The sequence below is a fragment of the Oncorhynchus mykiss genome, chromosome 21 (genome assembly GCF_013265735.2).
Source record: "Oncorhynchus mykiss isolate Arlee chromosome 21, USDA_OmykA_1.1, whole genome shotgun sequence".
Taxonomy (NCBI): domain Eukaryota; kingdom Metazoa; phylum Chordata; class Actinopteri; order Salmoniformes; family Salmonidae; genus Oncorhynchus; species Oncorhynchus mykiss.
The window spans coordinates 57,859,890-58,069,889 of record NC_048585.1 but is presented as its reverse complement, the minus strand read 5'-3'; the positions used below and the strand labels follow the sequence as shown (position 1 = coordinate 58,069,889).

The window sequence follows — 210,000 nt, the reverse complement described above, 5'->3', positions numbered from 1 at the left end:
GAAAAACAACAAAAGAAAGATGCCCAGGGTCCCTGCTCATCTGCATGAACGTACCTTAGGCATGCTGGAAGGAGGCATGAGGACTGCAGATGTGGCCAGGGCAATAAATTGCAATGTCCGTACTGTGAGACGCCTAAGACAGCGCTACAGGGAGACAGGATGGAGAGCTGATCGTCCTCGCAGTGGCAGACCACGTGTAACACCAGCACAGGATCGGTACATCCGAACATCACACCTGCGGGACAGGTACAGGATGGCAACAACAACTGCCCGAGTTACACCAGAAATGCACAATCTCTCCATCAGTGCTCAGACTGTCTGCAATAGGCTGAGAGAGGCTGGACTGAGGGCTTGTAGGCCTGTTGTAAGGCAGATCCTCACCAGACATCACTGGCAACAACGTCGCCTATGGGTACAAACCCACCGTCGCTGGACCAGACAGGACTGGCAAAAAGTGCTCTTCACTGACGTGTCACGGTTTTGTCTCACCAGGGGTGATGGTCGGATTCATGTTCATCGTCGAAGGAATGAGCGATACACCGAGGCCTGTACTCTGGAGCGGGATCGATTTGGAGGTGGAGGGTCCATCATGGTCTGGGGCGGTGTGTCCCAGCATCATCGGACTGAGCTTGGTGTGCTTGCAGGCAATCTCAACGCTGTGCGCTACAGGGAAGACCTCCTCCTCCCTCATGGTTCCCTTCCTGCAGGCTCATCCTGACATGACCCTCCAGCATGACAATGCCACCAGCCATACTGCTCGTTCTGTGCCTGATTTCCTGCAAGACAGGAATGTCAGAGTTCTGCCATGGCCAGCGAAGAGCCCGGATCTCAATCCCATTAAGCACATCTGGGACCTGTTGGATCGGAGGGTGAGGGCTAGGGCCATTCCCCACAGAAATGTCCGGGAACTTGCAGGTACCTTGGTGGAAGAGTGGGTTAACATCTCACAGCAAGAACTGGCAAATCTGGTGCAGTCCATGAGGAGGAGATGCACTGCAGTACTTAATGCAGCTGGTGGCCACACCAGATACTGACTGTTACTTTTGATTTTGATCCCCCCTTTGTTCAGGGACACATTATTCAATTTCTGTTAGTCACATGTCTGTGGAACTTGTTCAATTTATGTCTCAGTTGTTGAATCTTGTTTTTTTTATATATATAACTATTAATTGATTTCCTTTTCTATCAACTGAGTGTATGTATAATGGATGAATATATCGGGAATTATCAGGAGGCGTCGGCTTGCAAATGTTTTGCCAAAGGGACATGTAAGTGAGATAATATGGCTTATTAGGGGTACACAATAAGTCAAAGTTTAGGATCCACTGTTTCGGAAGGAAACAGAATGGGTCGTCACAATGGGTCATCACCAAAGTTCTACAATCACGCAACAATAGCTTATGATTCCAAAAACAAAGTTCACCGTGACGACTTCTAGAACACTGGCTCAAAAGAACAGACATTCTGAAAAATGTACTTCAAATATTTGCACACATGCGAAGGAGGAACCGCTTAAAATTTTTAAAAGATAAAATCCAAACATTTTTTAATAAGAAATGGATGAGAGGCCAAATAAAGAGGCCGGAAAGCTCCGTTCCAACTTTGCGTGTGGATACGACAGAGCTGAGGCGCCACCTAAGGTACGTTGAGATAAGTACAGTATTTCTGAAAGGGAAACACCAGAGATAGAATATTGTAAAAAAAAGAAAGGTGAAAATGTGTGCTTCTATGTTTCAAGCCAAAGAAGAGAAGGACTAACCCACCAACTGAGGATGCTGTAGAACACTGTATCACTATTCACTCTTTGCCACCTGAGCTGGTGAGATAACCACATCACACTGTGTGGTAGAGTATAATTTAAAATGGTCAAGTGCAAAGCTAGACCTAATGCACACATTTGATCACATACAGGAAGTGTAACTTTCTCGTTGTTTCATTTGTTACGTAAACCGTCAATCTAACTAACCACTGTCAGAACATGGATTTGAACATTGTGCTATGATGGTCTCTGCTGTGTCTCTGCTCATAAACTGATCTCGATCTCCAACCAATCACACCCAAGCTGGAAGAGATTCTGTCCAGAGTGTCAGTCAGTGACGTCATCGCCTTTGGAGCCACTTGCAGCACCTACCACCAGCTGAGCCTAAGCTCCTCCCTCTGGAGACGGCTCTGCCATCGCCAGGCAACGGGGACGCAGCAGCCTTCCGCTGCCCCGCCCAACAAGTGGCGAAGGACAGCCATCTTGAAATGTAAGAATAGAGGGAGAGACAGAGTCTGTTGTACTTTAATCAAATGGATTGTGCTATGTTTGAATATACACTGAAATAACATATAACACATAACACAACATGCAACCATTTCAAACATTTTACTGAGTTACAGTTCATATAAGGAAATCAGTCAATTGAAATAAATTCATGTAGGCCCTAATCTATGGATTTCACATGACTGGGAATACAGATATACCACCATTTGCCTCATGCAGAGCAACACATCTCCTTCACATTGAGTTGATCAGGCTGTTGATTGTGGCCTGTGGAATGTTGTCCCACTCCTCTTCAATGGCTGTGCGAAGTTGCTGGGTATTGGCGGGAACTGGAACACTCTGTCATACACGTTGATCCAGAGCATCCCAAACAGGCTCAGTGGAGTGACATGTCTAGTGAGTATGCAGGCCATGGAAGAACTGGGACATTGTCAGCTTCCAGGAATTGTGTACAGGTCCTTGCGACATGGGGCTGTGCATTATCAGGCTGAAACATGAGGTGATGGTGGTGGATAAATGACACAACAACGGGCCTCAGGATCTCGTCACGGTATCTCTGTGCATTCAAATTACCATCGATAAAATGCAATTGTGTTCATTATCCGTAGCTTATGCAAGCCCATACCATAACCCCACCACCAGCATGGGGCACTCTGTTCATAACGTTGACATCAGCAAACCGCTCGCCCACACCACACCATACATGTTGTCTGCGGTTGTTAGGCCGGTTGGACGTACTGCCAAATTCTCTAAAACAACGTTGGAGTGGCCGTTTATTGTCCCCAACACAAGGTGCACCTGTGTAATGATCATGCTGTTTAATCAGCTTCTTGATATACTACACCTGTCAGGTGGATGGTTTATCTTGACAAAGGAGAAATGTTCACTAACAGGGATGTTAACAAATTTGTGCACAAAATTTCAGCGAAATACGTTTTTTTGGGCGTATGGAAAATGTCTCAGATCTCTTATTTCAGTTCATGAAACATGGGACCAACACTTTACATGTTGAGTTTATATTTTGTTGTTCATCATCCTTTGACCACTACGAATGATACCATCACATATGAAAACACAGTCTCCTGAGAAAACAGAAAATGAAACGTGAGATCAAATCAACAAAATATAACAATGACCTATTGAATCCGTCCCACTCAAGACCTTCTCTCTACATCCCCACAGACTCCCAGGGCCTCCAGATGCAGCGTTTGGGCAGTGGGTGGTCCCGGACTCCCCAGTGGTGCAGGTCCGGGGGTCCCTCTGTGTCCCTGGCCGTTGTTCCTCCCCTGGCACTGGGCTACAGAAGGTCCCTGCCAACCCGCGACCACCTTCTGCTGTTTGACTACCAGGGCACCGTCTTCCTGCTGCGCAACGCCGCGACATCATCGCTCCGCGGTCACATGACTTGGAGGAGGGCCTCACGCCACACTGTGCTGTGTCAGAATGCCAAAGATGTGAGTGGGGGGGGGGCATGATCAATTCTCAAACTATTTAGCTAGCCAGTATTTCTAGTATTGAAGTAAGAGGAAAGAAGGTGGAGGGTAGCACATTGGGTGGGACACCCAACAGGAAGTTAAACTTTAGCTTGAACACTTTATAAACCCCCCCACACACACACACACACACACACTCTCTCTTTCTCTGTCTCTCTCTCTCTCTCTCTCTGTCTGTCTCTCTCTCTCTCTCTCTCTCTGTCTCTCTCTCTCTCTCTCTGTCTCTCTCTCTCTGTCTCTCTCTCTCTCTCTCTCTCTGTCTCTCTCTGTCTCTCTCTCTCTCTCTCTGTCTCTCTCTCTCTGTCTCTCTGTCTGTCTCTGTCTCTCTCGCTCTCTCTCTGTCTCTCTCTCTCTCTCTCTGTCTCTCTCTGTCTCTCTGTCTGTCTCTCTCTCTCTCTCTCTGTCTCTCTCTCTCTCTGTCTGTCTCTGTCTCTCTCTCTCTCTCTCTCTCTCTCTCTCTCTCTCTCTCTCTGTTCCTCTCGCTCCTCCACTCATAGTTTGCCGTGGATCCCCGTAGCGACAACTCCTTCCGTCAGTACATATACGTCCTGGTGAGCCGTGCTAACAGTGGTGCAGAGGCCGTACCCCCCAGCTGGCCCGGCGCCCTCGGCTCGGCCCCCCCTCTCACCCCTCCGCGGTGTGACTGTGTGGAAGTGTACCAGCAGGACACCAGCCAGAGGGTGTTCCGGATGACCTTTCACCCCTCCCTGACCTTCATACAGCTCCGCCTCACCGGCTCCGAGGTCAACAGGGTCCTGCTGCTGCTCACTGGTCAGTGTCTCTGAACATCAGATGGTCTGATTGGTTGATTGAAAATCCATTCAAATGGATTTTCAATTGAAAGTTTGATGTGGGGAGTTTTACAACTGAATGCCACACCATAAATTAAACATCAGGGATTACATTTGATTTAAATATAAAGTGCATTCGAAAAGTATTCAGACCCCTTGACTTTTTCCACATTTTGTTACATTACAGCCTTATTCTAAAACTGATTAAATAGTTTTTTCCCCTCATCAATCTACACATTTTTTTTGCACATTTTCACATAAGTATTCAGACCCTTTACTCAGTACTTGAAGCACCTTTGGCATTGATTACAGCCTCGAGTCTTCTTGGGTATGACGCTACAAGCTTGGCACACCTGTATTTGGGGAATTTCTCACATTCTTCTCTGCTGATCCTCTCAAGCTCTGTCAGGTTGGATGGGCAGTGTCAATGCACAGCTATTTTCAGGTTTCTCCAGAGATGTTCGATCGGGTTCGATTAGGGTCGTTCTAAAGCGCTCTGGAGCAGCTTTTCATCAAGGATCTCTCTTTACTTTGCTCCGTTCATCTTTCCCTTGATCCTGACTAGTCTCCCTGTCCACCCTAAATAATCCTGACTAGTCTCCCAGTCCACCCTAAATAATCCTGACTAGTCTCCCAGTCCACCCTAAATAATCCTGACTAGTCTCCCAGTCCCCCCTATTTAAACCTGACTAGTCTCCAGTCCTCCCTCTTCAAACCTGACTAGTCTCCCAGTCCTTCCTCTTCAAACCTGACTAGTCTCCCAGACCTCCCTCTTCAAACCTGACTAGTCTCCCAGTCCTCCCTCTTCAAACCTGACTAGTCTCCCAGTCCTTCCTCTTCAAACCTGACTAGTCTCCCAGTCCTTCCTCTTCAAACCTGACTAGTCTCCCAGACCTCCCTCTTCAAACCTGACTAGTCTCCCAGTCCTCCCTCTTCAAACCTGACTAGTCTCCCTGTCCTCCCTCTTCAAACCTGACTAGTCTCCCAGTCCTCCCTCTTCAAACCTGACTAGTCTCCTAGTCCTCCCTCTTCAAACCTGACTAGTCTCCTAGTCCCCCCTCTTCAAACCTGACTAGTCTCCCAGTCCTCCCTCTTCAAACCTGACTAGTCTCCTAGTCCTCCCTCTTCAAACCTGATTAGTCTCCCAGTCCCCCCTCTTTAAACCTGACTAGTCTCCCAGTCCCCCATCTTCAAACCTGACTAGTCTCCCAGTCTCCGCTCTTCACACCTGACTAGTCTCCCAGTCCTCCCTCTTCAAACCTGACTAGTCTCCCAGTCCCCCCTCTTCAAACCTGACTAGTCTCCTAGTCCCCCCTCTTCAAACCTGACTAGCCTCCCAGTCCTCCCTCTTCAAACCTGACTAGTCTCCCAGTCCTTCCTCTTCAAACCTGACTAGTCTCCCAGTCCTTCCTCTTCAAACTTGACTAGTCTCCCAGACCTCCCTCTTCAAACCTGACTAGTCTCCCAGTCCTCCCTCTTCAAACCTGACTAGTCTCCCTGTCCTCCCTCTTCAAACCTGACTAGTCTCCCAGTCCTCCCTCTTCAAACCTGACTAGTCTCCTAGTCCTCCCTCTTCAAACCTGACTAGTCTCCTAGTCCCCCCTCTTCAAACCTGACTAGTCTCCCAGTCCTCCCTCTTCAAACCTGACTAGTCTCATAGTCCTCCCTCTTCAAACCTGACTAGTCTCCCAGTCCCCCCTCTTTAAACCTGACTAGTCTCCCAGTCCCCCATCTTCAAACCTGACTAGTCTCCCAGTCTCCGCTCTTCACACCTGACTAGTCTCCCAGTCCTCCCTCTTCAAACCTGACTAGTCTCCCAGTCCCCCCTCTTCAAACCTGACTAGTCTCCTAGTCCCCCCTCTTCAAACCTGACTAGCCTCCCAGTCCTCCCTCTTCAAACCTGACTAGTCTCCCAGTCCCCCCTCTTCAAACCTGACTGGTCTCCCAGTCCTCCCTCTTCAAACCTGACTAGTCTCCCAGTCCTCCCTCTTCAAACCTGACTAGTCTCCCAGTCCTCCCTCTTCAAACCTGGCTAGCCTCCCAGTCCTCCCTCTTCAAACCTGACTAGTCTCCCAGTCCTCCCTCTTCAAACCTGACTAGTCTCCCAGTCCTCCCTCTTCAAACCTGGCTAGCCTCCCAGTCCTCCCTCTTCAAACCTGACTAGTCTCCCAGTCCCCTTTATGTAATCCATTTTAGAACAAGGCTGTAACGTAACAAAATGTAGGAAAAGTCAAGGGGTCTGAATACTTTCCGTAGACACTGTAAATAGTTTAAAAGGTCCCTGACATATAAATGAAAGCCAGTAAATTAACAACTTGTTTCTCTGAATTGTATCTCTCCATTTCCACCCTCAGATTCTGGGAAGGTCTATTCTCTGTCTGTGAATGAGACCCTGTTGAACACGCCCCGTTCCTACACCGTGCAGCTGGCTCTGAAGAAGATCAGCATCTCTCTGCCTCACCTGCCCATCGCTCAGGTCCATTCCAGCTACAGCAGCATCCTCTACCTCACAGGTAAATATCACAGCACAGTTAGTTTTCTGTGAAAACTCCATTGAAAAGAAGCTTGAGTTCAGTATATGACAGTTTCTGCGTTCAACAATGCTTCTTACGTTGAGGTTTTCCATCCATGCTGGTATAAAAATGTGTCATAAATCCCTTTCTCTCTTTCTCAGGTGAGGGTTCAGTCTATTTGGAGGTGCACTCTGTTGGTGTGTATCGTCAGTTCATTGGGACCCAGCAGGGTTACGATCCCCATGACATCCACACCCCTCTGCCGCTCTCCCTGCCATACAAGGTGCAAAGATACATTTCCACCATATACACGTTTGTCTACAGGTACACCTTTAGAGAAAATGGTTTTGATAAGGGTTCTTCAGCTTTCGCCAGAGGATATTCCAGGCAGAACAGTTTTGGGTTTCAGGTAGAACACTTTTGTTATCCTACGGGGACAGCCAAATAACCTTTTAAGGTTCTAGATAGCACCTTTGTGTAGTATACATGGTATATTAGTATATATGGTATATTTCTATAAATGGTATATTAGTATATACGGTATATTAGTATATATGGTATATTAGTATAATATGGTATATTAGTATATATGGTATATTAGTATATATGGTATATTAGTATATATGGTCTATTAGTATATATGGTATATTAGTATATATGGTATATTAGTATATATGGTCTATTAGTATAATATGGTCTATTAGTATATATGGTATATTAGTATATATGGTCTATTAGTATATATGGTCTATTAGTATATATGGTATATTAGTATATATGGTCTATTAGTATATATGGTCTATTAGTATATATGGTATATATGGTCTATTAGTATATATGGTATATATGGTATATTAGTATATATGGTCTATTAGTATATATGGTATATTAGTATATATGGTCTATTAGTATATATGGTCTATTAGTATATATGGTATATTAGTATATATGGTCTATTAGTATATATGGTCTATTAGTATATATGGTATATTAGTATATATGGTCTATTAGTATATATGGTCTATTAGTATATATGGTATATTAGTATATATGGTATATATGGTATATTAGTATATATGGTATATTAGTATATATGGTATATTAGTATATATGGTATATATGGTATATTAGTATATATGGTATATTAGTATATATATGGTCTATTAGTATATATGGTATATTAGTATATATGGTATATTAGTATATATATGGTCTATTAGTATATATGGTCTATTAGTATATATATGGTCTATTAGTATAATATGGTCTATTAGTATATATGGTATATTAGTATATATGGTATATTAGTATATATGGTCTATTAGTATATATGGTATATTAGTATATATGGTCTATTAGTATATATGGTCTATTAGTATATATGGTATATTAGTATATATGGTATATATGGTATATTAGTATATATGGTCTATTAGTATATATATGGTCTATTAGTATATATGGTATATTAGTATATATGGTATATATGGTATATTAGTATATATGGTCTATTAGTATATATGGTCTATTAGTATATATGGTATATTAATTAGCATATATGGTATATTAGTATATATGGTCTATTAGTATATATGGTCTATTAGTATATATGGTATATTAGTATATATGGTATATTAGTATATATGGTTTATTAGTATATATGGTCTAATAGTATATATGGTATATTAATTAGCATATATGGTATATTAGTATATATGGTCTATTAGTATATATGGTCTATTAGTATATATGGTATATTAGTATATATGGTATATTAGTATATATGGTATATTAGTATATATGGTATATTAATTAGCATATATGGTATATTAGTATATATGGTCCATGCATGCAGGATTCAAACCTACAACGGAGTTACCTTTGACCTCTGCTAGGTGGTGAAGTGCTCTCTGGGACTGAGCCACTTGTGCCTGCTGGACGATTGTGGCCGAGTCTTCATGCAGGGCAGCAACCGCTACGGACAGCTTGGCACAGGAGACAAGATAGACCGCGGCGAACCCACGGAGGTGTGTGTCTGTGCTTCCTCCCTTATACACCTTTCTGTCCAGTTTCCAGTTGAAACTACATTTCTCTACACCGTAATATCAAAATCCATCAGGTAACAATTCCCCCTCTCCCCTGTTGTAGGTGGTACTGTCCATGACTCCAGTGGAGGTGTGGTGTGGACTGAACCACTCGCTCGCCCTGCTGCAAGGGGAGTCTGGAGTGAAGGAAGTACAGGGCTGTGGCTGTGGAGGAGGCCGCCGACTGCCCGGCTGCTCCAAGGGAAGCGCTGTGTTCATCAAACTGAACATCAAAGTAAAGCTGCACTCTTTGTAATCTCACTCTGGACATTTGATTGGTTAATTATCTAGCTGTTGGATTGGTTAATTTTCTAGCTGTCGGATTGGTTCATTATCTAGCTGTCGGATTGGTTAATAATCTAGGTGTCGGATTGGTTAATTTTCTAGCTGTTTGATTGGTTAATTACAGTTGAAGTTGGAAGTTTACATACACTTAGGTTGGAGTCACAGGCTAATTGACATCTTTTGAGTCAATTGGAGGTGTACCTGGATGTATTTCAAGACCTACCTTTAAACTTAGTGCCTCTTTGCTTGACATCTTGGGAAAGATAAAAAAATATCAGCCAAGACCTCAGAAAAATAATTGTAGACCTCCACAAGTCTGGTTCGTCCTTGGGAGCAATTTCCAAATCCCTGAAGGAACCACGTTCATCTGTACAAACAATAGTACGTAAGTATAAACACCATGGGACCACACAGCCGTCATACCGCTCAGGAAGGAGACGCGTTCTGTCTCCTAGAGATGAATGTACTTTGGTGCAAAAAGTGCAAATCCATCCCAGAACAACAGCAAAGGACCTTGTGAAGATGCTGGAGGAAACAGGTACAAAAGTATCTATATCCACAGCAAAACGAGTCCTATATCAACATAACCTGGAAGGCCGCTCTGCAAGGAAGAAGCCACTGCTCCAAAACCACCATAAAAAAGCCAGACTACGGTTTGCAACGGCACATGGGGACAAAGATCGTACTTTTTGGAGAACTGTCCTCTGGTCTGATGAAACAAAAATGGAACTGTTTGGCCATAATGACCATCTTTATGTTTGGAGGGAAAAGGGGGAGGCTTGCAAGCCGAAGAACACCATTCCAACCGTGAAGCACAGGGGTGGCTGCATCATGTTGTGGGTGTGCTTTGCTGCAGGAGGGTCTGGTGCGCTTCACAAAATAGATGGCATCATGAAAATTATGTGGATATATTGAAGCAACATCTCAAGACATCAGTCAGGAAGTTAAAGCTTGGTCGCAAATGGGTCTTCCAAATGGACAATGACCCCAAGCATACTTCCAAAGTTGTGGCAAAATGGCTTAAGGACAACAAAGTCCAGGTATTGGAGTGGCCATCAGAAAGCCCTGACCTCAATCCCATAGAAAATGTGTGGGCAGAACTGAAAAAGCGTGTGCGAGCAAGGAGGCCTACAAACCTGACTCAGTTACACCAGCTCTGTCAGGAGGAATGGGCCAAAGTTCACCCAACTTATTGTGGGAAGCTTGTGGAAGGCTACACGACATGTTTGACCCAAGTTACACAATTTAAAGGCAATGCTACCAAATACTAATTGAGTGTATGTAAACTTCTGACCCACTGGGAATGTGATGAAAGAAATAAAAGCTGAAATAAATAATTCTCTCTACTATTATTCTGACATTTCACATTCTTAAAATAAAGTGGTGATCCTAACTGACCTAAGACAGGGAATTGTTACTTGGATTCAATGTCAGGAATTGTGAAAAACTGAATTTAAATGTATTTGGCTAAGGTGTATGTAAACTTCTGACTTCAACTGTACCTAGCTAGCTATAAACCTATGTTTGGGATTGACCATCAGGCACTGCGACAGGAGGAGTGGGACGGACGCTGCTCTTTGATGCAGAGTAGCTCACATTTTGCGAGCTTGGAGAGGCCAGACATAGCCAGGCATGGTAATTTGGGTGGCATGGAGAGGCCAGAGATGGTAAATTGGAAGCATGGAGAGGCCAGAGATACCCAGCCTAGTAAATTGTGCTCAGGAACAGATGTTGAGTATTGGAGAAAGGCCATCAGTGTTTGATCTGCAAACAATACAGCGGATGAAGGCTCTGCATGAGCAAGGTGAATGGATAAACGTGGTTATGGACAGCGAGGAAGAAGGAGAAGAGCCCAGTGCAGAGGGAAGATGTGTGTTGAGGAAGAATGTTGAGTACAAACTGTATTCTGCTGTCTCAGAAATTTAACCTGATAAGAATGAGGATGAATCACTGTACCTGCGGTGGGAGGTGTGGAGAAGACCTCAGAGTCCCAGCCTCCTCCCTATGGTCATGCAAAGGATGATTCTTGCCCAGTGGGAGTGGAACTTTTGTAGAAAGTGGATCCCTACATTTTGACTGACCCATATGTAGTCTCAGGCTGGGTAGAAAAGAATGTGGATACTGTTCAAATCGGTGAAGGTAGCTTGAATTGGACTTGGTGTTTCTTAGGCCCAGAGGGAGCGGGCACTTCACATCACAGGCCTCAGGACAAAACCTGTGACTTCTCCGGAGCAGGGCGCCTTTGAAAGGAGTGATCACTGAGGTGGAATTAAGTGTTGAGGTGGTGCAACTAAAGTGGAAGATTCCCTGTGTCTGTGACACCTGCTGTTTGGCAAGCGTAGTGAAACTGAGAAGACGCCGTTATAGTCCTTTTGAGTTTTGAAGCAGAGTATTTACTTGACCAAGTCATGATAGGAAATGTCAGTTATTCCAATGAGAGCTTTTGTGCCGAACCCACTGAGGTGTTTCAGATGCCAAGCTCATGGTCATGTTGCAGCAGTGTGGAGGAGGGACATTCCAAGATGTGAGAAGTGTGCAGGAGGGTATGGGACAAAGGAATGTGTTGTATCGGGGGGGGGGGGGGAAACAGTGTGTGTCAATTGTGGGGATACCCATGTTGCTGGGGATCAGAAGTGCCTGGTGCGAGAGAGACAGGTTGAGGTTGGCAGGGTCAGAGTAGAACAGAAGTTCACATATGCTGAGGCAGTGAAGAGAGTAGAGGATGATGGGTCAAGTGTGAGTAGTTTTGCCTAGGCCAATACAGAGTGATATAATTTGTGCTTCAGCAAGGTTGGCTTCTTAGCATATCAACTGTACTGCAGAAATGAAACATAAATGACAGAAACTAGATGTTGTGGTGCCAACTGTAGAAAAGTACTCGGGTGTACGAGGTTTTACTGTGGAAGAGTTACACTGTGTTGAACGAAAGAGTCCCGTCCTCCCATCCTCCCATCCTCCCAGCCTCCCGTTCTCCCAGCCTCCCGTCCTCCCAGCCTCCCGTCCTCCCACCCTCCCGTCCTCCCGTCCTCCCAGCCTCCCGTCCTCCCACCCTCCCGTCCTCCCAGCCTCCCGTCCTCCCAGCCTCCCGTCCTCCCGTCCTCCCAGCCTCCCGTCCTCCCATCCTCCCAGCCTCCCGTCCTCCCAGCCTCCCGTCCTCCCAGCCTCCCGTTCTCCCATCCTCCCATCCTCCCAGCCTCCCAGCCTCCCGTCCTCCCAGCCTGGTGTAAGATCAGTTAGGGTCAAAGACGTGGAATGAGCTGTTAAAAAAATAAATAAATGAAATAGTGGAGGGTTAGTTAAAAAATAAAAATAATCTAACGTGATCGACCATACACTCCTACACAGTAGGTGGCGGCATGCACAAACTGTGTGAACGCCATAATGCCAAAGAAGAATACCTATATTTGGTACTGTCATCTTTAACTATTGTATCTGTCCTCTTTCTCTCTTCCCCCAGGTGCCCCGTGCTGCCCGCTCTCTCTGTGCCTCCAAAGACTGCCTCTTCCTACTCTGTTGCCATGACATCGCCGAGCCCCCGCTGTTCCGCTGCCCCCCTCCTGTAAAGGAGGAGGATGAGGAGGAAAGTGAGGTGGCGAGAGATGAGAGGGAGAGGCTGATCTGGCAACTAGCCCAGCTGAGGGAGTGTGAGAGTCTGAGGCGAAAGGTGGACATCCTCCGCTGGGCTGTGCAGCGACACATGACCATTAACCCCGCCCACAGGGAGTTCCTGGTCCAAGCGCTGATCGCCATCCGGTCCGTGTCTGACGAGCCCAGCAGCCAATCGTAACCACATTCACCAACAATGCCACTTTTTTCATCCTAACAGAATGTTTTTTTTTATGCTGTATGAAACAATTGTGGCCAAAGACTCCATCCACATTTGATGTTTTATTTTGCTTAATAAAAACAGCAGCATCAGTGTTTGTGTCAAATGTATTAATCCCTCGATCCTGTATCCCTGAATCACGGTTCTGCTAGTACAGCTACGACTGGAAGTGACTTTTTGTAGCTGGTTAGGAGAACTAGGTTAAGGTTAGGATAATTAACGTGGCAGGTTAGGATAATTAACGTGGCAGGTTAGGATAATTAACGTGGCAGGTTAGGAGAATTAGGTTAAGGTTAGGATAATTAACACGTGGCAGGTTAGGAGAATTAACGTATCAGGTTAGGATAATTAACATGGCAGGTTAGGAGAATTAGGTTACGGTTAGGAGAATTAACACGTGGCAGGTTAGGAGACTTAGGTTACAGTTAGGATAATTAACGTGGCAGGTTAGGGTAATTAACGTGGCAGGTTAGGATATTTAGGTTAAGGTTAGGGAAATTAACGTTGTAGGTTAGGAAAATTAGGTTAAGGTTAGGGAAATTAACGTTGTAGGTTAGGAAAATTAGGTTAAGGTTAGGAAAGGGTTTTGGGTTAGCTAAAATACTCTCCTAACCTGTTACGAAAAGTATCTGTACTCCCCCAGTGTCACAACCCTGAATCACATTACCGCTTAAGGGCAGAAATCTAGTACAACACCACCAACTAGCGGTGATTTATTTAATAGCGCTTCGTAGAAAATATTGATTAATTGATCATGTTTGATAAGGCCTGACGTAAAGATTGTTTTGAGGATAGACGAAATGTTTTGTAATCAAATGGATTGTTCGATCATTAAAATATTTGCTGTAGGCTAGAGAAATAAAAATAGACTGACCATTTTTTGCGGGACACATGGTGTTCCTTTTTGGAATCCTCATCCCGTAAAACAATGACGCCTTTGCTTTCGAAAAACAACATATTTTGTCGCATGTTTATTTTCATTTTTCAAATTCCTCAAAGCAACCTAGGCTACAGGTGACAGAAGGCCTTTTCCAACCAAAGAACGAACAGATTTAAGCGAAAAATATAGCCCTACTCAAGGTAAAGAACATTATATTAATGGAAGTTGATTAATAGGATAGAATGATGGTGTAATAATAATATGTATGTTTTCACTATCTGTAAGCGTTTGTCTGTGGTTGACAACGTCCCTTACATTTCCTCCGTATTATGCCTAGTGCTCTTTCGGTCTACCTCTCTTCTCTCTAGAGTCTTTTTGACCGACCTACGTCTTGCTCATTTTCAGATGGAGTTAGTGTCAGGTTACCGTGACCGGATGATTGAGTTCTCGGAGGCTATGGCACAGTGGTATCGCTGCTTCCAGACCACCCGTAGGGGGCGCAAAGAACCACATAGTGATTTCTGGGGGTACGATTTTCCCCGATACCACATGGACCGCTCACCGTACTGGATACTGCACCTGCTGGATTGCGCTGCAACGCCACCTGCAGCTATTCCACGGCTAGAACAGACTGGATTGGACCCCTCCGAGCTCAGTGAGTAAAACCTTTAGGCATAGCCTGCGTGATCTACTGTAGCACACAGAGTATTTCATTCTTACCTCTTGAAGCTGTTATCCAAAAAGCTATCATACCATAATACCAAAACGCTATACCTACGGTCAATTCCACGATAACGGAATTATGCTGAGACTCTTTAGGTCTATGCCAAAAAATATATATGAAAAATCAGTCTCAGCGTAAACCATTACCATAGAATTGCCCCTATCGAACCAACTTTTTCTTTGTCTCTCTGTCTCTCCCACCCTTCCTCCCCTCTTCTCTCTCTCTCCCTCTGTAGTAAGTAGTGAAGGAGATAGTGTTCTGATGGTGACTGATGCCTCTGGCCTGCCCCTGGGCTTTGACGTGCTGGCCGGTGGCTGGGCAGGGGCGCTGGGTGGGGGCGAGGCTGCGGGTGGAGATGGGAAGGGGGCCCTGGAGACAATCCAGAAGATGGTAGGACTGCTGAGACGCTGCATGGAGGCCCCTATGACTGGCGGGTTGCCTCGGAGACCACACATGCTCCACGTCAATGACAAGAAGCTTCACAGGTACAAACTCAAGACAAAAGGGTTCTAAAAGGGTTCTAAAAGGGTTCTAAAAGGGTTCTTTACGGAGGGATAGGGTTCTACCAAGAATTTTTGGAAGACGAGGGTTCTTTTGTAAGGCAAAGGGTTCTACCTAGAACCTTTAACATCCCAAGAGTTCTTTGGAAGTCAAGAAGGGTACCACATAGAACCATACATAATATTTCCCAGCATGCTCTTTTGCAGGGAGATTTTCAGAATGGATTGTTTTACTGTAACATCTGTGTTTTTGCATGTCCATTGATTGGTTGATTCATTTTATACTACAGGAATATAAATAACATACAGTTTTCTAAACTAATCCAATCTGTTAGTAATTTTGTTGACTGGACCCGTTATACTGAGACGGTTGTTCAAGTTTAGATGATTGAGGTAATCTCAGTTTTCAATCTTCCCTATCCTGGCAGACATTCTGAATGCAGGTTGCAGATGACTAACAATTAGACTTGTTGTATATTCTAACTCTGGCTAGATTCCAATATGAATTACACATCACTTTGCAAGCCAGCATAGTATGACTTGCAGGCCTGATGTGGCCTGTAAACCAGGAGTTTCCTAACACCACTGTGTTTGGGTATAACTAAGTCCTCAAATAAAGGCCTTAAATTGGCCAATTGTCCTTATCCAATTTATCCTGCTTAAGCCAGGAAAAAACCACCCTATGGGACTCCCAATCACAGCCGGATGTGATACAGCCTGGAATCAAACCAGGGACTGTAGTGACGCCTCATGCACTGAGATGCAACGCCTTAGATCACTGTGCCACTCGGGAGGCCTCCAAATGATAAAATGGTTCTTGGTTAACCCAAAAGGGTTCTACCCAGCACCTAAATGGGTTTCCCTATGGGGACAAACCGAAGAACCCTGTATGGTTCTACTTAGCAGCTTTTTTCCCCTAAGTATAAGGAACGAAGGGCCTCTTTTTGGTAAGATATCATATCTGTTTTCTAACCCAGTATATAGCTCTTTCTACGTGTCTTCTGTCTCTCTCCCTCTCTTATCCCCTCTCTCTCTGTCTCTCTGTCTCTCTCCCTCTCTCATCCCCTCTCACTCTCTCTCTCTCATCCCCCCTCTCTCTCTCTCTCCTCTCATCCCCCCTCTCTCTCTCTCCTCTCATCCTCCAGGTTGCTGAGTAGGTGTGAGAAGGCCCTCACCATTCTGAAGGTGGTTCTGTGGCCCCAGGCCCTGGGTGACTGGGGCCTCACAGAGGTGGAGCAGGTGGACGGAGGAGAGTCCTTCAGCATGCGCTGGCCTCCGACCTGCTACTGTCACGTGTGTAAGAAACACTCCTTCCCCAGTCAGCTGAAACCATGGTAAGGCGAGGAGAGGGAGAGAGAGACAGAGAGAGACATACAGACAGAGAGAGAGAGAGACAGACAGACAGACAGAGGAAGAGAGAGAGAGAGAGAGAGACAGAGACAGAGACAGAGAGAGAGAGAGAGACAGAGAGGAGAGAGAGAGAGAGACAGAGAGAGAGAGACAGAGAGAGAGAGACAGAGAGGAGAGACAGAGAGACAAAGACAGAGAGGAGAGAGAGACAGAGACAGAGATAGAGAGAGACAGTGATAGAGAGAGACAGTGAGAGACGGAGACAGAGACAAAGACAGAGAGAGAGAGTGTTTGGGTGACCTGACAGACCTGAGAGTACTGAGAGAATAAGAGAGAGGTGATTTGTAGTCAACGCACATGGCAACACGACCTGCAGGAGGCAAGCTAAACAGAGTAGTGTTCTCAACAGATTTGTCATTTGTAAAACTAGAAGTCTCCAATAATGATGTTACGGTCCCAAAGGATTACACAGGTATAGTCTTTTACAGCACGTATCTGGTAGTGGGTTATGTTCCCACGCAGCATTGGGCTAGGTTACCACCAGCTGAGACTCTCAGAGAGGTGCCATGCTTAAGAGGCTTTTTACATTAGATTAGTGCTTAGCTCAGCATTACTGAGGCCTGTTGAAACAGATGGCTCAGGTCTTTTGCAAGTCAGCAGGAACCTATTAGCTGGGTTATCAGGTTTCTTTATCACCGTAAATCCCACTTTTTCCCTTCCCCCTTGGTTCTGTGCGGATAGAAGAGCTTTGTTGGCAGACTGTTGTTTTGTTGCTTTCGCCAGCTTCTTTGTGGTTGTCATGACGAAGGATTTGGCTTAAGCAGGAAAAGAGATTGGCATTTGTGGTCATTCGTTACTTTGCAGAGTCAGTTTTTTTTTATGTTGCTTGTTGATATACAGGAAGTAGCTATTGTCTGTCTGAGAATGTAAGACTATTTTTGAGGAAGTGTTTACTAACAAGTGTCTCTCTCACATTGTCAAACACGACACTCTCAATTCCTCTGTCTTTCTCCCTGCATGTTTTGAACGGCCTCCTTCCCATTTCTTTGTCTGGTTGCTCTTCTGTCATCCGCCCATCTCCTTCCCCTTTCTTTGTCTGGTTGCTGTTCTGTCATCCGTCCATCTCCTGGTCTTTCTTTGTCTGGTTGCTCTTCTGTCATCCGTCCATCTCCTGGTCTTTCTTTGTCTGGTTGCTTTTCTGTCATCCGCCCATCTCCTGGTCTTTCTTTGTCTGGTTGCTTTTCTGTCATCCGCCCATCTCCTGGTCTTTCTTTGTCTGGTTGCTTTTCTGTCATCCGTCCATCTCCTGGTCTTTCTTTGTCTGGTTGCTCTTCTGTCATCCGCCCATCTCCTGGTCTTTCTTTGTCTGGTTGTTTTTCTGTCATCCGTCCATCTCCTGGTCTTTCTTTGTCTCCATTTCCCCAACTCTCTTTCCTTTTTCTATTCCTACACTCCCCCCTCCCCTCTCTCTTTTCCCTCTCCGGTATGTTGTTGTGTCTCTCTCGTCCCATAGTCCACAGTGCAAGGCTGTCCTGTACTGCTCTGACCAGTGTTCCCAGGCAGACCAGATCCGCTGTCCAGAGGATGCCAGTCACCAGCACTGGTGTGAAAAACTGGCCTGCTACATGAGCCACGACTCACAACTTGCCGAGCTGCCATTCAGCTATGCCGCAGGTAGGGGGTGCAGTAACAAAATGACAGGGAATGTGTTTAAGGCCAGCAAGGAAGGAGGAACCATAAGAGTGCTACTGAATGTTTATTTATCTCAGTGTCCTCCCTATCTTACGCTACAGTTTTCTTTTCATTCTGTAACCCCCCCCCCCCCCCCCCCCCTCTCCACCTTTTCTCTTCCTCTCTTGGTTTCTCGTCCACTCTTCTACCCAATCAGAGGTGACAGCTGTTGATTTCGACCTGGAACACTTCCTGAATAAGAATAAACTGGACAGTGGCTACTGGGTACACTGGAGCCTCTTGGTACGCTCCCCCAGATATGAGCTCCATCCCACAGTGGAACAGTCCAGAGATCAATACCCCCACTGGTTCACAGGTTGGTACGGCCCAGTAGCCAACAACTCAGATCACTTTGTTTTGGATAATGATGTTTTGGTGAGCATTTTGATTGGATAATGATGTTTTGGTGAGCATTTTGATTGGATAATGATGATTTGGTGAGCGTTTTGATTGGATAATGATGATTTGGTGAGCGTTTTGATTGGATAATGATGATTTGGTGAGCGTTTTGATTGGATAATGATGATTTGGTGGGTGTTTTTATTACCAAAGTAACAACACTGTACTTCATAGACAAGGTACCTATGGGTTACTATAGTGGAGTAACGTACTAGTGTTGCTGTGTAGTGATGAACTAAGTTGTCCTGCTGTATGTGATGTGTTAAGGTCACAGTGAGCCCTTTGGACCCCTGAAAAGGGAGGGAGACATCCTGCTCTGTAGCCCAGCTCCTCATGCAGTCCCCAGCGTCACCAAACCGCTGGGTAAAACAGAAACTACAGCCAGAATGGGACAATAATCCCATTAATGTTGTATCACTCACTTTCACCTTCAAACAATGTTATAATACTGATGTTCATTAAATCTCTCATTATCTCCCCTCTCTCTCTCTCTCTTTCTTATCTCCCCACTCTCTCTCTCTCTTTCTTATCTCTCCTCCCTCTCTCTCTTTCTTCTCCCCCCCTCTCTCTCTCTCTTTCTTTCTTCTCCCCCCCCCTCTCTCTCTCTCTCTCTCTCTCTTTCTTATCTCTCTCTCTCTCTTTCTTATCTCCTCCCTCTCTCCCCCCTCTCTCTCGCTCTCTCTCTTTCTTTCTTCTCTCCCCCCTCTCTCTCTCTCTCTTTCTTATCTCTTTCTTCTCTCCCCTCCTTCTCTTTCTTTCTTCTCTCCCCCCCTCTCTCTCTCTCTTTCTTATCTCTCCTCCCTCTCTCTTTTCTCCCCTCTCTCTCTCTCTCTCTCTCTCTCTCACTCTCTCTCTCTCTCTCTCTCTCTCTCTCTCTCTCTCTTTCTTTCTTCTCTCCCCCCTTTCTCTCTTTCTCTCTCTTTCTTTCTTCTCCCCCTCTCTCTCTCTCTCTCTTTCTTATCTCTCTCACTCTCTGTCTCTCTCTCTCTCTCCTCAGTGTTGTGGAGTCAGTACTGTGAGTGGAGGGGTATCAGTCTGTCCTCTCCTGCAGCTGTTCTTCTCAGCTCCCCTCTATCCATCTACTACATAATCACGTCGCTGGTGCCCCAAGACTGTGAGTGTGTGTGAGCTGTGTGTGTGTGTGTGAGAGTGTGTGTGTAATCATGTTATGTCTCAAAGAGAAAGGTTAACTGGACAAGACGACTGAGTGTGCAGTATTTGTCCCTCCTCAGTTCCAGAGCTCAACATCCAGAAGAAGCAGTCTCTAAAGATCCACATCATCGACTCCTACAGGGAGTTCCACTGTCTCAAGGTGTTCTGGGTAGGACTGCAACGTCTGGGATTTCCACCCTGCTCATATCACCACTTCTTCTGCAATCACTTACTCTTCCAGTGTGTGTGTGTGTGTATGTGTGTGTGTGTGTGTGTGTGTGTGTGTGTATGCGTGTGTGTGTGTGTTATCACTTTCATCTCCTGCTTCTTCCTGTGAGGCCTCTTTGTCTGGTCCTCTCAGCTCTCAGCAGGGCGTAAACACAGAGATTAGAACTGACCCCTCCTGTTTCACTTCCCACCCAGAGTAACGTCTATCAACCGCCTGTCTGTCTGCCTGTCTGTCTGCCTGTCTGTCTATCTGTCTGTCTGTCTGTCTGTCTGTCTGTCTGTCTGTCTGTCTGTCTGTCTGTCTGTCTGTCTGTCTGTCTGTCTGTCTGTCTGTCTGCCTGCCTGCCTGCCTGCCTGCCTGCCTGCCTGTCTGTCTGTCTGTCTGTCTGTCTGCCTGTCTGTCTGTCTGTCTGTCTGTCTGTCTGTCTGCCGGCCTGCCTGTCTGCCTGCCTTTGTTTTACTGCCTCCCCTCCACCAATAGGAATTGTCTGTTCTCCTGCCGCACATGACCTTTGAACTGGTGTTCATAGGGGAGGGACTTCCCCCTGAGAGTGACGAGGAGCAGATCTTTCTGCAGAAGAAGGTGACCCCCTCCCCCTGAACAACCCCCACCTGAACAACACCCCCCCCTGAACAACCCCCCCCCCCCTGAACAGCACCCCCCCCCCCCCCCCCCTGAACAACACCCCGCCCCCCTGAACAACACCCCGCCCCCCTGAACAACACCCCGCCCCCCTGAACAACACCCCGCCCCCCTGACCAACACCCCATCCCCCCTGAACAACACCCCGCCCCCCTGAACAACACCCCGCCCCCCTGAACAACACCCCGCCCCCCTGACCAACACCCCATCCCCCCTGAACAACACCCCGCCCCCCTGAACAACACCCCATCCCCCCTGAACAACACCCCGCCCCCCTGACCAACACCCCGCCCCCCTGAACAACACCACCCCCCCTGAACAACACCTCCCCTGAACAGCACCCCCCCTGAACTGCACCCCCCCTGAACAACACCCCCCCTGAACAACACCCCGCCCCCCTGAACAACACCCTGCCCCCCTGAACAACACCCCGCCCCCCTGAACAACACCCCGCCCCCCTGAACAACACCCCGCCCCCCTGACCAACACCCCGCCCCCCTGACCAACACCCCATCCCCCCTGAACAAAACCCCGCCCCCCTGAACAACACCCCATCCCCCCTGAACAACACCCCGCCCCCCTGACCAACACCCCGCCCCCCTGACCAACACCCCATCCCCCCTGAACAAAACCCCGCCCCCCTGAACAACACCCCATCCCCCCTGAACAACACCCCGCCCCCCTGACCAACACCCCGCCCCCCTGACCAACACCACTCCCCTGAACAACACCCCGCCCCCCTGAACAACACCCCATCCCCCCTGAACAACACCCCGCCTCCCTGACCAACACCCCGCCCCCCTGAATAACACCCCCCCTGAACAACACCCCCCTGAACAACACCCCCTCCCTGAACAACACCCTCCCTGAACAACACCCCTACAGGTTGTTCTGTAAATACATTTCACACCTAGTTCACGTAGACGACGTGGTTCCTATAAGTCGATGTAGAGCCGTGGTTCCTATAAGTCGATGTAGAGCCGTGGTTCCTATAAGTCGATGTAGAGCCGTGGTTCCTGTAAGTCGATGTAGAGCCGTGGTTCCTGTAAGTCGATGTAGAGCCGTGGTTCCTATAAGTCGATGTAGAGCCGTGGTTCCTATAAGTCGATGTAGAGCCGTGGTTCCTATAAGTCGATGTAGAGCCGTGGTTCCTATAAGTCGATGTAGAGCCGTGGTTCCTGTAAGTCGATGTAGAGCCGTGGTTCCTATAAGTCGATGTAGAGCCGTGGTTCCTGTAAGTCGATGTAGAGCCGTGGTTCCTGTAAGTCGATGTAGAGCCGTGGTTCCTATAAGTCGATGTAGAGCCGTGGTTCCTGTAAGTCGATGTAGAGCCGTGGTTCCTGTAAGTCGATGTAGAGCCGTGGTTCCTGTAAGTCGATGTAGAGCCGTGGTTCCTATAAGTCGATGTAGAGCCGTGGTTCCTATAAGTCGATGTAGAGCCGTGGTTCCTGTAAGTCGATGTAGAGCCGTGGTTCCTGTAAGTCGATGTAGAGCCGTGGTTCCTGTAAGTCGATGTAGAGCCGTGGTTCCTATAAGTCGATGTAGAGCCGTGGTTCCTATAAGTCGATGTAGAGCCGTGGTTCCTATAAGTCGATGTAGAGCCGTGGTTCCTATAAGTCGATGTAGAGCCGTGGTTCCTATAAGTCGATGTAGAGCCGTGGTTCCTATAAGTCGATGTAGAGCCGTGGTTCCTATAAGTCGATGTAGAGCCGTGGTTCCTATAAGTCGATGTAGAGCCGTGGTTCCTATAAGTCGATGTAGAGCCGTGGTTCCTATAAGTCGATGTAGAGCCGTGGTTCCTATAAGTCGATGTAGAGCCGTGGTTCCTATAAGTCGATGTAGAGCCGTGGTTCCTATAAGTCGATGTAGAGCCGTGGTTCCTATAAGTCGATGTAGAGCCGTGGTTCCTATAAGTCGATGTAGAGCCGTGGTTCCTATAAGTCGATGTAGAGCCGTGGTTCCTATAAGTCGATGTAGAGCCGTGGTTCCTGTAAGTCGATGTAGAGCCGTGGTTCCTATAAGTCGATGTAGAGCCGTGGTTTGAGGGTTCCCTGATCCTGACACGGTTCTCCCCTGTCACCATGGGGTTGCTCATCCAGAACGGCCGTGTCCACCTGGTTAACCCCAGCTTCACCCCGGATGAGAAGTTGGACAGGAGGAGCATCCGGGTAAAAGGTTACCGCAGGGCCTATCACATGCTGCAAGGGCCCAAACCTGACCTGGTGATTGGTGAGTATACTGTATGTTGGGAGAGGTGTGTGTGTTTGTGTGTGTTCGTGTGCGTGCGTGTGCGTGCATGTGTATGCAAACAGGACCTTGAGTGGGTGTCCTGTTTGTATGTGAGCTGTGTGTGTGTGTGTGTGTCTACTTCATTGTGTGTACATTCCTGTGTACGTGTCTGTCTGCAGTTGGCTTCCTGACAGTGTTATTGACGGTATTGTTGAATCGCTGAATAGACGGAAGTGAAGGGAGATCTGGTTTCTCTTCCTGAACTACAGCCCTTTGATTCTTATCAAGTAACTTATGATCCTCCTGAGAGGAGGAAGTGTTCCTTACTCTGTCCTGTAAAACAGGGTAGCACTGTACTGTAAACGGGGTAGAACTACTGTAAAACAGGGTAGTACTGTACTCTAAAACAGGGTAGCACTGTACTGTAAAACAGGGTAGAACTACTGTAAAACGGGGTAGCACTGTACTGTAAAACAGGGTAGAACTACTGTAAAACAGGGTAGTACTGTACTGTAAAACAGGGTAGCAAAGTACTGTAAAACAGGGTAGTACTGTACTGTAAAATGGGGTAGCACTGTACTGTAAAACTGGGTAGCACTGCACTGTAAAACAGGGTAGAACTACTGTAAAACAGGGTAGGCCTGTACTGTAAAACAGGGTAGCAAAGTACTGTAAAACAGGGTAGCACTGTACTGTAAAACGGGTAAACACTGTACTGTAAAACAGGGTAGCACTACTGTAAAACAGGGTAACAATGTACTGTAAAACAGGGTAGCACTGTACTGTAAAACAGGGTAGGCCTGTACTGTAAAACAGGGTAGAACTGTACTGTAAAACAGGGTCGCACTGTACTGTAAAACAGGGTAGGACTGTACTGTAAAACAGGGTAGCACTGTACTGTAAAACAGGGTAGCACTGTACTGTAAAGCAGGGTAGCACTGTACTGTAAAACAGGGTAGTACTGTACTGTAAAACAGGGTAGTACTGTACTGTAAAACAGGGTAGTACTGTACTGTAAAACGGGGTAACACTGTACTGTAAAACAGGGTAGTACTGTACTGTAAAACGGGGTAACACTGTACTGTAAAACAGGGTAGTGCTGTACTGTAAAACAGGGTAGTACTGTACTGTAAAACAGTCGCACTGTAGCGCAGACAAGTGTGTTAGGGGACATGAGGACGGAAAACTGGAATGTGTGTGTGTGTCCATTGCCCATCCAACAGGCTTCAGACCGGCAATCCTGCTTCAGGAGTCGTGGCTCAGCACACTCCCTAGGCTCCAGGTAACACACACACACACACACCACAACCCCCCCCCCCCCTTCCCTACCAAGCTGTTATTCAAACCTCTCCATATCTCCTGACGCCAACCACTTCCACATTCAACATTCTACCAGTGGGACTGACCATGTGACTGACAGTTCTTCCTGTCTCTGTAGTCCCTGAGGGTTCCAGCCTACTTCTGTGAGGTCGGGGAGTTGAGCTGTGTGTGCAGCCAGCAGGTGATGAGCCAGGCCACCGGGGGCACCCTCTCCCCTCCACACATCAACCCCTTCCACTGCCCCCTGCGCATCACTGGAGGAGATAACATGCTGCCCTGGTGAGGGAGGGACTTGTTCCTTAGAGCTGTTGGGGGGCAATATCTTCTGGTATACTTCTCTGTCTCTCTCCGTCTGTCTCTCTGTCTCTCTCTTCTCTCTGTCTCTCTCTGTCTGTTTCTCCCTCTCTCTCTGTCTCTCTCCGTCTGTCTCTCTGTCTCTCTCTTCTCTCTGTCTGTCTCTCTGTCTCTGTTTCTCCCTCTCTCTCTGTCTCTCTCCGTCTGTCTCTCTGTCTCTCTCTTCTCTCTGTCTATCTCTCTCTCTGTCACTCTGTCTCTGTTTCTCCCTCTCTCTGTCTCTCTCTGTCTCTGTTTCTCCCTCTTTCTCTGTCTCTCTCTGTCTGTTTCTCCCTCTCTCTCTGTCTCTCTCTTCTCTCTGTCTATCTCTTCTCTCTCTCTCTCTCTCCCTCTCTCTCGTTCTTCTGTCTTTCTCCCTCTGTCTCTCTCTCTGTCTCCCTCTCTCTCTCTCGCTCTCCGTCTGTCTCTCTGTCTCTCTCTGTCTCTGTTTCTCCATCTCTCTCTGTCTCTCTCCGTCTGTCTCTCTGTCTCTCTCAATCTCTTCTCTCTGTCTCTCTCTCTCCCTCTCTCTCGCTCTTCTCTCTCTCTCTCTCTGTCTCTGTTTCTCCCTCTCTCTGTCTCTCTCTTCTCTCTGTCTATCTCTTCTCTCTGTCTCTCTCTCTCACTCTTCTCTGTCTTTCTCCCTCTGTCTCTCTGTCTTTCTGTCTCTCTCTCTCTCTCTCTGTCTCTCTCTCTTGCTCTCTGTTTTGTGTTAACCCTAAACCTAAGAAAGTGCCTGCTATATGTCCCCCTCTCCCTCCCAGGTATTCAAATGCCTTCATCTTCCATCTGAGGTACAAGCCCGTGCATAGTGAGAAACGACCTTCTGTGGCCTACCCCAAAGCCCCGCCTTTGCAGGTAGAGCCGGCCAATCAGGAACCTGACTACCCTGTGAAGATGAGTCGCAGGGACAGGAAGCAGGCCGCCCGCAATATGCCCCGCAAACGCAAATGATGATAACAACATGCACACACACGTACGCACTCAAACACAAACGTATACACACTGGCACACACACACACTGGCACACACACACACACACACACTGGCACACACACACACACACACTGGCACACACACACACACACACTGGCACACACACACACCCACACTATGGCGCACACACACACACACACACACTGGCACACACACACACACACACACACAGGCGCGTGCGTACACAAGGTTACTCTCAATGAACAGACTCAGGGCAGACTAACACTTTAGCTGAACTGGCCTTTTCATTAAAAAAGACCAGTCATAGACTCTTCAGTGATTGCCGTGCCAGTTTGTCTGTGGGTTTTACATTCCCAATAGTTTGTATATCAACCCCCTAAGGGTCCCTTTCCTTCTATAAGATATTGTAGTCTACTGTTAACCACGTGACTGGTAAGATGACTTATTATGTAGGCTAGAGTTTGTGTGGCTGTGAAATTCTTTATCTTGTACAGACAGAGATATTAGAGGGGAGGGAGAGAGAAGAGATTTATTACATGTAACAACCAAGACCCGTGGGGGGGGAGAGAAGAGATTACACGTAACAACCAAGACCCGTAGAGAGAGAGAGAAGTATACCAGAAGATATTGAGAGAGAAAGTTCCTAAGCGTACAATACTCTTAAAAACAAATACAGAACGTAAATGATACAGTAACAAAACACTAAAATGACCAAACCCATATGATCCCTCCCTATCCACCCATATGATCCCTCCCTATCCACCCATATGATCCCTCCCTATCCACCCATATGATCCCTCCCTATCCACCCATATGATCCCTCCCTATCCACCCATATGCTCCCTCCCTATCCACCCATATGATCCCTCCATATCCACCCATATGATCCCTCCCTATCCACCCATATGATCCCTCCCTATCCACCCATATGATCCCTCCATATCCACCCATATGATCCCTCCCTATCCACCCATATGCTCCCTCCCTATCCACCCATATGATCCCTCCCTATCCACCCATATTCTCCCTCCCTATCCACCCATATGATCCCTCCCTATCCACCCATATGCTACCTCCCTATCCACCCATATGATCCCTCCCTATCCACCCATATGATCCCTCCCTATCCACCCATATGATCCCTCCCTATCCACCCATATGCTCCCTCCCTATCCACCCATATTCTCCCTCCCTATCCACCCATATGCTCCCTCCCTATCCACCCATATGCTCCCTCCCTATCCATCCATATCCACCCATATGCTCCCTCCCTATCCACCCATATGCTCCCTCCCTATCCACCTATATGCTCCCTCCCTATCCACCCATATGCTCCCTCCCTATCCACCCATATTCTCCCTCCCTATCCACCCATATGCTCCCTCCCTATCCACCCATATGCTCGCTCCCTATCCACCCATATGCTCCCTCCCAACCACCCATATGCTCCCTCCCTATCCACCCATATGCTCGCTCCCTATCCACCCATATGCTCCCTCCCTATCCATAACCACTTGGCCCATCCCATCGTCACCCAACAGGATTTTGGAGACAACTGATTCCTGATCAGTTAATGAATTTAATGAATTCTAAATAACGTGCTTGTAAATCAATGGCCTCTGTGTGCCACCAAATGATTCTAGTTCAGTTTGTTTAGTCCCTCACAGTTCTATCCGAGTTAACCTCAGACAGAGGCTGTTGTGTATGCTATATGTGATAACGTGAAATGTCACAGCACATTCTGAACTGCTCTGAAAACAAAGAAACTAAATTATCCACATGGCTGGTTGCCACTTTGAAATAATCAGGAAGATTGACCAGTATTTGATTTATTTATATGACACACTGTCCGACATACGGACAGATGGGTGGGTAGGGGGTTGTGGAGTTGATGATGTCACAGTGGAGTCCTCAGCAGGTGGAGATGATGATGTCACAGTGGAGTCCTCAGCTAGTGGAGGTGGGTAGGGGGTTGTGGAGTTGATGATGTCACAGTGGAGTTCTCAGCTAGTGGAGGTGGGTAGGGGGTTGTGGAGTTGATGATGTCACAGTGGAGTTCTCAGCTAGTGGAGGTGGGTAGGGGGTTGTGGAGTTGATGATGTCACAGTGGAGTTCTAAGCTAGTGGAGGTGGGTAGGGGGCTATGGAGTTGATGATGTCACAGTGGAGTCCTCAGCAGGTGGAGATGATGATGTCACAGTGGAGTCCTCAGCTAGTGGAGATGGGTAGGGGGCTATGGAGTTGATGATGTCACAGTGGAGTCCTCAACTAGTGGAGGTGGGTAGTGGGCTATGGAGTTGATGATGTCACAGTGGAGTCCTCAGCTAGTGGAGATGGGTAGGGGGCTATGGAGTTGATGATGTCACAGTGGAGTCCTCAGCTAGTGGAGATGATGATGTCACAGTGGAGTCCTCAGCTAGTGGAGATGATGATGCCACAGTGGAGTCCTCAGCTAGTGGAGATGGGTAGGGGGCTATGGAGTTGATGATGTCACAGTGGAGTCCTCAGCTAGTGGAGATGATGATGTCACAGTGGAGTCCTCAGCTAGTGGAGATGGGTAGGGGGCTATGGAGTTGATGATGTCACAGTGGAGTCCTCAGCTAGTGGAGATGTTGATGTCACAGTGGAGTCCTCAGCTAGTGGAGATGGGTGATTTACCTAACAGGCGTTATAGCAATCTGGGGCATGACTGCACAACCATTGGTTGATTGCATGCACTGTCTGAGCAGGGTAACATGACCTGAATGTGGACAATGTGGACGATTGGACGAGACCGCCAGGAAGAAACACTCTGGTTAGAGTTGCACTCAACCAATCAGGTTACTTTGAGGAAGTTGTTGACCAATGAGACCCCTGAAGGATGATTGTTTATTTGTCACAGTGGAGTTCTCAGCAGGTGGAGATGATGATGTCACAATGGAGTCCTCAGCTAGTGGAGGTGGGTAGGGGGCTATGGAGTTGATGATGTCACAGTGGAGTCCTCAGCTAGTGGAGATGATGATGTCACAGTGGAGTCAACTAGTGGAGGTGGGCAGGGGGCTATGGAGTTGATGATGTCACAGTGGAGTTCATAGCAGGTGGAGATGGGTAGGGTGCTATGGAGTTGACGGTCACAGTGGAGTCCTCAGCTAGTGGAGATGATGATGTCACAGTGGAGTCCTCAGCTAGTGGAGATGGGTAGGGGGCTATGGAGTTGATGATGTCACAGTGGAGTCCTCAGCTAATGGAGATGATGATGTCACAGTGGAGTCCTCAGGTAGTGGAGATGGGTAGGGGGCTATGGAGTTGATGATGTCACAGTGGAGTCCTCAGCTAGTGGAGATGATGATGTCACAGTGGAGTCCTCAGCTAGTGGAGATGGGTAGGGGGCTATGGAGTTGATGATGTCACAGTGGAGTCCTCAGCTAGTGGAGATGATGATGTCACAGTGGAGTCCTCAGCTAGTGGAGATGGGTAGGGGGCTATGGAGTTGCATTATCCCCAAGAGGTCACCCACTTGTCTTGTCCCACTAGAGAATGACTTATAAGTTGAAACCATGTAATGTCTAATTGAATTACTTTGATGAGGTTAGTGAGAACTTTTCATTCGATTTTTCTCCAATGGTGTTTTCTGGATTATAACGTTGCAATGCATTCTGGTTTTTCGTTGTTTACAGTGTGGGGCTACATAGTAACATAATTCTTTCAACTGTTTGCTTGTTACAATCAGAGAGTCTATCATCATAATAAAAACGTAAATGTAAATGTAGGCTTTGTTGAACAGATGGCGATGGCTTTCTGACTGCAGCCAAGAGTCGCACGCAACAGTGAGTGACGTCATAATGTCGTATACTGGAAAGGAGTCTATTTCATTTGAATGACGTCAGAGCTTTTATTTATAGTTAAAAACATGCAAACGCTTTTTTTTTGTGTTGTCGGCTGCCTGCTGATGTAGCCTAGTGCGTGTCACTGAACAACTGTGTGGCGCAGAGAGAGGGAGAGAGAGAGAGAGAGGCTATTCACCTCCAACCGGCACCAGCACAATGCATTATCTGAGCAGGTTGTACGGTGCATTCTAAACAGATAGCGGCACAGACTGTTCAGAGTCTTGAGTAACGGAAGAGGAAGGCAGCCTTTTAGCAGCCTACCACTACGCATGTTGACGCTATACTCTGTAACAATCCCCTGTTTTCTCTCGCTCTGTTCGTCTTTATCGAGGACTGCGAAGGACGAACGGGAAAGTCAAAAAAGTATTCGTTGTGATAGTCACATGACCTACAGAATTTACAAGCTGTCAGTACCGGCTCACGGAATGGAAAAGCTGTCCGGTCGGCTTCGGAGCCACTTGAAACGAATTGGGTAATAACGGAAGGTCTTCATACTGGAAAACAAAAACAAATGGCAGAATAGATGAACACGAATTTACACGAACACGGCTCCATTCATGTGTGAACTATTTTCCCATTAGGTAAGACAAACCTGCATATTTGAACGGACGTGAGTGACCTTGTTTCAAGGGCTAGAGTTACGGCAACATCCTGTTTCTCTCTACATTCTCCGGGGGATTTATTTGGCACCAATGGCGACTTTGATCAAATTAAACCGGGAGGAGAATTCTGGACTAAAGACCGTGAATAATAAATAGCGCGCTCAACCGTGTGAAGTTCCTCTGATAGCCCCGCCTACCCCACCCAGCATGACCCACCTGACCTAGTTTCAGAGGGATGACATTTCGAGTACCGGAACCTGTCTTTTGGCTTTGAAAGACAACAATTGACGTTCAACTCCATTGAACCTTGAAGGACGTGAAATGAGACGTATTTGTTTCTTCTCCCTGTACCTTTCACTCAGTTTGCCGATGAATAACGGAAACGATGCGTTATTCTAAAGGCAGCGTTAATGTGTATTAGGCAATGATAGCCTATATCAAGGTCTTGATTGCTGGATGTGTCTAATCTTTTGGATTTACCCCGGGGGTCAAGAAACAACTGAGAGGAGACATAATTATCACGAGTGTCCCTCTGAAGCACTGGATTTAAGTTCATTTCCTGTATAGGCTACCTCTGTAATTTCCTGTATTAACACCTGACATTTTTTTTTAAATTTCACGTGGGAATAATAATTCTACTGACTCAGGGAATGTCATGCTCATGAAAACCATTTTCATTAATGGTGCTATAAGGATGCCACTTTATGAAACTTGCATTTGGTTTTGACACTGTTGTTGAGATCAAAGGTTTGCATGAGAAGGGAATTTTTGACAACGAGAAAGGAATTGACAGGAAATCATCGGGGATTATGACATCAGATGCTGTGTGTCAATAATCAAGAGGACCGTGCTGTGATTGACAGCTAGATCAATAAAAACATAGCAGCCAAGAGGATCTGAGGGCATTATTATGGCAATGACGACAAAACAACAAGTGCTTTTAAGGACAGAGCAAGTAGAGCGTGTTCAACCTCTCAACAGAGATTTATTGGAGCCAACCAATCATCAAACATTCCGTCCTTCTCCTCGTCCAATCATGTTCTTGAATTGCGGCCAATTGCTGCCACCTCTGCTGCGGCACGCGGATGTCCCAGCCCGCATCACTGAGAGCTTCATACTGTCCGGTTACCGCTTCCCCAACTACAGCCTCGCCCAATGCCTGCTCTCGGCCTTTCAGCCCACCAATGAGACCGGCAACTTCTGGACCCATTTCCTGCCAGTCTTCGTCTTTGCCTTCTACTTCCTGGAGCCGTTCGGTTTGGAGGGCGCTCCGCCCACCTCCGACCCTTTCTTCTACCCGCTGTGGAACTACTTCATGGGGGTGTTGTGCCTGCTGATGGCTAGCAGCATGGCTCACCTCCTCAACTCCATGTCTCTGGTCATAAGGGAGGTGTGTTTTTTTGTGGATTATGGAACCATCAGTGCTTACACCGTCGGGTCTTCGTTGGCCTATTACTACTATATTCACCCCAGAGCGGGGATCCTGGAATTGGGGATTGGGAGACACAACAACACCCACCAGGACCCTTCTTCGTCATCGTCATCATTGTCCTCGGCCATGCCAGAGTTCAGCGTGTTTTTCGAGACCTTGTACATCCCCAGCTCCTGCCTGGTCGCCATCATCTGTGTCTTGGCCTGCTGCAACACCCGCCAGCGCTGGAGGACCTACCGCTACATCATACGTACCCTGGTATTCCTTCTGCCCTTCCTCGTGGCCTCCACGCCCATCTTCTACCGCCTCCTCCACTCCTCCCCCTACCTGCCGACCTCCTCCTCCTTCTCCTCCTCCGCCTCCATGGCCCAGTTCTTCTGCCGACACTGCTTCTGGCTGGTGGTGTCAGCCCTGTTCAACATTAGCAAGATCCCTGAGCGACTGTCACCGGGTAGGTTTGATATCTGGGGGCATAGTCACCAGTGGTTCCACGTCTGCACCTTCCTGTCCATTCTCGATGAACTTCATATGATCAACGGGGAGGTGAGGGCTATACTCCTTCACCCAGTCCTGGTGGTGCCCCCGGCCACCCCTCCACACCTCCCCGGCCCCACCTTAGCCTCCACCTACGGGGTGATGCTGGTCCTCCAGGCCTCCATCGCCTCCATCATCGCCTGGTTCTCCTGGTGCGCCAACAGCATCTACAAACCCCAGGGAGACCAGTTGGAGAAAGAGTTCCTCTCTAAGAGACATCTAAAGTGTCACTGATGTGGGATCTGATTTGACGAAGAGCTCTGATTTGATTTCCAGACGTAGGCCAGTCAGCTCGTAGATTAATTTACTTAATTTATTTTATCACTTGAACAATGCAGCTCCATATCGTTTATGGAGGTTAGAGAGGATACCACTCACGTAATATAAAAAAGTAGCGTGTGTTTTCATGTATTGGTTTTCATTTGTAGTCACTCTGTAACATTCACTAGTTCTGTATCCTACTTTGTCTTCACCTTCACCCAGTGGTTTCCCCATTTCCCTTCTCCCTGGACTGTGTGGGTAACTTTAGCTTTGAAAGGGTCAGCTAATATTCAAGGGGTTTTGTTTTTCAAGTTCACCATGGGGGGGGTCCTATTTGGTCCCCTGGATTAGGCACAGTGTTTTGTGGGGTTGGAACACCTTGGGGGTTCAGTCAAGTCCCCCGGGGTTCAGTCATGTCGCCCGGGGTTCAGTCAAGTCGCCTGGGGTTCAGTCATGTCGCCTGGGGTTCAGTCATGTCGCCTGGGGTTCAGTCAAGTCCCCCGGGGTTCAGTCATGTCGCCCGGGGTTCAGTCATGTCACCTGGGGTTCAGTCAAGTCCCTTGGGGTTCAGTCAAGTCCCCTGGGGTTCAGTCATGTCGCCTGGGGTTCAGTCATGTCACCTGGGGTTCAGTCAAGTCCCCCGGGGTTCAGTCATGTCGCCTGGGGTTCAGTCATGTCGCCTGGGGTTCAGTCAAGTCCCCCGGGGTTCAGTCATGTCGCCTGGGGTTCAGTCAAGTCCCCTGGGGTTCAGTCATGTCGCCTGGGGTTCAGTCAAGTCCCCTGGGGTTCAGTCAAGTCCCCTGGGGTTCAGTCAAGTCCCCTGGGGTTCAGTCATGTCGCCTGGGGTTCAGTCAAGTCCCCTGGGGTTCCAGGACTCACATTCTGTTCTAGAATAAGACGATAATTCTATTCCTTAAGGGGGGTTTAAGGTAGAGGACATTGGAAAGGTATTGTTACCCAATGCCCTTTAAATGTCACAGTGAGATTTAAGAAACGTTTGCTGCCATGCTGTCTTTTATCGCTTCCTTGATTAATCTCCTTCAACCTTCCTCCACTTCCCCTACCGTCTCTGACTGATTATACCTCTTCATATCTCTCTCTCTCTCACACTCTCTCTCTCTCTCTCACACTCTCTCTCTCTCTCTGTCACTCTCTCTCTCACACTCTCTCTCTCTCTCACACTCTCTCTCTCACACTCTCTCTCTCTCTCACACACTCTCTCAATCTCACTCTCAAATTCTCTCTCTCTATATATATATCTCTCTCTCACACACTCGCAATTTCCTTTTCCTTCATGTTATACTTAATCTCTCTTCATACTTTCTTGATACCTTGTCAAAACTCCCTGTCATGCCACACACAGTTTAATTTCCTACCGCTTTCTCACAAGCTGTCTTTGCTTCCGAGTGGCGCAGCGGTCTAAGGCACTGCAGCTCAGTGCTAGAGGCGTCACTACAGACCCTGGTTCGATCCCGGGCTGTATTACAACCGGCCGTGATCGGGATTCCCATAGGACGGAGCACAATTGGCCCAGCGTTGTCCGGGTTAGGGGAGGGTTTGAATATATATTCGAAAATAAGAATTTGTTCTTAACTGACTTGCCTAGTTTAATAAAGGTTAAATAAATAAAAAAAAACAGGAAGTGGGGTAGCTTTTTCCGACAACAGAAATAGACCAAGACCTCATTCAGTCTTACATTATTGCAATCTGAGGGCTGGAAACCAGAGGGTGGAGCCCAACTTCATGTGCACTTTCTGAAGCCACATCTTCAAAAGGACTTTTACGTACCTCATGTTTCTAACATGTTTCTGATGACGGATTGGTCATCTAACGTACTAGACCACAGACTTTTTTATTTTATTTCTATCAATATCAATGATCAACTTCATACTATAACTGCATGTACTGTACACTGACTGCACTGAAAAACTTTCCATACTTTATTTATGGTAAAGAAACAAGGGCCTGAAACAGCCAGTGATGGAACGTTCTTATTTTACCTGCGGTAATATCTATACATCTGAAGCCGTAGTGAGGATAGATACATTGTATAAACCACAGGAGGTTGGTGTCACCATAATTGGGGAGGACGGGCTCTTGGTAATGACTGGAGTGGAATCAGTGTAATGATATCAGCAACATCAAACACCTGGTTTCCATGGGTTTGATGCCGTTCCATTCGCTCCGTTCCGGACTTTATTATGAGCTGTCCTCCCACTCACCAGCCTCCTGTGCTATAAACTCTTATCAGCAGATCATTGAGGATGTGTTACCCTGCTCAGACATTGCTGACACGTGCCAGATCTTACAACGCCTTGATCGGTGTTTTACCTAACAGGCGTTATAGCAATCTGGGGCATGACTGCACAACCATTGGTTGATTGCATGCACTGCCTGAGCAGGGTAACATGACCTGAATGTGGACAATGTGGACGATTGGACGAGACCACCAGGAAGAAACACTCTGGTTAGAGTTGCACTCAACCAATCAGGTTACTTTGAGGAAGTTGTTGACCAATGAGACCCCTGAAGGATGATTGTTTATTTGTCTCTCAACCAATCATGCAAATATTTTCATGAAATAGCCTCCTCTTATGTAGATAATTAGCAGTAGCACGTTTAAATACTCCTTCTGAATGCTCATTTCCTGGGAATGTAAGAGAGACAAGACATGCTTCTATCTTAGACAGACATACAGTAGATTAGCTAGCATAAACAATGATGTTATAATTGGTATGCTCCGGACATTCTCATGTCTCCTCCCCCATATCTCTGCTCTCCTCTCTCTTCCTGGTTATGGATTCTAGTTCTGTCTGTCTCTTCCTGGTTATGGATTCTAGTTCTGTATGTCTCTTCCTGGTTATGGATTCTAGTGCTGTCTGTCTCTTCCTGGTTATGGATTCTAGTGCTGTCTGTCTCTTCCTGGTTATGGATTCTAGTGCTGTCTGTCTCTTCCTGGTTATGGATTCTAGTTCTGTCTGTCTCTTCCTGGTTATGGATTCTAGTTCTGTATGTCTCTTCCTGGTTATGGATTCTAGTTCTGTCTGTCTCTTCCTGGTTATGGATTCTAGTTCTGTCTGTCTCTTCCTGGTTATGGATTCTAGTTCTGTCTGTCTCTTCCTGGTTATGGATTCTATTTCTGTCTGTCTCTTCCTGGTTATGGATTCCATTGCTATCTGTGTTTAGTTCTGTCTTCGTTTGAAGAATTATGCCGTCAGTTATTGACAAAAGAAAGAGAAAGCATGTCTTGTGTTTAAAATGTTTAAAATGTAAGAGTCTGATCTGATTCATTTATATCAGGGCAAGCCGTAGATATACATAACAGAGTTCTGCAAACTATCCTCCATTTCAGCTCCAAATTTCCAATCCCAATCTCTATGGATAACTCTATTTCTGGGTAAATCTTTGAGTCTTCTTGGTTATGCCCTCTCCCACGCCCTGAGTTTATTTGCACAGTGACAGTGGACCAGGCCAGTCCCGTCTTAGAGACGAAGTGCAGTGAGGAAAAAAAATAATGTCGACACATTTGTCCAAGTCAACGTGGATTTCCTTGTTGTTATGACTGTCATTGTCCAATTTGTGCTTCACTACAAAGTCTGAGATTTGGATTGAATCCAAGATGGTGTGCTGTATGTTGCTCCTAGCCTGTGTGGTTGTCAGATGTGTTTCAGCTTTTGCCCACTTTAGTAAAGTAAACTGCTTTTGTTGACTCAAACATTGGCTGGTTGTAGTGACAGTGCCGCTGTGTCAATAACGAGGAAAGCCAAAATGCCAAAGGTTGGGCCTTTTGGCAATTTGAAGAGATCATAAAAAAAATTGTTTTCTAGGACTCTTCAGGTGAAGATGTATAAAATGTACGTTGGTCTGATGTGTATGAGGAAGGGAATCCAGGTGTGTATGAGGAAGGGAATCCAGGTGTGTATGAGGAAGGGAAGCCAGGTGTGTATGAGGAAGGGAATCCAGGTGTGTATGAGGAAGGGAATCCAGGTGTGTATGAGGAAGGGAATCCAGGTGTGTATGAGGGAGGGAATCCAGGTGTGTATGAGGAAGGGAATCCAGGTGTATATGAGGAAGGGAATCCAGGTGTGTATGAGGAAGGGAATCCAGGTGTGTATGAGGAAGGGAATCCAGGTGTGTATGAGGAAGGGAATCCAGGTGTGTATGAGGGAGGGAATCCAGGTGTGTATGAGGAAGGGAATCCAGGTGTGTATGAGGAAGGGAATCCAGGTGTGTATGAGGAAGGGAATCCAGGTGTGTATGAGGAAGGGAATCCAGGTGTGTATGAGGAAGGGAATCCAGATGTGTATGAGGAAGGGAATCCAGGTGTGTATGAGGAAGGGAATCCAGGTGTGTATGAGGAAGGGAATCCAGGTGTGTATGAGGAAGGGAATCCAGGTGTGTATGAGGAAGGGAATCCAGGTGTGTATGAGGAAGGGAATCCAGATGTGTATGAGGAAGGGAATCCAGATGCAGTACTGGAAGTATTTGTAGAAATATTCCTGCCAGTTGTTGCCCAGCACCTGTTGGTATATATAACTATAAGAACTGTTAGGGCCCCTGGATTGATGATGAATTTAAGAATTGTATGGTTCAAAGACACGATGAAAAGAGGTGACACAAGTCAGGCTGCTCAGCTGATTGGTTGACATTCTGTAACTTGAGACATTTTGTGACTAAACTTAACAAAAATCAATAAATAAAAATGATATTTCCAAACCAAGATAAATGACATAAAACACAATGGAAAAGGCTTTGGAGCACCTTTAAATGATATCATGGGCAGAAAACCCAATTCATTTCCATCGTTCATTGACGTTTATGGATAATTTTTTAACAAAACCTTTTGATATTAACCAATCATTTCAATGACTATTTCACTGGTAAAGTGGAAGAACTCAGAGGTGAAATTAAAACATTGAACAAGTGAACCATCATATTGTTAAATAAAATATCTAATAATGAAAAAGGATTAGTTAGTGTTAGTCAAGTTAGTGTTGGAGAGGTGGAAAAACCATTGTCATCTATCAATAATGATAAGCCTATAGGTACAGACAACCATGATGGGGAACTATAGAGAATGGTAGCAGACTGTATTACCACCAGGTACAGACAACCTAGATGGTAAACTATAGATAATGGTAGCAGACTGTATTGACACCCCTATTTGCTATATCTTTAACCAAAGCCTAAAAGAGTGGGTGTGTCCACAGGAAGGAAGTTAAACCAATTCCACTGCCTAAAAATTGTAAAGCACCCTTTGCTGGCTCTAACAACCGACCAATCAGTTTGCTACCTGTTCTTATTAAACTGATGGAGACAATTGTGTTTGACCAAATACAATGCCATTTTTCAGAGAACAAGTTAACTCCTGACTTTCAGCATGCCTATAGAGAAGGGCACTCAACTTGTACGGCACTGACTCAGATGACTGATGATTGGTTAAAAGAAACGGATAGCAAGATAATAGTCGGAGCTGAAATGTTAGATTTCATTGTAGCCTTTGATGTTTATTGAAGAAACTAACTTGCTATGGTTTTACATCACCTGCCATTGGAGTGGGTTAGAATGTTGGATAAATAACATTCCATTGGGTTAGAATGTTGGATAAATAACATTCCATTGGGTTAGAATGTTGGATAAATAACATTCCATTGGGTTGGAATGTAATTTATCCAATAGGACCCAGAAAGTGTTCTTCAATGGAAGCTTCTCTAACATCAGATATGTACAGTGCGGTATCCCTCAGGGCAGTTGACTTGGGCACTTCCTCTTCTCTATTATTACAAATGAGTTGCCACTGGTCTTACACAAAGCTACAATGACTAATGCTGATGATTCCACAGTGTACATGTCAGCACCCAAAGCCAGTGAGCTCATTGAAATTCTAGTTACAGTTAGTATCAGAATGGGTCATTAATAATGAACTGGTTTTTAATAAATATAGAACTAAAAGCATTGTGTTTGGTTCAAAAACATTCTCTAAGACCTAAACCTAAACTGGAATTGTACATAAAGGGTGTGGAAGACGTGGATGTCGATTAAGGCAGCCCCCCGCACCTCTCTGATTCAGAGGGGTTGGGTTAAATGCGGAAGAGACATTTCAGTTGAATACATTCAGTTGGACAACTGACTAGGTATCCCCCCTTTTCCCCATTGAGCAAGTTGAGGAAGCTAAACTCTTAGCTTGTTATAAAAACTCCTATGTTTGTTATAAAAACATGTTCTGTATTTTTGACACAAAGATCAACTGAACTAGTTGTTCAGGCTCTGATCTTGTCTGACCTTGATAACCGTCCGCCAATATGGTCAAGTGTATCAAAGAAAGACCAAGCAAAAGCTATAGCTCAAAACAGAGCATCACCTTTAAAGGCCCATATACAACTAACATCAACTAACATCAACTAACATCAACTAACAACAACTAACAACATCAACTAACTTCAACACACTCTCATACACACAGACACACACACACTCTAATACACACAGACACACACACACACTAAGACACAGACACACACACACACTCTAATACACACAGACACACACACACACACTCTAATACACACAGACACACACACACTCTAATACACACACACACTCTAATACACACAGACACACACACACTCTAATACACACTAACACTCACACACTCTAATACACACTAACACACACACACTCTAACACACACAGACACACACACACACTAATACACAGACACAGACACACACACACACTATAATACACACAGACACACACACACACACACACTAATACACACAGACACACACACACACACTCTAATACACACAGACACACACACACACACTCTAATACACACAGACACACACACACTCTAATACACACTAACACTCACACACTCTAATACACACTAACACACACACACTCTAACACACACAGACACACACACACACTAATACACAGACACAGACACACACACACACTCTAATACACACAGACACACACACACACACACACTAATACACACAGACACACACACACACACTCTAATACACACAGACACACACACACACACTCTAATACACACAGACACACACACACTCTAATACACACTAACACTCACACACTCTAATACACACTAACACACACACACTCTAACACACACAGACACACACACACACTAATACACAGACACAGACACACACACACACTCTAATACACACAGACACACACACACACACACACTAATACACACAGACACACACACACACTCTAATACACACAGACACACACACACACACACACTAATACACACAGACACAGACACACACACACACTCTAATACACACAGACACAGACACACACACACACTCTAATACACACAGACACAGACACGTACACACACGTATACACACACAGACACACACACACACACACACTAATACACACAGACACAGACACACACACACACTCTAATACACACAGACACAGACACACACACACACTCTAATACACACAGACACAGACACACACACACACTCTAATACACACAGACACAGACACACACACACACTCTAATACACACAGACACAGACACACACACACACTCTAATACACACACACACTACATGTATTTACATGCGTCTCGATGCACTGAATTGCACAAGCTTGTGAGAGGTAGAGGTAGAGGTAGAGGTAGCTTTTTGAGAACCAGAACCAGGTTCAGCATTGCAGCACTAACATTTCTGCAACGTTTAGGCAACACTTGCTTACAGAAAGTCTACCTTCAAAGCCCCACACAGCTCTTTGTAGGCAGGCAATCTGCCAGACTTGAAAGAATGATGCATTACTACAAACGTTGAGGAAATAATCTTTCCATAACTTAAATGTAACATTTCAATAGTTCTGCTGACACAACGTTAGGCTCTTTATCCTGTCTGTGTAGGCAGGAGATGTCAGACTTAACGTTATCAGATGTAATGCAAAGTGGATGTAAGACGGTACAAACAAGGCTACAAAACCGGTCGAAGAAGATTTGTAAAATCACCAGAAATTCAGCCCCAGTAAATCTGTTCCTCATGTTTTCCCAGGAATAACTAAAGAGACGTAGGTAATGGTGCCTCGGTAAAGTCAAGGTTTGAAATGATTGGATTTGAAAAATACAGTCTCTACAAATGATCAGAATTATGTTCTGGCCCCCGGAACACAAAAATCATCTTGTGGCTGAGTCTAGTTGCCAACCCCTGCCGCCGTACAGTGTGGCTTTCAGGGGTAAAGGTTGATTATGATATATGCATTTAAATAGTATATATATATATATATATATTAATGACAATTAGCAGATCACATTGATTTCATCCTAATTATAATCATTTTTCATTTGAAAAGTACATTTTTCTGTCTTTTGTGCTATACTATTATTGTGTGTAGAAACAGAGCCCTGATATCTTCAGATGTACCGTTGAATGAATTGAAGGAACTGAATATAAAATAATAAAAGGTAGAGACACGTTATCTATGAGTACACAGTGTTGTTCTGTACATCTATTTCCTGTCTTGTGATTACAGCACAGGTGTGTTGAGGTAGCATAGTTCTGCTTTGAATAACTTTGAATAATCCGAGATTCAAATGTTTGATGCAAATGGTTTTGGAGATCACAGCCTTATCCTAAAATGTATTAAATTATTGTATTTCTTTTTTTCGCTCAAAACACACACAATACCCCATAATGACATCACAATACCCCATAATGACATCACAATACCCCATAATGACATCACAATACCCCATAATGACATCCCAATACCCCATATAGACATCACAATACCCCATAATGACATCACAATACCCGATAATGACATCACAATACCCCATAATGACATCACAATACCCTATAATGACATCACAATACCCCATAATGACATCACAATACCCCATAATGACATCCCAATACCCCATAATGACATCACAATACCCCATAATGACATCACAATACCCTATAATGACATCCCAATACCCCATAATGACATCACAATACCCCATAATGACATCACAATACCCTATAATGACATCACATTACCCCATAATGACATCACAATACCCCACAATGACATCCCAATACCCCATAATGACATCACAATACCCCATAATGACATCACAATACCCCATAATGCCATCACAATACCCCATAATGACATCCCAATACCCCATAATGACATCACAATACCCCATAATGACATCACAATACCCTATAATGACATCACATTACCCCATAATGACATCACAATACCCCACAATGACATCCCAATACCCCATAATGACATCACAATACCCCATAATGACATCACAATACCCCATAATGCCATCACAATACCCCATAATGACATCACAATACCCCATAATGACATCACAATACCCCATAATGACATCACAATACCCCATAATGACAAAGCAAAAACAGGTTTAGAACTTTTTGTTAATTTAAACATTTACAGAAGTATTCAGACCTTTTGTTATGAGACTCGAAATTGAGCTCAGGTGCATCCTGTTTCCATGGATCCTCTTGAGATGTTTCTACAACTTGATTGGAGTCCACCTGTGGTAAATTCAATTGATTGGACATAATTTGGAAAGGCACACACCTGTCTATGAAGATATGGGGAAGGGTACCAAAAACTGTCTGCATCATTGAAGGTCCCCAAAAACACAAGTGGCCTCCATCATTCTTGAATAGAAGAAGTTTGGAACCAACAAGACTCTTCCTAGAGCTGGCTGCCCGGCCAAACTGAGCAATCGGGGGAAAATGGCCTTGGTCAGGGAGGTGCCCAAGAACCTGATGGTGAAAATATATTTCCTCTGAGGAAATACATCCATAAGGACAACCTTCTCTGCGGTAGAATCAGGCCTTTATGGTAGAGTGGCCAGACGGAAGCCAGTCCTCCGTAAAAGGCACATGACAGTCCGCTTGGAGTTTTCCAAACGGAACCTAAAGACTCTCAGACCATGAGCAACAAGATTCTCTGGTCTGATGAAACCAAGATTGAACTCTTTGGCCTGAATGCCAAGCGTCACATCTGAAGGAAACCTGGCACCATCCCTACGGTGAAGCATGGTGGTGGCAGCCTCTTGATGTGAGGATGTTTTTCAGCGGCAGGGACTGGGAGACTAGTCAGGATCGAGGGAAAGATGAACAGAGTAAAGTACAGGGAGATCCTTGATGAAAACCTAAGGCAGAGCAATTAAGGCTTCAGACCAGGGTGAAGGTTCACCTTCCAACAGGACAACGACCCTAAGCACACAGCCAAGATAACGCCGGAGTGGCTTTGGGACAAGTCTCTGAATGTCCGTGAGTAACCCAGCCAGAGCCCAAACTTGAACCCGATCGAACATCTCTGGAGAGAACTGAAAATAGCTGTGCAATGACACTGCCCATCCAACCTGACAGAGCTTGAGAGGATCTGCAGAGAAGAATGTGAGAAATTCCCCAAATACAGGTGTGCCAAGCAAGCGTCATACCCAACAAGACTCAATGCTGTAATCGCTGCAGAAGGTGCTTCAGTACTGAGTAAACGGTCTGAATACTTATATACATGTCATATTTCAGGTTTTTAGCTTTTATAAATTTGCTAAAATGTCAAAAAAAAAACGTGTTTTCTTTGTCATAATGGGGTATTGTGATGTCATAATGGGGTATTGTGATGTCATAATGGGGTATTGTGATGTCATATTGGGCTATTGTGTGTAGATTGATGAGGCAAAAAATTGTAACTGTAACGTTGGAAAAGTGAAGGGGTCTGAATAGTTTGGAAAGGCTCTGAATGCTGCTGCTATTCTATAGACAGAGTGTGCCAAGCTGTCCTGTGTGTGTTTCAGAGTTTTCTGCTGTGTCAGTGCTGTGTGGAGGAGCATGAGCAGCTGGCAATTACATGGTTATGTCTCACTCACTCACTCACTCACTCACTCACATTGAATTCTCCACCCCCACACAGACTCTTTCCATTCCTCCCTCCCTCCCTCCCTCCCTCCCTCCCTCCCTCCCCCCCTTCCTCCCTCCCTCCCTCCCTCCCTCTCTCCCCTCCCTCCCTCCCTCCCTCCCTCTCTCCCTCCCTCCGTCTCTCTATATGCCCTGTAACGCCCAGCGTTCAATAGATCACTGAAATAGGAGATGGGTAGACAAAGAAGAGCGATGGAGGAGAGAGAGAGAGGTACAACAGAGGAGAGTTGGCAGCAGTTCAAGCTCTCTTTGTATGCCCTCCCTCCCTCCCTCCCTCCAGCAGTGTCACCTTCCCTTGCTTAGCCAGTGAGTTACTGTGAGAGAGTGAGAATGAGGAAAAGGAGAGATGAGAGAGAGAGACAGAGGCAGATGGTCTGAAAGCAGCAGAGATCGAAATACAGGACGAGAGAAAGCGTAACACCCCAATAGACCACCAGGGGGCGACACAAACCGTCTCTGAGCCACGTGTCCCCATGACTACACATCTTTGTCCTGAAGGTGACCACAGGTTACTTGTCAAGGCCATTATGTAAACACTTTATAACATGTGATGATTGAACAGAGTTTAACATTGATACAGACCATTACATAGGAAGGAATAGATCCCAAATAGGACCCTGCTGTTTCCCTTGTTGATAATATACAGTTGATATTAATTATAAAAGTCAATATAAAATTCGATGTTCTAAAATAACCATAACAAAATAAAAGGCCATTTCAAATCAGTTCCTTTGTTATTTTGAGGTGGTGAAAATGCAATATCATACATTAGGTGTGATTGCTTAACCACAAACTACCAGCAGGTGCAGCCATTGATTTGTAAATAGCCGAGTAGGTCCCATATTCATTGAGACCAGATGGGGAAAGTGGAGATACCTAGTCAGTTGTCCAACTGAATGTATTCAACTGAAACGTGTCTTCCGGGTGGCAGAAAGACAGATTTTTTTTTTTACCTTGGCTTTCTCAGAGATTCGATCCAGCAACCTTTCAGTTACTGACCCTACTCTCTAACCACTAGGCTACCTGCCGTCCCTACGCTCTAACTACTAGGCTACCTGCCGTCCCTACGCTCTAACCACTAGGCTACCTGCCGCCCCTACACTCTAACCACTAGGCTACCTGCCGCCCCTACACTCTAACCACTAGGCTACCTGCCGTCCCTACGCTCTAACCACTAGGCTACCTGCCGTCCCTACGCTCTAACCACTAGGCTACCTGCCGCCCCTACACTCTAACCACTAGGCTACCTGCCGCCGCTACACTCTAACCACTAGGCTACCAGCCACCCCTACACTCTAACCACTAGGCTACCTGCCGCCCCTACACTCTAACCACTAGGCTACCTGCCGCCGCTACACTCTAACCACTAGGCTACCTGCCGCCCCTACACTCTAACCACTAGGCTACCTGCCGCCCCTACACTCTAACCACTAGGCTACCTGCCGCCCCTACACTCTAACCACTAGGCTACCTGCCGCCGCTACACTCTAACCACTAGGCTACCTGCCGCCGCTACACTCTAACCACTAGGCTACCTGCCGCCCCTACACTCTAACCACTAGGCTACCTGCCGCCGCTACACTCTAACCACTAGGCTACCTGCCGCCCCTACACTCTAACCACTAGGCTACCTGCCGCCGCTACACTCTAACCACGAGGCTACCTGCCGCCTCTACACTCTAACCACTAGGCTACCTGCCGCCCCTACATTCTAACCACTAGGCTACCTGCCGCCCCTACACTCTAACCACTAGGCTACCTGCCGCCCCTACGCTCTAACCACTTGGCTACCTGCCGCCCCTACGCTCTAACCACTAGGCTACCTGCCGCCCAACGCTCTAACCACTAGGCTACCTGCCGTCCCTACACTCTAACCACTAGGCTACCTGCCGCCCCTACGCTCTAACCACTAGGCTACCTGCCGCCCCTACGCTCTAACCACTAGGCTACCTGCCGCCCCTACGCTCTAACCACTAGGCTACCTGCCGCCCCTACGCTCTAACCACCAGGCTACCTGCCGCCCCTACGCTCTAACCACCAGGCTACCTGCCGCCCCTACACTCTAACCACTAGGCTACCTGCCACCCCCTACACTCTAACCACTAGGCTACCTGCCGCCCCTACACTCTAACCACTAGGCTACCTGCCGTCCCTACGCTCTAACCACTAGGCTACCTGCCGCCCCTACACTCTAACCACTAGGCTACCTGCCGCCCCTACACTCTAACCACTAGGCTACCTGCCGCCCCTCCACTCTAACCACTAGGCTACCTGCCGCCCCTACGCTCTAACCACTAGGCTACCTGCCGCCCCTACACTCTAACCACTAGGCTACCTGCCGCCCCTACGCTCTAACCACTAGGCTACCTGCCGCCCCTACGCTCTAACCACTAGGCTACCTGCCGCCCCTCCACTCTAACCACTAGGCTACCTGCCGCCCCTACGCTCTAACCACTAGGCTACCTGCCGCCCCTACACTCTAACCACTAGGCTACCTGCCGCCCCTACGCTCTAACCACTAGGCTACCTGCCGCCCCTACGCTCTAACCACTAGGCTACCTGCCGCCCCTACACTCTAACCACTAGGCTACCTGCCGCCCCTACTCTCTAACCACTAGGCTACCTGCCGCCCCTACTCTCTAACCACTAGGCTACCTGCCGCCCCTACTCTCTAACCACTAGGCTACCTGCCGCCCCTACACTCTAACCACTAGGCTACCTGCCGCCCCTACTCTCTGACCACTAGGCTACCTGCCGCCCCTACACTCTAACCACTAGGCTACCTGCCGCCCCTACTCTCTGACCACTAGGCTACCTGCCGCCCCTACACTCTAACCACTAGGCTACCTGCCGCCCCTACACTCTAACCACTAGGCTACCTGCCGCCCCTAAAATTCTAACCACTAGGCTACCTGCCACCCCCTACACTCTAACCACTAGGCTACCTGCCGCCCCTACACTCTAACCACTAGGCTACCTGCCACCCCTACACTCTAACCACTAGGCTACCTGCCGCCCCTACACTCTAACCACTAGGCTACCTGCCGCCCCTCCACTCTAACCACTAGGCTACCTGCCGCCCCTACGCTCTAACCACTAGGCTACCTGCCGCCCCTACACTCTAACCACTAGGCTACCTGCCGCCCCTACGCTCTAACCACTAGGCTACCTGCCGCCCCTACGCTCTAACCACTAGGCTACCTGCCGCCCCTCCACTCTAACCACTAGGCTACCTGCCGCCCCTACGCTCTAACCACTAGGCTACCTGCCGCCCCTACACTCTAACCACTAGGCTACCTGCCGCCCCTACGCTCTAACCACTAGGCTACCTGCCGCCCCTACGCTCTAACCACTAGGCTACCTGCCGCCCCTACACTCTAACCACTAGGCTACCTGCCGCCCCTACTCTCTAACCACTAGGCTACCTGCCGCCCCTACTCTCTAACCACTAGGCTACCTGCCGCCCCTACTCTCTAACCACTAGGCTACCTGCCGCCCCTACACTCTAACCACTAGGCTACCTGCCGCCCCTACTCTCTGACCACTAGGCTACCTGCCGCCCCTACACTCTAACCACTAGGCTACCTGCCGCCCCTACTCTCTGACCACTAGGCTACCTGCCGCCCCTACACTCTAACCACTAGGCTACCTGCCGCCCCTACACTCTAACCACTAGGCTACCTGCCGCCCCTAAAATTCTAACCACTAGGCTACCTGCCACCCCCTACACTCTAACCACTAGGCTACCTGCCGCCCCTACACTCTAACCACTAGGCTACCTGCCACTCCTACACTCTAACCACTAGGCTACCTGCCGCCCCTACACTCTAACCACTAGGCTACCTGCCACCCCTACACTCTAACCACTAGGCTACCTGCCGCCCCTACACTCTAACCACTAGGCTACCTGCCGCCCCTACACTCTAACCACTAGGCTACCTGCCACCCCTACACTCTAACCACTAGGCTACCTGCCACCCCTACACTCTAACCACTAGGCTACCTGCCGCCCCTACACTCTAACCACTAGGCTACCTGCCGCCCCTACACTCTAACCACTAGGCTACCTGCCGCCCCTACACTCTAACCACTAGGCTACCTGCCGCCCCTACACTCTAACCACTAGGCTACCTGCCGCCCCTACACTCTAACCACTAGGCTACCTGCCGCCCCTACACTCTAACCTCTAGGCTACCTGCCGTCCCTACGCTCTAACCACTAGGCTACCTGCCGCCCCTACACTCTAACCACTAGGCTACCTGCCGCCCCTACACTCTAACCTCTAGGCTACCTGCCGTCCCTACGCTCTAACCACTAGGCTACCTGCCGCCCCTACACTCTAACCACTAGGCTACCTGCCGCCCCTACACTCTAACCTCTAGGCTACCTGCCGTCCCTACGCTCTAACCACTAGGCTACCTGCCGCCCCTACACTCTAACCTCTAGGCTACCTGCCGCCCCTACACTCTAACCACTAGGCTACCTGCCGGCCCTACACTCTAACCACCAGGCTACCTGCCGCCCCGACGCTCTAACCACTAGGCTACCTGCCGCCCCTACACTCTAATCACTAGGCTACCTGCCATCCCTACACTCTAACCACTAGTCTACCTGCCGCCCCTACACTCTAACCACTAGGCTACCTGCCACCCCCTACACTCTAACCACTAGGCTACCTGCCGCCCCTACACTCTAACCACTAGGCTACCTGCCACTCCTACACTCTAACCACTAGGCTACCTGCCGCCCCTACACTCTAACCACTAGGCTACCTGCCACCCCTACACTCTAACCACTAGGCTACCTGCCGCCCCTACACTCTAACCACTAGGCTACCTGCCGCCCCTACACTCTAACCACTAGGCTACCTGCCACCCCTACACTCTAACCACTAGGCTACCTGCCACCCCTACACTCTAACCACTAGGCTACCTGCCGCCCCTACACTCTAACCACTAGGCTACCTGCCGCCCCTACACTCTAACCACTAGGCTACCTGCCGCCCCTACACTCTAACCACTAGGCTACCTGCCGCCCCTACACTCTAACCACTAGGCTACCTGCCGCCCCTACACTCTAACCACTAGGCTACCTGCCGCCCCTACACTCTAACCACTAGGCTACCTGCCGCCCCTACACTCTAACCTCTAGGCTACCTGCCGTCCCTACGCTCTAACCACTAGGCTACCTGCCGCCCCTACACTCTAACCACTAGGCTACCTGCCGCCCCTACACTCTAACCTCTAGGCTACCTGCCGTCCCTACGCTCTAACCACTAGGCTACCTGCCGCCCCTACACTCTAACCACTAGGCTACCTGCCGCCCCTACACTCTAACCTCTAGGCTACCTGCCGTCCCTACGCTCTAACCACTAGGCTACCTGCCGCCCCTACACTCTAACCTCTAGGCTACCTGCCGCCCCTACACTCTAACCACTAGGCTACCTGCCGGCCCTACACTCTAACCACCAGGCTACCTGCCGCCCCGACGCTCTAACCACTAGGCTACCTGCCGCCCCTACACTCTAATCACTAGGCTACCTGCCATCCCTACACTCTAACCACTAGTCTACCTGCCGCCCCTACACTCTAACCACTAGGCTACCTGCCTCCCCTACACTCTAACCACTAGGCTACCTGCCGCCCCTACACTCTAACCACTAGGCTACCTGCCGCCCCTACACTCTAACCACTAGGCTACCTGCCGCCCCTACACTCTAACCACTAGGCTACCTGCCGCCCCTACACTCTAACCACTAGGCTACCTGCCGCCCCTACACTCTAACCACTAGGCTACCTGCTGCCTCTACACTCTAACCACTAGGCTACCTGCCGCCCCTCCACTCTAACCACTAGGCTACCTGCCGCCCCTCCGCTCTAACCACTAAGCTACCTGCCGCCCCTACACTCTAACCACTAGTCTACCTGCCGCCCCTACACTCTAACCACTAGGCTACCTGCCGCCCCTACACTCTAACCACTAGGCTACCTGCCGCCCCTACACTCTAACCACTAGGCTACCCGCCGTCCCTCCACTCGAACTACTTGACGTAACACACAAGACAATCGAATATTTTGCGATATACATCCTTTATTCACAGAAGTATCACAATTTACATACAAATACTAATAAGTATATCTGAGTGTATAAAAATACGAAATAGCAATACGACATCATAAAAGAGCCCCTTACCCCGAATCTTACGGAAACCATCTTTGGTCGTTGGTCCTCATTTTGAATCATTTTGATTCGCTCGTTTAGAATTAGTTTTCATATTTGAACATTTGTTGTAGGTTGGTAGTGGTACAGTAGGAGGAATGGCAGGTTTTCCAACTCTGTGATTGGTGGACTGGGCTGTAAGATCAGCATGATTGGCGGGCGAGATTGGCCAGTGCTTTAGCGTGGACCGCCTTGTACAGGAGAGCGAAACTGGAGGGGTTGAGAAGGCCACGCCCCTGCACATCCACCTTGCCCATCAGCACGTAGTTCGCTCCTGAATGAATGAATAAATTAATGAATGAATGAATTGATCGATAAATGAATGAATTAAGGAATTAATAAATTAATGGGATGGATGGATAGATGATTGAATTAACAAATTAATGAATTATCCAATTTACTAATCAGTCAATTAGTCCATGGTTTTCACAAACTTGGTCCTCGGTCCTGGGTCCTGGGACCCCCCCCCCCACCCCCCCCCCCCTCCCCCCTCCCTGAACTACACAGCTTATTCAAATAACCAACTGATCATCAAGCTGATTATTTGAATCAGCTGTGTAGTCTAGGACAGAAACCAGAAGGTGCACCCAGGTGGGGCCCCGGGACCGAGTTTGAGAAACCCTGAATTAGTCCATCCACCAAACCAGACAGTTACAGGAAGAGGCTAATGTTCTACTCAGTTGTGCGTGTGTGTGTGTGCGTGTGTGTGTGTGTCAGATGTACACTGAGTATACAAAACATTATGAACACCTGCTCTTTCCATGACTTAGACTGACCAGGTGAATCCAGGTGAAAACTATGATCCCTTGTTGATGTCACTTGTTAAATCCACTTCAATCAGTGTAGATGAAGGGGAGGAGACAGGTTTAAAGAAGGATGTTTAAGCTTTGAAGACATGGATTGTGATGTGTGCCATTCAAAGGGTGAACGGGCAAGACTAAATATTTAAGTGCCTTTGAACGGGGTGTGGTAGTAGGTGCCAAAGCGCACCGGTTTGTGTCAAGAACTGCAAAGCTGCCGGGGTTTTTTCCACTCTCAACAGTTTTTCCTGTGTGTATCAAGAACGGTCCACCACCCAAAGGACATCCAGCCAACTTGACACAACTGTGAGAAGCATTGGAGTCAACATGAGCCAGCATCCCTGTGGAACGCCTTTGACACTTTGTAGAGTCCATATGCCCTGATGAACTGAGGCTGTTCTGGGGGCAAAAAGGATGGGGGACTGCGGGGGGGGGGGGGGGTATGGGGGTGCAACTCAATATTAGGAAGGTGTTCCTAATGTTTGGTATAGTCAGTGTATGTGAGACGGCACATACCTTTGCGTAGGCTGGGGCAATTCCTGCAGTTGGAGGTGAGTTTGACAGACATGGCTGGCCCTGATTTGGTGATGGCCATGCGGCCACTCTTATAGGACTTGATGAGAGACACATCCACAGTCACACTGCCCCTAGGGCCTGGGACCAAGGATGTCACCTTCCCTGTGATCACTGGGAGTTGGGAGAGAGGATAGGAGGGAGGGGGGGGGGGGGGGGGGGGGGGTGGAGTAAGATACCGAGTGGGAGGGGTTTAAACAGGATACCAGGATTCTATTTCTGTGGTTTGTACTTTCTGACTCACTCATCCCACTTCCTTCTCTGTGAGGGATTAAGATATTATTGTCATATCAAGGGTTAGGGTTAGGGTTAGGGTTAGGGTTGGGGTTAGGGTTGGGGTTAGGGTTAGGGCTTGTTTTCCAATGGCTATTATGTGGTGTTTGTTTGTTCCAATCTGAGAATGGCAGGGAGAGAGAGAGAGGGAGAGAGAGAGAGGGAGAGAGAGACAGGGAGAGAGAGAGAGGGAGAGAGAGACAGGGAGGGAGAGACAGGGAGAGAGAGAGAGGGAGGGAGAGACAGGGAGAGAGAGAGAGGGAGAGAGAGACAGGGAGAGAGAGCCAGGGAGGGAGAGACAGGGAGGGAGAGACAGGGAGAGAGAGACAGGGAGAGAGAGACAGGGAGAGAGAGAGAGGGAGGGAGAGAGAGAGAGAGAGACAGGGAGGGAGAGACAGGGAGGGAGAGAGAGGGAGAGAGAGACAGGGAGAGAGAGACAGGGAGAGAGAGAGAGGGAGAGAGAGACAGGGAGAGAGAGACAGGGAGAGAGAGACAGGGAGAGAGAGACAGGGAGAGAGAGAGAGGGAGAGAGAGACAGGGAGAGAGAGACAGGGAGAGAGAGAGAGGGAGGGAGGGAGAGAGAGAGGGAGAGAGACAGGGAGAGAGAGACAGGGAGAGAGAGAGGGAGGGAGAGAGACAGGGAGAGAGAGAGAGGGAGGGAGAGAGAGAGGGAGAGACAGGGAGAGAGAGACAGGGAGAGAGAGAGAGGGAGGGAGAGAGAGAGAGAGAGACAGGGAGGGAGAGACAGGGAGGGAGAGAGAGGGAGAGAGAGACAGGGAGAGAGAGACAGGGAGGGAGAGAGAGGGAGAGAGAGACAGGGAGAGAGAGACAGGGAGAGAGAGAGAGGGAGAGAGAGACAGGGAGAGAGAGACAGGGAGAGAGAGACAGGGAGAGAGAGAGAGGGAGAGAGAGACAGGGAGAGAGAGACAGGGAGAGAGAGAGAGGGAGGGAGGGAGAGAGAGAGGGAGAGAGACAGGGAGAGAGAGACAGGGAGAGAGAGAGAGGGAGGGAGAGAGAGAGAGAGAGAGACAGGGAGGGAGAGACAGGGAGGGAGAGAGAGGGAGAGAGAGACAGGGAGAGAGAGACAGGGAGAGAGAGAGAGGGAGAGAGAGACAGGGAGAGAGAGACAGGGAGAGAGAGACAGGGAGAGAGAGACAGGAAGAGAGAGAGAGGGAGAGAGAGACAGGGAGAGAGAGAGAGGGAGAGAGAGACAGGGAGGGAGAGACAGGGAGAGAGAGACAGGGAGAGAGAGACAGCGAGAGAGAGACAGGGAGAGAGAGAGAGGGAGGGAGAGACAGGGAGGGAGAGACAGGGAGGGAGAGACAGGGAGAGAGAGACAGGGAGAGAGAGACAGGGAGAGAGAGAGAGGGAGAGAGAGACAGGGAGGGAGAGACAGGGAGGGAGAGACAGGGAGAGAGACAGGGAGGGAGAGAGAGGGAGGGAGAGACAGGGAGGGAGAGACAGGGAGGGAGAGACAGGGAGAGAGAGACAGGGAGGGAGAGACAGGGAGGGAGAGAGACAGGGAGGGAGAGACAGGGAGGGAGAGACAGGGAGGGAGAGACAGGGAGAGAGAGACAGGGAGAGAGAGACAGGGAGAGAGAGAGAGGGAGAGAGAGAGAGGGAGAGAGAGACAGGGAGATAAGAGATAAGAGATAAGAAGAGGGGTAGAGGGTGTGACTCACCGAAATCGTTAGGGCAGAAGTTGGATTGAAGTGTTCCTGTCCTCTTACAAGCCACGGTACACAGCTGATTCACCGGTAGGGCTACAAAATACACACACACCAACACGCACGCACGCACGCACGCACGCACACACACACACAGTTATTTCTAAACAAAATGTCTGAAAAGCAGCAGTAACAATCACAGTGTAGTATCAAACGGTTGTTCCCTCATCAGACTGTAACTCACGTTTCTTGTTCACTGCAGGTTTCTTAGTCACAGTCTTAGTCCGGCTCGGTCCATGCTTAGCTGTGGTTTTAGGCTTAGTCCCTGGTTTTGGTGTGGGCTTGGATTTCACCTTGGTACCAGGTTTAAGGGTTGGTTTAGCCTTGGTACCAGGTTTAAGGGTTGGTTTAGCCTTGGTACCAGGTTTAGGGGTTGGTTTAGCCTTGGTACCAGGTTTAGGGGTTGGTTTAGCCTTGGTACCAGGCTTAGGGGTTGGTTTAGCCTTGGTACCAGGTTTAGGTATGGGTCTGACTCCAGGCTTGACTGTAGGCTTACGTGGTGGAGGCTTCACTGGTATCCTCACCCCAGGTCTGGTGGCTGGTTTTGGGGTGGGCTTGGCCCTGATGGCTGGCTTGGGTTTAGGAGTGTTCCGGGCTGGTTTGGTCGGCTTGGAGGTAGGTTTCTGGGGTATTGCGGCGACCCGAGACCCATGGATGTTGTCTTCCCCGGAGGAGGGCGTCCGGGACCCCCGGGGCACGCTGGAGTAGTGGGCCATGAAGCCGTTGGAGGTCACACTGAGGTCAGATACAAACTGCACCAGGAGCTCGTTCCCATTGGTCACTAGGGTCCTGTATGAGGGGTGGAGGGAATGGAGGAGAGGAGAGGAGAAAGAGTGAGAGGAGAGGAAGAGGAGAGGAAGAGGAGGGGAAAGAGAGGAGAGGAAGAGGAGGGGAAGAGGAGTGGAAAGAGAAAGGAGAGGAAGAGGAGGGGCAGAGAGAGGAGAGGAAGATGAGGGGAGGAGAGAAAGAGGAGGGGAAGAGAGAGAGGAGGAAGAGGAAGGCAAAGAGGAGAGGAAGAGGAGGGGAAAGAGAGAGGTGAGGAAGAGGATGGCAAAGAGGAGAGGAAGAGGAGGGGAAAGAGAGAAAAGAGGAAAGAGAGAGGAGGGGAATGAGAGAGGAAGAAGAGGAGGGGATGAGAGAGGAGGAAGAGGAGGGGAAAGGAAGAGGAGAGGAAGAGCAGGTGAAAGAGAGTGGAGAGGAAGAGGAGGAGAAGAAGAGGGGGGAGAGAGAGGAGGAAGAGGATGGGAAAGAGAGAGAGGAGGAAGAGGATGTCAAAGAGGAGAGGAAGAGGGGGTAGAGAGAGGAGAGGAAAGAGAGATGAGGGGTAAGAGAGGAGAGGAAGTCAAAGAGGAGAGGAAGAGGAGGGAGATGAGGAGGGGATGAGAGAGAGGAGGAAGAGGAAGGCAAAGAGGAGAGGAAGAGGAGGGGAAAGAGAGAGGAGAGGAAAGAGAAAGGAAGAAGAGGAGGGAAAAGAGAGGAGGAAGAGGAGGGGAAAGAGAGGGAGGAGGAAGGCAAAGAGGAGAGGAAGGGAAAGAGAGAGGAGGGGCAGAGGAGGGGAAAGAGAGAGGAAGAAGAGGAGTGGAAAGAGGAGAGGAAGGGAAAGAAAGAGAAGAGGAAGAGGAGGGGAAAGAGAGAGGAGGAAGAGGAAGGCAAAGAGGAGAGGAAGGGAAATAAAGAAGAGGAAGGGAAAGAGTGAGAGGAGGAAGGGGAAGGCAAAGAGGAGAGGAAGGGAAAGAAAGAGAAGAGGAAGAGGAAGGGAAAGAGAGAAGAGAGGAAGAGGAGGGGAAAGAGAGAGGAGGAAGAGGAGGGGAAAGAGAGAAGAGAGGAAGAGGAGGGGAAAGAGAGAGGGGGAAGAGGAGGGGAAAGAGAGAGAGGAGGAAGAGGAAGGCAAAGAGAGAAGAGAGGAAGAGGAAGGGAAAGAGAGAAGAGAGGAAGAGAAGGGGAAAGAGAGAGGAGGAAGAGGAGGGGAAAGAGAGAAGAGAGGAAGAGGAGGGGAAAGAGAGAGGGGGAAGAGAGAGAGGAGGAAGAGGAAGGCAAAGAGAGAAGAGAGGAAGAGGAGGGGAAGACAGAGGATAGGAAGCGGAGGGGAAGAGGGAAGAGTCAATAGCGACGGGAATGAGAGTGACGAGAGAGAGCCGTGGTAGATTTTGAAAAATCCTTTTGATAGTAGTGAAAAGTTTTACAAATCTAAGTGAAAATGTAACAACATTTGATAAACACTTCAGTAACATCGTAAGAACATTTTCTGACCCTGGTACCCTGTCACCACAGTACTTCCCGATGCGCCGCGAGTCGTCCCTTTCACCCCCGTTAAAGAATGCCACGTAGTCATAGCGACAGTACGTGTCAGCCTCTATATCCAACTTCACAAACTTGATCTCGATCACCTAGGAAACATAACGAGTCACAATGTCAGAACATACTTTCATAAGATGACAGAAACACATTCATAACCCAAACCGTGTTGGTCACACCATTCAAAGCAATGAGTGTTGGAACTTCAAAGCCATTTATCTCAGAATCATCTTTTGACAGATATGAGCTCAGAACTCTAAGGTCATGATAGGTTTTAGTTATGTGACACTGTAGTTGCTTCTTGTTATTCATAATTCTTGCACTGTAATGTAGAGTGAAGGGAGCTGGTCGGCGCTGACATTTAGAATACAGAGGGGCATTTACTCTCTCTCTCTCTCTCTCTCTCTCTCTCTCTCTCTCTCTCTCTCTCTCTCTCTCTCTCTCTCTCTCTCTCTCTCTCTCTCTCTCTCTCTCTCTCTCTCTCTCTCTCTCTCTCTCTCTCTCTCTCTCTCTCTCTCTCTCTCTCTCTCTCTCTCTCTCCGTCTGTCTGTCTCCCTCTCTCCGTCTCTCTGTCTCCCTCTCTCTCTCCCTCTCTCCGTCTCTCTCTCCGTCTCTCTCCGTCTCTTTCCGTCTCTCTCTCTCCGTCTCTTTCTGTCTCTCTCTCTCTCCGTCTCTTTCCGTCTCTCTCTCTCTTTCCCTCTCTCTTTCCCTCTCTCTTTCCCTCTCTCTATTTCCCTCTCTCTTTCCCTCTCTCTTTCCCTCTCCCTCTCTCCGTCTGTCTGTCTCCCTCTCTCCGTCTCCCTCTCTCTCTCCCTCTCTCCGTCTCTCTCTCTCCGTCTCTCTCTCTCTCCGTCTCTTTCCGTCTCTCTCTCCGTCTCTTTCTGTCTCTCTCTCTCTCCGTCTCTTTCCGTCTCTCTCTCTCTTTCCCTCTCTCTTTCCCTCTCTCTTTCCCTCTCTCTTTCCCTCTCTCTATTTCCCTCTCTCTTTCCCTCTCTCTTTCCCTCTCCCTTTCCCTCTCCCTTTCCCTCTCTCTCTCTGTCTCTCTCCCTCTCTCTCTCTCTGTCTCTCCCTCTCTCTCTCTCTCTCTCTCTCTCTCTCTCTCTCTCTCTCTCTCTCTCTCTCTCTCTCTCTCTCTCTCTCTCTCTCTCTCTCTCTCTCTCTCTCTCTCTCTCTCTCTCTCTCTCTCTCTCCGTCTGTCTGTCTCCCTCTCTCCGTCTCTCTGTCTCCCTCTCTCTCTCCCTCTCTCCGTCTCTCTCTCCGTCTCTCTCCGTCTCTTTCCGTCTCTCTCTCTCCGTCTCTTTCTGTCTCTCTCTCTCTCCGTCTCTTTCCGTCTCTCTCTCTCTTTCCCTCTCTCTTTCCCTCTCTCTTTCCCTCTCTCTATTTCCCTCTCTCTTTCCCTCTCCCTCTCTCCGTCTGTCTGTCTCCCTCTCTCCGTCTCCCTCTCTCTCTCCCTCTCTCCGTCTCTCTCTCTCCGTCTCTCTCTCTCTCCGTCTCTTTCCGTCTCTCTCTCCGTCTCTTTCTGTCTCTCTCTCTCTCCGTCTCTTTCCGTCTCTCTCTCTCTTTCCCTCTCTCTTTCCCTCTCTCTTTCCCTCTCTCTTTCCCTCTCTCTATTTCCCTCTCTCTTTCCCTCTCTCTTTCCCTCTCCCTTTCCCTCTCCCTTTCCCTCTCTCTCTCTGTCTCTCTCCCTCTCTCTCTCTCTCTCTCTCTCTCTCTCTCTCTCTCTCTCTCTCTCTCTCTCTCTCTCTCTCTCTCTCTCCGTCTGTCTGTCTCCCTCTCTCCGTCTCTCTGTCTCCCTCTCTCTCTCCCTCTCTCCGTCTCTCTCTCCGTCTCTCTCCGTCTCTCTCTCTCCGTCTCTTTCTGTCTCTCTCTCTCTCCGTCTCTTTCCGTCTCTCTCTCTCTTTCCCTCTCTCTTTCCCTCTCTCTTTCCCTCTCTCTATTTCCCTCTCTCTTTCCCTCTCTCTTTCCCTCTCCCTCTCTCCGTCTGTCTGTCTCCCTCTCTCCGTCTCCCTCTCTCTCTCCCTCTCTCCGTCTCTCTCTCTCCGTCTCTCTCTCTCTCCGTCTCTTTCCGTCTCTCTCTCCGTCTCTTTCTGTCTCTCTCTCTCTCCGTCTCTTTCCGTCTCTCTCTCTCTTTCCCTCTCTCTTTCCCTCTCTCTTTCCCTCTCTCTTTCCCTCTCTCTATTTCCCTCTCTCTTTCCCTCTCCCTTTCCCTCTCCCTTTCCCTCTCTCTCTCTGTCTCTCTCCCTCTCTCTCTCTCTGTCTCTCCCTCTCCCTCTCCCTCTCTCTGTCTCTCTCTCTCTCTCTCTCTCTCTCTCTCTCTCTCTCTCTCTCTCTCTCTCTCTCTCTCTCTCTCTCTCTCTCTCTCTCTCTCTCTCTCTCTCTCTCTCCGTCTGTCTGTCTCCCTCTCTCCGTCTCTCTGTCTCCCTCTCTCTCTCCCTCTCTCCGTCTCTCTCTCTCCGTCTCTCTCTCTCTCCGTCTCTTTCCGTCTCTCTCTCCGTCTCTTTCTGTCTCTCTCTCTCTCCGTCTCTTTCCGTCTCTCTCTCTCTTTCCCTCTCTCTTTCCCTCTCTCTTTCCCTCTCCCTTTCCCTCTCCCTTTCCCTCTCTCTCTCTGTCTCTCTCCCTCTCTCTCTCTCTGTCTCTCCCTCTCTCTGTCTCTGTCTCTCTCATGTACACGCCCTACTCCTTCAATGAAGCCTTTCATTTGCACACGTCACAGGACCGCAGTCAGGAGGCACACACACGCACGCACGCACACACACACACACACACATATATATATCTACTCCCATAACTTAAGCTTCCAGAGCAGTCTCTAACGATGGCCTTTAAGTGCAACTTTTCAGAACCTCAAATAAAGTGAAAAGATATGCTGCTGATGCCGTGTTGTGATTGGTGGAGGTGTGCTGCTGATGCCGTGTTGTGATTGGTGGAGGTGTGCTGCTGATGCCGTGTTGTGATTGGTGGAGGTGTGCTGCTGATGCCGTGTTGTGATTGGTGGAGGTGTGCTGCTGATGCTGTGTTGTGATTGGTGGAGGTGTGCTGCTGATGCTGTGTTGTGATTGGTGGAGGTGTGCTGCTGATGCCGTGTTGTGATTGGCGGAGGTGTGCTGCTGATGCCGTATTGTGATTGGTGGAGGTGTGCTGCTGATGCTCTATTGTGATTGGTGGAGGTGCGCTGCTGATGCTGTGTCGGGATTGGTTGAGGCCTGACATTGCTGGGCTCCACGGAGATGTGCCAGGAGCAGCTGATGCCTGCTGGGTAATCTGAGTTGGGCCAGTTGGGTGTCTTGACCGAACCCTGAGCCTTCGTTAGTCTACCCCCACAGAACTGATTCTCTGAGGAGAGACAGACAGAGTGACAGAGGCAGAGAGAGAGAGAGACGCAGAGACAGAGTGACAGAGGCAGAGAGAGAGAGAGACACAGAGACAGAGTGACAGAGGCAGAGAGAGAGAGAGAGACACAGAGACAGAGGCAGAGAGACGGACACTTTAAATAGAGACAGGCTGAAGAGCATGAAACCACGGTATCAATAATCACATCTCACTGTCTACGAGTCCATAGTATCAATAATCACCCCTCACCCTCCACGTGTGGTTTCCCTCCTTGGTAGTGAGCCGCGAACCCCCGACCTCCTGTACTGCTGTCAGACACCATCTCCAGCATCATGGTGTTGGAGGTAGAGATGAGAGCCCCGGGCCGGAACGTCCCACAGAACCTGCCCAGCTTCTGCATGGTGTGGGAGTGGCCGTTGTACACATCCAGGTAGTCATAGCGACAGGTGGGGTCGGCCTCCAGGTCAAACATGCGGAAGGAAAGCATGACAACGTGGCCCTCGGGGACCTGGGTATTATGGGATGTAGACGTGAGGGGGCTAAAAGTCAGAGGTTATGTTATACCATTTTATTGGTTTGAGTTTATTTTATTTTTTACAGAGACAGTGCACATTAATTAACGTTTCAGTAAAAGTGTCGGTTTTAGCCAGTCGGCTAATTTTCAACCACAGTCCCTGGGCAGGTTATTAAAAACAATTACAATATAGACAATCATTGAGCAGTGAGCACACGTAGAGCAACATAGGACAAGCAAGACATAGCATACAGACAGAGCAACATAGAACAAGCAAGACGTAGCATACAGACAGAGCAACATAGGACAAGCAAGACGTAGCATACAGACAGAGCAACATAGAACAAGCAAGACGTAGCATACAGACAGAGCAACATAGAACAAGCAAGACGTAGCATACAGACATAGCAACATAGAACAAGCAAGACGTAGCATACAGACATAGCAACATAGAACAAGCAAGACGTAGCATACAGACAGAGCAACATAGAACAAGCAAGACGTAGCATACAGACATAGCAACATAGAACAAGCAAGACATAGCATACAGACAGAGCAACATAGAACAAGCAAGACGTAGCATACAGACAGAGCAACATAGAACAACCAAGACGTAGCATACAGACAGAGCAACATAGAACAAAAAGCAGCAAGACAAAATTCATAAAAGCAACAAAGTGTTTCCACACCTCACAAGCTACAGACAACAGACAACATGGAAAGCGGCAATACACAGCTAGGGACCATGTTCACAAATCTGATTGACCTTTAGCCAGGTCTTCATGTTTTTTGTGAAAGTGTGATATGTGGTGCAGTTATGTGTGTCTGATGGCAGTGTATTCCACACATGGGAAGCTCTCACAGAGAAAGCGGATTTACTAAAGGTGCTCTTCCTTAAGGGAACTATACAGTCACCTCTCATGGCAGACCTTGTGGATCTGCTGCCATATGTTTGGGTTTTCTGTTTAACAAAAGTACTGAGTGGAGGGGGAGGAGCCAGGCCATTTAGGATCTTGAATACAAGACATGCGTCGGTGTATTGCACAAGATTTTCCCAACTCAGGAGCTCATGCTTTCTGAGGATGTAACAGTGATGATGGCTATTGAGCTTCCTATCAAGCACTTTGAGAGCCTGTTTGTAGACAGTCTGAATAGGTCTTAATGTTGTATAGCAAGCTTGGGCCCAACTAGTCAAGCAGTATGTCATAGATTTGAAGTACAGTTTTGCTACCTCTGTAGTCAAACAATTTAGTATAAATCAGAAATTAGCTAATCACCTGCTTTTTATAAGAGAGGTTGGAATCGAATATGATGCTAAGGTACTTAAAATCAGATACCACCTGGAGCTTCTCCCCTGACACATAGACACATAGACATCTGGCTCAGTAACATCAGATACCAGCTGAAGCTTCTCCCCTGACACATAGACATCTGGCTCTGTAGCATCAGTTTGCCTCTTTGTGAAGAACATAAAGACTGTTTTTTCACATTGAGATGCAAACATGAGTCACTGAGCCACTTTGTAACCTGGACCATTACCGTAGTGAGTTCTTGTGCAGCTCGTTGTTTGCTCTTTGCATGCACATATCACTGTATCATCTGCATACATTTGAACTTCAGACCCAGTACAGACAGAAGGCAGATCATTAATGTACAGGCTGAACAGGAGGGGCCCCAGTATTGACCCTTGGGGCACGCCTACATAATAGCTAAGATTGGGCGACAGCTCATTGCTCACTCTGACACACTGAGTTCTGCCTTCAAGGTATGATTTCATCCATCTCAAGGCATCGGGGGAAAAGTTGAACTTGGACAATTTTGTGATGAGAATCTCATGGTTAACCGTATCAAAAGCCTTCTTTAGGTCCAGAAACACAGCCCCAACAACACCCCCTTTGTCCACATTTTCCAGAAGAAAGCAGTTGGCCGTTTCTGTGGAGTGTTTCCCTCTGAAGCCAAACTGCATGGAGTGTAATGTGAAGGGGCTGTTGTTGAGGTGGGCAATCAGTTGTTCTGCTACACACTTTTCAACAACCTTTGACACCACAGGTAGTATATTAATGGGCCTGTAGTTACTCACGTTAGCAGGGTCACACGATTTAAAGATGGCTACTATGGCTGACTTACAGACCCTTGGAAACACCCCGAGACCAATAGATGTGTTGGTGACCTTAGTAATGGGGCCAATGAGTGACTCTTTGTAGTTTTTAAGAAAGGTAGAGTCCAGCCCAAACACATATTTGGCTTTAGAGTTCTTTAGTGAGCTAATCACCTTGTTCACCTTTGACTCAGAAACCTCCCTTATGATGAAGACAGGTTGAGTGTCATTCACTACCACTGAGCACAAGAAACCAGTGTCAGTACCCTGACAGAGTCAATCAAGTAGGAATTGAAGGCTGTTGCTATTTCGACTGCATCCTGTGTTAGATTGTTATTCACCATGATTTCTAGTATTTGCAGTGTTACTATGGTCTTTCCCTGTTAACTTTTTTATATTCTCCCAGATCAAGTTAGAATTTCTCTTTGCTTCACCAGTTACGTTAATAAAAACGTTTTCCTTGGCCTGTCTGATTTCTTTCATCACCTTATTTCTCAACATGGTAAACCTACGTTTGTCATGCTCTAATTTGGATTTAAGGACTGTTTTTAGAGCATAATCTCATTCTTTCATCAATTTCCAGATTTCTCCATTTAGGAAGAGTGCTGTTTAGGCCCAGGTTTGGATTTTATCTTTTTTAGGAAGCCATTTATTGTAGTCTGGATTGTGGATAGAAAAACCTGACTATCAGCTTCCACGTCTGTATAGGACAAGAGATCATTCCAGTTAATTCCCTTAATTGCGTTTTCAAAATAATTTAATTCACTCTTAGGTATTCTTAGTTGATCCGGCTTTCTAACAGTAGAGAAGTTAAACCTGTTCAGTCTAGAGGTTAAACCTGTTCAGTCTAGAGGTTAAACCTGTTCAGTCTAGAGGTTAAACCTGTTCAGTCTAGAGGTTAAACCTGTTCAGTAAAGAAGCTAAACCTGTTCAGTAGAGAGGTTAAACCTGTTCAGCAGAGAAGCTAAACCTGTTCAGTAGAGAAGCTAAACCTGTTCAGTAGAGAAGCTAAACCTGTTCAGTAGAGAGGTTAAACCTGTTCCGTAGAGAAGTTAAACCTGTTCAGTAGAGGTTAAATCTGATCAGTCTAGAGGTTAAACCTGTTCAGTCTAGAGGTTAAACCTGTTCAGTCTAGAGGTTAAACCTGTTCAGTCTAGAGGTTAAACCTGTTCAGTAGAGAGGTTAAACCTGTTCAGTAGAGAAGTTAAACCTGTTCAGTAGAGAGGTTAAACCTGTTCAGTAGAGAAGCTAAACCTGTTCAGTAGAGAAGCTAAACCTGTTCAGTAGAGAAGTTAAACCTGTTCAGTAGAGAGGTTAAACCTGTTCAGTAGAGAGGTTAAACCTGTTCAGTAGAGAAGTTAAACCTGTTCAGTAGAGAGGTTAAACCTGTTCAGTAGAGAGGTTAAACCTGTTCAGTCTAGAGGTTAAACCTGTTCAGTAGAGAAGTTAAACCTGTTCAGTAGAGAAGTTAAATCTGTTCAGTAGAGAGGTTAAACCTGTTCCGTAGAGAAGTTAAACCTGTTCAGTAGAGAGGTTAAACCTGTTCAGTAGAGAAGTTAAACCTGTTCAGTAGAGAGGTTAAATCTGATCAGTCTAGAGGTTAAACCTGTTCAGTCTAGAGGTTAAACCTGTTCAGTCTAGAGGTTAAACCTGTTCAGTCTAGAGGTGAAACCTGTTCCGTAGAGAAGTTAAACCTGTTCAGTAGAGAAGTTAAACCTGTTCCGTAGAGAGGTTAAACCTGTTCCGTAGAGAAGTTAAACCTGTTCAGTAGAGAGGTTAAACCTGTTCAGTAGAGAAGTTAAACCTGTTCAGTAGAGAAGTTAAACCTGTTCAGTAGAGAGGTTAAACCTGTTCAGTAGAGTAGTTAAACCTGTTCAGTAGAGAAGTTAAACCTGTTCAGTCTAGAGGTTAAACCTGTTCAGTCTAGAGGTTAAACCTGTTCCGTAGAGAGGTTAAACCTGTTCCGTAGAGAAGTTAAACCTGTTCAGTAGAGAGGTTAAACCTGTTCTGTAGAGAAGTTAAACCTGTTCAGTAGAGGTTAAATCTGATCAGTCTAGAGGTTAAACCTTTTCAGTCTAGAGGTGAAACCTGTTCAGTAGAGAAGTTAAACCTTTTCAGTAGAGAAGTTAAACCTGTTCAGTAGAGTAGTTAAACCTGTTCAGTAGAGAAGTTAAACCTGTTCAGTCTAGAGGTTAAACCTGTTCAGTCTAGAGGTTAAACCTGTTCAGTAGAGAGGTTAAACCTGTTCAGTCTAGAGGTTAAACCTGTTCAGTAGAGAGGTTAAACCTGTTCAGTAGAGAAGTTAAACCTGTTCAGTCTAGAGGTTAAACCTGTTCAGTAGAGAAGTTAAACCTATTCAGTAGAGAGGTTAAACCTGTTCAGTCTAGAGGTTAAACCTGTTCAGTCTAGAGGTTAAACCTGTTCAGTAGAGAAGTTAAACCTGTTCAGTAGAGAAGTTAAACCTGTTCAGTAGAGAAGTTAAACCTGTTCAGTAGAGAGGTTAAACCTGTTCAGTCTAGAAGTTAAACCTGTTCAGTAGAGAAGTTAAACCTGTTCAGTCTATAGCGTAAACCTGTTCAGTAGAGAGGTTAAACCTGTTCAGTAGAGAAGTTAAACCTGTTCAGTCTATAGCGTAAACCTGTTCAGTAGAGAGGTTACACCTGTTCAGTAGAGAAGTTAAACCTGTTCAGTAGAGAGGTTAAACCTGCTCTTAGACAGCTTTCTGGCTATAAGTGTCAGATTATGATCAGATAACCCAGTAACCATATTGAATGATTTAGTCAACTAGCTGTGTAAGGTCAAAGGTACTAGTGATCCGATTGAGGGTTTTCCTACAAGACTTGTCTTCATAATTAATGTTGAAATCTCCCATTAAGATGAACTCTTTCCCAAAATCACATTTTCATAAGCATGTTATTAAACTGATCAAAAAACACACTTTTGGTGGAAGGTGGTCTACACCTTCCGATAAGGGTAAAAATAAATTTGGGGAGACCGTGTAACGTTCAGGCCAATACATTCTAGTTCATTATCACATGACCACTCAATTTGTTTACATCAGATATGTTCTTTAATGTAAATCATCACACCCCCTCCCTCCTCTTCCTCCAATCCCGTCTCTCCTGAAAACATTGTAGCCAATCACAATCAAAGCAGCATATGGAGAGGTTTTATGGAGCCGTGTCTCTGAGAGGTAGAGGAAGTCAAGGTTGGAGTCTGTGAGTAGATGTTGAATTTGATACATTTTTGGAATGACACTGTGAATTTGGGCTTGGTCACATACAGATGGTTAGCAGATGTTATTGGTCACATACAGATGGTTAGCAGATGTTATTGGTCACATACAGATGGTTAGCAGATGTTATTGGTCACATACAGATGGTTAGCAGATGTTATTGGTCACATACAGGTGGTTAGAAGATGTTATTGGTCACGTACAGATGGTTAGCAGATGTTATTGGTCACATACAGATGGTTAGCAGATGTTATTGGTCACGTACAGATGGTTAGCAGATGTTATTGGTCACGTACAGATGGTTAGCAGATGTTATTGGTCACGTACAGATGGTTAGCAGATGTTATTGGTCACGTACAGATGGTTAGCAGATGTTATTGGTCACATACAGATGGTTAGCAGATGTTATTGGTCACATACAGATGGTTAGCAGATGTTATTGGTCACATACAGATGGTTAGCAGATGTTATTGGTCACGTACAGATGGTTAGCAGATGTTATTGGTCACGTACAGATGGTTAGCAGATGTTATTGGTCACGTACAGATGGTTAGCAGATGTTATTGGTCACGTACAGATGGTTAGCAGATGTTATTGGTCACGTACAGATGGTTAGCAGATGTTATTGGTCACATACAGATGGTTAGCAGATGTTATTGGTCACGTACAGATGGTTAGCAGATGTTATTGGTCACGTACAGATGGTTAGCAGATGTTATTGGTCACGTACAGATGGTTAGCAGATGTTATTGGTCACGTACAGATGGTTAGCAGATGTTATTGGTCACGTACAGATGGTTAGCAGATGTTATTGGTCACGTACAGATGGTTAGCAGATGTTATTGGTCACGTACAGATGGTTAGCAGATGTTATTGGTCACGTACAGATGGTTAGCAGATGTTATTGGTCACGTACAGATGGTTAGCAGATGTTATTGGTCACGTACAGATGGTAATGCGAGTGTAGCGAAGTGCTGGTGCTTCTAGTTCCGACCAATTTCCCAACAACTACCTTATACACACAAGTGTAAAGGAATGAATGCGAATATGTACACATACATATTATATTATCTCATTAAAGGACAACAGATGTTATTGTGAATGAGTTACACTTCGTGTAGAAGGTTGTGTTATTACAGCTACGGTCCAGCTGGACGGGTTGAGTAGTACTTCTGTTATAGTACCTGTATAGTACCTGTACCTGTATAGTACCTGTACCTGTATAGTACCTGTTACTTCGTGTAGAAGGTTGTGTTATTACAGCTACGGTCCAGCTGGATGAGTTGAGTAGCACTTCTGTTATAGTACCTGTATAGTACCTGTACCTGTATAGTACCTGTACCTGTATAGTACCTGTACCTGTATAGTACCTGTTACTTCGTGTAGAAGGTTTTGTTATTACAGCTACGGTCCAGCTGGATGGGTTGAGTAGCACTTCTGTTATAGTACCTGTATAGTACCTGTACCTGTATAGTACCTGTACCTGTATAGTACCTGTTACTTCGTGTAGAAGGTTGTGTTATTACAGCTACGGTCCAGCTGGATGGGTTGAGTAGCACTTCTGTTATAGTACCTGTATAGTACCTGTACCTGTATAGTACCTGTACCTGTATAGTACCTGTTACTTCGTGTAGAAGGTTGTGTTATTACAGCTACGGTCCAGCTGGACGGGTTGAGTAGCACTTCTGTTATAGTACCTGTATAGTACCTGTACCTGTATAGTACCTGTACCTGTATAGTACCTGTTACTTCGTGTAGAAGGTTGTGTTATTACAGCTACGGTCCAGCTGGATGGGTTGAGTAGCACTTCTGTTATAGTACCTGTATAGTACCTGTACCTGTATAGTACCTGTACCTGTATAGTACCTGTTACTTCGTGTAGAAGGTTGTGTTATTACAGCTACGGTCCAGCTGGATGGGTTGAGTAGCACTTCTGTTATAGTACCTGTATAGTACCTGTACCTGTATAGTACCTGTACCTGTATAGTACCTGTTACTTCGTGTAGAAGGTTGTGTTATTACAGCTACGGTCCAGCTGGATGGGTTGAGTAGCACTTCTGTTATAGTACCTGTATAGTACCTGTACCTGTATAGTACCTGTACCTGTATAGTACCTGTTACTTCGTGTAGAAGGTTGTGTTATTACAGCTACGGTCCAGCTGGACGGGTTGAGTAGCACTTCTGTTATAGTACCTGTATAGTACCTGTACCTGTATAGTACCTGTACCTGTATAGTACCTGTTACTTCGTGTAGAAGGTTGTGTTATTACAGCTACGGTCCAGCTGGACGGGTTGAGTAGTACTTCTGTTATAGTACCTGTATAGTACCTGTACCTGTATAGTACCTGTACCTGTATAGTACCTGTTACTTCGTGTAGAAGGTTGTGTTATTACAGCTACGGTCCAGCTGGACGGGTTGAGTAGCACTTCTGTTATAGTACCTGTATAGTACCTGTACCTGTATAGTACCTGTACCTGTATAGTACCTGTTACTTCGTGTAGAAGGTTGTGTTATTACAGCTACGGTCCAGCTGGACGGTTTGAGTAGTACTTCTGGTGTTATATTATGTTGGGTACTTACAGTGATGTACCAGGTGTTGTGGTATATATTCTGTTGGGTACCTACAGTGATGTACCAGGTGTTGTGGTATATATTCTGTTGGGTACTTACAGTGATGTACCAGGTGTTGTGGTATATATTCTGTTGGGTACTTACAGTGATGTACCAGGTGTTGTGGTATATATTCTGTTGGGTACTTACAGGGATGTACCAGGTGTTGTGGTATATATTCTGTTGGGTACCTACAGGGATGTACCAGGTGTTGTGGTATATATTCTGTTGGGTACCTACAGTGATGTACCAGGTGTTGTGGTATATATTCTGTTGGGTACTTACAGGGATGTACCAGGTGTTGTGGTATATATTATGTTGGGTACTTACAGTGATGTACCAGGTGCATTTGCTGTTGGGTTTGTAGTGGCTGGGGAAACCCTCACTGCCCACGAAGCCTGATTCAGTCACCAAGTGACCTCCACAGTGGAAGATAGGCCTGAGAGAGAGGGAGAGAGGGAGGGAGGGAGAGAGGAGAGAGAGAGAGAGAGAGAGAGAGAGAGAGAGGGAGCAGGAGAGAGAGAGAGAGAGAGAGAGAGAGAGAGAGAGAGAGAGAGAGGGAGGGAGGGAGAGAGGAGAGAGAGAGAGAGAGAGAGAGAGAGAGAGAGGGAGCAGGAGAGAGAGAGAGAGAGAGAGAGAGGGGGAGGGAGGGAGGGAGAGAGGAGAGAGAGAGAGAGAGAGAGAGGGAGCAGGAGAGAGAGAGAGAGAGAGAGAGAGAGAGGGGGAGGGAGGGAGAGAGGAGAGAGAGAGAGAGAGAGAGAGAGAGAGAGGGAGCAGGAGAGAGAGAGAGAGAGAGAGAGAGGGGGAGGGAGAGAGGAGAGAGAGAGAGAGAGAGAGAGAGAGAGGGAGCAGGAGAGAGAGAGAGAGAGAGAGAGAGAGAGGGAGGGAGGGAGAGAGGAGAGAGAGAGAGAGAGAGAGGGAGCAGGAGAGAGAGAGAGAGAGAGAGAGAGAGAGAGAGAGAGAGAGAGAGAGAGAGAGAGAGAGAGAGAGAGAGAGAGAGAGAGAGCAGGAGAGATCGTGGGAGGAGACAGAGAGAGAGAGACATTAAATTCTACAACCACCTAAAAGGAAGTGATTCTTAAACCTTCCATAACAAAGCCATCACCTACAGAGAAATGAAACTGGAGAAGAGTCCCCTAAGCAATTTGGTCCTGGGACTCTGTTCACAAACACAAACACACCCCACAGAGCCCCAGGACAGCAACACAATTGACTGACCCAAACTTAAGGAAAGCTTTGACTATGTACAGACTCAGTGAGCATAGCCTTGCTATTGAGAAAGACCGCCGTAGGCAGACATGGCTCTCAAGAGAAGACAGGCTATGTGCTCACTGCCCACAAAATGAGGTGGAAACCGAGCTGCACTTCCTAACCTGCCAAATGTATGACCATATTAGAGAGACATATTTGCCTCAGATTACACAGATCCACAAAGAATTCGAAAACAAACACATTTTTGATAAACTCCCATATCTACTGGGTGAAATATCACAGTGTTCCATCACAGCAGCAAGATTTGTGGCCTGTTGCCACAGGAAAAGGTCAACTGGTGAAGAACAAACACCATTATAAATACAACCCATATTTATGTTTACTTATTTTCCCTTTTTGTACTTTAACTATTTGCACATAATTTAACATTTGAAACATCTTTATTCTTTTGGAACTTTTGTGAGTGTAATGTTTAGAGTACATTTTTTATTTATTGATTATTTAACTTTTGTTTATTATCTATTTGACTTGAATTGAATTTGAGATCCATTATATTATTTCTCTTTTCTGTGAGTAAAAATGAACCGATCCATATGGCATGTTTTATCATTTTAGAGAAAACGATTTCAGAAGTCGCTACTACTACTACTACAACTACAACTACTACTACTACTACTACTACTACTACTACTACCACTACAACTACTACTACTACTACTACTACAACTACTACTACTACTACTACTACTACTACTACTACTACAACTACAACTACTACTACTACTACTACTACTACAGTACCACTACTACTACTACTACAACTACAACTACAACTACTACTACTACTACTACTACTACTACCACTACAACTACTACTACCACTACAACTACTGCTACTACTACTACTACTACTACTACTACTACTACTACTACTACTACTACTACTACAACTACAACTACCACTACCACTACTACTACAACTACTACAACTACAACTACAACTACTACTACTACAACTACTACAACTACTACTACTACTAAGGTAACTCCTTTCAGCATCAACATTCTGGGGCCAGAACCCCTCTCTAAACACACTGAAACCCCCGGCAACACAGACCCACTCTGTTCTCTGACGCTGGGAAGGGCCTGTGAACTCACATAGGGGAGTGTTTTTATAATGGTAGGCCCAAACCTGAGCAGGAAGCACTGATTAATATGTATGTTGGAGCCTAGTCAAGTATAAACACACACGTATACGAAAGTTTTGAGTTTTGTATGTATGGTATACCTCATCCAGCAAAATGCTAACTTGCAGGTTCCTTCTCAACAATATAACAACAATAAGAAATAATAAAATATCAGAATACCAACATAAAGTAAATGGCTCAGTGGAATAGAATAAACATTTTAGAATCAGTATAATACAGGAAGTGACTATTTATCGTGCAATGTTTAAACGTTTTAATCGTGTAATATTTAAACGTGTACTGGGGAAGGAGGATGGGGGACAGTGTATAAACTGAGCAGTATAATAAGAGTCTGGTAGTAGCAGTTGTGACGTGTGTGTAGTATGAATGTATACTGTGTGTGTGTGTGGTGTGTGGTGTGTGTGTGTGGTGTGTGTGTGTGTGTGTGTGTGTGCGTGCGTGATGTGACACCGCTTTAACACGAGAGTGTGTGTTGACCAGCTGGTGGACAGCGTCAACCTGTCCCTGTACCAGGTTGTAGTCCCCACCTGCTTTAAGGAGATCGCCATCGTCCCAGTGCCCAAGAAAAACAAGATGACCCCCTTCGTGCTCACCCTGGTCATCATGAAGCGCTTCGAGAGGCTGGACAAGACCCACATCAAAGCCAGACACACTGGACCCACTACAATTAGTCTACCGTTCAATTAGTCTATAGATCCACCGAAGATGCCATTTCCATCGCTATTCACACGGCCATAACCCATCTGGACAAGAGGAACACCTATGTGAGAATGCTGTTCATTGACTACAGTTCAGAAATCAACACTATTGTTCCCTCCAAGCTCGTCACCAAACTCAGAGCCCTGGGTCTGGACACCAAGCTCAGAGCCCTGCGTCTGGACACCAAGCTCAGAGCCCTGCGTCTGGACACCAAGCTCAGAGCCCTGGGTCTGGACACCACGCTCAGAGCCCTGGGTCTGGACACCTAGCTCAGAGCCCGGGGTCTGGACATCAAGCTCAGAGCCCTGGGTCTGGACACCAAGCTCAGAGCCCTGCGTCTGGACACCAAGCTCAGAGCCCTGGGTCTGGACACCAAGCTCAGAGCCCTGGGTCTGGACACCAAGCTCAGAGCCCTGGGTCTGGACACCAAGCTCAGAGCCCTGGATCTGGACACCACGCTCAGAGCCCTGGGTCTGAACACCACGCTCAGAGCCCTGCATCTGGACACCAAGCTCAGAGCCCTGCATCTGGACACCTCCCTCTGCAACTGGACTTCCTGGACTTCCAGACAGGTAGACCACAGGCTGTGAGGATTGGCAACAACACCTCCTCCACACTGACTCTCAACACAAACACGGGAGCCCCCCCAGGGATGTTTCCTCAGCCCTTTGCTGTACTCCTTGTTTACCCACGACTGTGTGGCTTTTTGCACGACACCAACCCTATCATCTAGTTTGCTGAGGACACCACAGTTTGTTAGGCCTGATAACAGACAACGACAAGTCTGCATATAGGGGGGGGGGGGGTTCAGTTCCTCTGAGTCCATGGACCGACAACACCACCCACTGTTGTCAAGAGGGCGCAACAGCACTTCCTGCCATGAGCTGTTCTCTTCCTTACCGTCGGGTCGAAGGTCGGATACCAACACACACACACACACACACACACACACACACACACACACACACACACACACACACACACAGAGGTATATTTTACAGCAAGCCCTCAGGCTTATTCAACATTAATATTTAATTCAAACAACTTTAATGGATCTGATCTGTTGTAAAAGACATCAGTGTGTTCCAACATACTGTGCTGTATACACAAAATCATATCCCAGTCAACACTTTTTTTTTTATTTTTTTATCCCAACCCCCAGAGCTCAGTTTATAGTTCAGAAATGTCGTGTTTCCCTCCCTGACCCGCGTCCCTTCTCCAACCATGTTCCACTTCCAGAGGCAGGCCCTGACAGGGCTGCTTTGTGTTCAAAGCCACACTGAGTGGTCCAATGTCCTAAATATCTCAAGTGGTCTGGTCACTCCCTTCTGCCGCGCCAAGCTAAATAAAAACAGTCCACAAGTATCTGTTTGTCAAACCTGCGCTAACGTTCCACTGCTCTGTATCTCGTGTGGTGGTTTAGTGAAGTGGGTAGCGAGAAGCGGCCGTCACAAATTCGGCGGAGAGTCAAAGTTCTGATGATAAAGATCCAAAATCCCATAGTTCCATCTGGACCATTGAGGCTGAAAGGGATCCGATCAACAGTGGTGCACTAGGAAGCAGGGGGCCACAGACACACAGCAGAGACTAGCCAGTCTCTATACGAACCTCATGTCCTCCTGTGGGTCCTGCCGAACCGCCAACATGCTATTTCTAACTACACTAAGGGAAAGAATCGAGTTTTAGGGGAAAACAACAGTGCAGAGAGACAGGAACAGATGGAAACAGTGCAGAGAGACAGGAACAGATTAAAACTGGGCAGAGAGACAGGAACAGATTAAAACTGGGCAGAGAGACAGGAACAGATTAAAACTGTGCAGAGAGACAGGTACAGATGGAAACAGTGCAGAGAGACAGGAACAGATTAAAACTGTGCAGAGAGACAGGTACAGATTAAAACTGTGCAGAGAAACAGGAACAGATTAAAACAGGGCAGAGAGACAAGAACAGATGGAAACAGTGCAGAGAGACAGGAACAGATTAAAACTGTGCAGAGAGACAGGTACAGATTAAAACTGTGCAGAGAGACAGGTACAGATTAAAACAGGGCAGAGAGACAGGAACATATTAAAACAGGGCAGAGAGACAGGAATAGATGGAAACAGTGCAGAGAGACAGGTACAGATTAAAACTGTGCAGAGAGACAGGTACCGATTAAAACTGTGCAGAGAGACAGGAACATATTAAAACTGTGCAGAGAGACAGGAACAGATTAAAACTGTGCAGAGAGACAGGAACAGATTAAAACAGGGCAGAGAGACAGGAACAGATTAAAACAGGGCAGAGAGACAGGAACAGATTAAAACAGGGCAGAGAGACAGGAACAGATTAAAACTGTGCAGAGAGACAGGAACAGATTAAAACTGTGCAGAGAGACAGGTACAGATTAAAACAGGGCAGAGAGACAGGAACAGATTAAAACTGGGCAGAGAGACAGGAACAGATTAAAACTGTGCAGAGAAACAGGAACAGATTAAAACCGTGCAGAGAGACAGGTACAGATTAAAACTGTGCAGAGAGACAGGAACAGATGGAAAATGTGCAGAGAAACAGGAGCAGATTAAAACTGTGCAGAGAGACAGGAACAGATTAAAACTGTGCAGAGAGACAGGAACAGATTAAAACAGGGCAGAGAGACAGGAACAGATGAGAAATGCAAATGTTTACAGACAAACAGGCAAGCCAACTGGTTTACTGTGTTCAAATCTACCCGTGTTAATATGCACACACATGAAACGTTGACACAAACACACACATGCACACTGGGTACACACTGACCAAAGACACGTTGACACTAACACACACACATTCTTTAAACACACACATGCACCCTCAAGTGATCGCACACACCTTTTTTTTTTCTGACTCACCTTGTAAAGTTAGTGGTCTGGCTTTGAGCCTGGGTCCATCCCAGTGTCATCGACAGGAGGACGGACACACTCCACACACACACCCTGCCCTGCATCCTGCTCTGATGCCCACCCAGACCAAGAGAGGGAACAGACCAGAGAGAGAGGGCGAGTAGAGGAAGACAGAAAGGAGGGAGAGAGGGAGGGAGAGGCAGAGTAGAGGAGTGGAGAAAGCGAGGAGGATGTAGAAAGGGGAGAGAGAGAGGGATACAGGAGGAATGGGGACGGGGAGGGGAGGAACGAGAGGAGGAACTAGGGGAGGAACGAGAGGGGCGAGAGAAGGAGAGTTTAGTCCCAGATGCCATGTTTTATTTGGTCGTGTGGCTGGGGTGTCATGTGAACATATGACGTATTGTATTGTTGGGAAACAGGTAGCTACACAAATTAAATATGTTGGAATATAAGGTGTGTGTGTGTGTCACAGACAGAATTCCAGAGTTACTGTAGATGTATATATCGAATGACTGCTTCACTACTCCCACAGCCACAGCACACAATCCTGAACAACTAACTCTAGCTCTAACTCTAGCTCTAGCTCTAACTCTAACTCTAACCTTAACTCTAGCTCTAACTCTAGCTCTAACCTTAACTCTAGCTCTAACTCTAGCTCTAATTCTAACCTTAACTCTAGCTCTAGCTCTAACTCTAGCTCTAACTCTAATTCTAACCTTAACTCTAGCTCTAACTCTAATTCTAACCTTAACTCTAGCTCTAACTCTAGCTCTAACTCTAGCTCTAACTCTAGCTCTAACTCTAGCTCTAACTCTAGCTCTAGCTCTCGTTCTAGCTCTCGTTCTAGCTCTAACTCTAACCTTAACTCTAGCTCTAACTCTAGCTCTAACTCTAACTCTAGCTCTAACTCTAGCTCTAACTCTTGCTCTAACTAGCTCTAACTCTAATTCTAACCTTAACTCTAGCTCTAACTAGCTCTAACTCTAATTCTAACCTTAACTCTAGCTCTAGCTCTAATTCTAACCTTAACTCTAGCTCTAGCTCTAATTCTAACCTTAACTCTAGCTCTAACGCTAACTCTAATTTGAACCTTAACTCTAGCTCTAACTATAATTCTAACCTTAACTCTAGCTCTAACTCTAATTCTAACCTTAACTCTAACTCTAGCTCTAACGCTAGCTCTAATTTGAACCTTAACTCTAGCTCTAACTCTAATTCTAACCTTAACTCTAGCTCTAACTCTAACTCTAACTCTAGCTCTAACTCTAGCTCTAACTCTAGCTCTAGCTCTAGCTCTAACTCTAACCTTAGCTCTAACTCTAGCTCTAACTCTAGCTCTAACTCTAGCTCTAACTCTAGCTCTAACTCTAGCTCTAACTCTTGCTCTAACTCTAACCTTAACTCTAGCTCTAACTCTAATTATGACCATAACACTAGCTCTAACTCTAGCTCTAATTCTAACCTTAACTCTAGCTCTAATTCTAACCTTAACTCTAACTCTAGCTCTAACTCTAGCTCTAACTCTAACTCTAGCTCTCATTCTAGCTCTAACTCTAATTCTAACCTTCACTCTAACTCTAGCTCTAACTCTAATTCTAACCTTAACTCTAATTTTAACTCTAATTCTAACCTTAACTCTAGCTCTAACTGTAACTCTAACCTTAACTCTAGCTCTAACTCTAATTCTAACCTTAGCTCTAGCTCTAACTCTAACTCTAATTCTAACCTTAGCTCTAGCTCTAACTCTAACCTTAACTCTAGCTCTAACTGTAACTCTAACCTTAACTCTAACTCTAATTCTAACCTTAACTCTAGCTCTAACTCTAATTCTAACCTTAACTCTAGCTCTAACTCTAATTCTAACCTTAACTCTAGCTCTAACTCTAGCTCTAATTCTAACTTTAACTCTAGCTCTAACTCTATTTCTAACCTTAACTCTAGCTCTAGCTCTAACTCTAATTCTAACTCTAACTATAACTCTAGCTCTAACTCTAGCTCTAACTCTAACCTTAGCTCTAACTCTAGCTCTAACTCTAGCTCTAACTCTAACTCTAGCTCTAACTCTAGCTCTAACTCTAACCTTAACTCTAGCTCTAACTCTAATTCTAACCTTAGCTCTAGCTCTAACTCTAACCTTAACTCTAGCTCTAACTGTAACTCTAACCTTAACTCTAGCTCTAACTGTAACTCTAACCTTAACTCTAGCTCTAACTCTAATTCTAACTTTAACTCTAGCTCTAACTCTAACCTTAACTCTAGCTCTAACTCTAACCTTAACTCTAGCTCTAACTCTAACTTTAACTCTAGCTCTAACTCTATTTCTAACCTTAACTCTAGCTCTAACTCTAATTCTAACTCTAGCTCTAACTCTAGCTCTAACTCTAACCTTAGCTCTAACTCTAGCTCTAACTCTAGCTCTAACTCTAGCTCTAACTCTAACTCTAGCTCTAACTCTAGCTCTAACTCTAGCTCTTACTCTAATTCTAACCTTAACTCTAGCTCTAACTCTAGCTCTAACTCTAGCTCTAACTCTAATTCTAACCTTAACTCTAGGTCTAACTCTAACCTTAACTCTAGCTCTAACTCTAACCTTAACTCTAGCTCTAACTCTAATTCTAACCTTAACTCTAGTTCTAACTCTAGCTCTAATTCTAACCTTAACTCTAACTCTAACTCTAGCTCTAACTCTAGCTCTAACTCTAGCTCTAACCTTAACTCTAGCTCCAATTCTAACCTTAACTCTAGCTCTAATTCTAACCTTAACTCTAGCTCTAACTCCAACTCTAGCTCTAACTGTAACTCTAACCTTAACTCTGGCTCTAGCTCTAACTCTAGCTCTAACTGTAACTCTAACCTTAACTCTAGGTCTAACTCTAACCTTAACTCTAGCTCTAACTCTAACCTTAACTCTAGCTCTAACTCTAATTCTAACCTTAACTCTAGCTCTAACTCTAATTCTAACCTTAACTCTAGCTCTAACTCTAGCTCTAACTCTAGCTCTAACCTTAACTCTAGCTCCAATTCTAACCTTAACTCTAGCTCTAATTCTAACCTTAACTATAACTCTAATTCTAACCTTAACTCTAGCTCTAATTCTAACCTTAACTCTAGCTCTAACTCCAACTCTAGCTCTAACTGTAACTCTAACCTTAACTCTAGCTCTAGCTCTAACTCTAACCTTAACTCTAGCTCTAACTGTAACTCTAACCTTAACTCTAGCTCTAACTCTAACCTTAACTCTAGCTCTAGCTCTAACTAACTCTAACCTTAACTCTAGCTCTAGCTCTAACTCTAGCTCTAGCTCTAACTCTAACTCTAATTCTAACCTTAACTCTAGCTCTAACTCTAATTCTAACCTTATCTCTAGCTCTAATTCTAACCTTAACTCTAGCTCTAACTCTAATTCTAACCTTAACTCTAGCTCTAACTCTAATTCTAACCTTATCTCTAGCTCTAATTCTAACCTTAACTCTAGCTCTAACTCTAATTCTAACCTTATCTCTAGCTCTAATTCTAACCTTAACTCTAGCTCTAACTCTAATTCTAACCTTAACTCTAGCTCTAACTGTAACTCTAACCTGCTTGAACCACGCACACCATTTCTTTCTACAGTGTGAGAGCCAATGTCATCGAGCATTATTTTGGGATATGATGGTAGGAGACCTGTTTTTATTGGCAACCCCGAGGGCACTGTGGTCAAAAAGATAGGGCAGAGAAGCGTTCCATGTCATGAAGCTGGTCGTTAAAACTGTATTCCGTCTAAAAGCATTTGATGTGCGTATCTGAAAATAGATCGGCTTGAAATAGATTTTGAAGGAAAGGAAATGACTGCATATGACCTGCCTTAACAAGTATCAACATGTGCACCCTTTGTGTGGGTATAAGCCCTGTCATTACGACCCATGGGGAGAAACACGCTGCTTTGTGATCATCATCATCATCATCATCATCACCACCATTGTGTTTGGAGTGTGTTCGAGTTCTGTTTTTAAGGGGGTAGATCCGTTTTAATATTGCAGATAGATTGTGGGTTCCGGCAATGTAATTGTCTGCATCATTTCCAATCTTCCTACTTTATTGTTGTCTCCTAACCTTACCACCCCTCCCCTAATTGGAGTAAACTAATGAACAACAATACTTAGGCTTCTACTTCCAGTTTATTCATACTATATACATTTTAAAGACAGCATATTTTACACTAGTTATCTTTTTGTGTGTGTTTGTGTGTGGGCACCTTTAAATGGGGAGGACCGCCTCGTGGTAACGGCTGGAGTGGTATGGTATCACATACATTAAAACACATGGTTTCCAGGCATTTGATGCCATTTCATTTCCTCCTTTCCAGACATTATTATGAGCCGTCCTCCCTTCACCATCCTTGTCTGGTGTGTGTGTGTGTGTGTGTGTGTTTGTGCGTGGGAGTGTTTGTGTGTTCACGTCAATAAGAACAGAACCACAACGCAGGCATTCCTTGGTCTTTTTTTAGGCTGTGGTGGCCACTGGGCAGAAACCACGTTGAATGTAGAATACGAAGAGACTGTGGTTAGTATACAAACAGCAGCCTCCACAAACTCATCTTACTCAGACTCTGGACAGACTCTTCAGTGAGTTCAACTCCTCACTCCATCTACAGGTCAAATATGCATGTGTGGAGAAAAGGTATCTATCAAGGCACGAGGCAAAACCCAGATGCAGATGTTTTGAGTCTTACAATGTTAAATAATCCAAAGGGCTCGGCTAGAGAATGGTCGTGGACAGGCAAAACAGTCAAAACCAGATCAGAGTCCAGGAGGTACAGAGTGGCAGACAGGCTCGTGGTCAAGGCAGGCAGAATGGTCAGGCAGGCGGGTACAGAGTGGCAGGCAGGCTCGTGGTCAAGGCAGGCAGAATGGTCAGGCAGGTGGGCACAGAGTCCAGAAACAGGCAAGGATCAAAACCGTGAGGACTAGAAAAAGGAGAATAGCAAAAGGATTACGGGGAAAAACACGCTGGTTGACTTGACTGAACATATAAGACAAACTGGCACAGAGAGACAGGAAACACAGGGATAAATAAACTGGGGATAACAAGCGACACCTGGAGGGGGAGGAGACAATCACAGGAACAGGTGAAACAGATCAGGGCGTGACAGTATCATGTCTTTTCCCAGTACTCATAATATCCTACATTAAATATAGGAAAAGCATTCTTCACTTCATCTCTATTTTCTTTCTATATCCTTCAGTCTCAAACAACCCAAACTTACACCCGTGAATTGAGGACATGGCTGTTGTAAGACAATCTCATTTAGTTGAATACAGTACTGTACAGTGACATCACACAATGCATCTCATATATTTGTCAGAGCACGTTTTGGCCACTGTAAATACAGTACATATAGAGTACATAGATGCAGCAAATATTAAACTATGATTTCATTTTTTAAACATTCATTTTGATATTAGCAGTTAGACGTAAACTCTAGTACACAGTAATATAAATTCATTAAGTAATATATTTTGATGATTTATTGATTAATGCTCATGCTCAGCTTCAATATTTATACAATATCAAAATTTGTCATAGCTCACAAAATTAGATTATTTTTTTTTTGAAAATATATATATATACAGTATTGTTCACTGTCCTGTATGCTTGATAACTTACGGTATATTGATAACTGCAAATTAAAAACATATTGATAACTGCATATCGTACTGTAAGCTACAGTCTCTGTCAATTCAACTTCCAGCGCCGACAGAGATGGCCGCCTCGCGTTCCTAGGAAACTATGCAGTATTTTTTTTTTTTTTTACAATCAGGAGGAACTATTGGATATAAGAGCAACGTCAACTTACCAACATTACGACCAGGAATACGACTTACCTGAAACGGATCCTATGTTTGGACCACCACCCAGGACAATGGATCGGATCCCAGCCGGTGACCCAGAACAACGGTGCCGGAAGAAGGGGCAGACGGAGCGGTCTTCTGGTCAGGCTCCATAGACGGGCACATGGCGCACCGCTCCAGAGTTTACTTCTCACCAACGTCCAGTCTCTTGACAACAAGGTAGATGAAATCGGAGCAAGGGTAGCATTCCACAGAGACATCAGAGACTGTAACGTTCTTTGTTTCACGGAAACATGGCTCACTCGAGACACGCTATCGGAGTCGGTACAGACAGCTGGTTTCTTTACGCATCGCGCCGACAGAAACAAGCATCTTTCTGGTAAGAAGAAGGGCCAGGGTGTATGCCTTATGATTAATGAGACGTGGTGTGATCATAACAACATACAGGAACTCAAGTCCTTTTGTTCACCTGACTTAGAATTCCTCACAATCAAATGCCGACCACATTGTCTACCAAGAGAATTCTCTTCGATTATAATCACAGTCATGTATATTCCCCCCCAAGCATCGATGGCCCTGAAAGAACTTCCTTCAACTATGTAAACTGGAAACCACATATCCTGAGGCTGCATTTATTGTAGCTGGGGATTTTAACAAGGCTATTCTGAAAACAAGGCTTCCTAAATTCTATCAGCACATCGATTGCGCAACCCGGGCTGGCAAAACCCTAGATCATTGTTATACTAACTTCCGCGATGCATATAAGGCCCTCCCCTGCCCTCCTTTCGGAAAAGCTGACCACGACTCCATTTTGTTGCTCCCTGCCTATAGACAAAAACTAGAACAGGAAGCTCCCGCGCTCAGGTCTGTTCAACGCTGGTCCGACCAATCTGATTCCATCCTTCAAGACTGCTTCGATCACGTGGACTGGGATATGTTCCGCATAATGTCAAACAACAAATTGATGAATACGCTGATTCGGTGAGCGAGTTTATTAGCAAGTGCATCGGTGATGTCGTACCCACAGCGTCTATTAAAACATTCCCCAACCAGAAACCGTGGATTGATGGCAGCATTCGCGCAAAACTGAAAGCGCGAACCACAAACAGTGTAGCTATTCCCTCCGCCAGGCAATCAAACAAGCAAAGCGTCAGTATAGAGACAAAGTGGAGTCGCAATTCAACGGCTCAGACACGAGAGGTATGTGGCAGGGTCTACAGTCAATCACGGACTACAAAAAAAAAAAACAGCCCCGTCGCTGAACAAGTCGTCTTGCTCCCAGACAGACTAAACAACTTCTTTGCTCGCTTTGAGGACAATACAGTGCCACTGACACGGCCCGCTACCAAAACCTGCGGACTCTCCTTCATGCGCAGACCAGCTGGCTGGTGTGTTTACAGACATATTCAATCAATCCTTATCCCAGTCTGCTGTTCCCACATGCTTCAAGAGGGCCACCATTGTTCCTGTTCCCAAGAAAGCTAAGGTAACTGAGCTAAATGACTACCGCCCCGTAGCGCTCACTTCCGTCATCATGAAGTGCTTTGAGAGACTAGTCAAGGACCATATCACTGCCACCTGTCACCCTAGACTCACTCCAAATTTGCTTACCTCCCCAATAGGTCCACAAACGACGCAATCACACTGCCCTATCCCATCTGGACAAGAGAAATACCTATGTAAGAATGCTGTTAATCGATTACAGCTCAGCATTTAACACCATAGTACCCTCCAAACTCGTCATTAAGCTCGAGACCCTGGGTCTCGACCCCGCCCTGTGCAACTGGGTCCTGGACTTCCTGACGGGCTGCCCCCAGGTGGTGAGGGTAGGTAACAACATCTCCACCCCGCTGATCATCAACACTGGGGCCCCACAAGGGTGTGTTCTCACCCCTCTACTGTACTCCAACTCAATCATCAAGTTTGCAGACGACACTACAGTGGTAGGCTTGATTACCAACAACGACGAGACGGCCTACAGGGAGGAGGTGAGGGCCCTCGGAGTGTGGTGTCAGGAAAATAACCTCACACTCAATGTCAACAAAACAAAGGAGATGATCGTGGACTTCAGGAAACAGCAGAGGGAGCAGCCCCCTATCCACATTGACGGGACAGTAGTGGAGAGGGTAGTACGTTTTAAGTTCCTCTGCGTACACATCACAGACAAACTGAAATGGTCCACCCACACAGACAGCGTGGTGAAGAAGGCGCAGCAGCGCCTCTTCAACCTCAGGAGGCTGAAGAAATTTGGCTTGTCACCAAAAACACTCACAAACTTTTACAGATGAACAATTGAGAGCATCCTGTCGGGCTGTATCACCGCCTGGTATGGCCCATAACCATAAGGCTCTCCAGAGGGTAGTGAGGTCTGCACAACGCATCACCAGGGGCAAACTACTTGCCCTCCAGGACACCTACACCAACAGATGTCACAGGAAGGCCAGCCAAAAAGATCATCAAGGACAACAACCACCCGAGCCACTGCCTGTTCACCCCGCTATCATCCAGAAAGCGAGGTCAGTACAGGTGCATCAAAGCTGGGACCAAGAGACTGAAAAACAGCTTCTATCTCAAGGCCATCAGACTGTTAAACAGCCACCACTAACACAGAGAGGCTGCTGCCATGCCCTACATTACTCATCTCATATGTATATACTGTACTCTATACCATCTACTGCATCTTGCCTATGCCGTTAGGCCATCACTCATCCATATATTGATATGTACATATTCTTATTCATTCCTTTACACTTGTGTGTATTAGGTAGTTGTTGTGAAATTGTTAGGTTGGATTACTTGTTAGATATTACTGCATGGTCAGAACTAGAAGCATAAGCATTTCGCTACACTCACATTAACATCTGCTAACCACGTGTATGTGACAAATACATTTGATTTGATCTCTTTGTCCTGCCTGTGACATCGTGTCACAAAAATTCCTATCAACCATTGTTGACTGACAGCACAGTATTAATTTCCACATATATTTATACAAACCTGATCTCCACTATAAAAAGCATCTAGACTAAAATTGAGTTTTCAACAGCTGAGATTTGTATAAACCTCGTCTGTCTGTTTCTCTGACATTTGCAACATTGTTTAAATATTCAAATTCGATGCTCCTGCTGTCCAATAGTAATGAACGTGTCGGGATGAGACAGACAGACAGGCAGCTTTTCTCAGCCAGTCAAAATCATGAATCAGCTAGCATAATTTTATAGATACAGTATATACCAAGACAAGTCAATTGAAAAAAGGTCAAACGAAACTAAGCGTAGCTAGTTTGCGGTCAGAAGACTCGATGCTGTAATCGCTGCCAAGGTGCTTCAACAAAGTAGAGTAAAGGGTTTAACTACTTATGTAAACGTGACATTTCATTTTTTCATTTTTTGTACATTTGCCAGAATGTCTAAAAACCTGATTTTGCTTTGTCATTATGGGGTATTGTGATGTCATTATGGGGTATTGTGATGTCATTATGGGGTATTGTGATGTCATTATGGGGTATTGTGATGTCAATATGTGGTATTGTATGTAGATTGATGAGGGGGGGAAAAAAACAATTTAATACATTTTTTAGATTAAAGCTGTAACGTAACAAAATGTGGAAAAAGTCAAGGGGTCTGAATACTTTCCGAATGCACGGCATATCTTGTGGAAGGATGAAGTAGTATGAATAAAATCGTCAAAATATTTTTTTGTGAAAATGTCAATCATTATCTTAATATGTTGGTAACGCATTGTATAAAAGTGATAATGCCCTCAAAGCCGGTGTTTGGAGGATATATTGGCAGTTTGCTGACCCTCAACACTGTGACCAATATATCCTCCAAACACTGGCTTCGAGGGCATTCTCATTTAAATATCACACAGCTGTTTTTTAATAGGAATGTGTCAAGTGTTCCACGTGCATGCTATGTCTTACGTTGGTTGAGTCATTGTTATGTAAAACACCACGTGGACACATGGGACAGGGTTAACAAACCCCAGAAAAAAAGTCTGGCCAGACAGGCTCAGTGAATGTGTATGGGGTGAATGGGTTTGAGGAGACACTATAGTGGGACAGCAGGCCAGATAAACCCCTACTCTAGGGGGGGGGGGGGGGGTGGGAACCTCAACTAAACACCACCCTACTAAAGTCTCCCTACCAGTAGCAGGGCTGCACACCACAGGAAGCTGGTGGCCCCTTAATTGGGGAGAGCGGGCTCGCGTTAATGACAGGAGCGGAATAGGTGGAACGGTATCATTCCATTTGGGCCCTTCCTGGTCATCATTATGAATCTTTCTCCCCTCAGCAGCCTCCTGTGGTTCTCTCAGGAAATGGCTGCCCCTGGCCTTGAGCATGTGGTCCTCTCAGGAAATGGCTGCCCCTGGCCTTGAGCATGTGGTCCTCTCAGGAAATGGCTGCCCCTGGCCTTGAGCATGTGGTCCTCTCAGGAAATGGCCGCCCCTGGCCTTGAGCATGCGGTCCTCTCAGGAAATGGCCGCCCCTGGCCTTGAGCATGTGGTCCTCTCAGGAAATGGCCGCCCCTGGCCTTGAGCATGTGGTCCTCTCAGGAAATGGCTGCCCCTGGCCTTGAGCATGTGGTCCTCTCAGGAAATGGCTGCCCCTGGCCTTGAGCATGTGGTCCTCAGGAAATGGCCGCCCCTGGCCTTGAGCATGTGATCCTCAGACAACCTCCATAACGATGAGCAAAACAAACTGTAAAAAAATGATACAAATACATATAATATATATTGTACTAGCTTGTTGCTGTCTGAGATGTTGAAACTGGGTTTATAATACCTTGTCTAAAGGAACTGTACATACAGTATGGGTTAACAGGTTACATTCCCTCAGTCAGGTGCAGTACAGAAGAAGACAAGTCGTGAAACATTGGATATCATTTCATTTATTTATTTACTTTTTTTTTAATACAAAATAATAATTAGGAAAGTAAGCTGAATATCACAATCACTAGTACAGTGCCAAAGAGAGGCGAGACAGTCATACAACGATATTCTCTAAAAACCTCTTAGGAGCTGACCAATGTTCTGCTGTGTTGTTCAAACTCCTTTCAAACCAACCAATCAGAGCATTTGCCAATCTGGTTTTCAGTATTCCGGAATCCTTGTGATGGATGCCTCCAATCAAACGTCTGTTCTCTTTGTTGCTATGGAAGCTGGAAGTTTTTTTTTACCTTGTTCAGTATCCTGGACTGTTTTCATAGGATAAGATGTCTGCAGCAAAGTTTCATGGACCGTTTCACTGCAGGGTGACCATAATGCCCGGCAAATCAGGAATGGGGACAGAGGTCACATGTGTTCAACTGTCACGCTGTTGTCCAGAGTGACACCTCATTCGATTGTGTTACACCCACGTCTACTCCCCTGAGATCAGAGGGTACTTTGATTTTCTAAATGTTTTGTTTTTGACCAAACACAGACCATTTCAATTTCTTCTCGGAAACAAAATTTACAGTGATATAAAATATACATACTGCTTAAAAAAATTAAGTAAACCTGCCTGTGTAAATGTTGTCTTAATAACTGACTTATATAACAAGCATTTGTTTTAAGTGAAAAAAAAAAATATGCAGAAAACAAAATAATTTACAACAATCCCTGGTTATCTGAGAAAACCTCCCAACAGAAAAAAATAACCAAGGGGTCCCCCCCTCTCTCCCTGTGAAATGAATCCTCCCAACAGGAACTAGAACTGTACAGGAGAAACCATTCTATCCCAAAACGGGTGTGAAATAAAGTGACCATTTTGTAACACATTCACACCTTTACCTTTGGCGTTTCTTATTAAATGAACATGTTCAATAAATACACACAGAAAAATATATATTGGTGTGTACAATCCAATGGTACACCGATTTTAACCGTGTACTGTGTCCCCCGTGCTTTCAAGGCTTTCTGTCATGACGACGGTCTCTCTCACAACCACTGTCATACTGGCGATGGAACACACAAAGCGGACCGACTGATTGGACCCAGAGTCCCAATTGATTTGACCGCCAGCCAATAGGGACACTGACATGGCAGCAGTCCCAGCTAATATAAAAAGAATGCACTTCGATTACCCACAACCGCCTGAGAACAAAATGTCTCGAGTCTCTCGGATTAGCGTTGGACATTTTGGGCCTGGAATTTTGCATCTCTTAAGCATGGAGTCTGTCAACTGGAAGAAACATCCACAATAACTTAAGTGTTCTTGATCCCTCCTCAACCTTTCAGTGGGTCATGTAGGTTTCACCAGCCCTTGCTTTCTTCTCCCCCGTTGGCCAGGTCACTTCCTGCTCCTCTGTTGTCATTTCCTGGTCGTTGCCTTGTGTTTCAGAGTGCGCCGCGTGCTCCTCCTCTTCTCTGCGAGCGTCTCCTCCCTGGTCCACGGTGCTCTCTGGTAAGGGGGAAGACTTGCACCCCATACATGCCTGAGAGGGAGGTGTAGAGGAAGGTTAGCTGACAGCCAAAACACTTCCTGTATGATCACTTGTGGATGAAACAGGTGATATGGCTGTAGGTCTTAGTTCACATAAAACAAAACAAATACAGTTCTGTTTGTACGAGAGGGGAGGGCGCTTACCGAGACGTTGATGGCGCGGGGCAGACGCCCGGTACGTATCCAGGGGTGGACCTGGCTCAGTTCTCTCTTCTGGTCCTCGGTGAAACGGGGCTGGTGTTTGTGCATGGCCCGCAGGGCCTCGCGGTCCTGCCGCAGCACCGTCTCCCTGTCCTTGGTCGGCAGCTGGTACGTCATCATCACCTTGTGGTCGGTGTTGGCCATGAGGAGCCAGATGGGATCCTGCAGGACACACTTAATCAACTGCTCCTCCCCGTCTCCTCCTGCTCTGCTGCCACCTGCTGGCTGTTTGCGGGAGTGGTCGTTCTCTGACGAGTCGATGCTGCCAAAGTACTTGCTGGTGCGGCTACTCCGACTGCGACCTGGGAGAAGACAATAGAATAAGTTGTTATAGGTCAGACCTGAACCAGCTGGAGTTTTTAGTGTGAACAGTATTTCCTAGTGATTGGGGTATTCCACTTTATGTTTGAGTGACAGCTAGAAGATTTGACATTTCAAAACATTCTAGGTGACATTTACCTAGCGATGTCGGCAATAATAAAATGCCATGTGAATGTCACCATGTTCTGTTCCATTTGCCAGGTCAGGCAGTATTGAGGGGTTACTCACTAGTTCCACTGCCTGAGGAGCTGCAGCCGTTGGACACAGTGCCCAAGGAGTCAGAACCCGACCCAGAGGACGCGGAGCCTGAGCGGGAGTCCTCTTGCAGGAGCAGGTCCAGTAGGTCACTGGGGGTAGATTCACCATCCTGGTTGGAATCATTGGCCTAAAGAGAGAGAGGAGAGAGATATGAGTTATAATACCTTAGCTAGAAGTATTAAGTTCAAACTATAATGAATTCGATGTACATTCAGAGATGACATCTTTTCAACTCACGTTCTCCTTGGAGTCATCTGGCGATCTCCCCTGAGTCCCTTGTGAGGGGATCGTGGCCTGTTGCGCGGAAGCAGCCAGCGCCGTGGCGATCTCCAGCCGGTTTCTAGGCGACTCCTCCACAAGCTGCAGCAGGTTGAGCGGGGAGGAGCAGCGAGAGTGGAAGAGGGGCGACTCTGCACCCTCCTGGTCGACTGGTACTTGACTACATGACTGAGGGGTGCTGGACCCAGAGGCTGGCCGTTGGGTCTGGATAGGCATGGCAGTTTGCATGAGCGAGGGCATCGTAGGCATGGGGCATGGCATGACGTTGGTACCGGGGAAGGGGAAACCAGCGCTGGGGTTGAAGAATTGCTGTGGGCCGGGGGTAACCATGGCGGCTCCCGGCTGGGGCATGGGGCTTCCCATTGTGTTCATGGCTGTGGTCATCTGGGGCAGGTTGGGGTGAAGTTGTGGGAACATGTAGTTGGGCAGCACCAGGGCCATCATAGGAGGCACCATCTGGTTCTGTATGGGCTGGGAGAGAGGAGGATAGATGGGGTACAGGGGGAGCGTACCCGAGGGGTAGGGCACAGAGGGCAGGCTGGCCTGGGATCCTACGGAGACGGGCCAGGAGGATGTGGTGGGAGGCCCCAGGGGCATCATTGGGAGGGTGTAGGTGGAGCTGGGAGGGGAATTCATGGGGACGACGTTGGGGCTCCGGAGGGGTCCGGTCAGGCCTAAAGCCAGAGGGCACCTCTGTTCTGAGGACTCCTGCTGCTTCAGCCTCTTGGCTCCACGGCGACCACTGCTGCCTCCAGCTGCAGGGTAGTCAGGGGAACACGCTCCTGAGACAGAGAGAGAGAGCGAGACAGAGAGAGACAGAGAGAGAGAGACAGAGAGAGAGAGACATAAGTTAAAGTTTCAGTGCTGTTGGCCCGAGTAAAAAAATAAAAATCTAGTTGATGAAAAGTGTTGTTGAGAAATGTATTTTTACTTCTGCGGCGGGGGTTGGTGTTGGGGAGCGGGCAACGCAGGGCCGAGGATGGAGCAATCACCCTCAGCTGGCTCAGGTCACTGAAGCGACAGAGGAAGGCTTGCTCCTCCTGCTGTGTGTGAGCAGAGAGCACCTCCTTGGTCAGGCCACCTCCTCTCCGGCTGGGTGGAGAGGTTGTTTTGAGCGGTGGAGGGTTAATGATGGCGGTCGGTGGAGACCTGGTCGTGGTGGGAGTGGCTGGCATAGGAGTGGGAGGAGCATTTTCCATGACAACGTCTGTGTAGGAGAAAGAGAGGAGAAAGAGAAGGAGGAGACATTATAGACGGTTTCAGAAAAACACTTGACAAGAGGAAAGGCTGGACTCGGCGGCTTGAGAGAGAGAGAGAGAGAGAGAGAGAAACAAAAAGGTCACGGAGAAAGAAAGAAACAAACTATAAAAAAACTAGATGGGGGAGAGATAGATGGAAACAAAATAACAACAAAAGACAAGAGAGAGCGACGACAAGCAACTACGAGTTACTATCAAGTAACTGTGAGAGATTCCACGGACAGACACTGGTGGCAGAGAGAGACTCCCGTGACAGACCACTAGTGTAATAGGAGTGGTATAGTAGACAGACCCACTACTACAGTCCAGGCCAGGAGACAAGCGTGGCGGCCATGGTGTCTTTCCCACCTGACTCGGGGGGCTTCTTGTCTCCCACGTGGACGATGGTACTGCTGAAGCTGCACTGAGAGGTGACTGAGGCTACACTCTTCGCCTTGTGGCTGTGCATGGCCAGGGGGGGTACCCCCGCTGAGTCCCCAACCAGGGTGACTGAGGTAGCTGGACCACCTGTAGCACCACACACACACACACACATGCAGCAACAAGCACCCAACACACACACAGACGAACGGACAGGCCTAGGTGAGTCAATCGTACGGATTGCGCTCGTGGTAAAACCCCGCCCCCTCCCCAGTTCAGCGTGTCACAACAAGCAGGCCTTTATAGAATAGACAAAGTTATCATTAAGAGTCCCCTCGCTCTCGCTTGTTCACTCTCTCTTTCACACTCGTGTGTCAGTTCCTCCTGTGGACTGCAGTGACCAGAGGTCTAGCCCAAGTCTAATATACCTACCTACCTGTAGGGTAACCTGGTGAACAGCATCTATCTAATATACCTGTAGGGTAACCTGGTATACAGCATCTAATATACCTGTAGGGTAACCTGGTGAACAGCATCTATCTAATATACCTGTAGGGTAACCTGGTGAACAGCATCTATCTAATATACCTGTAGGGTAACCTGGTATACAGCATCTAATATACCTGTAGGGTAACCTGGTGAACAGCATCTATCTGAAGGGTAACCTGGTGAACAGCATCTATCTAATATACCTGTAGGGTAACCTGGTGTACAGCATCTATCTAATATACCTGTAGGGTAACCTGGTGAACAGCATCTATCTAATATACCTGTAGGGTAACCTGGTGAACAGCATCTATCTAATATACCTGTAGGGTAACCTGGTGAACAGCATCTATCTAATATACCTGTAGGGTAACCTGGTATACAGCATCTATCTAATATACCTGTAGGGTAACCTGGTGAACAGCATCTATCTGAAGGGTAACCTGGTGAACAGCATCTATCTGAAGGGTAACCTGGTGAACAGCATCTATCTAATATACCTGTAGGGTAACCTGGTGTACAGCATCTATCTAATATACCTGTAGGGTAACCTGGTGTACAGCATCTATCTAATATACCTGTAGGGTAACCTGGTGAACAGCATCTATCTAATATACCTGTAGGGTAACCTGGTGAACAGCATCTATCTGAAGGGTGAATGTACCTTTTTCATTCCCAGCGGTTTCCTGTTGTTGTTTCTCTCCGTCCGATGTGGACGTGGTAGAGGACGAGCCAAACTTCCTCTTAACGTTACAGCCGTCCAAGAACCTGGGAGGGGAAGAGGAAGTGACAACATAAGTCCACTTGGTTCACTTTATGAAGTACACTTGATTTCAATTTAGGATTCAAACCATAAATACCACCAGTACATACCTAATGATGCTGTCCAGACAGTTAATCTGTTGGTAGCTGTAGGCACTGGGGGGCTCCTCCTTCATCAGCTGCTGGGTGTTGAACACCGGGGTTTTGGATGGACACGCCACCTCCGGGATCAGACTCCTGATGGGCTCCACTTCTCCAGTGGCTCGGAGCGCTGTGACAGCGTGTCGCCGGGACAGGGCTCGGTTGTGAGAGTTGATAAAGACCTGCTGCCCGCTGGTCTTGACCATGTACACGTCCTTACAGATCTGCTGGAACGTCATCTGAGTGAACAACAGGACAACGACGCTCAAAAGTCAGTGTGTGAATATATGGGGTGGTCGGTAGCCTATCGGTTAAGAGCATTGGGCCAGTAACCAAAAGGTTGCTGGTTTGAATCCCCGAGCCAACTAGGTGAAAAATCTTTCGATGTGCCCTTGAGCAAGGCACTCAACTATAATTAAGTCTGTGAGTCACTCCGAAGAAGAGTCTGCTAAATGACTAAGATGATAAAATATGAAGACCTCTGTGTGCGTGTGTATGGGCTTTTGGAGTGTCTTCATTCCACTCACCGGTTTGTGCAGCGCGACCACGGCTGCCTCCATGGCCTCCATGGCGTTGGTGGACTTGCTGTCGGAGGCGGAGGAGGCCGTGCGTCGGTACCGCTGCTCGTGGGAGCAGGAACCATTTGAGGTCAGGCTGCTGTAGCCCTGCGACCCTCCACTGTGGACCGGCTGCACCAGGAGACGGTGGATCTGCTCGCTCAGCCGCACAATCTCTGGGGCCACGGGGCGGCCCTCACAGCCCCGCAGAGGGGTGAACACGTCCTCGTTCAAGGGGCTGGTTCGGACTTTGTGGCGGCCCACGATGAAGGCCACCTTTCTGCTCCAGGGGTTGATGAAGGAGGACCAGCTAGTGTCGATGGTCACGTACTCCCCACTGCGGGCACACATCCTCATGGGAGAACTGTCAAAGGGCTGGCCTGCAGACTGGAGGACTGGAAGATGGAAGGAAAAGAGGTTAGAATGGAAGAACACTAAGCTAGAGAGAGAGAGAGAGAGAGAGAGAGAGAGAGAGAGAGAGTGAGTGAGTGAGAAAGAGAGAGTGAGAGAGAGAGAGAGTGTGAGAGAGAGAGAGAGAGAGTGAGAGAGAGAGAGAATTCAGACAGAATGAGACTAAAATAGTAAAATAAGATTGAAAGATGTGGAGGAAGACAGACAATAAAAGGTGTACTTACTCTTCCTATGTATGGCCACCATGATCGGTCTGTCCTCTGGGTGGAGGTAGAGGAGTACAGGGCTTCCCACCAGGTCCTGGGGAAGGTAGCCCAACAACGGCACAGCCCTTTCATCTACTTCCTGGAAGAGACAGCTGGGAGTGTGACTGGTGGAAAAGATCCGCTTGTCAGCAGGGATCCTGGGAGCTTCGTATCCGGACTGTACCCGCTCAGAGATGAGCAGGCAGCAGGGCTGGGGGTCTGACGTGTCTAAGTCCCTCAGGGTTAGCTGATAGGGGGTCATGCGGAAGGGGTAGTATTTGATCTCGCCTCCCTGCGCCCGGTCGGCACTGATGCGACAGAACATGGACTTCCCCTGGTGGCAGTCTGTCCGTGGGGACACAGAGCCCATGCAGGTGGCCCAGGCGGGCAGGCGGCAGGGGGCAGTGCTGCTGTAGAAGGTGCTGACGTCTTGGGGAGCCAGCAGTTCGGAGAAGATGGCCCCTTGGAGCCTCTCTGGCTTGCAGCGCAGCAGGGACGAGCCCTGGGGGGAGATGTACACCACTTTGCCTGTCAGGAAGGACACCGCCATGGAAAAGGTGTCCTGCAGGGAGGAGGAGAAGAGAAGGAAGAGGAAGAGTGTGAGTCGACTGCATTACAAAATGTAACTTTCAAAAACAAAGTGAAATACGTGTGTGAAATGCTTAGTCATTGTTTGGAGGATGTCGACGTACTGTATTTTTGAGGGTGTACTCTGAGGCGATGTTGTCCAGCTCCTCAGTGGTATGTGCAGACAGATCCAGGCTGCAGCCGTGACACTCCTCCACACTCCACTGGTGGTAGTACTCCTGGTTGGCTCGCACCTGCTTCACACAGTTCAGGGCGTACTGGAGGGCGTCCAGGGTGCTGGAGCGACCTTTGCCCTTGCACTCGGCCGGCAGGCGAACCTTGAGCTCCTTCAGGGCTTTCAGCATCTCCTTCTGGGTCTGGACGCGGGCCGTCTGGTGCTGCTCGTTGCTGCTGCAGCCGGAGGTGGAAAGAGGGTCCTGCTCTGAGCTGGCTGACAGCAGGCTGTAGGCCAGAGAACTGCTGGGGGGAGACGGGCTCTGGGACTGAGAGCTCTTGTTGCTCTCGGTGTTCTCCAGCATCATGCCCGAGTCCTTCTGGCTGGAGGAACAGTGGGAACTTCTGGACTGATGTCCCCTGGACCCGCCTCCTCCCTCACTCGACTCCCTCTCCCCGTCATCTGAGCTGGGACCCCTCTGGTCCCCCCCAGACGAGCCACCGGAGCCGGACCCACTTGGAGAGGATCCTCGCACCCGATTGGCCAAGTCCGAAGTTCCCGATTGGCTGCCATGGTTGTTGTTGCTGCCGGGGGAGCTCAATCCTGTTCCCGCCTCCTCCTCTTCTTCATTGGTGCTTCCCACTCGCCCCCAAGTGTCATCGCCAGGGGCGGAGTTTGAGTCGTCGTAACTCATAATAGGTTAGGATGAGGCTGGTTAGGCTTGGTTGAGACAAAGCTCTCTCACCAAGTGTAATGTAAGATAATTCTAGAAAAATGCTCTTTTCCAGTTGATTAGGTGGGACTAGCGTGACTGCAGTTGTGTATCGTGATTGGTTGATTGGTTGATAAAACACTAAGGAGAGAAAACATTGTTTCTCCTGAAAATGTTGAAGAAAAAAAAAAGTAATATTAGTTTGCGCTGAAACCCTACGGTCAATTGCTAAAGGGCGAGGGATCCACCCGCGGTTTTCCACCCGCAGAAGGGAGAGATAATATTCCGCTAACAAAGCAGACCAACGTGACTCTCACAGATGGACTGATCGAGAGATGCTGCTGCTTTCGCTCAAGAAAAGACCGGGAAGCAGAGAAAATAACAGGTCGCTACTTCTCCCTTGGCGTCTCCACTGCTCTGTGTCGTGTTGGTTTTACTCTCTGTGCTACAGGCCACCTGGTGAGGAGAAGGAGAAAAGAAACAACAGGTTAGACTTCTTGGTGTGGTCTTCTTTTCTCTCAAGATAGGATTAGTCTGATGTATTGAAGCTGGTCTATGCATTCTGTCAACCTTAGACTGCTTTGTTCCAGTACAATATTATCTTGCCTTGTCCAAACTGCAGTACAGTGGGCTTTGTGGGAGGTTTGGCCTACAGAGAGAGAGAGATTATAATAAAAATAGTGAGGGGGTCTCCTAGTCAATACTTACAGTGGCAACTCCATAAATCTTTGATAGTGTCTATAAAAAACAATATACCCAAGCTCATTTGGTGTACCAGGGAGCTCTGAAGAGGCTTCAAGACCTCAAATGGAGGCCACCTTTTCAGTTGAAAGCCAAAGGGAATATCAAATAAACCTATGAGAGGACACCACTGCAGACAGCTGACTTGTACCTCTGTGTGTGATTGTGTGTGGCTGTATGTGATTGTGTGTGGCTGTGTGCACACATGTGACCAGCACCCAACTGTCGGTCCATTTACCAGACAACTGGTGCCAAACCAGGCCTCCCTCTGCAGTCCATCTGCACCCCGGGAACAGATCTCAATTGCTGCCAGCCAACTTGTAATTTCAGCTATCGTCATTGGTAACCTAATTCTCTTGCAGGACAGGTTAAAGTCTTAGTCTGTTCAACTAAGATCATCACTCTCCCAGGGTCGGTGCCATAAAGATCGGCGGTTATTCCTGAATGGTCCTTCACCGGGAGCATTGGCAGGCCGGTCCCCTACGCAGGGAATGTTCAGGGAATGTTATTCTCCAGAAACCTCTCCCTTAAATCCCAGAAATCCTCAGAACTAGAAGCCCAATGCTGATACACATTTGCCCTTTCCTTCTCTCTCTCTCTCACTTTCTCTTTCGGGCCAACATCAGGTGGCCTATAATTGGTGTGACGCAGGTAGTGTCGACAGCAGCCAGGTTTAAACCAAGTAGAGCACGGTCACCGGAGAGCCGTCTTAGGTCTCGGAGTCTGAGTGAAGGGGCTCAGAAAGAAGCTGATGACTCGGGAAGGATAAGCCTAAATGAGTAAATGCGTGTGTTGAGTGACAAGGCCGGACGTGATTAAAAACTTGAAAAACAACAACAACAACAACAAGAAAAGAACATCACCTTGGATTACCGGAAAACACATAATCTGATACAAGTGAATGGAAGGAGATTGAATGAATCAACTCATACCAACTTGATGGTGTCAACAATAGTCATGTTGGACCAAACCCTGGGTCACCATATGGGAAGGCAGGTAGCCTAGTGGTTAGAGTGTAGGGGCGGCAGGTAGCCTAGTGGTTAGAGTGTAGGGGCGGCAGGTAGCCTAGTGGTTAGAGTGTAGGGGCGGTAGGTAGCCTAGTGGTTAGAGTGTAGGGGCGGCAGGTAGCCTAGTGGTTAGAGTGTAGGGGCGGCAGGTAGCCCAGTGGTTAGAGTGTAGGGGCGGCAGGTAGCCCAGTGGTTAGAGTGTAGGGGCGGCAGGTAGCCTAGTGGTTAGAGAGTAGGGGCGGCAGGTAGCCTAGTGGTTAGAGTGTAGGGGCGGCAGGTAGCCTAGTGGTTAGAGTGTAGGGGCGGCAGGTAGCCTAGTGGTTAGAGTGTAGGGGCGGCAGGTAGCCTAGTGGTTAGAGTGTAGGGGCGGCAGGTAGCCTAGTGGTTAGAGTGTAGGGGCGGCAGGTAGCCCAGTGGTTAGAGTATAGGGGCGGCAGGTAGCCCAGTGGTTAGAGTGTAGGGGCGGCAAGTAGCCTAGTGGTTAGAGTGTAGGGGCGGCAGGTAGCCTAGTGGTTAGAGTGTAGGGGCGGCAGGTAGCCTAGTGGTTAGAGAGTAGGGGCGGCAGGTAGCCTAGTGGTTAGAGTGTAGGGGCGGCAGGTAGCCTAGTGGTTAGAGTGTAGGGGCGGCAGGTAGCCTAGTGGTTAGAGTGTAGGGGCGGCAGGTAGCCTAGTGGTTAGAGTGTAGGGGCGGCAGGTAGCCTAGTGGTTAGAGTGTAGGGGCGGCAGGTAGCCTAGTGGTTAGAGCGTAGGGGCGGCAGGTAGCCTAGTGGTTAGAGCGTAGGGGCGGCAGGTAGCCTAGTGGTTAGAGCGTAGGGGCGGCAGGTAGCCTAGTGGTTAGAGCGTAGGGGCGGCAGGTAGCCTAGTGGTTAGAGCGTAGGGGCGGCAGGTAGCCTAGTGGTTAGAGCATAGGGGCGGCAGGTAGCCTAGTGGTTAGAGCGTAGGGGCGGCAGGTAGCCTAGTGGTTAGAGCGTAGGGGCGGCAGGTAGCCTAGTGGTTAGAGCGTAGGGGCGGCAGGTAGCCTAGTGGTTAGAGCGTAGGGGCGGCAGGTAGCCTAGTGGTTAGAGCGTAGGGGCGGCAGGTAGCCTAGTGGTTAGAGCGTAGGGGCGGCAGGTAGCCTAGTGGTTAGAGCGTAGGGGCGGCAGGTAGCCTAGTGGTTACAGTGTAGGGGCGGCAGGTAGCCAAGTGGTTAGAGCGTTGGGCGGCAGGTAGCCAAGTGGTTAGAGCGTTGGGCCAGTAACCGAAAGGTTGCTAGATCAAATCTCTGCACTGACAGGGTAAAAAAAAAAAGTCATTCTGCCCCTGAACAAGGCAGTTAACCCGCTGTTCCTAGGCTGTAAATGATCATTTGTTCTTAACTGACTTGCCTAGTTAAAATGTAAAAAGCTGTTGGTCTGGGTGGCAGACAGAACTGAAGTATGACACAACACATCCTGAGCCTCAAATGGGAGATGGATAGAGCCATGCATACTTCCCAGGCTGGCTAACGGTTCTCAGGCTACAGTGGGCAGGCCCAACCCCTCATGTCTGAAGCAGCCACAGCCAGTCGTGCAGTCCCAATACCCCACTCACCTACCCTAACCCCAACAGGGTCATAATAACTCAGTCATATTAGGATGATATTAACTATGGAGTTAGGGTGTGGTCTATCCAAGCTTAAAAAAAAAACATTTTCTCTGAATGAAGAAATATTGGCAGAAAATATATTGCCTGTTCAAAGCTGTGTAATAATGACAGGAAATCCGAGAAGGAGTGCGTCAGAGTGGGGAACTGGGAAAACGTTGGCATTGTGCCACTCTAATACAACAACATTGCAGTATTGTGTCCACAAATACAATTTCTCAAAATAAGTGGCAAGTTCCTGCTTACAGATGAAGGCAACTACACAGTTCAACACACATGCTTTGTGTTCAAATAACTGTCCCCTTCCCTACAGACCCAGTTTTATAGTTGTAGCCTGACAAAAGCACTTACAACCGTGGTCTATTCCGGTTATGTAATAAACCATTAGGAACTGAAGTCTATGTGCCCACCAGCCGCCCTGGCATGTTTGGTTTTAATTACCCAAATATTCTTCTGATTCTAAATCAATATTTTTTTGGTTAATTTTACCAGTCGTTTTTGTTAAATATATATTTTTTTTACATTAATAGCAGTAAAACAGCCTAGATTCTTGTACAGAATCTGAAAGATAGGAAACATCGTTCCATATTGAGAAATGCATGCATTACAGAACATCACTCTAACTATAAAACATCTAGAGATTGCAAATAAATGTAATTCCTACCGCAATGTGCAGATGGATTACAGAGACGTCGATGAATCAGAAATGTGTGTACAGTTATCTTCTACTAATGTTGCTAAGATGTAGCATAGAAGATGGCATGTGGCTCAAAACGATTAAGTTTGGCATGATCACGTGAGCAATAAATAATAACAAATATTCACGGTTGTGGGTTGAGGCGGGCGGGTCCGTTGGTGTCTCTATGAGCGCATGTAAATTCTGTTCCTTGCCTATAACTCCCAGAGAGTGGAGTGAGTTATTAGTGGCACGTCAGCGCTCTCTTCTGCTGCTCCGTTTAAAACACATGATGCACGTGTACTCGGCTGTGCTTTACCCGAGCCTCGCAGGCTGCTCATTGGACAGAGCGCCCAGCCAATGACAGATAACTTAGTACTGTGCATGTTTCTCACAGTCACCGCGCCACTCTTGATGAAAAACCAAATGTCCTGCTAAGAGTCCATTTTTTATTTTTTTTAAAGACTGTTTTAAAAATGTCTTTCCCACAGTAATGATAAACATATTTATTGAGGAAAAAAAACATGAATTATGCCTTAAAAATGAGTGAGTTTTGTTTGTTTATTTTCGACAGGGCCTAAAATAAAAAATAAAAATGGAGCTCCCACATGGAAAAATCCTGATATTACATCAAAATTGTCAGTGTGACAACAGGTTACCTACCCCTCCCTCACTAACGTTATGAGACGAACCTCGTCAATGGAACAGATGCAACCCCAGGAGAAGACGTCACATACAACGCATAGGCTACTAAGTCAGGGCTGAGCCGACCATTTCTTAGCAGGCAAAATCCATTTAAAGTCGCAGCCTGAGCCATATTTAGTAGGGCAACCTAGTAGACATTGAATGACCCAGTACTGACAAGTACTTCAAATCTATATATTTCAGCAGGGATAGTAATTGTGTGTGCCATCACACTGTAATTACAGGAGCCATAGATATTTTGGCATTATCATTAAAGCTATACCTGAGTGTTGCTGCTTTGGTAGACTCTGCATCACAACCACGAGTCATCAAATACTACAACTAAATATAATGGATTAAACAACAGCCACCAAAACAGATGAGCCTGAGACATGACTGTACATTTCAAATCACTGAATCAATACGTTTCAAGCAACAGGAGGAGTCGAAGCTGACCGAGACATTGGCTCATCAGCACCGATGAAATATGCCCAAGCAAACTAAAGCCATCCAATGACCATTAGAGAACAGTGCTCAATAGAAACTGTAAATGTCCCAAAATGTTCAAGCTCATGAGAAAACTGTCAAATCCATTTCCAAAAGATGATTTATTTTCAAAACATTTGCATATTAGATGGATTGGCCGACTTTTCCCACTTGAGCCATTATCATGCATCAAATGCTTTACTTGAGAACCAGTTACCCTAGAAACGGTCATAGTTACCCTAGAAACGGTCATAGTTACCCTAGAAACGGTCATAGTTACCCTAGAAACGGTCTCTTGCAGTGTGACCCGACAGCAAAATTGGTGGACTTACTCGACTATTGTGATAAGACGTGATCCGTAAAAGGATATTGCATAGTGGCCTTACAGTTGTGAAACAGTTGAATGAGCTGGTTATGGCCCCCATAACCCTGGAGAAACTGTGAACGCAACAAGTACAAGAAATGTACATTTTTTTCAATCTAGAAAGTTTTCCTCAACCTCTACACCGGTCAGTCACTTCACTGATACGCAACCTACCTACTAAACTTTCAAATTAATCTCCCAGCATGCTTTGTTAGCCAGGTGGCTAACTGTCTACCAGTGACTTGTTGATGCCATGCAAGAAACAACCACAGGGCGCAATGCAGTAATGGATGTGAACCAACTGGTTTGGTGTAAAATATCACGTGAGAAAACAGGTACACCGGGAAGGACCATTGTTGTTTACGCCCAATGATACACACCTCTCTGGGGTAAACCAAACGTATTCCTCTAGGATAACATGCCGTTTCTTAGAAGAGGCCACCAATAGTGAGTGACCTGTCTAGAAAACACATCCAAAGCTCTAATGAAATCTTCAGCCCAGCTCCATCCACACATTCACTGTCACACCGGGAGAGGTGCATGGCATTTACTGCACGCTGTTGTAGCCATTTGCAACGAGGACACTGTTTCTAAAAGATTATGTTTGTTTTTTTCTCAGACAGAGTTCAGGTAGCCTAGTGGTTAGAGTGTTGGACTAGTAACCGAGATGTTGCTAGATCGAATCCCCCGAGCTGACAAGGTACAAATCTGTCGTTCTGCCCCTGAACAAGACAGTTAACCCACTGTTCCCCTTAGGCTGTCATTGAAAATAAGAATCTTAACTAATTTACCTAGTTACATTTTTTTTGAAATAGCTGACTCCCGAGTCACAGCAGTGTACGAGTCCTTGGCTCTCTCCCTGTCGTCGTCCCCTCTCCCTCTAGCGATCTGCCGTGTCTAGTCTTGTTTTGGGGTGTCCTCTTTTGGCCAAGTCAGGCCAGTACATTTCGGGTTAGGCTAACGAACGTTTGTTTCAAAGTGCTGAGTGTTATTTTTAATCTAATCTGTTCTGATGTGTCTTTATGGCCACAATTATAGTATTTTTCTATGTTTAATCCCATGCACCGTCCCCCGCAGGAGGCCTTTTGGTAGACCGTCATTGTAAATAATAATTTGTCCCTAACCGATTTACCAAAAATAAAATCAACAGGGCACAGCCCCTATTCTGCATCTGATATTCCACCTCTCCCTTTGTAATTCCTTGTCTCTCTACCCAAAACTGATTGGCTGGCATGTTCACGAATAGCTACAGTAAACTATCTTGCAAGGGAAAATGTAATACAGTAACAAGATAAGGTTAACGTTACAATAAAGTTATACATCACATTCGAATAGATCCTATCACCATAACTAGTTAGAACATTCCTATTATTTTGCGTCAGTAGAAGTCACAGTCAAACGAGCCAAAAGCAGCAAAGCCTTCATTGCCCAGTGGATGTATTTGAGCCAGCGTGGTCATGTTAGCTGCCAGGTGATCTTTAGATAAAACCTTTTTACCATACAACTAAGTAATCAACATGTCTTTGTCACATGCTTGTTAAACAGCTGGTGTTGACTAACAGTTGAATGCGTTCACTCAATGCAGACAGAAAAACAGAGAAATAATAGAAAAATAATAACACAAGGAATAGATACACATTGTGCGACTAACACACACATATATATATGGAAAGGTATCAATTATCTACAAAAACTGTAAATAAACCGGAAAAAATGCGACATAGTTAGTTGGCTGACGTTCTATTCACACACCACTCCCAAAGCGCAAATACTGTTATTGTAAAAAAATATATATTCTCACCTTTAATTTCTCTTGTTTCGATACTGTTCTCGAATAGTCCTTGTAAATAAGTAATGTCTGAATTCAAAAGGTATGGACCATAGAGATACTGGACTTCTCTCCCCTTCTTCGTTTCAGTTCTGTTGTACCACACACACAAGTCGCTTCGCCCATGTCAGTCTACACGCATAGGTACACGTGCCCTGTATCGGTCCCACGGTTTGTTCTATTGAACAAACTCATTGGCTCCCCGTTAGCAAATACCCAGCCCAGTTACACCCAGGAATGCTCCCATTGGTCGAGGAGAGCGGCGCTTGCCACACGGGACTCTGCTATGCTCAACTCGCACGTTGCATCGTGCATGCTCTCCGAAACTCAAAACAGACTTGTAGATAAAAAAATTTAAAAAATGTAACCATTATTAACTAGCCAAGTCGGTTTAAGAACAAATTATTATTTACAATGGCTGCCCAGTGCTCTCACTGTACTTCTAGGGACCAAACTGTCAGTGTACACAACGTAATCAACAAAGAAAATACAACTGTTATTAATCCTGTTGAATGCAATCCTGTAATAAATCATTTACTGATAAAGCTTCGTCTACTGAGTAGTAAACTGGGGACCGTAAAAACAGTGGCATTGTAATTTGTTAACCTCTATTTTCCTTTTTGCACGTGCGCCACTATACAATTATTTGCAGCTGCTGGAAAGATTGCCATGCACAAAGCAACGTGCCTCTCTCTGCAAGACTAGCACGGTGACGACGAATGTTCTCCCAACCCAACTCGAAAATCACGCGGCTGGCTGGGTGGTTGAGAGAGACATGGTATTTCTGGTAAACAGTCTTCAAAACTAGGGCAGTGCGAAATGTGACCGTGAATAAGCACTCTACAGAATATCCCCAATGTCCTGGTGAGGGCACTGATATGAGGTCATCAAATACTTTTCAATGATTTTGTAGACTATTATAGACTATTACTAGATCTTTGCACATAGGTTCGATACATACAAGTCACATATAGGCTAGTGGTCAATCCTCAAAAAGGTATTTATTTTATTTTTTAAATACCCCTACCCGAGGTAGAACGAAACAGAACCATGTTTTTTTCACATCTCTAATGTCTCCCATTTATGAAATGGGTGGCTGTGTAAACATATTTTACTGCAAAAGTGGTTAACTTGAAAGATATGATGACACACCCCCTAAACTCAAACAGTGCAGAATATCTGGCTGAGGGCGATGAGTCGCATGTAACCCATTGCGAGCTCTGATATCGCTAAAATGTGGAATACAAGTAGTTAAATTGTCTACCCAACATACATACATAAACGAACAGCATTAGGATATCTTAATGTATCTAAGAAATATAAACTTATGAATAGTTATGATGAATGTAAGCTTTACTTTGTGTTAGCTGACTATTAATAGAACACTTGCCAAGTCAAAATGTCCTCTCATTCAGTGCTGTATGGTGCTATGTGAAGAAAAAATGGATAGCTACACGTCTTTTGATGTTGTGACTGTTTTAAATTGGCTCTAATGAAAACCAGTTGGGCCACCCTGGATTTAGCCTGAAATCCAAGATGGCGTCCAAAATCCAATATGGCTGCTATAATACCATTTGATGGAGGTTAAACATCTTTATTTTGTATTTTATTTTGTGTAAAACACTCATGCCCAAAACGACTGTTTTGGTGTGAATACATTTAATTCTGAATCCAATATGACCAACACTTTAGCCTGCATGTTCATGTGTAACAGTATAACCTTAGACCGTCCCCTCGCCCACACCCGGGCGCGAACCAGGGACCCTCTGCACACATCAACAACAGTCACCCACGAAGCATCGTTTACCCATCGCTCCACAAAAGCCGCGGCCCAAAGGGGGAACCACTACTTCAAGGTCTCAGAGCAAGTGAAGTCACCGATTGAAACGCTATTTAGCGCGCACCACCGCTAACTAGCTAGCCGTTTCACATCCGTTACACATGCATCTCTTGGTATAACCTGTACTACGAGTGGCACTGCAATGCCTCTGTTGTGTTAGAACAGCTGAAGCCAACTCGCTTTTCAATGAGTGTTTAAGTTTTTCTCGGCACAAGCACACAGTAGCATAACCAAGTTGCAGGAAAGCAACCTGTATCTCAACAGATCAGCCAGCTCTAATATTTCTCCTCCCCCCCCCCCCACTGAAACTAAGTGTAAATCAAATCAAATGTTATTTGTCACATACACATGGTTAGCAGATGTTAATGCGAGTGTAGCGAAATGCTTGTGCTTCTAGTTCCGACAATGCAGTAATAACCAACGAGTAATCTAACCTAACAATTCCAAAACTACTACCTTATACACACAAGTGTAAAGGGATAAATACCATCTACTGTATCTTGCCTATGCCGCTCTGTACCATCACTCATTCATATATCTTTATGTACATATTCTTTATCCCCTCACACTTGTGTCTATAAGGTAGTAGTTGTGGAATTGTTAGCTAGATTACTTGTTGGTTATTACTGCATTGTCGGAACTAGAAGCACAAGCATTTCGCTACACTCGCATTAACATCTGCTAACCACGTGTATGTGACAAATAATATTTGATTTGATAAAGAATATGTACATAAAGATATATGAATGAGTGATGGTACAGAGCAGCATAGGCAAGATGCAGTAGATGGTATTGAGTACAGTATATACATATGAGATGAGTATGTAAACAAAGTGGCATAGTTAAAGTGGCTAGTGATACATGTATTACATAAAGATGCAGTAGATGATATAGAGTACAGTATATACGTATACATATGAGATTAATAATGTAGGGTATGTAAACATTATATTAAGTAGCATTGTTTAAAGTGGCTAGTGATATATTTTACATCAATTCCCATCAATTCCCATTATTAAAGTGGCTGAAGTTGAGTCAGTGTGTTGGCAGCAGCCACTCAATGTTAGTGGTGGCTGTTGAGCACAAGGTTGATTCAAAGTCTCTAAGGTGAGCAGGACATGATTGGTTGCTTGTCTGGTTGTGAAGGAGAGTCTGTGAAAGGGCTGCCACAAACCTACCCATAGATCTTTGCAACCTGTTCACCCACGACTGCGTGACCAAACATGACTCCCAACACCATTAAGTTTGCTGACGACACAACAGTGGTAGGCCTGATCACCGACAATGATGAGACAGCCTATAGGGAGGAGGTCAGAGACCTGGCATTGTGGTGCCAGGACAACAACCTCTCCCTCAATGTGAGCAAGAGAAAGGAGCTGATCGTGGACTACAGGAAAAGGCGGGCCGAACAGGCCCCCATTAACATCGACGGGGCTGTAGTGGAGTGGGTTGAGAGTTTCAAGTTCCTTGGTGTCCACATCACCAAGGAAGTATCATGGTCCAAACACACCAAGACAGTCGTGAAAAGGGCATGACTACACCTTTTCCCCCTCAGGAGACTGAAAAGATTTGTCATGGGTCCCCAGATCCTCAAAATGTTCTACAGCTGCACCATCGAGAGCATCCTGACAGGTTGCATCACCGCCTGGTATGGCAACTGCTCGGAATCTGACTGTAAGGCTCTACAGAGGGTAGTGCGTACGGCCCAGTACATCACTAGGGCCAAACTTCTTGCCATCCAGGACCTAAATACTAGGCGGTGTCAGAGGAAGGCCCAAAAAAATTTCAAAGACTCCAGTCACCCAAGTCATAGACTGTTCTTTCTGCTACCGCAAGGCAATCGGTACCGGAGCACCAACTCTAGGACCAAAATGCTCCTCAACACCTTCTACCCCCAAGCCAAAAGACTGCTGAGCAATTAGTCAAATGGCTACCAGGACTATTTACATTGACATGCCCCCCCCCCCCCCCCCCCCCCCCCCCTTTACTTTGACCCCCCCCCCCCTTTGTTTTTAAACTGCTGCTACTCACTGTTTATCATCTATACATAGTCACTTCACCCCTACCTACATGTACAAATAACTTGACTAGCCTGTACCCCTGCACATTGACACGGTACCAGTACCCCCTGTATATAACCTCCACATTGACACGGTACCAGTACCCTCTGTCTATAACCTCCACATTGACACGGTACCAGTACCCCCTGTATATAACCTCCACATTGACACGGTACCAGTACCCTCTGTATATAACCTGCACATTGACACGGTACCAGTACCCCCTGTATATAACCTCCACATTGACACGGTACCAGTACCCTCTGTCTATAACCTCCACATTGACACGGTACCAGTACCCCCTGTAAATAACCTCCACATTGACACGGTACCAGTACCCTCTGTATATAACCTCCACATTGACACGGTACCAGTACCCCCTGTATATAACCTCCACATTGACACGGTACCAGTACCCTCTGTCTATAACCTCCACATTGACACGGTACCAGTACCCCCTGTATATAACCTCCACATTGACACGGTACCAGTACCCTCTGTCTATAACCTCCACATTGACACGGTACCAGTACCCCCTGTATATAACCTCCACATTGACACGGTACCAGTACCCTCTGTATATAACCTCCACATTGACACGGTACCAGTACCCCCTGTATATAACCTCCACATTGACACGGTACCAGTACCCTCTGTCTATAACCTCCACATTGACACGGTACCAGTACCCCCTGTATATAACCTCCACATTGACACGGTACCAGTACCCTCTGTATATAACCTCCACATTGACACGGTACCAGTACCCTCTGTATATAACCTCCACATTGACACGGTACCAGTACCCTCTGTATATAACCTCCACATTGACACGGTACCAGTACCCTCTGTATATAACCTCCACATTGACACGGTACCAGTACCCTCTGTATATAGCCTCCACATTGACACGGTACCAGTACCCCCTGTATATAGCCTCCACATTGACACGGTACCAGTACCCTCTGTATATAACCTCCACATTGACACGGTACCAGTACCCTCTGTATATAACCTCCACATTGACACGGTACCAGTACCCTCTGTATATAACCTCCACATTGACACGGTACCAGTACCCTCTGTATATAACCTCCACATTGACACGGTACCAGTACCCTCTGTATATAACCTCCACATTGACACGGTACCAGTACCCCCTGTATATAGCCTCCACATTGACACGGTACCAGTACCCCCTGTATATAGCCTCCACATTGACACGGTACCAGTACCCTCTGTATATAGCCTTGTTATTGTTATTGTATTACTCTTTAGTTTAATTTTACTATAGTTTAATTAGTAAATATGTTCTTAACTCTTTCATGAACTGCATTGTTGGTTAATTAAGAGCTTGTACGTAAGCATTTCACGGTAAGGTTTACACCTGTTGTATTCGGAGCATATGACAAATACAATTTGATTTGACATCTACTGTAATTGACATGTGTCTGGAGTTTTTTTTTTTTTTTTTTTACGTTGAGTGTGTCAAAAAGTCCTGCAGGTCACAGCCTACTATTTTTTTTTTGTAAGTTTGGTAGGATAATTAGTTGTCTGTGATATTTACTGTGGGTAGTTGGCTGTGATTATGGTCTGGGGTAGGGCCAGGTAGGAGATGAGGAGAGTGACAGAACCTGTGACGGTGACCTCAGGTTACCTAGCTCCGCAAAAGGCCTGCGGTTATTTAGCATGTGTAGATCATGTTGGTGAGACAATCAACACACATGCCATGTTGAGAGCATCAATTCTGCTTTTATCGCTGATCGCCGATTTTGCACAGCAACTGATCAGACTGACCTAGAAAACCCATAATGAGTAGTTGTATTTATAGATCAATCTGTTTGCTTAGTCGGTGATAAGTAACAGAGCAGAACTGATGTTCTGGAACAGAGGCTAGCTTCACCTTGTACTGAATGTGATCAAACAGTTCTGACATACCCACGTACGGTAACAGGCAAGAGCTTGTGCATTATTAATCAATTCAATATAATTAACTGTAGAGGTTTAGGTGTAAATGGCTCCGCACCGCATTATAACGGCATCATAATGCATTATATTTGTGGGTTTTAGGTCAAATGTGTTACTAGAATATTAATTAAAGTGGCAATTGGTACATGTACAGAGGTTGTTTTCCTGTGTGAATACACATATATTCATGTATAACACGTGTATTCTGTGTGAATACACATGTATAACACATGTATTCTGTGTGAATACACATGTATAACACATGTATTCTGTGTGAATACACATGTATAACACATGTATTCTGTGTGAATACACATGTATAACACATGTATTCTGTGTGAATACACATGTATTCTGTGTGAATACACATGTATAACACATGTACTCTGTGTGAATACACATGTATTCTGTGTGAATACACATGTATAACACATGTACTCTGTGTGAATACACATGTATTCTGTGTGAATACACATGTATAACACGTGTATTCTGTGTGAATACACATGTATAACACATGTATTCTGTGTGAATACACATGTATTCTGTGTGAATACACATGTATAACACATGTATTCTGTGTGAATACACATGTATTCTGTGTGAATACACATGTATAACACGTGTATTCTGTGTGAATACACATGTATAACACATGTATTCTGTGTGAATACACATGTATAACACATGTATTCTGTGTGAATACACATGTACTCTGTGTGAATACACATGTATAACACATGTATTCATGTATAACACATGTATTCTGTGTGAATACACATGTATTCATGTATAACACATGTATTCTGTGTGAATACACATGTATAACACATGTATTCTGTGTGAATACACATGTATTCATGTATAACACATGTATTCTGTGTGAATACACATGTATAACACATGTATTCTGTGTGAATACACATGCATTCATGTATAACAGAGCCGTAGCGTCGTGATGATGATGAGTGGCCTTTGACCTAGAAAGTCAACTGTGGCCCCTTAACCCGAAGCAAGATCTTCTGGTCAAGTGTCGCCCGTTGACTTTGGAACAAGAAGTGCAAGCAACCCAGGTTGACACATACTTGACCAAGTCACACACAGGTAATCCTGGTATACGTTCACGCCAGTTTGTATACTATCATACTGCCAACAAACAACGTGATGAGGTAACTGCGTGTGTGTTATCATTAATAGAAAAGGGATGGTAACAACAACTTGTGTATTCTTCACTTCACCGACAACATGGTCCAAAAGACCGCGGGACTATGAGGCTATGATCAGTGCTTGAAGTGGATGGGAAAACAGGTGGTGGGAAACGCCGTAATTATAAGCCATTCTTCTATAAGAGGTACCGTACCGTAAAAATGTTTTATTTCAGGTGCTCGTAGTTACTACTCAGTACCAGCGTGTTCTGGCCCAAGCCAAGCACTGGCTATGAGCACATTGGCCGGATCAACATACAGTTGAAGTCAGAAGTTTACATCCACTTATTTATTTTAACATTTATTTCACCTTTATTTAACCAGGTAGGTAAGTTGAGAACACCTTTATTTAACCAGGTAGGCAAGTTGAGAACAAGTTCTCATTTACAATTGCGACCTGGCCAAGATAAAGCAAAGCAGTTCCACACATACAACGACACAGAGTTACACTTGGATTAAAACAAACATACAGTCAATAATACAGTAGAAACAAGTCTATATACGATGTGAGCAAATGAGGTGAGATAAGGGAGGTAAAGGCAAAAAAAGGCCATGGTGGCAAAGTAAATACAATATAGCAAGTAAACACTGGAATGGTAGATTTGCAGTGGAAGAATGTGCAAAGTAGAAATAAAAATAATGGGGTGCAAAGGAGCAAAATAAATAAATAAAATAAATACAGTAGGGAAAGAGGTAGTTGTTTGGGCTAAATTATAGGTGGGCTATGTACAGGTGCAGTAATCTGTGAGCTGCTCTGTGAGCTGCACTTAGGTTGGAGTCATTAAAACTTGTTTTTCAACCACTCCACAAATGTATTGTTAAACAAATTATAGTTTTGGCAAGTCAGTTAGGACATCTACTTTGTGCATGACACAAGTAATTTTTACAACAATGTCAGGAATTGTGAAAAACTGAGTTTAAATGTATTTGGCTGAAGGTGTATGTAAACCTCCGACTTCAACTCTACGTTCATAATACTTCACATGGACAGGATGGTAAAACACGTTATCAAAATGGTTTAGTAATTGTTCATGACAAAATGAAATGAATGTTCATTTCCTCACTATCAAGTCTCCATGACAACAGGCGCGACAACAGTAAGACCCCTATGCCAAAGCCCACAACAGTGTCTCAGGATGTCTTCCCTACACTTGTCATTTTAAAAAGTAGACTCAGCGATATGACGTAGATGAAGAACGTAAACAGCATAGTGGGTCAATTTCCGCAAACAACTAAGAGCGTTGACGTGTGAGGCTCAACTTCTCCTCTTTTTTTTTTGTGCCCTGGCTACCAGGCTGTGAACAGCGTGAAGCTAACCCGTGCACATGTACAGACACTGTGTGAAAGCAAAGTGTTGCATCTCACACATTCCAATATCTCCGGTGCTGCTCGTGTTAAAGTCATGTCGCGGAGTCTACCTTTAAAAAAAAATTATACACCTTGATTAGGTCACTTTTCATTCTAATAATTGAACTCTAAGCAGTGCTTGACTTGGGAAGGAGCTCACCGGAACCGACTACCTGCATAGGCCGTCATTGAAAATAAGAATTTGTTCTTAACTGACTTGCCTAGTTAAATAAAGGTTAAATAAATACAAAAAAAATATCTGTACCGGTATTCAGCTCCTGTACCTCTTATTGAACACAATGAGAGACAATAAGGTCAGGGTTCAACGCAGGCAAACATTGTGGAACTTTGTAGATAGAACTATTAAGAATACAACTGACGTCATTCTGCATGTCACAGGTGCATGTTTGTTCTACTAAATATATTTATATCTGAATGTTCTGCAACATTGTGCCCTAATTGAGATGCTGTGCCCCAACAACCTCAGGTGACCCAATTCCCCTTACCTCATTTATTTTAATACCCACATAAAAAGGTGAAATGGTTGGAAAGCTTTCTGCTGTATATTGCCTAAACCTATCAAACCCTCTCAGATCAGTGACCATGAAGGAAATTATATAAGGAAAGGAAACAAGGAAAGGAGGATAGTAAGGACTTGGCGTCAATCTAGCCACAAGAGGGCAGAAACCCATCAGATTTGTCACATATGTAAACTGAACAAAAATATGAATGCAACATGTAAAGTGTTGGTCCCATGTTTCACTAGCTGAAAAAAAAGATCCCAGAAATGTTCCATATGCACAAAACGGTATTTCTCTCAAATGTTGTGCACAGATCTGTTTCCATCCCTGTTAGTGAGCATTTCTCCCCTGCCAAGATAATCCATCCACCTGACAGGTGTGGCATATAAAGAATCTGATTAAACAGCATGATCATTACACAGGTGCACCTTGTGCTGGGGACAATAAAAGGCCACTCTAAAATGTGCAGTTTTATCACGCAACACAATGCCACAAGATGTGCCAAGTTTTGAGGGAGTGTTCAATTGCCATTCTGACTAAAGGAAAGTCCACCAGAACTGTTGCCAGATAATTTAATGTTAATTTCTCTACCATTTGCAGCCTCCAACATGGTTTTAGAGAATTTGGCAGTACGTCCAACTGGCCTCACAACCGCAGACCACGTGTATGGCGTTGTGTGGGCAAGCGGTTTGCTGATGTCAACATTGTGAACAGAGTGCCCCATAGTGGCGGTGGGGTTAGGGTATGGGCAGGCATAAGCTACGCACAACACAATTGCATTTTAATCGATGGCAATTTGAATGCTGAGGTCCATTTAAAAAAAAAAAGGTATCTATGACCAACAGATGCCTATTTGTATTCCCAGTCATGTGAAATCCATAGATTAGGGCCTACATGAATTTATTTCAATTGACTGATTCCCTCATATGAACTGTAACTTAGCAAAATCAATTATTTTGTCGCATTTCTATTTTTGTTCAGCATACAGCACCATAACTTGCAGGAGTCTGTGCATGTGCAGACTGATCGACAACGCCGGTCTGCTTGTTAGAAAAGGATATGGCTCCACCTAGTGGTAATTTGATGTATTGATCTTTATTTTTGTATTTATTTTTTAATAAGGCGCACGCATGGGGATGTCCACTTCACCCAGAGATATGACCATGCTGTAGATACACCTAGCGGACTGAAACGTCACTGCTATCTAGTCTTAATTAAAATGGCAAACAAATTCATTACCAGCAGTTATTTCAAAGTATTTGACCCTGCTGGTCATCTATGAACATCTTGACCATGTTTTGTTATAATCTCCACCCGGCACAGCCAGAAGAGGACTGGCCACCCCTCATAGCTTGGTTCCTCTCTAGGTTTCTTCCTAGGTTTTGGCCTTTCTAGGGAGTTTTTCCTAGCCACAGTGCTTCTACACCTGCATTGCTTGCTGTTTGGGGTTTTAGGCTGGGTTTCTGTACAGCACTTTGAGAAGGGCTTTAGGAATACATTTGATTACATTAGCTACCTAAATATTAAATAAACTCAACAGGAGTAATAGAGAATTTTAAATTGAAAACATGCAGGATACCCCTTTCCGGTTTTTTTTTATACAGAGTTATGCTTGTTCGAGTAGCACTCCTCACAGACGTTTGGTGTTTTTTTTGTTGGTGAGATGAAACTGCCAAAACCCTTGAAAGGTATTATTGTAACACAAGATTAGTTGAAGCATTAAATGTTAAGTCTGTAATCGTAACACTGCGTTGGTATGTTCACAGATTAAATGTCACGTTTACGTTCATGGTTCACGCATGGCTTTTTTTTACGATTTTATGGATTTTCTTAAGATCCTAACAATTTACGCATGGCTTTTTTTTACGATCCTAACAATTTACTTATGGATTTTCTTACGGTCCCGACATTCGACTTTTTGGCAGGTATCTGGCTCCATAGCCAAACGCTGAAACTACGGATACAACTTTCTCTGCTCACATATAATTATCATAGTTCATATATACACGCCACTAAAAATCCACCCATTTGCATGTTTCTGTTAGCTCGATACATCCTGACAAATTACACCATATTACTGGCCTGCTAATGTGCCTGGACCTTGTAGGCTAAACTGCCGAGGAAAAACCCCATTACGCATCCAAATGGTTACCCAATCAGACTGGCGACGGAGCAGTTATTTCGAAGTGAACCACGCCTTTGAGTCGTTTTTCAAACGACATAGGCTATTCACTGCAGTTTGACTTGAAAACAAGAACATGCTTCATTACATTGTGTTGTTGTTTGCCTAAGTACGATACATTTATTGTCCCTAAAAAAAAAAAACTGAAACAATAAGCTTTTTTTTCTTTCAAGTTAAGGTATTTTAAGGCGTCAGCATGCTTGGAAGTAGAAACAGTTGGGTAAAATATATGAATTTATTTCATGACCAAAGTTTTGGACTTCAGCGAGGGTTTTTATGGAGGAAGGCGGAAGTTCGGAGCTGAAGTCTACGCCCCTTCGTCGGTGATTGGTAGGGATTCTTTCATTAAGTTTTTGTTGTCGTTCAATGAGAGGCGATTCGTTTTCATATGCACTTTTTTTTCTCCATTGAAAAATACAGCACCAAACATTTTAGTTAGATGTAAAATTATGCGAGTAAGATCTCTTCGGCACAAACGTAGAAATTAATGACATATTTTTGTAGTTCTCTTAGTCAGAAATTATCTACTTTAAGGAAGCATATCCTGGTTATGTCGTCTCAAAAGGGGCAAACAGTACTATTGTCGCCATTTTTTTAATCGTTTTTCAAGTTTAGGAATATGGTCCACCACAGTGGATGTGTCCTTTTTTAAATAAATAAAATATTTAACTAGGCAAGTGAGTTAAGAACAAATTATTATTTACAATGATGCATACACCAGACGACACTGGGACAATTGTGCACCAACCTATGTGACTCCCAATCACAGCCAGTAGTGACACCTCAAGCACTAAGATGCAGTGCCTTAGACCACTGTGCCACCCCATAAATGCCCATAAAAACACGGAAATGGTTCCAATGGTTTTTCAGCCATTCATTTTTCACATTGTTAAAGCTCCTGCACCATGGAGTGAAACCACTGCTACACCTGGCTATCAGCGGGGCCTTGTCTGGCATCGAAACAGTTCATTCAGCCTCATTTACTGCCCTTACAAAAAACATAGCTGATATGGCTGACTTGCAGGCTAGTGATTGCTTTGCAACGGTTCCAGTTAGCCACTGTTTCCTTCCCAACCATCAATCAAATTTATTTTATATAGCCCTTCGTACATCAGCTGATATCTCAAAGTGCTGTACAGAAACCCAGCCTAAAACCCCAAACAGCAAGCAATGCAGGTGAAGAAGCACGGTGGCTAGGAAAAACTCCCTAGAAAGGCCAAAACCTAGGAAGAAACCTAGAGAGGAACCAGGCTATGTGGGGTGGCCAGTCCTCTTCTGGCTGTGCCGGGTGGAGATTATAACAAAACATGGTCAAGATGTTCAAATGTTCATAAATGACCAGCATGGTCGAATAATAATAAGGCAGAATAGTTGAAACTGGAGCAGCAGCACAGTCAGGTGGACTGGGGACAGCAAGGAGTCATCATGTCAGGTATTCCTGGGGCATGGTCCTAGGGCTCAGGTCCTCCGAGAGAGAGAAAGAAAGAGAGAATTAGAGAGAGCATATGTGGGATGGCCAGTCCTCTTCTGGCTGTGCCGGGTGGAGATTATAACAGAACATGGCCAAGATGTTCAAATGTTCATAAATGATCAGCATGGTCGAATAATAATAAGGCAGAACAGTTGAAACTGGAGCAGCAGCACAGCCAGGTGGACTGGGGACAGCAAGGAGTCATCATGTCAGGTAGTCCTGGGGCATGGTCCTAGGGCTCAGGTCCTCCGAGAGAGAGAAAGAGAGAAGGAGAGAATTAGAGAACGCACACTTAGATTCACACAGGACACCGAATAGGACAGGAGAAGTACTCCAGATATAACAAACTGACCCTAGCCCCCCGACACATAAACTACTGCAGCATAAATACTGGAGGCTGAGACAGGAGGGGTCAGGAGACACTGTGGCCCACTCCGAGGACACCCCCGGACAGGGCCAAACAGGAAGGATATAACCCCACCCACTTTGCCAAAGCACAGCCCCCACACCACTAGAGGGATATCTTCAACCACCAACTTACCATCCTGAGACAAGGCTGAGTATAGCCCACAAAGACCTCCGCCACGGCACAACTTAAGGGGGGGGGGGGGGGGCGCCAACCCAGACAGGATGACCACATCAGTGACTCAACCCACTCAGGTGACGCACCTCCTCCAGGGACGGCATGAGAGAGCCCCAGTAAAGCCAGTGACTCAGCCCCTGTAATAGGGTTAGAGGCAGAGAATCCCAGTGGAAAGAGGGGAACCGGCCAGGCAGAGACAGCAAGGGTGGTTCGTTGCTCCAGAGCCTTTCCGTTCACCCTCCCACTCCTGGGCCAGACTACACTCAATCATATGACCCACTGAAGAGATGAGTCTTCAGTAAAGACTTAAAGGTTGAGACCGAGTTTGCGTCTCTGACATGGGTAGGCAGACCGTTCCATAAAAATGGAGCTCTATAGGAGAAAGCCCTGCCTCCAGCTGTTTGCTTAAAAATTCTAGGGACAATTAGGAGGCCTGCGTCTTGTGACCGTAGCGTACGTGTAGGTATGTACGGCAGGACCAAATCAGAGAGATAGATAGGAGCAAGCCCATGTAATGCTTTGTAGGTTAGCAGTAAAACCTTGAAATCAGCCCTTGCTTTGACAGGAAGCCAGTGTAGAGAGGCTAGCACTGGAGTAATATGATCAAATTTTTTGGTTCTAGTCAGGATTCTAGCAGCCGTATTTAGCACTAACTGAAGTTTATTTAGTGCTTTATCCGGGTAGCCGGAAAGTAGAGCATTGCAGTAGTCTAACCTGGAAGTGACAAAAGCATGGATTCATTTTTCTGCATCATTTTTGGACAGAAAGTTCCTGATTTTTGCAATGTTACGTAGATGGAAAAAAGCTGTCCTTGAAATGGTCTCGATATGTTCTTCAAAAGAGAGATCAGGGTCCAGAGTAACGCCGAGGTCCTTCACAGTTTTATTTGAGACGACTGTACAACCATTAAGATTAATTGTCAGATTCAACAGAAGATCTCTTTGTTTCTTGGGACCTAGAACAAGCATCTCTGTTTTGTCCGAGTTTAAAAGTAGAAAGTTTGCAGCCATCCACTTCCTTATGTCTGAAACACATTCTTCTAGCAAGGGCAATTTTGGGGCTTCACCATGTTTAATTGAAATGTACAGCTGTGTGTCATCCGCATAGCAGTGAAAGTTAACATTATGTTTTCGAATAACATCCCCAAGAGGTAAAATATATAGTGAAAACAATAATGGTCCTAAAACGGAACCTTGAGGAACACCGAAATTTACAGTTGATTTGTCAGAGGACAGACCATTCACAGAGACAAACTGATATCTTTCCGACAGATAAGATCTAAACCAGGCCAGAACTTGTCCGTGTAGACCAATTTGGGTTTCCAATCTCTCCAAAAGAATGTGGTGATCGATGGTATCAAAAGCAGCACTAAGGTCTAGGAGCACGAGGACAGATGCAGAGCCTCGGTCCGATGCCATTAAAATGTCATTTACCACCTTCACAAGTGCCGTCTCAGTGCTATGATGGGGTCTAAAACCAGACTGAAGCATTTCGTATACATTGTTTGTCTTCAGGAAGGCAGTGAGTTGTTGCGCAACAGCCTTTTCTAAAATTTTTGAGAGGAATGGAAGATTCGATATAGGCTGATAGTTTTTTATATTTTCTGGGTCAAGGTTTGGCTTTTTCAAGAGAGGCTTTATTACTGCCACTAGCAAAAGCTCAGGTTGCCCAGCCCGGGGGTGATACAATCTTCGGCAAAATCATTCGCAAGGAGATTCCTGCAAAAATATTATTTGAAGATGACTCATTGTTCAACTCATTGTTGAATTTGCGATCTGAAACTTGTTGTGTAATAATTTCTCTTCATATGACAAGAAATTAAAAGGATTTGGCAGTAGATTGTCAACTTGATTCAAGATGACTGCTTGTCTAGCTTGCTAGCTAAGATTTTGAAAGTATGACGTTGCCATGATCAGTCCAATCAAATCTACCGTATAGATAACGTGATTACATAATGTTATCTGTGGCCAATGACCTTGAGCCTTCTTGGATGGGCACTTCTAATGTAACTCTATGGCAGCACCCAATGGGCTTGAATTTTCGAGCTCTCCTTGAAGATTTTGCGGTGAAGTAGTGACCCCTGAATGACAGAAAACTGAGCCAATCACGACACAGCTAGAGAACATTGCCAACCCCTAAACTCCGCTGGCTGCCCCACCACCACCACAGAAAGCACTAAATTAGGCCGAAACACCTGCATTTTGGAGCTGCCTTACTCAAGAAAGCAAAAAAGAGACCATGTTTGTATGCAGCTTAATTAAAGCAATATTTTATTTTTTTGTACATTGTTTGCCAAAATAACATGCAAAACAGGCAACAACAAAAACAGGTGGGGCTCAAAACAGGTGGGTCTCAAAACAGGTGGGGCTCAAAACAGGTGGGGCTCAAAACAGGTGGGTCTCAAAACAGGTGGGTCTCAAAACAGGTGGGGCTCAAAACAGGTGGGGCTCTGCACTTGCCCTGAAAGATGGGTTGCCCCTGAAGGGGAGTACATTAAGAGGTATAAAAACAATGCACATGATTAAGATAATATAAAACCTTTTAAAGTTTTCACTGTGGGAAATATATGGTAGCCTAACAAGCGAATAAACCACAGTCTATTACATTGATCAATTATATTTGGATGTAGGCCTACCACTATATTATCCAAAAGAATGCATATAAACTGTATTTGATTTTTTTTTGTTTTTAATGAAGCTGGAATTGATACCCATTTTATTTCTGATTACAGATCAGTTTTTCGCACAGACGTAGCGCTCGTTAAGAAAGTATGGTACAGCTTTAAGAAAAGGGTGTTCCTCCCGAACTCGGATACGAATGAGGAAATACAAACTCGATTCAGGGCAAAAAGTCAAAATGAACGCGCCTCCCTCGGTTTTCACTAATTACCACAGCCAAAGTAAAAAATGAAAATATCGTAAAAATGAATGAAAACAACAAATGGCTTTTTGATCTTAATTGAAGGTTATGTTTAAAATCACATTGTAAGAGAATTGAAGAAATAGGCGGGGTTTGTGACTGTAGTGACCACCATATCCCTCCCTCCACAGACACAGTCCTCCTTGGTCGTAGGTGCCAGCGTCCAAACTAGACTGCCACAAGCCGAAAACATCGCCACACAGCCGGGCAGTAGTCGTTTTGAGCATGGCTAATTCAACTGGGATCAGTGTTGTTCCACGTAAGTTATCAACTTATTTACCTCGTGTTTTGGACCAATTCTCGCATCCGCCTCCTTAAATGAAATCAATGCAGACTCAGTTGAACTTGTGATTTTGACATCTTAATTTCTCTACAAGTTGCACCATGAGATACAGATCAATGTCATGTGTATGTACCGTGGCTACTTATAATTAATTCATAGTCGAGGTTTCTGTAAGGTGCGGCTGGGGGGACACCACGACTTTTCAAAATCCTAACATCGCTGAGCCTTTCAAATTAAACGACCGTCTCTCCGGTAGTATTTGTGTGTGTGTGTGTGGCGCGCACACTAAACGATGTTACACTACTAGAGTATTCACTGACGATTCTCGATACCATGTTGTCTGGCGAAAACAATGATTTGATTAGATTTTAACGTAGTTACGAGCTGTGGCTCAATTGCAAGCCTGACAAAGTCAGACATTCACGCATACCATACAGTTCAAAATCTAGCAAACATTTTGAATTGAATAACGTTGTTTGTGAATTTCAGAGCTGTTTTGACACTTTTTTTGTTGCTTTGGTTAAAAGCAAGTCCAAAACTTCTACTAGAAGGCATCGCTCCAGGATGGAGCGTCAACACATTCTGGCTGAACAGCGTCATGTCACTGGCGACTTCTCCTATTGGCTATTGCAGATCACCGTTCTCAAAACTTTTCGTGGCACATTTTACGCTACAATGAGCATTATAGATTGTTTTTATGATTATTAAAATCAAACATGTTTGAAAATATCGGGACGTCTAGGACTGCTCAAAGACGAGCCCTCCGATTGCGTCTTTTACCCGCTCACGTTGAACGAGCGTTGGTATACACTACACAAACTCGTGTAGTGTATACCCGGTTTAGTTGCAACAGAGTAGCCTTACATAAACCTGCTATTGGATAGCCAACAGCAACTTGGCCTCAGGTTAACATAGTAAAGGAACATCCGGGGCATACAAATAACTGATATACACTACATGATCAAATGTTCAACAAGCAGGTGTCCACATACATCTCATTCCAAAATCATGGGAATTAGTATGTAGTTGGTCCCCCCCTTTGAAGCTATAACAGCCTCCACTTTTCTGGGAAGGGTTTCCCCTAGATGTTGGAACATTGCTATGGGGACTTGCTTCCATTCAGCCACATGCGCATTATTGAGGTCGGGCACTGATGTTGGGCGATTAGGTCTGGTTCACAGTCGGCATTCCAATTCATCCCAAAGGTGCTTGATGGGGTTGAGGTCAGGACTCTGTGCAGGCCAGTCAAGTTCTTCCACACCGATCTCAGCAAACCATTTCTGTATGGACATCGCTTTGTGCATGGGGGCATTGTCATGCTGAAACAGGCAAGGTCCTTCCTCAAAACTGTTGCCCAAAAGTTGGAAGCACAGAATCTAGAATGTCATTGTATGCTGTAGTGTTAAGATTTCCATTCACTGGAACTAAGGGGCCGAGCCCGAACCATGAAAAACAGCCCCAGACTGTTATACCTCCTCCACCAAACTTTACAGTTGGCACTATGAATTGGGGGCAGATAGCCTTCTCCTGGCATCTGCCAAATCCAGATTTGTCCGTCAGACTGCCAGATGGTGAAGTGTGATTCATCACTCCAGACAAAGCGTTCCCACTGCTCCAATGGCAGTGAGCTTTACACCACTCAAGCTGACTCTTTGCATTGCGCATGGTGATCTTAGGCTGGTGTACAGCTGCTCGGGCCGTAGAAACCCATTTCCTTAAGCACCCGACAAACATTATTTGTGCTGACGCTGCTTCCAGAGGCAGTTTAGAACTCTGTGGTGAGTGTTGCAACTGAGGACAGACAATTTTTATGCGTTTCGGGACACTCGTCGGTCCGGTGAGCTTGTGTGGTCTACCACTTCACGGCTGAGCCGTTGTTGCTCCTAGACATTTCCACTTCTCAATAACAGCACTTACAGTTGACCGAGGCCGCTCTAGCAGGGAAGAAATATGACAAAGGTGGAAAGGTGACTTCTTGTTGGAAAGGTGGCCACATTGAAAGTCACTGACTGAGCTCTTCAGTAAGGCCATTCTACTGCAAATGTTTGTCTATGGAGATTGCATGGCGGTGTGCTTGATTTTTACACACCTGTCAGCAATGGGTGTGGCTGAAATAGCCAAATCTACTTATTTTTTATTTTCCTTTATTTAACTAGGCAAGTCAGTTAAGAACAAATTCTTATTTTCAATGACGGCCTAGGAACTGCCTGTTCAGGGGCAGAAACGACAGATTTGTACCTTGTCAGCTCGGGGGTTTGAACTTACAACCTTCCGGTTACTAGTCCAACGCCCTAACCACTAGGCTACCCTGCCGCCCCATTTGAAGGGGTGTCCACATACTTTTGTGTGTGTATATAGTTTTATTTTACGTTTGTTTTAATGAATTATGTCCATGTTACAAATTGCAGTTTGTACAATATGTTAGGGGAAGGGTTAGCTAACATGTTAAGTAGTTTAAAATGTAGTAGGTAGGTGTTAATGACCTAAAATGGTGAAGTTGTCCATGATGAGATTGTGTGTTTTGAATCTTTTGGTTTGTTTATAGATCTACCCTGACCAACCAAGTAACCTTTAGTCTTATGGTACGGTAACATATCATATTAATTTAATCTCCCTGGGTTTTCGTCTACAATGTTACGTCTAGTCTGAGACCAGCCTGCCTACAGTGATACAAAGTTTCATCACCAAAGTGGATACTTTGCCAAGGGCTATGCTTTTGAATTTCCTGTGAGGCACGTTGCATAGGCTGTCCAGCCTAAGCCCTGTGTTTCTGTTGTCACCTTGTGCAAAATGTAAAACTGCAGCTATAATAGGCCAATCCTGACCTATTGAACTCTTTTTAATCTAAATGTGTACTGTTGTAATTGTAAGGCGGTATGGACAGTAAAGAGTAGTGTAGTGTAGGTCTAAACATGTGGCGTCCTGTATGAAGATGAGGCATCCACAGGCAGAATGACTTCTGCTGTCTGGTTAAAGAATTTAAATGTAATGCCCAAACCAGTATAAACGCTCCCATAATTTACAATGTGAAACGACAAGCGTTAATTCCATTTGAGTGAAGGAAGACCAGAGTTATTATTGCCATTGACATGCCAAGAACAAGTCCTCAAAAACACATGACTTTAAGTTCCTGCTTTGGCTCTAAGCTTTTAGATCATCGTGTAAAATAACATAGGATATGACATTTGAGGATATGGGGGTTCTGCTTCGTCCTCCTTCGTGACTAACACAGCTTTGTGACCGTGCAGCTGTTGCCTGTCGCTCACAAGAGGCCCAAAACGTAATCCTCAGCCTTCATTTGATTAAACACAAACGTTCAACACGTGGTTTAAGCACGGGAGTGTAGACCTGCACGTGGTTGTAAGATGTGTGTCCCCGGTCTGTCCATTCCTCTGCCCGGTGCTCTGTGTATGCCGGAGCTAGGAGGGAATCAAAGACAGCAGCCGAGTCTTGTTCCTAATGGGCAGGACACTCGTAACTCCGTTTTGTTGATCAGTGGCTGTTCCAGGGAATAGAGTTTTGACATGCATAAAATTCAGGGAATTCTCTGGACAATTAGGCATAAATTTCACCTAAAAGTAGGTACTTTTTCTTACGTTCTTTTGTGACATCAGACTAGCCTGATTATGCTCCAATGGTTTTTATATGATTCTGCTTCAGTGATTTATAGCTGTGTTAATACATTCTGTAACTAGTTATCTTTGTCTAAAATGTAATACAAGTAGTTGGACAGCCTCATGGGGGGGAAAAAAAGACAACCACATCCTCTCATCTGTCCTCAGTGGAACCATTCCGCTTGACACATAGCAGGAAGCTCCCTTTTTTTTTGCCTTCTAGATCCCGTTGAACAGTAAACTTACCCAGAGACCTGTGTTGACATAAACCTCTGGACCTACCAATGAAAATAGTTCCGTACACCTACAACATGTCTGGGAAGTTTCTGCTTCAGTGAATGTCAACCACTGGACAATAATGACTGGCATGTTCCGTGGTCCTTTTAGACATGAACCTTCTTTAGGAAGGGGATCACTGTGCCATTATGAGTTCCCCCGTCTCCTCGCTTTAATTAACCAATCGACTTTTGATATAGTCTGGTATTGTTCAAATTGAGGAGGACACTATGGGTTTCCTCAATGGCTGAAATCTCCTACAACATAGTTTCAGACGTGTGTGTGTGTGTGTGTGTGTGTGTGTGTGTGTGGCGTAGTGCCACAGCTAAGGAATATGTAGAGACCAGGGCCTATGATATTCAACTCTCAGGGACATCCATAGAGGAAATGGTTACTCTTAACTTATTTACCAATACATACGCTCACACTCACAGGGCCCACATTGAACCATCATAAAATCCTCATCTCCCATGTCGCATCACTGCAAATTAGTCATTCATTTTTGCCGGTGTGTTTTTATTGCGCAGATTATTTGTTGTCGGCGGTGTCTGTATGGATCTGGGGATGCATACCACAGCGGCAGGAAATCTGAATAGACGATATAGGATTTAATTCCTCTGACAGTAGCATTCATCTCTGTAGATGATGTGTATGATCCACACGGAGCTAGAGAAGGGAGGGGAAAATGGGATGCTCTGGGACCTGCTGTTGTAGAAGTTCGAGAAGGATAACGTGTTAGACGGAGGTGAGGAAGCCTCTTCAGACTTGAAATGCACCCCTAAACTGTCCATTCATTGTGTGTAGTTTAATCCAATCAGGCGTTTTATGTGTAAAGTGAGGGATGAGGCAGGAGAAATGTAACCTTTCTCAAATGAATACACTGAGATATGGGTGCAAGGACTGACCGTCCATGATATAACACATTATAGTTGGAACTAGGTTGAGGCTATACAGTCTGGACTGACCGTCCATGATATAACACATTTATAGTTGGAACTAGGTTTTGAGGCTATACAGTGTTTGTCAACAAACATTGGAGTAAAATAGGCTCATATTTTGGGTTCTGATGTGGTACGACACACACATCCATATCTTGACCCCACCCCAAACATTGGATCTGTTGGCAGGTAACTGGGATGGATACGCTAAGGTTCCGTGACCCGGCTCGTAGCCCGTAACAAAGAAGGAGACGGTGCGGAGATGGTAAAATTACTTTATTTAAAATATATTTGTTAACTATATCCAGGTAACAGTGTAGTGTGAGTGCCAAAACAAATACAATGCAAAGAAGCCCCCAAAAGGCCCCAACCAAAAAAAACAACAGTATGCCTGTGTGGAGAGAGTCTCCTCTACGTATTGGGGGGGACGGGGAAGAGGTGTGTCCCATTTCACGGACGACCCTCGCAGCTCCGCCCACTCACATCCTATAAAGGAAAACGAGAACAGAGAGAGAGAACTCATCAGACTGTGTTCAGAGTAGACCACAGTCAGATGCTTCAGGGGGAGAGGGACAATGGGGGAACAAACACAAAGACATATACACACACACACACCCACCGAGAGTGGTATGTTTATACATCGTACGGTCACATGTAGACACCGTCACATAGAACACACAGTCACTAGACACGCTCTCACTCCCTCGCACACAGACGGGACGCACACCGGAGGGAAACACAATGGCCCGATTGTCTGCTTCATGTGGCACTGGATGGAATGTCTCACGTGGGAAATGTCAGGAGAAGACGGGGGAAGATACGCACTGTAACCTTTGACCCCCCCCCCTTCATACCTTTCCCTTCTGTGAGCCAGAATCAGTCAGGAATATCTAAGACAGTCTTGTCTGAAATGATTGACACCCCTTGATTTAAGGGTATGATCTTTAACCCTCTGTAACTTTCTCACTCATTATTTACGATTCATTCACGATTATCTGTAACCATGGTAACATCCACATTAACGTAGAAGTGTTTAGAAACATATATTCTTATTTACAATAAAAGTGACTCCAAAATGACACAAATTATTTACCATTAATTTCTATTGGGCACAAAAAATAATCTGAAACACAACCATGGCACACTAGGATTGTGGGACCAAACCATCACCAGTTATCTCAGCTCTGTGAACATGGAAGAACAACACGGAACCAGGCTAAAGGTTTTTTTGTGTGTGGGGGGGGGGGGGGGGGGCACCTTGTGGTTTTGGCCTCAGTCAGTCACAGAGGAAGTGGAAAGATTTTCCCCAAACTAAAGAGACCTTGTGGTGTGTGTGTGTCACTCCATTCCTGATGGCACATGGATGGCCGGCCCTTAGAGACCTGATAAACAGGCCCGCCAACTGTCCTGATAAACAGGCCCGCCAACTGTCCTGATAAACAGGCCCGCCAACTGTCCTGATAAACAGGCCCGCCAACTGTCCTGATAAACAGGCCCGCCAACTGTCCTGATAAACAGGCCCGCCAACTGTCCTGATAAACAAGCCCGCCAACTGGCCTGATAAACAGGCCTGCCAACTGGCCTGATAAACAAGCCTGCCAACTGTCCTGATAAACAGGCCCGCCAACTGTCCTGATAAACAAGCCCGCCAACTGTCCTGATAAACAGGCCTGCCAACTGGCCTGATATAAACAAGCCTGATAAACACTGCCTTCACCACAGTCCTGCTCTGTGTCTTGCAGATCTATCTCTTTCTGCTTCCATCTTTCTCTCCAATAAACTTTCCCAGAGAGCGTATGTTGAGGGAAAACAACAACGGAGCGAGAGACGAGGAGGGGAGAGCTGGAAAGTTACCGGGATAAGTCTCCCTGGAGTCAGCAGTCTCCCCGGTGATACTGACATTCTGTCTCTGTCTTTCTCTCTCCTCTCTTGGCCATTTCTAAAGGGCTGTCGGTGGACATGACAGCCCGCAGCGCTGGGGAGAGAAATATGGGACAGCACTTTTTATCCAGCGAGCGAGGAAACATGAAAGCACTGTCAACATTCATTATCACCTGAATGAGTGTTGAGTTCAGTTCCGACGAGCGCTTAAATCCTCCCTCTGCTGACTAGTAGGAATATCTGGTGCCACTCAGCATATGAGTCAAAATGTGACATGTCAGTGGTGACTAGGTCGTAAATTGAATTATGACTAATGGAGTGTCTTGTGGTTACCACACATGCATTATCCATTTTGTTCATCTCTTGACGATATGTAATGGTCTTATTTTTTTCCATCTTCCTTTCCTTCTCTCATCCCCCTTTTCGCACTCCTTCTCATCTGGTATGGTTTTATATTGTTCTTGTCCTTTTGACATCAACCTACTTTAGGAAGGGTATTCTCTGTGCCATTTTGAGTTCCCCCCCCCCCCCCCCCTCTTCCACACTTTTCAGTAACTGATCAACTTTGATATCTGATATTGTTACTGAACGGCAAAAGTGACAAATTGATGAGGATACTATGGGTTTGCTCAATGGGTTTTCCCCTAAAACACCGTTTGAGGTGTGTGTGGCGTATTCCTTAGCTGTGGCACTATGATATTCAACTCTCAGGGACATCCATAGAGGAAATGGTTACTCTTAACTTATTTACCAATACATACTCTCACACTCACAGGGCCCACATTGAACCATCATCATATCCTCACATCTTTCTCTCATCCTGCCCTTTTTCTCTCTCTCTCCTCATCACCTCTATCCATATCCCCTTTTTCTCTCTCTCTCTCTCCTTCCTCATCACCTCTATCCATATCCCATTTTTCTCTCTCTCATCACCTCTATCTATATCCCCTTTTTCTCTCTCTCTCTCCTCATCACCTCTATCCATATCCCATTTTCTCTCTCTCTCTCTCTCTCTCATCACCTCTATCCATATCCCCTTTTTCTCTCTCTCTCTCTCGCTCTCTCTCATCACCTCTATCTATATCCCCTTTTTCTCTCTCTCTCCTCATCACCTCTATCTATATCCCCTTTTTCTCTCTCTCTCCTCATCACCTCTATCTATATCCACTTTTTCTCTCTCTCTCCTCATCACCTCTATCTATATCCACTTTTTCTCTCTCTCCCTTCCATCTACTACCTATCCTCCACCGGTCTGCTTTCTAGCGGGTCAGACAGCGGGGGGAGGTAGCAGCACAGGAGACGATCATGTGAACCCAGAGTACATAGCCTTCGTCCTGGTGCCGGTCTTCTTCCTCCTGGGTCTCCTGGGGGTCTTGGTGTGTCACATCCTGAAGAGGAAGGGTTACCGCTGCACCACCGAGGCTGAGGATGAGGAGGAGGCGGCTCGGGTAGCAGAGGCGGAAAAGAAGGATCTGGAGATGTGTACAGGTGAGCGATTTTAATATTTTCTCATTTAGGGGTTCATATGCCAACCGGAATTTGAAACTTAATGGTTCACGATCCTCTGTACACTAACTCTTCACTTAAATTCACTTGTGTTAACTGACGGGACATTTCGGACAAATGTGGTTCTCTATGCTATTGTTCTGGTTGTTGCTGTAGTCAGTCATGACTTGAGTAGAAAGTTTTGCATTGAGACAGGGGGGCCTTTAAAAAGAAATAATTAAAACATCTTAAGTCTATTGGGAGAAACCTTGGTTAAGACTATTCGGTTGGGTTTAGTATTGGATGTTCCTTGTAAACACTTTTACTATTGCAACATAGAAGCTTATTGTTTAGTGTTTTTAGATTGCCTGAGTGACCGAGATACGGTACAGAGTGTTTCGTTTGTCTCGAAAGATAATCAAGATGTCGCAATAGTTTCTCAACAATTGTGAACGTTGTCATTCTGTTTAACTGGCAAGGTTTCCTGCCACTGGTTTAGTCTTCACTTCTCTGGTCAATACCATTTAGGCGGAGGGGGGGGGGGATTTAATAATTTGTGTCATAGAACTGTGAGTCAGAGCATGGACGTGAGGTCAGGGTCATCAAGCCAAATACCCCCACCTACTCTAATAGTAATGGACCATTCCCCCCTACCTACTCCAATAGTAATGGACCATTCCCCCCCACCTACTCCAATAGTAATGGACCATCCCCCCCCACCTACTCCAATAGTAATGGACCATTCCCCCCCACCTACTCCAATAGTAATGGACCACCCCCCCCCCCCACCTACTCCAATAGTAATGGGGGAATGGTCACTGGTTTAGTCTTCACTTCTCTGGTCAATACCATTTAGGCGGAGGGGGGGGATTCTATCATTCGTGTCATAGAACTGTGAGTCAGAGCATGGACGTGAGGTCAGGGTCATCAAGCCAAATACCCCCACCTACTCTAATAGTAATGGACCATTCCCCCCCACCTACTCCAATAGCAATGGACCATTCCCCCCCCCACCTACTCCAATAGCAATGGACCATTCCCCCCCCACCTACTCCAATAGTAATGGACCATTCCCCCCCCACCTACTCCAATAGTAATGGACCATTCCCCCCCCACCTACTCCAATAGTAATGGACCATTCCCCCCCCACCTACTCCAATAGTAATGGACCATTCCCCCCCACCTACTCCAATAGTAATGGACCATTCCCCCCCCAACCTACTCCAATAGTAACGGACCATTCCCCCCCAACCTACTCCAATAGTAATGGACCATTCCCCCCCCCACCTACTCCAATAGTAATGGACCATCCCCCCCCACCTACTCCAATAGTAATGGACCATTCCCCCCCCACCTACTCCAATAGTAATGGACCATTCCCCCCCCAACCTTCTCCAATAGTAACGGACCATTCCCCCCCCACCTACTCCAATAGTAATGGACCATTCCCCCCCCCCACCTACTCCAATAGTAATGGACCATCCCCCCCCACCTACTCCAATAGTAATGGACCATTCCCCCCCCACCTACTCCAATAGTAATGGACCATTCCCCCCCCACCTACTCCAATAGTAATGGACCATTCCCCCCCCACCTACTCCAATAGTAATGGACCATTCCCCCCCCACCTACTCCAATAGTAATGGACCATTCCCCCCCCACCTACTCCAATAGTAATGGACCATTCCCCCCCCACCTACTCCAATAGTAATGGACCATTCCCCCCCCACCTACTCCAATAGTAATGGACCATTCCCCCCCCACCCCCTCCAATAGTAATGGACCATTCCCCCCCCACCCCCTCCAATAGTAATGGACCATTCCCCCCCCACCCCCTCCAATAGTAATGGACCATTCCCGTGTTATTACTGTATGACTGCATGTGGGAAGGAATGGTACTTTGTGTAACCAAGTGAATGTGCAACGTTTACCTGTTTTTATTTAACGAAGTCGGTTAATTAAGAACAAGTTCTTATATTACGATGACGCCCAAACCCTCCCCTAACCTGGAACGACACTGGGTCCAATTGTGTCGCCGCCGTACGGGACTCCCGATCACGGACAGTTGTGACACAGCCCTGGATCGAACCAAGGTCTGTAGTACTGAGATGAAAGTGAGGGAACATGTATGCACCACCTCAACTTCAGACTTTTTAAGGCTCTGGAACTGTTCCTGAGTTCCAACACAACCACCACGTTGGAGGGGAAATACACCTGAGCTCCATGGAAGACTATCTAATGTTATGGGTCAGGTACACGTGTTTAGCAGGTGGAAGACCATCTAATCTAATGTTATGGGTCAGGTACACGTGTTTAGCAGGTGGAAGACCATCTAATCTAATGTTATGGGTCAGGTACACATGTTTAGCAGGTGGAAGACCATCTAATCTAATGTTATGGGTCAGGTACACGTGTTTAGCAGGTGGAAGACCATCTAATCTAATGTTATGGGTCAGGTACACATGTTTAGCAGGTGGAAGACCATCTAATCTAATGTTATGGGTCAGGTACACGTGTTTAGCAGGTGGAAGACCATCTAATCTAATGTTATGGGTCAGGTACACATGTTTCGCAGGTGGAAGACCATCTAATCTAATGTTATGGGTCAGGTACACGTGTTTAGCAGGTGGAAGACCATCTAATCTAATGTTATGGGTCAGGTACACGTGTTTAGCAGGTGGAAGACCATCTAATCTAATGTTATGGGTCAGGTACACGTGTTTAGCAGGTGGAAGACCATCTAATCTAATGTTATGGGTCAGGTACACGTGTTTAGCAGGTGTTATTGCGGGTGTAGAGAAATGCTTGTGTGTTTCTAGCTCCGACAGCGCAGTAATATCGAACAATGCACACAATCTAAAGGAATGGAATTAAGAATCTATAAATATTTGGACTAGAAATGTCAGAGCAGCATAGACTAAGATACAGTAGAATAGAATACAGCGTATACATATGAGTAATGCAAGATATGTAAACATTATTAAAGTGGCTAGTGTTCCATTTATTAAAGTGGGCAGTGATTTCCAGTCTATGTATATAGGCAGCAGCATCTAATGTGCTAGTGATGGCTATGTAACAGTCTGATGGCTTTAAGATAGAAGCTGTTTTTCAGTCTCTAGGTCCCAGCTTCGATGCACTTGTACTGACCTCGCCTTCTGGCTGGTAGCGGGAGAACAGACAGTGGCTCACATGGTTGTTGTCCTTGATGATCTTTTTAGCCTTCCTGTGACATCGGGTGTAGCAGCCTCTGCTAGTATGAAAGAATGTGTGTTCTCTTTCTCTCTCTCACACTCACCTGTTCTTTCTCTCTCTACCACTTATTAAAGCCATTGACATAGAGCTGCATGCCTGGTCTTTCCTAAAGGAAGGTTGAGACTGCAGTCTTTGTAAAGGGTGAAGGGAATTTTCTTTCCACTCTCACCTTTCACCTACAGAATAGGTAGGTTCTTTCTAACAGGACTATGGCATTCCCATTAGAGGTTGGGCCTTTTAGTGTGCCTTCTGCAGGGCATAACATTAACACCCGCTATTTGCGGGTAGATTTAGGTATTGGCGGGTAAGAATGTCCATTAGACCAGCCACGTTGGCGGGTGGTCAATTTGCATGGCATTACATTCGCGAATGAAAAGACAGTAAAGTATGAGAATATGTGCGAGTTTGGGTTAGAATCATGCAGCTGTTAAAGTATTTCTGCTGTTTTGTTCCATAGCTGCTAATTGCACAAAGAAAGACGAAGTATTTCACCCACCCTACGCAGCAACACTGCTTGGCAGGGGGATCAGTGCGCACTGAGTGACGCGCGATATACATTCGTTTTCGGAGGCGCTGCGCACAGGCATACACGTTGATCAAGTTTACTCGAACGTCTACAAAGTGAGACTTTCTCCAAGTGTTTCTTGTCAATTTACATTGCTTTGTTCACAAGCTCTGGTTTTTCAACGTTAGAGTCTGCTGCTTCCACTGATAGTGAAGAGACGCCCTAGTCGGATCCTAAATCTCTCTCACACACACGTGACAGAACTCGAGTGGCCCTGTTACCGCGGTAACCTCCCGCCCTTAAAGGGGCAGCTGAACATTTAGTCTCGTCTCTATTATGGTTAAAATACTCGATTCCAAAACAATTTTTATGAAATTGAGCAATATAACAATATTACTTCTTACTAATATTTCTTGCTTTAGAAACATTACCAAGCATGCTCATCTTTTTTTGTTGTTGATGCAATTATGGTGAAACAATATTTTGGTTGGTAAACCTTCTGCGTGGCTGGTAGATTTAAAAAATAATAAAAAATTATATCTACCTGTTACAGTGGCTGGTGGACCAAAATGTACATTTTAGCCACGGACTGTCTGAAACCTCTAGTCTCTCCAGGCCCAACCCCTCTTCTTTCCACATTGTTTAGAGACAAAAGAGTTGGAAAGAACCTTGTTTATTTTACACTCCACTTCCTGTTTCAATTCTGAGTCAACCAGGGTTAGAGAAGGAAAGGGGAGAGGTTTACTGTAGATGGGTTGGGGGGGGGGGTTACTGTAGATGGGTTGGGGGGGTGGTTACTGTAGATGGGTTGGGGGGGGGGGGGGTTACTGTAGATGGGTTGGGGGGGGGGTTTACTGTAGATGGGTTGGGGGGGGGGGGTTTACTGTAGATGGGTTGGGGGGGGGGGTTTACTGTAGATGGGTTGGGGGGGGGTTTACTGTAGATGGGTTGGGGGGGGTTACTGTAGATGGGTAGGGGGGGGTTTACTGTAGATGGGTTGGGGGGGGTTTACTGTAGATGGGTAGGGGGGGGGGGTTACTGTAGATGGGTTAGGGGGGGTTACTGCAGATGGGTTAGGGGGGGAAGGGAGGTTACTGTAGATGGGTTAGGGGGGAGCAAAGGCCATTTTTGAAGAATGTTTCACAACGTGATATATTGATATACGTTAATCATTTATTCTAAGGGCCAGGTTTTGTTCAGTTGCGCACACCGTGGCAAAACCTTTTGCAATGGGAAATCAAAATCTGTCTTCTTCCAATTGGACATGTTCAGCAACTACCTCTCTGTTTCAAAACACTTTCTTGGTTTCAACAGAACCCGACCACAGCTACAGTGGGGCAAAGAAAGTATTTAGTCAGCCACCAATTGCAAGTTCTCCCACTTAAAAAGACGAGAGGCCTGTAATTTTCATCATAGGTACACTTCAACTATGACAGACAAAATGAGAGTTTTTTTTTCAGAAAATCATATTGTAGGATTTCTAATGAATTTATTTGCAAATTATGGTGGAAAATAAGTATTTGGTCACCTACAAACAAGGAAGATTTCTGGCTCTCACAGACCTGTAAGAGGCTCCTCTGTCCTCCACTCGTTACCTGTATTAATGACACCTGTTTGAACTTGTTATCAGTATGAAAGACACCTGTCCACAACCTCAAACAGTCACACTCCAAACTCCACTATGGCCAAGACCAAAGAGCTGTCAAAGGACACCAGAAACAACATTATAGACCTGCACCAGGCTGGGAAGACTGAATCTGCAATAGGTAAGCAGCTTGGTTTGAAGAAATCTACTGTGGGAGCAATTATTAGGAAATGGAAGACATACAAGACCACTGATAATCTCCCTCGATCTGGGGCTCCACGCAAGATCTCACCCCGTGGGGTCAAAATGATCACAAGAACGGTGAGCAAAAATCCCAGAACCACACGGGGGGACCTAGTGAATGACCTGCAGAGAGCTGGGACCAAAGTAACAAAAGCCTACCATCAGTAACACACTACGCCGCCAGGGACTCAAATCCTGCAGTGCCAGACGTGTCCCCCTGCTTAAGCCAGTACATGTCCAGGCCCGTCTGAAGTTTGCTAGAGAGCATTTGGATGATCCAGAAGAAGATTGGGAGAATGTCATATGGTCAGATGAAACCAAAATATAACTTTTTGGTAAAAACTCAACTCGTCGTGTTTGGAGGACAAAGAATGCTGAGTTGCATCCAAAGAACACCATACCTACTGTGAAGCATGGGAGTGGAAACATCATGCTTTGGGGCAGTTTTTCTGCAAAAGGACCAGGACGACTGATCCGTGTAAAGGAAAGAATGAATGGGGCCATGTATCGTGAGATTGTGAGTGAAAACCTCCTTCCATCAGCAAGGGCATTGAAGATGAAACGTGGCTGGGTCTTTCAGCATGTCAATGATCCCAAACACACCGCTCGGGCAACGAAGGAGTGGCTTCGTAAGAAGCATTTCAAGGTCCTGGAGTGGCCTAGCCAGTCTCCAGATCTCAACCCCATAGAAAATCTTTGGAGGGATTTGAAATTCCGTGTTGCCCAGCAACAGCCCCAAAACATCACTGCTCTAGAGGAGATCTGCATGGAGGAATGGGCCAAAATACCAGCAACAGTGTGTGAAAACCTTGTGAAGACTTACAGAAAACGTTTGAGCTCTGTCATTGCCAACAAAGGGTATATAACAAAGTATTGAGAAACTTTTTTATTGACCAAATACTTATTTTCCAACATAATTTGCAAATAAATTCATTCAAAATCCTACAATATGATTTTCTGGATTTTTTTTTTTCTCTCATTTTGTCTGTCATAGTTGAAATGTACCTATGATGAAAATTACAGGCCTCTCTCGTCTTTTTAAGTGGGAGAACTTGCACAATTGGTGGCTGACTAAATACTTGTTTGCCCCACTGTATGTGTACTGTTTAAGGATGTAGCAGCTGTCCATATACTGCACACCATGAGTGTCTCCTCTTGAACACAGGAAGTATAGCTCATTCCCCCTTAACTTCACTCTCTCTCTAGCGGTTGGAGGATTAAATCACCTCTACTACATTTTAAATGGAAATAACGGTACGTTTTGAGACTGAAGACACCGATTTCATCGTAGTTTATGTACATTTGGTTTTGTGTTTTGGTAAAAAAAAAAAAAAAAATAGTGTTTTTGAGTTCTACTTTTTTTTAAAATAGGTTTTGAAAACTCTTTAACTTACATAAACTGCAATGAATGAAATACACACACACACAGTTGAAGTTGGAAGTTTACCTCCCCCTTTGCCAAATGCATTTAAGCTCAGTTTTTCACAATTCCTGACATTTAATCCTAGTAAAAATTCCCTGTTTTAGGTCAGTTGGGATCTCTACTTTTATTTTAAGAATGTGAAATGTCAGAATAATAGAGAATGATTTATTTCAGCTTTTATTTCTTTCATCACATTCACAGTGGGTCAGAAGTTTACATACACTCAATTAGTATTTGGTAGCATTGCCTTTTTAAATTGTTTAACTTGGGTCAAATGTTTCGGGTAGCCTTCCACAAGCTTCCCACAATAAGTTGGGTGAGTTTTGGCCCATTCCTCCTGACAGAGCTGGTGTAACTGAGTCAGGTTTGTAGGCCTCCTTGCTCACACACTTCCTTTTTTTAATATTTTTTTTTTTTAGCTTACCCCACAAATCTTCTATGGGATTGAGGTCAGGGATTTGTGATGGCCACTCCAATACCTTGACTTTGTTCTCATTAAGCCAGTTTGCCACAACTTTGGAAGTATGCTTGGGGTCATTGTCCATTTGGAAGACCCATTTGCGAGCAAGCTTTAACTTCTTGACTGATGTCTTGATGTTGCTTCAATATATACACATAATGTTCCTCCCTAATGATGCCATCTATTTTGTGAAGTGCACCAGTCCCTCCTGCAGCAAAGCACCCCCACAACATGATGCTGCCACCCCCATGCTTCACGGTTGGGATGGTGTTCTTCGGCTTGCAAGCCTCCCCCTTTTTCCTCCAAACGTAATGATGGTCATTATGGCCATACAGTTCTATTTTTGTTTCATCAGACCAGAGGACATTTCTCCAAAAAGTACGATCTTTGTCCCCATGTGCAGTTGCAAACCGTAGTCTGGCTTTTTTTATGGCGGGTTTGGAGCAGTGGCTTCTTCCTTGCTGAGCGGCCTTTCAGGTTATGTCGATATAGGACTTGTTTTACTGTGGATATAGATACTTTTGTACCTGTTTCCTCCAGCATCTCCACAAGGACCTTTTGCTGTTGTTCTGGGATTCATTTGCACTTTTCGCACCAATGTACTTTAATCTCTAGGAGACAGAACGCGTCTCTTTCCTGAGCGGTATGACGGCTGCACAGTCCCATGGTGTTTATACTTACGTACTATTGTTTGTACAGATGAACGTGGTACCTTCAGGCATTTGGAAATTGCTCCCAAGGACGAACCAGACTTGTGGAGGTCTACACTTTTTTTTTTCTGAGATCTTCACTGATATTCCCATGATGTCAAGCAGAGGCACTGAGTTTGAAGGTAGGCCTTGAAATACATCCACAGGTACACCTTCAATTAACTCAAAAGATGTCAATTAGCCTATCAGAAGCTTCTAAATCCATGTTGTTAGATGACACTACAGTTGTAGGCTTGATTACCAACAACGATGAGACGGCCTACAGGGAGGAGGTGAGGGCCCTCGGAGTGTGGTGTCAGGAAAATAACTTCACACTCAACGTCAACAAAACAAAGGAGATGATCGTGGACTTCAGGAAACAGCAGAGGGAGCACCCCCCTATCCACATCGACGGGACAGTAGTGGAGAAGGTGGAAAGTTTTAAGTTCCTCAGCCTACACATCACGGACAAACTGAAATGGTCCACCCACAGACAGCGTTGTGAAGGAGGCGCAACAGCCTCAGGAGGCTGAAGAAATTCGGCTTGTCACCAAAAGCACTCTCAAACTTTTACAGATGCACAATCGAGAGCATCCTGTCGGGCTGTATCACCGCCTGGTACGGCAACTGCTCCGCCCACCCGATGTCACAGGAAGGCCATAAACTGCCTGTTCACCCCGCTATCATCCAGAAGGCGAGGTCAGTACAGGTGCATCAAAGCAGGGACCGAGAGACTGAAAAACAGCTTCTATCTCAAGGCCATCAGACTGTTAAACAGCCACCACTAACATTGAGTGGCTGCTGCCAACACACTGACTCAACTCCAGCCACTTTAATAGTGGAAATTGATATAAAAAATATATCACCAGCCACTTTAAACAATGCTACTTAATATAATGTTTACATACCCTACATTACTCATATATATATATATATATACTGTATTCTATACCATCTACTGCATCTTGCCTATGCCGCACGGCCATCACTCATCCATACATTTATATGTACATATTCTTATTCATTCCTTTACACTTGTGTATAAGGTAGTTGTTGTGAAATTGTTAGATTACTTGTTAGATATTCCTGCATGGTCTGAACAAAAAGCACAAGCATTTCGCTACACTCACATTAACGTCTGCTAACCATGTATATGTGACCAATAACATTTGATTAAAGCCATGACATCATTTTCTGGAATTTTCCAAGCTGTTTAAAGGCAAAGTCAACTTAGTGTATGTTAACTTCTGACTCACTGGAATTGTGATACAGTGAAATAAACTATTGTTGGAAAGATTACTTAGGGCATCTACTTTGTGCATGACACAACTGACTTGCCAAAACTATAGTTTGTTAACAAGACATTTGTGGCGTGGTTGAAACACTTAGGTTGGGGTATTTAAAACTTGTTATGTAAACTTCTGACTTCAAATGTATATACACACACACACACACACACATTATGTGGGACACGCTGTATATTGTACAATTAGACTGACCGACAGACCACATATCATTTAACATCCATCTTGTAACCTACATTTTTCACACTCAATTGTATTTTAGTATTAAACTGATCTACTTTCTCACAACAAAATATTTATCACTCATATTTTTACACCGGCAATAATCACAAAACAGTGATGGCTTGATCACAAGATGACAACACTGTCGAAGGTAATGTATTACTTAAACGCTGTTGAATGTGCCGATAATGCTACATTACCTTCCTCTGGGTCACCCAGGCAACAGACCTTCCTCTGGGTCACCCAGGCAACAGACCTTCCTCTGGGTCACCCAGGCAACAGACCTTCCTCTGGGTCACCCAGGCAACAGACCTTCCTCTGGGTCACCCAGGCAACAGACCTTCCACTGGGTCACCCAGGCAACAGACCTTCCTCTGGGTCACCCAGGCAACAGACCTTCCACTGGGTCACCCAGGCAACAGACCTTCCACTGGGTCACCCAGGCAACAGACCTTCCACTGGGTCACCCAGGCAACAGACCTTCCACTGGGTCACCCAGGCAACAGACCTTCCACTGGGTCACCCAGGCAACAGACCTTCCACGCAAAACAAAGACTGGCTACTAGCCTTTCTACCAGAGTGTCATTCATCATTTAAGCCCCATTCAATCCTAAAGCTTATCCTCAGGTTTCAGATGATACTGTATGTATATCTCACTGACTCATGGAACAGTTTTACAGGCAGGTTTGGCTCTTGAGAGGGGGCTGTGTGTATGCATAGGTGTACAGTGTGTGTCTACTGTGTAGGTGTGTGTGTACACTGTGTGCGCTGTGTAGACAGCCCTCATCTGTTACTTCTGCTCCAGTATACTACAACAATACCAATAGGCCTTGCTATGGTGTTATAAGGAATGTCCTAAATATGAGGAACTTAATATACTGTGTGTAGGGATGGTCGGTATACCGCATTTTACGATATACCGGTATTGATTCACGGACCGGTTTGGGTTTTTACTTTACTTTCTATACCGGTATTTGAATGTTTGGTTTTTTAAATGTGATACGCAGTGTGTAACGTGTCGTTTAATTTGCTACTTGAGCTCTCTTTCTCTTTCTTATATCACTTTCCACACCGACCTAGCCCCGCCCCCTGTCACTCAAGGAGTGCATTTGATGTTCCTCAACCACGAGACCCTTGTGTTCCGTCTACATCAGGGGTGTCAAAGTCAAATGGACGGAGGGCCAAATAAAAAAATCAGCTACAAGACGAGGGCCGGACTGTTCGAATGTTCATTGAAAAATTTTTAAATGACGCATATAGTCTAGTGAACCTAATTGAACCTACTGAAAACCTAACAAATATATTACAATATGATCAGATAAATAAAGCAATATTTTCTTATGGCTCTGTCAGTAATCTTTAATTTTCAACAGACACAAAAGACAAATTTCCTTTATATAAATATCCCCATAACATGAACATTAAATGAAAGAAACCGGTATTCAAGGCACCATCAGTAGACTATATTTTCTATTTTAGCAAAAGTGGGCTAAATTTACTTCAAAGAAAAAACAATAATAGCAATTTTCTATCATCCACTCAACTGAAATATTTTTAAAATATAATTGGATTGAAATACAAAAAAATAAAGTGCAAAAATCTATTAATCAAAAACAACACTTTGTTTAAGGAGAAGTAACATGCAGTGAAAACAAATATTAAATTTTAACTTTTAAACTTGAACTGAGTAAAAACTCTAAATATGTGATTGCACAGTAATGTTCACTTGTTTGAGGTTGAGGGTGATACTTGGTGGTGTCCCATCTTTTCCACAAGTTCATCAATGTTCGGGGTAAGGCTCTGAGCTGAAGAAATCCTCAGAATTGAGTGGAGGTGTTCAGCAGTAAGTCGACTTCTGTGTGATGTTTTGTTCAGGTTCATCAAAGAAAACAGTTGTTCACACAGGTATGTGCTGCCAAACATAGACAACGTTTGAGCAGCCTGGATGCGCAGCTGGGGCATTGTGCCGGGGAGGAAACGGGCGAACTCCGCAGCACCCACTGCCGCATATTTTGCCCTCAGTGCATCATTGCATTGGAGGTCAATCAACTCCATTTGGAGGTTTGGTGGTGAGCTTTCCACGTCAACAGCAAATGGGTTACCGAGCAGTTCCAACCTGCTTTTTTGTGCTTCAAAGTCAGCAAATCGGCGTCGAAAGTCAGCGGCAAGCATACCTATTTTATCAGCCAACTGTGTGCTCGGGAACGCACTGGTAGAGAGCTTCTCTTTCATGGTCTGGCAGCTGGGAAAGTGGCTCAAATTTTCTTTCCGCATCTGCGTCTCCCACAGAGTCAGTTTGGTTTTAAATGCCTTCACTGTACTGTACATATCAGAGATGACACGATCCCGACCCTGCAGCTGCAAGTTTATTGCATTCAGATGACTCGTAATGTCACACAGAAAAGCCATTTCACACAGAAACATTTCGTCTCGGAGTTGTGTTGTGTCTTTCCCTTTGCTGTCCAAGAACAGACAAATCTCCTCACGAAGCTCGAAACATCTTTGAAGCACCTTTCCCTGGCTTAGCCATCGCACCTCTGTGTGATAAGGCAAATCACCATGCTCCGTTTCTAACTCCGTCAGAAATGCCTTGAACTGGCGGTGATTCAAACCTTTGGCTCTGATAAAGTTAACTGTGCGCGTGATGATGCTCATTACATGCTCCATTTTCAAGGCTTTACCGCACAACGCTTCCTGGTGTATGATACAATGATAAGCTGTCAGCTCACCTGTCGCGTTTTCCTCTTGCATCTTTTCCCGTATCTTCGCCACCAGTCCGCTCCTGTGTCCACACATCGCAGGTGCTCCGTCGGTTGTCAAACCCACGAGTTTTTCCCAAGGCAGCTCCATCTCATTTACACATCTTGACACCTCTTCATACAAATCATGCCCCGTAGTTGTGCCATGCATAGGACGTAAAGCCAAAAACTCCTCTGTCACGCTTAGGTTGGAGTCCACTCCGCGGATGAAAATTGACAACTGGGCAATGTCAGAAATGTCGGTGCTCTCATCCACAGCCAAGGAATATGCAATAAAATCTTTTCCCTTTTTCACAAGCTGCTCTTTTAGATTGATGGACAACTGGTCTACTCTCTCGGCAATGGTGTTTCTGCTCAGACTCACATTTAAAAAGAGTTGCCTTTTTTCTGGGCAAACTTCGTCACAAACTTTAATCATGCAGTTTTTGATGAAATCCCCCTCCGTAAATGGCCGGGCTGATTTAGCGATCTCTTCTGCCAAAATAAAACTGGCCTTGACAGCAGCCTGGCCTTGTGATTTGGCTTTTTTGAACAGAGCCTGTCGAGATTTGAGGCCTCGTTTTAATTCCTCTGCCTTTTGTAGCCTTTGTTCCATGTCCATATTCTTGTTTTTGTCCGCGTGTTTCGTTTCATAATGTCGTCTCAGATTATACTCTTTCAGTACCGCCACACTTTCTCCACACAGAAGACACACAGGTTTTCCAGCTACCTTCGTGAACATATACTCCGACTCCCACCTTGTTTGAAACCCCCGGTTCTCAGTATCCACCTTCCGTTTTGCCATTTTTGATGGGTATCTGAAAGTTAATTTTACTGTGATGCTGACGACTGCTGTGCCAATAAATATTGAAATGAAGCAGCCTACTGCTCGGTGCGTCACCTTTGCATTGTGGGAAATGTAGTATTGGTGCGTGTAAAAGATCTGCGGGCTGCCGGCTTGCTGCGGGCCGGTTCTAATAATAAATCAAGATCATCCCAGGGGCCGTAAAAAACCTTCTTGCGGGCCGGATGTGGCCCGCGGGCCTTGACTCTGACATATGTGGTCTACATGGTCAATGCAGCACATGCTACAATGTTGATGACAACGATGCTGTTTTCACTTTTGCTTCTTAATGTAAATCCACTATCGTTCTATAATTACACTATTAGTTTGGAAATGGCTAGTTTTCTTTTCTTAGCAAGTTGGGCCTAAATCTTGTTAGCTGCTAATGCTAATCGCTAGCTAATAAATGTATTGAGTCAGAGCAAATATAATTCACTATACAGCCTTATAATACCAAGGATGGTGTAGACCTAAAATCTGCATGTTTGTTCCACAGTATCTTCTAAATCTAAGAGGAGTACACAAAGCAAAAATATGTTTGCTACTTCATTTGGCTATGAGAATTAAATGTAGCCAAAGATTATAGGGTCCACAAGAATATACTTATCAACACTTTGGTTCCTACCCTGCCACAATAACTCGTCCCTGGGATTTTCATTCCTTGTCATGTTAAGCACTGTATTCAAAGTGCCCAGTTTAAAAATATATATTCTAATTTTAGAATAATCATTTATATTCCATGATTCCAACAAATTCACCCAAGTGTTTTGCTCTAAATCGCAATTGCAACATTTGGTTAAAAATAAGTCCTAGATTATTTGCCCATGTTATGCAGCTCTATGTGGCAGTGCAGGAAATGCAGAAATTGTTCAAATGATTTTGGGTTGAATTGAACAGTATATAACTATCAAAATGGATAAAGACTCATTAAAACCACCTAATGTATGTGTTGCCATCCTAGGGATCACTCACTACTCACAAAGCAAATTTTAGAACTTTTATTATTAAAAAAACATAAATTACAGTCCAATTTTCATATCCAATTATGGTATTTTGGGAATATCGCCCAGCCCTAACTGTGTACCTAACTGCATTTCTGATGAATGTTAGGGATAGCCTTTTCATGTCGACGATGACTAATGTGTTACAGTGTTTGAGCTCTTTTTGTAAATGTGTGTTTCTCTGCAGAGCTGAACGACACCTACAGCGAGAGCAACGACGACACCGTGGGACAGATCGTTCATTACATCATGAAGAATGAAGGTAACTAGGCAACAATACAATAACCACTGAGTGTTTATGGATAGTGGATAACTCTGTCTCCTCTCTACTGACAACAATACTAGAACTAGTGTCTATAACTACTCTACTGTCTCCTCTCTACTGACAACAATACTAGAACTAGTGTCTATGACCACTCTACTGTCTCCTCCTGACAACAATACTATAACTAGTGTCTATGACCACTCTACTGTCTCCTCCTGACAACAATACTATAACTAGTGTCTATGACCACTCTACTGTCTCCTATTGACAACAATACTATAACTAGTGTCTATGACCACTCTACTGTCTCCTCCTGACAACAATACTATAACTAGTGTCTATGACCACTCTACTGTCACTGACAACCATACTATAACTAGTGTCTATGACCACTCTACTGTCTCCTATTGACAACAATACTATAACTAGTGTCTATGACCACTCTACTGTCTCCTACTGACAACAATACTATAACTAGTGTCTATGACCACTCTACTGTCTCCTATTGACAACAATACTATAACTAGTGTCTATGACCACTCTACTGTCTCCTATTGACAACAATACTATAACTAGTGTCTATGACCACTCTACTGTCTCCTCCTGACAACAATACTATAACTAGTGTCTATGACCACTCTACTGTCTCCTCCTGACAACAATACTATAACTAGTGTCTATGACCTCTCTACTGTCTCCTCCTGACAACAATACTATAACTAGTGTCTATGACCACTCTACTGTCACTGACAACCATACTATAACTAGTGTCTATGACCACTCTACTGTCTCCTATTGACAACAATACTATAACTAGTGTCTATGACCACTCTACTGTCTCCTATTGACAACAATACTATAACTAGTGTCTATGACCACTCTACTGTCACTGACAACCATACTATAACTAGTGTCTATGACCACTCTACTGTCTCCTACTGACAACAATACTAGAACTAGTGTCTATGACCACTCTACTGTCTCCTCTCTACTGACAACAATACTAGAACTAGTGTCTATAACTACTCTACTGTCTCCTCTCTACTGACAACAATACTATAACTAGTGTCTATGACCACTCTACTGTCTCCTCTCTACTGACAACAATACTAGAACTAGGGTCTATGACCACTCTACTGTCTCCTACTGACAACAATACTAGAACTAGTGTCTATGACCACTCTACTGTCTCCTCTCTACTGACAACAATACTAGAACTAGTGTCTATAACTACTCTACTGTCTCCTCTCTACTGACAACAATACTATAACTAGTGTCTATGACCACTCTACTGTCTCCTCTCTACTGACAACAATACTAGAACTAGGGTCTATGACCACTCTACTGTCTCCTACTGACAACAATACTAGAACTAGTGTCTATGACCACTCTACTGTCTCCTCTCTACTGACAACAATACTAGAACTAGTGTCTATAACTACTCTACTGTCTCCTCTCTACTGACAACAATACTATAACTAGTATCTATGACCACTCTACTGACAACAATACTAGAACTAGTGTCTATGACCACTCTACTGTCTCCTACTGACAACAATACTATAACTAGTGTCTATGACCACTCTACTGACAACAATACTAGAACTAGTGTCTATGATCACTCTACTGTCTCCTCTCTACTGACAACAATACTAGAACTAGTGTCTATGACCACTCTACTGTCTCCTACTGACAACAATACTATAACTAGTGTTTATGACCACTCTACTGTCTCCTATTGACAACAATACTATAACTAGTATCTATGACCACTCTACTGTCTCCTCTCTACTGACGACAATACTATAACTAGTGTCTATGACCACTCTACTGTCTCCTCCTGACAACAATACTATAACTAGTGTCTATGACCACTCTACTGTCTCCTCCTGACAACAATACTATAACTAGTGTCTATGACCACTCTACTGTCTCCTCCTGACAACAATACTATAACTAGTGTCTATGACCTCTCTACTGTCTCCTCCTGACAACAATACTATAACTAGTGTCTATGACCACTCTACTGTCACTGACAACCATACTATAACTAGTGTCTATGACCACTCTACTGTCTCCTATTGACAACAATACTATAACTAGTGTTTATGACCACTCTACTGTCTCCTATTGACAACAATACTATAACTAGTATCTATGACCACTCTACTGTCTCCTCTCTACTGACGACAATACTATAACTAGTGTCTATGACCACTCTACTGACAACAATACTATAACTAGTGTCTATGACCACTCTACTGTCTCCTATTGACAACAATACTATAACTAGTGTCTATGACCACTCTACTGTCTCCTCCTGACAACAATACTATAACTAGTGTCTATGACCACTCTACTGTCTCCTCCTGACAACAATACTATAACTAGTGTCTATGACCTCTCTACTGTCTCCTCCTGACAACAATACTATAACTAGTGTCTATGACCACTCTACTGTCACTGACAACCATACTATAACTAGTGTCTATGACCACTCTACTGTCTCCTATTGACAACAATACTATAACTAGTGTCTATGACCACTCTACTGTCTCCTATTGACAACAATACTATAACTAGTGTCTATGACCACTCTACTGACAACAATACTATAACTAGTGTCTATGACCACTCTACTGTCTCCTCTCTACTGACAACAATACTAGAACTAGTGTCTATGACCACTCTACTGTCTCCTATTGACAACAATACTATAACTAGTGTCTATGACCACTCTACTGTCTCCTATTGACAACAATACTATAACTAGTGTCTATGACCACTCTACTGTCACTGACAACCATACTATAACTAGTGTCTATGACCACTCTACTGTCTCCTACTGACAACAATACTAGAACTAGTGTCTATGACCACTCTACTGTCTCCTCTCTACTGACAACAATACTAGAACTAGTGTCTATAACTACTCTACTGTCTCCTCTCTACTGACAACAATACTATAACTAGTGTCTATGACCACTCTACTGTCTCCTCTCTACTGACAACAATACTAGAACTAGGGTCTATGACCACTCTACTGTCTCCTACTGACAACAATACTAGAACTAGTGTCTATGACCACTCTACTGTCTCCTCTCTACTGACAACAATACTAGAACTAGTGTCTATAACTACTCTACTGTCTCCTCTCTACTGACAACAATACTATAACTAGTATCTATGACCACTCTACTGACAACAATACTAGAACTAGTGTCTATGACCACTCTACTGTCTCCTACTGACAACAATACTATAACTAGTGTCTATGACCACTCTACTGACAACAATACTAGAACTAGTGTCTATGATCACTCTACTGTCTCCTCTCTACTGACAACAATACTAGAACTAGTGTCTATGACCACTCTACTGTCTCCTACTGACAACAATACTATAACTAGTGTTTATGACCACACTACTGTCTCCTATTGACAACAATACTATAACTAGTATCTATGACCACTCTACTGTCTCCTCTCTACTGACGACAATACTATAACTAGTGTCTATGACCACTCTACTGACAACAATACTATAACTAGTGACTATGACCACTCTACTGTCTCCTCTCTACTGACAACAATACTATAACTAGTGACTATGACCACTCTACTGTCTCCTCTCTACTGACAACAATACTAGAACTAGTGTCTATGGACCACTCTACTGTCTCCTATTGACAACAATACTATAACTAGTGTCTATGACCACTCTACTGTCTCCTCTCTACTGACAACAATACTATAACTAGTGTCTATGACCACTCTACTGTCTCCTATTGACAACAATACTATAACTAGTGTCTATGACCACTCTACTGTCTCCTATTGACAACAATACTATAACTAGTGTCTATGACCACTCTACGGTCTCCTATTGACAACAATACTATAACTAGTGTCTATGACCACTCTACTGTCTCCTCTCTCCTGACAACAATACTATAACTAGTGTCTATGACCACTCTACTGTCTCCTATTGACAACAATACTATAACTAGTGTCTATGACCACTCTACTGTCTCCTCTCTACTGACAACAATACTATAACTAGTGTCTATGACTACTCTACTGTCTCCTCTCTACTGACAACAATACTATAACTAGTGTCTATGACTACTCTACTGTCTCCTCTCTACTGACAACAATACTATAACTAGTGTCTATGACCACTCTACTGTCTCCTACTGACAACAATACTATAACTAGTGTCTATGACCACTCTACTGTCTCCTACTGACAACAATACTATAACTAGTGTCTATGACCACTCTACTGTCTCCTCTCTACTGACAACAATACTATAACTAGTGTCTATGACCACTCTACTGTCTCCTATTGACAACAATACTATAACTAGTGTCTATGACCACTCTACTGTCTCCTACTGACAACAATACTATAACTAGTGTCTATGACCACTCTACTGACAACAATACTAGAACTAGTGTCTATGACCACTCTACTGTCTCCTACTGACAACAATACTATAACTAGTGTCTATGACCTCTCTACTGTCTCCTACTGACAACAATACTATAACTAGTGTCTATGACCACTCTACTGCCAACAATACTAGAACTAGTGTCTATGGACCACTGAACAGTTGTCATGGTTATATCAGACCACTGAACAGTTGTCATGGTTATGTCAGACCACTGAACAGTTGTCATGGTTATGTCAGACCACTGAACAGTTGTCATGGTTATGTCAGACCACTGAACAGTTGTCATGGTTATGTCAGACCACTGAACAGTTGTCATGGTTATGTCAGACCACTGAACAGTTGTCATGGTTATGTCAGACCACTGAACAGTTGTCATGGTTATGTCAGACCACTTGGTGCTGAGCTGCCTCCCTCTCCTATTACACTGTCTTTCACACTCTGAAGCTACAGGAGGTGTGTGTGTGTGTGTGTTTAACATCCGGTGAGAGGTGAGTAGGTCTGTGGTTCTACATGGTACACTAATTACTGAAGCTGCTGTGTGGTTACAATAGATTGTAAACACAGGAGCTTCCTACAATGTTGGAATTCCCTATCATCCTATTGTATTACAAGGTTATCACAAGTGTATTGATGGCAACCATGCCATTGACTCACCCTCATTAGGTGACGTTGTGTGACCTATGCACTTGCACACACCTACATTCTGTGAGTCAGTCTTGATAGTATTGCCAGTCAGGATCGAGTATAGTATTGTCAGTCTCGATAGTATTGCCTGATTATGACGAAACAGGAAGTCTCCAAGTCAAAGCCTTTTCCTGCTCACGTTGGCATGCTGCACAAAGCCTTAGGGACTCGTTACTGATTTATACTCTCCTTCCTTCCAGGTGGTCACAAAGGTGTGTTGAAATGCCCTCTGGTCAGACATAAGTGATTTAATATGATGCTAGACTTCTAGTGTAGTACACAGTCTTAGTTTGTGGGGAAATCAGCCTTATTTTGACCGGCGAGCGGAAACAGGATGTTCACATGGTCATGTGAAGTCGGACGTGACTCCGATGTTTCCACAGGTCTTTCCTCATCTTTAGTTATTCTATATATAGTTTTTCTCCACTGAAGTGTTGGCCAACACAGTGTCTTCAGAAAGTATTCAGACCCCTTGACCTTTTTCCACATTTTTGTTACGTTACAGCCTCATTCTAAAAATGATTACATTTGGGATTTTTTCCGCTCATCAATCTACACACAATACCCCGTAATGACATCACAATACCCCATAATGACATCACAATACCCCATAATGACAGTGAAAACTGTTTGTTTTTTATTTATTTAAAATAAACTCATCACATTTACATCAGTATTCAGACCCTTTACTCAGTACTTGAAGCACCTTTGGCAGTGAATACAGCCTCAAGTCTTCTTGGGTATGACACTACAAGCTTGGCACACCTGTATTTGGGGAGTTTCTCCCCTTCTCTGCAGATCCTCTCAAGCTCTGTCAGGTTGGATGGGGAGCGTCGCTGCACAGCTATTTTCAGGTCTCTCCAGAGATGTTAGATTGGGTTCAAGTCCGGGCTATGGATAGGCCACTCAAGGCCATTCAGAGACTTGTTCCGAAGCCACTCCTGCTCTGTCTTGGCTGTGTGCTTAGGGTCGTTGTCCTGTTGGACTGGTGCGAAGGTTCACATTCTGAGGTCCTCAGTGCTCTGGAACAGATTTTCATCAAGGATCTCTCTGTACTTTTCTTCGTTCATCTTTGCCTCGATCCTGACTAGTCTCCCAGTCCCTGCCGCTGAAAAACATCCCCACAGCAGGATGCTGCCAACACCATGCTTCACTGTAGGGTTGGTGTCAGGTTTCTTCCAGACATGACGCTTGGCATTCAGGCCAAAGAGTTGAATCTTGGTTTCATCAGACCAGAGAAACTTGTTTATCATGTTCTGAGAGTCTTTAGGTGCCTTTTTGCAAACTCCAAGCGGTCTGTCACGTTCATTTTACTGAGGAGTGGCTTCCGTCTGGCCACTCTACCAAGTCCTGATTGGTGGAGTGCTGCAGAGATGGGAGAAACTTCCAGAAGGTTCTCCCATCTCCACAGAGAAACTCTAGTTCAGGTTCTCGGTCACTTCCCTGACCAAGGCCTTTCTCCCACGATTGCTCAGTTCTAGGGAGAGTCTTGGTGGTTCCAAACTTCTTCCATTTAAGAATCATGGAGGCCACTGTGTTCTTGGGGACAATTCCTTGGACCTCATGGCTTGGTTTTGCTCTGACATGTACTGTCAACTGTGGGACCTTATATAGACAGGTGTGTGCCTTTCCAAATCACGTCCAATCAATTGAATTTACCACAGGTGGACTCCAATCAAGTTGTAGAAACATCTCAAGGATGATCAATGGAAAGTGGATGCACCTGAGCTCAATTGAGTCTCATAGCGAAGGGTCTGAATAATTATGTAAATAAAGTATTTCTGTTTTTAAATTTTAATCAATTGACAATTATTTCTCAAACCTGTTTTTGCTTTGTCATTATGGGGTATTGTGTGTAGAAAGGGGGGGAGGGGCTAACAATTTAAGAGTTTTTAAAAGCAACAAACTGTTTGGATAAAGTCAAGGGGTCTGAATAATTTCCGACGGTGCCGTGTGTCTCTATACTGCTAATCATGTGTCTCTGTACGGCTAATCATGTGTCTCTGTACGGCTAATCATGTGTCTCTGTACTGCTAATCATGTGTCTCTGTACTGCTAATCATGTGTCTCTGTACGGCTAATCATGTGTCTCTGTACGGCTAATCATGTGTCTCTGTACTGCTAATCATGTGTGTCTGTACTGCTAATCATGTGTGTCTGTACTGCTAATCATGTGTGTCTGTACTGCTAATCATGTGTCTCTGTACTGCTAATCATGTGTGTCTGTACTGCTAATCATGTGTCTCTGTACTGCTAATCATGTGTCTCTGTGCTGCTAATCATGTGTCTCTGTGCTGCTAATCATGTGTCTCTGTGCTGCTAATCATGTGTCTCTGTACTGCTAATCATGTGTCTCTGTACTGCTAATCATGTGTCTCTGTACTGCTAATCATGTGTCTCTGTACTGCTAATCATGTGTCTCTGTACTGCAAATCATGTGTCCCTGTACTGCAAATCATGTGTCTCTGTACTGCTAAACATGTGTCTCTGTACTGCTAATCATGTGTCTCTGTACTGCTAATCATGTGTCTCTGTACTGCTAATCATGTGTCTCTGTACTGCTAATCATGTGTCTCTGTACTGCTAATCATGTGTCTCTGTACTGCTAATCATGTGTCTCTGTACTGCTAATCATGTGTCTCTGTACTGCTAATCATGTGTCTCTGTACTGCTAATCATGTGTGTCTGTACTGCTAATCATGTGTGTCTGTACTGCTAATCATGTGTGTCTGTACTGCTAATCATGTGTGTCTGTACTGCTAATCATGTGTCTCTGTGCTGCTAATCATGTGTCTCTGTGCTGCTAATCATGTGTCTCTGTACTGCTAATCATGTGTCTCTACTGCTAATCATGTGTCTCTGTACTGCTAATCATGTGTCTCTGTACTGCTAATCATGTGTCTCTGTACTGCTAATCATGTGTCTCTGTACTGCTAATCATGTGTCTCTGTACTGCTAATCATGTGTCTCTGTACTGCTAATCATGTGTGTCTGTACTGCTAATCATGTGTGTCTGTACTGCTAATCATGTGTGTCTGTACTGCTAATCATGTGTCTCTGTGCTGCTAATCATGTGTCTCTGTGCTGCTAATCATGTGTCTCTGTACTGCTAATCATGTGTCTCTACTGCTAATCATGTGTCTCTGTACTGCTAATCATGTGTCTCTGTACTGCTAATCATGTGTCTCTGTACTGCTAATCATGTGTCTCTACTGCTAATCATGTGTCTCTGTACTGCTAATCATGTGTCTCTGTACTGCTAATCATGTGTCTCTGTACTGCTAATCATGTGTCTCTGTACTGCTAATCATGTCTCTGTACTGCTAATCATGTGTCTCTGTACTGCTAATCATGTGTCTCTGTACTGCTAATCATGTGTCTATACTGCTAATCATGTGTCTATACTGCTAATCATGTGTCTCTACTGCTAATCATGTGTCTCTGTACTGCTAATCATGTGTCTCTGTACTGCTAATCATGTGTCTCTGTACTGCTAATCATGTGTCTCTACTGCTAATCATGTGTCTCTGTACTGCTAATCATGTGTCTCTGTACTGCTAATCATGTGTCTCTGTACTGCTAATCATGTGTCTCTGTACTGCTAATCATGTGTCTGTACTGCTAATCATGTGTCTCTGTACTGCTAATCATGTGTCTCTGTACTGCTAATCATGTGTCTCTGTACTGCTAATCATGTGTCTGTACTGCTAATCATGTGTCTATACTGCTAATCATGCGTCTGTACTGCTAATCATGCGTCTGTACTGCTAATCATGCGTCTGTACTGATAATCATGTGTCTGTACTGCTAATCATGTGTCTCTGTACTGCTAATCATGTGTCTCTGTACGGCTAATCATGTGTCTCTGTACTGCAAATCATGTGTCTCTGTACTGCTAATCATGTGTCTATACTGCTAATCATGTGTCTGTACTGCTAATCATGTGTCTGTACTGCTAATCATGTGTCTCTGTACTGCTAATCATGTGTCTCTGTACTGCTAATCATGTGTCTCTGTACTGCTAATCATGTGTGTCTGTACTGCTAATCATGTGTGTCTGTACTGCTAATCATGTGTGTCTGTACTGCTAATCATGTGTGTCTGTACTGCTAATCATGTGTCTCTGTGCTGCTAATCATGTGTCTCTGTGCTGCTAATCATGTGTCTCTGTACTGCTAATCATGTGTCTCTACTGCTAATCATGTGTCTCTGTACTGCTAATCATGTGTCTCTGTACTGCTAATCATGTGTCTCTGTACTGCTAATCATGTGTCTGTACTGCTAATCATGCGTCTGTACTGCTAATCATGCGTCTGTACTGATAATCATGTGTCTGTACTGCTAATCATGTGTCTGTACTGCTAATCATGTGTCTCTGTACTGCTAATCATGTGTCTCTGTACTGCTAATCATGTGTCTCTGTACTGCTAATCATGTGTCTCTGTACGGCTAATCATGTGTCTCTGTACTGCAAATCATGTGTCTCTGTACTGCTAATCATGTGTCTATACTGCTAATCATGTGTCTGTACTGCTAATCATGTGTCTGTACTGCTAATCATGTGTCTATACTGCTAATCATGTGTCTCTGTACTGCTAATCATGTGTCTCTGTACTGCTAATCATGTGTCTCTGTACTGCTAATCATGTGTCTCTGTACTGCTAATCATGTGTCTCTGTACTGCTAATCATGTGTCTCTGTACTGCTAATCATGTGTCTCTGTACTGCTAATCATGTGTCTCTGTACTGCTAATCATGTGTCTCTGTACTGCTAATCATGTGTCTCTGTACTGCTAATCATGTGTCCTTGAAGTACATTGACATTGGCCCTCGTTTCTTCTAGGTTATTAATGATGTAATTTAGATGTGTAACACTTTTTCTTAGAAAGTCCTGTTGATACAATTTAAAATAAAAACCCAGTCCACAGTTATGCTCTTGTGCCATACTTCTTGTCTTCATACTTAGTAATGGCTTATTAATTACAGCACTAATGTGTCCTACATTTCAGGAAGACGCTGTTGTTTACATAATGCATTGTTTCCTGTGCCTGCACACAGCCTACACCCAGAGGTTATATTCTGAGGACTGAACGTGCCCCTGTTTAATTGAATGCAGTGCACCATTTTAATTGTGTTTTGGGGCTTATCACCCGCGACCATATTCCCATAAATGTTTCCCCTTCTGATGTCACTTGCTCGTTCCCCTCGCTAATTCCCCTACGCCATATTTTTCTCTCTCTGTCTACACAGCGAACTCCGATGCCCTCCAAGCCATGGTTCCTGAAAACAGCATAGACTCAGAAGGGTAAGTATCCTGTCATGACTTCTGTAATAAAACCCTGGCTGCTGCTGCTAGCTTCCCGAAGTCCAACTTTATCAGCACTATTTAAATATACATCAAATCTGAAAGGGAACATTTTAAAGTAGCTCACAACCTCCTCTTAATGTTGTCTGATGTCTTTAACATTGAGGCCTATTTGGGACGGCAGGTAGCCTAGTGGTTAGAGTGTAGGGGTGGCAGGTAGCCTAGTGGTTAGAGTTGAGGGGCGGCAGGTAGCCTAGTGGGTAGAGTTGAGGGGCGGCAGGTAGCCTAGTGGTTAGAGTGTAGGGGCGGCAGGTAGCCTAGTGGTTAGAGTGTAGGGGCGGCAGGTAGCCTAGTGGTTAGAGTGTAGGGACGGCAGGTAGCCTAGTGGTTAGAGTGTAGGGGCGGCAGGTAGCCTAGTGGTTAGAGTGTAGGGGCGGCAGGTAGCCTAGTGGTTAGAGTGTAGGGGCGGCAGGTAGCCTAGTGGTTAGAGTGTAGGGGCGGCAGGTAGCCTAGTGGTTAGAGTGTAGGGGCGGCAGGTAGCCTAGTGGTTAGAGTGTAGGGGCGGCAGGTAGCCTAGTGGTTAGAGTGTAGGGGCGGCAGGTAGCCTAGTGGTTAGAGTGTAGGGGCGGCAGGTAGCCTAGTGGTTAGAGTGTAGGGGCGGCAGGTAGCCTAGTGGTTAGAGTGTAGGGGCGGCAGGTAGCCTAGTGGTTAGAGTGTAGGGGCGGCAGGTAGCCTAGTGGTTAGAGTGTAGAGGGAGCAGGTAGCCTAGTGGTTAGAGTGTAGGGGCGGCAGGTAGCCTAGTGGTTAGAGTGGAGGGGCGGCAGGTAGCCTAGTGGTTAGAGTGGAGGGGCGGCAGGTAGCCTAGTGGTTAGAGTGGAGGGGCGGCAGGTAGCCTAGTGGTTAGAGCGGAGGGGCGGCAGGTAGCCTAGTGGTTAGAGCGTAGGGGAGGCAGGTAGCCTAGTGGTTAGAGCGGAGGGGCGGCAGGTAGCCTAGTGGTTAGAGTGGAGGGGCGGCAGGTAGCCTAGTGGTTAGAGTGGAGGGGCGGCAGGTAGCCTAGTGGTTAGAGTGGAGGGGCGGCAGGTAGCCTAGTGGTTAGAGTGGAGGGGCGGCAGGTAGCCTAGTGGTTAGAGTGGAGGGGCGGCAGGTAGCCTAGTGGTTAGAGTGTAGGGGCGGCAGGTAGCCTAGTGGTTAGAGTGGAGGGGCGGCAGGTAGCCTAGTGGTTAGAGTGTAGGGACGGCAGGTAGCCTAGTGGTTAGAGTGGAGGGGCGGCAGGTAGCCTAGTGGTTAGAGCGTTGGGCCAGTAACCGAAAGGTTGCTGGATCGAATCCCTGAGCTGACAAGGTAAAAATCTGTCATTCTGCCGTTGAACAAGGCAGTTGTAGACCGTTTTACATTGTTAATAAGATTTGTTTCTTAACTGACTTGCCTCGTTCAATTTCAAAATAAAGTAAATATGAACATTGTCAGAAATTCCACCAAAAGGACTGGTTTCCACTTGGGTGTGATTACTTTCCAAGCCACTAGATGGCAATGGTGTCCCTTTTTTTTTTTTTTTTTCTGGCGCTGAAGTGGCTGTCGTTAGGTGGAAGTCAAGCTGGTCTCTCAGACATTGTTTATGGCTTGGTGAGTTTGGATGAAGGCCAGGACTTTTTACGACTCAGAATATCAATATGATCCTAACATTTTATATGATCATTCTGATTGTGCAACCGGGACCAGTCATCTCATAGAAACTGGAAATGAAACTACGGCTCCCTGCATTATACTACCATTCACTTACTAAACAGCTCAGGAATAGACCGACAGGAGCCTGATTCACAATCGTGACCTCTGACAGTTTCGTTGAGAATGTCTTGGTTGCTGTGAATGGTAAGTAGGTCTGACTTTACAGTTCATAGTCAGGGTGTGTGTATGTATGTATTCTTTGATGGACAAGGCCCTGACTATGAACTGTATGTAGGCGTGTGTGTGTGTGTGTGTGTCTATATATATATATATGCCTACATACACGCCTGCCTACATACACGCCTGCCTACATACACGCCTGCCTACATACACGCCTGCCTACATACACGCCTGCCTACATACACGCCTGCCTACATACATGCATACATACATACATACATACATACCAACCGAAGAGCCAGAGAGTGCTGGCACTCACAACCATAAATGGTGTCCAAGGAGGGATGACTGCAGAGAGAGGAGAGGAGGTATTTTACGTGTGGGGTGACGTTCAGGATGAATAAATCATAGCGTGGCGAGTCAGGATGAGGTATGGCCACGACATTGGGTGTTCCGGCACAGTCCGCGGGACAGGACACCACAATGTGTGGGTCTCTCTCTCTCTCTCAATGTGCTTTATTGGCACGACCTAACAATGTACATATTGCTGAAGCTTATTTGGGATAGTTACAATATTAAACTAATAATAATGAACATTGTCAACGGTAACAACAATAACCAACGGTCAAAACAACTCTGCATGGAGGGCTCTCTCTCTCTATTTGTCTCTCTCTCTCTGTCGCTCTCTCTCTCTATTTGTCTCTGTCTCTCTCTGTCGCTCTCTCTCTCTGTCGCTCTCTCTCTCTGTCGCTCTCTCTCTCTGTCGCTCTCTCTCTCTGTCGCTCTCTCTCTCTGTCGCTCTCTCTCTCTGTCGCTCTCTCTCTGTCGCTCTCTCTGTCGCGCTCTCTCCCTCTGTCTCTCTCTCTCTGTCGCTCTCTCTCTCTCTCTCTCTCTGTCGCTCTCTCTCTCTCTCTCTGTCTCTCTCTCGCTCTCTCTCTCTCTCTCTCTCTCTGTCGCTCTCGCTCTCTGTTGCTCTCTCTCTCTCTCTCTCTCTCTGTTGCTCTCTCTCTCTCTGTTGCTCTCTCTCTCTCTCTGTTGCTCTCTCTCTCTCTCTGTTGCTCTCTCTCTCTCTCTGTCGCTCTCTCTCTCTCTGTCGCTCTCTCTCTCTCTGTCGCTCTCTCTCTCTCTGTCGCTCTCTCTCTCTCTGTCGCTCTCTCTCTCGCTCTCTCTCTCGCTCTCTCTCTGGCTCTGGCTCTGGCTCTCTCTCTGGCTCTCTCTCTGGCTCTCTCTCGCTCTCTCTCTCGCTCTCTCTCTGGCTCTCTCCCTCTGTCTCTCTCTCTCTGTCGCTCTCTCTCTGTCGCTCTCTCTCTCGCTCTCTCGCTCTCTCGCTCTCTCTCCTGTCGCTCTCTCTCTCTCCTGTCGCTCTCTCTCTCTCCTGTCGCTCTCTCTCTCTCCTGTCGCTCTCTCGCTCTCTCTCTGTCGCTCTCTCTCTGTCGCTCTCTCTCTGTCGCTCTCTCTCTGTCGCTCTCTCTCTGTCGCTCTCTCTCTGTCGCTCTCTCTCGCTCTCTCTCGCTCTCTCTCGCTCTCTCTCTCGCTCTCTCTCTCGCTCTCTCTCTCGCTCTCTCTCTGGCTCTCTCTCGCTCTCTCTCTCGCTCTCTCTCGCTCTCTCTCTCGCTCTCTCTCTCGCTCTCTCTCTGGCTCTCTCTCGCTCTCTCTCTGGCTCTCTCTCGCTCTCTCTCTGGCTCTCTCTCTCTCTCTCTCTCTCTCTCTCTGGCTCTCTCTCTCTCTCTGGCTCTCTCTCTCTCTCTGGCTCTCTCTCTCTCTGGCTCTCTCTCTCTCTGGCTCTCTCTCTCTCTCTGGCTCTCTCTCTCTCTCTGGCTCTCTCTCTCTGGCTCTCTCTCTCTCTCTGGCTCTCTCTCTCTCTCTGGCTCTCTCTCTCTCTCTGGCTCTCTCTCTCTCTCTGTCTCTCTCTCTCTCTCTCTGGCTCTCTCTCTCTCTCTGGCTCTCTCTCTCTCTCTCTGGCTCTCTCTCTCTCTCTCTGGCTCTCTCTCTCTCTCTGGCTCTGGCTCTCTCTCTGGCTCTGGCTCTGGCTCTCTCTCTGGCTCTCTCTCTGGCTCTCTCTCGCTCGCTCTCTCGCTCTCTCTCTGGCTCTCTCTGGCTCTCTCTGGCTCTCTCTCGCTCGCTCTCTCGCTCGCTCTCTCGCTCGCTCGCTCTCTCTCTGATGCTCGCTCGCTCTCGCTCGCTCTCTCTCTGATGCTCGCTTGCTCACTCTCTCTGATGCTCGCTCGCTCGCTCTCTCTCTGACGCTCGCTCGCTCGCTCTCTCTCTGACGCTCGCTCGCTCGCTCTCTCTCTGACGCTCGCTCGCTCGCTCTCTCTCTGACGCTCGCTCGCTCGCTCGCTCTCTGACGCTCGCTCGCTCGCTCGCTCTCTGACGCTCGCCCGCTCGCTCTCTCTCTGACGCTCGCTCGCTCGCTCTCTCTGACGCTCGCCCGCTCGCTCTCTCTCTGACGCTCGCTCGCTCGCTCTCTCTGACGCTCGCTCGCTCGCTCTCTCTGACGCTCGCTCGCTCGCTCTCTCTCTGACGTTCGCTCGCTCGCTCTCTCTCTGACGCTCGCTCGCTCTCTCTCTGACGCTCGCTCGCTCTCTCTCTCTCTGACGCTCGCTCGCTCGCTCTCTCTCTGACGCTCGCTCGCTCGCTCTCTCTCTGACGCTCGCTCGCTCGCTCTCTCTCTGACGCTCGCTCGCTCGCTCTCTCTCTGACGCTCGCTCGCTCGCTCTCTCTCTGACGCTCGCTCGCTCGCTCTCTCTCTGACGCTCGCTCGCTCGCTCTCTCTGACGCTCGCTCGCTCGCTCTCTCTCTGACGCTCGCTCGCTCGCTCTCTCTCTGACGCTCGCTCGCTCGCTCTCTCTCTGACGCTCGCTCGCTCGCTCTCTCTCTGACGCTCGCTCGCTCGCTCTCTCTCTGACGCTCGCTCGCTCGCTCTCTCTCTGACGCTCGCTCGCTCTCTCTCTGACGCTCGCTCGCTCTCTCTCTGACGCTCGCTCGCTCTCTCTCTGACGCTCGCTCGCTCTCTCTCTGACGCTCGCTCGCTCTCTCTCTGACGCTCGCTCGCTCTCTCTCTGACGCTCGCTCGCTCTCTCTCTGACGCTCGCTCGCTCTCTCTCTGACGCTCGCTCGCTCGCTCTCTCTCTGACGCTCGCTCGCTCGCTCTCTCTGACGCTCGCTCGCTCGCTCTCTCTCTGACGCTCGCTCGCTCGCTCTCTCTCTGACGCTCGCTCGCTCGCTCTCTCTCTGACGCTCGCTCGCTCGCTCTCTCTCTGACGCTCGCTCGCTCGCTCTCTCTCTGACGCTCGCTCGCTCGCTCTCTCTCTGACGCTCGCTCGCTCTCTCTCTCTCTGACGCTCGCTCGCTCTCTCTCTCTCTGACGCTCGCTCGCTCTCTCTCTGACGCTCGCTCGCTCTCTCTCTGACGCTCGCTCGCTCTCTCTCTGACGCTCGCTCGCTCTCTCTCTGACGCTCGCTCGCTCTCTCTCTGACGCTCGCTCGCTCTCTCTCTGACGCTCGCTCGCTCTCTCTCTGACGCTCGCTCGCTCTCTCTCTGACGCTCGCTCGCTCTCTCTCTGTCGCTCGCTCGCTCTCTCTCTGTCGCTCGCTCGCTCTCTCTCTGTCGCTCGCTCGCTCTCTCTCTCTCTGTCGCTCGCTCGCTCTCTCTCTCTCTGTCGCTCGCTCGCTCTCTCTCTGTCGCTCGCTCGCTCTCTCTCTGTCGCTCGCTCTCTGTGTCGCTCGCTCTCTGTGTCTCTCTCTGTCGCTCGCTCGCTCTCTCTCTCTGTCGCTCGCTCGCTCTCTCTCTCTGTCGCTCGCTCGCTCTCTCTCTGTCGCTCGCTCGCTATCTCTCTGTCGCTCGCTCGCTCTCTCTCTGTCGCTCTCTCGCTCTCTCTGTCGCTCGCTCGCTCTCTCTCTGTCGCTCGCTCGCTCTCTCTCTGTCGCTCGCTCGCTCTCTCTGTCGCTCGCTCGCTCTCTCTCTGTCGCTCGCTCGCTCTCTCTCTGTCACTCGCTCGCTCTCTCTATGTCGCTCGCTCGCTCTCTGTCGCTCGCTCGCTCTCTCTCTCTGTCGCTCGCTCGCTCTCTCTCGCTCTCTGTCTGTCGCTCTCTCTCTGTCACTCGCTCTCTCTCTCTCTGTCGCTCGCTCTCTCTCTCTCTGTCGCTCGCTCTCTCTCTGTCGCTCGCTCGCTCTCTCTCTGTCGCTCTCTCTCTGTCGCTCGCTCGCTCTCTCTCTGTCGCTCGCTCTCTCTCTCTCTGTCGCTCGCTCGCTCTCTCTCTCTGTCGCTCGCTCTCTGTCGCTCGCTCTCGCTCTCTGTCTGTCGCTCTCTCTCTGTCGCTCGCTTTCTCTCTTGCTGTCGCTGTTTCTCTATCTCTGGATGCGGTATTTAACTTCCTGTCCTCGACTTGCTGCAGTGCTCTCTCTCTCTCTCTCTCTCTCTCTCTCTCTCTCATCATTAATCCACACACTCAGTCCTGTTACTGTGCACCATCCCTCTGTCTACATGTCTCTCTCTCCTGTTACTGTGCACCATCCCTCTGTCTACATGTCTCTCTCTCCTGTTACTGTGCACCATCCCTCTGTCTACATGTCTCTCTCTCTCTCTCCTGTTACTGTGCACCATCCCTCTGTCTACATGTCTCTCCCTCTCTCCTGTTACTGTGCACCATCCCTCTGTCTACATGTCTCTCTCTCTCTCCTGTTACTGTGCACCATCCCTCTGTCTACATGTCTCTCTCTCTCTCTCCTGTTACTGTGCACCATCCCTCTACCTACATGTCTCTCTCTCCTGTTACTGTGCACCATCCCTCTGTCTACATGTCTCTCTCTCTCCTGTTACTGTGCACCATCCCTCTGTCTACATGTCTCTCTCTCTCCTGTTACTGTGCACCATCCCTCTGTCTACATGTCTCTCTCTCTCCTGTTACTGTGCACCATCCCTCTGTCTACATGTCTTCTCTGTGTTTCTTCCTGTTGTCCTCAGTTTTATCTTCCTTTCTGAATCCCTCCTTTATGAATTCTTCTCTTCAGCTGACTAAGTGTCTTGCGACAAACTAACCTATTTCTTTCAAGTCGCTCTCTTCCCCTTCTAGCCTCTTTATCTATGCATCTCTCTCCCTCGTCCTCCTCTCTCTTCCCCTTCTAGCCTCTTTATCTATGCATCTCTCTCCCTCGTCTTCCTCTCTCTCCCTCGTCCTCCTCTCTCTTCCCCTTCTAGCCTCTTTATCTATGCATCTCTCTCCCTCATCTTCCTCTCTTTCCCTAGTCTTCCTCTCGCTTTCCCCTTCATCAGCCAAAGCTTCCAGGACAATTTCCAAATGCTATGGTAATGGAGACAAATAAAAGTGTGGTGCTCTGATTCCCGCAGGCGCAAACAGCCGTCTCTGACACCACTTAAGTCCTTACACTCTACAGTCCATGGAGTGATAGACAGTACAGTCCTCTACACCAGGAGAACACACATTGGGTTAGTGATGGACAGTACAGTCCTCTCTAAACCAGGAGAACACACATTGGGTTAGTGATGGACAGTCCTCTCTACACCAGGAGAACAAACATTGGGTTAGTGATAGACAGTACAGTCCTCTACACCAGGAGAACACACATTGGGTTAGTGATAGACAGTACAGTCCTCTACACCAGGAGAACACACATTGGGTTAGTGATGGACAGTACAGTCCTCTCTACACCAGGAGAACACACATTGGGTTAGTGATAGACAGTACAGTCCTCTCTACACCAGGAGAACACACATTGGGTTAGTGATAGACAGTACAGTCCTCTACACCAGGAGAACACACATTGGGTTAGTGATGGACAGTCCTCTCTACACCAGGAGAACACACATTGGGTTAGTGATGGACAGTCCTCTCTACACCAGGAGAACACGCATTGGGTTAGTGATGGACAGTACAGTCCTCTCTACACCAGGAGAACACACATTGGGTTAGTGATGGACAGTCCTCTCTACACCAGGAGAACACACATTGGGTTAGTGATAGACAGTACAGTCCTCTCTACACCAGGAGAACACACATTGGGTTAGTGATAGACAGTACAGTCCTCTACACCAGGAGAACACACATTGGGTTAGTGATGGACAGTACAGTCCTCTCTACACCAGGAGAACACACATTGGGTTAGTGATGGACAGTCCTCTCTATACCAGGAGAACACACATTGGGTTAGTAATAGACAGTCCTCTACACCAGGAGAACACACATTGGGTTAGTGATGGACAGTCCTCGCTACACCAGGAGAACACACATTGGGTTAGTGATGGACAGTCCTCTCTACACCAGGAGAACACACATTGGGTTAGTGATGGACAGTCCTCTCTACACCAGGAGAACACACATTGGGTTAGTGATAGACAGTACAGTCCTCTACACCAGGAGAACACACATTGGGTTAGTGATAGACAGTACAGTCCTCTCTACACCAGGAGAACACACATTGGGTTAGTGATAGACAGTACAGTCCTCTCTACACCAGGAGAACACACATTGGGTTAGTGATGGACAGTACAGTCCTCTCTACACCAGCAGAACACACATTGGGTTAGTGATAGACAGTACAGTCCTCTCTACACCAGCAGAACACACATTGGGTTAGTGATCGACAGTACAGTCCTCTCTACACCAGGAGAACACACACCAGAACACCAGGAGAACACACATGAGGTCACGTTATGAAGAGCAGAAGTCTAGACATGTACTAGACATGTACTAGACATGTAGTGTCAACGGGGAGGTCATCACGTTATGAAGAGCAGAAGTCTAGACATGTAGTGTCGAAGGGGAGATCATCACATTATGAAGAGCAGAAGTCTAGACATGTAGTGTCAATGGGGAGGTCACATTATGAAGAGCAGAAGTCTAGACATGTAGTGTCAACGGGGAGGTCATCACGTTATGAAGAGCAGAAGTCTAGACATGTAGTGTCGAAGGGGAGGTCATCACGTTATGAAGAGCAGAAGTCTAGACATGTAGTGTCGAAGGGGAGGTCATCACGTTATGAAGAGCAGAAGTCTAGACATGTAGTGTCGAAGGGTAGGTCATCACGTTATGAAGAGCAGAAGTCTAGACATGTAGTGTCGAAGGGGAGGTCATCACATTATGAAGAGCAGAAGTCTAGACATGTAGTGTCGAAGGGGAGGTCATCACATTATGAAGAGCAGAAGTCTAGACATGTAGTGTCAACGGGGAGGTCATCACGTTATGAAGAGCAGAAGTCTAGACATGTAGTGTCAACGGGGAGGTCATCACATTATGAAGAGCAGAAGTCTAGACATGTAGTGTCAACGGGGAGGTCATCACGTTATGAAGAGCATAAGTCTAGACATGTAGTGTCAACGGGGAGGTCATCACGTTATGAAGAGCAGAAGTCTAGACAGAGTTTGTTTTTTTTGGTCACCGCTCTGCATTGAATTTCATATTTTCATATTGGACTTGACTTGTTTTAGTGGACTCAGATGTGTTTACTACTGGGCTGTAGCTAAAACCTGCACACCATGTATCCTTCAGGACCAGGGTTCACCATGTCTACTAGTGTCTTCTACTGTCTGAGGTTAAGAAAACATTTTTAAATTAAATCTTGATTTGCGTACGTCGCAAGCCCAGTTACTACTTGGTGGAAGCGACCATTACAGTTGTGAATTTTTGGGAATAAGAGCCTGCCAACTTTGCACAGTTCTCAGCAAAATGTAAAGACTGTGGGATGTGTAGACTTTCGCTAGTGTAAAGACTGGGATGTGTAGACTTTCGCTAAATGTAAAGACTGGGATGTGTAGACTTTCGCTAGTGTAAAGACTGGGATGTGTAGACTTTCGCTAGTGTAAAGACTGGGATGTGTAGACTTTCGCTAGTGTAAAGACTGGGATGTGTAGACTTTCACTAGTGTAAAGACTGGGATGTGTAGACTTTCACTAGTGTAAAGACTGGGATGTGTAGACTTTCGCTAGTGTAAAGACTGGGATGTGTAGACTTTCGCTAGTGTAAAGACTGGGATGTGTAGACTTTCGCTAGTGTAAAGACTGGGATGTGTAGACTTTCGCTAGTGTAAAGACTGGGATGTGTAGACTTTCGCTAATGTAAAGACTGGGATGTGTAGACTTTCGCTAAATGTAAAGACTGGGATGTGTAGACTTTCGCTAATGTAAAGACTGGGATGTGTAGACTTTCGCTAATGTAAAGACTGGGATGTTTAGACTTTCACTAGTGTAAAGACTGGGATGTGTAGACTTTCACTAGTGTAAAGACTGGGATGTGTAGACTTTCACTAGTGTAAAGACTGGGATGTGTAGACTTTCGCTAGTGTAAAGACTGGGATGTGTAGACTTTCGCTAGTGTAAAGACTGGGATGTGTAGACTTTCGCTAATGTAAAGACTGGGATGTGTAGACTTTCGCTAGTGTAAAGACTGGGATGTGTAGACTTTCACTAGTGTAAAGACTGGGATGTGTAGACTTTCGCTAGTGTAAAGACTGGGATGTGTAGACTTTCACTAGTGTAAAGACTGGGATGTGTAGACTTTCGCTAAATGTAAAGACTGGGATGTGTAGACTTTCACTAGTGTAAAGACTGGGATGTGTAGACTTTCGCTAGTGTAAAGACTGTGGGATGTGTAGACTTTCGCTAGTGTAAAGACTGGGATGTGTAGACTTTCGCTAGTGTAAAGACTGTGGGATGTGTAGACTTTCGCTAGTGTAACGACTGTGGGATGTGTAGACTAGTGTCTGTATCACCAGTTTGCTTCTTCCTCTCTTTTCCTCCACAGCCCACCACTGACTCCCACCTCCCCCACCCTCTCAGTGACCCCCGTCTCGCCTCGTGTCCCGGCGGGACTTGCCAGACACACCTGCAACCACCTGCACACCATCGGAGGCATGGGGGGCCTCAGCAGCGTCTGCAACCGCTGCAATCACAAGAAGTGGCCCCTGATGAGGCGCGTGTCCACCAAGAGGATAGTAGACAGGAGGAGCCACGGAGAGGTCACTGTGTTGGCTGTGGGGAGGTGAGAGATCATAAGTGGTTTCCATGTATTTGATACCATTCCGCTCCCAACCATTACCACGAAGCCCATCCTCCCCAATTAAGGTGCCACCAACCTCCTGTGGTCTATAGAGAAGTCTTGTCTGTGTGAGCGGGATGACTGTGTGTGAATTATTTTCTCTCAGAGAGCCAGTTGAAGTGAAGTGTATCAAGCCATCCTCCCTGTCTGCTTCCGGTCCTGTAGAGGAGCTGATCTGAATGCAGAGGGACCTGGTGCTTTTTCATTAGCTCATCCAGATAAATGGAAGTGTATGTACGGGGCCACACTGAGCAGGGAGGGAATAGCCATTACCTGATTTTAATTGAATCTGTGTAGTGTCGTGCCAGAGTGATGTCTCGTGTTGAGCTCCTCAGTGAGAATCATAACATAGGCCCTGGACCAAGAGGTCCTATAGCGCCGATAACAGCACACTATACTGTATTTTATAATCTACTGGTACTGATGCACGGACCGGTTTGGGTTTTTACTTCTACATCCTGTTAAATCCACATCAAGAAGGTGGAGGAGACATGCTAAAGAAGGATTGTTAGGGGCCTCCCGAGTGGTGCAGTGGTCTAAGGCCCTGCATCGCAGTGCTAGCTGAGCCACTAGAGATCCTGGTTCGAGTCCAGGCTCTGTCGCAGCCGACCGGGAGACCCATGGGGGCGGCGCACAGTTGGCTCAGCGTCGTCCGGGTTAGGGGAGGATTTGGCCAGCAGGGATGTCCTTGTCCCATCGCACACCAGCGACTCCTGTGGCGGGCCGAGCGCAGTGCACGCTGACACGGTCGCCAGGTGTACGGTGTCTCCTCAGAAGCGTATGTGCGGCTGGCTTCAGGAGATATATATTCTAATAGTTGTCTGAGTAGTTGATTTCTCCGGTTATTGTCAGTTGCATGTTGATTCCCATGGTGCTATGTCCTCTTTATCACCAGTGTTATATCCTCTTTATCACCAGTGTTATATCCTCTTTATCACCAGTGTTATATCCTCGTTATCACCAGTGTTATATCCTCGTTATCACCAGTGTTATGTCCTCTTTATCACCAGTGTTATATCCTCTATCACCAGTGTTATATCCTCTTTATCACCAGTGTTATATCCTCTTTATCACCAGTGTTATATCCTCGTTATCACCAGTGTTATATCCTCTTTATCACCAGTGTTATATCCTCTATCACCAGTGTTATATCCTCGTTATCACCAGTGTTATGTCCTCTTTATCACCAGTGTTATATCCTCTTTATCACCAGTGTTATATCCTCTTTATCACCAGTGTTATATCCTCGTTATCACCAGTGTTATATCCTCGTTATCACCAGTGTTATGTCCTCTTTATCACCAGTGTTATATCCTCTATCACCAGTGTTATATCCTCTTTATCACCAGTGTTATATCCTCTTTATCACCAGTGTTATATCCTCGTTATCACCAGTGTTATATCCTCTTTATCACCAGTGTTATATCCTCTATCACCAGTGTTATATCCTCTATCACCAGTGTTATATCCTCTATCACCAGTGTTATATCCTCTATCACCAGTGTTATATCCTCTTTATCACCAGTGTTATATCCTCTTTGTCACCAGTGTTATATCCTCTTTGTCACCAGTGTTATATCCTCTTTGTCACCAGTGTTATATCCTCTTTGTCACCAGTGTTATATCCTCTTTGTCACCAGTGTTATATCCTCTTTGTCACCAGTGTTATATCCTCTTTGTCATTGTCACCAGTGTTATATCCTCTTTATCACCAGTGTTATATCCTCTTTATCACCAGTGTTATATCCTCTTTATCACCAGTGTTATATCCTCTTTGTCATTGTCACCAGTGTTATATCCTCTTTGTCACCAGTGTTATATCCTCTTTGTCACCAGTGTTATATCCTCTTTGTCACCAGTGTTATGCTGTGATCTATCCCTGCCAGGTTCCGTGTTACCAAGTGTGACAAGGAGAGGCCCGTCAGAGAAAGGAGGACCATGCTCAGCACTGATTCCAACGGGAGCATGCCGGCGTCGCCCACGGAGAAGGAACCCTTTGAGAGCAGGACCATCTCTGAGTCACATCAGGTCTGTCTGAGAGTGACATTCAGTCCGATTCACCCGGGTACACACAGGTTTTCATCCAATAGGGTCTGTCTGAGAGTGACATTCAATCTGATTCACCCGGGTACACACAGGTTTTCATCCAATAGGGTCTGTCTGAGAGTGACATTCAGTCCGATTCACCCGGGTACACACAGGTTTTCATCCAATAGGGTCTGTCTGAGGGTGACATTCAGTCCGATTCACCCGGGTACACACAGGTTTTCATCCAATAGGGTCTGTCTGAGAGTGACATTCAGTCTGATTCACCCGGGTACACACAGGTTTTCATCCAATAGGGTCTGTCTGAGAGTGACATTCAGTCTGATTCACCCGGGTACACACAGGTTTTCATCCAATAGGGTCTGTCTGAGAGTGACATTCAATCTGATTCACCCGGGTACACACAGGTTTTCATCCAATAGGGTCTGTCTGAGAGTGACATTCAGTCCGATTCACCCGGGTACACACAGGTTTTCATCCAATAGGGTCTGTCTGAGAGTGACATTCAGTCCGATTCACCCGGGTACACACAGGTTTTCATCCAATAGGGTCTGTCTATAGTGACATGGACCAAACTCCCAGGCATTTCTGTATTTGAATAGAGTCTGTATTTGAGGCATTTTTCATTGTAACTTCCCGCATTGACTAGGTACCGGCACCTCCTGTATATAGCCTTGCTATTGTTACCTTTTTAAAAATATATTTTTCACTTTAGTTTATTTGGTAAAGATTTTCTTAAGTAACAGTGAAGTTCAAGAAGAGTTAAGGGCTTGTCAGGAAGCTTTTCACGGTAAGGTCTACTACACGTGTTGTATTCGGCGCATGTGACAAAGTTAGATTTGGGTAAATGTGAATTTACTGAAGTGTGATTTCCTCCTCCCCTTTCCGTTAGGATCCCAAGGAAGACGGGGCTGATCCGAAGGAAGACGGGGCTGATCCAAAGTGACAGAAACCAAGGTGACTTTCTATTGGGCTCCAAAGTCCTATCCAAGCTGTTTTATCTGGGCCACTTTTTAAGTAACATGTTCCAAACTCCTTTTGATAAAACATCCTCATTTCCTCTACAGAGCAGCGCATGGCTTCCTGAACAGAGCCAAGGGGGGAAATATGATCATTTGCAACACTTTTTAAACCCAGAATCGGACCGAAGAGAAGCATCGGCGCGCGAAGAGCAGCAGAGGCGATCCAGGGGGTAAACCCCTCCCTGTCCCCGTCTCCTTTGATGATCAGATGAGACAAGACAGCGGTGTTGATGGTGAATTAGAGGATGAAGATGAGACCGGTTACTCTCTCTCTATCAAACTTGGCCCTCTGTCCCGGGTAGGGTAGCGGAAAGGGTGTCTAGTATACCGTGTTAGAAAGGGCCATTGTGCCTTCATCAGACAGTGAGTCACTGGTAGTGCCACCCCCCCCACACCCTCTCGTCACCAAAGATGTGGAAACCACCACCAAACGTTAATGATTGATTCTTTTTTTTCTTCCCGATTCCGCTGCCAAGGAGGAAAACCACAAACGCTCACCTGACCAGGAAGTTGAGATTGCATTGGGGGTTGTGTGAGCCAAGAGCCAATAAACTGTGCAGTGTGTTGGCGCCAAATACACAATCTCTGCCTAGCCTTCACGTCCTCTTCTGACCGCCTGGGCAAAGACGGGTTGAATCCAAGTTGTTTCCACCTCATTTAAACCCCCAGAATCTATCGTGACGTTGAATCAACGTGAAAAACTAGTTGGATTTGCAAAAAGTCATCAACGTAAGGGAATTTATAAAAAACATTTTAAAAAATCACCCAACTTTGAACCTAAATCCAGTGACAGTGATTTATTTGTATTGTTTTGTTTTTTTTACATTAGTTGACAACTCAACCAATAATAATGTTGAACGGACCGCTTCCAATTGGCTCATTTCCCCACTCCCCTCCCCTGTAACTATTCCCCAGGTCGTTGCTGTAAATGAGGTGTTCTCAGGACTATCTCGTCCCCTTCTAGAACTCCAATGGAGTACATTAACTAGGTTTATATGGTGAGGAGAAATTTCCTCATCACCTTTTAAAAAAAAAAAAAAAAAAAAAAACAATTTATCTTTTGGTTGTCACGGTGACGTATGGAACCGCTTCTGATTCCACCCCAATGAAACTACCTATTTTAATTGGCCGTTGACTCGTCTCTTTGCCAATATTACGTGTGGTTTCTATTCGAAGGAGCTGAACAAATCCATTTTAAACTTCAGTAGGAGGCCTTGATCGATGCACAGACAGTCTTCGTCGGAACGGCTAGTAGCAGCTGTCTTGTGTGTCTCACTGAGTTTGAGTACGGTGGTATGTGGTGGGGATGTAGACTTTGTGTGAGAGACTTCTTTTTTTTTGTGTGTGTGTGTGTGTGTATTTCTCAACGTGAATCATGAGGTCAAATGTTTTGTTTTCTATGGTGAATAAGGTTTTTTTTTTTTAGTCCAGGACTTGGAAACATGAACATTACCTTTAGAAGAAAAAAAAACGGTATTTTTAAAAATCTAGAACAGGAGCTGAACCAAAATTATTATACAATGCAAAAAAATATATGTATATATTTCTCAGTGAGGAGAAGTCTTGTGATCAAATGTGTTTAAAATGTCATTTATACTGTAACAATTAATCTATTGACTCCCATTTGCCATGAATTGTAAACAAATGTCAAAGTATGTTAAAACGGACAGTGTTTCAAATGAACCAATACCAAAGCCAAAACTATTTTCTGGGCGGGATTACTTTTTAAGCTTTCCATTCGTCAACGAGTAGGCCTGCATTGAGCCAACCTGAACCACGTACAACGAACGGTACTCCAATCCATAATCTACCATCAGACATAAAACAAACCAAAAGAAAAGGGGTTTCAACCGTCTCAAAGTTTTCCCTGTGAACGTCTCCTCGTAGATGAAGGAAGAAGAGACAAATCCACTTTAGGTTTTTGAGGAATGGCGAACTTTTTTTGGGCTAATTTTAAAACTGGAATGTCTTTCATCTAAGAGCTTTAATATCAATAAAAAAAATTAATGTTTTGAGGATTTTCTCCAAAAAGCATTTGTTTATGTGAAATAGGAATGTTTTGAGTGTCTGACCTATTCAGTATCATTCAATGTGTTTTGTTATTTGCTCTCACGTTTGCTTTGGAGACTTTATCGTCTTATCAAAACCTTTTAAAACTGTTGTATGAAAATGTATTTAAAAAATAAAGCAAACTGACTGAAAAAAAAACTTGTAATGTTTTTGCCATTTTATGTTGACAGTTGACACTAATAAAAATAAAAAAAATACTATAGAATTGAATGAGTTTTTTTTAAGGAGAGAGATGACGTGTTTTTAACTCATTTAAATTGATTAATACCCATCTTTGTGTTTTGAAGTCTTCTCTTCAGTCATCTTTTCTACTCTTCCTCGTCCCCTCTATCACATTGTCTATTTTCAGTATTCAATAACCTGTCGTTTCTCTTTCTCGCTCTCTCCATTTCCTGCCCTCCTCGTGATTACTTATCGTGGTCGTTTTTAATAGATCTACTTTCCCTTTGTCTTGATGTCATAGTGTTGCCAGATGGAGGAGGTGACGAGATGTTTGTTCTTTGTCTTGATGTCATAGTGTTGCCAGATGGAGGAGGTGACGAGATGTTTGTTCTTTCCCTTTGTCTTGATGTCATAGTGCTGCCAGATGGAGGAGGTGACGAGATGTTTGTTCTTTGTCTTGATGTCATAGTGCTGCCAGATGGAGGAGGTGACGAGATGTTTGTTCTTTGTCTTGATGTCATAGTGCTGCCAGATGGAGGAGGTGACGAGATGTTTGTTCTTTGTCTTGATGTCATAGTGCTGCCAGATGGAGGAGGTGACGAGATGTTTGTTCTTTGTCTTGATGTCATAGTGCTGCCAGATGGAGGAGGTGACGAGATGTTTGTTCTTTGTCTTGATGTCATAGTGCTGCCAGATGGAGGAGGTGACGAGATGTTTGTTCTTTCCCTTTGTCTTGATGTCATAGTGCTGCCAGATGGAGGAGGTGACGAGATGTTTGTTCTTTCCCTTTGTCTTGATGTCATAGTGCTGCCAGATGGAGGAGGTGACGAGATGTTTGTTCTTTCCCTTTGTCTTGATGTCATAGTGCTGCCAGATGGAGGAGGTGACGAGATGTTTGTTCTTTGTCTTGATGTCATAGTGCTGCCAGATGGAGGAGGTGACGAGATGTTTGTTCTTTGTCTTGATGTCATAGTGCTGCCAGATGGAGGAGGTGACGAGATGTTTGTTCTTTGTCTTGATGTCATAGTGCTGCCAGATGGAGGAGGTGACGAGATGTTTGTTCTTTGTCTTGATGTCATAGTGCTGCCAGATGGAGGAGGTGACGAGATGTTTGTTCTTTGTCTTGATGTCATAGTGCTGCCAGATGGAGGAGGTGACGAGATGTTTGTTCTTTGTCTTGATGTCATAGTGCTGCCAGATGGAGGAGGTGACGAGATGTTTGTTCTTTGTCTTGATGTCATAGTGCTGCCAGATGGAGGAGGTGACGAGATGTTTGTTCTTTGTCTTGATGTCATAGTGCTGCCAGATGGAGGAGGTGACGAGATGTTTGTTCTTTGTCTTGATGTCATAGTGTTGCCAGATGGAGGAGGTGACGAGATGTTTGTTCTTTGTCTTGATGTCATAGTGCTGCCAGATGGAGGAGGTGACGAGATGTTTGTTCTTTGTCTTGATGTCATAGTGCTGCCAGATGGAGGAGGTGACGAGATGTTTGTTCTTTGTCTTGATGTCATAGTGTTGCCAGATGGAGGAGGTGACGAGATGTTTGTTCTTTGTCTTGATGTCATAGTGCTGCCAGATGGAGGAGGTGACGAGATGTTTGTTCTTTGTCTTGATGTCATTGTGCTGCCAGATGGAGGAGGTGACGAGATGTTTGTTCTTTGTCTTGATGTCATAGTGCTGCCAGATGGAGGAGGTGACGAGATGTTTGTTCTTTGTCTTGATGTCATAGTGTTGCCAGATGGAGGAGGTGACGAGATGTTTGTTCTTTGTCTTGATGTCATAGTGCTGCCAGATGGAGGAGGTGACGAGATGTTTGTTCTTTGTCTTGATGTCATAGTGCTGCCAGATGGAGGAGGTGACGAGATGTTTGTTCTTTGTCTTGATGTCATAGTGCTGCCAGATGGAGGAGGTGACGAGATGTTTGTTCTTTGTCTTGATGTCATAGTGCTGCCAGATGGAGGAGGTGACGAGATGTTTGTTCTTTGTCTTGATGTCATAGTGCTGCCAGATGGAGGAGGTGACGAGATGTTTGTTCTTTGTCTTGATGTCATAGTGCTGCCAGATGGAGGAGGTGACGAGATGTTTGTTCTTTGTCTTGATGTCATAGTGCTGCCAGATGGAGGAGGTGACGAGATGTTTGTTCTTTGTCTTGATGTCATAGTGCTGCCAGATGGAGGAGGTGACGAGATGTTTGTTCTTTGTCTTGATGTCATAGTGTTGCCAGATGGAGGAGGTGACGAGATGTTTGTTCTTTGTCTTGATGTCATAGTGCTGCCAGATGGAGGAGGTGACGAGATGTTTGTTCTTTGTCTTGATGTCATAGTGCTGCCAGATGGAGGAGGTGACGAGATGTTTGTTCTTTCCCTTTGTCTTGATGTCATAGTGCTGCCAGATGGAGGAGGTGACGAGATGTTTGTTCTTTGTCTTGATGTCATAGTGCTGCCAGATGGAGGAGGTGACGAGATGTTTGTTCTTTGTCTTGATGTCATAGTGTTGCCAGATGGAGGAGGTGACGAGATGTTTGTTCTTTGTCTTGATGTCATAGTGTTGCCAGATGGAGGAGGTGACGAGATGTTTGTTCTTTGTCTTGATGTCATAGTGCTGCCAGATGGAGGAGGTGACGAGATGTTTGTTCTTTGTCTTGATGTCATAGTGCTGCCAGATGGAGGAGGTGACGAGATGTTTGTTCTTTGTCTTGATGTCATAGTGCTGCCAGATGGAGGAGGTGACGAGATGTTTGTTCTTTGTCTTGATGTCATAGTGCTGCCAGATGGAGGAGGTGACGAGATGTTTGTTCTTTGTCTTGATGTCATAGTGCTGCCAGATGGAGGAGGTGACGAGATGGTTGTTCTTTGTCTTGATGTCATAGTGCTGCCAGATGGAGGAGGTGACGAGATGTTTGTTCTTTGTCTTGATGTCATAGTGCTGCCAGATGGAGGAGGTGACGAGATGTTTGTTTTTTCTTCTTTAGGACATGTAACGGCTGTTCAGGTGCTCCTGACGTAGTGACTGACAATCAAATTCATTACACACACACACACACACACACACACACACACACACACACACACACACACACACACACACACACACACACACACTGTTTCCATGGAGTTTGTGTGACTGTTGTATCTGTCCTTTTTGATGTTGTTGAGAGAGTGGAACAATATCCGTAGGCGAGTTATTAGTTCTGTAACACTACTCCCCACACCACTACGCACCACACTACAGGACATGGGATAGCATCGAGAGGACCTTCAGCAAATATTGACTCTGGGCTTGTTTGCCCTCGCTCTTACCTTGGACAAACTGGTGACACCCATCTCTCTCTCTCCCGTTCAATAGTCTTTGTTCACATGATGTCATAATAGTCTTTGTTCACATGATATGTCATTACTGTACATAATGCAATAGAAATATTAAGAGGACACTTTGAATCAATAACCCGGATATCATCCCACTAGGACCGTCTCCTCTCTGCTTTACGGAGCCGGCTGCTCAGTGCTGCAGGGCTGTGTTCATAAGGTCACTACAGTACCAATGTGACTCATGTTGACATGCCATTTTGTATAGTGTATCATTAGTAACATTTAATCATTGGATTTATCAGTGGAGGCTGGTGGGAGGTGCCATAGGAGGACGGGCTCATTGTATTGGCTGGAATGGAGTCTGTGGTTTCCATACAAACGTGTGTTTTGATACCGTTCCAGCCAATACAATGAGCCCGTTCTCCTATAGCTCCTCCCACCAGCCTCCACTGGTATTTATCTAGGAAGCCAAAGTCAGAGCTCAGCCTCTGTTTCTGGGTGTTGGCCAAGAGGAAGAAGCTGTCAGCCCCCGGGGGAAAACTTTAAACATTAAGTGAGCGTGGGCAGTAGGTCTGTCTATTCAATGATTAACACCTTACTAAAGCTTTGTGACAACAGCAATGACCTTCCAGTGGTTCACACTCACTGAGTAACCTCACCTAGATCTGAAGGCACTAAGTAACCTCACCTAGATCTGAAGGCACTGAGTAACCTCACCTAGATCTGAAGGCACCGAGTAACCTCACCTAGATCTGAAGGCACCGAGTAACCTCACCTAGATCTGAAGGCACCGAGTAACCTCACCTAGATCTGAAGGCACCGAGTAACCTCACCTAGATCTGCAGGCACTGAGTAACCTCACCTAGATCTGAAGGCACTGAGTAACCTCACCTAGATCTGAAGGCACTGAGTAACCTCACCTAGATCTGAAGGCACTGAGTAACCTCACCTAGATCTGAAGGCACTGAGTAACCTCACCTAGATCTGAAGGCACTGAGTAACCTCACCTGAGAGCTCAAGGCTTGTTCCACACAGTGCCTAGTAACCTCACCTGAGACCCGAAGCCTTGTTCCATACTGCCTAGTAACCTCACCTGAGACCCGAAGCCTTGTTCCATACTGCCTAGTAACCTCACCTGAGACCTGAAGCCTTGTTCCATACTGCCTAGTAACCTCACCTGAGACCTGAAGCCTTGTTCCATACTGCCTAGTAACCTCACCTGAGAGCTCAAGCCTTGTTCCATACTGCCTAGTAACCTCACCTGAGACCTGAAGCCTTGTTCCATACTGCCTAGTAACCTCACCTGAGACCTGAAGCCTTGTTCCATACTGCCTAGTAACCTCACCTGAGACCTGAAGCCTTGTTCCATACTGCCTAGTAACCTCACCTGAGAGCTCAAGACTTCTTCCATACTGCCTAGTAACCTCACCTGAGACCTGAAGCCTTGTTCCATACTGCCTAGTAACCTCACCTGAGACCGGAAGCCTTGTTCCATACTGCCTAGTAACCTCACCTGAGACCTGAAGCCTTGTTCCATACTGCCTAGTAACCTCACCTGAGACCTGTAGCCTTGTTCCATACTGCCTAGTAACCTCACCTGAGACCTGAAGCCTTGTTCCATACTGCCTAGTAACCTCACCTGAGACCTGTAGCCTTGTTCCATACTGCCTAGTAACCTCACCTGAGACCTGAAGCCTTGTTCCATACTGCCTAGTAACCTCACCTGAGACCTGGAGCCTTGTTCCATACTGCCTAGTAACCTCACCTGAGACCTGTAGCCTTGTTCCACGCTCACTAAGCCTGCAGCACATACAGATCTGGGACCAGGCTAACACCTCTGTACCCTATGACTTTCCTGTTCTATGAATCCCAAACATAGACATACACTTTTCATAGAATCATAGTTGACAGGTTATGGGAACTCATTATACTGGGCTTATTTTAGGCACTGGGCAGTATTAACTGATTCTCTCCTCTTAAGTGTTTTGTATTTAACTGTGGTGTGAAACATTAACAGAATCTCTTACAAAAGAAACACTATTCCTGCTTCCCCGTGTGCTGTTCACACTACATCTCCCAGAGGGCAGTTCACTGGGGATGTCATGCAAGTCACATGGTTAGAGAAGTGTGACTCATCCTTTTAAATAGCTTCAATGTTAACAGTGGTCACTTTCTGGTAAAAACAGATTTCTCTCCCTAAACCAGGCCCCTCCTGGCCAATAGACTACCTTTTAGGGTAATTATTTAAATCAGTTCCCTCCTGGCCAATAGACTACCTTTTAGGGTAATTATTTAAATCAGTTCCCTCCTGGCCAATAGACTACCTTTTAGGGTAATTATTTAAATCAGTTCCCTCCTGGCCAATAGACTACCTTTTAGGGTAATTATTTAAATCAGTTCCCTCCTGGCCAATAGACTACCTTTAGGGTAATTATTTAAATCAGTTCCCTCCTGGCCAATAGACTACCTTTAGGGTAATTATTTAAATCAGTTCCCTCCTGGCCAATAGACTACCTTTAGGGTAATTATTTAAATCAGTTCCCTCCTGGCCAATAGACTACCTTTTAGGGTAATTATTTAAATTATGTGAGCTATCCCTCTACGTAACTTGATCGTAAGTATTGATCACATCACTCCCAACCCAAAAGCCTTGAGAAAAATGAATTTGAAATGTGCACCCCATTCCTTTTCTAACGCAATGTACACTGGGAACTAAAGAAAACGTTGGACTGTCCGTCTGAGACTCTATTGGCCAGGACACACATACCAAAAGTACATCACTGGTGCAAACAACTTATTTTCATGGTTATTTTATTTATGAGAATTTGACAGAAATCATACAACACATTTCTGACCCACTGTAGTCTGTGCTTCTTCACAAGGATACTGTGCTGTTGACAATCTACCGTACAGGTTGGGCAGACAAAGCGCCATTAACTCTTCAACATATAGATTTCTACCTGACCGTCAAACCCCAGACGTCAGAGTTGAAACTGTAACCCTCTGTGTATTGTTAATTCACATTCATACGTACACACACACACACACACACACACACACCAAAAGTAGACCCCAAGATGGCTGAAGGGGTAGTAGTTAATTTAACCTGCACTGTGACATCACAGACCATGAAACCTCCTACTGTCAGTCAGTCACTCACTTAGTCAGTCAGTCAGACAGTCACTCATAGTCAGTCACTCATGCACACAGGCAGGCAGTCAGTCAGTCAGTCAGTCAATCACTCACTCAGGGAGTCAGGCAGGCAGGCAGTCAGTCAGTCACTCAGTCAGTCCCTCAGTCAGCCAGTCACTCAGTCAGTTAGTCATGCAGGCAGTCAGTCAGTCACTCAGGCAGTTAGTCACTCAGTCAGGCAGGCAGTCAGTCAGTCAGTCAGTAGTAAGATTAACTGTGGTGCTGCTGAGTGAGCTGTTATTACATCATGTAACCTCTCTGGGAGAGTTTAGTAGCTGAATCAGACGGGCACATTTAGGTTTTCCTTCTAATAAAACAAGCAAGTTTACACCTCAAACAGCAGATCAGATGGTAACCTCGGTTTGAGCAGTCACTTTAGGGCACCGTGAGAAAGAGGTTGTTATTGTGAAGGAGTTGATATGGAGAGATATTAAGAGGAAGGCCACTGTTATATGTTAAAGCAGAAGCAACACTGTATTACCACAGAAACAGATGCTCCCCCCAAAAAAACCAAAACAGTGTCTTTACGGCGAGAGGGATGGTGTGTGATTAAACGGAGACAAACGGAGACAAACTCTCAGTAAATAAAAGGAGATGGGAGAGATAATGTGGCTAAAAAAGAAACATCACAAGATTGGGATATTTCGGTGTCTCCTCTCCGACTGCGAGGGGAGGTTGGGAGAGACACACTAATAGCTATCATGTGGTGAGCCAAAGTTAGCACGTTCACCGCCTTAGCCCGGGTGTAATCAGGTGTTTGTGAGTCCCTGGCGTCTCCTTTTGGCCTGAGTAACGCTCCAAGGGCCTTAGTTAGGCCTGGTCCCAGGGCTCTGGTGGCAAGGAATATCAGAGGGCTGTCAGAGAAACATTTCAGCTACGATCTCCTAAACACACTTAGATCTCAGAGAAATAACACACATACACACACACACACACCAAGGCTACACAGGTGTTAACAGAGTGGGGAGAGAGAGTTTTGTATTTGTTGCAAATCCTTGAGAGTGACGGAGCGATTGGATCTGGTAGAAAGACTGGAAAAAGGAAAGAGTTTGAGAAAAGGGGGGGGGTGTGTACAAGAGGAATATGGAGATTAGTGAGCGACCAGAGAAACATGGCCAATTCTTTTTTTTAAATGTTTTTTTTTTAATATTGTGCCCCTGAAAACATCTGTGCTTTGATTTAAAAAATAATTTAAGGCTTCTTGACAGTACATAGCAAATTAAACTTCTAAATGCATTTTATGTACATATACATTTGAATAGAAATGATTTTGGCAAACAAACAAAAGACTTTAAAAGGACAGTCCCGATTAAAAATAAAATAATATAATTCTCCTTCACTGAAACAAAGACCCATCACAAATGTGGAATGTTTGCATTCGAGGGAAAACAGGATACAGAGATGCTACGTATATCTGTGATATATATATATATATATATATATACCTACTTCCTGTCTTAAGGTGTCATGAGGTCAGCCCAGTATGCTCCACAATGGGAGGTTGTAAAGTGAACCGACTACCTCTCTCTATGGTCTTTAACATGTCCGCTCTCCTCTCCAGAGTTTGGGAAATGTCTCTGACATAGCCTGGGTGCCAGTCTTGTTTAGCTAACATTCCACTCCTTGCACTGTGCGTCATTGTTAAAGGAGTGCAGGGAGTGGAATCTTAGCTAAACAAGCTCTGACATGTATTGAACTAGAAAAGTCTGAGCCAACCAGTCATTATATAAATAACATAGTAAAATAGGTAAACAACAACAACAACAACATGGATACGATACACCAATAGGTAGCTGGAGATGGCCTGTCAGTGTGTTTATATAATGAAGCACAGCAAAGCTCCCTGAAGACAAACAAAGCCATGGCAAGTACTGACAGAATATAGAGATAGAAGTTCTAGAAGCTGTGCAGAGCTGCAGTTTATAGGACAGAATATAGAGATACAAGTTCTAGAAGCTGTGCAGAGCTGCATTTTATAGAAAATAATATAGAGATAGAAGTTCTAGAAGCAGTGCAGAGCTGCATTTTATAGAAAATAATATAGCGATAGAAGTTCTAGAAGCTGTGCAGAGCTGCATTTTATAGGACAGAATATAGAGATAGAAGTTCTAGAAGCTGTGCTGGTGGAACATAGAAATGTAGATTGTACAGCTGAAGACCAGGAAGTTTAATATGTACCATATATTGGGGATTAGGACGCGGGGAATATTCACAGTCGAGCGCCAAGAGTCTTCTCTCCTTCTCCTGAGAGTGCAGACAACATTGATATACCCATGTGACATGTTAAAAGATACATCAGAATCTCCTCATTCAGCCCCATCGGATACTGAAGCTGAATAGATGTTAGATTGTGTTTTTTTGGACCTATTAAGAGGTTCTTGACAGTTAGTCCTCCCCGGCAGTCGCTGCCTCTAGAGCTGCCAGAGCTTCTGCCACCATAGAGTCTGTGACGCTCTGCACGTCATCGTCTTCCCCTTCCTTCCCCTCATCCTCGCTCTTCTTCACTGAGATCCCGATCCCATTCTCTGTGGTAGTGGCGTCCGGCGCCCCCCTATCGTCGTTTGTGTCTGCCGAGGACAGGCTAGTCGTACTGGTTTGAATGTCCACAGACAGGACACTCTGCTCATCTCCCGTGTCGCCAAGGTACTCCGGCGTGCCCCCCACCCCCTCGTCCAGCTCGTCCACTGATGAGGTGTTGCACCCCACCCCATACCTGTCCCCGATGGAGGGGTCCGAGAAGTTCCGGACCATCCTAATCTTGTCTGGGTGAGAGTCAGTGTCACCTGCGTGGGTCAGATTGAGAGTAAGATCCAGGGAGGGTGTGTTGGGATAGACACGGACTAGATTGAGGCCCTTGGATGGATCTCGTCTTGGCACCTGGCCCTCTGGATGGAGGATATATAGATCTCCACCACCCTCCCCCACATGAGGCTTGGCTGCCTGCCCCGTGCCCAACTCCCTCTCTGGGTTGGTGGGCACGGCGTGGAGCTTGTTGATGTGGTTGTTGTCGATCTCCAGCTTGAGGCTTCCGCCACCTCCTCTTTCGGTGTACTTGTTGCTGAAGCCCAGGTTGTGGAAACCCTGGTTCTGCTTGATGTTGAACTGGTTCCCGCTGTCTCCTGGTAGGTGGTGGGACTGGTAGAGGGAGCTCTCAGCCGGGTCCCTCTTCCTGCCATGGACGTCAACCTGAGTGGTCGGATCAGAGATGTAACTGAGAGAGAGAGGAAAGGAAGAAATAAAAATTATATATATATATGAGTCAGAGAGAGAGAGTCAGAGAGAGAGAGAGAGAATAGTGACCATTAGATGCAGACAAAGACAAACAAATAGATGTTAATCAGTAGTTCACATTTATTCACAAATTAGAATAAATCAAAAAAACATTTGTCAGTGGAATCTGTGTTCTATAAAAGAGTCTCTGTGTTCTATAAAACAGTGGTCTCTGTGTTCTATAAAACAGTAGTCTCTGTGTTCTATAAAACAGTAGTCTCTGTGTTCTATAAAACAGTAGTCTCTGTGTTCTATAAAATAGTCTCTGTGTTCTATAAAATAGTCTCTGTGTTCTATAAAACAGTGGTCTCTGTGTTCTATAAAACAGTAGTCTCTGTGTTCTATAAAACAGTAGTCTCTGTGTTCTATAAAACAGTAGTCTCTGTGTTCTATAAAATAGTCTCTGTGTTCTATAAAACAGTGGTCTCTGTGTTCTATAAAACAGTAGTCTCTGTGTTCTATAAAATAGTCTCTGTGTTCTATAAAACAGTGGTCTCTGTGTTCTATAAAACAGTAGTCTCTGTGTTCTATAAAATAGTCTCTGTGTTCTATAAAACAGTGGTCTCTGTGTTCTATAAAACAGTAGTCTCTGTGTTCTATAAAAGAGTCTCTGTGTTCTATAAAACAGTGGTCTCTGTTCTATAAAACAGTGGTATCTGTGTTCTATAAAACAGTGGTATCTGTGTTCTATAAAACAGTAGTCTCTGTGTTCTATAAAACAGTAGTCTCTGTGTTCTATAAAATAGTCTCTGTGTTCTATAAAACAGTGGTCTCTGTGTTCTATAAAACAGTAGTCTCTGTGTTCTATAAAATAGTCTCTGTGTTCTATAAAACAGTGGTCTCTGTTCTATAAAACAGTAGTCTCTGTGTTCTATAAAATAGTCTCTGTGTTCTATAAAACAGTGGTCTCTGTGTTCTATAAAACAGTAGTCTCTGTGTTCTATAAAAGAGTCTCTGTGTTCTATAAAACAGTGGTCTCTGTTCTATAAAACAGTGGTATCTGTGTTCTATAAAACAGTGGTATCTGTGTTCTATAAAACAGTGGTATCTGTGTTCTATAAAACAGTGGTATCTGTGTTCTATAAAACAGTGGTCTCTGTGATCTATAAAACAGTAGTCTCTGTGATCTATAAAACAGTAGTCTCTGTGATCTATAAAACAGTCTCTGTGATCTATAAAACAGTGGTATCTGTGTTCTATAAAACAGTGGTCTCTGTGTTCTCGCAGACTATTTACATTGATGGACACAGCAGGCTCTGGGTGTCACCTGATTTCTCTCACACACACACACACACACACACACACCTCTTTTGTATTTGGTCAAGATTATATTTGCATGAGCAACATCAACAACAGGATCTGTGAAGAAGGATACCAGTAGTTTGAGAGAACTCATACACAGCAGGGGGAGCTGATGCAGGGTGGAGCTGATAAAGGGGGAGCTGATAAAGGGGGAGCTGATAAAGGGGGAGCTGATAAAGGGGGAGCTGATGCAGGGTGGAGCTGATGCAGGGTGGAGCTGATGCAGGGTGGAGCTGATAAAGGGGGAGCTGATAAAGGGGGAGCTGATGCAGAGGGAGCTGATGCAGGGTGGAGCTGATAAAGGGGGAGCTGATAAAGGGGGAGCTGATGCAGGGTGGAGCTGATGCAGGGTGGAGCTGATGCAGGGTGGAGCTGATAAAGGGGGAGCTGATAAAGGGGGAGCTGATAAAGGGGGAGCTGATGCAGGGGGAGCTGATGCAGGGTGGAGCTGATAAAGGGGGAGCTGATAAAGGGGGAGCTGATGCAGGGGGAGCTGATAAAGGGGGAGCTGATAAAGGGGGAGCTGATAAAGGGGGAGCTGATAAAGGGGGAGCTGATAAAGGGGGAGATGATGCAGAGGGAGCTGATAAAGGGGGAGCTGATAAAGGGGGAGCTGATGCGGGGGGAGCTGGTGCAGGGGGAGCTGATAAAGGGGGAGCTGATGCAGGGGGAGCTGATAAAGGGGGAGCTGATAAAGGGGGAGCTGATGCAGAGGGAGCTGATGCAGGGGGAGCTGATGCAGGGGGAGCTGATGCAGAGGGAGCTGATGCAGGGGGAGCTGATAAAGGGGGAGCTGATGCAGGGGGAGCTGATAAAGGGGGAGCTGATGCAGGGGGAGCTGATGCGGGGGGAGCTGGTGCAGGGGGAGCTGATGCAGGGGGAGCTGATGCAGAGGGAGCTGATAAAGGGGGAGCTGATAAAGGGGGAGCTGATGCAGGGGGAGCTGATGCAGAGGGAGCTGATGCGGCGGTATCCCTGACTGAGTGTCCTTTCCAAAATATCAGCGAAATAGAGGGAGAGAGATGAAAACAGGACCAACCCCACTCTTACACGAGCCAAACCACACGACCGACAACATTGGACTCTTTATGGAACACAAAGCCTTCACTATCTCATCCTGAAATATCCAAAGCCTGAAGTCATCTGCCTTTGGCCTAAAGAGCAGGAACCTGGACTTCACCAAAGAAATCGCAAATAAAACATTGTCATCCTACAAGAAACCTGGTATAGAGGAGACGGACCTAGTGGTTGCCCTCCAGGTTACAGAGAGCTGGTAGTCCCATCCACCAAACCACCAGGTGTGAAACAGGGAAGAGACTCAGTATGCTAATTTGATATAGAGCAGACCTAATCCACTCTATTAAATTAGTCAAAACAGGAACATTTTACATTTGGCAAGAAATTAATAAGGAAATGATCTCAACAGAGAAAAATGTCCTCCTGTGTGCTACCTATATCCCCCCACTAGAATCCCCATACTTTAATGAAGACAGCTTCTCCATCCTGGAGGGGGAAATCAATCATTTCCAGGCCCAGAGGCATGTACTAGTCTGTGGCGACCTAAATGCCAGAACCGGACAAGAACCTGACACCCTCAGCACACAGGGGGACAAACACATACCTGGGGGTGACAGCATTCCCTCCCACATCTGACCCCTAGACACAACTAGGACAACTTAACCAACAAAACAGGTCACAACTCCTGCAGCTCTGTCACACGCTAGGTATGTACATAGTTAATGGTAGGCTTCGAGGGGACTCCTATGGTAGGTACACCTGTAGCTCATCTCTTGGCAGTAGTAGTGTAGATTACTTTATGACCTCTGACCTCAACCCAGAGTCTCTCAGAGCGTTCACAGTCAGCCCACTGACACCTCTATCAGACCAGAGCAAAATCACACTCTACTTGAACAGAGCAATACGGACCACTGTGACTGACCCAAACTTAAGGAAAGCTTTGACTATGTACAGACTCCGTGAGCATAGCCTTGCTATTGAGACAGGCTGTCATAGGCTGGCTCTCAAGAGAAGACAGGCTATGTGCTCACTGCCCACAAAATGAGGTGGAAACTGAGCTGCACTTCCTAACCTCCTGCCCAATGTATGACCATATTAGAGAGACATATTTCCCTCAGATTACACAGATCCACAAAGAATTTAAAAACAAACCCGATTTTGATAAACTCCCATATCTACAGGGTGAAATACCACAGTGTGACATCACAGCAGCAAGATTTGTGACCTGTTGCCACGAGAAAAGGGCAATCAGTGAAGAACAAACACCATTGTAAATACAACCCATATTTATGTTTATTTATTTTCCTCTTTGTACTTTAACTAGGATTCCATCAAGACCACAGGACTTTTTGGGTTGGAGGGTTTGTATGTCATTTGTCAAGTAGTTCATTCGATGTAATTGGAGAATCCAGTGGGTTCTGGAATCCAGTTTGTTCTGGAATCCAGTGGGTTCTGAAATCCAGTTTGTTCTGGAATCCAGTGTGTTCTAGTAGTCTTTAATAGTTGATTCTAAAATTTGTATTTGATCATGTATATGCCTTTGCTGTTTGTTCTTTGTTATAGAGCCAAAAAGATTGGAGAAGTGGTTTATCCGTACATCTCTGTTTTGGAACTCTTTGTGTTGTTGTTTGTTTAGTGTGTTCCAAATTTCCCAGAAGTGGTTAGATTCTATGAATTCTTCAATTACAACCTCTCTCTCTCTCTCTTTCTCTCTCTCTCCCTCCCTCTCTCCATGCCTCTCTCCATGCCTCTCTCCTGAAAGTTACACATAGTCAGAATGTTACTGGTCCCTCCCTCTCTCCATGCCTCCCTCTCTCCCATTTCAATTCAATTCAAGGGGCTTTATTGGCATGGGAAACGTGTTAACATTGCCAAAGCAAGTGAGGTAGATCATCTACAAAAGTGAAATAAACAATCAAAATTAACAGTAAACATTACACATACAGAAGTTTCAAAACAATAAAGACATTACACATGTCATATTATATATATATATATACAGTGTTGTAACAATGTACAAATGGTTAAAGTACACAAGGGAAAATAAATAAGCATAAATATGGGTTGTATTTACAATGGTGTTTATTCTTCACTAGTTGCCCTTTTCTTGTGGCAACAGGTCACACATATTGCTGCTGTGATGGCACACTGTGGTATTTCACCCAGTAGATATGGGAGTTTATCAAAATTGGATTTGTTTTCGAATTCTTTGTGGATCTGTGTAATCTGAAGGAAATATGTCTCTCTAATATGGTCATACATTGGGCAGGAGGTTAGGAAGTGCAGCTCAGTTTCCACCTCATTTTGTGGGCAGTGTGCACATAGCCTGTCTTCTCTTGAGAGCCATGTCTGTCTACGGCGGCCTTTCTCAATAGCAAGGCTATGCTCACGGAGTCTGTACATAGTCAAATCAAATCAAATTTTATTTGTCACATACACATGGTTAGCAGATGTTAATGCGAGTGTAGCGAAATGCTTGTGGTCGTACTGATGGTGAGTTGACGCTGATCTTATATTCAGTAGTTCTTCTCGACTGTATGTAATGAAACCTAAGATGACCTGGGGTACCAATGTAAGAAATAACACGTAAAAAAACAAAAAACTGCATAGTTTCCTAGGAACGCGAAGCGAGGCGGCCATCTCTGTCGGCGCCTGGCTGGTAGACTAGGCTTTCCTTAAGTTTGGATCAGTCACAGTGGTCAGGTATTTTGAAACACATGTTTCCCGGCCTAATTCTGCTCTACATGCATTATTTGGTGTTTTACGTGGTACACGGAGGATATTTTTGCAGAATTCTGTATGCAGAGTCTCAATTTGGTGTTTGTCCCATTTTGTGAAATCTTGGTTGGTGAGCGGACCCCAGACCTCACAACCATAAAAGGCAATGGGCTCTATGACTGATTCAAGTATTTTTAGCCAGATCCTAATTGGTATGTTGAATTTTATGTTCCTTTTGATGGCATAGAATGCCCTTCTTGCCTTGTCTCTCAGATCATTCACAGCTTTGTGGAAGTTACCTGTGGAGCTGATGTTTAGGCCAAGGTATGTATAGTTTTTTGTGTGCTCTAGGGCAACGGTATCTAAATGGAATTTGCATTTGTGGTCCTGGCGACTGGACCTTTTTTGGAACACCATTATTTTTGGTCTTACTGAGATTTACTGTCAGGGCCCAGGTCTGGCAGAATATCTAGGTGCTGCTGTAGACCCTCCTTGGTTGGTGACAGAAGCACCAGATCATCAGCAAACAGTAGACATTTGACTTCAGATTCTAGTAGGGTGAGGCCGGGTGCTGCAGACTGTTCTAGTGCCCGCGCCAATTCGTTGATGTATATGTTGAAGAGGGTGGAGCTTAAGCTGCATCCCTGTCTCACCCCTCGCCCCTGTGGGAAGGAATTTGTGTGTTTTTTTGCCAATTTTAACTGCACACTTGTTGTTTGTGTACATGGATTTTATAATGTTGTATGTTTTACCACCAACACCACTTTCCATCAATTTGTATAGCAGACCCTCATGCCAAATTGAGTCTAAGGCTTTTTTGAAATCAACAAAGCATGAGAAGACTTTGCCTTTGTTTTGGTTTGTTTGGTTGTCAATTAGGTTTTGCAGGGTGAATACATGGTCGGTTGTACGGTAATTTGGTAAAAAGCCCATTTGACATTTGCTCAGTACATTGTTTTCATTGAGGAAATGTACGAGTCTGCTGTTAATGATAATGCAGAGGATTTTCCCAAGGTTACTGTTAACGCATATCCCACGGTAGTTATTGGGGTCAAATTTGTCTCCACTTTTGTGGATTGGGGTCTCTCCCTCTCTCCTGAAAGTTATACATAGTCAGAATATTACTGGTCCCTCTCTCCATGTCTCTCTCTCTCCATGTCTCTCTCCCTCACTCCCTCTCCCTCTCTCTCTCTCCCTCTCTCCTTCTCTCTCTCCTGAAAGTTACACATAGTCAGAATGTTACTGGTCCCTCTCTCCCTCTCTCCATGTCTCTCTCTCTCCCTCCCTCTCTCTATGCCTCTCTCCCTCCCTCCCTCCCTCTCCCCCTCCCTCTCTCCATGCCTCTCTCCCTCTCTCCATGTCTCTCTCCCTCCCTCTCTCCCGCCCTCTCCCTCCCTCTCTCCATGCCTCTCTCCCTCCCTCCCTCTCTCAATGTCTCTCTCCCACCCTCTCTCCCTCCCTCTCTCCATGCCTCCCTCTCTCCATGTCTCTCTCCCTCTCTCTCTCCCGCCCTCTCTCTCTCCCTCTCCATGTCTCTCTCCCTCCCTCCATGCCTCTCTCCCTCCCTCTCCCTCCCTCTCCCCATCCCTCCATGCCTCTCTCCCTCCCTCCATGCCTCTCTCCTCCCTCCACGCCTCTCTCCCTCCCTCCACACCTCTCTCCCTCCCTCCACGCCTCTCTCCCTCCCTCCATGCCTCTCTCACTCCCTCCATGCCTCTCTCCCTCCCTCCATGCCTCTCTCCCTCCCTCTCTCCCTCCCTCCCTCCATGCCTCTCTCCCTCCCTCCATGCCTCTCTCCCTCCCTCCATGCCTCTCTCCCTCCCTCCATGCCTCTCTCCCTCCCTCCATGCCTCTCTCCCTCCCTCCATGCTTCTCTCCCTCCCTCCATGCCTCTCTCCCTCCCTCCATGCCTCTCTCCCTCCCTCCACGCCTCTCTCCCTCTCTCCCTCCCTCCATGCCTCTCTCCCTCCCTCCATGCCTCTCTCCCTCCCTCCATGCCTCTCTCCCTCCCTCCACGCCTCTCTCCCTCCCTCCATGCCTCTCTCCCTCCCTCCATGCCTCTCTCCCTCCCTCCATGCCTCTCTCCCTCCCTCCATGCCTCTCTCCCTCCCTCCATGCTTCTCTCCCTCCCTCCATGCCTCTCTCCCTCCCTCCATGCCTCTCTCCCTCCCTCCACGCCTCTCTCCCTCTCTCCCTCCCTCCATGCCTCTCTCCCTCCCTCCATGCCTCTCTCCCTCCCTCCATGCCTCTCTCCCTCCCTCCATGCCTCTCTCCCTCCCTCCACGCCTCTCTCCCTCCCTCCATGCCTCTCTCCCTCCCTCCACGCCTCTCTCCCTCCCTCCATGCCTCTCTCCCTCCCTCCACGCCTCTCTCCCTCCCTCCACGCCTCTCTCACTCCCTCCATGCCTCTCTCCCTCCCTCCATGCCTCTCTCCCTCTCTCCATGCCTCGCTCCCTCCCCCCATGCCTCTCTCCCTCCCTCCATGCCTCTCTCCCTCCCTCCATGCCTCTCTCCCTCCCTCCATGCCTCTCTCCCTCCCTCCATGCCTCTCTCCCTCCCTCCATGCCTCTCTCCCTCTCTCACTCCCTCCATGCCTCCCTCCATGCCTCTCTCCCTCCCTCCATGCCTCTCTCCCTCCCTCCATGCCTCTCTCCCTCCCTCCATGCCTCTCTCCTCACAGTTGTACGCTGAGAAAATGAAGGTTTTCCATTTTTGTCTTTCCCCTAAGTTTTGTCTACTGCTGTTTGCCCGAGGTGAAACTTCAGGTTTATCTTTTAGAAAGCAACACGGAATCTGTTCACAAAAATGAACAACTACGGGGTGTTAGTTGGAAATACCAGAGCTCACGTAGAATAAAATGAACAACTACGGGGTGTTAGTTGGAAATACCAGAGCTCACGTAGAATAAAATGAACAACTACGGGGTGTTAGTTGGAAATACCAGAGCTCACGTAGAATAAAAGCATTGCCAGAAGAAAGAAAAGAACAGAGATCAAGGCAAATACTATCTAATAATACTATCCTTCAGAAAACACTGAGACAAAGTGGTATAAGTCTTTATCCTTTTGTAAATAGAGAAAACAGAAGCCCTATAATTCCCTATTCTGATAAATGTTGTATTTCCTTCCTAAGAAGGAATTGGATCTCATTGGAATTGCCTAGGCAGGGGGGGGGGGGGGGGGGGGGGGGGGGGGGGGGGGGGGGGGGAGAGGCAGGGGGGGGAGAGAGAGAGGATGTGGATTTTCAGCTTGGGTCACGGATGGATGGCTGTGTTGTAAATTGGCTGATTGGGGGAACATGGCGAAGCTAACTAGAAAAGACAACACAAACAACACACAGAACACCACTTCAACACAAAGTGCCAGTCTAGTGCTGAAGAGGAACTGCAGGGAGTAGAGGCAATACGTTTCTCAAAAACAAAAAGAAGGCAAAAAAATGACAGTATGAACTATACACATTTATTATTTTTTTTTTCTTCTTTGTTTACACTTTGTGATGTCTGTCTGCAACGCCAGCAAGTTGTTGTTTTTAAAAAGCTGCTACTATTCTAATCCAAGTGTGTCAAAGTGTTTCAGCAAGAAAAGGTAACTTATGTTATTGTCACGCCCTGACCTTAGTGTCACGCCCTGACCTTAGTGTCACGCCCTGACCTTAGTGTCACGCCCTGACCTTAGTGCCACGCCCTGAACTTAGTGTCACGCCCTGACCTTAGTGTCACGCCCTGACCTTAGTGTCACGCCCTGACCTTAGTGTCACGCCCTGACCTTAGTGTCACGCCCTGACCTTAGTGTCACGCCCTGACCTTAGTGTCTCGCCCTGACCTTAGTGTCACGCCCTGACCTTAGTGTCACGCCCTGACCTTAGTGTCACGCCCTGACCTTAGTGCCACGCCCTGACCTTAGTGTCACGCCCTGACCTTAGTGTCACGCCCTGACCTTAGTGTCACGCCCTGACCTTAGTGTCACGCCCTGACCTTAGTGTCACGCCCTGACCTTAGTGTCACGCCCTGACCTTAGTGTCACGCCCTGACCTTAGTGTCATGCCCTGACCTTAGTGTCACGCCCTGACCTTAGTGCCACGCCCTGACCTTAGTGCCACGCCCTGACCTTAGTGTCACGCCCTGACCTTAGTGTCACGCCCTGACCTTAGTGCCACGCCCTGACCTTAGTGCCACGCCCTGACCTTAGTGCCACGCCCTGACCTTAGGGTGTGATTTGGCTGGGCATTCTAGTTTTTCTATTTCTTCGTGTTTGACCGAGTATGGTTCCCAATCAGAGGCAGCTGTCTATCGTTGTCTCTGATTGGGGATCATACTTAGGCAGCCCTTTTCCCACCTCCTGTTGTGGGATCTTGATTTTGTATAGTTGCTGTGTAGCCTGCAGAACGTTACGTTTGTTAATATATATATATGTTTTGGTGTTCATCAAAATAAAGAAAGATGCGCCTTGGTCCAATCCATCTCTAAACGATCGCTTTCTTCTATAAAAGATCCTGTGTGATTTGTGATCAGGCATGAGAAGGTGTGAGAGACCGTGAGATACAACCCATATTTATGCTTATTTATTTTCCCTTTTTTGTACTTTAACCATTTGCACATCGTGACAACACTGTATATATATATATATATATATATATATGTATTTTATTCAGTCAGAAAGATTTACTCCTTCCTCCTTTCCTCTTATCGTTACATTCAGAGGGAGAGGCAGAGAGAGAAGGAGCGAGAGAGAGGGGGAGAGAAGATAAAAGCCATGTACACAAACAACAAGTGTGCGGTTAAAATTGGCAAAAAACACACACATTTCTTCACACAGGGGCGAGGGGTGAGACAGGGATGCAGCTTAAGCTCCACCCTCTTCAACATATATATCAACGAATTGGCGCGGGCACTAGAAAAGTCTGCAGCACCCGGCCTCACCCTACTAGAATCCGAAGTCAAATGTCTACTGTTTGCTGATGATCTGGTGCTTCTGTCACCAACCAAGGAGAGCCTACAGCAGCACATAGATATTCTGCAAAGATTCTGCCAGACCTGGGCACTGACAGTAAATCTCAGTAAGACCAAAATAATGGTGTTCCAAAAAAGGTCCAGTCGCCAGGACCACAAATACAAATTCCATCTAGACACTGTTGCCCTAGAGCACACAAAAAACTATACATACCTTGGCCTAAACATCAGCACCACAGGTAACTTCCACAAAACTGTGAACGATCTGAGAGACAAGGCAAGAAGGGCATTCTATGCCATCAAAAGGAACATACATTTCAACATACCAATTAGGATCTGGCTAAAAATACTTGAATCAGTCATAGAGCCCATTGCCCTTTACGGTTGTGAGGTCTGGGGTCCGCTCACCAACCAAGACTTCACAAAATGGGACAAACACCAAATTGAGACTCTGCATACAGAATTCTGCAAAAATATCCTCCGTGTACCACGTAAAACACCAAATAATGCATGCAGAGCAGAATTAGGCCAATACCCACTAATTATCAAAATCCAGAAAAGAGCTGTTAAATTCTACAACCACCTAAAAGGAAGCAATTCCCAAACCTTCCATAACAAAGCCATCACCTACAGAGAGATGAACCTGGAGATGAGTCTCCTAAGCAAGCTGGTCCTGGGGCTCTGTTCACAAACACAAACACACCCCACAGAGCCCCAGGACAGCAGCACAATTAGACCCAACCAAATCATGAGAAAACAAAAAGATAATTACTTGACACATTGGAAAGAATTAACAAAAAAACAGAGCAAACTAGAATGCTATTTGGCCCTAAACAGGGAGTACACAGTGGCAGAATACCTGTCCACTGTGACTGACCCAAACTTAAAGAAAGCTTTGACTATGTACAGACTTAGTGAGCATAGCCTTGCTATTGAGATAGGCCGCCGTAGACAGACCTGGCTCTCAAGAGAAGACAGGCTATGTGCACACTGCCCACAAAATGAGGTGGAAACTGAGCTGCACTTCCTAACCTCCTGTCCAGTATGAGAGAAGGAGAGAAGGAGCGAGAGAGAGAGAGAGGGAGAGGCAGAGAGAGAAGGAGCGAGAGAGAGAGAGAGGGAGAGGCAGAGAGAGGAGCGAGAGAGAGAGAGGGAGAGGCAGAGAGAGGAGCGAGAGAGAGAGAGAGGGAGAGGCAGAGAGAGGAGCGAGAGAGGGAGGGAGAGAGAGAGAGGGAGAGAACAAGAGAGAGAATGCAAGCAGGCAGTACTCAAGAGACAAGGTGGGGGAGGGGGGGATGATGAGTTGAGTATTGGCATATTGACCCGCTGTTTATACAGAAAGCCAATGTTGAGTCACTGTGAGACAGGCCACTTCATAATATAGTTCCTCTCTAAGCACATGAAAGAGACAGCAATGAATCCGTGGGATTGGAAGAGAATGTCCAGTGACATTTAGATAGAAGCGCTGTCTGTTTCAATGGGATCCATAGAGGTGGATGCAGGAGATACAGGAGCTGTATCTCATGCTAGTAAGAAGGATTGGATTTAGAAACTCCTCTATACTTTATGTTTGTCCACCTTCGCTGAGAGATGGAGAGCTGCTGTCAATGAGTAAAACCTTCACCCTGTCCTCACACACAGAAATACAACGGGCAATACAGACAAACTACAGAAACACACACACACACACACACACACACACACACACACACACACACACACACACACACACACACACACGCTCTTCCTCACCTTTTCAGCATCCGACAGCATTGGCACCCCATCTGGCCAGCTGGGTAGTGGAGCTGTGAAGTGACAAATAGAATGGTGTTTACTAAAAAATCAAACTTCAAAGAACAAGTCCAGAGTAAAATTAGACACCGTTAATGACATGCCAAATCCCGTCAAACTCGGGGGAGATTTCTCAATCGGTGACATTTTCACGAAGCCCCTGACAGAAAGGTTATATCCCAGACTGGCTGGGTAACTAATGTTGTGACACACACTTTTCAAGTCTCGATCTATTGATCGTTTAGTTCAATATAGTTATTTTGTCATCTGTCCTGTGACATATAGGCAGCTTTGGTGAAGGCTTTTCTTATCGGGAGGATTTAAACCACATTGGCCAGGTTTAGTTTGGCTTGACCTCTGTCCATAGTGACTCCTGTTGTCCTCTCTGTCCATAGTGACTCCTGTTGTCCTCTCTGTCCATAGTGACTCCTGTTGTCCTCTCTGTCCATAGTGACTCCTGTTGTCCTCTCTGTCCATAGTGACTCCTGTTGTCCTCTCTGTCCATAATGACTCCTGTTGTCCTCTCTGTCCATAGTGACTCCTGTTGTCCTCTCTGTCCATAGTGACTCCTGTTGTCCTCTCTGTCCATAGTGACTCCTGTTGCCCTCTCTGTCCATAGTGACTCCTGTTGTCCTCTCTGTCCATAGTGACTCCTGTTGCCCTCTCTGTCCATAATTACTCCTGTTGTCCTCTCTGTCCATAGTGACTCCTGTTGTCCTCTCTGTCCATAGTGACTCCTGTTGTCCTCTCTGTCCATAGTGACTCCTGTTGTCCTCTCTGTCCATAGTGACTCCTGTTGTCCTCTCTGTCCATAGTGACTCCTGTTGTCCTCTCTGTCCATAGTGACTCCTGTTGTCCTCTCTGTCCATAGTGACTCCTGTTGTCCTCTCTGTCCATAATGACTCCTGTTGTCCTCTCTGTCCATAGTGACTCCTGTTGTCCTCTCTGTCCATAGTGACTCCTGTTGTCCTCTCTGTCCATAGTGACTCCTGTTGCCCTCTCTGTCCATAGTGACTCCTGTTGCCCTCTCTGTCCATGGTGACTCCAGAGCTGTATCCATGGTGACTCCTGAGCTGTATCCATGGTGACTCCGTGCGTCTGTCACTATTTCACTGGATGTGTGTGTGTGTGTGTGTGGTAAAGAAAGAGTGTGTGTGTGTGGTAAAGAAAGAGTGTGTGAGAGTGTGCGTGCGTGCGTGTGTGTGTCTGTGTGTGTGCGTGTCTGTGTGTCTGTGTCTGTGTCTGTGTGTCTGTGTGTCTGTGTGTGTGTGTGTGTGTGTGTGTGTGTGTGTGTGTGTGTGTGTGTGTGTGTGTATACAGGATTTCTCTCCCGGCTGTGTGTTTGTATGTTTCCCTAGGCTTTAGCATTTATTTGCCTGGGTAAATAATTAATCGACGAGTCTCGAATGGGTTCGTCTGCTAGTGAAAGAGAGAAAGAGAGAAGCAAGGACACGGTGTCTTTCTACCTCCAGCTTTGGTCTTTACTGAGAAACAGAAGAAAGTGTAGCTGCAAGAAAGATCCAATGACCCGTGTACATCTTAAAGGCAGCGGCCATCTTTCTTCCTGAGAGACTATGTGGTGCTTACGGATATTATTATGATATAAACATCACTGTGAAATAAGATACGAATAACATATAAAGACAATTACTCTTTTTTTCTCTCCAATTATTATTTTTTATACCACAGTGTTCCTCACATTGACATTCACTGCAACTCTGAAACAAGTTGCAATATCTGTTACAACAGTTTTAGTTTTACTGTTGCAAAAATGTTTTCCTACGATGTGTCCTACTAAACATACCCCAGGACTGATAGGTCAGGGACACAGCGTGTTTCAAAAGGGCTTTGGACTGTTTGATAGAGAGAGAGACAGTCGAATGTCAGGAAACGGGTCTATCACTTAGCTAGTGGCTTCGATTGGCTCATTTAGTGCACAGATTCAGCCAATCCCTTCAATGACACCTGTTTGTTGGGTTGTCGGGAAAGAGAGTTACCTGGATCAGCTTTCTGCATGTCTCCTGGATATGTAGTGTTCTGAAAACACATTGGACATGAGTGTCTGGGGAATCCCTACCAGGAATGACGTTTTCACAACCAGTTCTGTGAAGTCAGCACATTCAAATAAATAACCTTTCTCTGGGCTTTGGGAGAAAAGGACCCATTAATTTTTATCTACGGGTATTAACCACACAATTCTCTGATTAAACCCTCCTAAAACCGCCAAGATCAAATTAAACACATTTTAGGGGTAGCACAAACATATCGTCACGAGGCTTTGTGTGAATTATGTACACGGAAGCTAAATATATTATGTACACGGAAACTAAATGTATTAAATTCTGAATTACTTCAACATGTTCAGTGGTGTGTTTCACCAGAGGCACATTGCTAAAATGACTGAGATAGGAATTGGGAGGATATTTGCAAAGGTAAAACCTGTTTCCGTTGACTGAGAACTGACAACGTGACACCAAGTCACAACAGTTGAACCCGCAGCCTTCAGGCTAGTGTTAAGGTTTTTTTGTGTCGAAAGAGAGGAGGACCAAAATGCAGTGTGGTTATTTCGATTCATCTTTAATAATGACGATATAATACAAAACAATAAACGTAACGTGAAAAACCTAACCAGCCCTATCTGGTGCAAACAAACACAGAGACAGGAACAATCACCCACAAAACACTCAAAGAAAATGGCTGCCTAAATATGGTTCCTAATCAGAGACAACGATAAACACCTGCCTCTGATTGAGAACCACTCCAGGCAACCATAGACAACCCCACTAAACCACAATCCCATAACCTACAAAAAACCCAAGACAAAACACACCACATAAATAACCCATGTCACACCCTGGCCAGACCAAAATAATAAAGAAAAAACACAAAATACTAAGACCAGGGCGTGACAGATAGAACATTCTATCTTGGGGTCAGCTGAGACGAGCACATGTTCCACTGTCTTGTCTTTGACAACTGAGACAGAGGTGACAGAACAGAACATTCGTGTTAAGACTGGGCTTAAGGCTTAACTGAGATACGCCGATGAGCAAGAAAACAGACCTGGGTTGAAATACGATTCAAAAATTGATTTCAAATACTTTATATCAGCAAGTGAAATTGGGAAGGTTGCAGAATGCACAGAACAAGGCAGTAAGGATTGTTTTAAGGTGGACATATGGTTCTTCTGTTGAAGTCATTGCTCAATGCTCTTGGTTGGTCGTCAAATCAACAAGATAATTGAAAAAAAAATATTTATTTTATTTTATAATATGCATAATTTAAACCGGCCAAACTCTATTCACAACGGTATTCAGTTGGTAAGAGACAGACATTCAGTAAATACTAGGAATAGATTGTCCACCATCTATGTGTTATCCAGAAAAGAAAAGAGAAACAGGCAAAATAACATTTCGATTCAGAGCCATAAAGAAATGTAATAATTTATCTGAGCAAACCAGAAACCTTTCAATATATAAACTCAATTCATACTTAAGAACCATTTCAATCTAATACATGGCTGTTCTGGACTCTTTGAAGGTTCGTCCAAATGAGGACTAAAACAGACCCTTAATAAAATAAAATAAAATAAATGTGCTTGATTGAACTTTTCTGACTTAATAAAGCCAATAGGAAACATCGGACACTCCAGACAGTCAAAAGCATTTCTAACCCAGGTCTGCCTTGGGCTAACTGAGTTGCTCTGCTGAACAAGAGAGAGCCGGTGACATAACGAAAGGAGTTAACTGAACCGTCCTGTTAAACAAACAGTATCGGCATTTGTAGTACCTGGCCCACTCCCAAGCTCACACGGCCTGGGTACTGATGGAAAGAAAAAAACACCTGTGTGATCTTCAGGTCTCTGCTTGGTGAGCAGGTTTCAGTTAGTTCTGTTACCTGAGGTGAACTATAACAAGCCGATAGTTCACAACTCCACACCTTGAGGCTTTCACAGTACAGCTGGTTTTGTGATTCAACCTATATACTACAACACTATGACACTATAACATTATGACACTATAACATTATGACACTATAACATTATGACACTATAACATTATGACACTATAACATTATGACACTATAACACTATGACATTATAACACTATAACACTATAATACTATAACACTATGACACTATAACACTATAACACTATAACACTATGACATTATGACAATATCACACTATGACACTATAACACTATGACATTATGACATTATAACACTATGACATTATAACACTATAACACTATAATACTATAACACTATGACACTATAACACTATAACACTATAACACTATGACATTATGACAATATCACACTATGACACTATAACACTATAACATTATGACACTATAACACTATGACATTATAACACTATGACACTATAATACTATAACACTATAACACTATAACACTATGACACTATAACACTATGACACTATAACACTATGACATTATGACATTATCACACTATGACAGTATAACACTATGACATTATAACACTATGACACTATAACACTATGACATTATAACACTATGACATTATCACACTATGACACTATAACAATATACTACTATACCATTATGACATTATGACACTATAACATTATGACACTATGACATTATAACACTATAACATTATAACACTAACATTATAACACTATAACATTATAACACTATAACACTATAACACTAGGACACTATAACACTATAACACTATAACACTATGACACTATGACATTATAACACTATAACATTATAACACTAACATTATAACACTATAACATTATAACACTATGACATTATAACACTATAACATTATAACACTAACATTATAACACTATAACATTATAACAGTATAACACTATAACACTAGGACACTATAACACTATAACACTATGACACTATGACACAATAACACTATGACACTATAACACTATGACACTATAACACTATGACACTATGACACTATAACATTATAACACTAACATTATAACACTATAACATTATAACACTATGACATTATAACACTAGAACATTATGACACTATGACATTATAACACTATAACATTATAACACTAACATTATAACACTATAACATTATAACACTATAACACTATAACACTAGGACACTATAACACTATAACACTATGACACAATAACACTATAACACTATGACACTATGACACTATAACACTATAACACTATGACACTATGACACTATAACACTATAACACTATGACACTATGACACTATAACACTATAACACTATGACACTATGACACTATAACACTATAACACTATGACACTATAACACTATGACACTATGACACTATAATACTATGACACTATGACACTATAACATTATAACACTATAACACTATAACATTATAACATTATAACACTATAACATTATAACACTATAACATTATAACACTATAACACTATGACACTATGACACTATAACACTATGACAGACAGACAGACAGAGACAGACAGACAAGCAGGCAGGCAGACAGACAGGCAGAAGACAGACAGACAGGCAGGCAGAAAGGCAGAGAGAGAGAGAGAGAGAGAGAGAGAGAGAGAGAGAGACAGACAGACAGACAGACAGACAGACAGACAGACAGACAGACAGACAGACAGACAGACAGACAGACAGACAGAGAGAGAGACAGACAGATAGACAGGCAGACAGACAGGCATACAGGTAGACAGACAGACAGACAGACAGACATACAGACAGATAGGCATACAGAGAGACAGAAGGACAGATAGGCAGGCAGAGAGACAGAAGGACAGATAGGCAGACAGGCAGGCAGACAGACAGGCAGAGAGACAGACAGACAGACAGAATTACAGAGAGACAGACAGATAGACAGACAGAGAGGCAGATAGATATACAGACAGACAGAGAGACAGACAGGTAGACAGGCAGACAGACAGGCATACAGGTAGACAGACAGACAGACAGACAGACAGACAGACAGACAGGCATACAGGCAGACAGACAGACAGACATACAGACAGATAGGCATACAGAGAGACAGAAGAACAGATAGGCAGGCAGAGGGACAGACAGACAGACAGACAGACAGACAGACAGACAGACAGACAGACAGACAGACAGACAGAGAGGCAGGCAGACAGGCAGACAGAGAGAGAGGCAGACATGCAGACAGACAGGGACTCATAAGTATGCCAGGTAGACCAGAAGAAGGAGGAGGGATGAATGACAGGCCCTACCGTCACTCAAATATTACACCACATCAATACCCTGGCATCAATAGTGTCAGCCTCAGAGATGCATCAGAACATCAACGTGACCAGTCGTTGCTCTCCCTTGGATAACTTCCACGGGGAATAGTGAGTTGGAGAATTCAATCTGTGTGTCAGATAACCTGTCATTGATTCTGATATTGGTCATTGTCTACCGGTGGTAATAGCATTTTATATTTCTTATGATCTGAGGAGATAAGAAGGGCTAAACCTCCAGGACATTCTCCTAGTTGTTTTCCTCAGGAGGAAAGTGAAACGTTCCATTTTGGAAAAGTAGGCAATAAAAGTTGAATTGCTGAAGATTGTTCCCTAGATGTGAATTGGAATGGAATCAGTGGGGGGGGCATATTGCATTGGCAATCAGATCGATATGTGCAAAGGCAAGGGGAAGATTTGTTTTTTTCCTTGAATATAGGCTTCACATATGGCCTGAAATAAAATATGTTTTATTGTCACATACACCAGATAGGTGCAGTGAAATGTGTTGTTTCTCAGGGTCAGCCACAGAGGTATGGCGCCCCTTGAGCAAAATTAGGGTTAAGTGCCTGGCTCAAGGATACATCAACTCATTTTTCACCTTGACGGCTCAAGTATTCAAACCAGGAACCTTTCGGTTAGGGTTTCAGACCAAACTAAACCCTGACACTAGGGTTTCAGACCAAACTAAACCCCCGGAGCTAGGGTTTCAGTCCAAACTAAACCCTGAAGCTAGGGTTTCAGACCAAACTAAACCCTGAAGATAGGGTTTCAGACCAAACTAAATACTGAAGCTAGGGTTTCAGACCAAACAAATCCCTGAAGCTAGGGTTTCAGACCAAACTAAACACCCGAAGCTAGGGTTTCCGACCAAACTAAACCCTTAAGCTAGGGTTTCAGACCAAACTAAACCCTGAAGCTAGGGTTTCAGACCAAACTAAAGCCTGAAGCTAGGGTTTCAGACCAAACTAAACCCTGAAGCTGGGGTTTCAGACCTAACTAACCCCCGAAGCTAGGATTTCAGACCAAACTAAACCCCCGGAGCTAGGGTTTCAGACCAAACTGAACCCCCGAAGCTAGGGTTTCAGACCAAACTAAACCCCAAAGCTAGGGTTTCAGACCAAACTAAACCCCCGGAGCTAGGGTTTCAGACCAAACTAAACCCCCGAACCTAGAGTTTCAGTCCAAAGGTATTGCACTAAAATCTTTAGATGAAAAATGAGTGCGTCATCTCATACCAGTCTAGAGATACCAACCTGTCCTACAGAAATACTGGCAGGCAAAGCAAACTCACATACACTGTAGTTATGTACTTTGTGGATAACTTAATAACCTTTCATTGCCTGTGTAATTACAGTATAATGAGCACTATGATAGAGGAACAACAGTTATGGAGTTGTTGATGCCACTGGTGTAGTACAATGTTTTTAGGTGAGGGAGCCCATAAAACAAAACAAAAAATGACATCATAATTGCTTCAATCCAAGTTGAATATTGTCATAATGAAATATGCGTCAAATACATCATCCAATTGCAACGTCCAGAACATCATTATCTAAAGAACATATTTGATATTTTTAATCGCCTAATACACCCAAGTTAGCCATAGGCTACCTAATAGTCTATCCTTACTGGCAATCGTGAAAGATAATCCTTCACGTTTTACCGGGTGAAAAAAAATGTCCCAACTGCCAGTCCCTTGATTTGATCTCCATCGGTTTCATGGGAACATGTATTCAGAGATCTTCTTCAATGACATTTTGGTGAGAGAATAAGAGCAGGTGGTGTTAAAACGAACTATTAGCCTTTCTTGTATTTTGTTTCAATCAAAGCATACATCCTGCCTAGTGGCTTTGTTGAGTTTTGACAAATGAGAAAATTAAATGTGACTATTTAGCTTCAGCTAACCATCCTAAAATGTCATTAGAAATGAGGAGGTGTTTATAGTGGAACAGCATAGCTGAAGGAGAGCTGAAGTAAAACTGGATGGCTGAAGGATAGCTGAAGGATGGCTGAAGGATAGCTGAAGGATGGCTGAAGGATAACTGAAGGATAGCTGAAGGATAGCTGAAGGATAACTGAAGGATAGCTGATGGATAACTGAAGGATAACTGAAGGAAAGCTGAAGGATGGCTGAAGGATAGCTGAAGGATAACTGAAGGATAGCTGAAGGATAGCTGAAGGATAACTGAAGGATAGCTGAAGGACAGCTGAAGGATAACTGAAGGATAGCTGAAGGATAACTGAAGGATAGCTGAAGGAGGGCTGAAGGATAGCTGAAGGATAGCTGAAGGATAACTGAATGATAGCTGAAGGATAACTGAAGAATAACTGAAGGATAACTGAAGGATAGCTGAAGGATAACTAAAGGATAGCTGAAAGAAAGCTGAAGGATAACTGAAGGATAGCTGAAAGATAGCTGAAGGATAACTGAAGGATAGCTGAAGAATAGCTGAAGGATAACTGAAGGATAGCTGAAGGATGGCTGAAGGATAGCTGAAGGATAGCTGAAGGATAACTGAATGATAGCTGAAGAATAACTGAAGGATAACTGAAGGATAGCTGAAGGATAGCTGAAGGATAACTGAAGGATAGCTGAAAGAAAGCTGAAGGATAACTGAAGGATAGCTGAAAGATAGCTGAAGGATAACTGAAGGATAGTTCAGGAACAAATAAACAATCATTAGTCTAATTGGACTACGACTCTATGGTATAGCTATTAGTAGGCTACAGTCTAATGTAAATATATACAAATAGCTTGATATCATTGCACAGTTTGTGAGGAGAGCTTAATTGCTAGTAGACATTTCATTGTATTGTTTAGTTTAAATAAACGTTGATTAGCTTGAACACATGATTACATAATGCCCTGTTACAGAATGAAAGAAAACAGAAAGGTGAACTGTAAATTCATAGAATTTATTCACATAGATTCGACATGCTATCAAATCGATAGACCGAGCAGGGAACATAAATCTATGCTAAGTAGAAATCCAGGAAATTTGTTTGAAACCAAATCATCAAATTAACATTTATTGTATTCTTAGTGGTAATTAAATGTAATGTCTCACTTTCTCCAAAGTTAAGTCTCCAGTTAGCTATCAAACCAAGGAGAAGGAGACTGTTCACAAAAATGACTCCTGAAGACATTTAGAAAGGTTGGCTCAGGAGTGTGTGTGTGTGTGTGTGTGTGTGTGTGTGCGTTTCTGTGTGGACACTGAGTAGGGAGATGGGGTTTATATGGGTGACAGGAAGGTGTGGTGGTGATGGGAGAAGTGCTGACCTGTCTCTCCTCTCTCTGTTCCTGTCTATCATCTCACCTCATCTCCTCTGTCCCTGTCTATCATCTCACCTCATCTCCTCTGTCCCTGTCTATCATCTCACCTCATCTCCTCTGTCCCTGTCTATCATCTCACCTCATCTCCTCTGTCCCTGTCTATCATCTCACCTCATCTCCTCTGTCCCTGTCTATCATCTCACCTCATCTCCTCTCCTCTGTCCCTGTCTATCATCTCACCTCATCTCCTCTGTCCCTGTCTATCATCTCACCTCATCTCCTCTGTCCCTGTCTATCATCTCACCTCATCTCCTCTGTCCCTGTCTATCATCTCACCTCATCTCCTCTGTCCCTGTCTATCATCTCACCTCATCTCCTCTGTCCCTGTCTATCATCTCACCTCATCTCCTCTGTCCCTGTCTATCATCTCACCTCATCTCCTCTCCTCTGTCCCTGTCTATCATCTCACCTCATCTCCTCTGTCCCTGTCTATCACCTCACCTCATCTCCTCTGTCCCTGTCTATCACCTCACCTCATCTCCTCTGTCCCTGTCTATCATCTCACCTCATCTCCTCTGTCCCTGTCTATCATCTCACCTCATCTCCTCTGTCTCTCTCTCCCTGTTTCACTTTAATAGTTTGTTGCTGTCATGAGAACCTTGCTCAGGTACAGTATGGTAGGAAATGCTTCTGATGTGTGTGTGTGTGTGTGTGTGTGTGTTTATAGAACAGCCCACATTTTCTTGATTATTGTAGAGCCACGTAGGACCTCTCTTATCAACTTTGTGTCTTTTCAAGACTTTAAAACCCACCGAAATGATGCAGAATCCACGCCTCTCTCCCTCTCATTCACTCTTCTGTTTCTCCATTCGAAAAGTTAGGCTGCGTCGAAGAGCTTACCAAGCCTGTACTAGTGACACCAGGAAATAATTTGCAAATGTCAAATGTCATAACCAAAGGACTTCGACAGGGAGACGATGATGTTTATCACAGCGCCGAGCGAACTCAGTACAGTTGCTTGTGACGCCGTCCGTAACACACGTACAGTATCACAGATATAACGCCTCGGTCCAAAATATAATCAGGCTACAGATGTTTTCTTTTTCAGAGCAGCAACGTGAGCCCGAAACACACCATGACTCAGCACTAAAAGTACAGTGTCATTTGAATAAGCCAGGCAAGGCCCGGTGGGTTACCACTGTGCCTGTAGTCATGGTGATATGTCATGAGGACCACAACACAATAACAATAGGAACTCATTAGACACCGAACTACACACAACACAAAACAGACACACACCCCATCAGTATTGACTGAACTTGGTCGGCGCAAGGATTTTCGTCCTGTGAAAAAAAGCTGTGTTATTATTTACCTCTCCTAACATGACGCAGCCTGTCTGACACTGACACGGCCTGTATAGCTCACTTTAGTCACTGAAATGTCACTAAACGGACAAAATAATGCACAACAAAATCACAAATGGCGGATTTTTTTATTTATTTTACCTTTATTTAACTAGGGAAGTCAGTTAAGAACAAATTCTTATTTTCAATGACTGCGTGTGTGTGTGTGTGTGTGTATTCCACAAACATCCCTTATAATCAGCATTACCTAAAAAATAAACCTCTCTCCCTCCTCTTATAAATGTCTCTTATCACCCCACTACCCTTACATCACCTTATCAGCCCACTACATCACCTTATCACCCCACTACCCCTACATCACCTTATCACCCCACTACCCCTACATCACCTTATCACCCCACTACCCCTACATCACCTTATCACCCCTACATCACCTTATCACCCCCACTACCCCTACATCACTGTATCCCCCCCACTACCCCGACATCACCTTATCACCCCACTACCCCTACATCACCTTATCACCCCTACATCACCTTATCACCCCCACTACCCCTACATCACTGTATCACCCCCACTACCCCTACATCACTGTATCACCCCACTACCCCTACATCACCTTATCACCCCACTACCCTTACATCACCTTATCACCCCACTACCCCTACATCACCCCACTACCCTTACATCACCTTACCACCCCACTACCCCTACATCCCCCCACTACCCCTACATCACCTTATAACCCCACTACCCCTACATCACCTTATTTCCCCACTACCCCTACATCACCTTATCTCCCCACTACCCCGACATCACCTTATCACCCCACTACCCCTACATCACCCCACTACCCTTACATCACCTTATCACCCCACTACCCCTACATCACTGTATCACCCCACTACCCCGACATCACCTTATCACCCCACTACCCCTACATCACCCCACTACCCTTACATCACCTTATCACCCCACTACCCCTACATCCCCCCACTACCCCTACATCACCTTATAACCCCACTACCCCTACATCACCTTATTTCCCCACTACCCCTACATCACCTTATCTCCCCACTACCCCGACATCACCTTATCACCCCACTACCCCTACATCACCCCACTACCCTTACATCACCTTATCACCCCACTACCCCTACATCACCCCACTACCCTTACATCACCTTATCACCCCACTACCCCTATATCACATCAGCTAATCACCCAATTCCACTACCCCTACATCACATCAGCTAATCACCCAATTCCACTACCCCTACATCACATCAGCTAATCACCCAATTCCACTACCCCCACATTGCCAACAAACCTGATGTTGGTCTGAGTACTGAGCCAAAGGAAGCAGGAAGTTACTCTTTGGCAGGGTTCTCCGTCCCTGTTCTCGGAGAGCTACCATCCTGTAGGGGTAGTGGGGTGATAAACCTACAGGAGGGCAGTTCTCCAGGAACAGGGATGGAGTTAAAACCTACAGGAGAGTGGCTCTCCAGGAACAGGGTTGGAGTTAAAACCTACAGGAGGGTAGTTCTCCAGGAACAGGGTTGGAGTTAAAACCTACAGGAGGGTAGTTCTCCAGGAACAGGGTTAGAGAGTCCTGCTCTTTAGACACTAATCTGAAGTCAGTCTTGAGGTTCCCACTCTAATGGTAAATGCTCGATTTTGGGGATGAACTGAGAGGATGATCATTGGTCTGTTGCTAAATTGTGGACATCTTCCTGCTGGTCACTAGGTTACATGAGGGAGTAGGACACACCTATTCAATGCACAGTGTTTTTCGGTAGGAGAGAGTCAGGAGAGAGGGGAGAGTCGGGAGAGAGGGGAGAGGAGAGAGGGGAGAGTCAGGAGAGTCAGGGGAGAGTCAGGGGAGAGTCAGGAGAAAGTCAGGAGAGAGGGGAGAGTCAGGAGAGAGGAGAGAGTCAGGGGAGAGGAGAGAGTCAGGGGAGAGTCAGGAGAGAGGGGAGAGTCAGGAGAGAGAGTCAGGGGAGAGTCAGGAGAGAGGGGAGAGTCAGGGGAGTGTCAGGAGAGAGGGGAGAGTCAGGGGAGAGTCAGGAGAGAGAGAGTCAGGGGAGAGTCAGGGGAGAGAGAGGGGAGAGTCAGGGGAGAGTCAGGAGAGAGTCAGGGGAGAGTCAGGAGAGAGGGGAGAGTCAGGGGAGAGTCGGGGGAGAGTCAGGAGAGAGGGGAGAGTCAGGGGAGAGTCAGGGGAGAGAGTTAGGGGAGAGTTAGGGGAGAGTCAGGAGAGAGTCAGGAGAGAGGAGAGAGAGGAGAGAGTCGGGAGAGAGGAGAGAGGACAGAGTCCGGAGAGAGGAGAGAGAGGAGAGAGTCAGGAGAGAGGAGAGAGGAAATAGAGTCAGGAGAGAGGAGAGAGGAGAGAGAGAAGATAGTCGGGAGAGACGAGAGAGAGGAGAGAGTCAGGAGAGAGGAGAGAGAGGAGAGAGTCAGGAGAGAGGAGAGAGGACAGAGTCAGGAGAGAGGAGAGAGGAAAGAGAGTCAGGAGAGAGGAGAGAGAGTCAGGAGAGAGGAGAGAGAGGAGAGAGGAAAGAGAGTCAGGAGAGAGGAGAGAGTCAGGAGAGAGGAGAGAGTCAGGAGAGAGGAGAGAGGACAGAGTCAGGAGAGAGGAGAGAGGAAAGAGAGTCAGGAGAGAGGAGAGAGAGTCAGGAGAGAGGAGAGAGAGGAGAGAGTCAGGAGAGAGGAGAGAGGAAAGAGAGTCAGGAGAGAGGAGAGAGTCAGGAGAGAGGAGAGAGTCAGGAGAGAGTCAGGAGAGAGGAGAGAGAGGAAAGAGAGTCAGGAGAGAGGAGAGAGAGGAGAGAGTCAGGAGAGAGGAGAGAGTCAGGAGAGAGGAGAGAGAGGAGAGAGTCAGGAGAGAGGCCTACACTGTTCAACACTGCTGGTACATATCTAATGACATCATGTCTGTGTCTTTTGAACAACACCTATGGGGTGAGTTTTATGTGAACGGCAGCCTCAGTCGTGTGTTAGCTTAGAAAAACACAGTCCTAGAGCCTACAGAACGATCCATGCGCAAAAAAAGCTCCACTTGGTAAATTGATGAGACCTGCGACAGCTGATAGATATTAAGTTTACATAAGAGGCATCAGGCACAGTACAAACGTTGCCAGAGGCCAAGCAAACAGCTTTTTAACTGTTTTCAGAGCCACCCACCCCCTAGGTAGCGAATACAGTCAACTGTTATTACTGTTAGCTCATTAACTTCATTAACTGACATTGACAACATGGAGGAATACTTTTCCATTGACTGTTTTGGAGCTCGGGCTCTGCATTCCGATCTCATATAGTCCTACAACATGTACCACAACCCCTACCCCGGTCAACTGCCCGGCAACCCGCCAAAGCCCCCACCATTTCTCCTTTACCCAAATCCAGATAGCTGATGTTCTGAAAGAGCTGCAAAATCTGGACCCCTACAAATCAGCCGGGCTAGACAATCTGGACCCTCTCTTTCTAAAATGATCTGCCGAAATTGTTGCAACTCCTATTTATAGCCTGTTCAACCTCTCTTTCATATCGTCTGAGATTCCCAAAGATTGGAAAGCTGCCGTGGTCATCCCCCTCTTCAAAGGGGGTGACACTCTAGACCCAAACTGCTACAGACCTATATCTATCCTACCCTGTCTTTCTAAGGTCTTCGAAAGCCAAGTTAACAAACAGATTACCGACCATTTCGAATCCCACCGTACCTTCTCCGCTATGCAATCTGGTTTCAGAGCTGGTCATGGGTGCACCTCAGCCACGCTCAAGGTCCTAAACGACATCATAACCGCCATCAATAAGAGACATTACTGTGCAGCTGTATTCATCGACCTGGCCAAGGCTTTCGACTCTGTCAATCACAACATTCTTATTGGCAGACTCAACAGCCTAGGTTTCTCAAATGATTGCCTCGCCCGGTTCACCAACTACTTCTCTGATAGAGTTCTGTGTGTCAAATCGGAGGGCCTGTTGTCCGGTCCTGTGACAGTCTCTATGTCGGTGCCACTGGGTTCAATTCTCGGGCTGACTCTCTTTTCTGTATACATCAATGATGTTGCTCTTGCTGCTGGTGATTTTCTGGTACACCTCTACGCAGACGACACCATTCTGTATAATTCTGGCCCCTCCTTGGACACTGTGTTAACTAACCTCCAGACGAGCTTCAATGCCATACAACTCTCCTTCCGTGGCCTCCAACTGCTCTTAAACGCAAGTAAAACTAAATGCATGCTTTTCAATCGATCGCTGCCCGCACCTGCTCGCCCGTCCAGCATCACTACTCTGGATGGCTCTGACTTAGAATATGTGGACAACTGTAAATACCTAGGTGTCTGGTTAGACTGTAAACTCTCCTTCCAGACTCACATTAAGCATCTCCAATCCAAAATTACATCTAGAATCGGCTTCCTATATCACAACAAATCCTCCTTCACTCATGCTGCCAAACATACCCTCGTAAAACCGACCATCCTACCAATCCTCGACTTCGGTGATGTCATCTATAAAATAGCCTCCAACACTCAACAAACTGGATGCAGTCTATCACAGTGCCATCCGTTTTGTCACCAAAGCCCCATACACTACCCACCATTGCGACCTGTACGCTCGCGTTGGTTGGCCCTCGCTTCATACTCGTCGCCAAACCCACTGGCTACAGGTTATCTACAAGTCTCTGCTAGGTAAAGCCCCGCCTTATCTCAGCTCACTGGTCACCATTGGCAGCACCCACTCGTAGCACACACTCCAGCAGGTATATCTCACTGGTCACCCCCAAAGCCAATTCCTACTTTGGTCGTCTTTCCTTCCAGTTCTCTGCTGCCAATGACTGGAACTAATTGCAAAACTCTCTGAAGCTGGAGACTCACATCTTCCTCACTAGCTTTAAGCACCAGCTGTCAGAGCATGTTACTGATCACTGCACCTGTATACATAGCCCATCTGTAAACATCCCATCTATCTGCCTACCTCATCCCCATACTGGTATTTATTTATTTAGCTTCTTTGCACCCCAGTATCTCTACCTGCACATCCATCTTTTGCACATCTACCATTCCAGTGTTTAATTGCTATATTGTAATTACCTTGCCACCATGGCCTATTTATTGCCTTAACTCCCTTATCTTACCTCATTTGCACTCACTGTATATAGACTTTTGTTTTCTTTTGTTCTACTGTATTATTGACTGTATGTTTTGGTTATTCCTTGTGTAACTCTGTGTTGTTGTGTATGTCAAATTGCTATGTTTCATCTTGGCCAGGTTGCAGTTGCAAATGAGAACTTGTTCTCAACTAGCCTACCTGGTTAAATAAAGGTGAAATAAAAAAACGAATCTACTCAGGCTTTTCAGTCTCCAACGGAATGGTAATCGACAGTACTAAACCTTGATACAGTAGTTAATAATGACATTACATCTGTAGATCCACATAAAAAACACACACACACTTTTTAAAAAAAAAGTTTATACCAACAGCCTTAATTATTTACATGGGGAATTCTTATTATGTGACATCCCGTATTATCTCGCCTTAATGCTGTATTTATTAAAAAACAAAACTAATTTTATTTTTAAGAACTCAACTTTCCAAAGTATATTTTATAAATTGTTTTCATGGAAATACTTTTCAAAGATGTACATTTACTCGTGGAAGTAGGATGGGAAGCCTATGACTGAGTCGAGCGCAACAGATGTGCAAACCTACTTTGTGCGTGTGTATAAATAGTAGCCATATGCCCGTCATAATAACTACAACTCTCTGCCGTTGTTGTTGTTAATATCTGACTTGTAAATGTGCAATAACGTATTTGTGTAGACTTCTACTACTAGGCAGGCTTCTCTTATTACCTTCACATGCACCGTTAAGAAGGGAAGAGGAGAGGTCGAGATACTTTACCTGTTGCGCTAAATGAAGGTGTGGCACCCGTTCGCCGTAGGTATCAACAATTCACGGAAAACTTCCGTTTTCATTTATAACACACAACCTCCGCAAAGCAACGAAAGGAAAAAGTTCAAACCATCCGAAAAGAGAGTATAGTTTCTGTTCATATTTGACAATGATAGCTCCTTTGTAGTGTGTGTTGCCGTCTGTCGCTGCTAAGGAAAGGTCCCCCGTGACTGCCTTGTCCCATGTCTCTAGAAAAGCACGGCTATTTGAATGTCTGATGTTAGCCCAAGCAGGGCCTGGATTTAAGCTGCCTAGTTTGCATGGCCATAATGAGCGATCATGTGACTTCAACCGGATCACAAAACTTCTAAATACTCGCACTGTTTTCTGAACCAACTGGTGCTCCGTCTATGAACAAGGGTGTGGAAGCAGGGCTGGATGACATAGGCTACGTTTTGATAATATTCTATTTGGATAGTATTAGTAATACTATAATAGCCTTACATTAATCATAACACGTGAGCTATAGTGCCTCTTTTCAAACTGAGAATTAATATGACATAACATAAGCTCATATTAGGTGCTTAAAGAGTGTGCTAATTGTTATCGGTTGATTTTATTCATATATAATATGACTTCCTTTTATGACAGTGACACAGCCACCCCTGTCATCTGTCACTAAAACCAGGGTTATATTCGTTACGCCGTTTCTGTTGCAAAACAAACGTTTACTCCAAACGGAACAACAAAAACGAGAGTTTCTATTGGACAAATGCAAGGTAGGCCCCTCCCTGTTTTACTACGTTTACTCTGTTTGCTTCCGTTTGGTTCATAAACGGTAAACGGTTTCCGTTGCGAAACGTAATGAATACACCCGTTCCACTGTTTGATACGATTCTCGTCACTAACCACGTTCCCATCCACAGTAAGTAAAGTCATAACGGGAGTAAAGTGATAACGTCAACAACAAAAATCACGACAGCTGTGATGGAAACAATTATATATATATGTCGACAGATAATTTGTTCGTTCGACATGGTGGAATCTTTTTGTGTTTGTAAAATGAATTATGCGAGTTGTTGGAAACGCCTTTATGTGCAAATATTGATATAATCGCATCATATCGGAGTCCTTCCACTATGATGATATGGTTTGTGGTCCTCCCACTATTTTTTCAGGAAACCAATCACATTACTAGGCTGCAGATTAAATCAATTATGATAAACTTCACAAGGTGGTGAAAGTGCACGGTGATCTTGATGCTCCTTTCCAATAAATATTGATGGTTTTATTCTGGCGACATGATGATCGGTGCCTGACTGCCGTTTGACAAACACAAAGATTCTCGCTCTCGTCCATCATTATGTGATCATGTAGACTAGTCTACCAGCACAGTCTACCCCCACTATATCTGGTAGCTGTTGGCTAGAGGCCGCCTGCCAACACCAGAGGCACACTTGCTATTCTACGCAACCGTTTTTTGTGACAAAATTATCCGCAGAGTTGAAAATGCGACGGAAACAACATTGACCTTTAGATTTTTATTCTGTACATGGACATTTACGTGAAAAAGTAGGCCTACATTTTGTGTGCACTACGTCATCTCACACTGATTGTTTATTTATTTATCCGCGAACAAGTCCCCAACACAAGTCCATTCTGTGGAAACGACTGGTGGGAAAAAAATGCGCATATTGTCTTTCGATTTTAGAATATTTACATGCAATTCTGTCGCCAATTGGATGGAAACGTTGCTACTGATAATCTACAAGGGGAGTTTTTTAAATATATATATATTTTTTAAAATTATAAATAAACAAAAAAACACATCTGAATTCAGGACTACCTGTGATATGTGTTCATCCACTTTCTTTTTGCAATATTCACCTGCTACACCTAAATTGTAGTTTAATCTGAATAGAGAAACCCGTAGGATTTTCATAAATCTTGGAGGCATGATCAAAAATTATACTGGGTACAGTCTCCTCTAAATGTACTGACAAACAGGGTTAACAACAGCCACTAAGGATTAGTTTAGATGGTGGTGGTACTGGTGGTGTTGGTGGTACTGGCATGTGTGTGTGTGTGTGTTTCCACACAGGTGGTGAAAAACACTGAATGTCAGATTTTCTTCTCACCAGAGATGTTTTTCCCACACCAACTCAGCCTGACAGGGATCGTGGAGGGCATCAACCTGTCACATTAACAAGACATGACTACAACAATAACAGGACATGACTACAACAATAACAGGACATGACTACAACAATAACAGGAACCAAACAATAACAGGACATGACTACAACAATAACAGGACATGACTACAACAATAACAGGACATGACTACAACAATAACAGGACATGACTACAACAATAACAGGACATGACTACAACAATAACAGGAACCAAACAATAACAGGACATGACTACAACAATAACAGGACATGACTACAACAATAACAGGACATGACTACAACAATAACAGGACATGACTACAACAATAACAGGACATGACTACAACAATAACAGGAACCAAACAATAACAGGACATGACTACAACAATAACAGGACATGACTACAACAATAACAGGACATGACTACAACAATAACAGGACATGACTACAACAATAACAGGACATGACTACAACAATAACAGGACATGACTACAACAATAACAGGACATGACTACAACAATAACAGGACATGACTACAACAATAACAGGATATGACTACAACAATAACAGGACATGACTACAACAATGACAGGACATGACTACAACAACAACAGGACATGACTACAACAACAACAGGACATGTGAGCTGTCAAGTCTCTGTCCTCACAGCTTTAAAGGAATGGCCAGCGGTGGCACAGAGGAATGGAGTGGCCTCTCTCTCTCTCTCTCTTTGTCCTTCTCTCTCTCTCTCTCTCTCTCTCTCTCTCTCTGTCCCTATTTGTCCTTCTCTCTCTTTGTCTCTCTCTCTCTCTCTCTCTCTCTCTCTCTCCCTCTCTCTCTCTCTCTCTCTCTCTCTCTCTCTCTCATTCTCTCTCTCTCTCTCCCTCTCTCTCTCTCTCTCTCTCTCTCATTCTCTCTCTCTCTCTCTCTCTCTGTCCCTATTTGTCCTTCTCTCTCTTTGTCCCTCTCTCTCTCTCTCTCTCTCTCTCTCTCCCTCTCTCTCTCTCTATCTCTCTCTCTCTCTCATTCTCTCTCTCTCTCTCCCTCTCTCTCTCTCTCTCTCATTCTCTCTCTCTCTTCTACCCATCCTGGGTAACAACACCTGCTGGCTGGCCACATGTCTTTTCCTCTGGACAGGCTGCCCTGAGGCCTGACCCTGACGCTCCCGGGTATAGTCTTTTACCTCATCTAACTTTGATTGTTTGTGATCTCCATATCTGTCACGTTCACGATAGAAGTTGAACTAAGCCTGCCACTGTACGTTGACCAAACGGGCAGAAAACAATTGATTGGGCATGTTATGGAATAATCTATCATAGAGGGTTTATTTAATACTTATTAACAAATGTCCCTCAGACCTGAAGTATATTTGGTCATAAGACTATAAGCAAACAAGTAATGTTCACACGGTTCTCTTTCCGTATTGAATTTATACAAGTAGAGGTCCATCTCCTAAGAGAACTATGAGGGAGAGAAAACGGGTGATTGGAATGGGGCCGTGGCAGCCTAATGTAAACTCACCTCCCCCCCAACCAATCCTTGTGTGTTTAAATTGACTTTGTCATCTACAAGTCTCTGCTAGGTGAAGCCCCGCCTTATCTCAGCTCACTGGTCACCATAGCAGCACCCACCCAAAGCACGCACTCCAGCAGGTATATCTCTCTAGTCACCCCAAAAGCCAACTCCTCCTTTGGTCGCCTTTCCTTTTAATTTTACCTTTATTTAACTAGGCAAGTCAGTTGGCTGTATGTCATTGCCAACAAAGGGTATATAACAAAGTATTGAGATAAACTTTTGTTATTGACCAAATACTTATTTTCCACCATAATTTGCAAATAAATTAATACAAAAAATCTACAATGTGATTTTCTGGATTTTTTCCCCTAATTTTGTCTGTCATAGTTGAAGTGTATCTATGATGAAAATTACAGGCCTCTGTCATCTTTTTAAGTGGGAGAACTTGCACAATTGGTGGCTGACTAAATACTTTTTTTGCCCCACTGTATGTATTGATCTATTGTGTAAATAGCCTTAAATCGGGCTTGATTGACAGCAATGTCTATGACATTGTTGAAAATATTCTTGAAATGAATTGGCTGTATGAATTGGCTTCCTATGACACTCCACTATCAGCCTCCTTTTTTATGACTCTGGTCTCTTCTTCTCCACATGTATGTTGGGCCTTTTCATACTGTTTTCCAATTCCATCCTCCATGTCTCCGCAGCCCAAAGCTCCAGATGTATCAGAGACAGCATCACACACGGCCTACGATAATCTCCCTAACCTATCACAGGCACACAGCGCAGGACGTCTACCCCCCCCCCCCCCCCCCCCCCCCCCCAGAATGCTTCACTTCATAGGTGAATTGGGCCAAAGGAACAGTTATCTTTCCCCACAGGGCCTGTATTGGGTAACTGTCCAACTGTTTACTGTGGAGAAGAAAATACAACGGCACTGCTAAAATGGGACTTCAGACATTCCAAAATGTCTGGGCCCTTCACTTGTGGTCGCTATTACTTTATTAGGCCTCTCTTTGACCTGATATTTGCTTAACTGACAACTTTTGAGAGGCTCGTATTGTTTTGAGAGTTCCAGAATCCAACATTCCAGGCTCCTCCTGACAAAGCCTTCAGCGTACACAAAGAAGGGCAGGTGTGTTGGTTGGTTGTGAACACTCAACATTGAAAGCAATCAGACTGGTTCCAATTGCTTGTATCTATACAAGGATGTAGGGGATTGTTTTTCCCAACAGCGAGGCTGCTATCTAGGTGAGGGCAGAGCTTTCATTAAAACTTTAGCCCACTGCAAGATTAATGTGTGTAGTCTTGGGTGGTTTAATCTTCTAGTACTCTGGAGAGAGGGAGAGAAGAGATAGAAAGGGAGTGAGAGAGAGAGAGAGAGAGAGGGAAAGAGGGAGAGAGATAGAGGGAGAGGGAGAGGGAGATAGAGAGAGAGAGGGAGAGAGAGAGACAGACAAGAGACATAGGGAGGGACAGGGTGAGAGAGGGAAAGAGGGTTAGAGATAGAGGGAGAGAGAGGGAGAGCGATAGAGAGGGAGAGAGAGAGAGAGAGGGGGAGAGAGATAGAGGGAGAGAGAGGGAGAGCGATAGAGACAGACAGAGAGAGACAGACAGACAGACAGACAGACAGACAGAGAGAGAGAGCACCCGGCCTCACCCTACTAGAATCCGAAGTCAAATGTCTACTGTTTGCTGATGATCTGGTGCTTCTGTCACCAACCAAGGAGGGCCTACAGCAGCACCTAGATCGTCTGCACAGATTCTATCAGACCTGGGCCCTGACAGTAAATCTCACTGAGACCAAAATAATGGTGTTCCAAAAAAGGTCCAGAAATACAAATTCCATCTAGACACCGTTGCCCTAGAGCACACAAAAAAACTATACATACCTTGGCCTAAACATCAGCGCCACAGGTAACTTCCACAAAGCTGTGAACGATCTGAGAGACAAGGCAAGAAAGGCATTCTATGCCATCAAAAGGAACATCAATTTCAACATACCAATTAGGATTTGGCTAAAAATACTTGAATCAGTCATAGAGCCCATTGCCCTTTGCGGTTGTGAGGTCTGGGGTCCGCTCACCAACCAAGACTTCACAAAATGGGACAAACACCAAATTGAGACTCTGCATACAGAATTCTGCAACAATATCCTCCATGTACAACGTAGAACACCAAATAATGCATGCAGAGCAGAATTAGGCCGATACCCACTAATTATCAAAATCCAGAAAAGAGCTGTTAAATTCTACAACCACTTAAAAGGAAGCAATTCCCAAACCTTCCATAACAAAGCCATCACCTACAGAGAGATGAATCTGGAGAAGAGTCCCCTAAGCAAGCTGGTCCTGGGGATCTGTTCACAAACACACCCCACAGAGCCCAGGACAGCAGCACAATTAGACCCAACCAAATCATGAGAAAACAAAAAGATAATTACTTGACACATTGGAAAGAATTAACAAGAAAACAGAGCAAACTAGACTGCTATTTGGCCCTAAACAGAGATTACACAGCGGCAGAATACCTGTCCACTGTGACTGACTCAAACTTAAGGAAAGCTTTGACTATGTACAGACTCAGTGAGCATAGCCTTGCTATTGAGAAAGGCCGCCGTAGGCAGACATGGCTCTCAAGAGAAGACAGGCTATGTGCTCACTGCCCACAAAATGAGGTGGAAACTGAGCTGCACTTCCTAACCTCCTTCCCAATGTATGACCATATTAGAGACACATATTTCCCTCAGATTACACAGATCCACAAAGAAAACAATTTTGATAAACTCCCATATCTACTGGG

General features: G+C 45.5%; 9 protein-coding genes and 1 long non-coding RNA gene across 17 annotated transcripts; 6 read left to right on the top strand and 4 right to left on the bottom strand.

Moving 5' to 3' along the window:
* The first annotated feature begins 1,556 nt into the window (after positions 1-1,556).
* LOC110500946 (F-box only protein 24) lies at positions 1,557-13,343 on the top strand. The gene is made up of 9 exons (XM_036956527.1): positions 1,557-1,640; positions 2,030-2,249; positions 3,449-3,720; positions 4,257-4,530; positions 6,905-7,063; positions 7,225-7,346; positions 8,959-9,090; positions 9,212-9,382; positions 12,890-13,343. Exons 1-9 carry the CDS (start codon positions 1,557-1,559, stop codon positions 13,217-13,219), a joined length of 1,764 nt encoding a protein of 587 aa, XP_036812422.1. The 3' UTR covers positions 13,220-13,343.
* A 463-nt stretch (positions 13,344-13,806) lies between these two features.
* On the top strand, positions 13,807-16,765 carry LOC110500947 (zinc finger MYND domain-containing protein 15-like). Its single transcript, XM_021578452.2, has 4 exons — positions 13,807-14,338; positions 14,544-14,793; positions 15,098-15,347; positions 16,508-16,765. Exons 2-4 carry the CDS (start codon positions 14,544-14,546, stop codon positions 16,698-16,700), a joined length of 693 nt encoding a protein of 230 aa, XP_021434127.2. The 5' UTR covers positions 13,807-14,338; the 3' UTR covers positions 16,701-16,765.
* Positions 16,766-16,905: 140 nt separating this feature from the next.
* LOC110500948 (zinc finger MYND domain-containing protein 15-like) lies at positions 16,906-26,234 on the top strand. Its single transcript, XM_036958278.1, has 10 exons — positions 16,906-18,386; positions 18,601-18,759; positions 19,110-19,205; positions 19,840-19,956; positions 20,075-20,163; positions 20,704-20,805; positions 22,965-23,094; positions 24,318-24,376; positions 24,533-24,693; positions 25,512-26,234. The coding sequence occupies exons 1-10, from the start codon at positions 18,338-18,340 to the stop codon at positions 25,699-25,701; spliced, it is 1,152 nt and encodes a 383-aa protein (XP_036814173.1). The 5' UTR covers positions 16,906-18,337; the 3' UTR covers positions 25,702-26,234.
* Positions 26,235-29,526: 3,292 nt separating this feature from the next.
* paqr9 (progestin and adipoQ receptor family member 9) lies at positions 29,527-33,392 on the top strand. The gene has a single exon (XM_021578294.2). It carries the CDS (start codon positions 31,082-31,084, stop codon positions 32,369-32,371), a length of 1,290 nt encoding a protein of 429 aa, XP_021433969.2. The 5' UTR covers positions 29,527-31,081; the 3' UTR covers positions 32,372-33,392.
* A 554-nt stretch (positions 33,393-33,946) lies between these two features.
* Positions 33,947-38,879, top strand: LOC118942957. The gene is made up of 2 exons (XM_036958277.1): positions 33,947-36,841; positions 37,650-38,879. The coding sequence occupies exons 1-2, from the start codon at positions 36,242-36,244 to the stop codon at positions 37,707-37,709; spliced, it is 660 nt and encodes a 219-aa protein (XP_036814172.1). The 5' UTR covers positions 33,947-36,241; the 3' UTR covers positions 37,710-38,879.
* Positions 38,880-49,444: 10,565 nt separating this feature from the next.
* On the bottom strand, positions 49,445-73,262 carry pcolceb (procollagen C-endopeptidase enhancer b). 2 transcript variants are annotated; one of them, XM_036958276.1, is made up of 10 exons: positions 73,039-73,262; positions 67,380-67,488; positions 58,841-59,099; positions 58,470-58,594; positions 55,217-55,353; positions 53,410-53,755; positions 53,151-53,379; positions 52,922-53,002; positions 50,910-51,080; positions 49,445-49,867 (listed from the first exon to the last, which is right to left on the bottom strand). In XM_036958276.1, the coding sequence occupies exons 1-10, from the start codon at positions 73,131-73,133 to the stop codon at positions 49,737-49,739; spliced, it is 1,683 nt and encodes a 560-aa protein (XP_036814171.1). In that variant the 5' UTR covers positions 73,134-73,262; the 3' UTR covers positions 49,445-49,736. The 2 variants fall into 2 exon arrangements, with proteins under 2 accessions (XP_036814171.1, XP_036814170.1); XM_036958275.1 differs by having other exon boundaries at positions 53,151-53,755; positions 73,039-73,261.
* A 10,469-nt stretch (positions 73,263-83,731) lies between these two features.
* per1b (period circadian clock 1b) lies at positions 83,732-99,582 on the bottom strand. 4 transcript variants are annotated; one of them, XM_021578297.2, is made up of 12 exons: positions 99,400-99,582; positions 91,260-92,477; positions 90,547-91,129; positions 89,882-90,306; positions 89,325-89,578; positions 89,116-89,219; positions 87,954-88,112; positions 87,278-87,553; positions 86,305-87,128; positions 86,038-86,194; positions 85,432-85,790; positions 83,732-85,279 (listed from the first exon to the last, which is right to left on the bottom strand). In XM_021578297.2, exons 2-12 carry the CDS (start codon positions 92,001-92,003, stop codon positions 85,079-85,081), a joined length of 4,086 nt encoding a protein of 1,361 aa, XP_021433972.2. In that variant the 5' UTR covers positions 92,004-92,477; positions 99,400-99,582; the 3' UTR covers positions 83,732-85,078. The 4 variants fall into 4 exon arrangements, with proteins under 4 accessions (XP_021433972.2, XP_021433970.2, XP_021433971.2 ...); XM_021578295.2 differs by having other exon boundaries at positions 89,325-89,593; positions 99,400-99,581; XM_021578296.2 differs by lacking the exon at positions 99,400-99,582 and adding an exon at positions 96,053-96,297 and having other exon boundaries at positions 89,325-89,593.
* On the bottom strand, positions 88,119-89,107 carry LOC118942956. Its single transcript, XR_005038654.1, has 3 exons — positions 88,601-89,107; positions 88,476-88,565; positions 88,119-88,440 (listed from the first exon to the last, which is right to left on the bottom strand). It is a non-coding gene; the product is annotated as an uncharacterized LOC118942956 (long non-coding RNA).
* Positions 99,583-110,593: 11,011 nt separating the features above from the next.
* rell1 (RELT like 1) lies at positions 110,594-165,136 on the top strand. 4 transcript variants are annotated; one of them, XM_036958272.1, is made up of 9 exons: positions 110,594-110,879; positions 115,654-115,781; positions 123,778-124,002; positions 138,453-138,527; positions 148,920-148,974; positions 159,579-159,815; positions 161,759-161,900; positions 162,811-162,875; positions 162,986-165,136. In XM_036958272.1, the coding sequence occupies exons 2-8, from the start codon at positions 115,748-115,750 to the stop codon at positions 162,862-162,864; spliced, it is 822 nt and encodes a 273-aa protein (XP_036814167.1). In that variant the 5' UTR covers positions 110,594-110,879; positions 115,654-115,747; the 3' UTR covers positions 162,865-162,875; positions 162,986-165,136. The 4 variants fall into 4 exon arrangements, with proteins under 4 accessions (XP_036814167.1, XP_036814166.1, XP_036814169.1 ...); XM_036958271.1 differs by lacking the exon at positions 110,594-110,879 and adding an exon at positions 115,378-115,502; XM_036958273.1 differs by lacking the exon at positions 110,594-110,879 and adding an exon at positions 115,549-115,567.
* Positions 165,137-172,993: 7,857 nt separating this feature from the next.
* On the bottom strand, positions 172,994-203,918 carry zgc:194930 (uncharacterized protein LOC557813 homolog). Its single transcript, XM_021578291.2, has 3 exons — positions 203,516-203,918; positions 186,680-186,732; positions 172,994-174,883 (listed from the first exon to the last, which is right to left on the bottom strand). Exons 2-3 carry the CDS (start codon positions 186,709-186,711, stop codon positions 174,058-174,060), a joined length of 858 nt encoding a protein of 285 aa, XP_021433966.2. The 5' UTR covers positions 186,712-186,732; positions 203,516-203,918; the 3' UTR covers positions 172,994-174,057.
* Positions 203,919-210,000: the final 6,082 nt, after the last annotated feature.

Coding starts and splice junctions, on each gene's coding strand:
- LOC118942957 (XM_036958277.1), top strand. CDS start 36,242: ATGTATAAAATGTACGTTGGTCTGATGTGTATGAGGAAGGGAATCCAG. Junction 36,842..37,649: donor GTATGAGGAAGGGAATCCAG/ATGTGTATGAGG, acceptor AAAATTGTAAAG/CACCCTTTGCTGGCTCTAAC.
- rell1 (XM_036958272.1), top strand. CDS start 115,748: ATGGCTAATTCAACTGGGATCAGTGTTGTTCCAC. Junction 124,003..138,452: donor GGATCTGGAGATGTGTACAG/GTGAGCGATTTT, acceptor GTTTCTCTGCAG/AGCTGAACGACACCTACAGC. Junction 161,901..162,810: donor CCATCTCTGAGTCACATCAG/GTCTGTCTGAGA, acceptor CCTTTCCGTTAG/GATCCCAAGGAAGACGGGGC.
- LOC110500948 (XM_036958278.1), top strand. CDS start 18,338: ATGAGCCACGACTCACAACTTGCCGAGCTGCCATTCAGCTATGCCGCA. Junction 20,806..22,964: donor AGATCTTTCTGCAGAAGAAG/GTGACCCCCTCC, acceptor TTGCTCATCCAG/AACGGCCGTGTCCACCTGGT. Junction 24,377..24,532: donor GCACACTCCCTAGGCTCCAG/GTAACACACACA, acceptor CTGTCTCTGTAG/TCCCTGAGGGTTCCAGCCTA.
- zgc:194930 (XM_021578291.2), bottom strand. CDS start 186,711: ATGGGGTGCCAATGCTGTCGGATGCTGAAAAG. Junction 174,884..186,679: donor TGCTGTCGGATGCTGAAAAG/GTGAGGAAGAGC, acceptor TCTCTCTCTCAG/TTACATCTCTGATCCGACCA.
- LOC110500946 (XM_036956527.1), top strand. CDS start 1,557: ATGGATGAGAGGCCAAATAAAGAGGCCGGAAAGCTCCGTTCCAACTTT. Junction 7,064..7,224: donor CAGCATCCTCTACCTCACAG/GTAAATATCACA, acceptor TCTCTTTCTCAG/GTGAGGGTTCAGTCTATTTG. Junction 7,347..8,958: donor CGCTCTCCCTGCCATACAAG/GTGCAAAGATAC, acceptor GACCTCTGCTAG/GTGGTGAAGTGCTCTCTGGG.
- pcolceb (XM_036958275.1), bottom strand. CDS start 73,133: ATGCAGGGCAGGGTGTGTGTGTGGAGTGTGTCCGTCCTCCTGTCGATG. Junction 53,003..53,150: donor ACCTGCAGTGAACAAGAAAC/GTGAGTTACAGT, acceptor TGTATTTTGTAG/CCCTACCGGTGAATCAGCTG. Junction 49,868..50,909: donor TTGCCCCAGCCTACGCAAAG/GTATGTGCCGTC, acceptor TCATTCATTCAG/GAGCGAACTACGTGCTGATG.
- per1b (XM_021578295.2), bottom strand. CDS start 92,003: ATGAGTTACGACGACTCAAACTCCGCCCCTGGCGATGACACTTGGGGG. Junction 90,307..90,546: donor GGTGGCCATACATAGGAAGA/GTAAGTACACCT, acceptor TCCATCTTCCAG/TCCTCCAGTCTGCAGGCCAG. Junction 87,129..87,277: donor CACCAACCCCCGCCGCAGAA/GTAAAAATACAT, acceptor TCTCTGTCTCAG/GAGCGTGTTCCCCTGACTAC.
- paqr9 (XM_021578294.2), top strand. CDS start 31,082: ATGGCAATGACGACAAAACAACAAGTGCTTTTAAGGACAGAGCAAGTA.
- LOC110500947 (XM_021578452.2), top strand. CDS start 14,544: ATGGAGTTAGTGTCAGGTTACCGTGACCGGATGATTGAGTTCTCGGAG. Junction 14,794..15,097: donor ATTGGACCCCTCCGAGCTCA/GTGAGTAAAACC, acceptor CTCCCTCTGTAG/TAAGTAGTGAAGGAGATAGT. Junction 15,348..16,507: donor AATGACAAGAAGCTTCACAG/GTACAAACTCAA, acceptor CTCATCCTCCAG/GTTGCTGAGTAGGTGTGAGA.